This window comes from Peromyscus maniculatus, chromosome 8, assembly GCF_049852395.1.
Source record: "Peromyscus maniculatus bairdii isolate BWxNUB_F1_BW_parent chromosome 8, HU_Pman_BW_mat_3.1, whole genome shotgun sequence".
Lineage (NCBI taxonomy): Eukaryota > Metazoa > Chordata > Mammalia > Rodentia > Cricetidae > Peromyscus > Peromyscus maniculatus.
The window spans coordinates 50,155,727-50,399,519 of record NC_134859.1 but is presented as its reverse complement, the minus strand read 5'-3'; the positions used below and the strand labels follow the sequence as shown (position 1 = coordinate 50,399,519).

General features: G+C 42.1%; 3 protein-coding genes across 13 annotated transcripts; 1 reads left to right on the top strand and 2 right to left on the bottom strand.

Annotated features, from left to right (window-relative positions):
* Window positions 1-370: 370 nt before the first annotated feature.
* On the bottom strand, window positions 371-31,168 carry Znf18 (zinc finger protein 18). Of its 6 annotated transcripts, none has more exons than XM_006973519.4 (7): window positions 31,056-31,168; window positions 19,517-20,010; window positions 18,238-18,427; window positions 17,774-17,865; window positions 8,888-8,972; window positions 7,971-8,081; window positions 371-1,648 (listed from the first exon to the last, which is right to left on the bottom strand). In XM_006973519.4, exons 2-7 carry the CDS (start codon window positions 19,907-19,909, stop codon window positions 864-866), a joined length of 1,656 nt encoding a protein of 551 aa, XP_006973581.1. In that variant the 5' UTR covers window positions 19,910-20,010; window positions 31,056-31,168; the 3' UTR covers window positions 371-863. The 6 variants fall into 6 exon arrangements, with proteins under 6 accessions (XP_006973581.1, XP_076398737.1, XP_042138146.1 ...); XM_076542622.1 differs by having other exon boundaries at window positions 7,971-8,078; XM_042282212.2 differs by having other exon boundaries at window positions 30,832-31,059.
* An 18,548-nt stretch (window positions 31,169-49,716) lies between these two features.
* Map2k4 (mitogen-activated protein kinase kinase 4) lies at window positions 49,717-144,998 on the top strand. 6 transcript variants are annotated; one of them, XM_076542617.1, is made up of 13 exons: window positions 49,717-49,917; window positions 61,931-61,963; window positions 66,600-66,674; window positions 79,818-79,920; window positions 102,137-102,311; window positions 114,753-114,872; window positions 123,868-123,987; window positions 126,455-126,506; window positions 128,700-128,827; window positions 136,884-136,961; window positions 139,213-139,361; window positions 141,439-141,484; window positions 142,537-144,998. In XM_076542617.1, the coding sequence occupies exons 1-13, from the start codon at window positions 49,806-49,808 to the stop codon at window positions 142,648-142,650; spliced, it is 1,305 nt and encodes a 434-aa protein (XP_076398732.1). In that variant the 5' UTR covers window positions 49,717-49,805; the 3' UTR covers window positions 142,651-144,998. The 6 variants fall into 6 exon arrangements, with proteins under 6 accessions (XP_076398732.1, XP_076398734.1, XP_076398733.1 ...); XM_076542618.1 differs by lacking the exon at window positions 66,600-66,674 and having other exon boundaries at window positions 49,746-49,917; XM_076542619.1 differs by lacking the exons at window positions 61,931-61,963; window positions 66,600-66,674 and having other exon boundaries at window positions 49,736-49,917.
* LOC102923364 (THAP domain-containing protein 5) lies at window positions 84,266-85,836 on the bottom strand. The gene is given in 8 exon segments (XM_076577790.1): window positions 84,266-84,591; window positions 84,594-84,662; window positions 84,665-84,847; window positions 84,850-84,963; window positions 84,966-85,020; window positions 85,023-85,064; window positions 85,067-85,371; window positions 85,797-85,836. Coding segments are annotated over 8 exon segments (1,134 nt in total).
* Window positions 144,999-243,793: the final 98,795 nt, after the last annotated feature.

Here is a 243,793-nt window from a genome sequence, read left to right as displayed (position 1 = left end):
AGTCCTAGGCAGTATTAAAAACTAGATGATACTATTGATTTCTTCCTAATACCCTACAGGCAAAATAAGATAATAAAGAATGTTTTAAAACACACTCTAGCAAAAATAGTAGTCCAAGAAGAAGAATGCCAGGATAGAGAGCAGACAGCTGAGGCATGTGATCAAATGGAAGACAGACTCAAAAAGGCTCATCACAGACAGACTTACCTGAGATAAAGGTGTGCACTTTCTAGTTACTTTCTGCTACATATAAATGTGATAGGTTTCTATGAGATTTATATTGAGGTCCCAGAGCTCAATTCCCAAGTGCGCTCTTTTGTGAAAATGGTATGCTCAGAACTGATAGTTGACACACAGTGAACACAAGAGATACAAGGAAAATAGAGCCCAACTCAGCTCAGTTTATTTCAAATAAGAGACAGTTAAACAAGAACTTGGTCACCTGTTTGACAAAGACAGCATGCACTCGGGCCTCCCTACCTCCCCTTCTGCAACAGACAGCTTGCTCTAGAACCACAGTTCTAAAGCTGATCCAGGCTCTCGCTGCCAGCAGCAGTCATGGCCATACCAGTTAGGCTCTCGTCAGAAAGAGCTACTAAAGGCATTATCTACATGACATGTCTAAGGGGTCAAAAGTAAGAAGAGACCAGCTGAAAAAGAAAGACTGGTTTCTTTTCCTGGTGCAAAAGGAAAAAACTAAACCAAGAAGTCACACTCAGAACAACATCCCATCCAAGTCAAAACAGTGCTCAGCTCCTCTCCCTCCAACCTGCAGAGAGGAGGAGAGGTCCTTCCTGGTCGCAGTCCCTCCAGGCAGAGCTGAGCAGGGCTGCAATGGACTGGCAGGCTGGCTGGGGGTGTGGCTACGGGCATGGCTTCTTCCCCAAGTGTGATCTCTGATGCTTGTCAAGGCTGGAGCTCCAGCTGAAACGCTTGCCACAATGGGTACATTTATAAGGCTTCTCACCTGTGTGAACCCTTTGGTGTCTATTAAAGTTTGACCTCTGAATAAACCTTTTCTCACAGATGGGGCATTTAAAGGGTTTCTCTCCTGTGTGGATTTTCTCATGGTAGCGCAGGCCTGACAAGTCACTGAAGCCTTTCCCACAGTGGTCACATTTGCAGGGCTTCTCCCCCGTGTGAGTTCTCTGATGTTTCACAAAGTCTGAGCTGCGCAGAAAGGCTTTTTTGCAAATGGGGCAATGAAAGTATGTCTCTCCGGTATGAGTCCTTTGGTGAAAAACAAGCTGTGAATTCCTATAGAAAGTTTTCCCACAGTCTCTGCAAGTGGGCAGTTTCTGGGCCATGGGAGCTCTGGCCTGGCCCTTCTGAGAGGCCTCTCTCTTCTCCTCCAGCCACAAGGCAGACAGCTCTCCTGAAGAAGAGCTCTGTATGTGTTGACCTAGCTGTTTCCCAGCGTCCCTTTCAGGGGGAAAGAGCTGCTGGCCCCCTGTCCCCTCACCAGGCAGGCTTTCCAGAGCCTCAGGGACATTCTCTGCTCCAAAGCGATGCAGCTCACTCTCACCGAGGAAATCCAAGGCAGTCTGTGGCGGTGCCTCACCTGACGCCTGACAGAAAACATCCAGAGCCCCCTGGTCCCTGTGATTTTCCAAGTTTAGGTTCTCTTTGTCATTTTCTTGTCTGTCTTCTGGAAGGAAGGAAGAAGAAGGTTTAAGTGGCAGAAACAGTCATTCCCCCTTCTCCAGCTGATGCAAAGAGGGCACCAGGCCATCTTCTTCCTGTTCACTGAGAGGGTCACCGGGTACCTGAGCACTAAAGACTTCCTTTACCTGTGCTGGGTTCAAGGCTCACCTGGCTCTGGACTGAGCCACTCTGAACACCACAGGCTCCTAATGGGCTTTTCTGACCCCTCCAAAAGCAAGTGGCATGCACTTACAAAAAACAAACACGTTATATGCAAGCCTGTGCTTGTTAAGATGGTTGGTTTTCTTTTTAAGATTCATTTTTATGATTTTTAATTACGTGTATTGAGTAGGATATGGGTGTAGGTACCCACACAGGGGCTGGTGTCACAGACATCTGTGAGCCACCTGACATGTACGCTGGGAACCAAACTCAGGTCCTTTGCAAAAGCAACACACATGCTCTCAATTGCTGAGCCATCCCTCCAGCTCCAAGATTCTTATTTGATTATATATAAAAGGTAAACATAATTTAAAAGAATTTAGGAAGGGAAAATAAACATACATGAGAAAACCAAACAACCCCAACAGAACTACCAAACGTGACTACATATGTCTTCTTCCAGTGTTTGCTTTGAGACAGGGTCTCACTTTATGGTCCTGGCTAGCCTGAAACTTTCGTAGATCAGACTGGCCTCAAACTCAGAGATCCACCTGCCTCTGCCCCTAGTGCTGGGACTGAAGGTGTGAGCCGCTGCTGCCACCACCACCACCGCTGCCACAGCTGGCTATCCAGTCTTTCTAATTTAATGTAGCATGAATCTGAAAAGTTCTTATTAATAAAATCAAACCTGTGAGCCAGGTATTGGGGTGAAGCTGGAAGACCAGAGATACAGAACAGGCCACAGCTAACCTCACCTGGCCAACTTCTCAGCTGGTTTTGTTTCCTCAGACTGGAATCTTCTGTCCTCATCCCAATGGCTGTCAACTGAACTGTGCTGTTAGAAAGCCTGAAAGCTTAACCACCCAAATGCTTAACCACCCAAATGCTTAATCAGGTCAAATGCTTCTAATTTCTGGTCCTCACGCCTTTCTGCTTTCTACCACCACTCCCTGGGATTAAAGGCTTGCTTTCTGGGATTAAAGGTGTGATGAGTCACCATGCCTGACTGTATCCTTGAACACATGGATTTCTGCCTCTGGAATGCTAGGATTAAAGGTGTGTGCTACTGCCTATCCTTTATGTTTAATATTGTGGCTGTTCTGTCTCTGACCCCATATAAGTTTATTAGCATGCACAATATTTGGGGGAATATAATACCACAATTTAATTTGCATGTAGAGATGCATAACCTATTTCCACATGTCACTGATGTCATATTGACATCAGTTCGCTATCTGGCTATATAGCATGTACATAGTAAACACTGACACTGGTCTATTTAATATTAAACATGGATTCTCTTACAAGAAACATACAATTTAATTAATAAACCTTATTAATGTATCATTTTATTGTAGGTTAATGCAATAAGGCCATATTGTGCCACACTGGTTCACCAAAGCAGTTGTGTGCGCCTGGCTTTTATGTATGTTTTCATACCTATTTTTGGTTTTGCTATGTTGCCCAGGCTAGCCTCAAACTCTTAGGCTCAAGTGATGCTCCTGCTCAGCCTCCTGGGTAGCTAGGAATTCAGGTACTGGCTACGAAACCCAGCTAAACATACTTTATTAACTTGTATAAGCAATTATACTTTTTTTCATAATGTAGGTTTCTGATTATTACTCATGATACATATGATAAAGACTTTATTTTGGTTGGAAGATTTACTTAAAAATTTTAAGATAATTTATCCCTATAAATCTAAGATGCTATTCAGTACCAGGCATAATACCATACACCTACAATCCCAGAGTGGGAAGGTGAGGCAGAAAGATCAGAAGTTCAAGGGCAGCCTAGGCCACACAGCAAGACCCATCCTAAAAGAAAAAGTAAAAGATGCCATTTAAGCTGGGTCTGGCCACACGCACCTGTCATGCTACCACCCACGAGGTAGATGAAAGAGGGACAGAAGTTCAAGATCATCCTGAGCTACATAGTGGGTTCAAGGCCGGCAGGTCAACACAAGACTCTGCCTCAAGAAATTTAAATAAAACAAAACAAATATAAACAAGAGGCTGTTTTCTTCTCTTTTTCATCTTCACCTTAACAATGGCCTGCCAGATCTAGGCACCTGTCAGAGAACTTGAACTGAATGTGTTAATTCTGAGTGCCAGGACATATTCCACCCAAAGGGTAAAGTGCTGTCTCTCTGTCTTTAAAGAAGTCTTTATAGGCAGCACCTCAAAGAGTCGAGTAACAGCCACCATCCAAGAGTTATAATAAACACACGGTGTACTTAAGGATTCCCCACTGTGGAAACCTATGCTGTTAATCATGTGTTTACTACAATAAACATCACTGTAATAAGCAATTCTCTTAGGTTTTTGCCCATTTTCTGATCAATACTTTAAAGGAATTCCTCAGAGGACAACTGCTATCTATACTTATGGCATGAACACTACTGTTCTTTTTAAAAAAAATTCTTAGATTTGATTTTATGTGTGTCTGAGTGTGTGTATGTGCATCACATACACACAGGAGCCTACACAGATCCCCCGGAACTGGGGTTACAAATGGTTGTGAGATGTATGTAGATACTGGGAACCAAACCCAGGGCTTCTATGTGAGCAGCAAGAGTCCTAAACCACTGAGCCATCTCTCCAGCCCCAAGGTCCTTAATACCTACTGGCAATTTAATTTCCAGAAGGACTCTCTCACCCTCTGGTATGTTGTTAAGCAGGGGGAAACGGGGAGGGGCTAATAAATACTTGAGTATTCAATGGTTTATATATATATATATTATTTAGACCACTGAAAAATGGATTTTTGTTATTTTAAATGTTAATCCCCCAGTGATGAAAAGATGAATCTTTTTTTCCCCCACCACATCTGGGAGCTATTTTTCATATTCCAGGACTGCTGTCCAAATCTTACTGAGAATGTAATTTGTTCTCATCAACTTGCTTTCTAACTTTCTCTATATTAAGAAAAATAATATAGACCATCATTTATCTATCAAGTTCACAAAAATGTTTTATACCAATTTAGTTGCAGTAATTTTGTTTGGAGTAATTTTTACGTATCGATTTTTTTTTCCTTTATAAGTATGGATATCTGTTAATCTTTTCCTCAAAGATTTTTTATTGCCTCTATGCTTAGAAAAAATGTTTCCAATCCAAATAGATGTAAATATCCACTCATTTTCTTCTTTGTGTCTACTTTGCACATTTTCTTTTTAAAATCAATTTCTAACTTACGTTGTTTAAGCAACACAGCCAAACTGAAGAGTCTCCCCCTGCGCTTCCTTACTGCCCTGCACAGAGAAGCAGCTCCTGGCCCCCAGCCCCCACCCCCACCCCACCCCCCCCCCCCCCCCCCCCCCCCCCCGGCTCCTCCATCAGAAGTGAACCAGACAGCCCAGCTCTGCCTGGGCTCCTTTCCTAGTGACACTCATGACGAATCTTCCAGCTTTTCTTGCTACCCTACCCTGCTGTTAAGGTATCTACTTAGGAATCACTTAACTGGTTTTGGTTTTTGTTGGTGGTGGTTTGGTTTTTTGTTTTTGTGTTTGTTTTTTAATCCCTTGTGAGTCTGATTAAAAATACAGATCTGCTTTTCCTCTAACTGTCCTTCCATGTGGTCAAAGAAAAGAGCATTTCTCTCTTGTGACTTCTGTAGCTGGTTTAACTACACATCTGGAGGTCTGATCAACTGCTGCATTTTCCAAGTGGCCCTTTCCTATCTTGTCCCCTAGCTTTAGCCCCAGTTCAGTCTCTTCCTGTGTGGCTGGACCCCCACTTCGGCTCTACACAGGCTTCTCTCTCCAAGTGTTCTCTTCCCATCTGTCCACATCACCACCAAGTTAATCTTTCCACACTTCCTTCTACTACCCTTTCTCTCAATTCTATCTCTAGCTATCAAGTCAGGATCATGTATTCAAGGCAGAACTAATGGGGTCAAGTCAGCAAGAGGGATGGATAAAAAAACCGAACAAAACCCAACACAAAACAGAAACAGTTTGGGATATAGTAAGCTGATTATCACAAAATCCTATTGCTACAAGGTATAGGCAAGCTCTGTCCTTATTTTTATTGGGAATATAAAACTGCACCAAAAAAAAAAAAAAAACAGTATCATGTAGTAGTAGTAGTAGTAGTAGTAGTAACAATAATAATAACAATAATAGGCTCAGTGCATAAGACCACTTACTGCTTTTGCAGAGGACCTGGGCTCTGGTGGAGCAATCGATTTTAAACTATTTCATGTCAGCAGAGAAGAGTGGTGAGACAAGCTGGAAGATGATGCTTCGTGAGTGTCACCTAGGAAAGGAGCTCAGGAAGAGCTGGGCTATCTGGTTCACTTAGTGGGATTAATATTGTAATTTTTAAAATGTTTAAATTTTGTGTATGTGGGTATTTTGCCTGCATATGTCTGTGAACCACGTGTATGTGTGGTGTTTAAGGAGGCCAGAAAAGGCCATCAGATTCCCTGGAAGTGGAGTTACAGACAGTTAGTGAGTTGCCATGTGGGTGCTAAGAACAGAATCTAGCAATATATATTACTTCAAATTAAAATCGTAACTGGATATAATGTGTGCTTTGCATGTGTAAGAGCTGGCTTGAGATTGGTGAATACCCTAACTGTCTTCATAGAGCCTTCAGCCAGTATCTAATGGAAGCAGACCCAGAGATCCACAACCAAGCACCAAGCCGAGCTCCAGGAGTCCAATCGAATACATGGAAGAGGGATTATATGAAGAAGGGGGGGGTCAAGATCATGATGGGAAAATCTACAGAGACAACTGAACCAAGATCTTGGGAACTCATAAACTCTAGACTGACAGCTGTAGAACCTGCATGGGACCAGATTAGACCCTCTGCATATGGGAGAGAGATGTGTAGCTTGATCTGTTTGAGGGGCCCCTGACAGTGTGATCAGGATCTATCCCTGGTGCATGAGCTGGCTTTCTGGACCCCATTACCTATGGTTGGACACCTTGCTCACCCTTGATGCAGTGGGGAGGGACTTGGTCCTGCCTCAATTGAATGTACCAGGTTTAGCTGCCCCCGCCCATGGGAGAATTTACCCTTTTGGAGGAGGAGATGGGGGGAGGGGGAGTGAAGCCTGGGGTGGGGAGGAGGGATGAGAGGGGATCTATGATTGGTAAATAAAATGAATTTTAAAAAAATTAAAAAAAAAACATACAAATAAAAAAAGAAAAGAGCTGGCTTGATTCCCAGCAGCCCCCCCCCAAAAATGATAATAAAGTCATATCTATCAGTTCTTGTTCTCTGTAATACATTAGCAAAGGAAAATAATTAGACTCGATTGGGGAAAGGGTAATTTATCACACAATTTCCACCCTAAGTCCTTTTCCTTCTCCAAGGTTCTAGAATTCAGTGGGCACGTGTGTATACATGGGTGTACGTGAGTGAACCAGTACACTTTCTAGGACAGACATGGTTTAGAAAGAGCATCCAGGGCAAAGGAGAGCACAGCACAATACACTCAGATTAATAGCCAGTCTTCAAACACATCAAGAATCAATTGCTGCTGCTATTTAATGAAGGTTAGGTACCCAAAGAATACATCAAACATTTTTCTGTTAGTTTATTTTCTTATGGTAGGTGGTTACTACTGATTATGAGTACAGTAAGAAAAGTTTAGTTCTGGGCCAGCAAGATGGTTCAGTGGGTAACAATGCTTGCCACACAAGCCACATGACCTGAGTTTGATCCCTAGAGCCCACAAAAAGGTGAAAGAAGATTACATGAAGCTGGCCTCTGGCCTCTACATACATGCAGTGCCAAAGTATGCCCCTACACACAAATTAAAAACATAGATTAATAATAAAATAATTAAAAAAAATCCAAAACAGTATTTTCTCTGAATTTTCCTGTTGGTGACGGTAATAATGGCTATTACAAAGTGTCTTTTAAGGGAATTCTAACTACCTGCATTGGCCTCATTTTGTCTGAGTGTGAATTCTCTCTGAGAAGGAAAACTATCAAACCAGACAAGACTGAAAGCAGATCCAACCTGTGCTCTTCCTTTCATGGTTAAATATATGTCAACAGCCCTGTAGGGATTGACTAGGAAACCCAACTTTGGCGTTTAAGCCCGATCACAGTTAGCTATAATGAATGGAAACAATTCTGTCCCCACTACCTCCAATTTGATGTGAGGAGGTCAGAAATGGCTGGAGACGAATGAAACCCACTGACCTTTGCAGGCGAGTCTTGGTGTCTTCTCCCCGACATGAAGGTGCAGCCCTGCAAGCTCTTCCCCATATTCTGCTATGTTCGTCAGCTCAGGTTTAGAGTTGGAAATACCTGCTACAAAGAGAGATACATTTTGTGGGCTTTAGATGAACAGAACCTCTGGGAGCTTAAAGTGTGTCTTTTAAAAAAGAACCCTAGACTTGGAGACAGTGATGCCACCTGAGAACTAGATGATAGGAACATATGGTGAATGCCATGAAAACAATAATCTAGACAGGTGCCTGCAGGCATCTGGGGACCGCTGGCAGGCTGGTGCAAGGATCAGGACAGAGACTCCACCAGCTCCTAGTTTAGGCAACTTAGTAGAGGAGAGCACAGACTCAACACTCGTCACAACTGACTCCACCCCAACCCAACCTGGGAGCTGAGGATGAGGGAGCAAGTCCTTGGTCTGATGCTACTTGCAGCATCTTTAAAAGAGGAAAGCCATGGCTGGGTGTGGTGGCCCACGCCTTTAATCCCAGCACTCAAGAGGCAGAGACAGGTGGGTCTCTGTGAGTTCAAGGGCAACCTGGTCTACAGAGCGAGTTCCAGGACTACCAAGACTGTCTCAAAAAGGGAAAAATAAGGGGTTGGGGGTGGGGAATACCATCACCATGCCCATTCATTTCATTTCATAAATTAAAGGTATTAACTGAATGTAACATACTCACACAGTTCCTGGCAAACAGAACACTTTCAATATTGGGACAGTCCTACTTATAAGCCTGCTATCTCTAATTCATCAAGTTCCTACAGTAGCATTAATAATTATTCTCTTCACCCACAAACCCTGAGCAGGTCTCTAGAAATACACAGAAAATACCTAATACTTTCCCACTCTTTTCATCTCCTCCTATCAAGTGGGCCCATGCCCTCACCTCCTGAGACCATTTTCCCATAGGTCTCCAGCATGAAATCCCAGTACTGTTCTTTCTGAGTGGTATCCAGGTTTCTCCACTGCTCCTAGAAAAAAACAAAGTATCATTCCAATGAAGGCAGCATAGAACACTGAGAGGAAGGGATGTGCCACAGACTCTGGTCAACAGGAGACCTAAGAACTCACAGGAACACAAATCGAGAACGGAAAACCAAAGGGAAGATGACAGGCTTCACATCAGCAGCTCTTGCCTAGTTTAGGCACTAGGGGTTTACATTGGGGGGGGGGTATGCTGCATGTATTTAGGAGTGAAGAGTGCTACCACATAGGCTGATCCTTGTTCATATCTCTTTCAAGAGCTGCAGTGATGCTCTTGTGACACTGAGGACCTGCTAACCCCACTGTTGGAAACCTAAATAGTCCGGAGAGAAAAGAAAGACATGAAAAGGGAATTAGTGAGGAAAAGCAAGTATAAATGACTGAAAAGGTAGGAAAATTCAACAATAAAGTCAACTGCAAAACCTGATTCTTAAACAAAAGCTGGTGGCTTCAAAAGCATCAGGTGTGCAGCTGCATCTGGACTCTCAATGGTTCACAGAAGGACCAACGTGAAGTTGGTTTGATTCTCAGTGCTTCCGAGCAAAGTGTTCCCCTGTTACCCAAAGCCTGCCTGCCTGCCTTTCTTTCTTTCTTTCTTTCTTTCTTTCTTTCTTTCTTTCTTTCTTTCTTTCTTTCTTTCTTTCTTTCTTTCTTTCTTTCTTTCTTCTTCTTCTTCTTCCTCTTCTTCTTCCTCTTCCTCTTCCTCTTCCTCCTCCTCCTCCTCCTCCTCCTCCTTCTTCTTCTTCTTGGAAGGCCACCTACCCCACATCCATCCACCTTTCAAACTGAAATTTCAGCCTCCCCATGAGACGCTGCCAATAGCAACCCAGAGTGACTAGCAGCACACTCTGTGGAGTCATACATACTGAACCCCAAGCCCCAGACTGGCCACTTTCTAGCGGGGTGACCTTGAACAAGTTACTTAACCTTCTGGCGTTTTGGTCCTCACCTGCTATTAGCACTGAACTCAACAATTTGTTGGGAGGTTTGAAAGAAAGAATACAAGTAGTACCACGGTTACAATAGGACACCACACTTCTCACCCTCAGTTCTAAAGCAAGTCTGCCATCTAGTGTCAGGAATGTCTCCAGGAGTGACAGCAGAGTCTTAAATTAGCACATGCTCAGAGTGGGGGAGAGAGGGAGAGGGGAAGAGAATATTTTGGTATTAAAAACATCAGAACACTCAAAAGTTCTCTCAATATACATACCTAACTACATTTTATATACAAAATTTAATTTGAACTTATTATTTTGTTACTGTTCAACGAATGAAACTCCTAGAAACAGCCAGCCTGAGTAAATATTGCTGAATGCAAGAGTCCTTTGTTGGAACACACAAGACCCTCATTTTGGTGCTGGCAGGTCACAGGACGCCACACAAGCACCTGACAGAATGCTGGACACTGGGCATTCTCCATGACATGAAACAGCTGCAGCTATGTGCAGGGTCAAGCAAAAAAGTACAAGCACTGAAAGCTCCAGCAGTCACCCTCAGCCAACAGGCAGCCCAGGTCTGAGGGTCTGGTCGCTCAACAGTGCACCTCTGGCTGAAAGCCTCACACTCCACGAATGCCAAGAAGCCGAGACTTGAATGTAACCTCCGCTAGAGATGCAAGGTACCAGCAGCCATCACCTTTCCCTTTGGAAACCCCAAGGTCCTACTCTGGAGGACACAGGCAAGCAAGTGCTCTGATGGGGAATCATGTTCCTGTGTGGAAAGAGCACCATCTTGTGGACTTAGGAGCTATGTCACCTTCGACTCAGTGTAGGCAGGAGTCCTACCCATTCATAGTTTCTGATAATAAAGTGCTGTGTAGGGGTAATCCCACCCCTTCTGTATTCTGATGTAATTAACAACCTTCCTATTTTATAGACAAGACTAGAGGAAGGAGTTATTTATATTTAAACTTCCCTTCATTTTCAAAGAATTCCATTTAGTACAAATGTTTTGCTAAGGCAGAAAATGGATGACTTGTTTGCTTTATGCTTGGTAAGTGGTTGTCAGTTAACACAGGCACTGTATGTGGGTATAGCTGCCTATCAGCTAATACAGGCACTGTATTGTATGTATAACTGCCTATCAGCTAATACAAGCACTGTATTGTATGTATAACTGCCTATCAGCTAATACAAGCACTGTATTGTATGTATAACTGCCTATCAGCTAATACAAGCACTGTATTGTATGTATAACTGCCTATCAGCTAATACAGGCACTGTACATGTTTATAGGTACCAATCAGCTAATATAGGCACTGTATATGTGTACAGCCACCAGCTGGCTCATACAGGTACTGTGTGTGTGTACAATCACCAATCACCTAATCCAGGCACTGTGTATATGTAACTACCCATAATTAACAGTGCTGATTAGCGTTTTGAATATTTGGTTAGTGTTTAATTTTGTGAGTGGCCTCAAATTCTAATCCCATTGCCTCAGACTTCTGAGTGCTAGAATTACAGGCAAGTATCACCATGCTCAGCTTTGAACTTTCAAGTTATCAAAAACAGGTTATAGTTGGTGTCTGTGCTGTTTTAAATATATTAACCAATTCTCTGGGACTGTCCCTACATACTCCAGAAACAATAATTCTTTGATAAAGTGATAAAGACAGCTTGGTACTATCATAAAAATAGAGAGACCAATGGCACAGAATAGAGGGCTTGGACATCAGATGACAAAGCGACACACACTTAAGTTTTGACTATGGAGGCAAAAAGTTACACTGGAAAAAAGACAGCTGTTCAACAAATTGTGTGGGCAAAACCAGTTATCCATCTGAAGAATGAAATTAAATCCTTATCTTTCACACTGTACAAAAATCAACTCAAAAATGGGCGGAAGTCCTTAATTTAAACCCTTAAATGCTGAACTTCTAGAAGAAAACATAGAGACTACTCTTCAAGACATTGGGGTAGGCAAGAACTTTCTGAATAGAACACCAACAGCACAGGAACTGGCAGTAACAAAGAGGACCAAGTGTCAACAGATGGACCACATGAATATCAAAACCCGCACAGCAAAGGAAGTAAACAGCAGAACACACAGCCCACGGGACGGGAGAAAAACCTTCATCAGCTACACTTCAGACAGGGGCTAATAGCAGAATTTACAAAGAACTGCAGAAATTAAATACCACGGAATGAAAATTCCACTGAACAAAAAGGAATTAGTAGACAGTTTTCAAATGAACCTTAGCCCTAAGTGGCAGGCTTCTCTAGTACTGTGCAATCCTCCTACACCACATTTTCACATCTCTGGTTTGTTACCCATTATCAACTGCAGACTGAGAGCATCAAATGGAACTTTCCAGAATTAATTCCTAGGTTTTAAACTGCACACTATTCTTTCACTTATAATTTGTCTGCTTGTTTGTTGTTTTTCAAGATAGCTTCTTCAGTACAGTTCAGTCTGTCCTGAAACTCACTATGGAGTGTAAGCTGGCCTAGAACCTACAACTCTCCTACTTCATTCTTTAAAGTGCTAGAATTACAGGTGTGCCACCGCAGCCAGCAGCTGTGTGTCATCTGTGGACAGGTTGTGAGTCACCAATTTGGCAGCATATCCACCCTGCCTACGCTAATCACCCACTTGTCATTTAGCAGCTCTTTGCTCAGACTCGCTGTTGCAGTATCGCAGTGTTCTGTTCAACTGGCCCTTATTTTACTTCACCGAGGCCCCTTAACGGAAGTGCAAAAGATGGTGGACAGGCTAGAGAGGAGCCATGAAGTACTTAACTGGGTGGAAAATTAAAACAGTCTCTTCTCATTAAGAAAAAAAGCCATACACTGAGGCTGCTGAGACCTGTAGTAAGCAGGAGTCTTCTCCCCATGAGGTGGTGAAAAAGAAAGAATAATGACTGCTAGTCATGTTGCAAAGTATTCGTCTTCACTGTGAAGATGTGTCTTTGCCAAGGCGTCTTCTGATTGGTCTAATGAAGAGCTGAATGGTCAGTAGCTAGGCAGGAAGAGGTGGGAGCTTCCTGGTGGCCTCGGTCTCTTGAGCAGGCTTGTCTAGGGAGGTATAGCTCTTTGAAGAGGCTCTGCTGTGCAGCTGAGCACTGGAGCAGTCAGCACTGGGTGCATATGCCTGCTGCGGGCGGATACAACACATTCTCAGAGATGGGGCAGGTAAAGGGCGCTCTGCGGCCCATACCGGCCGGCATGAGGCTAGACTCTCACTCAGGAAACCAAGTGGGGGCAGAGCCAGCCACAGCAGAGTGCCTAGCCACCCTAACAGTTTAAGCTTTGGCTACGTGGTTAGAGAATACAGACTCAGGAAAAAAAAAATGGCAGTCAGGTCCAGGTCAAGAAAACCTCTGAACAGGTTACAATGTGCTTAGGTGCTAAAGAAAGAGAAAAAAAAAATGGATACAGATAGTCATAAAAATAAATAGTTTAAAAATAATGAGGTCTTTAAAGAAAGAGTAAAGTAATATAAAAAAAAAAAAAGTCCATGTAAGAATGGGAAATACACAGGGCGCCCAGGATCCTGTATGTTGCTTTGTTGACTTTGAATTTTTTAATGCGGACGAATGAACAGCAGCTGCTGAGGGACATTAGATTGTGGAAGGAAGTGCTGAATTGCCAGCTTGTACACTTTAGGGATGTTTTTGCTTCCATGGGAAATAAAAAGCTATGGATTCCTTCAAAATTAATAAAGATCATATTTGACCAGGGAAGATCTCCTAAAGATTTTGGCTGCAGACTTGAGGGAGGCAGGAAAAATTACAGGACAGGTGACATGTATGCTGATCCCTCTACACAGGAACAGCTCTGAGACTGGATGAAACACGATCAGTCTTGTTGGCTACAGAATCCTCATGACTTATTATTACATGCCATCCTTTCATGTGGCATGGATAGAGGTTTGGTTGTCGAGTCCAAACAGACTTATAAAGTTAACAGACGTTGCCGGGCAGTGGTGGTACACGCCTTTAATCCCAGCAATCGGGAGGCAGAGGCAGGGGGATCTTTGTGAGTTCAAGGCCAGCCTGGTCTACAGAGTGAGATCCAGGAAAGGCGCAAAGCTACACAGAGAAACCCTGCCTCGAAAAACAAAACAAAACAAAAAGTTAACAGATGTCTTTTACCTGCTCAAACATAAAACAAAAGAATCATCTTTAGCGGATTTGTGCACACCGCACATTCCATACCTGTGTTAATATAGATATATATGTTACCTTTACAACTTCATGTTTTCTGAAAAAAAGGATCAGACATCAATGAAGAAGACAAGTGGCCCAGGAGATCCAGACTCAAAATGCCTCTACTACAGTTTCCTCAAAATTCTGCATCCAGAACAGCTTCAGAGCTGCTAGCTCAAATGGGTCGGCATCACGTACTACTCCAGGTAGGACTTCAGATAAGCCCCGCATGTTCCCATTACACAAAATCTGGACAACAAATGTTACAGCTAGTTTCCCCAGGACTTGACCATTATCTCAATTTTCTCAGGGTACCCTAAAGATTCTCTCACCCCCAGACAACAGGAATCAGACTAGAGAACATTATGCCCACATTCCCAAGAGGTGCACTGTATGGTTTCTGGTCATACAGTTCTTGGGGGGAGGAGGGAGGGAGTTACAAGCTGCTATTCATCATGGTAAAAAAAAAAAAAACTTAACAAAGGAAGTTGGATCTCTTTCTGAAAAGGGGGGGATATACTATATTGATACAAATTTAAGGCTACTTTTGTCATATATAGTGTATATAAGTTTCTACTCTTGTTTAAGATATTGTACCTATACAGCTCATTTAACAAAGTAATATAAAGTTCTAGTCCTTGAAAGCTATTATGACATTTGAAAGCCATTATTGCAAACTATTTAGGATAATTAATAAATACAGGTTAGTAGTTAGTCATGTAACAATCAAATTTGTAGCCATGTTAGGTATGTTTTTAAGGTCATATGTTTTAGATAGATAGGTGGTCTACAAACACTTTAGAGACCTACAGAATATGGCATTTAAGATGTTTTAATAACACAAGGCTTTTCATAACAGTGAGATATGTCTGCTCCTGGCAGCACCAATATACTTCAAAAGAGGATGATGGGCAATGAAGAACCTCCATATGGAATTTGCTTTCATTGTGGCAAAGTTAGCCACTGGGCAAGAAACTGCCCTTGCCTCAACTGACAGTATGTTGTCCAATTTGGACAAGCAGGACACAAAAGATGACTGCCAAACTTTGCCAACACAAGGTAGGACAGACCTTCAAATTTCCTGCTTCACAGAAAAGTCTGTCAGATATTCTAGGCCTGTAGGCAGAAGATGGATGCCCCAACATTGCAGAGGAACCTTGGGTGACTGTCCAGGCAGCCAGATGTCTCTGTTGTTTCTATAGTTTTGGAAGTTGTTTGCTCTGCATTTTCTGTTCACTCAAGTAATATTTACCCTTTTTGGGTCTCTGATGGGGTTGAAGACTAGATAGTTACAGTTACAGATTTCCTTGTTACCAAATTCAGAAAAAAAATCTCACAAAGGAGGTGTAAAATGTACAAGGTTGAGACACATAAAAGCTTAAATTGTTTATCTAAAGAAATGTTTTGAGGTCTAAAAAGACAATTTTGGGTTGGTAATATAAGTTAGGATAGAAAGCGAATTAGGTACAAAACTTTTGACTCAACAAGATAAGATAGATAATGGAGTACTTTCTCTGAATTTGCCAAATGCAAATGAACTGGACATTGTAAATGTAATTATTACCTGATAATTGTTCTCAGTGTATAAAGTTTTACTATGTTAGAGTTAAACCTTTTCCTTTTTATTTAGACAAAAAGGGGGAAATGTTGTAGAATATTTGTGTCTTTGCCAAGGTGCCTTTTGATTGGTTTAATAAAGACCTGAATGGCCAATAACTAGGCAGGAGGAGGTTAGGCGAGACTTTCTAGAACAGAGGGGACTCTGGGAAGAAGAAAGGCAGGATCACTAGCTAGACACAGAGGAAACGGGAAATGCAAGATGGAAGAAAGCTAATGCCACATGGCAGGACATAGATTAATATAAATGGATTCATTTAAGTTAAGAGCTAGTAAAGACAAGCCTAAGCTAAAGGCCAACCTTCCATAATGAATAAGTCTCCATATCTTATTTGTGAGCTAATGGCCCAAAGAAAAGTCTGACTACAGAAGTTTTGCTGTTACACTATGAACTGTGAAGTTATGGCCAGAGTAGATGACAGCACTATTGGCCACCTCACTCCATGTCACAGGCCTGTGCCATCTGACATCAGCACAAAGGGTGAGTACACTGTTACATGGTAAGACATGGTGACACAGGAAACCATACTCGTGTAACTCTCATTACAGTGTGCCATTGTAATTATTCTGTTATTAGAGATAAATGTTAATCTCTTACCTTTCATAACTTACAAACTAATCTTTATCAGGGGACTGATGGGATAGGAAAGCCCCAGTCTATGTACAGGGTGTGCAGTGTTATCCATAGTTACAGATCTCCACTAGGGTCTATGAAATCTCTCTCTCTCTCTCTCTCTCTCTCTCTCTCTCTCTCTCTCTCTCTCTCTCTCTCACACACACACACACACACACACACACACACACACACACACACACGAAAGGAAAAATCTGGCCAAACTAAAACACTCTGTCCAGATAACTGCATCCCCGATCAAAGCCCAAGAATATTTATTAAAACGAACAAACAAACAAAAAACAAAGATACCCAGCAACTTCTCAAGATATAACTCAGCAGTAGATGTCACTGAGCATGCATGAAGACCTGGGTGCCACCCCTGGAATGGACAACACAAAACCAGTGAGAAAACATTAAAAACAAAACAAATAAACAACCCAGGAAATAATATATTACATGCAAGGAAAAGGAAGATGAATTTTTGGTAAAGTTCCATTTTACATAAAATTCTAGAAAATATGAACAAATGTGTGCTAAGAGAAGGTAGTTAGTAGATATCTCAGAATGCCTGGGGTACAAAAAAAAAAAAAAAAAACGACAAGAGACAAGAATTCAAGTAAGAGTGGCTGGACAGACAGCACAGCAGTTAAGAGCACTAGATTCTCTTCCCTAGGACCTGGGTTCAATTCCCAGGATTCACATGGTGGCTCACAGCCATCTGTAATTAGAGTTCCTAGGTAATCTGCCCTCTTCTGGCCTCCTTGAGCACTAGGGATGCACCTGGCACACACCAGGCAAAACATCTATACACACAAAATTTTTTTTTTAATTTTTTAAATTAAAAGGCAACCTGAATGTGATGGAGATATGTATTCTTGATTGCGCTTGTGTTTTAGTGCTGTATATGTACATCAAAACTTACCAAACTATATATTTTTAGTATGTGCAGTCTATCAACAATACTCCCATGATGTCAGAGAGGAAAAGACTGACTTGTCACACATGAGAAATAACCATTCCAAGTTTCTAACAGACCCCCGTGTGGGTATCTCATACTAGGAAATGAAAAGCCCTTTCTTAGCATAGGCTCAAAGTAGTAGTAGTAGTAATGATAATAATAATAATAATAATAATAATAATAATAATAATAATAACAATAATAATAGTAATAATTAGAAACTACCATATTTGGGCAAAGACTTCCCAACAACTTGCACCTTTTCCCAGAGGCCAGATCCCATCAGTCAAGACGACTGACTAGAGATGCAAGGACTCAACTGGGGCATGGCTGCATAACAGCTGCAGTGTGTGTGAACTGAGCCTCATCTCCTCATGCTCTTCTTCTGAGTCTGTGGCCCCATCGATCCTCCTGAACTAGGGGAAGAAAGGCAGAGGACCCAGCTCACCTGATGTACTGCTGGGAGAAATGCTGTTCCCATGTCCTGGTCTCTGACAGGCCTCTCCTCTGGTCTGGCTGGAAGCTGGGAAGCAGCCAGAGCTGTGGCAAAGAACAGGCTTTCAGAATGAAGATGTTCCCTTAACCGCTTCCCAAGGGGCACCATGAATTCTTCACAAATTATAACAATTCGTGGTGTCAATCGAATTCAAAGGCTTGTATTTACCTCCTAACAACTACAACCCCCTCCAAACTTCCAAACAGTTTCACCCATGTTTCTCCCAGCTCCCTCCAAAGAACCAAAACCCAAGTGGTGTGGCCCAATCACAGAATGGTTTAAAATACAGACCTGGGTCATTTCCACACTTTCCAGGGGCATTATATAGTTTCAGCGTACACTTAACCCTACTAACCACAACCCCCCAAATTTCTCCCAGAAAGTACCACATAGCACAAAGGATAACGGCCCCTCACCTAACTCTGGCTCCATGTCTGATTCCTCCTTCACACCATGGCTCAGCAGCTCTGCAGGAGCTGAGGGTGAATTCTGAAGGGGCAGGTCCGGAGGCACCACTTCCAGTCTGGGCTCTAGCTCACTGCCTTGGCAGTGTGCCGAGTTCGCCTTCTCAGACGAGATCTCTTGTCCTAGAACTTGGATGCCAATCTGGACATGAAACGGTGTTAATTAGCAAAGGATGTTGAGGTTGCTGACAGTTAGTGGAACTGGCCTTCTAAAACAGACCATGAGACAGACAATCTTATGGCCATAGGGCAAAGAAAGGAGAAAAACCCTTCTTAACCCAGCAAAAGGACCGGAAGCTGAGGCCTGCACCAGGTCTGGGAGACCTTCAACTCATACCACTAATATGTTCTCCTGTACAGCCTCCAATGATTAAAACTCAAGGCCACTGTTTAGTAAACAGAAATTTCTTAGGTGATGTGGGGAGACGTCTACGTCACAAAACTAAGTAAGATATGAGGAGACCCAGATTTAATATAAGCAGCACAAACTGTAGTCTTGGTTTTCTGTTCTGAGAACTCCTTGAACTCCTTGCTTCAGCACAGGAATTTTCCATTAGGCCTAATGAAGACTTTTCATCCACCTCAGAAGCCATGCTGAGAAGCCAGCTCTTGGTGGCCCTTAAATAGCTTCAGGATGGGGCCTGGTTGCCACATGAGCACACCATGGGATTCCAGGCTTAAGACTTTCAGTGGACCCCACCCCCAAGGGAGAGGGACCAGGAACATCCCACCACTGATGGCGAATGAGTTAAGCAACTAACTGTGCTAGACTGGTGAAACCCCCGGACAAATGTCTAAACAGTGGGGTTTCTGGAGCTGCCAGCTGGTGATCCCACCGAGGTTCTGAGGGGGTAGCACCCTGGGAGAGGACTTGTTTGTTCCTGAGTTTTACCCCACACAATAAACTGCTAACAGTAATGACAGCCCTTTCCTGAGTCCTGTAGTCACTAATCATCAAATTTGACAGTCAGTTTGTTAAGACATCTGGTCTGGGGCATTTGTGCGTGGCATCTGAAGTGCAAGAGTAGCTGTGGGGCCAGGCTCTGGACCTGTACAGACAGTTGTCAGAACTGGACTGACTTGTTAATGCTCAGTTTGTATCAGAGAACCAAAGGACTGGTTTTTGCAGTTGGAAGAACTATCAGGAAAAAAAAAAAAAGAAGAAAAGATAATGAACAGAGAAGCTCCAGAGGAACCTGGGCTTAACTCACAGACAAGCTATTATGCTTACCCACTGCCATAGTCTCCGAGGATCTCCCTTCAAGCTTTCCACAAGGGTCACTGCCTCTTCTCCACTGCCTGGACACTGTTCCCTCACCCACATCTGGATCTCCCCAGGAAGAATGGTCAGAAACTGTTCCAGCATGAGGATCTCCAGGATCTGCTCTTTGGTGTGAACCTCTGGCCGCAGCCACTGGAAACAGAGCTTCCGAAGTTGTCTCAGGGTCTCCTGGGGCCCAGACATCACCTGGTAACGAAACTGCCTGAAAAGCTGGCGAGCAGTCTCAGAGTTGGTGAGCTCTCTTTGCTGGGTAGCATCTGATCCAGAGAATGTGGTGTCTTCCGTTTTGGCCTTGGCCAGAGAAGGCAGCAGGCCCAGGGCCTGCCCCAAGTCAACAGGCATTGTCTGACTTCACGGAACCTTTTAGGTGAGGGGCTTCCAGGACAGAGCTGTCTCTGAAGAGCAATGGGTCTTCTAGGGATGCTGGAGAATGAGAGCCAATGCTGTACAACAACAACACGTGGTCAGGAACAACATATGTGTGTGACTCATGAAAGGCCTGCAAGTTCTAACTGTTTAATGTGTATACAATTCGATTTTGAGAAACCGTAAACTTGAAGCTACAAAGCAACCTACACATTTATCCTGGCCATATTTATATTTTTTCATTCATCTTCAAATGTCTAGAGACTCTATAGAAGAATGGAATAGACCAGGCATGGTGGTACACACCTGTAATCTTAGGACTTAGGAGGTGAAGGCAAGAAGATGGAGAATTTGGGGCCAACCTGGGCTATGTAATAAGTTCAAGGTATACCTTGGCTATGTAGCAAGACTCTATTTCAAAACAGGAAAGCAAGAGGCTGGCACGATGGCTCAGCAGAAAGCACTTGCTATGCAAGCATGACAAACTGAGTTTGATCCCAGAGCCCATGGAGGAGACAGCCACTCCCAAAAGTTGCCCTCTGACCTCTATACAGGCATCGCACTATGTGCATGCGAATCCGCACATACATGATAGTTTAAACTTTCAAAAAGAAAAACATGAAAGAAATGCACACATGAAATCATGTTCACTGTTTCCAAGTGAACACATACTTCTGTATCTCTGTACCTATATACTTGTAGGCAAACACATAATGCTCTTCAGAGCTGGGGAGGCAGCTCAGTGAGTAGAGTGCCAACCAGCATGAGCAAAGTCTGAGGTTCTACCCATAGCATCTGTAAACTGGCAGAGTGATTCATGACCGCAATACCAGCACTTAGGAGGTAGAAACAAGAAGCCCAGTAGTTCAAGGCCATCCTCAGTCACAATCAGTTCAAGACCAACCTGGGATACATGAGACTCTATCTCAAAATAAATATAAATCAATAAAGCTAGACGAGAGCTACAGTGCCCTAGGAATCTAGGCTAATGCTGAAAGGATCATATGCTCCCGTAAGATGCACAGGTCCCCTCCATCATGCACTGTCTCAGCACACCACCTTATCACAGGGCTAAAACAATGGGGCCAAGAGACCACAGACCACCGCCTGCAGTTTCAACTGTGAGCCAAAACAAACCTCTCCTTCTTCTAACTTGTTATCCCAGGTATTGCGTTACAGTGACACAAAGTTAGCTAACACAGCATCAGGATTTAGAAGGCAGCAAATGAAGCAGTGAAAAGGGGAACACTAAATGCCAAAGTTTAAGTGTTTTCAAAGGATCATTTACTCTAATAGCTGACTTTATTCCAGGTGCTCATAACAGTGGGTCAGCTTAAAAAATGTCATGAAGAAAGGCGCGAACAGCACCATTTCTCTGTATCACTAATGGGGTGCATGCACACACACCATATACAATACATATTCATATACAATAACAACAAATTAAATTAAATTTTAAAAAGGACAAGAGGGAGGAGGACTTAAAGGAGGGGGAGAGGAAAAGAATGGAAAGGAGGGACTAACGGAGGAAAGGAAAGATAAGTGTAACATTCAAAATCCAACCAGAGCCATTTTTTTCCCAAGGGTGCAAAAAAGAACAGGTAAGAACAACTTGATGGCATATGTTTTTCATGTGGACCTCACTAAATTTATGGGGTTTTTTTTGTTGTTGTTGTTTTAAAGAGCCTATACATTTTATTTATATACTCAGGTAGTACTTGCAAGTGTTACAGCTCTGGAGGTGAAGGTATCCTGACTTGTCAGGAAATCAGGCTATATCTGCAAGTGTTATATATAGCTCTGGAGGGAAAGGTATTCTGACTAGTTGGGAAGTTAGGCTATACCTACTTCTGTGAAGGGAGGTATCCTGGGTACCCTACAGCTGTGAGGAGAAAGGTATCCTGACTTGTCGGGAAGTCAGGCTATACCTGAAGGTGGGGTGCGGTGGGGGATGGTCTCCCCACTGGATATAGCAAGCCTGCTCCCCTCCAAGAGAGAGCCATTAAAGCTGAGCTCTGCTCTGCCCCCCACCACCCCAAAGGAGCTTCCTAGCAGAGGTATCCATTCCTCTCTGCTCCCCTAGGGGAATGTCCCAGCAGAGGTATCCATTTCTTCTCAGCTCTAGCCCAAGATGTTACTACTACTACTTCTTCTTCACTCTGCTAAAGGGGAAACTCCTGCCGACATGTAGCAAGCTGCTCTGGCTCCAGCTAAAATTTGTTACTTCTGCTCTTTCCCCCACCCTCCAAGGGAGCTTCCCAGCAGAAGTATCGGTTTCTTCTTCTGCTCTGCTCAGCTCCCAAGGGAGCTTCCTAGCAGAGACTCTGCTCCTCACTGGTGAAAAGATCTTCACCTAAAACTCTTTTAAGAAAGAGATTTGCTTGGATTGCTCGTTTGTCATGCCGTGCTGCTATGAACTTGGCAATGGGGATTGGCAAGGATTCTTCACCAGGTACCACCCCTAATTTAGGGAACAGGAATACCAGGGCACAAGTCCCAGACCACCTAGCAGGTAAGCAGTGATAAACTTGAGTATCACAGAGAATAGAGGCATTGTGAATGTTTGGACACAGGGGCTGGGTGACAGTACCAAGGGTAATGGTATTACTGCAGTGTGCAGAATCCAGAGTACCCACAAAGCATGTTCCTGAGGAGTCAAAGCAGTCTGTAATGCCAAAGAGAGGGATGTGAGAAAGATAAGGGGCAGTAGTGACATTTGGCTTGGAGCAATTAACAAGTGGTAAGGTGCGAAACTCGAACAGGACAATGGGTAAGACCACATATAGTGGATGAGACTGTGACCCTGGAGGGACACACAACCAGCATTCCCCAAAGTGGTCAGGCTGAGCATTATTCAGTAACTGATATGGAGTAGTTAGGGTCTGAAACAAGAGATGGTGTGACAGGGAGGTGGAATCAGCATCATCAAAAAAGAGTGACATTCAGGGTGTAAGAGCCTTCGAGGAGCTTTGGACTACTTCTTCTACTGTGTCTATACCTAGGAGTTGAGAGTGGAATGTGTACCCTCTGTATTTTGAGAATATCTGGTAAATGGGTTTGATAAATGCTATAGGAAAACTTCCCAATGACTCCCATTTCCCATCTTGGGTGTCATGAGTCCTTAGTCAGGATGTAAAAGATTCCTCATTCTTCATAAAAGGCAGAGTGTTTTCCTGAATGTGCATGATGTCTTTTACAAGACCAATAAAGACAGCCTCCATAGGTTTCTGACCAGCGTCTATAGTAATCTTTAGTTTAATCATGGAGGAAGCAAGCACAGGGGACAGGTAGGTGTTCTAGCAATTTGACTTTGGTGTTATAGGGATAAGTATCTCTTTTTAACAACCTGTGGGTGAGCAGTCTCCAGACCTACTACATGAGTGGTCTCGTTGAACTTCTGGACATGTGTCTACTGAATCTCAAATCTCCACACATAGAAATTTATAGCAATATGGGTGAGTGGGAAGAAGTAAAAGAACAGGTAGGGCATGACCCAATAGGGTGGGGCTTGAGTCTTGACAGGATTGTGAGGTCTCTTATTTTGAGACCAGAGGCAGGCTAGTAGTCTGTATATAGTTTTAGGAATTGTCCCTTTGCTAATTGACAGGCACGAGTAAGAGTTATTAATTCAGCCTGCTGATTTGTGATGTGGGCTGGAAGGGCTCATGCTTCGGCCACTATGGTGTCTGAAACAACAGCATATTCTACTTCATGTACTCCTTCATATAGGAAGGCGCTGCCATCTGTATAGAATGTATAAGTGGCCTGAGGTAGTGCTCCTTCCTATATATGTATAAGATAAGGTAATAACTCTTCTAGGGTCTCAATGCATGACTGTGATGGGCAGTATTCCAGAACTTGTTGGGGGAGAAGATTTGAAATGTTAAGAGGTGGACATGGTTGAAAAGTCCTTGTTGCATCCTCTACCAATGCTACCTAAAGAGAGAGAACTTGGGAGGGAGATAATGTTAACCTTGTAAGTTAAAGATATGACAAGTGGTAAGGAGAAAGAACAGTAATGGGTGACCCAAAGGTTAACTTCATAAGGAGATGTTTTCCATCTGAGATCTCAGGATCCAGGTTGGTATATTGTAAGAGGGCCTTTGTAAGGAGGTTAAGGAATTGAGATTTTTTTGTTTTTGTTTTTGTTTTTTTTCCTGGATGACCTCTTGGACCTTTTCACGGTTCACTGCCTTAAAGGCAGCCCTGTGGAGACCAGCTAGGAGGCAAGTTATAAATCTATTCCTAGCTAGGATTTCTCCTGGGGTATTGTAATCCCATACAGGCTCCTGATCAGGGACTGCCCTAACCCCTACTGGGTGGGTATTATCCATTTGATGGAGTTCATCGGCATGGGCCTTAGCCTGATCCCAGACTCGCCTATACTCTTCTGGGAAGAGATTGCTGGTAAGGATTATATAAACATTGTGAAAGGTATGGTCACAGGATTGGGTAGTGTACTGGAATTCTTTAAAAAAGTGGAAGAATTGGCAGTATAGGACCCTAACTAATCTTTTTCTACTTGGGAGAGCTCAGATAATAAGGAGGGGACATTTACCCTGACTAAACCATCCACCCCAGCAACCTCTCACAAAGTGAGAACTGGGGTTGGTTTATCGGGGAGGGACAGGAGGCCCCAAGGTAGAGTGGGAATGAGTAGCGAGCAGGAGGACTAGGGGCTGTAGGTGAGTTGAAAGTGGGTACCAGGGAGAGTTGACTGGTGGACGACCTGTCACTGAGGAGGGAGAAAGGGAAACTGAAGGGACCAGAGGAGAGGGAGCTGTGGGCTTTGGTCTATAGGGGGAGGCTCATTAGCTGGATCAAAGGAAATAGATTCATCCTATTCTGACTTCATAACTAGCCGGAGCTGGGTGGGGGGAACAGGAGGCATAGAAAGAAGGCTTGGAGTGAAGGTAAAAGAAAACTTTAACATAGAAGGTCTCTTTCCATTTCCTTGATCGCTCACAGTAGTTGTAAAGATCCCGAATAATATTGGGATCTAGTGGGCCATTATGAGGCCATTTAGATTGGTTATCTAAGGGATATTGAGGACAAACTTTATTGCAAAGGCGAACAAGTTTAGGGCCTTTCAAATCAGGTGCCAAGTATAAAGGCTTGAGATTTTCTAGGACGCATCCCAAAGGGGAATGGGAGGGTATGGAGTGCAGAGTTCCCATGAATGAGAGGTGAAGGAAAAGGTCACTGTAGCCTGTAGTTGCCGGTGTCCCCTGGACTCAGGGAGGACTCAGGGACCAAGCCGTTTAGAGGGTCATCACCCAACTCAACAGGGGTCCCGTGTAGCAAGCTTAGCCTTGCTAAGCTAGTGGAGAGACTCGGGTGCCTGGTACCAGGGCTTCTGTAGAAGCGAGAAGGCGAGAGAAAACCGAGCTCTAGAAGGAGGGACTCATCCAGAGGAAAGGGCTGGAAAAGGGAGACTTTTGTGGGAAAACAAGGGAAGACAGGAAGGGATGCCACAACTTAAAACTGCCTGATTGCAGTTCTAAGGGTGGAGGAGTGGAGTCAGGTGAAGAGGGCCTGCCGTAGCCTTAAAGACCGTAGCTGGGAGTACCTCTGCTTCCACGAGTACTAGAGGGGTGCCGAACACTTAATGGTCACTTCCTCAGACCCAGAGAGATGTTCACATCGACCAAAGGGGGGACTCACTGCCGCTGTTTGATGGAACACTGAGAGACTGGTGAGCTGGAAGCTGGGCCCGCTGCAGATAGACTGGAGCTAAGGGATAGAGTCTAGTGGGGCTCAGACCACAAGGGGAGGGCACAGGCACCAAGAGAGTCCATCCCAGGTTTCGGCACCAAAATGTAGGTGAATATTGCAACTCTGGAGTAGAAGGTATCCTGACTGCTCGGGAGAGTCAGGCAATACCTGGAGCTGCTAGGATAGCTCAGCTCTGGAAGGAAGGGTATCCTGACTGTTCAGGAGTCAGGCTATACCTGGTGTGGTGAGGTAAAGTCTCCCCAAAGGATATAGCAATCCTGGTCTTCTCCTGGAGAGCCACTACAGCTGAACTTTGCTCAGCCACCACTTAAGGGGGCTTCCCAGAAGAGCTCTAGTTCTTCTCCAGCCCAAGATGTTACTAAAGTGGAAACCCCTGCAGAAATGTAGCAATCTCCTCCAACTCCCGAGAAAAGTTGTTACTTTTTCTGCTCCCCTTGCTCAGTCTCCTAATGGAGGTCTCAGCAAGGCTCTTCTGTTCAGCTCCCCCTTGCTCAGCCTCCTAAGGGATGTCTCTGCAAGGATTTTTCTGCTCAGTCCACTAAGGGATGTCTTAGCAAGGTTCTTCTTCTCTGCACCTGCGAATGAAGATCTTCACACCCAAAACTCTTTTGAGAGATTTATTTGTGAAGGAGAAGTTCAGGAAAGTGGCTGCCTCTACCAGGGTGGGAAAGAACAGCCCCCAACTGAACAGGCAGGGTGGTTTATATAGGATCTCTTGGGGGCAGAGTTTCTTCAGGGAGAAGATTTTCTGTCCAGGGACTGGTTAGTTTTTTCTGCTCAGGAATTGGTTAGTTTTGAGAGTTAGGAGCAGAGATGGCCCTGACTTCAGAACCAAACTGTGCTTCTTTCACTGGCCTTTCTTAGCCTTTTAGTTCTAAGTCTAAGGCCAGGGCATATTTCTTTCACTGGCTCTGATTCTAGGGACAAAGAGTGTTTCTTTGGCACTGGTCTCAGAGTCAGGGCATGTTTCTTTGGTTCTGGGTTCAGGGATAAAGTGTTTCTTTCTCTGGCTCAGGTCCCAGATCCAAGGTGTGTTTCTTTCCCTGGTTCTGGGCTTCAGGGTCAGGGTGCTTGATTTCCTGCTCTATGATTGGTTGGTTTTACTGGTCAGTTGATTCAGGGGCAGAGATGGCTCTGATCTCAGAGCCAAACTGTTTCTTTCACTGGACTTTCTTAGATTTTTAGCTCTAAGTCTAAGGCCAGAGCATATTTCTTTCACTGGCTCTGAATCTGCGGACAAAGAGTGTTTCTTTGGCACTGGTCTCAGAATCAGGGCATGTTTCCTTGGTTCTGGGTTCAGGGATAAAGGGTTTCTTTCTCTGGCTCAGGTCCCAGATGTAGGCTGTGTTTCTTTCACTGGTTCTGGGCTGCAGGGTCAGGGTGGGTTTCTTTAGCCAGCCCCTTTTCCCTACAGGAAGGAGGAATCCAGGAGAGTGGCTGCCTCTGCCGGGATGGAGAAGGACAGCCCATAACTGAACAGGCAGAGGGGCTCATACAGGGCTTCTTAGGGGTGGAGTTTTTCCCAGGGAGATTTTCTGCTCAGGAATTGGTTGGTTTAGTTGGTCAGGGGCCAACTAAAGTTGGCTCTGGTTTCAGGGCCAAAGTGTGTTTCTTTGGCTGTGTTTTCAGGGCTAAAGTGTTTCTTTCACTGGCTCTGGTTTCAGGGCCAGGGTGGGTTTATTTGGCTCTGTTTTCAGGGCTAAAGTGTTTCTTTCACTGGCTCTGGTTTCAGGGCCAGGGTGGGTTTATTTGGCTGGCCCTTTAACTCTTACAGTACTCAGTGGCACTGAAGTAAAAAATACATATTTGGGGAATTCCATTTCTGGCCCTGGCAAAATAAGTGATAATACAGACTAGTTAGACAACTAAACAACTCCCAAGCTAGAGAAAGCATGTAAGACAGGCAGTTAGTTTTAGGTACTCCACACAGCGGTTGAGAATGCAGTCCTGAGAGAAATTGCTGAGGTAAGCCCAAGACCATCTGGCTGGTTAAGTGAGGACAAGTTTGCAGCCACCGTGCAGGGAGCTCAAGTTCAAGTGGTGCACAATGGACCCAAAAGCTGAGGCAGCAAGAGCAGAACTGAAAGCCATTGGAGTGACTGGATTCTGAAGAACAAGGCAGGGTGGGACTTTGGGGATGTCTATATGGGGTGTCCCCCTCGGCCCTGGTATAGGCTTGAGACTGCCAATCACCAGGATGAAACACCAAGGTTTAACACAGAGTAGAACACACACAAAGGGCCAGTCAGGAATGAGGCACTGAATTTTTAACCATGCAGGCTGAAAAGACATCCAAATACAGGAGGAAGGCCATGTGTTAAGAGTGACAAGGACAGAGTCCAGTAAGGCCCACTTTCACCTGCCCTAACAAAACCTAAAAGCAAGTTGCTACCAGATCCACAGGCAGTAGTTTCATTTCATCAACTTGGAAAGCTGTGGGGAAGCACCCTGCTCCTTCCAAAGATTTGCTCCACCAAAGCGTAATTTAAAGCCTAGACTAAGTACACTGCCTGCTCCAACAAACAGCAACATCCCTCAAAAAGATAACTGATCCTCAGAATCACTAATACACGCTCCAAAAGAGCCACATAAAAGAATGTAGATTAAAAGCTATACGTTAATTTAAATTAGAAAAGCTAGCTAGAAACAAGCCTAAGCTATTGGCTAAGCTTTCATAATTAATAAGTTTCCATGTGGTTATTTGGGAGTTGGCTGGTGGAACAGAGAAGAAAGACATGCAACAACAAAAAAAAAAGCAAAAGCAAACAAACAAACAAAAAAATCTAGTCTCTTTAAAATATTCAGTCTCCTTTAAAATCCAAAGTCTTTATAAAAACTTCAAAATCTCAAGCCGGATGGTGGTGGGGATGCCTTTAATTCCAGTACTCAGGAGGCAGAGGGAGAGTCCAGTCTGGTCTACAGATCGAGTTCCAGGACAGCCAGGACTACTCAAAGAAACACTGTCTCGATAATCATCATCATCATCATCATCCAAAATTGCTTAAAAGTTCAAAGCCTCTCAACTATGGGCTCCTGTAAAATCGAGTAGCCTCTCCGAGACTCTCTTCTTAAGCACCACTAATTATTAGCTACAACTGACCAGCATCAATTGTCCCAGAAAAGCGAAGGTTTTACTTTAGGGCGGTGGTTCTCAAACTTTCTAATGCTAAGACCCTTTAATACAATTCCTCATGTTGTGGTGACCCCCAACCATAAAATTATTTTGTTGCTACTTCATAGTTGTATTTTTGCTACTGTTATAAATCATAATGTAAGTATCTAATACGCAAAGTATCTGATAGTGACCCCTGTGAAAGGGTCATTGACCCTTGAGTCGTGACCCACAGGTTAAGAATCACCACTTTAGTGGTTCCGGTCTCTTTTTAACCACAGCTGATTCTTCAGCCCCAGGTAACCAGAACCACAGATTTTTTTTTAACTGAAAATATGCAACAGCCTTGATATAGTCTTTAAATGACTCAAACTTCCCTCTAGGACTTTACTAGCTAGGCCTCTATCATCTGCATTTCTCTCAAAACTCTTATGTTCCAAGCTCCCACAGAACAATTCACCAAGCTTTGAACACTCCATGGTTTTTCTAGCCCAAAGTTCCAAAGTCTTTCCATAATCCTCCCAAATCAACATGGTCAGGTCTGTCACAGCAATACCTCACTATGCTGGTATCAATTTCTGTCCTAGTTAGAGTTACTATCACTATGATGAAACACCACGACCAAAGAAAAGTTGGGGAGAAAATGGTTTATTTGGCTTACACTTCCACATCACTGAAGGAAGTCAGAACAGGAACTTAAGCAGAATTGGAACCTGGAGCAGGAGCTGATGCAGTGGCTATGGAGGGGCACTGCGTATTGCCTTGTTCCTCCTGGCTTACTCAGCCTGCTTTCTTTTAGATCCCAGGACCCCCAGCCCAGGGATGACCCCACCCAAAATGGGCTGGGCCCTCCCTGGTCAATCACTAATTAAGAAAATGCTCTACAGCCAGATCTTATGGAGGCATTTTCTCAACTGAGGTTCCCTCCTTTCAGATGACTGAAAACTTGTGTCAACTTGACATAAATCCAGCCAGCACACACAGTACAATTAAATTAGAAATCAACACCAATAAGGGAACTTGAAATTCTAATTTGTAGAAATTAATAATTTGTAGTCAAAAGACATCACAATGTAAATTAAAAGATATTTTCACACAAAATGATCATGAAATCACAGTAAAACAAACTTTCTGAGCTTAGAGTAGTGGTTCTCAACAGTAGCAAAATTACAATTATGAATTAGCACCAAAATAATTTTATGGTTCGGGGTCACCACAACGTGAGGACCTGTATTAAAGGGTCGCGCAGCATTAGGAAAGTTGAGAACCACTAGTTTAGAGGGAAAACTTACAAAGAAGTCTGTTTTAGAAGTGAATATCTATACAAAAATCCTTCGTTATCTAAGTGAACTTATTTCCTGGGTTTTACAAAAATAGCAGAATTTCACTTGGCAAAATTTCCACCTATAACCTTAGTCACACTTAGTTCTCGAAACTATTTTGGAGAATATTCAGAAAACATTAGCACTAAATCTTACGTATTTAAATCTTACGCAACTAATACTACTTGCTCCGTGCAGTAAAGGCCAACTGCTAGGTAGCCCCCAGCATTTGTGGCCAGACGTCCATTTACTCAAAATTAAATTACTTTATAGAGAGACTTATGGGGTTTTACCCAAATAAGGATTTAATTCTCTTCACAGAAGGAACTCAACGATCATCAGTTATTACTGACGCTTTAACAAACCGAAATGAAATGCGCGTCTAGGTCAGCATTCTCTTATACACAAGCAAGTTACACACACACACACACACACACACACACACACACACACACACACACACACACACACACACACGTAGCTTTGTTTATCAGCTCACTGTAGGCTCTGCTCGTGCTACAAGGGACCTTCTTGACCGCCCCGTAAGATAAAGTATTAAAAGTTTACAGATCTGGCTCCTCCATGGCTCCCAAGCAACAGCAGAGTAAGCCCAGGAAGCACTAGGGCAGACTTTGGAGCATTTGCGGGGTGCGTCTGGAGTTGTCACTGAGGGCGGGGTAACTAGCGGCTGGGCACCCAGCCTTGCAACCTGAGCCCCCGAGTCTCACCGTCCAGACCCCTCTCCTGGGGCGGGCAACCCGGAAGAGCACACTTTCCGTTCCGCCCCAGTCCCCTCCCCCGCACGCGCCTGTTGCCAGCGAGCGCTACGGGAGGGGGGCCGAGACCGCGGTCTCCGCCGCAGCTCGCTCCCGACAGTTAGCGAGCTGGAGCGACAGCAGGCTTGACCCCAGGCGTCGGCGCCTCTACCCGCCGGCCCAACTCAGCCGCTTACCTCTGCCCGAGCCACCCGTTCTGGAGCACTTCCGGAAGCTGGACAGCTGCGCGCCTCCGCGGCCCTGGTGACGCGCGGCGCCGGGGCGGAGCCAGGGGCGGGGCGTGTGAGGGGCGTCCTGAGGCCGGCTTTCCCATTGGCTCCTGAGAAGCGCCGCAGCTCATCGCCTGGGGCCTGGGGCTCCCCTAGCAAGAGCTGCGAGCGGGTGGTTCCGACCACTAAACGTCCCGGCCGGACCTCCATTCTAACCCACATAGCGGCCACAGCCTTTTCGTCCATTTTCTGGCCGTCCTGCGCTGGGCCACGGCTGTCACCTCGTGACACTAAAGCGGGCTGACTGAGCCTCCTGTCCAAAGCCGGGAGTTCAGTATTTGAGTAGCTGATGTACTGGACAGCAACGATATAGAGAGATGTCCTCTCCCTGCCCCATGGTTAGAAGGGTTGACATCTCCCAAGATACACGGCGGGGGCGAGAGGAGCATGGTATGATCACACGCCTGAAAAACTGAGCGTGTTCTCAGAGCCCTTGGCGCTGAAAGGATCGTAGTTAGTGAGAAAGCAATTCACAATGCTGGTTAAAGCAATTATTAATTCAGACGTCAAGAGACATGAGCGGTTGACAGGTTACCAGCCTGGCCGAGGCGGAAGTGTCTATCACAGTTCCTGAGGATAGTTGGGTTGGAATGACTGATCAGACGTTTAGGGGGAGACCCGCCCTGCGGATTATTTTTTATTTTATTTATTTATTTATTTTTATTCCGAGGAACTTCGCTTTCAAGATCGGGTGGCTTGGTTGAGACCTTGATAAGGTTCCTGTTAAACGCGTTGGGCTTTAGTTGAACAATATTCAAGGAAGATCAGAGTAACTCAAAACTTTCAATTGCGCAATGCACCTACGAAAATCTGATGGGCGCTGAGACTTTTTCCCACGGGAAACATTTTGTACTGAAATTCAGGGAGCGAAGAGAGGCAGCCTTGGAGTCCACAAACCTCAATTTGACAGTTCTAATAAAAATATCCTTTTAGCAATTTAATTTTTTAAGCTGGCAATTGGGAAGAAGCATGGCACTTTTGAGCAGACCAACCAAAACACATTTTAAAAATAAAAAGATGTCTAACTTAGCTGAGGAAGTAATAGAAAAAAATACCATCCATTTTCATTTACTTCATAAATTTTTCCCAGCTGCCTCGTCTGTGCCCAATGCTATACCATTAGCTAAGGATATAGCAGCGAACTATACACGCAATGCTCTGGCATTTACAAGACTATTATAGCAGTGAACTATACATGCAATGCTCTAGCACAAGACTATTTTGTGAAGAAAGCTGAACAATGAATAAATGCACAGGTAATAAGAAGGTTGAGTAATGATAAGTGGAGAAAATTAATTAGGTAAGATGAATGGTAGTAGAGTTGGGTTGCAGTTTATGTAGGATGATTAGGGAAGGACTAACAGATAAAACAACCTTGAATTCAGACCCGAAGTTAAGAAGCAAGTCTTGTGTGCAGGGGAAGTTTTCCAGGCATAGGAAATAACAAATGTCTAAGCCCTGAGACAATGAGTGAAAATAAAGAGGTATGAGGTCTGAGCCCTGGATCACACCAACAAATAGTTCCTACAAATGAGCATTTGCCAAGGGAGAAGGAAAGTACTTCTAGGAGACGGAGTGCATTTCTAGAATGCAGGCAATCTGGCTTCCCTGGGACCAAATATAATGGACTCAGTTGGCTCCTGTGTTGAGCGAACTTGGGAAACATTATGATGAAAGGGGAGATCCTTCTCATGGAGCAAGTGAGTTCAAGGCCAGCCTGGGCTACATGGGATCCTGTCTCAAAAACAACAATATTTTTGCTTGTTCTAAACCTATTGAGACAGACAAGTTGACATTTTTTGAGTTCAACAGGTTTGTGAATTATATAACTTGGTTTTAACTAAACCCTAGTAAAATGCACATCTAATTAAAAAAGTTCCCTGCAGAGTAATGCCAGTTTAATGATGTGAGTTATAATACATGTAAACATGGCAGAGCTACATTTCCTATTTTGTTGTTGTAGCCCAGGCTAGTCTTGAACTCACTTCTGACTCCCCTGCCTCTACCTCCAACCGATAGGATTACAGTTTTGTGCAGTACCGAAGCTGAAATGCAAAATATTGATTGACTGATTAATTAATATATTTAAATAATTTAAATAATTTATTTATGTATTGTGTGTACCTGTGTGGTGATAATTTGTGTATGCTCTAACAAATAAAGCTTGCCTGAAGATCAGAGGGCAAAGCCAGCAACTAGTTAGCCATAGAGGCCAGGTAGTGGTGGCACACACCTTTAATCCCAGCACTTGGGGTCTCATGCCTTTGCTCCCAGTAATTGGGAGGCACACATGCCTTTAATCCTAGCACTAGAGAGGTTGAAACAGGAAGTAATATGGCTGGGCGGAGGGAGGCAGATAAGGTGGAAGGAGACTGGAACTCAATCCTTTTTTGAGGAGTTGGTGAGGTGAGGGGTGGCTGTGGCTTGTTCCTTTGTTTCTGGTCTTCCAGCATTTACCCTGATATCTGGCTCTGGGTTTTTATTAAGACCAATTAGAATTGGTGCTACATACCTGTGCCAACAAGGTCTTTGTGTATGGAGGTTAGAAGGCAACTTTAAGGAGTCAGTTCTCTCCACCCATCATGTAGTTCCCAAGATCAAACTCAGGCATCATTACCCACTGAGTGGCCAGCTTGCAGCCTAGGATTTAGAACATGCTTAGTTAAGAGTTAAGCACTCTACCAATGGAGCTCTATCCCCAGACCCTGAAGTACATCCATACATCAAGTCCTTTACACATATAGAAGAATCAATGGCAATGCTAACTGAATCAGATATGAACAAGAAACCAGCAAAATATGTACATGATGCATATGTGTGTGCATATATAGATAAATATACAAATTATATAGTTGTTTTACATACAGATAATCTATGTAAAGTATATGTAAAGATCATATGTATGCATATTGTGGTGCATGTATATAGGTGTATAGCTCTAGAACATGAAAAAACCCTTTTTAGCAGTTAGCAGTCATACAGCACTCTATCAAGTACTTTATGAAACGTTATTAAATCTAATTAAAAAATGTTCGGCAGCCTCTATTTGAGTCCTAATGGGCAAGAATCAACATATAAATTATTCCACAGGAAAAATTTTAGTGCTTTTCATTGGGAGACTATTGGTTAAAATTATTAAAAATGAAAACTACATGATGATGCAAGAGCTACTGACTCACATGTGAGACTATGGAAATTAATGGCCACAGATGATACTAAAAAATAAATATGTGGCCAATAATGTAATTTATCCATTTGGAGTTTTTGTGAGGTGTGTTTTGGCTTTTTATTTTGACAATGGTTAAAACTATGAAAAATAAACTTAGAAGGAGACCATAAAAGTCTCCATGTCTCCGAATAGTAAAACAGTATTTGTTCAAATTCAGTGTCCATTGCATTTTAATGAGAACTTTATTTAATAAGTAACAAGTATTTTCAAGTATTCTTTTTCATTTTTACCTCTTCCCCACCCTTTTTTGCATATTTCATTGTATATATAAGCACAAGAGACAAGATAATGACTAATTTAACTTCAGAATATTTTAACAGATTGAAAGTGCTTGAACAAAAGATACAGAGGTCTGTTCTAACGCCATTCTGGCCATGCAGCATACAGTGGGGGCAGGTCAAAATCACATCATTTATGCCTCCCTCCAAATTGGAGTCTCTCAGAGGCAGAGCCTGCAACTGGATGTTTTAATGCAGCTCTGTGGTCACTGATCTGGAGGACAATACCACAGTTTTAGCCCATCCATGGGAGCTGGAGAGATGCTCTGTGGTCAAGAACACATACTGCTCTTGAAGAATGCCAGAATTCATGTCCTAGCACCAATGTTGGATGCCTCCCAAGGGCCTGTGACTCCAGCTCAGGGGATCTGATACTTCTGTGCTCTGAGGGCACCCTCAAAGGCATGCACAAACACAAATGCACACACTTGTACACACACACACACACACACACACACACACACACACACACAAACATTAAAGCTAGTACCTCAATCTTCAAAAGACAAATATGATTATTTGCAGTGTTAGTGAGTTTTCTGGTAATGTAATAAATACCCAAGGCAATTAACTTACAAAGGAAAGAAATATTTGGTTTATAGTTTGGTTGGTTTTAGTCCATAGTGGTTTGGCCTTGTAGCTTTGGAGCCTGTGACAAGTTAGCACATCATGAAAGAGTGTGTAGAGAATAAAACCACTACTTATGGCAAGGAAACAAAAGAAACATATGGTCAGGGTCCACTATTCTATTCAAAATCATTCCCTCTCGGGGGCTGGATAAATGGCTTAGTGGTTAAGAGGACTTACTGCTCTTCCAGAGGACTGATGTTCAATTCCCACCAATCTATGGTGGCTCACAGAGGAAGGTAACTCTGGTTCTAGAGGATCCACTGTCCTCTTCTGACCCCTGAGGGCACCAAGCATGCACATGTTATGCAGATATACATACAGAAAAAAAAAACACTCATACACAAACATCTAAAACAATTTTTTAACCAAAATCATGCCCCCAATGATTCCAAGACCCTCCACCCATCATACCACCATTTCTTTTGTTTGTCTTTTTAAATAGAATTTTACTCACTTTGACCTAGAACTCATAGCCATCCTCTTGCTTAAGCCCCACACTACAATGGTGTAACACTCAGCTATCTTGATTGGTTCCATGCTTTCATTAGTAACATGAGAATGAACCAATCATCTTCCTCTCACGATTATTGCAAGAATCAAGTGAGAAAATGGACGTCAAATTCTGAGAACAATACCTAGTTCACTGTAAAACCAAGAGGTAATTCATAGAATGCCTTTAAGGCATCTGTTTTAGGAAGGGAAATAATGATAATAACATCATTATCTTATCTTAGAGAATGATAATACGAACTAGAACTGAGTAATGGGATTATATCGCTAGCAATCCACAGAATCTGCTTAATGATCAAAGAAATTTATTTGGGGGAGTTAACTCACAAGACAGAATAAAGGAATTTGTTACAGGATCCTAGAAGGGCCCTGGTGAGCTCTCCCTGGTCCTGATCTGTACCAGCATCCAAAACCATGAGGTAGCGAAGAGAGACAGCATATGTGCATCCCAGGTCTTAAGGGACGCCCAGCGGCCACGCCCCAGGGACATGGACCTCAAGGTCATAGGCAAGTGTAACAGCTACCTGCTACCTCACTAGGGGCGGTGCTTCGGGGCATGGCTCAAACAGCTCCCACTACAACTGAGCATAAATATGACTTTACCACACGTTTTGTCATGGTGTTTTAACATGATACCCCAAGGTGAGATTCATAATGACCATAAATACCATAAAAATCTCAGCTAGATGAGTTGGGTTACGCACATTGCAATATGCCCTGTTCTACTGAAAAAGAAAAAGAAAAAAAAAAAAAAAGGCCTCCAGGTTGAAACCCACCAGAAAGATGACTGGTGCCTAGACAGCTGGGTGCCTACTGTCAGGTAACAGGCTTCTATGATAAGCTCCTTTTCACTTACATCATGTTATTTCTGTCTTTTTTAGGGTCCTAACACATCTGAGACTATTATTTTGTTGTAATCAGAGGGGACAGGTTTTGGGGGGTTGGGTTGATTGTTTGTTTGTTTGTTGGAACAGAGTTGTGCTGCACAGTCTGGCTGCCCTGCACTTCTCCAAGTCCTCCCGACTCAGAATTCAGAGTGCTGGGACTAATTAATTGTTCTTACAAATTATCAAGTCCTAGCTGGGTGTGGTGGCACATGCCTTTAATCCAAGCACTTGGGAGGCAGAGGCAGATCTCTGAATTCAAGGTCAGTCTGGTCTACAAAGTGAGTTCCAGGACAGCCAAGGCTACAAAGAAAAACCCTGTCTCAAAGAAAAATAAATAAATAAATTAGCAAGTCCTAGTCTCACCTCTAAGAAAGGGCTTAGAGTTTTAGCCCCAGATACCCGTCTAAACTAATAAAGGTAGAAAGGGTTTCTCTGTGTAGCCCTGGCTCTCCTGGAACTCACTTTGTAGATCAGGCTGGCCTCGAACTCAGAGATTCACCTGCCTCTGCCTCCAAAGTGCTGGGATTAGGTGTGTACACCACCTCTGCCTGGCAAGGCTTAACTCTTAAGATGTTTGTATTGGTTGACCATGTTTACACTTCAGTTCATGCTAAAGAAAGGGCAGCCTTCACTCAGACTGGCGAAGCTGTTGAACTCTATAGGCGGTTCCTCTTTGTGTTATTTGTTTCATTTTTGATGGTGTTGTTATCGTCATCAGGCTTGCTGCGTGGGGATGGAAGCAGAGCCTCCAGCTCATCCTGGGCCAGCACTGTGCCTGTGTGTGATTATTTCTCTCATTAACTAACCTCCTTGAAAGTTCAGTCTAAGTGTCTTCAAAGTGCTTCCTTCGCTTTAAGGTACCCAACTCCTTGTACCTGCAGATCTGCCAACTTCCAATAGCCAGACTTTGTCCTGCTGTGACATCAACCTCACCTTGATGATGAGGACTCTGAAAACTCTCTTAGCAGTGAGCAGTGGGAGGTCCCATCTGTCCCCACTGCTTGTACTGGGGATGGTTGGATGCCTGCCCGGGCTGAGATTTGGTTGTTTGGACTGAATTTATCTCCTTCCAACAGAAGCCTCCCAGAGAATGTGGTGGCTCCCAAAGGTCACCTGGATCAAAGAAGAAGCAAGCTTTTTCTTCCCCTGGAGAGATGACAAGACTGAGTTATCTGTCACAGCTAATTAGCATGCAGGTCTGAATACTGGGGAACACACTGAGAGGCGAAGATTGGTATTAACAGATTCCAAGGTTCTTTTCTTTAAACTACTATTTCTCAGAATGTAGTGTATCAGGAGAACAGAGAGGAAATGAAAAGTTAATCAGCAAAAGGGGTCTGTTTTAGAAAGGCTTAAACAGATGATTCAGGGAGTTTGGGGTTGCCCGTGGAGACACGTGTGTAATCAAAGGTACCAAATATAAGGCCCAGTGTTGGAAGACGCTAGTTACCAACAAGCCAGCAAGAAATGAATGCTTTAATGCTTACACAGATTTGGGCTGAAGAAATGGGTCAGCAATTAAGAGCACTTGTTGCTCTTATAGAGGACACAGGTTCAGTTCCCCAAACCCACATTTGGCAGCTCACAACCTCTTGTAACTCCCAGATACAGGAAATTCATTGCCCTATTTTGGCCTCCTTGGTACTGCATGTACATGGCAAACATACAGAAAAGAGGGGACATAGACATACACATAAATACAAATGAATAATTTTAAAAGACTTATCCTTATATGATGTGCATGAGTGTCTGCATGGATGTCTGTGCACCACATGTGTGCAGTGCCTACAGAGGCAAGGAGAGGTCGTCAGATTCCCTGGAACTTGAGTTAAAGACTGCTGTGAGCCACCATGTGGGTGCTGGGAACAAAACCAGGATCCCCTGGAAGAGCAGCTCTGAACCACTGAGCCATCTCTCCATATCCCCATCAGCTATATCTGAGAATGCCACTTACCCACACCCTCATCAACATACTGTGTTAATAAAATTTGCCTATTCAGTCACTGAAACATCATATCTCATTGTGTTTCTAATTTGCAATTCATTTTAGCATGACTAAGTTTTTTTCCCCAACACTCATCTATTGCTAGTAAGAGTGCAAACTCGTACAGCCACTATGGAAATCAGTGTGGCAGTTCATCAGAAATATGGGACTCGATCGACTTCAAGATCCAACTATACCACTCTTGGGTATATACCCAAAGGATGCTTCGTCCTACTGGAGAGACCTTGTTCAATCATGTGCATTGCTGCTCTATTCATAGCAAACAAAAATTAGAAAGAATCTAGATGTCCATCAGTGTATGAATGGATAAAGAAAATGTGGTACATTTTACCATGGAATATTACTCAAACACTTAAAAAATGAAATCATGAAATTCACTAGTAAATGGATGGAACTAGAAAAAAAAACCATCCTGAATGAGGTAACTCAGACCCAGAAAGACAAATATGGTGTGTACTCACGCATCTGTAGATGTTAGCTGTTAAGCCAATGATAAGAAAGTTATAACCCATAGAACCACAGAGGATAGACAGAGAGTAAAGGACTAGGGGTGGGGATGGACCTCCCTAGGAAGGTAAATAGAATAAATAGTTATAGATGGATAAGGAAGTGGGAGGACTGGAATGGGAGGATCAGACAGGGAGGGGAAGTGAGGAGGGGTGAGGAAGGGAACATAGGGAGGGAACCGCTTAAACTTAGGTCATTTGAGGGGTCATATGGAAACTTAGTGCAGTAGAAACTATAATATACATATATGAGGGCAGACAAAGCCCCAACTGGACACCTCTCTTCAGCAAATGAAACTTCCAGTACTGGGAATGGGATCCCCATGGGAACACCCAAACAACCCAGACTATTGCCAAGTCTACACAAACTGACAGTAAGCCCCTATGGCTGAAGACAACACCTACACAACTCACTGAACTCAATCAAGTCAAGCTGGTGCTTACCTAGAGCCTTCACCCCTATTCATGGTAACAAAGAAGAAAGGTAAATACCAACCCCACTACAAAACCTTCAATCTACAGGAGTGACCCACCTGCAAGATACGCTGATGCAATAATGGCACAAAGCTGCTGGGAGTAACCAACCAATATCTACTTTGAGTTAAGGCCAATTCCATGACGTGGACCCCATACCCAATGATGCTTGCGTGGCCAGGAACCCAGGAGAAAACCAAATGCTACTATTCTGCTACAGGAATGTAGCAATAAAATGACTCCTAATGACATTCTGTTATACTCATCGATTTCTGCCTTGCTCAGCAATCATCACATAAGCTTCCTCCTGCAGCAAATGAGAACAGATACAGAGACCCACAGCCAGACAATATGCAGGGAGTGAGAGACCTTGGATCCCTGAGCCCCAAAAGGGAGGTATCCATCAAATTCCTCCTCTCAGGGATTGGGGAACTCTGTGGAAGAGGAGGTAGAAAAAGTGTAAGAGCCAGCGTTGATGGTGGACACCAAGGAATCAAGGCCTTCTAGTGACAACGGGGCTGGCACACATATGAAGTCACAGCGACTGTGACAACATGCACAGGGCCTGCAGGGGTCTACACCAGATGGTATTCGAGAGCTGAAGGGAGAAGTGGACTCACATTTTATCCCCGAGAACCTATCTCTAATTGATAGCCACTTGTAAATGACTCCAAGGGAGTCTCACTGGGGAATCAAGCCACTCTGAAGGGTAGGCCCCATGCTCAGCAGTAGATGGCCAAGAGAAAACAAACTCAACAGCATCTTTGGAGGTTCTTTGTCTCGTAATGTTAAGTCAGGGCATTTTTATTATTATCATTATTTTTACCTTACAGGTCCTTTACACATATATTATAGTCTCTGGGTTTGAATCCTTATGGGATGCCTGTGTGTGCAAACACATGTGTCTCTGCAGCTATATACATGTCTTGTGCTCTTTTTCTTGTTTGGTCATTTTTTCACAACCCAATGTGTTTGTTTTTGATTGATCATATTTCATTTTATCATTATTATTTCTTAGATTCTTATTTGTTTCCTATGGAGAGCCAGGAAGGATGTAGATTTGGATTGGATGGGAGGTGAGGAGGATCTAGGAGGAGGAAGGGGAAAGGAAACTGTAATCAGAATATATTGTATAATAAAAATTGATTTTCAATAAAAGAAAAAGTTTTCTTCATTTTTCTTTCTTTCTCCTTCCTTATATTTTCTTCCTTTATTTTGTTTTGGTGTGTGTGTGTGTGTGTGTGTGTGTGTGTGTGTGTGTGTGTGTGTACTGGGGCTCTAACCCAAAACTTTGCACGTGCTAAGAATGCACTTCCCTGTGCTATACCACTCCTGTAGGAAATTTTAATAGTTAAACTAGCTCTTTATCTGTTATAAATTGAAGGATACTTTCCCTATCAGTTGTTTGGTTTCTCATATGTTTACCATAACTTTTGTCATAAAGCATTTTCTTTCTCTTCTATCACTTTTGTGCTATCCTCAGAAATGATGGGATCTTCTTGTATTGATTTCATGTTTTTATTGTGTGTGTGTGTGTGTATGTGTGTGTGTGTGTGTGTGTGTGTGTTAACGTCTTTTATTCTGTTGCCAAAATTCCCTGGGGGAAAGGTAAACAATGCCTGTCTCTCTTATTAAGGTCCTAATAACAAACCAAGGCATGATTCCACCAGAGTTCACCAGGAAACTGTGTCTTAATTACTTTTCTACTCCTGTGACAAAACACAATGACCAGGGCAACTTATTGAAAAATTAGATTATTGGGGGTTTACATGTTGAGAAGGTAAGTCCATGACCATCTTGGGGGGCAGTATGACAGCAGACAGGTGTGGTGCTGGAGCAGTAGCTAAGAGCTTACATCTTGAGACAACAACCACCAGGCACAGAGAGAGAGATAGGGAGGCCTGCGCTTTTGAAACCTCAGTGCACACCCCCAGTAACATACCTCCTCCAACAAGACCACACCTCCTAATCATTCCCAAACTGTTCCATCAAATGAGGACCAAGTATTTAGTTATATGAGTCTATGTATACAACTGGCTGGGAGAGATGGATAGATACTCAGGTGAGGGTTCCATGACCCTCCTCACCCTCTCCTTCCATGAGGAAGGTAAATAAACAATAGGCCAAGCTCTGATGATCTTTTGTGACCAAGCACAGCAGAACTCTTGAAGATGACAGTTTGGCTCAGAGGATCTGTGTTCCAGATCCACTGTACCTTATCCTGATTTAATGTTTGAGATAGGAATTAAAGTTTAGCTATTTGCAGATGCCTCTCTCTGATTTGAGAGCCCATTTAATTATATTGTTGTAAGTATTCAAGTTTATTTCTGGCTTTGCTAATTAGTCCTGTAACTCTGTACACTCATGTGCTAAGGGTCAGAACTAACGCTCTGGATTTGCTAGAGAAGCATTCTACTACTCTTAACCCCTGAAATATATTTTCTCAGTCTTATTTGGTGAATGACACTTCATCAATTCTCTTAATCCATGAGAATGAAACTGACCATATTGCCATTTCTATATAACCTGGATGAAATTACTTTTCACATTTAATATGACTTATAATCCTTCTCTCTTTTTAAAATAATTTTATTGTGTGTATGTGTCTTTATGAGAGTGTCTCTGTGTGTATGTGTGTGTGTATGTGTGTGCGCGCGTGCCTTTGTGTGTTGTGTGTGTGTGTGTGTGTGTGTGCCTGCATTCCCTAACAACAGTGTGGATGGCAGAGCTCTCAGGAGCCAGGTCACTCCTTTCATCATGGGTCTGAGGATCAGACTCAGGCCAGCAGGCTCCCATAGCAAGCATTTTTACCCAGAGACACCTCAGTGGCCTACAATTTCCCCTTTCTAAAAGTTAGCCTTTTTTTTTTTTTTTTTTAAGTCCTAGTCTGAAAACACCTGGACTGATTGTAAAAAGTTTATATGGAAAGATTAATCAAAGCAGAAATCTTTGATTTCAGAAGGATGAAAAATTAAGAACCTCTAATCTCTAGGTATTAAAATAAACCAGACTGGCCTCAAACTCACTATCTAGGAGAGTGACCTTGAACTTCTGATTCTGCTTCTACCTGCCTAATGCTGAGATTATAGGTGTGTTTGTCACATTGGATTACATGGTTCTGGGAATTGAACCTAGGGCTTTGGGCATGCTAGGCAAGCACTATACCAACTGAGCTATACTATGCCCAATTTGGACAGCCCCAGTCCAAATTTCAACTCTTTACAACCAGAAGACTGTGTAGTTCTGTGTTGATATTAAGATGTGTTATGTAAACTGCAGGATGAGGTCTGTTTCTTTTCCCATTTTTTTTCCAATGCTGAGAATTGAACCTATGGTCACACATTTGTTAGGGAACCACTCTTTCTTTGAGCAATAATCCCAGGTTAGTCTTTTTAGCTATTAGCTAACAATTAGAATATAGTGAGAAAGGGAAGAATTTGGATAGGAGTTGAGTTGAGTTAAATGAGTTGCCCTTGAAATTCTAGGGCTTGTATTTTTAGATACCTCATATGCTAAAAGAGCTAAGAGAAGCTGGATGTATACCTATGACCCCAGTATCTGAGAGACTGAAGCAGGAGGATTTCCAAAAAGCTCCATCCAGATCAGCACAGGTTACATAGAGGCACCCTGTCATGAACAAAACCCACAAAACAACAATGAAAGAAGCCCTGGATGTTGGGAATTATTGTGTGATACTATTCCTGAGGAGATGTAAACAAATATCTACTCACCCCAGATAGGAAACAGACAACAGATCAAAGCAGGATACCATTAAAGTCCAATTGGTGAGCCAATGAATTTACCAGGATTACTTACAGGAGTGTAGGTGAGGGGTTAATTACCATAACAGAAATTACTCAAAGACAGTTACATTACCAAAGCCCGTACCGGCATGGATGGCAGCCCCCAAAGGCTGGAAACTTAGAGTGCACTGAAAACCTGCAAGTAGCTCAACAGGTTAGAGACTATCTTTTTCAGGTTGTTCTGATGGTCTGAGAGTGTAATCCTTTCCGTTTGTATATGCTTGGAGACGAAGGGGACTAGTGATCTGGTCAGTTTCAGGGGCTTCCTGGAGCTTTTGAGTTGCATACTTCTTGATCTTAAGGAGCTTCCCTGCAGAATAGAATGTTTTACCCACCTTTAGAGCATCTTGAGGCTTTTGAGCTTCCATTCAAGATGGGATGTTTCATCTTGGAGGAAATTGCTACACAATAGGAGGCAGAGGCAGGTGGATTGCTGAGAGTTCAAAGCCAGACTGGTCTATGTAGTAAGCTCTAGGTCAGGCATGGCTATATAGTGAGACCTTGTCTAAAAAAAATGTCAATAAAAAAAAGGAGGAGTCAATAAAAAAAAGTCAAACATTTCTCTATTTGTCTATTTTATAATCAAAATATTATAATCAATCATTGTTTTAATGTGCCTTACTATAATTACACATGAGAGTTGTAATCACAGGTTATAAATAATGAAATACAGTCATTCATGTTTTATTCATTTTTATTGCATTGTGTTAGCATATTGGCTTGTTGCTCTTTGAGTATTAAAATAATTAAATGTTTTTCTATGAATTATGGATCCTACACAAAGAAGAACATAAAGCATTCTTGGTAGCTGGGCATGGTGGTGCATACCTGTATTCTCAGCACCCAAGCAGCTGAGGCAGGAAAGCTAGTGAGAACTGAGATTACATCTGAAAAAAAATCGAAGCCAATCAAATGTAATACTTCTTTAAAATTCAGCTTTTTCCTCTTGTGACATCTCTCTTGCTCATTTATATTATTGTGTTGTATATAACTGTATTTTTTTGTGAATCCCCAAAGTTGGGGAATTCCACTCTTTCCCACATTTCAAAAATAGTTATGTGTCCAGCAATAATTGCTAATCTATGCTGATGGTAAAGTGCTTTCCGCATCCCCCTTCAATTACCAGCAGATTTTAATTTCTGGTATCTCATAAGTACACAGCCCAACTTTCTTGCATGTGCCTCTTTCTTGAGCTCTGATTGGTTGAATCTGTTGTGATCTGATTCATTCAGAAGTGACTGATAATGGCCTCAGAGTTCATGGCAGTCCCTCTTGGGACACACAATGGTACCTGTTTCCTTTGTAGTTCCTATATATTCTTTATATAGTTTTATATATATAAATGCAATACCTGTTAATGTTCAGTTCGTTGGCTAGTGTAGGCAAAATGCCCCCCAAATATAATGAGACTCACCAGAAGTGCTACAGTCAAAAAGACAGATAACAATCTGTATGTGTATGGTGAAATTGTACCTCAGGTGTTCTGGGAAAACAAATGACTCAGCCACTCTGGGAAGGACTCTGGTCGTCCCTTAAGTGGGTGCACACAGTTTCCCTAAGAGCCACCAATTTCACTCCACACATCCAGAGATCAGATCATTGATGCCCAACAGGCAAACTCATACACAAATGTTCACTGCAGCATTGTTGAGAATAACCAAAAAGTGACACTGTCCTAAAATGCCCATCAACAGATAAATGGATAAACAAAATAATCACATTAATTGCAACACACTGCTATCAAGTCATCAAAAGGAACAAAGTATGAAAACCAGGCAGATCTGTGTAGACAGGAAGTAGATTAGTGCTCGCCGAGATCCAGGGAGCGTGTGTTAGTTTTAGGACTTCTATCCACCTGGTAACATGACCAAAAGCAACTTGGGGAGGAAAGGGTTTATTTCACCTTACAGCTTACAGTTCATCATGAAGGGACGTCAGTGCGAGAACCCAAGGCAGGAACCTAGACACAGGAACTGAAGCAAAAACCATGGGAGAATGCTGCTGACTGGCTGATTCCTGCTGGTTTGCTCAGTTTGCTTTCTCATACCTCTCAGGGTCACCTGCCCAGGCATGACAGAGCCTACACTGGGCTCTTCCAATCAATCATCAATCAAGAAAATACTAACTCACAGACTTGCCAACAGGCCAGTCTGACGGAGGCATTTTCTCAATTGGGGTTCCCTCTTCCTAGACAACTTTAGCCTGTGACAATACAGAGAGCATGGCTGGTAGTCACTGGGGGGGGGGTGACTGTAAAAGGGATAGGATTCTTTTGGGGGTGATGAAAATGTCCTAAATATGCTTCTTGTGATGGCTGCATACTTCAACAACTATACATCACTGAATTATGCGGTTTAAGTGGGTAAACTATCTGGTATATGGAGTGTAGTTTAAATCTCTTGACAGAAAGATAGAATGTGCATCCCTACTTTTCTTCTTGCTGTGACCAAACACCAGAGAAGAAGCTGCTTAAAGAAGAAAGGATTTGGCTCCCAGAGTGAGGGTATAGTCAGTCCATCACTATGGGAAAGGCACAGCACCAGGAGCATGGATCTGTTGGTCACATCACTCCTGCAGTCAGGACCAGAGAGAGATGAATGCCAATGTTCAACTTATTTCTCCCTTTTTATTCAGACCATAACCCCAAGCTGTGAGAAGGTGCCACCCACATTTTTAGAGTGAGAGTTCTCACCTTGATTAACCCAACCTGGAAATTCTCTTACAGATTCTCTATGAGGTTCATCTCCTACATGATTCTAGCATCCATTCAGTTGACAATCAGTATTGACCCCCTCCCCCCAAGCAGGCAAGAGGACACATGCCTATAATCCTGCATGAGGAAGCCTGGGATTACCGAAAAGATCACTGGTTATTTCTATAAAACTAGCCTGTGCTGTATGGCAAGACTGCCTTAAAGCAAAAGAAACAGTGAGCATGTTATTAAGTTCAAACCATATATTGTTACCTAATTCCAAACAACAACAACAACAACAACAACAACAACCAACTATCCAGCCAGAAAGCAACAATAATGTACCACCCATCCCCTTAAACAATGACTAAATTCTCCAGCCATGAACTAGCCAGTGGTCCAGACTTTACACAGGCTTAAATTACATTGTTTCTTTTATAATTTTATTGACAGCATAATTTAGCAACATGTTTAATTTTGGAATGTTTTTTAGTGGTCTTGTGCTTTTGATTTTTGCGATATTATGAAAAAAATCTCAGGCATGAAATTGAAAATATTATAGTTTGGATCAGCATATTGATCTTCTAGATTATCACTAATGTTTTATAAAGCTTGTTTTAGCACGCATCTATTCATCTTTCCTTCCCTGTGTTCTTCAACTCAACCAGTTTTCAAAGTCTCCTGCAGGTTCTCAGGCCATGCATGGCCTCTTTAAATACCTCAATATAGAATTGGTTCGAGTTTCACATTTGTTAGTTTTTTTTAATGTGAAGTATACACACAAAAATACACAAATGTTAAGTATACATTTATAGCTTTTTTTTTTACCATGTGTGTACACATGTGTAACAAAACATCAAGAAATAGACTAGTCCCACCATCCCTGGATGGACCCTCTTACTCTCTCATTTCATCTCCAAACTCCCTGCTCCCAGAAGAGCACATATTGTCCCCGCCCCAGCCCCCATTCTCCTGTCTTCTGCCCTCTGATCTCCCCCTGCCTTCCTTCCTTTTTCTACAGCATCTCACTTTGCAGCCCAGGCTGGCCTTGAATTTATGATTTCCCTGCCCCAGCCTCCCACTGCTGGGATTACAGCTGTATGTAGCCATGATGAGCTGCACTTGACCTGACTTTTCTTGTCTTCCTGTCTTCTTTCCTCCCTCACTCCCTCTCTTCCTTTCTCTCTTCCCTTCTCCCCTCCCCTTTTCTTCTTTTTCATATAGTCTCCCCCGCCCCCCTCCCCTTCTGTTTGAGACAGTTTCTCCTTATGTAGCCCAGGCTGGCTGGGAAGTCTTAATCTGCCTGCCTTAACTTTTCTTCCAGTGTTCTGGGATACAGACATACAACACAGCACTCAGCTCCACTCCCCCTCCTTTTTAAAAGTAAAGTTAAAGAAATAGAACACAGGTTCTGATCACTGGGTGTCGATGTAGTTCTGGTAGAATAAAATCACATCCTTTGGAAGTGTATTTGTATCTACTCAGACCATGGCCAGAGCTATCAATATTACTTTTCCCTGGGTGGAAATTACCTAGAGTTTTAATACTTCCTTTTTTATTGTTATGGACAATGTCGTAATAAGCATTTGCCTGCAGTTCTTCACAGATGCATGATTATTAGCAGTTAAAGTTTGTAACATCTCCTGAATGGCCATCTTACTTTGGTTGAAGCTTTGGCTTTCTGGTGGTAGGACGGGTCAAACTCCTCTCACAACCCATTTTTCCAGTTGACAACTCCTCCTGAAATCCTCTGACTGAATGCCCCTGAGTCCTCAGTTGAAAGCCTCTCTAGTTCCTGTCTCCTCACACCTTATATGCCATTCTCTGTCCAGCCGTTCCACTTCCTATCTCAACCTTCCTAGTGCTGGAATTAATGGTGTGTGTGCTTCCCAAAACTGGGGTTAAAGGTGTGTGCCACCACTGCCTGGCTCTGTTTCTCTCCCAGACTAGATCAATCTCATGAAGCCCAGCATACTGGCCTTGTACTCACAGAGATCCAGATGGATCTCTGCCTCTCGAGTGCTAGGATTAAAGGTGTGTGCCACCACTGCCTGGCCTCTATGTTAACTCTGTCCTCTGATCTTCAGGCAAGCTTTATTTTTTAGATTACAAATATATCACCACACCCAGGTTTCTCTGTTAATTTTTTCTCATTCATGTTTATCTAACTATATTGGGTCAATATTTCCCATAGATTAAAATCTTTTTGTACAACCTATACACCCTCTAAGGCAATATTGGAAACAATGATATATACATTTTCCGCTACTCATCCAAACTCTAGCAATGTCTTTAAGAGATTGGTATAGCTACATATATATTAAGTTATTACTAAAGAACTATGTACCTGTTGGTAGTGGGGAGGGGGGCTTGACAAAAGTACTTTTCATGAGACGGTGAACACATTAATTATTCACACCAAAGAGTGGGGGTGGGAAGCCCATGGTGCTTATAGGAATGGGGAAATTTAAATCCCTCCAAACTATTTCTTGGCATCACTCCAGACCCTAAAGAACTGGAACTGAGAACAGAGATGACACCACACACCACAGCACACAGCACAGTGATGTTAGAGCTGGATGGGAAACGCTCCTGGCGAGGCAGATATCACGACACACTGCAGTTAGAGTCTGGTAATGACAGAATATGGTATTTGGGTCATTGCTAGCAAACTATGGGGCCTTTGATGCCTTTTCCCTTGTGTGTTGAAGTGTCCAAGTGAAAAGAAATACACAACTGTATTTTATTTTATTTTTTTGCACCCATCCATGTTTTCTAATATGACAAGTTGCTTTGGAAGGAGAATTTCATCTGATATTTTTCATCCTTAATTTTTTTTTTTTTAAGACAAGGTCCTGGAACCAATATATAGACTAGGTTAACTTCAAACTCACAGAGATCTGTCTCCTAAGTACTGGAATTAAAGGCATGCATCACCACAGTCAGCCTTATGATTTTGGTTCTTCCCCTGGAACTAAAAAAATAGCCTCCCTCGAAGAAAGCCGCCTTTTCACCTGCACTTGAAAAGTTTGCGAGCCACCACAGTCTTCTCCTTTTGTTGTTTGCTCTTCTTTTCCCACACAGAATAAATAAATAGACAAAATATTTAGCATGCATTTTGGGCTGAAAAGCCTAAATTGGAACTTTTCCTTTTTCCTTCAAAGACCCCTGCCAGCTTCCAGCAGTGCAGAGAGCATTGGCCTGAGGCCACAGCTACAGCAGACTCTTTTGATGGATGGATCAGAGAGACTGGACAGGAAGCCTGACCTCCAGAGCTACTGCTCTGATTTTGGGTTCTGAGGTTCCAAGAAGGTAGTTCTAAAGCTTTGGGATCGTAGGTCTCTCCCTTCCGCCCAAATGCACAAATATTTCTGATCCTGCCAGCCACTTTGGGTCCCTGGAGGGTAGAGGGTCGCCATATCCAGGACCGCAGGCCCTGCCCTCAGTCCTGGGTGCTGCAGGCAGCTCAGCCTGAATTGCAGGCTGCGCGTCAGCTCTGGCGGGGGCGTGCACGGGAGGGGGCGTGTCGGAGGCGTGTCCGGGGCGGGGCCAAGGCGGCGCACGCCGCGCCCTCAGCGGAGCGAGAGGCCGAGCTTGCTGCATTGCAGCCGCCGCGGCGCCGCTCGGCTCCTCACTTCCAACAATGGCGGCTCCGACCCCGAGCGGCGGCGGCGGCGGCTCCGGGGGCGGTGGCGGCACCCCGGGCCCCATCGGGCCTTCCGCCCCGGGCCACCCGGCCGTCAGCAGCATGCAGGGTAAGGACGGCGGGCGCGCCGAGACTACGGGGTCCCTCGCGAGGCGCTCGGCTGAACCGCGGCCTGTGAGCCGCGGCGTCCCCGGGGCTGTCTGAGGAAGCCGCCCGAGCTCCGCGTCCCGGGCCCGGCCTCGCCCCGTCTCCCCGCCCCGGGCCCGGCGTGGGTTGCCCGCTGCGGCGGCTCTGGTTTCGCCGGCTCGGGCCCACCTGGCTGCCCCCCGCCCGCCGCTCACCTGGCGCCCGCGGGCTTCGGGATCGCGCGCGGCCCGGGCCTCTAGCTCGCAGGTCGGCCGCGTCCCGGCCCTCGGCCCCGCCGCCCCCGCGCGCCGCAGTGGGGCCGGCTCAGGGCCATCTTGCGCCTCGCTGGGCGTCGCTGGAGCCGGGCCCCTGCGCTGCGCCCCCGTCCCCCAAACTTTGCAGGGTGTCTGCGTGGGAGGGGCGAGGGTTCGCAAGGGCCCTGTGCCACCTGTAAGGTGGGGAGACAGCCGTTGGCCCCGAGAGGCGTTTCGACCCAGGCTGGAGATGTGTGTTCTCCTCGCATGCAGAGAAGAAAATCAGATAAAAATAGAAGACCGAGTTCGGCTGAAAGGGAGAGAGATTCAGGAAACCGGATGGCAGAGGTCAAAGTGATCGTGGCTGGGCATCTGAGACAGCTCTCCTGTAATGGCCTTTCCCCACTGGGAGGCCTTAGTATCTCTGTGTGGGTTTTGACAGGTGATGTGAAAATACAGGCCTGGGCTCATTATGGACCATATCTTAAGTTTACTGGAGGGATTTGGGGTAGTAGTGCTATTTTTGAAACAGACAAACCCAGAAATCTCTTGATAACTTTAGCAAACGACTCATGTTGAATTATTAAGAGTCACTTGGATATCCTTGTTATCAGTATGACCATGGTTTCTTTTTGATTAAACTCTCCATAAAGGGTTTCTTGTGTCTGGTTAACAGATTGTATGTTGAATATTTCGTGTTTGTGATCGCATACCATGATTCAGGCAGCAGAAATACGATCTGCGTTTGCATCCCCTCCGTGTAAGAAAAATTTAGTCTATATATTAAACTATGATAGACACATCAACAGAGGAGCTCAGCATTCAGAAGATGTATTCTGTGCGGTCCCTAAGTTAATTAATTCAAATTGAGTTAGTTATTGGATGCCTGCTCTGCTGCATATTACATTATATAGAATCTAGGGTTGATTTCTTGATCTCATACTTTTACTGTCTGCTAAGATAATTTAGTATTATTTTGTGTCTTGTCCACAATGGGTGACTGAAAGTTTTTAAAAAATATTTTAAGGGTAGAGACATAGCCTGATCTGAGTTCAATCCCTGGGGCCTACATGGCAGGGAGAGGGCTGATTCCCTCAAGTTGTCCCCTAACCTCCACTTGAACACACAATAAATAACTCAGTAAAATTATATATATATATATATATATATATATATATATGCGTGTATATATATATTTCAAGGTTTGTTTTTGTCTGTTTTTTTGAGGGAAGAGGCTGACAGTTTGGAAAACCTGTGTTAATTTTTTTTTCTTCATGTTCAGAAAATATTGAGTAACTGCTTAGAGCCAGCACAGTGCTGTTCTGAGTGTGTAGACACCTGTGAACACAGCCATCTCACTTCTGGTGGAGCATGTCCTTTTGAGAATGGAGAAGGGAAGACATGTAGGTAAATAGTACAGGTTGCTTAAGAAAAATGAAGGCAACAAGCTGGGTTTTGTGATGGAAGGTAACAGGGCAGTCTCCTTGATAAGATGGATGGAGAAAGCCTGTCTGGAAAGAACAGAGATGTGGCCAAGGCAGAGAGGAGAGTGAATGTGAAGATGCTGCAGTCGGGAAGAGCTCCTAGAAACTCAAAGTCACACGGTCAGGAATCAGTCTGGTGTTCTCTAGTCTCCTCTATCTCTGCTTTTTGATTTCTGGAATCCTTTTTAAAAGGGAGAAAGGGCCCTAAACTGTCTTTGAATTATGGCTGAATGTTTAAGAAGACATTTTATTCTTCTTGTGTGTGTGCATGTTTTGCATGGGTGTTTGTGTAAGCACCACATGCATGCCTGGTGCTGGAAAGGTCAGAAGAGGTCATCAGAGTCCTGGGACTGGCTTTCCAGATGGCTGTGAGCTGCCATGTGGGTGCTGGGAATCAAACCCAGATCCCTTGCAACAGCAACAAGTGTTCTTAACTCCTGAGCCAGTTCTCTGGCCCCTGAGTTGTTGCTTTTTTTTTTTTTTTAAATCTTTACTTAAAAAATCTTTAGTCTTCGATTGATGGAGGAACATGCTAAGTTATACCTTGTGTTTTGAATCGGTTTCCATTGCTCAGAGAAAAGAGAAGTGTTTGAAATGTTCAAGATGATGTGTAGCATAATCTGAATTAGAAAGCTTGAGCTTAAGCAGCAAACGAGTAATTTTTTCTTTCTAGTTTTGAGCCAGACTTCCCATTCTTTGGCCTTCTTTGGATTTACTTTTACTTATTCTTTTTGAGGTGAAGTCTTCTTGTATTTCCCAGGCTGTCCCCTCACCCCCATTTCATATACTTGCTATCCAAAAGACTGTTTTTCTTGGAGCCATTCATGATCAGGTCCTACTGAGCAGCAGATCAGTTTTAGTGCATATAGATTACACTTCAGCAGTCACTGGACAGTCTCCTGTAGGATAGACACCATGCTTGACAAAGGACTTTGTACTGTTTCATGACTTGACATCGGTGGTCAACTGTGGTCCAAAGCTGGAAACATTATTTCCTTTATATTGTAATGCTTAATGGCCAGAGCTCTGGGGTCTTGGGTTTGAATCCTATCCTCACTCCACCCCACCAAGACTTAAACTCTCTGTGAGTATATTACCTAGCCTCTTGAAACCTCTGTTTCTTAGAAAGTAAGAATAACGCTTGCTTGCAGGCACAAGGAGAATATGCACACCGAGTGTGGGCTTGGCATTCTGGAAGAATGCCATGAGTGTTGACCATCAGTATTCTCAGTTCTCATCCTGTTACTTGAGATGATCTCTGTCTCTCCCCCATGAGTCCCTAGTCCCGTATGACCCAACTTGCACATTTCTTTTTCTAAGCTTTATTATCTGTGGGTTAGACAACTCTTCTAACCCGTTGATGTCACCGTTTTTCACTATTACAGGATCCTAGTTTTAGAATTCCAGAGAAGATATTGTTCTACTTCAAACACTAAATCCTTGTTGTTTTCTGGATCTGAGAGTCTCAAATGGTGATAATGTTGCTGTTATGAGGTACTATTGTAGCTGTAAATAGTCTGTGGGCTGTGGTTAGCTGGAATGGGAATTGTAGTGACTTTGGCTTCTTAACAGTCATCATTTGTTCATTTAGTTACATTTTCACAAAGAAGTTGTATTTCTGATCTGGCCATTTTTAAAGCATTCTTCCCACAGAGTCTCAGCTAACAGAGAATAGTAGCTGATTTTGTTATTAGTCATACATTTGAGTCTTCATTCATTCTGACTCATGTTCTTTCTCTTTAATTTCCTTATGCCCATATACAGAAGGACAAACATTTACAAGCTGAATGTGCCTTTCCCCCACCTTTCCTCCCTTGATTATTTGGTGACTAAAACTATCAAAATGTAGATCTGCTTACCAAGTTAGGTAAATAGTATTATAAAAATGTATTAGACTTTAGGATAAGCTTTTTTTTTTTTGAGAAAGAAAAAATATTCAAATGAGCTACTGTGAATGGGCTTTTATTCTCAATAATTAGTTGAGAATTGGAAAAATTATTTCCTCAGTAATCTGAGAATTTGAAAAATAATTTCCTTGATAATTTGTCATCATAGACGAATTTTAACTGAGAGATTTTTTGAATGGTACAGTACTAAGTAATAGTGTAATTCTTTAACTCAAAAACTTATAGTGAACTTACACATGTACAATTGCCATCTTAATATTCAAGAGCCTTTCTCTTGGTGGCTTGTAAAAGCCTAGGTATTTAACCAAGTTAGTGGAAGCGTGTCAGGTGGTCAGTCTCAGGTGAGCTGGGCATAAGTCTAGGACCTAATGTTCCATGAAGTCACCACGGGTGTGTTCAAGAATAACAAATATTCTGGTGAATAAAGCTTGCTATTTGAGAGGTGAGCAATTTCAACACTGAAAACACAGCAGGATGATTTCTTCTGTGCTGGCTTTACCTTTGCATGGAGTAGTGTCTTAGAAACAGGACATCCAAGTTGAGAGAATGCTGGATTTGGACTAGGAAAAACCAAGGCTTAGAGTCTGCCATATGCAGGCTCTGCACTCTTGGGAAATTACCAGATTTGTGTAGTTTCCTGTAAGTTTTCATCTATTAAAATAGAGAATACACAGCTTATAGACTGTTTTAAGAATCACATTAGGTTATTGCATGTGAAAATGCCTTAAATCATAAAATATTTTGCATATGTAAAGATTATTAGAAATGATATTTTCCTGCTTTAGTTGCTAGTCATTTAATATGTAATGAATTTAAAAGATCTCTTAAAAATGTGAGAAGTTAAATTTATTAAGAAGGCTTAGGGACATTGGGGAGATGGCTCAGTCTGTAAAGTGCTTGTTGCGCAGGAGTGAGGCCCTGAGTTTGGACCCCCAGCACCCATGTGAAAGGCTGGGCATGACAGCATGCACCTATAATTCTAGCCCTGGGAGTGAAATACAGAAGGATTTCTGGAGCTTGCCAGCCAGCAGGCTCAGTGAGAGATGCTGTTTCAAAACATAAGTTGGAGAGCAATTGAGGAAGATAGTGTATGTTGACCTCTGGCTTCTACATGAACACAAACCTGAATGCACAGATGCACATATACAATAAATTAAAGAAGACTGTTGGCCGGGCGTTGGTGGCGCACGCCTTTAATCCCAGCACTCGGGAGGCAGAGGCAGGCGGATCTCTGTGAGTTCGAGGCCAGCCTGGGCTACCAAGTGAGCTCCAGGAAAGGCGCAAAGCTACACAGAGAAACCCTGTCTCGAAAAACCAAAAAAAAAAAAAAAAAAAAAAAAAAAAAAAAAAAAAAAAAAAGAAGACTGTTAAAAAAAAATAGAGCCTTAAATTCATAGTTAGGAACTTTCACTTTTAAAATGCCTATTTTTCAAAGTAGTTAGCATAGTTGTAATTTATCATGTTTTTATTTGTTTGTCTAGATTGGGTCTTGCCCTGTATGCTGGATTTAGACTTGTAATCTTTCTAAGGGTTGAGACTACAGGTGTGGACCAGCATGTCCAGTTTAGAATCCCATTGATTCTGAGAAACACTGAGCCATTTGTAAAGCACTTGCTGTGAGCAGAAATGTACCTCAGGTTCTCTTAATGTGTTGATCTAGGCAATTTTTCTTTATTTTCTCCTTAGGTCTTAAGTGAAGGTATATAGTATGTGATTAATGCCCACGTATTTAGCTCTCAGGTGAGCATTTTATATGTTCCAGTTAAAGTAAAAGTATGATAAATTTATGCAGGAACATAAACTTTAAAGTGTCATGAAGTGTGTCTATTAAGAGAAAGTAGAGATTTAAGATCACTGTGCTGTCTCTTCCCAGCAATATTTAAATGTATACAACATACATGAAAACCTGCCTTTGATTTAGTGTGTGGTTTAAAGAACCGAATTCAGGGTTGGGAATGTAGCTGAGTTGGTAGAGTGTTGCCTAACATTCAAGAAACCCTGGATTCTAGCCTAAGCACCATATAAACTGGGTGACCCAGCCCTGGGAAGTGGAGGCCAAAGGAACAGAACCTCAGCTTCATTCTCCACTACATAGTGGGTTCAAGGCCAGCCGGGGATATATAAGACTATTACACACACACACACACACACACACACACACACACACACACACACACACGCATGATCTCACAACAAACGATAGATCCTGACTGTAGACAGTGAAAGTTCCAAATCCTATAGTTGCCTGTTTGTCCCAGAATACTGTTTGTTTGTGTGTACATGTGGGGTGCACAAGTTGTGAGTACATATGTGTGTGTAAGGATGCATACAGGCAGGGGTCAGGAATCTGCCTTGAGATAGCCATTCTTTTAAAAAGTGGTGTCCCTGGGACCTGAGGACCTTCAGTTAATCTAGACTGGCTAGCTAATGAGTCAGGGAGCCCTTTGTCTGTCACCCCTGCTCTGGGGTTACAGGCATATGCCACCTATACCTGGCCTTTTATATGGATATTAGCTATTGAACTTGAGACCTTGTGTTTGCACTGTGGCTTAGTTACGTTTTGTGTTGCAGTGATAGAATGGCTTGGCAAAAGCAACTCAAGGAAGGAAGGAAGGTTTGTTTTGGCCCACAGTTCCAGGGTTTAGTCCGCCATGGCAGGGAAGTCATGGTGGCAGGAGTTTGAAGTTGATGGCCACATTGTGCCTATAGTCACGAGGAAGGAGCAATGAATGCTTGTATTCAGTTCACTTTCTCTTTTTTATATATACTGTCCAGAATCCTAGCCCAGAAATGGTGCTCCCCTCTCTACGCCCCCCCACCCGCCACACACACACACACACACACACACACACACACACACACACACACACAGTGAGTGAGTGTTTGGGACATCTCACTTCTTTTAACTTAATCAAGATACTCTTCCACCCAGGTAGTTTTAAATCTCATCAGGTTGACAACTGAGATTAACCATCACACATGGCAACACTTTACTATGCACTTCATTCCCAGCCCCAGACAGCATTTCTTTTACTATTTTTTAACATGACCTGGTACGAATACAGTGTAGTAAATTAGTTCCCCCCTAAAGCATATGTTGAAATTCTCTTATATGCCTTTAAAAGTGAGAGCCAAGTTAATAAGATTAAGTAAGAAATACTCTTTTAGGATACATACTTTCTCTCGTTTTGTCTAATGTACCTTGGAGTGATGGTGTGGTGAAAGGAGCCCTATGATGAGCTAAACCGGTGACCAGTACAAGGAGCCATCAGCTAATAGCTAACACTGCTCAAGGTGGGCCTTTCCAAGGAGAACACAGGCCATGTGCAGCTTGATTGTCCAAGAACAACACATGGTACCCACTGCTAGGGAAGAGCACAGAAGTGGATAGTACATGAACCTTTTACAGCTCTGCTGTTTTTCATCTTACTCAGAATTGCTGAAACAGTTTTTAAGAAGGATAAGGAAAGTGCTACTACATGTATTTGTGTGTGTGTGTGTGTGTGTGTGTGTGTGTGTGTGTGTGTGTGTGTTGACTGCAGGCACAGGGGTGCATATGGGGCCGGGGACACACACATAAATGCCATATTTATAGGTATTGAATGTGTGGCTTTGCCAAGAAGTGACATTATTAAGTGTCTCCTGATTCTATTTTATTTTATGTGTATGGGTATTTTATGTGCATGTATGTATGTATACCATGAACATGCCTGGTGTCTGGAAGGCCAGAAGAGGATATTGCATACGCTATTTCACTTTGGTGGCATCACTAGCAGCCAGAGAAATTCAGTGCCAGGGCTGAGAAGTCAGGGACGATTAGAGCTCTTAAGACTGTTGAGGAAGAGAAACTCTTATTTCCATGGCCTGCCTGCCTTAGGGAGGGAGTTACCAGCCAAAAACTGTAGGTGGAAACCAAAACATAGCATAGAATGTTGGTGTGGGATTGGCTGAGAGTTCTTCCTTGTTATCCTGTTAGGTTCCTGGGAATAAAAAGAGGATGGGCTTGGAGTAGTGTAAGCTGCTCTGATGAACACCTGGAAAGGCAGAGAAGGTGTTCTTGGTGTTGCTCATCCAAGGGAGGGAACAAGAAAACTGTTTCTACAGTAATGAAAACCTGCTCTATTTGGCTTCTTTACTAGACATTTTGATCATCCCAGAACACTCTGGATCTTACTGAATTTGATGGAAGATAGGTCCTTACTTAATGTCACACAATCTTAAGTTGTTCACCCTGGATGCTACATTGAAACAATGTGATATTCAGTTGTGCACTCACAAAGTAGAGAGGGTGGCTGTTGGCCACAAGGAGAAAAAGAGCGGGCATATATGGACTACAAAATCCTGAGTTTAAAAATCATAGGAAGAATTTGATGACTAGAGTCTCCGTGAGTTAGACAACCTGGAATTACTAAATTAGGGAAGCTCCCTTCTGATAACAACGAGAAATAAAAAGGGAAACAACCCACCAGGAAAGAAGTCTTGTAGAAGTTACTCTGAAGTACAGTGAAAATACAAAGTTAGGACAAGTCTAGATAGCTTGATTTTAGGGCGATAGTGATGTGCTGGGCGTAGCTGTGTTGTCAGAGACGTGCCAGGATTTTGAGGTGGAAGCTGGAAGGTGGCCAGCAACAATAATCTCCAGGCTTGTTCGAGAAGGAAGGATTTGTACTTGGGCTGTGGCATGAGCCAGTAAGGAGCCTCTGATTTCTGTTACGTTAGTGTGGCTTTGTGATGTATTTCAGCAACTCAAAGCCCTAAAATGCTCAGATGAGGATGATGTGTACTGTATTATACTGCCAACCCAAAGGAAGGAGAGCAGAGACAACTGCATGACTCTGTAAGGGCCCTACACAGCCGAAGCTAGGCTTAACCTCAGCTTTCAACCCCAGAGGTTACTGGATATTATTTTAACTTTTTTTTTGTCAGTTCTTTTTTTTTTTTTAATTTTTATTGATTCTTTGTGGATTTCACATCATTCATTCTGATCTCACTTATCTCCCTGTCCCCTCGTATCTGCCCTCTGCCCTTGCAACCTCTCCCTCAAAAAACAAAACCTAATTTAAAAGAAAAACCAAAAAACAAACAAAACAAATAACCAAGGCAAAAACAAAAATGAAAAAGGATCTTGGAGAAGCTGTGGTGTGGCCCAGTGAGTCACACAGTTTACCCTTTAGTCCATACATCTTGTAAGTGTTCATCTCTATGAGTCACTGCTCTGGTTTCAGGCCTCTGGTTTCTGCTACAGCTCCAGTAATGGGCTCTCCTTGGGGCTCCTCTTAGATATCCTGTTGTTGTCCTGTGTCATAGAGATCCTTCTGTTTGGAATTTTAACTTTATATATAAATGAGAAATCTGGAGCTGTTAATGGAGCATCTTCAGTGCTGGTGTGATGATGCCCCTCATTTTGTTTACCACTTGTCAAATACTGCTTGGGTTCTGCCTTTATTTTATAGCATAAACAGGCTTTTAAAGTATTATAGACCATTTCCCTACAGGAATTTACAGATTTCCAGTAATGGCCTGTTAAGAGATCTCATACTTGAAGGGAGAAGTTGAGAATGAGGGGAAAGCCTGGGATGAGCCAGAGCAAGGGGGAGGGGAAATCCTCATGTAGCTTTATTTCCTTTGTAGCCTTATTAGCATTTGGTGTTGTAGAGTCTGGATACTGCCTCTTTGGTTAGAGGAAAGCAAAGGTTTACTTGTCTGGGACCAGGAAAATAGAAGGATTTCCCCTGGATGCAGTAGGGAGAGTGAAGTGGAGGGTCTTAAAATCGAGTCCTAAAGAGTAGGTAAGAGTATAAAGAACGGAGGGAAGGCTTGCATGATCAGTTATTATCAAAAGATTGACTGACAGCTAGCACTCCTGAGATGGAAGACTTAGTGTAGATGAATGGCAGGATAGAGTTTAGGTGATAGGAGACGCCTCAGATTGAACAGATGTGTGTATATTAGTGGGAACGCACATGCTACAAAGGTGAAGGTATTGGGGTCTCCTTATCGGTTTACTCCAGCCAGCTGCACAAGCTCTTTGAGTATAATGAGCACAGTGATCCACTGGGCACTAACTTCCTGACTTGCACAAGTGTTTCACACAGATACACATGGGGCATAAAATAATTTAGCTAGAATAGTATTTTTTAACATATTTAATTGATGTTTTTGAAAAGTGGTAGAATTTTCAAGGAAATGGTGAAATACTGTGTTGTAGTTGGTTATTCTTTGCCTGTTAGTGACCACATGTCTGCAGAGAGTGAGAAGTAATTCTTAGAAGTGAACAATTGAGGGTTCAAAATTCAGACACTTAGTTATCTCATCCATAGATACGTAAAACAAGCAAGTTTATAGCTCTGCATCAAGACTTTCAAACCTTCAGTTGAACAACTCTGGCTTGATGGCAGAACTTAGAGTTTTAGGAATTTTGTTTAGCACTCAAACTAGGTTAGTTCTAATGTGGAGCAGTAATAATTGGTGGTAGTTCGCCATTCTCAGCCCCAGCTTCTTTACATGCTAGGTAAATGTTCTTCCACTGAGCCACTCCTCAGCCCTCTGTTTTTTGTTTGTTTGTTTTTATCAGACTTTATTGTGTATTTGTGCATGTGAAGCCTTGTACTCAGTTTTGACTCATGCTTTTACATGTACATGCACCTTTCAAGTATATATATATATATATATATATATATATATATATATATATTTATTTTTTTTATTTTTTTTGAGACAGGGTCTCACTGTGTAGCTATTACTGGCCTGCAACTTGCTGTGTAGATATGTGGGTCAGGCTGGTCTCTAACTCAGAGATCTGCCTGCTTTTGTCTCTCCCTTCCCTGTGCTAGGATTAAAGACTTGTACAACTATTCTGCTTGCTCTACCATTCACATTGCTACTTTGCTCATGGTTCTTTCCTCCCTCCCCCTTCCCCCCTATAACAGCCATTTGCTTTGAAGAGAAAGTTAACTGTTGTCTGAAGTATTTTTGTTACTTTGTTTCCCACTCTCTTCTGCTGGGATGGCTAAACTTGCTTCTGAACTTGGGAGTCTCTCTCAGGGTTCTCTTCCAGTGCTGTTTCCAGGGAGCCCTTTCCTCCTGACTTGGACTCTGCTTGTTTTGCCCGGTAAGAGGATGGCTAGCTTTTGGATGCTCCAGTGTGAAGACCCTGGATTTCTAGTTTTCGTCCTGTATTCTCGTCTGCTGCATAGTTGATGGTACAGTGCCTTACCTTCATGTAGGGTTTGAGTACACTGCTGTCCAGCCTTCCCAGGACTTTGTTCTCTTGAAGTTTCCATTTCTGTCTCCTTTTTGATTACCATTTTCGAGATTAAATGGTCAGCAATAAGTTACTTAGTTGTGTGAAAGTAACTGCATAAGCATTTTCCAGCTTTTATTCATTGTAAATGTTAATTGTATCTTCTTAGAGTGTTAAGGATTGGGCTTCATTTTGATTTGTAAGACAGGGTCTTGCTATGTAGCTTTAGCTGGCTTCAAACTTGTAATCCTCACCTTGTCCTGACTGTTGAGACTTGCAGCTGCTTTACTTTGTAAATGACTTACTTACTGTACAGGGCCGTTTGACAAATAATGATGTATGGATATGGTGCATACACAGGGTATCACCAGATCCTATGAGAACTGGAGATAAGTTCATATGAGAGGGTACCGATTTTCTTTCTATAACTTCTAATGATCCACGCTGCCATAGCATTCCCAAGGATACCTTTTTTTTTGTGGGGGGATGGGGCAGGGGAATAAGGTCTCATTTGCTATATAGGCCAGGTTGGCCTCAACCTAGAGACAATCCCTCATGAGTGCTGAAATTACAAAGCATACCATTGCACCTAGCAAGGACTGCCCCACACCTGCTATAGAAGAATTTTACCTTTTCTTCAGTGATTTTATTCTTGCCACTTGAAGTTAGCAAATTGTTTAGAAAATTTTGTTTAAGTTTTATAGCTTATGAATTACTAAAGTTTCTTAATCATGGGTAATAATTAGCTTGGGCATTTCTAAATCAATTTTGGCTAGTAAAATAAATTGTAATGTATTCTGAATTTGTAGGTTGAAAATGCTTAAAAAATTGATGACAGTCTTTAAAACTTTTTATTGACTATATGGGAAAAATAAAGACTAATGATAAAAGATGATTTCATTAAACTTTGAGTGTACTGCAGTGCATTTGAAAGAGCTGAGTTTTTACAGGAAGCCCTCTGCTGTCCTTGTCTATGGTGGGGTAAAGTGCTTTGAACTGTTCTTGCATTAGTTTTATTCACAATGTAATATAGAGATGCAATGTCATGTTTTGATTTGGTTTCTTTGATTTACAGCAAATGAACTGCAACTTATCTCTTTTACTTTAGGCTTTCAGATAAACTTCTGTGAAAAGGCACAAAGTAAGCTAAAATTTTGATATTCTGTTACTTTTTTTCATATCCATCTTGGTATTGGGAATGTGTCCACTGTTGTTTCAACTAACAGACCATGGTGATTTTACACTGAAAGAGCTTCCATTTTTCATTCAGTTCCTTCCCATTCTTTGTTATATTCTTGACCATAAATTGTTCTTGTTTTTATTGAAATTCAAATAAGAAAAAGGTGTGTATAGAAAGAAAAGTATTCAAGCTTTACTGAAATTTAAATCACAAGTTGCAAGTTCATCTCTAAGATTGTGGTGTAGAATGCCTTGACTGCGTGTAGACTGTCTTTTATTTAAAAGTATTTAATGCTCTTACTCTTTTTCTTTAAAACAAATCTTATTGCAGTCGTGTCTGTCTGTCTCTCTGCACCTCTTCCTCCATTAGGACGTTCATCTTCATAGACTCATGGGCTGGGCTTATTTCAGCCATAGCTCTTTGGCCATGTAATTGCTAGCCTCTGGATTTGAGTCTCAGCACCAGATTAAAAAAAAATAAAATGTTTGGGTTCATAGAATATAGAATAGTTTTTTTTTTAAATAAAAAGACAGTAAACATATTTTGTTTAAATAAAACAGTAAAATATATTTTGAACTTTAAACAGATTATAAACTTGCAGTTTTTTAAAAAGGCTCATCTCAAGGAGACTACTCCAGTTTACATGAAAACATTCCAAAATGAAATGGTTTTCTCTTCTGCTTCTTAATGTCTGGGAAAGAATGATGACCACTTGAAGTCTATCATTCTTAATAAATTAGTTTGTAGGGAGAGTTTAACCTGGAGAAAAAGCATTTCTGTTATATTAAAATTTCTTACTTATGTTTTTTAGAGATCAAAAAGCTTAATTTTTATTGGCTGGACATTGTGGTTTTCTTTCTAATTCATTGAACAGAAATTTATTTCTTGAATGGGTTACCCATGATGTGAGTATGTGATACATGATAGAGTCGAGGCAACAATATACTAGGATAAAAGTTTTTTTAGTAGACACACTATTATCATCCTCTTAGCTTAAGTACTAAACCAAAAGTATGTATGAGTTTCTGCCCATAGCAAACCTACAATTATATAGGTATGAAGTTGTGGTTTCTATTTTTTGCTATCCTAATTTTTAATACACTCATGGTAATTTTTAGCTTTCCTTTACATTTTAAACATACTTGCTTAATATTTAGCAATTAAAAATTTATATTATACATTCTAAGGCTGATCTATTTAGAATTTATTATTGTGTTCACTGTATTCTCTTTGCTGAGTGTGTGTAGTGCTGCAAAGAACTTTGAGGATAGGTTAGCAGTCCTGTGGGGCTGTGAGTGGCTCTGCCCTCTCCTCCTGCTGCAGCTCTGCGGGCTATGCTGGACATGGCTGACTCTAATAATTAGAGAGGTTGAGCCCCAGAACCTCGGGGAGATTGATCGTGTGGGAGGGGCATATGCAGACACACTTTTGCACTCACTTTTTCATGCTGCTTCTCACTGGTTCTGCTTTCTCCTGACTTTTGCCAACTCCCCCTTTGTCTTTGCCATTTCTCTTTATTTTCTGCCTTTTGAGATTCAGTATCATCATGTTCACTTCTCCATGAGGTACACATTGATACTAAAAACTGTACAGTGAGTGAGATTCCTGTACAGAAAAGAATAACAGGAGGTACCTGCCCTTGGCAGGCTCACAGTGTAGTGGACAGAGTTGACTCCCCACTGATTATCAATATCTAACTACTAATGCTACATGCAGACTGCTGAGAAACTGAAGCCAGGGTGAGAATGGTTACAGAAGATGATGTGTACAGGGCACCTTTATTTCTGCTCATTTCAGGAGAGAACGAGCCTAAGAACACTGTGTCTCTTGTTCACTCCTTCCATCCTTCCTTTTTTTTCTCCCTTGAGATGGGAGTCTGACTTTGTTGCTGAGATTGGCCTTGAACTTGGTGCTCAAGTGTTCTTCTGCCTCAACCTTCTGAGCAATTGGAACTGTAGGTACATTCCACTATGCCATTGCATCTACTGCTTTCTTAATGAGATCTAGAGGCTTGGGGATCCTGCTGTGGGCCTAACCTACTTCAGAGTTAGGTGGAGCTAGCTGTCTGTGTTGACTGACTCTGGAGGACTCAGGACAAGAGTGCACATATCAGGGAGAGGAGGGGGAGCTGGAGAGTTAGTAGGGATGCCCAGCCTTTAGCCAACAGCATTTGTTTTTGTACAAATCAATGATTATATTTTAGGATAAGGATAAGCTTATATGTTAACACTTTTCCTATGATTTTATAAATTAAAAATTTAAAGTACAATTTGTAATGTTTGCAGCAGTTTTCTAGTTTGTTTTAGATGCAAATGTTAAGTTTGTTAAAGTAATCACCATTTCTTTAAAATTAAGAATTTGAAATCATCATTTGAGTAGTTATTCTCCAGTTAGCTCATACTTTGCCAGAAATGCCAAAGGATATTTCAGAATTGGGGAAACTAATCTAATTCATTAACACTAAATATACATCATATAGTAGTTATAGGAGAGAATGTAGCAAAGGACAGAAAATTAGACATTTTCCAGGTGCCCTTGAAGCAGCAATACCCAATTCTCCATCACAATCAAGGCTGTTCTAAGATGATCATGACTAATGGAAGCTCTGAGAGATTAATGTTCCATTGTTTGACATGCACATTTCTGTTCTTTATGTTTCTATATCACTATTTGAATCAATTCTTGTGATTGCCTCTTTTAAGTTAGTGAAAGGTTATTGGAAATGTGTATTTGTATATTCACATGCACAGATAGTATAAGATTCCAATTTTAATTTGGGGTCCAGATTTTGGTAGAAATTGAATATTCACTTTGTACCTCATGTTTTCTTTTTTAAAATAAATTACAGTCTGTGCATGTCTGAGTTTTGATTTTATAAATATTTAAGATAATATATTTTAGATAATAAAAACAAGTTATTATTTATGATAACTATATTTTTTTAAATACTGTGGGATCATTGTTTTTTTTTTTTTCTGAACGTAAAATTACTTGAGGAAGAAATACCTTTTCATTTGTGAGAGTTCTAGATGTACAGTTTCTACATTCCCAACACCAAACTTCATTTAGAGCCTGTTGGTTAACCATATTCATAGAGTACCTTTGTTCATGTAAATATATGTATATAACTTATGACCAAGTTTGAATGAATCTTTTGTCTTTAGTAGATGAACTTCACAGTATGATTTGCTTGCTTTATAAAAATCAATCTCTAGGAGTGAAGGTAAAGGTTTACTTGGAAACATATTTTTGAAGTTTTTTTTAAAAAACAAAACAAAAACCAAATATCAAGTTTGCCCGAGGTCTGCCAACCACCTGACTTTGGGGTGGCTAGGGGACAAGAACAATGCCATCACAGATCCCTGGACATAAGGTTTTCCTCAGAAAAATATCTGAAATGCTATGCTAATCAAATTGAGAGTTTTTAGGAGGCTGTCCAATAATTTAGTTTTTATTTCTGTCTATTTATCAGCCTATAGCAGAAGACTTCTCGGTCTCTAAAGAAAATTTGGTTTCTGTAGCTTTGCCTTTTACAGTTTTGGTGGCTTTAAAAACTTCTCATGTCTTCATTTTAAGAGTGTTTTGCTTGGGAATGTTTGCATAGCAATAGAATATTACCCCCACTTTCTCTCTTTGTGTCTCTACCTATAACCTAGGCTGATTTAGAATTCAGTTTGTAGCTCAGACTGGTCTTGGGGTTTTGCAACCCTGCTTTTAGCCTCTTGAAGCTGGGATTACAAACCTGTTTTTTAACTCTTAGTTTACAACCAAATTGTTATGTAGAAAGTATGATGTGCTCCAGAGGTAAGCGTTGTTCTGTAGTATTAAGGGCATTAGACTACAGTGGTAGCCATTTTTGGTGATGCTGCACATGGATATAATGGGGAAAAGTTTATGTGTGGAAGAGAGGCTTTCTTGTGGCCGATACTTCTTACTTTTTTTTTTTTTTTTGGTTTTTCGAGACAGGTTTCTCTGTGTAGCTTTGAGCCTTTCCTGGAACTCACTCTGTAGTCCAGGCTGGCCTCAAACTCACAGAGATCTGCCTGCCTCTGCCTCCCGAGTGCTGGGATTAAAGGCGTGTGCCACTGCCGCCCGGCTTCTTCTTACTCTTTTTTAAAAATTAGTTTTTGAGCCAGGATGTAGCTCACTATGTAGCCTAGGCTAGCTTGAACTCATTTAGGTTATGATCCTCCTGCCTCAGCTTCTGAGTGCTAGGATTACAAGTATGTACCTTGTACCCTTAATTGTGAAACCTTTCTTTTACAGTAATTATTCTTATTGTGTTAAATTGGTGGTCATAAAATGGCAATAATAAAACTGGAGGAAGGTTGTTTCCTGAATCTTTTCATAAGTTTGTGTTAGATATTCACAGTTTGCTGAGTTGATAAGAGTGTTTGTAAAAGGTGGTGTTTTGGCTTTATTGATGGGATTGTAGAGAACCAGGGAAATGAAGTAGAGGAGAGAGGACCAATTCTTCATGTTTTAAATAAACTAAAGGCTTAAAAACTCATTTCTTTAAAAAAATATTTGTTTGTTTTTATTTTATGTATATGTATATATACCTACTTGTCTGTCTGTCTGAATCATATACATACAGGATCTTCTAAGCCAGAAGAGGGCATTGGAGCCCCTGAAAATGGAGTTACAGGTGACTGTGAGCTGCCTGATATGGGTAGGTGCTGGGAACTGAAGCTTAGTTCTATACAAGAGCAGTAAGGCTTCTTCACTGCTGAATCATCTCCCCAGCCCTGGCTGATTACATTTCTAAATCTGTATTTTTTTGTAGTAAAAGTCTTGCAACTAATGACTAAAATTTTGTCATTTAGAAATTACTGACCTCAGCTGAGCTTCTTTTTAGGAAACAAAATGAATACATTTACTGCTTTTGGGTATTAGTATAGTTTATTTAGATTGATATAGATGATGAAGTTAGTTGACAAAAGAAATTTTTGTAGAGCTGGCCCATAAGCTATGAGGCTAATACACAGTATATTCATCACTTTCTCTGAGGACCATGATAAAATACCAGCATACAATCCTCCTTGGAACAAAAACACTTCTGTGCTAAAGCTCCAGAAATGTATCTGTGATGTATGGGCCGAGTCAGGTCCATTTGTTCTCTCTTAACAAGAGATGTTGCCTAATTGTCTTCCACCTTGGAAGTTGGTAGAACACAACTTCTCCCTGAAAATTACTTTAGTTACTAGAAGGAAGATTTCTAATGGTCGTTACATTAACGACCATTTAAGGAAAGCATTTAAGTGGGATTCTCTCACATTATAGAGTTTTCCTTCATGTGCCAGTTGCTGTTACTGACCATGGAGAAGTGTTTGACAGAACTTGTGTGGCTGAGTGGATGAGAACAGAAGTGATGGGGAAAGGTTCCAGGGACCAGTCTTGGCTGCATTGCTGTTCAAAGCTTTTCAGGTTTGCCTACAAATTCAGGGTGGTGGTTTTCACATAAGGTGTGGTAAATTCTAGAATCCCCACTACTTGGTTTTTCTGTGTGTTTTCTAAATCCAGACAAAAATGTCCAAGGAGGTAGGCTGTACCACCAGAAATTTGTGGCTGTTGTCTTGGTATTGATCTTATCACGTGGGAATGCCAAGCAAACATTAACCTGAAGTAAGGACTAAGTGAAGACAAGCATATCTCCCCTTTAGAGTGGCTTTTATAACAGTACTTTCTGCATGATTGAGGCCCACCTACACCTGTGTCTGAGTGCTGGAGACTTTGAAGCTGAAATAAATCTAGAGCTCCCTTTGAAGAACCCTATATTCTTAGAGTGGACATGTATATACAGGATATGTGGTAGGAATAATAGGTGGTGGTGGTGGTGGTGGTGATGATGATGATGATGATGATGATTTGAGACAGGGTCTCATCACGCTGGCCTATTTATTAATCAAAGTTTCTGTGCCCTAATTTTTTAGAAAAATACCTTTTAGTTGCTAAATCTAATTAAAAGTCACATTAAGTGAAAAGACATTTTTCATGAACAATACTGGCCTTCTAAATCAAGAGATTAGTTTTTTAATTTTCTTATTTTATTTTTTCCCCAGAACTCAGCAGGTGCCATTCACAATTCAGCAATAATACTGTTCCACTTCTTTCTTAACACTCTGATTAGCACACTGACTCTGAAAGTGTAAAGTGTGCCCCCCACAATGTTCTAAAAGTGATTTGATCTTTTGCTTTTCCTTCTTGGGTCCTGAGGGTGTATGTGACAGAAAAGAAACATGTCAGTCAGTCAGGATCTGTTTATGTACTACATGCATAAGAAGCAGTAGGGTGCAGTATGTTCTCTTAGAGTGCCATTTCTTCTTGCTATTCTTAATGGAATCTAACCTTTTCAAAGACATCAGTTCATATCATAGACTATATTTATGGGCAACAAATAGTGCTTAATTGTGTCTACTAAGAAATGAAAGATGTGGTGGTCTGAAAAAGAATGGCCCCCATAGGCTCATATGTTCTAATGCTGAGTCACCAGAGAGTAGCACTCTTTTAGAAGGATTAAGAGGTGTGGCCTTGCTGGAGTAGATGTGGTTTTGTTGGAGAAGTGTGTCAATGTGGGTAGGCTTTGAGGTTTCAAAAGCCAATGCCAGACCCAGTCTTTCTGTCTTTCTACCTTCCCCTCCTCCTCTGATTTCGGATCAGGATGTAGCTCTCAGCTGCTGCTCCAGCACTATGCATGCTGCCATGTTCCCTGCCATGATGATAATGGACTAAACCCTGAAACAGCATGCATACCTTCTTTTTAAGAGTTTGCTTGCTTTTTTGTATAAGAGTTGCCTTGGCTGTGGTGTCTTTTCACAGCAGTAGAACAGTGACTGAGATAGGATGCCTTTAATAAGGGTCAAAAGAAGCTGTTTGTATTGTGGAAAGAGGTAGAACAGTGCTGAGATAACTGTACATACATAATACTAATTTTGCATGGATGAGCTCACTCCTTTCCCACCTTTCTTGTTTGCCTTGGTAATAACACAGTTAGATTTAAGTTAATATTGGACTGTACTGTCTTTCTTTGAGCAAATGGGTGTATTCACTGTGAATTGTCTGCATCTTAAAGCTTGCTTTATCCTACTCTGTTTGCTAATGAGGTTCTTACAGAATTGGCAAGTCCAGAAGAGTTAATTACTTAATGGCTGATGGGAATCCTGATGGTAGTTGGGCAGATAAGGAAAGAGTGGATCACATTCACGTTTGACAAGAATCTGACTTGCTTATATGGTTAATAATAATATCTTAAGCAAACTTCTTAAGGAGGAGAAATCATAACTGGAGGTTTTAGTGGCGTCTCAGCTAATGTGCTACTGTGAATATTTTACCTGTCTGCTGCATATAGGTCTTGGCCTGTTACTTGGACTTAATGGAGCTGCAGGCCAATGTGCTTCAGCCACAAGCATTCTTGTTTTTCTTCATTGCATTGAACAACTCTTTTTATCCCATCATGGCATGCACAGTTTTATAATATTGACTGACAAAATACTGATAGAATAGTAAAAAATGTGGTGAAGGTACTCAGTGTTTTCTGTGAGGAGTTTTGTGGGGTAGAACTCAGTGGTACAGCCCTCCCTTTCCATTAAGTAGAGTCTGGGCCTGATCCCCAGTGCCACAAAACATAGGAAAGATAAAGACCTCTTTCCTCCCCTGTACTTAGGCTAGAGATGTTCTGACTAACAGCTGCTATCTTTTAGGTGTCTATTTGGTATCATATAGGTTGATGATATAGCTGTGGGGTTTCAACTCTAGACTCCAGTAAAGTCTGTTTGCCGAACCATTCATACTTGGAGTTAGGGCTGGTAGTTACTGTTGGGTGACGTGTCTCCATTACATTAATGATGACAGTGTCACTGGATCTAACTAAGGCACTACTGAGACTCACCAGGGATCATTTGTGAAACATGAGAAATGATAGAAGCACAAATGTTCAGATTGTTCTAGCAGATCAGTGAAAATGTGTATATTTGTATTTTTAAGGACTTTAAAAACCCAACTTGTTCTTTAGGCCTCAGTATGACTGAGTTTAGAGAACTGACTGTTTTCTTTTAGAAAGATCTGTTTGGCCATATGGATAATAGAATCTTCTGGATCTGGATCTGTTGTGTGTGTGGTGGCTGGAGGTCAACTTCAGGTGTTATTCCTCAGGTTCCATATACTTTGTTTTTTAAGACAGTGTCTCGCCTGGGGGTGGTGGGGCACGCCTTTAATCCCAGCTCTCAGGAGGTAGAGGTAGGTGGATCTCTGTGAGTTTGAGGCCAGTCTCAAAAACCAAAAAAAAAAAACAAAAAAAAAACAAAAAAAAAAAAACCCCACAAAGATAGTTTCCTATTGGTCTGGATCTTACTAAGTAGGCTAGGCTGGTTGGCCAGCAAGCCCTAGGCATCGTCCTCTCTCTGCCTCCCCAGTGCATTGATGATTTCTAATGTTAATGGTTTCATTTTTTTATGGTGTGTGTGTGTGTGTACACATGCATCCATATACTAGTGGTCTCATTGTGAGCATGTGGAGGTTAGAGGAGTTTCTCCTTCTACCATTTGGCTCCTGGGAATTAAACTCATGTTCTTGGACTTGATAGCAAATGCCTGTACTTTCTCTTGTTGTTGTTTTTAATGGTGTTTTTTCTTGACAATAATGTAATATTCCAGTTATGGATGTGCCACAGTTTTTATGCATAATGTAGCATAAATATCACTGCTTTGAACATCTTCTTTGCATACTTTTTAATATCCTTAGCATAATTTTGTAGAAATGGAGTTATTAGTTAAAGATATTTTGAAATGTTTGCTACATGCTGCCTTTTGGAACTTGGACCAGTTTACAGTCGTAGTGACAATGTGCTGCAGGTTAGTGTGGTTGACATGATAACAAGTGCTTAGACAGGTAAGAAGAAAATGAATTTTTGCCCTCCTGGCAGATGACATGGTTATGGTGGGAAAGGTACTCATTTCTCAGATAGTTGCAGATTGAGCAAGTTTGAAGAGGATGCCTACTGCTGCATTCTTTTGCTAATATTAACACTAGGGTCCATTTATTTTTGGTGGGATTAAATGTTTTAATTTGTTTTATTTTTCTTATTGTTATGACCAGAGAGAAACAAAAGTAAGGGGAAGAAAAATTCATTTTGGTTCATGGTTTCAGATGTTTAGTTTGTGATGGCTTGGCCCCTTGTGTTTGGGCAGACAAGTCATCGTGATAGTGGGAGCACGTGGCAGGGAAAGTTCCCCACCTTTTTTCATACAGGAAGCAGAGAGAAGGAATTCAGCATGTGCTCATTTAGAAAGTCTCTTAGGTAGACAGCATATCTGGATCCCGGATTCCTGTGGGCTGACATACTTCACTTAAAACTCAGAGATGTTCAAAGATTTTTGGCTTGGAAGGTAATAACAACCCTTAGCCACATACATCCCTAAAGGCGGTGAAGACTTTGGCTATAACTGTAATAAATATTAACCATGATCTTCTCACTTTTTGAATCAGTGGTGTTGGAGATATGTGGATTTGCTGACATATTTTATAATTTGTAAATGGTCTTTAGTCTTACAAGATTGAATTTATGTTGTCCATAAACATACCTTTCTAAAAGTCCAGTTCTGGCCATATGGATAATAGAATCTTCTTTCTTATGGTGCAGTGAGAAAAAATAAGCCTGTTAGGTTGAGTTGGAGGACAGTGAGATACCAGCAAGTAAAATAATAAAATTGAAATCCAGTAAATGCTTGTTAACACTCCTTTGTTTTAGGTATTTATTATGTATAGCACATTTGCAGATTTCAGAGGTAAATCAGGATAGTTAAACACTGAGAAGGTTAACAGTTGAATCACAGGAACAAACTTGAGGATCAGAGGGAGGCAGGGTGGACCAGCGTGAGCATAGAGTCTCTCTGGGAACAAACTTGAAGATGAGGGTGTATGTGTGCATTTGTGCCGATGCACACTCTTGTGTGTACATTTGTAGAGGCAAATGTACATTGCAGTTGATGTTGGATATGCTGCTCGTATACATTTTACCTCAGTTTTGAGACAGGATTTCTCACTGAACCTTGGAATTAACTGTTTGGCTAACCCAGTGAGCCCAGGAATCCTGGGGTTATAGGATGGCACCTCTGCACTTGGCTTTTTGTGTGAGTACTGGGGACCTGAACTCCGGTCCTTATGCTTGTATAGCAAGTACTTTTCCCATGGAGCCAGTTTTGATGATTTTGAAACCAAACATAATGTTGGTTCTTAATGAGTCATGAGGAAGAGTGTTTTCCTCATCTGTAAAAGGTGAGTGAAGCTGTTTTCATGCCTGGATTATCATGACTGTAGATACAGAACATGAGTAGAAGACTGGCAGCTCCTTCATCAGGGTCTTTGAAGGAGGGCCAAACTGTGAAATAGGTGAAGCTGATTGTGAACGTGGTGTTAAAGGTTTGTGTTGCTTGCGTGGTTAATTCAGGGAGAATATTTCGAGTTCTTTATATGCCCAACTTTACTTAGCTCTAAGCAAAAGGATGGAGAACTCTAAATATTGTATTCTTTGAGAATTTCATATGTGCATATAATATATTTACTGTATTTTAATCATACTCACCTCCTCCCTCCCTAATTCCTCTTGGAGCCCCAATTTTCAGATTCATGGTTCTTAGTAACCTTGATGGCCCTATAGTTGACAGTGCCTTTCTTATGGGAACTTTGAGGAGAGCAATGTGTAGGTGAAGTGAGCTCATTTTGACTAGTGTGGGATGTTCTCTTCTCAGACAGATTGGACAGCAGAACTCCAAGAGTAGTGCCAAGAGGGTGCTCCCCTCAGTCCTTAGGGTCTTGGGCTGCCAAACTACCCAGGCCAGCTGGTGGGCCAGGCATGATTTTAATTTTTCTAGTATTAACAAATGTCCTCACTTTCCACAAGCTATGAGGAGAACCAAAGTTAGGCAGTGTTTCCAACAGGGGTCCAGAGCAGTTCTTGGGAAATATATATACTGATCTATGCTTACAGCAAAAGCATCGAGTGCAATGTATACTCACATTTCTACTCCAGTTACTTGAGCAGCTGAAGTGGAGTTACCTGGGGCTGTGTGTGTCATATATGTTCCCAGATCAGTAAGCATTGGGATCATTTTCCTTTTCTGGCATTGATCTTCTCATAAGAAACCCCTGAGGCATCTCTAGCCTTCTGTTAGTTTTTCTTTTCTTTTCTTTTCTTTTCTTTTCTTTTCTTTTCTTTTCTTTTCTTTTCTTTTCTTTTCTTTTCTTTTCTTTTCTTTTCTTCCCCTTTCTTTTCGTCTGTTTCTTTCCCTTTCCTTTTCTTCCCTTCCCTTCCCCTCTTTCTTTCCCTCTTTCTTTCTTTCTTTCTTTCTTTCTTTCTTTCTTTCTTTCTTTCTTTCTTTCTTTCTTTCTTTCTTGTTTAATTTAAAAAATTCATAGTAGTGTTATGTGTGTTTGTATTTTTAGTGATTACAAATAACCAAGGTTCTAGCTCAGTGTCAGAGTTGGTCCTTAGTGTACAGGAAGCCTCAGGTTCCATTTTCAACACCAACCCATCAGCAGGAAATACCTGAATACATGGCAGCAGTGGGGACTCTTGAGGAAAGGAGGAATCAGCACTGATGGGTGGGGGAAGAGGATGCTTTGAAGGAAAAGCTGATTACCTGTGAATGTTTGGAAGGAGCATCTCGGGTCTGCAAGGCCACCCTCTTCCTCCCCTGCCTTAATCTCCTCAGCCTGAGTCCTTTTCCTCCTCAAGACTAGTTTCAAGTTCATCATCAGCTAATGGTTGGCAGGGTTGGGTGTCTGCATGAGAGGTGGCAGGACAACTGGTCTTACTTAGTCTCCTTGTAGTTGAGACCTTTGCATCTGGAGAGACTGAAAACTTACAGTTCTTTCATATATTTGTTAGTGAATGGTTGGAAAAGATACTTATTTGCAGATTGAGTGTAGACCATGTTTAAATCTAACTAACATAAATCACATTGTATTAAACTATGTACGTTTTTGAAGTAAATTGCCTTTAAAGCCCCTCTCCTTCAATTTGATTTTTGTTAAGCTACAGTGCTAAAAAAAGAATTCCTCTTTTCTGTGTGCTTTAACTATCTTTATCATCAAGAAAGCTCAAGTGAACTTTCATTGTAGCAGCTTGCTTCAGCATTCCCTGCAGTTCGCCTGTTTCTGGCCCCTCACCCACAAATTGAGAAAGTTGTTTAGTGTTTTGCTTTCATAACAGTTCTTTGTTCTGTCTTTTGTCAGTTTTTATTCATCTAGAGAGATCATTCATGATGTGTGTGTTAGTTGTTTTTAAGCACAGCATGTGACAAATGATGTTCAGCTTTTAACTTGGTGACTTTGTTGGGTTTCAGCTCATTAAGATACATGCTTATTTGTCTTTAATTTTCAATGCTATCTTTGCTATATAACCCAACATTCACAGGTTCCAGGGAATAGGACTTAGTATCTTTAGGGATCACCATTCAGCCTGCTACACTCTGGTCCTAAATTGGTCATATATAGCTTATGTGTAAAATACATTTATATTACTTCACCATCCCCAGAGTTTAATCACATTACAACATAACACAATCATCAGGATCATTTCAGTCAGTTAGTGGTGAGACTCAGTGTATTGTCCGTCCTGGCTCAATAATTTCTATTTGTGGACCTGGAAACTGGAAGACAAATGCCCTGACTCCATGCTTCAGTGGTGAGAGGGTGGCTTGAGCACTGTTCCCATTCACTGAAGACAAAGTAGAAGAAACTGTTTAGACTCCAACACAGCGAGTGCCATCAGGGCAAATCCCTTGCCTTTGAGAATCACAAGGACAGCTCTTCAAGAAGAAAGGAGCGTTTCATAAAAGAATATTTTCATATTGCTGAATTTTAAAAGCAATTTTCTTTTGGTGATGGTTTGACCTAGTCACCCTGACCAGTGTGTTCTCTAGCCAAGCTTGTGCTTAAGATGGGGCCACTTTAACAAATAAAATATCTTGAATGTTTCTGGTATTAGAACTTCACACAGTTCTTCTTGTTTATATTAATGTTCTTTGTCAAATCTGTTTTATTTTGCTTGAGAGAGAGATAGAGGCTCACAGTGTAGCCCAGGCAGCCTGGAACTTGATTGTGTTCACCAGCTTGACCTCATACCTGAGGTAATTCCTTTTCCTCAGCTTCCTGTGTGATGGCACAAGCCACCATACCCAACAAGTTTGTTTCGAAATGTTAAAGATCATCTTGTAGTGCCACATGTGGTGGTGACACCTGTAATCCCAGCACACAAAGGCAGAAGCGGGAGAGGATCATTCATTGTCAGTTTCAGGCTAGCCTGGTCTATATTAACAGGCTCCAGTTTGGTTGAGGTTACTCTGTCACTGTTTCCCTCCCTACCCCACACGTCCAGGAAAGCATTTTAGCTGATTTGATTTAATTGAAAATGTATTTTTCCATGCAATGTTTTCTGATTATGGTTTTCCCTCCTCTGACTTCTAGTTTCTCCACATCTTCCCTTCCATCCAGATCCACGCCCTTTGTGTCTCTCCTTAGAAAACTAACAAGCATCTAAGGAATAATAATACAATTCGTGCAATACAATGATGATTTTAAAAACATTGGGCTATGACAAAACAGTCAAGAAAAAGAATCAAAGAAAAAGCACAAGAACCACATATAGATGCAGAGGCACACATGCTCATACACTCTTAAAAACCTCAAACTAGAAATTATAATATATACACAAAGGACTTGTAAGAGAAAAAAACAGAAATAAAAACAAAAAATAAAACCCTCCCTGACTTACCATTATGAGACAATCTCCAAAGATACTGTCAGGGACAAGGACAGAATCTCTAGTTAGTGGAAAAATACAGGCCCCCATAAGACAGGGAACTAGAACATCTTACAGTCAGGTTGCCTAGCAAAAGGACATTGAGTCAGAGCCCTTGACCTTTCACCCTGTAAACATCCTACATAAACATCCTGTTAGCTTGCCCCACCCTATGCAGATAACAGCTTCTTGCTCCCCCACCCTGCAGGACCTATATAAACCCTCCTGGAGAAAAATAAAGTGGCACCTTGATCAGAATATTGTCTTGGTGTATTTCCTTTGTATCTCCTGTCCCTATCATTCCGTCCTTAGGGTCCTCCTTTGATGGAGACCTCCCTTTTTGGGCTCAGGTTCCAAGGTCTCTCACTCCCTGCATATTGTCTGGCTGTGGGTCTCTGTATCTGTTTTCATTTGCTGCAGGAGGAAGCTTATGTGATGATTGCTGAGCAAGGCAGAGATCTATGAGTATAGCAGAATGTCATTAGGAGTCATTTTATTGCTACATTCCTGTAGCAGAATAGTAGCATTTGGTTTTCTCCTGGGTTCCTGGCCACCCAAGCATCATTGGGTATGGGGTCCACGTCATGGAATTGGCCTTAACTCAAAGTAGATATTGGTTGGTTACTCCCAGCAGCTTTGTGCCACTATTGCACTAGCGTATCTTGCAGGTGAGTCACTCCTGTAGATTGAAGAAGGGTTTGTAGCGGGGTTGGTATTTACCTTTCTTCTTTGTTACCATGAATAGGGGTGAAGGCTCTAGGTAAGCACCAGCTAGACTTGTTTGAGTTCAGTGAGTTGTGTAGGTGTTGTCTTCAGCCATAGGGGCTTACTGTCAGTTTGTGTAGACTTGGCAATAGTCTGGGTTTTTTGGGCGTTCCCATGGGGATCCCTTTGGCCAAGAACTTGATTAGCTATAACCCATTCCCAGTACTGGATGTTTTATTTTGTTATGAGAGGTGCCCAGTTGGGGCTCTCTCTCCCCCATTATCTGGCCATTTCATTTAGATTGTCTTCATATATGTATCCATTATAGGAAGCTTCTGTTTCCATATGACCCCTCAAATTAGTTTTAGTCCCTCGCCATATTCCCTTCCTTGTCCCCTTTTTGTGTCCCCTTTCCTGTTTGATCCTCCCATTCCAGTCTACCCTCCAACTATTCTATTTACCTTCCTAGGGAAGTCCATCCCTACCCTCAGTCCCTTACTCTCTACCTAGCCTCTGTGGTTCTATGGGTTATAGCTTGCTTATCAATGACGTAACAGCTAACATCTGCATATAAGTGAATACATACCATTTTTGTCTTTCTAGATCTGAGTTACCTTATTTAGGATTTTTTTTTTTAAGTTCTATCCATTTACCTGTGAACTTGAGGATTTTATTTATTTATTTATTTATTTATTTATTTATTTATTTTTGATTTTTCGAGACAGGGTTTCTCTGTGTAGCTTTGCGCCTTTCCTGGGACTCACTTGGTAGCCAGGCTGGCCTCGAATTCACAGAGATTCGCCTGCCTCTGCCTCCCGAGTGCTGGGATTAAAGGCATGCGCCACTACCACCCGGCTATTTATTTTTTTAATGGCAACCCCCTAGTAATATATACTCCATTGTATAAATGTACCACATTTTCTTCATCCATTGACAGACATCTTGGTTGTTTCCAATTTCTGGCTATTATGAATAGAGCAGCAGTGAACATGGTTGAGCAAGTCTCTCTAGTAGGATGAAGCATCCTTTGGATATATGCCCAAGAGTGGTATGGCTGGAAATTGAGATAAATTGAGTCCCATCTTTCTGAAGAATCACCAAACTGATTTCTATAGTGGCTGTACACTCCCACCAGCAATGGGAATTCCCTACTCCATATCCTCACCAGCCATGTTTGTTGCCATTATCATTAATATAAGATGAAATCTCAAAGTAGTTTTGATTTGCATTTCCCTGATGAATAAGGATGTTGAACATTTTTTAAGTGCTTCTCAGTCATTTGAGTTTTGTTTGAGAATTCTGTTTAGAATGTACCCCATTTTAATGGTATTAATGTTTTCTTGGTGTCCAGTTTGTGTGTGTGTGTGTGTGTGTGTGTGTGTGTGTGTGTGTGTGTGTGTGTTTTCTTTATATATTTTGGATATTAGCCCTCTATCAGATGTGTAGCTGGTAAAAATTTTTACCCATCCTTTAGCCTGCTGCTTTGTCCAAATGGTTTTTCCTAGTTTTGGTTTTAATTTTAAGTTTTAAACTGTGGGTGGTTATTCATGTCTATAATCCTAGCACTCACACTCAGGAGGTGGAGACAGGAGAATTAACAGATCAAACTCATTACTCAGTTACATGGTGACTTTGAGGCCAGGTGGGCTTCATGAAACCCTATATCAAAACAATCAAAAATGTTTTGTTCCCCAACCCCTTAGTAATATATACTTTTAAAATGAAGTCTGATGTTCTTGTACACAGACCACCTCTTACACATAGTTTGAAAGACCCTAGTTGAGTCAGATGAAAGTGGTTTGAAAGCAAAGTTTGGTAACTGAAAGAGCAGGTCATGTGGAAAACTCCTGTACTATACTTATTTCTGAATCGCTGTGCCTAGTATCTTCCTGATCGTCAAAAGCCCATCCCTCACAGCTGCTCTTAGTACTGCCCAGGAGCTGTATGCTCTCAGTCTGACATCACTTGCTTCACTCTCCAATCTTGTATCTGTAGTTGGTGTGTTCTAGTAAACCTGTAGAATTGACTGAGGCAAGTGTTGATTGTAGAGACTGGCTGAGTAGTTAGACGTGTGTATGAAATGCTCTGGAGACAGAAGTACCGGAGAAAATATCCCTAAAATGAACACGAAACCAGAATGAGTGAAAGCCCTATTCTGCTACAGAATATGTGTAGAAACCCTAAAGAATTGATTCCATGTGGGTCATTGACCCAGAAGGAAATATAGGTAGCAAGAAAAGCATGTTGAAGCAGTACCATGGCCTGAGTGAAATTTTGAGATAAAGCATTTGTCGGTCTATGTTTAGGGAAACAGTTTGCAACAGAAAGCAACAAATTGTTATTTTGGAGTGATACATGGATACACATGTTTTTTTTTTTTTTCTTTTTGCCTCGAACTCACAGAGATCTGCCTGGCTCTGCCTCCCGAGTGCTGGGATTAAAGGCGTGCACCACCACCACCCGGCGGATACACATGTTTTAAAAATGCTATATATTACATATATGTTTAACATTTTAAAAACTTTTCTCTGAATTTTCTGGTTTTTTTTTTATAATGGACAGAGTTTACTTGTATATTAAAAAATGCTGATACTTCCCTGCACTTAAGCTCAAAGAAATTGCTTCAAGGAAGTAACTGTTGGGGTACCTGTGTTGTTAGCTTGAAGTAGACCCATGCTGTGACAGTTTTTGCTATCAGAGCTTCAGAATCTATCTGAATGCTATCTCTGCTTCAGGTCTGTCACTCAGCACTTACATTGTTCTGAAGGAAGGAAGGAAGGAAGGAAGGAAGGAAGGAGGGAGGGAGGGAGGGAGGGAGGGAGGGAGGGAGGGAGGAAGGAAGGAAGGAAGGAAGGAAGGAAGGAAGGAAGGAAGGAAGGAAGGAAGGAAGGGGATTTTGGTTAAACTGAAGGCATTTGGCTTCTAACACTGCAGTGTTTGAGCTCACGGTGGGTTAGACGATCCTACTGAGACTGGTACTTTTCCTGCCAAGTGTTAGACTTCTGGACTCTAAATAGGAAGCACCAAACATCATCTGATGACCTGCAGCAGAGAGTGGTTTGTGGGCATGGGCATGAGATAGCTTTTGTTGACTTTCTTTTCATTAGAAGATACTTGTTGCCTTTTCAAACATTGTTCTATAGTGACTGATTCATTAAAGCAAGTTTCTCTGCCTTTCACTGAATTTCTCATGCCTTCAAAGTAATAACCAGTTTTATAATACTTGGATGTTAAAAAAGTAATTGAATTTAATCATTGCATGTATTTGTGGTTACTATTTGAAACTTTTACTTTGTGTTTCTCATTTCTCAGGTAAACGCAAAGCACTGAAGTTGAATTTTGCCAATCCACCTGTCAAATCGACAGCACGGTTTACTCTCCATCCTAACACTACAGGAGTCCAGAACCCACACATGTGAGTACGCTCAGGGACTAAGGGCGGAGCTTTCCCACCGCTGCACTTGATGCAAAGCAAGGGGCTGCTGTTGCTGTTTCCTTACAGTAATTTGAAATGTCATTCTTTGAACGTAAATAGAAAGTTACTGATTCTGTAGTCTTAAGTTGAACAGTTTTCTTTTTTAAATGTTTACTTTGGAAAATACAGCCAGAGACACAGGCTCACTTATATCTTTCTTAATAAACTTTGGGCTTTCAGCTAAAGTGCAGGTTGTATTTAGGAGCGCAGCTGTCTTCTCACTGTGTCCATCCCCACTGTTCACTTAGTGGAAATAGATTCTTGTTTCTAGAAGATTCGTTTGGTATATCAGTTGGTTCAAGTTAGTGTACAGATGTTGGTGTTGCCTTTTATTAGTCAATATTTTAAAAAGATAGAAACGGTAGTGTATCTTACTGAAAATACTGGGAACATGCTAATAACTTCTGAAATAATAATTTACCAAACCTTCAGTCTAATTGATGTGGTGTATTAAATAGTAATCTCTTCCCCCCAACCTTCCTGAGCATGACAGCCAGATGCTATACATTTATCCATTTGTATTTTCATCTAGTCCTAGTGTTGAGATGCAGAGAGCAAGTGGTGACAGTTACGTTAAAAAGCTGCAACAGAATATCTGATGATTTAAAAATCATTTAGTAATGTCTGGGTTCAGGCTTTGTTGGACTTCAGATATATCTAGTCTTCTCAAAGAGGCACAGTTACTGGTGCTCTTCTGAAGTTAGGCACACCTTGTTTTTGCAAACAGTAGTAACAAGTGGGTGCAGTGTCCTTTAACAGGGGTGACTGAAACACTTTATTTTTGCCATAGTGATGTCTACAAGTGAGAACTGTGTGTATGTATTAAGGGTTTCGCCAGTAATCTTAGAATGAAGGTTAGCTGTCTGAGAAAGCTATCCACTCATGGGTAATCGTCTCTTAAGAGCTTAGCTAGAGTCTCACAATCATCTGTAACTCCAGTTCCCTGGAATTTGACACCTTCTTCTGGCCTCTGTGGGTACTGGGTGCATAAATAGACATGCAGGTGAACCCCCCCCCACTCAAACTCACTCACACCCCCTTCCCCCCAGTATATATTTAGACTAACCTGAAAATAAATGAGTATTGATATTTGGGGGCTTAAGCACTGGGATCTACAATTTAAATCCAGGGCCTTTTGTTGAGACCAAGGCCTCATTTCCCTTTGTTTGATATCTTGGAACAAAGATTCCATTTTAAAGTCTTATGTTAATCTCCAGTACTCTGAATTCTCTAATACACTTCCTCAGTAAAACTTCACTGAAAAGAGCACTCACTGTTGGGTACATTGTAGAAAATTTTAGCTTCTTTTTGAGACAGAGTCTATGTGGTTCAGACTGGCCTCTAACTCACCATAGTCCTCCTGCTTCAGCTTCCTCAGTGCTGAGATTATAGGCTTGGGTCAGCACACCTGGCCAACTTTTGCCTTTAACTTTTTCTGTAGATCTGAGCAGGTGGAAACCAAGTGCTGGCTTCTGCTCAGCACTGTCACTGTCTCTGGCTTGGCTGTAGTGCTCAGTTCTGAGTTGTAATACTGCAGTTCGTTATTTCATTTGGTGAATTGAGAGAGAGAGTGGGGATGAGTCTGGTGGGAGGGCAGAGCGAGTGAAGTTCTGTGGAAGTGCGTTCTTTACTTCTGTACAAAGTTGACAGCTAAAAGACAAAGAGCTTTTTAGCTGGAGGTGGGAGAGGGCTCTTTCTGCATTCCCCAAGTAGCCCCAGGACACCTGATCTCTGCCTAGTCTGTCTCTGTCCCCTTCTCTCCCTTTAATAGGCAGAGAATAGATTCTGTTGTGGAGGGAAGGTTTATGCATGAGGATGCTTGCTGCACTTGAGGATTCAAACTAGGCAGATAGGTGAGGTTTATCTCTATTACAGACTTCTACTGTCTTTCCTCCCTGTGCTTGTGCCTTAGGTCACTGCTGAAGCAGAAAGGGGTCATGTTTGCTTGGCATCATCTAAGGCTCTGTGACTTCTGTCCTATCGGTTCAAATAGGTTCTGGGATTGACCCTATTCTGCATCCTCACTGATGCTTCTTGTATTTGATATTCTGTAGTGAAAACCAACTTTCCTTCCTTCCTTCCTTCCTTCCTTCCTTCCTTCCTTCCTTCCTTCCTTCCTTCCTTCCTTCCTTCCTTCCTCCCTCCCTCCCTCCCTCCCTCCCTCCCTCCCTCCCTCCCTCCCTCCCTTCCTTCGTCTGCTCTCTTGATCCTCTGTCGTAGGCAGTTCTTCATTTCAGTTTTTTCTGCCTTGCTAATTCAGTTACTGCTTACTTTTATTTTGTTCTTCCTAGTATTTATTGTTACTATTTTTTCTTCCTTTGGGGGTGGGTAACAAGTTTTGTTTTTATTTTAGTAGGTATTAGAAAGTAACTTGACATTTCTGAGCTTGGAAACTGGTAGGTGAATGATAGTGTCAGTTCTATGGCTTATATACATAGAGTAGTTAACAGTATGTACAGGATTAAGAGACTCTTGTAATGGTTCAAATAAAAAAATGAATTGGTCAGAATCTACAGATAAAACTTGAGAGATCAGTTGGGTTAGATTGAGAAAATTCTCAGTTGATTAGACCCAAATCAAGAAAATACCTTACTTATTTTAGTCCATTTAGTTTAAAGAAACATAGTTAGATATATACATTATTCCTGAAAAATTATAATTAAAAAATAGGAAATTAGAATGATTTTCACTTCTATGTAAGGTTCTCCCCTCCATTTTTGTATGACCTGCTGTAAATTGTTTATTAGCAAAATGTAACACAGGAATAATTTTGGGTATTTTCCTTCATAGTCATCTAATAAAACAATAATGTGTTTTTATATTATCTAACACAGTTAAATAATACCAATTAGTTTTATTATCCTGAAGAAGCAAAGTGATATATAGCTAAAAATAATAACTTTCCACTTACAAAATAGTTATTTACAATTCAGGGGAATTAATATTTATTGAGTACTTTCTACTTTCTAGGTCCCCAGACATCTTTTTTTATAGTATAGAATGCTCAGAATCATCCTACTAGATGATTACTTTTCATTTAAAAACAACAACAAAAACAAAATTCAAAACCCCCAAGCAAATGGAGAATGAGATCAACAGGACTGTGCTCAGTACCACAGGCAGTACCACATCCAGTTGTTCTATTGGCTGTTTTCAGGGCCCCTGCCACTTCTTCCTCTTGTGTGTGCTGTATCCATAGTTTTCAGTTTTAAATTTATGTCTCTGAAATTCAATATGGATACTAACAGTATTTTTATTTATAACATCATCAGTTCTCTTTGGATAAAGTCTTAGCTATTTAGTTATAATTTCTTCCCTATAAGCTTTACTAAAATATATATAGAAGGGAATATGTAGTTTTAAGTGTTATACTGTCATTTTAGATGTAAAAATTAATAGAAATATACTTTAAAACATCATATTTATTAAGAAATAGATGCAAAACTATGATTTCTAAAATATATTTAAGATTAAACTTTTTGGTTTATAAATATAGTTTTACAAATACAGGATGTTCAGGCACTTAGATGACTGTATTACAATGGTGAGCTATATATACACACATAAATACAATACTGAGATAGAATACTAATAGTGATGTTTTCCTTTACATTATAGGTGTATAATTAAAGTCAAATGGGTTACATAACACAAAGGATATTGAAGATAATCTAATAGTTAATATTAAATTCTAGACAACTTCTACTATTACATAAGTGTATATCATCTTGTAGAAAATCTTTTCTGATAAAGTATCTTCATAGAAAGGGAAGGAACTACAAAGAAACAGACTATTAATGATAGAATAAGTGCTGTTATTTTACAGATTAGTAACTGAGTCTCCTTCCCCCCCCCCCCCCCCCCCCAGTACTGGTGACTGAGCTCTAAGGCCTTGCATCAACCAGCCAAATTCTCTATCAAGTTACATTCCTAGTCCTTTGAGAGTCAAGATACTAGCTTGTTCAAGTCATATGCCAGTGGCAGAACTGGGATTGATGCAGTCTGGGCAGTTTTAACTGTGTTTTTGTTCATTGTTTTTTATAAATAAATCTTACTGTTTTAGCTCTAATTAGGGACACTATCAAGTAATAAAACCATTTCTTTAGCCAACCACCTCTTCTAGTTTCCCCTATTATAAAGAGCATTATAAGAACAGGATGTTGTTTTTAACATTAGTGCATTTTCATAGCTCCATTAAGAACTTTATCTACAGGACAAGGTTCACTTCACATATCACTTTGATTTAATTGGAAAAAGCTTATATAAAAATAATAACTTTCAAAACTTACATCACAGTGGCTTCATATGTTGTGAAATGGTTTTCTATTATCTCGACATTTTCTTCAGATAGCCAGTTCTCCTGCCTTAGTTGTCTTAGAAAAGCTTCCAAAGTCTTCAATCTTGCTAGAGATTGTTGTTCTTGTAGCTGAAGAAGAGTGGCCTTTGAATGTAGGTTAGAAACTTTCCAAAGATGTTCCTTCTTTATGTCTTGTCTGCAGTCTGAATGTTCAATTTGTAAAACTTGTGCACTGTGGTCTGCATCCTTATTTAAGGAGTCTAAGTCAGTAACCTCCATTTCCATGGCTTACTTGGGGGCTGGTGTGACAGAGTAACTGCAGCTTTTGAAGTCTCTATGGGTATAAAAATGGCAATAACAGATTTGTTATTTGTGTTTAATTCTTAACTGTGCTGAAGAGGAATGAATTTTCCTGATCTGACACAGTTTCCACATAATTATTTATAAAGTTTGAATTAGCAAGATGATTGGTAATGATATCTTCTGAATTTGAAGTTGTCAAAGTGACAGTTTCAGAATTTAGATTCTTAGAAGATGCACAAAACCCAGGTACAGTTAAATCTTGATTTTTGATGTTTCCAAAGTATCTTGTTTAAGAGTTAATATGTTACTTTGTATGCTCTGCTATTAAACATTATTTTTCTTTGCTTTATTTGATGCAAATGATCCTTTGGACTCAGGTTTCAACATACTTCTTTCTCATGTTCCAGTTTTTTCCTCTGGGTATTTTTTTTTTTTTTTTTTAAGAAATATCTTTTTCCTGACAGTCTTCAGGCAAAGAAAAATACTTGTTGGAATTGTAGTTTGCTTTAAATAAAGGATACCCCATTTGACATCAACAGAGTCAGGAGTTAAATGAACACTGCATGGGAACTGATATTTACTGGGAATCCAAGAGTCTCATTTCACATTCTCTAGCCACTTTTCAAGTTTTTCTTTATCATGTAGAGTTAACAAAACACTCAGCTTCCATTCTTTACTGTTACCATGGTTTTTGCAATATGTGGCTGAGCAGTAGGCATCACACACACTTGATGACCTGGCTGCCAGGGGTGTGGGCAGCTGCTGTTTCTTCTCTAGTGCTACCTCCTTTCCTAGTTTTTTTTACATTGTGAGCATGATTCTCACAAACGTCTGTTCACTAATGTTCGAAGAGCAAAAGGAAGATACTGCATGTCTATTTAGAAGTTGGTATTAGTGGGGGCTTTGAAATTAAACCTTTTGATTGAAGGAATGATGTGTTCCCATTGAAAGCTGATCTCTGAATACTTTTCTTATTGCAATGATAGAGAATTTAAGAGAATTTTAGGAATGATCTTAAATTGAGTATATAGCCCAGGCTGGATTGAAACTCTTACCTCAGCTACCTAAGTGTTTGGATTCTGGGTGTATACCATGAAGCCTGGCCCTACATGTTTCTTAAGTCAAATCCCCCCCCCCCTCGAAATGGGCATCAGTTAAACTCAATCTGAGAAATTATGCAAGTTCTAAAGAGTCAGAAAAAGAACACTAAAGATACTGTGTAGTCGAAAGTTTCTCTGGTCCTGCCTGGCCACCATGGTCCCGTAGCCGCTTATAAAATAATCACTCAGAGGCTTAATATTAATTATAACTTCTCAGCCATTAGCTCAGGCTTATTACTGACTAGCTCTAACACTTAAATTAACCGTAATTCTTATCTGTGTTTAGCCATGTAGCTTGGTACCTTTTATCAGTTCTGTCTTGTCATCTTGCTTCCTCTGTGTCTGGCTGGCAGCTCCTGAGTCTCCCCTTCCTCTTCCCAGCATTCTCCTATTCTGCTTGCCCTGCCAATCGGTGTTTTATTAAACCAGTATACAAGAGCATTATCCCACAGCAATATTGTGTGATTTTTGTTTTTCGAGGCAGGATTTCTTTGTGTAACAGTTCTGTCTGTCCTGGACCTCACTTTGTTGACCAGTTTATCCTCAAAGTCATTGGGATTCGCTTGCCTCTGCCTCCCAAGTGCTGTGATAAAAGGCAAGTGCTACCACCACCTGGTGCCTAAGGATATTGTTACAAAGTATCTCACTACCTAGGCAAGGCACAAAGTCTCTTTAGAAAATTAATGAGTAACATTGAAGAGCTAGGAAAGAGTGAATTCAAGTGTTAAATTAGAAGAAAGGAGATAATAAAAATAGCAGAACTTTAGGTGACATGAAATAGATGAATAATAGAGAATACTCAATCATTTCAAAAGTTGTTCCTAAAAGGAAATAAATAAATAAATAAATAAAAAAGAGACGAAAAAGAACTCCAAGCTACCACTGTAAAATTGAAAGAGGGGTTATCACTACAGAAATACAGTAATTTAATCACAAGAAATTTAGCAAGCTGAGTTAGTTTGTGACATAAAAAACCAAAGCTGACTCAAAAAATCCCTCATCTTGTAAAAAGTTGAATTTATTTGTACTTTAGACATTCTCAGAAAGGAAATGTGGGGCCTTGGTGGTTTTCCTGTACCTGAGAGCAAATAAAAAAAGGAATAGGTGTGGGGTCCAGCACAGTGTGTCTGTTAGTGACACTACCTAATGTGTGTGAGACCCTGGTGGAAAGAAACAGCAGCCAACAAAGCAAAACAAAACAAAACAAAAAACCAAAAAAACCAATATTACGTTTACAGAACTTTTTAGACAACAGAGTAAGGAACATTTCTTAGCTCATACTTTGGAGTCAGCATAACACTGATAGAAACCAGACAAGCACATTATAAAGCAAAGGAGACCATGGAACTCTAGCATTAATAAACACAGTTAAATCCTCATAAACACAAAATTGTATTCATCTTGATTGGGTATTTGAAAATGATCCTTATAATTCACTGTATTAATAAGCCAAGGGAGAAAAATATGGGCATTTCAACAGGTACAGAAAAATATTTGACATTACTTATCAAAAACATTTTGTTAAACTAGGGGTGTAGTTCCTCCCTCAGTGGTGGCATCTGAGGAAGTGGACTCACTATGGAACACATAGTGATAAAAGACTTAGTGCTGTCTATGGTCTCTGAACAGAAAGACTTAAAGATTGGATTGCGAACTATTCTTTTTTCAGACAGATGATGTGATTGCATATGTAGAAAACCTTAATCTACCAAAATTACTAAAATTATGAAGTGACTTGAGCAAGGGGTCAGGGTAATGAAATCAATTCTTTCTATAACCATCTGTTAGTATACATAAACACTGGAAAGTAAAATGTTCGAATGATTATAGAGGCCTTAAAAGTACAAACTCTTTATAGATATACTTGAAGAAAACACATTAAGAATTTCTAACACATTAGTTACTGAGAGAAAGTGAAAGACTTGAATACATGGTCAGGATGTCTTGTTCTGGTCTAGTCATGTATGTAGCTCAGTGATAGAGTGCTTGCCTAGCACGTGCCAAGTCCCCTTATCACCACAGCCATACACAGTCACGCACACATACATGCACACACACACAAATGTATTCCTATGTTGAAAAGTACAGGATTACTATGCTGTCTGTTCTTATCACTCACTTTCATTTATTAATTCAACTCAGGAGGACCTTTAAAACCTTAACATGTACTGCACATGTACGCAAACAATGGAATGGTGTATTCCTGGATTGGAAAGTACAGTATCACTAGGCTGTCTGTTCTTATCACATTCATTATTAATTCAACTCAGGAATAGCTTAGCAACTTAGCAACACACACACACACACACACACACACACACACACAGCCATTTTGATTATATAATTTATGTGGAAATATAAAGGATGTAGAATAGTGAAAAATACTTTTATAAAAAATGTACATTACTTGATTTCAAGGTTTAGTATGAAGATACAGTAACTAAAGCCTTGTAGAAGAATGGTATTGTGGTTAGACAAATACATTAATAAGATGGAATAGAAGTTCAGTACTTGAGCACATATGTACAGTCTGTTAATTTTTGTCTAAGGTGCCTGTACAGTTCTAGGTAAAGGACAGACCTTTTATGTTAATGGAGCACACTGGGATGAGATCTATAGCAGAGTGAACCCCAATTCCTAATTCACATCATGTGCTTGAGATACAGCATTGTCCTAAAAGGTAGAGAAGAAATTCCAGTCAACTTATGAAGGAAAACATCCTAATGTATTTATCTGGCACAGGTAAAAACTTAATTGACATACAGAGGAATATACTTAGTAGTGTAAATTGCCATCAGAGATAAATTAAACTTCACTGAAGATAATGTTTCTGCTTACCAGAAGTTTCTTAGGAAAGTATATAGGCCAGTCATGCAATAAGATAATTCTTCATTTACCTGACAAAGGACTTTTGGATATATAATGAACTACTCAGAACAAATGACCCCATTTACAAATTGGGTTTTAGGCTTATGTGGACATTTCACAAAGAAACTTAGGACTAGGTAATAAATACATGGAAATGGAAGACATGTTTAGCATTAGTGATCAGAAGAGATAGATTAAAATAAGAATGATGTTGCTCACCTGCCAGAATGGCCCAAACTTAAAAGGATGTTATCAGAATTCTCATATATTGTTGAGGGAATAGAAAAGTGTTTAATTACTTCAGGGAACTCCTTGATGGTTTCTTATGGATTAAACATGACCTAGCCTTGTATTCATTGCCCAGGGTAAAAATGTTGTATGAAAAATTGCATTTGAACATTCATAGTAACTGTTCATTGTGGTTCCCAAAACCCAAAACTAGAAAGAATACAAAAGTCTAGTAATGGGAGGATGGATGTATAAATTGTATCTTACTAGAATGCAATAAAAATTACTGATCCACATAGGCATATGCATATCCAGCAGTGCTAAGACAAAGCTAGGCACAGAGGAGAGCACACACCCTTTGGTTCATCTGTCTTCATCTGTCGACAAGGCTGAAATCAGTGGTAGTGGTTGAGATCAGAACAATCTGATTGGGGAGATTGACAAGGATGGCACAGGGAGCTACCTAGGGTGACAGGTTTTCTGTCTTGTTAAATCTTTCAATATCTAAGTGTATGAATTTGCTAAAACTTAATGTACCGCATGGTTATGATTTGGACGTTTCACTATATGTAAATAGTATTATAATTTAAAGAAACAGAACAGTAACAATAAAGTTATATGGATAGATTGCTTGTTCCTAATCAATAGTAAAAGTGTTTTTCTGTCATTTTTCTCAAATCACACACGCATTTCAGCACTCATAATATTTGGTGATAAACATATGAACACAGGTCTTGGTTGAATTCACTTCTTATGCTAGGAGAGAAGTATATGACAAATGTCATTTCTGCTCATTCAATTTCCCTTGCTAAGATGCTTGAAAGAAATGTAGAATGATTTATTTATTTAATGTATTTAGCAGTGCTAGCAATTTCATCTAGGGCCTTAAAACTACTATTGAAGTTTCTGCCATTGGGCAGACCCAGCTATGGAGGGATTTGTTTGTGTAAAGTTTATTTATTTAGTTTATGTGCATATATGTAGGTATGCTTGTGTAAGTTTACGTATACCATGTGTGCTGATGCCTGTGGAGGCCAGAAGAGGGTGTCAGACCCCTTAGAACTACAGTTACAGGTGGTTGCTACCTGATGTAGGTGTTGGGGGCTGAACACAGGTCCTCTGCAAGAGCATTAAGCACCCTTAGCCACTGAAACATCTCTCCAGCCCGAGTGAAAATTTTTATCAAGTTGTATCAAGTATTATCTGGTACTCAGTCTACTCTGGAGCACTTGTTGCATCATGCCAAGTCTAGTGTATGCCTGAGTGGTTGGCTGCCTTTAGATAACATTGGGACTTGTCTTTATTGTACTTTCAAAAGAGTTTTTGAGTTAGATGTGGTCTTGCACCTATTGTCCCAGCTACTAAGAAAGCCAAAGTGGGAGTTCCCGTGTGCCCAAGAGAAAGGCCAGCCTGGACAGAATAGTTAGACTCTGTCTCAATAAGCAAAGTTACCACATTCTTTTAATCTAGATAAGTATAATCTTACCATTTAGATTGAACATATCATCTTTAAAAAGTTAATACATGTTCTAATTTGGCCAGATGTGGTGGTGTACACCTTTAATCCCAGCACTTAAGAGGCAGAGGCAGGTGGATCTCTTTGAGTTCAAGGTCAGCCTGGTCCACATAATGAGTGGCCAGCCAGAACTACATAGTGAGACCCTGTCTCAAAAAACACAACAACAAAAGGATATTCCATTGATACAGAAAATTATAAAATAGTAAGCTTTGTGCTACTACTACCTCTTTTCTCAAACAACCTACTAGAATATGCATATGTATGTTCTTGTGGGAAAACTTAGCAGCTATCAAAATGTACAGTGGACTTTCCACTGTAACAAGTGTGTGACAGCAGCAATTAAGAGGGAGGGTTGATTTTGATCTGTCCTTTCAGAGGGTTTCCCTCCATCATGGCAACAAATGTGTCTGTGTGGGTAGGAGTGTGATGTGAGCTGGTCACATCCATGGGCCTGACAAGAAGTACTAAATTGAGATTTAAAGGAAGCTGAGATTTGTCAGGATAGTGATAATAAAGTTGCTTAGTTAAAAAGGTAGGGCGTTTATTTTGGTGAGAGAATGGTACATAGGGCCAAACTCCAAAGAAATGTAGTAGAGGCTTAAGGAACATGCAGAGAATAAGAAAAGATGCTTGAGAGGTGGAAGAACTGATTGTGTGTAATATCATAGCAGCCCAGCATTTTTCAAGGAAGCAGTTGGAAAGGGACCAATTAGCAATGTGTAATGCCAAGAGAGTGTTTAGTGGAATTCCTTAAGTACTCTTAAGTGCTGGGGTGGGGGTACGGGTTGGAAACATATAGCCCAGGGAAATGACTGTAGTGATAAGCTTTGAGTATGGTTGGTAGAGGGCCAGCTCTTAGCAAATACACTGGCTGTAGCAGCAATATATGAGCAGGGACGTTTGTCTCATCCTCTTTAACCTCACTTTTTCCTTGGTGAGGAACATTTATCTTTCCGTCTTAAATTAGTATTGGCCCAACTACCGAAGATTTCTCTAGTTTGTCCCTTCTTCCTCCTTCCCATCCTTTCAAGAAACAGGGTCTCACTACCTAGCCCAGACTGGCTGAGGATTTCTAACCTCCTACTGCAGTCTCCTGAACGCTGGGGTTATAGGTGCTGACAGTGCACCCAGCTTCTTACTCCTTTCTGACTAAGAATGTTAGAACGTAAGTACTTCTAATTGGATTGTTTGAGCAAAATTTTTGTTGACTTTTTTCAGATTTTCCTTTTGTTGCTTCTTAGGTCTAGGGAAAGACACTCATTTTGTTAGTAATGCCAGGAAGCAGGCAGTTTCCATGGTAACCGACAGGCTGAGCTTACTGTGGAAATTTCCGGAATTAACAGAGCTGCATTGCAGAAGGATGCATAGAGCAGTATTCATCTAGAGAGCTTCACAGCGTATGCAGGGAGGAGCAGTTGCTGTGGATCAGGATATGTGCATGTTTATTTTCTTGTCTAAGGGACATTGGCAGTTTTGTGAGAGAGAGAGAGAGAGAGAGAGAGAGAGAGAGAGAGAGAGAGAGAGAGAGAGAGAGAGAGAGTGTGTGTGTGTGTGTGTGTGTGTGTGTGTGTGTGTGTGTGTTTGTATGCTGAGAGTAAAACAACTTTGAGGCATTTTGTATATCCTGGTTCATTAACCTGGAGCTTGCTTAAAGACAGGAAGGAAAAAGTGATTTGGAAAGGAAGATCTGCTTGGTACTGTGGGGAGAGAATCAGGTAAGTGTGTCTCTTAGATGAGTAGTGAGGAAGCCGGGGAGCAGCCGGGGAGCACACTTCTGCTTCAGTAGACAGGGAAAGGCTCTTCGGGAAGGTGGGCCTAGACAGAAGGTGGGTTTTGCTCTTTAAAGGAAAAGTGTTAGCATGTTTGAGAAATCAGGTTCTGATTTTGAGCAAGAACTCCATCAAGGTAATTATTATCACCTGCTGAAAGACAGTAGCTAAGAGAGGCGCCCAACACACTAGTTAGGAGATCTGCTGCCTTCTTAGTGCACTTACTAAATGATAAGAAAGCCTAGAAAGGGCTAACAGATCCCTAATCCTGTTGATGTTAGAGCAAGATTTTTAAGGAAAAAAAAAAAAAAAACTCAAATGCATTTTGAGATTAAATTCTGGAAATAAATCTGTAGGACTGAGTAGATAATTCGGCTTTCTTATGGTATAAGATTAGAAATTTAAAAGAGAAAAGGGATCTAGGAAAATCAACAGTGGTTTAGGTGCTTAAATGATAGTCAGGCAGCATTCACGTCATGTAGTCAGTGTGCTGTAGCTTCTGGCTAGGTTGATCTTGTAAGTGAAGTTTAATTGGAACACAGCCACAATGGTCTGGCAGCATGTTTACGGCAGAGATTGTATTGTGAAGCCTGAAGTAGTTACTCTCTGGTTCTGTACAGAAAGGGTTGGTAATGTATTCTGATGTCTGTTATAACTAATTGTGAGAGTTGGTCTTTTAAAGCAATAGCAATTTATTCTCTCACAGTACTAGAGACCAGAAATGGAAAATTAAGGTGGTGACTGGGCCATGCTTCTCAAGCAGGCTCTTAGAGAAGGCTCCCTCCCTGTCTTCCTCTTTTTGGTAGTTCAAGCTTTTCTGGCCTTGTCTCAGAGGAGCTATACTCTGCCTTTGTACACCTTCTCTTCTTCTCTGTCTCCTTTTAAGGAAAGTCATACTGTTTGAAATGTCTGAAAAGCCATACAAGTATATGAATAGCAAGAGTCTAGGGCTTTCTGTTTGTTTGTCTATTTTATTTTAAGACAGGATCTGACCACAGAACTCAAGCTGGCCTGGAACTTGTTATGTAGGCCAGACTGGTCTCAAATCCATAGATCCTCTGCTTGCCTAGTACAGAGATTAAAGGTATATGCCTCCACACTCAGTGATTGTACTATAGATTTGTAAAGATAAGGTGACATTCTGAGGCTCTGGATAGACATGTATTTGGGGAATACAGGGGATTATTGAAGAACTGGGTTTTGTTTCCTTATACCACATTCTGTGTTAAGTCAGCTAGTCAGTTCCTGGCCAGTTTCCTTTGGACAGCTGTGAAGAATACACTCTTCAGGAGGCTTGAACTATTGGGAAAGATCCTGCACTCACTCTTCAAGTATGGGGCCATATAAACCATAGAGTATGGCCGTGTGGTATGAACAGCAGTGGAGATGAGATGAGCACTAGGATGCTCTAGAGGGAGAGGACCAGAATTCACAGGGACTTTGGAAAACAGTGCCAGAATGTTCATATGTCTTCTTCTCATCTCTTTCGTCTTTCCTCAACTCGCAGCTCTCAAACTCCAAACAGTAACAAACACACTTGGAGTTTTAATGAATGAAAAATGATGGGAACCAAAGCAAGACTCTGAGTTATGAGGGATGAAACTCATGGCTGTGCCATTGGAAACAAACTGATTCAGAAGAAGCACCAAGTAAGCAAATGGTAGATGGCAGTGTCAAAGGAACACACCAGTGCAAGAGCCTGAGGCTTGGCTTTTCCTGGGATGTCTCAACTGTGGGAGTGTCTGAGTAACCAGCTGAAGCTGGGAGGTCTGCAGTGCTTCTTTCTTACTAAATGGGCACATTCATGAGCCATAGTCAGGATAATGGTGTCTGCCCTTGTTGTCCCTAGAAATCTCAATCACTATATTTGGGTGCATGTTTGAAAAGGGATGAATATATATGGTGAAGCATCAAACTAGGGTTCCAGTGCGGATGCTGCCCTAGAGAGAAAACCCTCCTGCATTTATTTTGATGGGCTAATGCCTATAGCCTTATCTATCTATCTATCTATCTATCTATCTATCTATCTATCTATCTATCTATCTATCTACCTATCTATTATATATAGCCTTATCTATAGGCTAGTGTATATAACCTTATCTTATATATAGCCTTATCTATAGGCTAGTGCCTATAGCTTTAAATGAAACTGTGGAGGTGATCATAAGAATTAAGCAAAGATGATTAGCAGGAGACCCAAATTAAGATCTACAAGTAGGAAGTACTAAACGACCACTCCATACTTTTGGATAATGTTGCTGGGATTATAGATCAAGTATCTGCTAAGGACTAGTGTGTTCTGATTCCATTCATAGATGCAGTGAAGAAATATGAAGCCTAGTCCAGTATTTCTAGGGAGAGTTTCCCAGAGAGAAAATATCAAATGAAGTCTTCTTTTCTAGTTGAATTCTTTTTTTTTTTGGTTTTTCAAAACAGGGTTTCTCTGTGTAGCTTTGCGCCTGTCCTGGAACTCACTTGGTAGCCCAGGCTGGCCTCAAACTCACAGAGATCTGCCTGCCTCTGCCTCCCGAGTGCTGGGATTAAAGGCGTGCGCCACCACCGCCCAGCATCTAGTTGAATTCTTTAGTCTATAAATATGTTCATATTGGATGCCAAGTTGAGATGGTAGAAGACCATGGGAATATTATAAATTTTTCACTTTATCAAAACATTTATGATGTGGTTGAATTATATACTTAAGCCTAAATAGTTTTCTGGAAATATAAAAATTCTCGTGAATGAAGTAACAGTTTTATTTATTTCATGTATGTGGTAAGAAATATGATAAGAAAATAGAATGAAGTCAAGTTCATCATACAGTTTGGATTAGATTAAGCTGCTTTATTGCAGATACTCTTTACTCCTTCTGGGACAGGTCTTGTTGTCTGTCCTAGGCTGGTCTGGAATCTGTGATCCTCCTGCCTCAGCCCCCTGGTGTGTACTTACAGGTGTGTACCAGCACACCTACTTCTCATGCTGACCTCTCATTGGCGGTTGTGCTCATTATGATGCTACCAAAATAAAAATTCTATCCAGGTTTTCTCCTCAAGCAGAGACTGCCTGTGGAAGGGTGGCCCCCTCTGCCCTGTCCAAGTCCCATTTTTATCTTTTCTCTTGGCAGAAAATAACAGTTCTTTTCTTCACGGGGGAGAAAAGGATGGGGGCACATCCATCTGGGAAAGTGGGTCATCATGAGTAAAGCATTATTGGTGGAAGCAGAAGATTGTAGTGGCAGTGATTTGTGTTCGTTTCACCAGGATTTATGCTTTAGAATTCTCTGCTGTCAGTTCAGAGTTTATTAGTATAAAGAGCAAGGAGACTAGAGGTAGGAGAATGTGCACTGGAGCAGCGGAGATTCTCGTAACTACCCCAGGCCCTGGGGTCTCATAGCTTGTGTCGTTCCTCACATGCACTGATTGGGAATAAGGAAGGTTTGCATGTCTATGAGATGCTTTTTCTGTGTACCTTGCTTTGCTAATTCTTGTTGCCTTGGTCTACCAACACTCCCAGATCCATGTCCTCAGCGCAAGGATACTGCCAGACCTTCCCGGCTCTCCTTTCCCTGCAGCAGTCTGAGTACTCCAGGCAGCAGCTAAGGACAGCAGCAGATGTTTTGTCTCTCGGGGTCTACTACCACCTAAATGCCTGATGCCTTGTGTCTGTCTTTTCTGTTGTGAGAGTCATCCTTCTCTCCATATTCTATAATGGGAAACTTGGTGCTACACTGATACAGAGAGGGGAACAGGATTTGTAGGAGTAGATAGAAAACAATTATCTCTCAGTAAGAGTTCTCAAGATTCAAAATAGTTTCCTTCCCTCACCCCTAGCAATGACTAGTTTTTTTATAATGTTAAAAAATGAATTTGTAAGGGTTAGAGAGATGGCTCAGTGGTTAATGGCACTTACTGCTCTTGCAGAGGACCTGGGTTCAATTCCCAGCACCCACATGGTAGATCGTAACTATTCATAAATCTAGTTTTAGGGGATCTGACACCCTCATCTGGCCACTGTGGACACTAGGCATGCCCATTGTGCACATACATACATACAGGCAAAGCACTCATATAAAAGATAATATAAAAAATTTTAAAGAAATGTAACTTATAAAAAATGAGACTGAAAAATCAAAATGTGAGACTAGGTTTGGATGAATGAGTAGCTGATTTCAAAACATAAATAACTGAATTTTTACATATATAAATTCTTGAGTTCATTGAGAAGGTAAACAAGTCAGTGATACACTTATGATGGACAGGATTTATGGTTTTGATAAAGAATTTGTTAGGCAGAGCACCAACGACAAAACAGACACCTGGACTAGTGGGTCTCGGTGGTACTCTTTCAGGCAGTTAACAGAACAAGAAATGCTTATTATCAGCAGGAAGGAGCAGAACTGTTCAAGTGCACCAGTGACATGGTAAAGTGCCGTTAGAAAGAACCTCGAGCCAGCACTGGTGGTATCTGACTGAACCCCAGTACCTGGAGCTAAGGCAAGAGTTTGAGAACGGCTCAGGCGTCTGTATAGACCCTGCCTCAAAAACGAGGGGAAAGTTGCTTAATCTTAGTATTGTTTCAAATTAGAATGCAAGGCAAAGTGTGCTCTTAACTGGTGGGTATTGTTGGTTACCAAGTCCATGCAAGCATGCTGTGTAGCCCTGACCAAAATGAGGTGTCTATTTAATAACTGCCATGTTAAGATACTTTCGTGGAAGTTTTGTGAATTTGTAGTTTTTGTTATTTATACATGCTGTATAGAAAAGTACACACAGAAAGTGTTTTCTTTCCGAATTGTGAGTGAGGTTTTCCTTCTCTCTCCCTCTGCAGCCTTGGCAAGGGTGTTGGCTTAGGATGTCTGGCTACACAGGAGTGGCTCAGAAACGTGTCTTGCTGCTGAGTTTGCAAAGCAGACACCACTACAGTATTAACGGAGGGCAAGTATGAAGTTTCAAGCACGGCTGGAGCTGGCTGTCACTTCTTGATTGTGTCACTGTATTTAAAATAAAACAAGCAACGTGACATCTACCCATCTACATAGAAAACAACATGAAATCTACCCACCTGTATAGAAATCCCTAGGTAGCTAGCTTTATCAGTCACGTGGGATGGAAATACAACTTTTTGCCTGGCGGTGGTGGTGCATGCCTTTAATCCCAGAACATGGGAGGCAGAAGGAGGCAGATGTCTATGAGTTCGAGGTCAGCCTTGAACTGATCTACAGATCGAGTTCTGTGTCAGCTGAGGTTACCCAGAGAAACCCTGTCTCAAAAAAACAAGCAAGCAAGCAAGCAAGCAAACAAATACAACTTTTTTAATTTGATCCGATTAATGTTCTATAGCATAATGTCACAGTTCTTTGTTTTTTAAATCTGTAGGCTTTGGGAAATTTAGATTCTGTATGGGTCAGTGAAAAGATGATAGCTGTCTTAGACACAGTGTTAAATAGTAAATGGACAAGTTGGCTGTATCTGTCCAAAAGCTAAATAATCTGAAAAGAGTTCAGTACAAATTTGTAGGATCAAAAGGGACAGTTTACAGATTTTCAGGTGACAAAGTAAGCCTGTGATTTCAGATTTTAACCTTTGTGCATTGATGTACAGAGGCCTGTATTGAATGGATTTCAGCTCGGTATCAAATGTCCCACTTATAATCTTGTATATTCTCCAACCTTTATGAAGTGTGTCAGTTTTTTTCTATGTGAGGATGTATAAGACTTAGGTCTTGAAGAAACCAGAGATACTTGAGTTGAGGATTCCTTTCAAGGCAGAACTTTTGGCTAGAATTGTTGTGGGTTTGAATATGTTTGGGGTTGTTGTCTGCCATCAATATGGTGAGTGAACTTTCCTGCTCCTCTCGTGCCAGATGCTGGGGATATAGGACTCTCCCTCTCTTGAGAATCACTGGGAGATAGAAAACATTAGGGACTTCATAAATAAATTCAGAGTAAATTTGTGTGCATATAAGCATTAAGTACAGAGACAATGGCATAAGCCTCATAGTTTCCTTCCCCTTTCTATAGATTCATTTAGAGTAGGCTAGGGCTCATGTTGTGTTGTCACAGGTGAAGTCTAGAGTGCTTTTGTGGTCACCTGTCATTCTCAAGATACTCTTTCCATTCTCAAGGGCCTTGATGGAGCCTGGAGCAACAAAGAGGAGGGGAGGGATTTGCATCAACTCCTTTTAAGTGCTGTGTTCCTATTTATCACTTCTAATTGCAAGGGTTGTTGGTATCTTAGGTTGGCCTGCTTAAAAACTAAAACCAAACCATTGACTATGTGGCTTAGATAGCAGAAACCATTTCTCACAGTTGTGGAGGGTGGAGAGTCCAAGATCGAGTTACTAGCAAGATAGTTCCATTCAGCGGTCTCTTCCCAGGGCTTCCAGGTAACACCACCTCATTGGCTGCTCATAGGACCTCTTTTTTTCGTGGATGTGGGAATGAAGCAAGCTCTCTAGTGTCTTCTTTTACAAGATCACCAGTATTGTTGGAATAGGCCCCACACTTATTAACCTTCATTTAACCTTAGTTATATCTTTATAGACCCTGTCTACAATACAGTCATACCAGGGATACTTTCATATGTGAGTTTTGAGAGGGAACATAGTTTAGTTCATAAGCAGTCAGGACATACAGCATTACTGCCTCATGTAGAAAGGATGGAGAGAAGAATGGGTGCTGGGCAGCATGGTGGTTAAATCTGCCACATACTCTGGCTGAGTTTCCCAGCTTGCTAATAAAGGGCTTGTAGTTGGGACATTATGGATTATTCACTGAAGGCAGCTTAGGGTGATCTGTAGAAAACTATGAAGAGAACATGAAGGCTATTGGGGAGATTTTTTTTTTTTTTTTGGATAAAAGAGTTTAGTTTTAGTTTTCTCAAGAAAGGGGGGGTTATCTTAGAGAGTCGGTACTTTCTTCCTCTTCAAGAGTGAAGTCATAAGAGTATGAACTTAACATTTTTTCTGTTTTTTTCTTACCATTTATTTTCAACTGTGTGTGTGTGTGTGTGTGTGTGTGTGTGTGTGTGTACATGGACACATGGCATGACATGCCTTTTTTTTTTTTTTTTTTTTTTGGTTTTTCGAGACAGGGTTTCTCTGTGTAGCTTTGCGCCTTTCCTGGAACTCACTTGGTAGCCCAGGCTGGCCTCGAACTCACAGAGATCCGCCTGGCTCTGCCTCCCGAGTGCTGGGATTAAAGGCGTGCGCCACCACGCCCGGCTTTTGACATGCTTTTTGAAGTCAGAGCACAACCTGTGGAAGTCGGTTTTCTCCTTCCTATGTGTGCTCTAGGGATTGAACCAGGGTAGTTGGGCTTAGCAGCAAGTGTCTTTACCCACTGAGCCTTAATGCTGGCCCCCTTGCCAAGCTTCCCAATAGATGTACTTTCTGTTTGTAAGCTTTCTTTCCTAGAGCCCAGTCTTAGTACTGTCCTATTACTGTGAGGAAACACCATGACCAAGGCTATTTATAAAGTAAAGCATTTGCCTGGTGACTTACATGCAGTTTCAGAGGGTCAGTCTATGATCATCACGGTGAGGAGCATGGAGGAAGGCAGGCAGGCATGGTGCTGGAGCAGTAACTAAAAGCTTACTTATATCCTGATCTACAGGCAGGACAGAGAGAAAGACTGGGCCTGGTTTGGGCTTTTGACACCTTACTTGTATTGACACACATCCTCCAGTAAGGGCACACTCATTTCAACAAGGTCACACCCCCTAATCCTTCTAAAAAAAGTCTCAACAACTGGGAATCAAACATGCAAATATATGAGCCTATGGAGGCCATTGTCATTCAAACTACCGCAGCCTCTAAGGTAGTTTAGGGCAGATATTGACTGACATCTGGAATTCATGGTTGGGTTCAGGCTGGTTTCCTAAGCTAGTGCTATACTTACTATTCTTTGGGAACCATTAAGATTGGGTTTTTGAAGTGGAAACTGCTAAAGGTTTAGTTTTCCTGGAAAGGTTGTTGGCCCAGCATGAGTGAAGGTTGTGGGAATATGGTGTGGTGATGTCATAACCATGGAATGTTCTCTGTGATTCTGTAGTATGTGCAAAAAGTTGAATATCTGGTGGTTTACTCAATTTGGGGCATTTTATTAGCTTAATAAGATATTTTGTATCTCTTAACTATTTAACTATTCACTTTCAAAAAGAAAATAGAGATTAATCTCAAAACTATATAGTTGACTAAAGTAAGCTGAACTTTTTACCAGAGAGATTTCATAATGCTAAATTTTGCCCTTAAAATTGTAGAGCATTATGCCTGTTGCTGTTCCATGGTTTTATATAAGAGTGGTGCATTCATTTCCATTCTCAAGGATGGTAGCATATGCGTGTGATATCATGCAGCCATGAAGTGGTATCCCATGATCTCTACCATATTCTGTTGGTTCAAAGCAAGTCACAAATCAGCCCCTCCAAAAAGAGAAATCTGAAAACAGCTTGAGGCCAAGAGGGAAAAAGTGTTGGGAACCATGTGGCCCTCATTTTAGCAATTATTTAAAATATTGCTTCCAATTTATAAGTAATTTCAATTAACTTTTTCTAGCTATGTTAACTGTTAGGCCAGTGCTGTGTTTCATCAATGATTAAAATGAGCCATCGAGCTGGTATTACTAATGATTATAGAGCAATGGCCATTATAAATGGAATTTCTTTAAGTTAGAGTATTTCCTGTCTTACTTTGCTTCAGGAGAAAGATTCCTGAGAAAAATCTCTTTGTTATCGCCTGAATATATTTCTCATCTTCAGAGATCAGTGCTGGTTCATCAGGACTGAAGTGGTCACTTGGCCCCTGCTGCTGGGCTTCTGCCATTGGAAGCTAGCCTTGCCAAGGCAGGGTGGAAGTGAAAGGCATTTGTGTGAGTGGAAGCCGCTGTCTTGGGACTCAAGCCTTCAGTGTGAGACCCTCTTATTTGGAGCATGGCTTCCCTAAGTCATATAGATAAAATATACAAAGCTTTTAACTATACCCTTGAATCTTGGTATTATTAACATTAGCCAGTATAGCTATTTGGGAAAAAAAGGTTTTTAGCCTTCTAAAGTTTTTGAGACCCCTAGAATTAGCCAGAGGAAACAAAATCTACAAAATACAGGAGACATTCCAGAGTTCTGTCATAACAAAATAGATAACCAAGCCCCTAAACCTTCCTTGCTCCATGACAAGGCTAGACTTTGAAACAGATTCTGGTAATTTAGTATGAAATTGAAAACCAGTTAGTTGATACTCAGTTGTCTGTACATGTTGCACTTTCTTGGTTGACATAGCTTGTTCTCACATGTGGGGAGAGGAACAGGAGAAAGGAAACTGTAGTTTCTGTGTTGGGATTTGGGTGTGGTATTTAATGTAATGTGACCTCTGCTTTTTCTAGTAACCAACTCCCTTTTCAGCCCATTACTCCTGCTGTTGAACAGAGGTTGAAAGGTTTGACTAAGACAGTACAGACTTCCTTTTAGTTAGCTGGCACTTGTTTATCTCTTACCCACTCCAGCACAGTGTAAATAATAACAGGATAGTTTATTAAAGTACTCATTCCTACATGTTGCTAAAACCACTGGGAATACTTAGAAATGCTGCTTCCAGTTTATCCCACACACTCTGCTTTAACTGCTATAGGCTGCTTCCTGGGCTTTGGAGCTTGGATATTGCTATCCTCAGGCACAGCAAATTTTGTAAACAGCTTTACCAGCTAGAGGATGTGATAGGGTAAGCACTTTGTAGAAATGAATTCTCAACTCTGGGCCTCTTGCTTGGTAATACAGTCTTGTAGGCTGGAAAAGGGTCTACTATTGAGGAATCCAAACTGGAAGACAGTGTTAGTTTCACCAGCAACAGGAGATTGGGTTATAGGAATGTCTTTGAAGCTGTGCCTTCGGGATACCTAAATGTATTTTGCCAAAATTCAGTGTGTAAAAAGCAAGATGATGCAAAGGGCTCCAGAACTGGAGATCATGCTGCTTGTATCCTTATGAGCTGAAGAGCTCTCCACACCTTACTCAGTGCTAGCTAAAAGAAAAAAAGTTAAAACCTATTTAAAATGTGGAAAAATTGCTTCCCAATATTTTAACAGAGAGAGACTGAGAACACACAGCATTGAGTCATCAGGAAAACTGAAGATCTCCCCTGAACAACACTGGGATTTCACTGCAGAGGACTTGAAAGACCTTGGAGAAATTGGACGAGGAGCTTATGGTTCTGTCAACAAAATGGTCCACAAACCAAGTGGGCAGATAATGGCAGTTAAAGTAGGTGACGCCATGATTACTTTCGGAACTTTGATCCATTAGCTGAAGTTTTGTGGTGCAGCAACACCACCGCTCTGTTTTTACCTCTGTGGTAATAATGGGTGTTCAAATTCTGTCTTTGCTTTCCCTGAGGGTGTTTGTGTAGAGCTTGTCTTACTGGTTGTGTGTTTTCTTGCTCTGGAACGTGAATATGTGAAGTGTGCGTGTTCATTGCACTTTTGCCATGATGCATTAACAGGTTTTAAACTTCTGGCCCCTTCACTGCCAAGGTGAGTTCAGGCTGGGCCACTGCACCCCTGGGAGCAGGGCAGTGCTGCTCTGAGCCAGGCCAGGCGGGAGCTGGAGGAAGAAGCAGCACACTGGGCTGGGCAAGGTGCGGGGCTAGGGCTAACAGCAGTCTTACTGAAGGTTTCCTGGAAACCACACACATGCTGTTGCCACTAACCTCAACCTTACTCGGTCCTGACCGGCTCGGCTTCTGTTGGTTTATTCCATCTCTACTCAGTACTGCCCTGTTCCCTGGTTTAAAAGTTGTATATAAATGCGTACCTTGTGATAATACTGTCACATTCTGTCCTTACTGTGTTGTGCCATTTAATTTGTTCATTTACCTCCTTCCCCTAAAAAGGGCCAGAAGTGGAGATTTGGTCTATAAGCCATATCCAGCAGGCCTCTGTGTACTTGTGATGAACTGGTAGTGTTTGTCTCACTCTTAATGGATTTGTATAACTGTACTTTGTTTGTTCAAATATTTAAAAAGTATTATGTTCTGTTTAAGATATTCAAGGCAACATCAGCAATTTGGGGAAAATTTTAAAAGAAAAACAAGATGTAGCCATACTATCACTAAACTTAAAATATCTATGAGAACAAATAACATCTCAGTTTATAACAGTTGAGAGTGGCCTTGCAGGTAGTCTAATTTAATCTTCTTAATCTCTATTTTGAGTCTGTCACAATGGCGTGAAGAGATGACATTGGGGAGTGGGTCTGTATCACAGTACTTTAATGCTATCAGGCCTGTTGTAGCAGCATCTTACTTGATGCTATTTTTCTCCAAAGTTAAATGTTTCCTCACTGCTGGGTCATATCAGGATAATGTTAAGCTAGTGTTGAAGAAACATTTTATCTAGTTTCTTGTTTTTGACCATATTTTTATAATGTGGAGAGAAAGGTGCTTTTGGTAGGAAGAAGTATGAACATTCATGAAATTTTGCATATAGCCCAAAGACCTAAAAATGCACAGACTGGGACTTCTGCTCTAGAATACCCATCAAAACAAACTGTGTTTCTTAGAATGGTTTCTATATTCTTACCTTGTGCTCCTTCAGTGTAAGGAGAGGAAGGAAGTCATTTGATTTAGATGCTTCTGATGAATGTTCTGTTGTCCTTAAGTTCTTGTACTGTCTGTGTTTGGCATCCAACTTCAGTTGACGGGGACTTAAGGGAAGGCTTCATGGATAGCTCAAGTTCTAAATTTGCCTCCTTAGTACGAAGCAAAGTACTTTTAAATATTCCTGCTTTTTCTTAGTGCTGAATATACTTCATCTGTGGTGATCAACACCATATGTTACTTAGTAATGTGGATAAACTTTAAAATGAGTAAAAGACTTTAAAGGAAAAGAAAGCACTTCATTTTCACATTTCTCGGTAATTAATTTGGTCATATTTGGGATTGTATAATGGTTACTCAATTGAATTATTGTCCAACATTCATAATAGACACTATTATAATACCAATGACTGTTTTGAGATCTACATTGGAGTGCTAATATGAACTCATATGAACCAACTCATATGAGGTGCTCAGAGACAGTTATGGAGCCTACACCTTTTGCCATCAGATGTACACTTCCTAGCTGAACTGTCCCTGTAAGTCATTGAGTACACACAGCAGTTTGGTACATAGAGGATAGCAGCAAGGCATAACTTGACATAGGTGGGTGAGTGTCATTGGATTCCATGACATCATTAATATTGGAAGAATAAGATCAATTATTGTAATTACTTGTAATTAATTTGATACCAGTTGATGAATGATAGATGCTACCTACTATAGAATTTCAAACATATTTATTGTTGATTTCTTTTTTTTTTTTTTTTTGGTTTTTTGAGACAGGGTTTCTCTGTGTAGCTTTGCGCCTTTCCTGGGACTCACTTGGTAGCCCAGGCTGGCCTCGAACTCACAGAGATCTGCCTGGCTCTGCCTCCCGAGTGCTGGGATTAAAGGCGTGCACCACCACCGCCCGGCTATTGTTGATTTCTTTAGAGAAACAGAGTCTTTTGTCACATGTCATCATGTAGGCACACAGACCACCCTGACAAGCATAATTATATAGAAGTGATGAGTGGTTAAGGGTGAGTGAGATTTGGTGTGTTATATTTAAAGAGAGATAGCCACACAGTGAACAACTTTTTATTGTTGTTAACTGAGAAACATTTCCTGAAGTAGCTCAATGCTGGCATTTGCATATGTAGTTTGGTACTATGGAGAAGGATTGCTTTATTAGACATTAAGTCTACCTTACAAAATCCCCAGAATTTACTTGGAGTAGCCATACAAAAGTGAGCTGGAATTTCTTTTCATGTTATGATTTCTCATTTTTCCTTGTGAGAATGCCTTTTCCCAGATTGATTTTGCTGTGAATAAGAAATGGTTGAAAGGTGTCTTCATATTTACCTGAAATAATTATCTCAAAAATTTAATCTGAAAATTGACTAAGGTGTAATAAATCAGATTCAACAAGGAACATGTAGAATGTGTCTTTAGACAGTTCTTGATGTGTTAGCAGACAGATATGGACGGTTTTAATCTCAAAGCTTTAATTGCACACACTGGGCAAAGAGCTCATTAGTGAGTGTGAGTAATACCATTTGCCTGTCAACCCATGCCAGGATGATTGGGCCATAGCTGCCTAGGGAGAAGTCAGTATTGGCAGTGAGGTCTCCTGAAGCTTCTAAAAGGAGGGCAGCTGTCAACTCTTGACTTTGATCAGTGTTCTCTATAAATGACATTTATTTAATGTCTCATTAAAATTTTTAAATTAAAATCTAGAACAAATCCATAAAAACAAAAAGTCATAATGAGGAAATATTCTCTCAACTCCTGCAAAACACACACACACACACACACAGTGCTTAAATTAATTTAAAAATATCAGTTACCTTAAATTTATAACTTTTTATGGTGGATATAAACTAGTTTCTTGAAATACACAGCACATTCTCTATTAAGATATTAATTTCTATTCAATAAAATGCATATTAGAAGTTCCAACTATAGTAATAACTATTGATCAACCTCTTGCCCCTACTGCCCCAGTATCCACTACTGTGTTCTCAGCTTCTGAGAGAAACTTTTTTAGGCTCCACAAATGAAACTGTGCAGCTTGCCTGCACAACAGCTGGCTTGCTGCTGAAATATACGTACAGCATTTTCTAATAATATCCATCTCAGTGTAAATAATTTGTATACAATCTACAAAAATCCAATCCAATGTAAAGTATTTAAAACTAATAATTGTCTTTTAAAAGTAGATTCAATATCCAACAATGCCTTTCTGACCAGGACTCTATTCTTTTTTATGGATGGATAGTATTCTACAGTGTGAATGTACTACATTCTTTTTATCTACTTCTTAGCTGGTGGATGTGCATGTTGTTTTCATTTGTGGCTGCTGTGAACAGCACTGCAGTGAATTTTGAGGTTGCTGGCCTATTTTTCTTGATGGTAGGGTAATCACTGAATGAAGCCAACATGAAATCACTGTCCTCTAAGTAATAAAGAAGATTTCTCTGCATAGCTGTCCTCAAGGGTGATTGTAGTAGGTAACTCTCAAGGTTTGAAGCCAGTCTATGAAGAAGTTATTAGAATTAGATTTTTTAGTTAGGGTTATAGAAATTCAGGTCTGGGAGAAACATCTAGCAGCATCAGGATGTAGGTAAATCAGAATCAAAGACAAGGGAGCTCCTGGGATGTGAGAGGAGATGAGAAAGAACCAACTCATGGTCTGACACGCTAACTATGAGAAGGAAGATGGTCATCCACCTAGGTTACTCCACAGCAAGTCTTGCATGCCCAGAGAGTATGGGTATTGTGATGGTGTTTCATCCTTCTGCTTGGGGAGCTATCTAGGCTAATCAGGAAAACAGGCCAGTTGTTTAGGTTGGATTTTGTACCCGACTGAGAGTGGTGTGATTGTGCTTTAGGGCTTTAGGAATTTTCTTTTTGTTGATGATCTGCCTAATTTGTCCTATTTTTTTTCTACCCTCAACTATGCTCCCTTGCTTTTTTTGTTTTTTTGTTTTGTTTGTTTGTTTTATTCAACTATTTTTAATGCAGTACTGGCCATTTGATCTTTGATCTTTGGAGTTTTACTTCAGTGTTCTTGAACTAGAACCTAGGTGCTTGGTAGGAAGGACAAGGTTCCTCTGGTGACAGTATCAGCAGCCCTACAGCTCAGCTCTTCCTTACCATCTACTGGTTAGGTGTGTCTGCCTGGATGCAGACAGTAGAGGTGTGGTGTTGTCTAATTTTTCCAGGGAGATGTAAACAAACATTTACCTGAACTAGGGCACCAATGACAGACCCAAGAAAGGATCCTACCCAAGCCTAGCTTAGTGAGGTAGTGTATTTATTGGAGTTCCTTATGGGGCATACAAGGTGAGAGATTACTTAGAGGAGTAGGAGGACTTGGGCAGTTGTATTAGAGAAAAGCCCCACTCAGCACTTAGGAAAGCTGCATCCCTGGTGTCCTCTGTATATCTTTCAGATAGGTCAGCCTGCTGTGGAGAGCAGTTGTTACTGTTTATATATTCCCCCAGGATTATGTGAGTCTTAAGTTTCAAGAGTTTCCGGGACCTTTTGCATTTCATTTGTTTTCTGAGCCTTAACCTCCCTCCTCTCTCCCAGTTGGAAATAAAATACTTCGGTGGGAAGGAAAGAGCTACACATTGTTCTACCTCTTCCTCCAGCTCAATGTTTTTGCTTCCTCCTACTCCAAATTCTCTGTTGTGTGGAAGGGGTAATGGGTGTGTCTGATTATTCCACCTATCACTGAACATTGGGCTGCTGTGCTACAGCAACAGTCATCTACTCTCATAAGCTCGACTGGCTATGAATCTGCACTAAACACTGCCCATTGCAAGGAAGAAGTTTCTTTTCATGAGTCATCTAGGCTGACAGCAGTAACCTGTGGTTGCAGATACAAATATTAAGGTAATTGGACAGGCATATCATATCTGTTTAACAAAACAACAGTTTTGCTTTGTTTTTCCCCCATATTGGGGCCCATTATCTCCCTAACTATGGGCTTTTGCCTTAGAATATAGTAGCAGATACAAGTTCTGTCTGGTGTAAAGGGACTTAAATCCAGTCAGAAGGCAGTTGGTTGCACCCATGACATTTGTGCAATGCACTATTTCTCCAGTTAGCACATCTTACCTGGCATGGTGGTACAGCTCAGAGAGTCTATAACTGAGCAACACTGTCAATAACAGCCCCTAGCAACCTTAGTGCCTTCCTGTACCACACAAGTCAGCCAGCAGGGAAGGGACTTCCATCACAGTCCTAGTCTGATCCCTCCATGTCTGAGTCAAAGGCCGTGGTGTCATCAGCATGGGGTTTTACTTCTAGTTCTGACATGTAACCAATAGTAGTGGCAATAGATTGTATGTTTTGTGGGGCTTAGAGCCAGCCTGGCCAATAACTGACTAAATGGAAGCACAATTCCTGGTACTGATTTTTTCAGCCAGCAACCTTCGGGCTCTAAGAGGGCCATCTTCCACTCAACAGGGTGTTCTCATTTAAACTCCTTAACTACTCTTACAGTGCTTCTGAGATACTCAAGGTTAGCATTAGATCAAATGCACCTTTTTACAGAGGGTAGACAGGATCCCTGAAAGCCTACTGTCTGTTCCAAGCAAGTACTAGTTTTTTGGATGGCTAAGAATATTTAAAAAGAAAGACTATTGAAGGTCCAGTACAGCATGAAAAGATTTCATCACTTGTATCTTTCCTTAAGAGAGCATATTGGGTGGATGAGATGGCCCAGCAGTAAAGGCCCTCGCTGCCAACCTGATAGCCTTAGTTCAGACCTTGGGACAAACATAGGGGAAGAAGAGAGCCAACTCCCACCAATGGTTCTCTGCCTTTTGTACATGCACACACTCCTCCCTCCATGGCAAATATAGTAAAGAAATAGGAAAATATAACTAAAAAACAATGTTGGGTACAGCAGTATGGATGAGAAACACCACCTGTTTGGCACTCTAATCCATTCATTTTCCGTGAATCATCTACTGACCCAACCTAAGGTGCTGTGCTTTACTCCACCCTCTTGGTCTCTGTGGGACCAGCTTATTCTGGTTGGCCTGGCTTAATCCCAGGAGAGCAAGGCCACATTTGTGTCTGTCACTGGAGCTGGTGCCTCAGTTCTGACAAGCTCTGGGTAGCCCTTGCTTTGCTGTCAGCCACATCTGGCTGCTGAAAGGGCGCCAAACCAGGGCAACAATATTTACTCCCAGAGTTACTCTGCCTGGGGAGAAGAGAACAATTATCCACCCTAGATAGGACAGCAGCAGCAGACCAGAGAAACAGCTCCACCCAAGTGTAGCTTGGTGAGCCACTGAGTTCATTAGGGCTGCTCACAGGAACATAGGTGAGGGATTACTTAGAGCAGCATTGGTGACTCAGAGGAATCCATACCACAGAAAGCCCCACCCCAGAGTGGGTGATGACTCATGGAAGCTGCATTCCTTGAGTTCCCTGCACAACTTGTAGGTGTCAGAGCCAGCAGGAGCCTCCTCTCTGGCAGTTGTCACTGCTTGTATAACCCTAGGGTGAAAGTGTGTTGGAGGGGGGCGACTTACAAATCTTGTGAGCTGCAGGGGCTTCCTGAGTCTTGTGAACCTTCCTCTTCCCTCCAGGGAGGATGCTTCAACATATGGGAAGACAGGGATTATAAAAGTACAATTTGGCTTGTTTCTCCACCACTCTGGAGACTATGCCAACACTTCTGTTAAAAGTTCCATCCCTTAATGGTTTTGGTAGATATTGATGGCTGGTAATCACTGTGGGAGAGTGTTTCTTTTAGTGTTTGTATTTATATCTTGCGTATTCTTCTGAAGGCCCTAATGTGATAGTGACAGAGGTGACTTTAATGGGATAGTTCCCTTTTGATATCAGAGTGCTCATTAGGCAATTGAAAGACCATAGTGACGACATTTGATTATGTAAATCTGGAAGGGATGCAGACTTTGTGGCTGTGTGCTTGATTCAAGAATGATCTTTATTATCTTGTGATCTTTTTATTGGTTAGATCATGTGGCTAAATTAAATCCATGATTGACTGAGCCATTACCTTCCTAGTGTTGCTTAGAGGTGTGGTATTTCCTATGCACAGTACAAACTGAGGCTGCCCAAGAGTGGGGAATTCCAGATACGACAAAGCTGCCTCCAGTCAGGCTGGATTTTGAATTACATTTGTGCCTTTTCTGTTGTAGCTTCAAATGAGTGCTTTTCATAACAAGGGTTCTTTCTTATAAAAATCTTACATGAAACTCAGTAACTAAAATAGATAAATCAGTAGAGGTTAGAAGAGGCTGAGAATATAGGAAAGTGGTAAATGTGTTTAAGCATGCCTGAGGTCTTGGGTTCAGTCTTTACCATGAAACAAAGAAATAAAATAAGAGGGAAGGTGTTGGGATCATGGGGGAAGAAGTTTGAAAACCCTCAGAATACCAGTTCAAAGGAAGTTTGGAAATGCTTGTTATAGGTGAATTTTAACCACTCATTGTGTTTTTCAGGTCATACTTGAATCTAGTCTTTGAAACTGACCATTGCTTAGTAAACCTATCTGAATCTGATACTGAATTATATCCCAGCATACATAACTATGCTAGGCTTATTATGTCTTACTCTCCATGGGGACACCTGAACTACCACTTGGTATATTTCCTAATACTGCTTGCTATCTGAGACCTTACCCCTGGCTATCCTTTAGATTTGGATCATTGTCTCTTTTAATGTCATAGGGACAGGAGTGATGACATGATCTTTAGACCTTAGAAACGTTAGTGCTAGTCAGTATTATGCTGTTTGAATGCACATGATGTGCTTAGTGGAGAGGAAGAAGCCCCTTTATCAAGCTTATCAAGTGTGTTTCATTAACTTTGTCCTCTTCCTATGGTTGGATATGACATATTCTCACAAGTTCTCAGTGCACAGCCAGAACATATAAAAGTATCAGGCTCTAGTGTCCTCAATGAGAAAAATGGGAAATACTAATATTAATTTGTTAATTTGGTGAAGATAAAACTAGAATTTTATAAATTGATTGAAAAGAGGTCCATGAGTTTACAGCTAAACTTCACAACCTTTCTTCTGGACTTAGTAACTGCAAATACATAATAATTTCATACTCAATAGATAAAATTTATTACTTTTGAACATGAAAACAAATGTATCTTTGATCTGTTTCATGCTTCTCCCCACACCTCATCTTCCCTGTCTATTTTGGATGATACTGCCATCTGTTTGTCCTTGTTGGTCATGGTGCTATGCAATGTCTTGGGAACTGAAGTATGTCATCTGTATAGAGACTCTAAGGATGAACTTGTTTAGCAAGAATATGAGTCAGTAGAAGACAGAAAATAAAAATTCTTAAGATTTTATGTGGCCCAGAGGAAGGTTGTATGGAGTAATGGGGCTGTAGTGGGTGCAGGGCATCTCCTTTTCTATTTTCTTACCTGAATTTGCATCTCTAGCTAGTGGCACATGCTATTAGGAGAATGAAGGTCTTTTTTTTTTTTTTTTTTTTTTTTTTTTTTTTAAGAACCATAAAATAAAGCACTATTCGAAAAGCTAGAGAGCTACACATTTAACTTATCTTTCCTCTGTGATGCTGGTGGAACCACTTGGCATTTCTGATCATACCTACATGCTTAGTTGATTAATGTTTTCCTGCTTTTAAAGTCTTACCAGATGCTTGAATGACCTTGAATACAAATTTGGACAATTAAATTATTTTATTTTTGCTGCTCCATGAATATAATTACTTCACTGAAAAAAAAACTTGTATACGAAAGTTACAATTTTCCATTATTATTTTAGATGTTTATTTAAACTATGTTACATTCAGTTAAAGTAAAAATAGAAATAGTTCAAAGATACTTTTGTATTAGAAAGAGATGTGAATTGCTTTTCAAGAATGACAGCTATTTTCCCAGGGGCATTTGTTTACTAAACATGGTTAATAGAATAGTGACCAATGGAAAGCCTAGAATAAAAAATTTCGTGGAATTTCCCTATATTTGATTGTAAATGAAACTTGTTCAATCATGAGATGAATTTTTAAAGTGTTTCATGGTCTCTTATGGACATTTCCCCTACTCTTTGAGTAAGAAAAAAAGAAGAGAAGAAAAAGATAAAGGCTTGTGCTACCCAAACTAATAGCACTCCCACTCAGCTTCAATTTAAGATGTAAGTAAGTGAGCATTTCTTAGAAAATAGTGCATGCATTCCCTGGTTCAGCCTCTGAGCATGGTGAGTGTTATTTCATCTTTGCATTTCTGTTTGCCTGTGGCTGGGAATAAGGACAGACTGGGAAGGGAAGGGAAGGGAAGGAAAGGTTCTTACTGATGTGTTCAGCTTTTTGGGGTTCTGCTTGGTATTAGCCCACATTGGCCTTACTTGTTGCAAATGGTGGAAGCTTTTCCCATGCTACTATTCTGATACCCATAGGCAAGTGTCCTGGTAGTGACTGTGTTACAACCAGCTTTACAGTACTCATAATCCGTAGGTATTCTCTAACTTGAGTTATTTATCAAGGTCCTGAATTAGAGTCATCAACTTTAATATACTGTTAATCTAGGTATATACTTGTAGTTAGTTCTCTTTTGGGAGGAACGTTAGGCCTCTTGAATTGGTTTAGTTTATAAAGTGTTCACTGAGATAAATGTTACAACTCAACCTCAGAACTTTACTGTAGTTATTGAGCTATGCGTGCTCAGTCCAGAATCATTCAGGTGGAATCCCAGCAGCTGGCTGCTCACCTCTACCCACAGTGCTTCTTGAACAGAGTGAGAACATAAGGAGGTGTTAGTCTAGTGCAGAGTCCCAGGCACACCAGTGTCATGTTGGACCTGAAGCCATCAGTGGTGGTGTTCCTTTATGTACAGAAGTGAACTGTGTACAGTTCTCCTGCCAAAGCCTAAAGCTGCCCAGGAACTGTCCCCACATTCTAGTTAGTAACAGTGCTGCTAGGAATTTCAGCTGGGCCTCAACACCATGGAGTAGCACACTTCCTTGCTTTAGCTATGGCCAAGTTTTGGAAATCTGCTTCCAGAAGTCAGACATGGATGTGAACTGTTCTGTTTTTTTACTGTAATGTTCTTTTTTAGACTTAGATAAACTTTGTAAAAATATAAACTTAGAAAACTCAGGAAAACAAAATTTAAAAATCATGTTTCCTGATCATGTATGTTAGTATAGTTATATTTACTAATATAAATATGTAGGAAAGATAGAAAAGTAATCATTAAGAAAGAAAACCTGAATAGTGAGAATACATAAGCTACTACATAGAAGTCTCAATCTAAGAGTAGTTTGAGTTCTCTCTCTCTCTCTCTCTCTCTCTCTCTCTCTCTCTCTCTCTCTCTCTCTCTGTCTCTCTCTCTCCTCTTTCTCTCTCTCTCTCTCTCTCATTATCAACTCTTTGTTTTAAATTCTGATATGTGGAAATAATAAAATTCTTTTAAAAATCATATTGACTTTTTACAGCCACACATTGAAATTATATTGTTAAAAATAGAAATAAATGTTAATTCAAATAATTACTGATTATTAATTAAAATTATCTTTGCCATGTTTGTGTTTTGAACAAACACAAATCACATGTCTGCTTTCTTAGACTTTTACCAGGTTTCCTTTTGCAGCAAGATGGTAATGTTGATTTAGAAGCAAAGTTATTCTCAAACTATGAAAAATGAGAAATTAAGAGAAAAGAAGGAAACTGTTCTCACCTCTAAGGGGGCTGCTTGTCTCTTCTGTCTCTCATTCTTACTTTTATTTTTATTTCTATGACATTGATAGTCAATGTAACATTCTAAATTAAAGTTAAGACATTTCTTTTTGTATGAAACACTGTAGCTAGCAAGGTATGCATTTTAATGAAATATAGTTTAAAAATATATTTGGAGTATATGGGATGGATGCCTGGTGTAGTGTCAAACCATAAAACTGAGAGAACCCACTTCTGTTCTTTAACTGCTTGTTCTCGTGTCACATGGAATACTCTTTTGTATCTCTGCCTCTGGCTTCTCTTCTGTAAAATGGGCTCAAGAATTTAATTGACTGCCTTCACCCCTTGCAAGAACATTGAGGACAGATACCTTGAAGTCTTGGAGGACAAAATGCTACCTTGTGTATTTTTTGATACTAACTTACCTTGTAAGTATGTGCTTTGTGTTGTGTACAGTGACACAGTGTGACATTGTGAACTTTTTTATGAGAATAAAAGTTCTTTGCATGCTTTAATGTTAAACTGTACTTCTGTTATTAATGTCTTATATTTTCTGAACTTGATTCTGTTCTATCTTAATAATGTAGTAGGGAGTGTTCACCTGAAGCCTATGTATTTTATAGTGTTCTGGTTGGGAAGCGGAGTATAGATGTTTTCTGACAGTCTTAGAAATGTGCAGAGTTGTACAGTTTGGTTAGGACTCTGCCCCAGATCTGTAGTGTACAGAGGACTCACTTTTCAGCTTAGGAACAGGCAAAAGGAGCCCTCTGTTGTTGCTCCATTTTGGGGTCCTGTCCTGTGTCTTCCCCCCTCCCCCTCCCCTCCACTGACCTGCATGCCAAACCACTAACAGAAAGCCAGGGAGAGCTTCCTGTTTTTAATGTAGAGGAAGTTCAGTGAAGGAAGACCCCCGTCAGGCTTTGAAAGGCTTGGATTCTCATCGCTATGCTCCCCATACTGGTCCTCACTTTTTCTGTCTCAGACTGTTTTCCATCACAATCCAGTGAATAAATTTCCTAGGTAGTTAAGGCTGTTGTTGCATTGGATGCTAGAGCCTATACAATTCTGAGATGATGGTTAAAAATATATGTTGTGAAGCTGCCTATAATTATTTATATGAAAATTTCTATACTCTATGATTTTCTTTGTATTTGCATGTGGGCGTAATTCTCAGAGCCTAAGAGCATTGTTGTGTAACCCCCATTATCATCAGTGAATGTGTGATCCCTTAAAAGAATTCCTGAGTGCTTTTTGTTAAATGTTCTCTGATCAAACTTACAATTATAAAGTAAAAGAAATATGGTAATTTTCCTGTCTGGTTAATATTATGAAGTTTGGTAATTTTCAGTGCTGTGGTAAAGTTTACTCAAGTTTCTGAAAGTATTCTGTTTGTATGACATCTGTTATCATTCTTTTCCAGAGAATACGGTCAACTGTGGATGAAAAAGAACAAAAACAACTTCTCATGGATTTGGATGTAGTAATGCGGAGTAGTGATTGCCCATACATTGTTCAGTTCTATGGTGCACTCTTCAGAGAGGTACGGGTAAACTATTTGGCTTTTAGCTGATAAATGCATATTTAATTTGGATGAGTAAGAAGATGGCAGGATTAAATTCTGATCTTCAGCAAAGTGACCCATTAACAAGGAAATTGTCTCTCATTATTGTAGTACAGAGCCATCCAAGTTAACCTGTAGGTTCTTCTTTCTGCTTAGGATTGCTTTGGCCACTCATTGGTTTGTTTTGTTATACTTTCCTTACTAGTTCTAGAGAGGAACTCCAGTGAAATTTGGACTCACAGCTTCTTACATTAAAGGATGATTATCTTCTATACAAATGTGAATAGTTCTGTATATTTGTGGTTGTTATTTCTGAATCCCATGTTTTCTATTAAGAATGCTTATATTAATATGTTTTCTATTAAGAATGTGACACATCTGTGTATCAGTACTTCAGTGTAGATTTTTTTTTAAGAATTATTATGTTTAAATTTTTTTGGTTAGTAATGAAATTGGTGTCATGACGACACCTTTATTTTTTTAAAAAGTAAATTTTTAATTAAAATAAACTTGTATCACTTTTCCCTTCCCTTTTCTTCCTCTAGCCCCCTTTATGTGTATCTTTCATTACACTTTTTTATTATTTGCCCCACCCACCTGCCCTTCCTTGCTTTCCTTCCTCCCTGTTTTAGTTAGGGTTTCTCTTGCTGTGAAGAGACACCATGACCATGGCAACTCTTATAAAGGAAAACATTTCATTGAGGTGGCAGCTTACAGTTCAGAGGTTCAGTCCATTATCATCATGATGGGGAGCATGTAGGCATGCAAGCAGATGTGATGCTGGCTACATCTTGACCAAAATGCTGCAGGAAGTCGACTGACTGTCACACTAAGTAAATCTTGAGCAAAAGAGACCTCAAAGCCCACCCCCACAGTGACACACTTCCTCCAACAAGGCTACACCTCCTAATAGTGTCACTCCCTTTGGGGGCCATTTTCTTTCAACCCACCACATTCCCTGTTGCTGAGTACCTTCCATTTTTTAACTGTCACCTTTTCTGCTCTCATGTCAGTAGTTAGTACCCCTTCTTATTCACTTTATTCCCCACTTCAGACTTCTTCCTCCCCTCTCAGATCCTATTTTACTTTCATGTCATTTCTGTGTATATATATGTATATATACATGTATACATACATATGTCTATATGCGTGTGTGTGTGTGTGTATTACATATTCTGCATGTGGCATAAAATATGCAGTTTTTATCTTTCTGAATCTGACTCATTTTGCTTCATATGATTGTTTCCTGTTTCATCCATTTTCCTGCAAAGGATATGATTTTATTCTTTACAAAAGAATAAAATTCCATTGTGTATTTGTACCATATTTTTAAAAGACCATTCATCTGTTGGTAGACATTGAGGCTGGTTCTGTACTTTGTGAATGTACAACAACAGATGTGAATGTGGTAGCATATCTGATAGGTTGATTTAGATCTTCACATGTGTACCTAAGAGTGGCTATGGCTGTATCATATGATAGTTCTACTTTTAGCGTTTTTGAGGGCCTCCATACTGATTTCCATAGTGACCGTACAAGTTTACACTCCTACCAGCAGTTTATAAGGGTTACTCTCTTCCTACATCTCCATCGACATTTGTTTTCTTTATGAGAGCATTTTGACAAGGTGAGATGCAATCTTAGAGCAATTTTAGTTTTTATTTCTTTGATTGCTAAGCATTTTGAAAACCCTTTTTCAAATGTTTCTTAGGCATTTGTATTTCTTCCTTTGAGAATTGTCTATTCATTAGCTTACTTATTGATTGGATGATCAGATTTTATTTTGTTGTGTTTAACTTGTAGTTCTTTATAGATTCTAGATATTAATCCTTTGTCAGTTATATCGCTGGCAAAGACTTCCCCCTATTCTGTAGGTAATTACTTTGCTCTATTCCTGTTTTTGTTTTTTGGTATATAGAAACTTTTTAATTTCATGTAATCCTGTTTGTAAGTTTTCTTAGAATTGCTTACATGCTGTTGAAGTCCTTTTAAAAAGGCCTTGCCTGCACCTCTGCTTGGAATGTTCTACTTGTTTTCCTCTAACAACTGTAGGTCTTAGATTAAGGTCTTTGTTCTAGTCAATATTGGATTTGTATGTGTGTGTGTGTGTGTGTGTGTGTGTGTGTGTGTGTGTGTGTGTGTAAGAAGATAAGGACCTATTTCCCTTCTTTTATGTTGAATATCCAGTTTACTAGCACTATTTGTTGAAGAGGTTTCTTTTGTAACTATATTTTTAACACATTTGTCTAAGATTTCATGGCTGTAGCTTTCTAGAGTCATTTCTGGGTCCTGTTTTGTATACCATTGGTCTCTGTGCTGTACCACCACTATTTCTGCCATTGTGTGTCTCTGGTTGATATAGTTTCAGATCAGGTATTATGATGCCTCCAGTATTGTTTCTTCTTTTTAGTATTGCTTAGTATTCATTTGTTTGATTTTTATTTTGCTTTTCTTACTAGTTATATGTGGAATCCCACTGAAATTTGGATGGGACTGTCTTGGTTAGGGTTACTATTGCTGTAATGCAACACCATGACCAAAAAGCAACTCAGGAAGGAAAGGGTTTATTTCACTCACGGTTCCATAGAACAGTTCATCATCAAAAGCAGTGATTTCAGGAACTCAAGAAGGGCAATAACATGGAGGTAGGAACTGATATAGAGGCCATGAAGGGATGCTGCTTAATACTGACTTGCTCAACCTGCTTCCTTATAGAACCCAGAACCACCAGCCCAGGGGTGCCCTACCCACAATGGACTGGGCCCTCCTCAATCAATCACTAATCCAGAAAATGCCTTGCAAACTTGTTTATAGCCCAGTCTTAGAGAGGCGTTTTCTCAATTGAGGCTCCCTCCTCTCTGATGACTCTAGCTTGTGTAAAAGTGACAGAAAACTAGCCAGAACAGGGACTGTGCTGAGTCTGTAGGTTGCTTTGGGCCATATATATCCAATTATCACAATGTTAATTCTATTCATTCATGCTTTAGAGGTCTTTCCATCTTTTAGTATATTCTTCAGTTTTTTCCTTCCAGGCTTTACAGTTTTACCCTCCTGATTAGGGTTTTCCTGGGTATTTTACTTAGTTTTTGAAACTGATGAATGAGGGGTTTGGTTTTTTGTTTAGTTTTGCTTTTGTTTGTTTGGTCCCTTCTCCCTACCCTCCAATTTCTATCTGGGCAAGTTCATTGTTTGTATATGGAAAGGCTACTGAGTTTTATATTTGTAGTAGATATAAATACAGTTTCTGTCTTAGTTACTTACCTTTTGCTGTGAAGAGACACCATGACCAAGACAACTTAGAGAAGAAGGGTTTATTGAGGCTTGTAGTTTCAGAGGGTTAGAGTCCATGACCATCACAGTGAGGAGCATGGCAGCAGACAGAAGGGCAGAGAGAGCTTACTGGGAATGGTGTGGGCTTTTGAAACTTCAGAGCCCACCCCCAATGACACATTTCCTCCAACAAGGCCACACCTCCTAATCCTTCCCAAATAATCCTTCCTCCACTAACTGGGGACCAAGTATTTAAATATCTGAGCCTATAGGGACCATTCTTATTCAGACCACCACAGCTACTTTACTGTGGTTACCACATCTAGAGTTTTCTGATAGAGTCTGTAGGGTCTTTCAAAAATAGGATCATGTCAGCCAGGCACGATGGTGCATGCCTTTAATCCCAGCACTTGGGAGGCAGAGGCAGGCTGATGTCTGTGAGTTTGAGGCCAGCCTGGTCTACAAATTGAGTTTTAGGACAGCCAGGGTTACACAGACAAACCTAGTCTCAAAAAAAGAAAGTAAGAAAGAAAAAGGATTATGGCATCTGTAAATAGGGATTGTTTGACTTCTTTTTTTTTTATTATTATTATTTGTATCCTTTTAAATTTCTTTCTCTTGTCTCATTGCTCATTGAACATTATGTCAAATAAAAGGGGACACCCTTGTTTCTTTTCTGATGTCAGAGCAAATGCCTTCAGTTCTCTTAATTCACGGTAGTCTAGACTATAAGTTTGCTATGTGTGCTTCTAACCTTAATTTCTTTAGGGCTTTCATCCTGAAGGAATGTTACACTTTGTCAAAAGCCTTGTCTGTATCTATTGAGATGATCATGCGATTCTCTCCTTGAGTTTTATTAATGTGCTGCATTATTTTATTGTATGAGGTGACTTGAATGAAAAATGTCCCCCATAGGCTCAGGCATTTGATACTTGGTCCCCAGTTCCAGCTGGTGGCACTGTTTGGAGAGTTTTAAGAGGTATGGCCTTCCTGGAGTAAGTATGGTACTGGGACAAGCTTTGAAAGTATATCTTCACATTCGACCTATAGTTCATTCTCTGCTTTGTGCTTGTACTTAAAGATAAAAACATTTGGTTTCCTGTTCCTGCTGCTGCTTGCCACCATGCCTTCCCACCATGATGGGTTCTTATCCTTCTAGACCCATAAGTCCAAATATACTTCTAAGAGTTGCCTTGGTTATGGTTACAGAAAAGTAGTATGCATAAGTGTATGTGTGAAACAATCCTTACATTACTAGAATGAAACCAGCTTGATTTGATATTTATGGGTTCTTGAATTTGGTTTGCAAGTATTTTGTTGAAATACCCTCTGTGTGTGTGGGTTTGGTGTTATTGTAATGGCAACTTTGTAGAATAGTGTTCCTTCCTTTCTATTTTATGGAGCAGTCTGAGGATGTTGGGATGTTGGTGCTGGCTCTTCTGGAAAAACCTGGTCAAATTCATCAGTCAGTCTTTCTGCTCCTGAGCTTTTCCTTATTGGGGGATTTTATTACCACTTTAATTTTATTGCTCCTTGTGGATCTGCTTAGTTGCTTTTATCTTCTTGACTTTATTTTGTTAAGCTATATATGTCTATAAATTTATCTTTCCTAGATTTTCTAGTCTTTTAAGAATATATTTTTAGCCAGGTGGTAATAGTGCATGCTTTTAATCCCAGCACTTGGGAGGCAGAGGCAGAGGCAGGTGGATCTCTGTGAGTTCAAGGCCAGCCTGGTCTACAAAGAGAGTTCCAGGACAGCTAGAGCTGTACACAGAGAAACTCTGTCTTGAGAAAGAAAAAAAAAAATATGTATTTTGAAAGCAATTCCTAGTGATCCTCTATCATTGGCATATGTAGTAATATACCCCTTTCCAATTCTATTAATTTTAATTTTCTCTAGTTAGATTGACTAGGGGGTGTACCAGTTTTGTTTATTAGTGCACCAACTTTTTCTTTTCTTTCGTGTGTGTGTGTGTGTGTGTGTGTGTGTGTGTGTGTGTCTGTCTGTCTGTCTCACTGTCTCTCTCAGACAGGTTCTGTCTGTGTAGCCCTGGCTGACATAGAACTCACTCTGTAGACCAGTCTGACCTCAGACTCAGAGATTTGCATGCCTCTGCTTCCTGAAATGCTGCTACAAATGGTGTGGTCACCATACCAGGCAAAACCAACTTTTTCTTTGATTGCTTCTGTGTATAATTCTTTTTGTCTCTCTTTCAGTAATTTTTGCCTTGACTTTCATTATTCATGAATGAATAATGTTCTTGGAATGTATTAGGCTCTTATTTGTGATTGCTCTGATTTTTCTTCTAGTGTAAGTACTCATAGCGATGTATTTTCCTCTTAGAAGAGCAGTAAGTGTATACTGAAGTTCTGGCAAACTGCTTTCATTTTCATTTGGTTCTGAAAAACATCTGGTTTTCTTCCTAATTTCTTTATTGGTACACTGTTCATTCCAGAAAGAATTGTTCAGTCTCTTGGGTGTTTGTTTGATTTTGTGATTTTTCCGGCTATTGATAGTTTATTAGTTTTTCTACTGATTTGATAAGGTCTGGGTTGTTATTTTGATTTGTTTATTTGTTTTGTGAACACTTGCTTGTAAATTAGAATGTGTCCAGTCATAAAGAAGGTTCACTGGGCTGCTCAGATTCCATATCTGTTGTATGAAAGATTCTAGAGATACCTATTAAGTTCATTTTATCCATGATATAGTCTTCATTTGCTTGACCTGTTAGGGTCTTTGGCAACATTTTATAGTTGGTTGTTGTGTAAGGCTTTTTCCTGTCTCATTAGACTCGTTCCTGTGTGCCTTATTGCTTTACTTTCTGTTGTCAATGATGTATGTATAAATATTTTATTTTTTAAATGGTGGTTGTTGGTGTATAACTATGTTGTTGAGTTTATCTAGATTTCATCTTTAGGAATTTTCATCTTTAGGAATTTCATCTTTAACATCTCATCTTGTTAATTCAGTATTTTATCATCTTCTGCCTTTGTTTCCCAATAAATTCACATTCAGGAATTTCTTTTCTTTTCTTTTTTTCCATTTTCTTTCCTTTTTTTTTAATTAAGGAATTTTTTGTTCATTTTACATACCAACCACAGGTCGTCCCCCATCCCCCCCATCCCCCCCCACCTCCCTTCTTCTGTTGTGTGTTCCAGGCACCTTTGGCTGAACATGACAGGCTGTCACTGTCACTGCTCTTTCTGGTAGCGCAGGTGGTTTCCTCCCATTCTTACCCCTCCTTCCTGTTCCTTCTTCAAGCCTGGCTCATGGCTTTGGTCTGTTTGTAGCTATGGACAACAGGGGATGGCAGAGGGGTAGAACTTGGTTGTGTCCCTTAGAACCTGCAGGGATGTCCTTCTGCAGCTGCTTGCTGTCTTTCCATCTCATCCTCAGTTCTCAGTTTCTTCTTCCCTCCACCCCCCAACCCCGCACCATCCACATGCAAGGCACTTTATGTTTTACCTGTGCTAACTCACAGGACCTTTATTACAGTCCATAGACGGTAGTGGGCAGTCTCATTTCATAGAGGAGCAGGGAGGAGGCCTAGGCCTATATAAACAGAAAGTGGCAGGCCTCCCAGGCTCTCAGCAGGAGGGGTCTTTCCACCCCAAAATTACTTATTTGATGGTGGGGGTCTGAGTGCACTGTAGTTTTCTCTAATAGAAAGCTATAGTAAATCTACTGAGAGGTGTCTTTAGAAGACAATAAAATTGTGTGTGTTTTTGGTGGAGAGTTTTGATTTTTCTGTGTGAACTATTCTCTGAGAATACTGTAGAAAGTTAACATTGAGAAGAAAGGAAATGTAAAGGTTTATTATGTCAAATATGCTTTAAAAATGTTCCCCAGTCACTTAGTGACATAAATGTTCTAGTCCTATTACTCATCTCAGTGTTCTTCAGTGTATGCTCTTCACACTTGTGAGGTGAATGTGCTTGTGCTATGAGGCCTAATTGAAGAAAAGACTCAGGGAAGCTGCATTCTCTGCAAAGCTCAGTCACTAGTGAATGAATTTTCCCTTAAGGGGCATTAACTTCTTTAGTCTAGAACAGGCTTGAGAGTTAAGAGGTTACTGGGTAGAAAACCTTTGAAACTACAACTGTCTCCATAAATTAGTGGCAGCATCAAAGTTGTTGAAGATGATTTTCAGCATTATCTCTGATGGTAGCTTTTCTCCTTTGGTCAGTGCTGTTTACCCTGTTCCCATGGACACAGCTGCTAGTTCCTTTCCTGCTGAGGCCCTGCGCTTTCTCCTACCTTTCCTGCCTATCTCTATGACCACGGTGTCAAGGAAAGGAACTTAAGATCCTCTCTCAGTGTGGTACACCGTTCTCAGTTTTGACTTATTTAGTTTCTGTAGCTTATAGAATATTAAAGATGTATTCCTATTCATGGGGTGATTCTATCAAATGTCAGTCTGGCTACAGTAGGCTCCCCTTATTTGCAGGAGGTACATCCCAAGGTGTATCCAGTGGAAGCCTGACACCTCTGATATTACCAAACTCTTATATTGTTTTTTCCTGCACATATACCAGTGAAAAAATTCAACATAATATTGACACAGTAAGTGATAATCATAATTATATCAATCATAGGTGTAATAGTTATAATACCTTAGGGTTACTTGAAGCACAACTACTGTGACAGTTGGTCTAATAACTAGTGTGGTTACTGTAGAAAAATGGCTATATGTATACTAGGTACTATAGAAAACACGGCTCATAGGGTGAAATGCTCACTCCCATCAGTGGTGGGATGGGGTAGGACATCACAGGGTGTTCTCACCTATGGAGGTAAACACACAATTTGAAACTTAGGAATTGCTTATCACTAGAACACTGGTTGTGCTGTTATCAGATCACAGTGACTGCAGGAAAAGCAGGAACTTCTTCCTGCTTCTCTATGATAAAATTGTTTTCCTACCCTGTCTTCATGGTTGCCAGCACTGATTTCCTGAAGACAAACAAAATAGATCCAGTTGTGCTGCAGTAGACAGTGGTACCTGCTGCATGGAGCAGACAGGGTAAAGGAACACTGAGCGAGCTGACTCACCTCACCAAGAAGGCTTCTGGTCTGAACGAGGTGGCATTTGCTATTCCTTTCTAGCTTTCTAGTTTGAGAAGTTTTAGTAGTTTCTCAAGATAAACTCTTTTGTCAAGAAGAAAGAATAGTTTTCCATATATTTCCCAATTTTTTGCTCAGTTATGGCAAAATTTGAAATTTTTATCAAAGTACAAAAGTTTTCTGTGTAAGTTAAGAGTGGATAAAATAGTGCTGAAGAGATGGCTCAGCCATTAGAAGCACTGACTGCTCTTGTAAAGGCCCCAGGTTCAGTTTCCAGCACACAATTACCTGTATGCAGCCCTAGTCTCAGGGGATTTGACATCCTCCCTTGGCCTCTGAGGGTACTGCACTCTCTCACACACAGACATACTTGAAAAAAATGAATAAATTAAAAAACACCAAAAAGAAAAAAAAAAAGAGTGGGTAAAACAAGCTGTAGTCACGTAATTATGTTTAAATGCAGGTAGGCTATTATTCCCGGGTCCTTAATGGTGAATAAAAAATGATCATGAGTTGGAGGTTCAGTGTAAAAGCAGAGCAAGATGTCTTCCTTCTGGATTCTGTTTCTCTCCTAACTAGGGGAGGCACCGGTGCTTAATATTGGGATTTTAGTGGTGATAAGCTTCTGTTGTTTTACAGGGCGACTGTTGGATCTGTATGGAGCTCATGTCTACCTCGTTCGATAAGTTTTACAAATATGTATATAGTGTGTTAGATGACGTTATTCCGGAAGAGATCTTAGGCAAAATCACTTTAGCAGTAAGTATCTGGCTTTCACACCACTGATGTGTAACTGGGTGAAGAAGTTGCTGGTATTTCTGAATGCACATGCTATTGGTCTTCGCCTCTCTGGGAAAATCATTTTTAGTAGGATAAGAGATAAAGTCATTTTTGTGCCATAATTAACATAATAGGTCTGAGGAACACTTTTCAAAATGTGATCTGTGAGTATTACATTGTTGTGCTTATTCAAATCTCAATGAGCTATAAGAGACTGGCTTAAGTAAAACTAGAAATGCAATTTTATATTTGTTTCCCTTGTTGTTTTAACTATCTTAAGTAGATTATATCCCTAAGCTAATCAGAGTGGCAGAAGTCTTTTTGAAGCCCCTTAATTGAAGCTTTTCGACAAGGTATGTTTTGCTGTGGTTTAAGATTGAGGATTATTCAATTTAAGCCATTTAAAAAGTTGATGTGCAATCTTAGTAGCCAGCAATGATTAATTTGATCACTTCACTTTTACTAGAAGACCAAAAAGGGAAAGAGTTCTCTTGGGAATATGTGTTACGGTTTGAAAACTGGATTCACAATAACTTACTTTCTTGCTCTCACCTTTATTTGATGAATGTGTACAATTTATTTTACAGTGGAAAAGGCAACTTATTTTTTATAAAGCAAAACTGATAAGACATTAGAATCCCTGAGAACCTGAGCCAGATATACTTGTCTAGTTAGTTGGTGTGTGAGCTAAATCATACTGTGGTTACATGTTACTTCTGATTTCTTTGAATCAGTCCCTTCCCCAAGCTAGCGTGTCAGTTGCCAGTTTAGTGATTTCTAAAGCTAATGAAACTGATATAAAAACATAATTTCTGGACCCTATTTCAGTTGTAAAAGATGTGTGCATTTAGTAGACTTAAATTTTTGAGTAATTTTGAAACTTTTTTTTTTTTGGTTTTTCAAGATAGGGTTTCTCTGTGTAGTTTTGGTGCCTGTCCTGGATCTTGCTCTGTAGACCAAGCTGGCTTTGAATTCACAGAGATCCTCCTGGCTCTGCCTCCCTAGTGCTGGGATTAAAGGCATGCACCACCACTGCCCGGCCTAAATTTTTGGTTAAACCATAGTTAATAAGTTGCTTTAAGATGGATAATTTTGTTAAAATTTTGTCACTGCCAAATTAATGATTAAATTTAAAATTTTTCATTAGCTAGCTAACCTAAGATATATATTTTCATATAATACTATAAACTGAGTTGAACTAAAAACTTATTGATTGCTCAGATGAATATGTAAATCTTACATTGATAGTTTGTTTAGCACCCCTCCATTGTAACAAGCTACTGTTGTCTTAGAACTTGCCACTGTTTACCACTGTTCACAGTATTAGAATTCAATAGTACTATACAGTAGAATAGTACTGCAGCACTATACAATAATAGAATTATGATAGTAGTTAATGGTGAGTGAATATTATTTGTGTTGAGCCAAGATTTTATAACATAATTTTCTTGGTAACTCTATGGTAAGTATATCCCATTTTTATAGATGGTAAATCCAAAAGCATGGATATATTAATTTGCCTTGGTATTTACAGTTTTAAGTTGTTGATGATCAAAACCTCCATAGCCTGATCTCATAACCCCACTTAACTACAGCATAACAGGATAATTTGTGAAATTTGGAAAACAAATATAAAATTATTTTATCATGTATTGTAATATATATAGTATGAACATGAATAACTTAATTAGTACGTGTGTTTGTGTTTTTCAGACTAGTAATCACCTTTTATATTAAGCACATTTTAAATTACTCTCTGTAAAATCTCTTGCTAATTAATTGACCAGTGAACACACAGGAAGGGTTTTACAGATAATACAAGGTGGTAATTTCTACATTTTTCATATAATTCCTCTGACAGCAAAGACTTGACTTCTTCTTTTTCTTTCTGTCTTTCCTTTTTCTTTCCTTTTTCCTTATTTTAAACAGCAAATGTACTGGCCTGTTGTCAAGTCTCTGTTGCTTCCCTTTCTGAAGAAGCCTATGATTTCTAATCATGAGTAGTATGACCCATGACAGGATAAGTTGCTGCTGGCTGAGCAGATATGCCAGATCCGCAGAACTTACATCAAGGGTTTAGTGAAAGAGTATGAAGAACTGAGGATTTATGGAAATTATCACCATCATGGATAGTAGAACCAGTCCAGTGAACTTGTGCTATTTTTATGATTGTACAGGCTTGAGGTACAAAAACTATACAACTTTTTAGTGACTTAATATGTAAGTCATGTTACTGTTTTCTTAACGGTCAGAGAGGACCATGAAAAGGCAACTTTCCAATGTAAAAGTGTATGCCATTGTCATTCAAAATACAGAAGGATAGCATTTGAAATGCTAAGCTGAGAAAGCATACAGAGGGCATGCAGGCTATTGCTTGTGATAGGTGGTTGGGCTATTTTATTAAAAACACAAAAGTCTTTATCCCACCTCTTCTTTTTCTCCCTAGACTGTGAAAGCACTAAACCACTTAAAAGAAAACTTGAAAATTATTCACAGAGGTGGGTATGGATTGCTTTCTGTGGAATAGGAGTCAACTTTTTCTCCTTAAATTGGTTAAAACATTTTTTAATGAAAACTACCATAATACTATATAAACTTTCATGGAATATTTGTGTTTGTGGCCAACAAAACAAAAAACCCAACTTATCAAACAAACACAGAGAAACCCCAAGTGGTGTATACCTTGAAGCATCAGGGGTTCTTTAAATGTCCATCTAACTGAGTAAGTGTTTTAGATTTACAATTACATTTTGCTGCAGATTCTTGATCTTAGTTAGAAATAGTTACTCTTGATAATGAAGCCTTTTGTACAGTTCAAATGTACCAATAAAATTGATAAAAGGGAAACATAAATGGCTAAAAATAAATCACTCATTGCCCAGTATAATTGATGACTGCATATGGTCAGAGCATCAGAGTGGCCATGCAGACATTCAAAGAAGAATCTGAGGAGACAGTACCTTAAGGCATTCTCCCCACCCCCGTTGCTGGAAATTGAACCCAGGTTCTTGTGCATGCCTGACAAGTGCTCCCTACCACTTAGCTACACTCCCAGTCCCTATACTCAAGCATTTTAAAGCCATGGTATTTCTCCTATGAAATGTTTCTTCTCACTTTAGAGCATGTGTTTGTAAAAGAGACTTAAAATTCACATTATAAACTGAAACTCCCCTAAAACATGACCCGTTTGTAAAAGCATTGATTGTGTGGCATTAATGACCACCTCAGCTCCAGGTATTACTTCTAGACCCAACAGAAGCAATACTGAAGAAAGGACTCTCACTTCCTGGATGACTTTTTTTAGCAGCACGAACATTTTTTTTTTTTTCATGTTTGTGTTCTATGTCACATTCACTAGAATTGTCCCCTGCTCTAAGAACAAGAGACTTATCCTGATAAAGCTGAGACTAGTCAGGAGCCACGTTTAGAAGTGTGGATAGAAGCCTTGACAAGATGCAGATTCCACGAGAAACCTGGGATGGGAGGATTAGGAATGGGTGTTTTTAAGAGGTGATCTGGGTTTGTTAACGTAGGGGAGCTTTTCTAGACTTTTGGAATGATATATAGATGTTTTCTGTGTCTTAATTTATTAAGTCTTCCATGATACTGGTAATGAAATAGATAGAAGGATTGTGATAGAAATAGAGAAATTGGACAGCATAGGGGACATTTTGACAGTCAGCTTATTGGCACATTGGTAGTGATTATCATTGAGGAGGACCTTTGGCTGTTTGCATGCTGAACAAGGCACAATAGTTCTGAAAGTCAGAGAAATGAGTCAAAGGGAAAGTTGTTTGGGAGAAACTGGAGAAAGCCATTTAAGATCAAAAGACCCTGAGAGGGGCTAGAGAATTGGTTCCGCAGTTAAAAAGTGCTTGCTGCTCTCCACAGGACCCAAATTCTGTTCCCAGCACCCACCCTGGGTGGTTCACAGCCTCCTGTACTCGAGCTCCAGGGGATCTGATAGCTTCTGACCTTCCAGAGTCTCGGCCTACACTTAGACACACACACACACACACACACACACACACACACACACACACACACACACACACGAATAAGAATCAATCCTAAAAAAAAAATCTCGTAGAAATAACTGCATTTTTTGAGAATAAATAATTTTTTCCTTTAAAATAACACTTTCATAAATTAAAGCAATACTTAATGAAATTGTTGGTTCATGCTAGGTTGGTATACCTTATACTTTGTTTTGTAATTGTTGACATTTTTTGAAAATTAGCTTAGTCTTAGTCTATTATCTGATAAAGTTCATTCCTCATTCTGACTGCTGAAAACCATGATTTGTTTGTGTTTTATACATGTGAAGATGTTATGTCTTCCAGCTTGTTAAGTTATAGTGGTGAAAGGAGTTGGCCTGTTATATTACAGTCCTAGTCTCTTTTTAGTTTCATGGACAAAGTCTTACTCTGTAGCCCAGGTTGGCCTCAAACTCTTGGCAATATTCCCCCAGCAGTGTCACAAGTGCTGGGAATACAGGGATAAGCTACCACCTTTGGTCTTAGTTATTGATGTGTGTTTAAAACATAAATAAATGATAGCATGTGCTAAGTGAAGTTTTGTTTCTTGTATATCACAATTTAAGGACTCAAAATTTTCAGCAGTTTCGACTGCAGTACTTTGGAGTTGCTTCATTGATCAGTTGTATACTGAATGGCATGCATCTCTTGCAGATATCAAACCTTCCAATATTCTTCTGGACAGAAGTGGAAATATTAAGCTCTGTGATTTCGGCATCAGTGGACAGCTTGTGGACTCCATTGCCAAGACAAGAGATGCTGGGTGTAGGCCATATATGGCAGTAAGTGTGCAGCCAAGTCTCTTGCTTGGCAGTCATTGCATAGAGAGTCTGTGCCATTTGGTGCTAGGTATAAGGAATCTGCCTTCAGCCATGTAGCTTCACTGTGCTAGAATATCTCTCTCCCTAAGCATTTCCAAGCTTAAGTTTTAACTTCTGGAAACATTGCTAAATTATTTCAGTGCACTCCTTATACACGTTAATCCTCTTGTTTGGCATTTAGGATTTACGGTCTTTCCTGATTTTTGTTTTCATTGTATTCAACTCACCCAGTCAACCAGGTGATAAATGGTCCATGTCTTTGTGTTCTTTCTATCTCTTGTACTTTCTTGGCCATAATAGATAATCAGTATCAGTTGAGAGATATATGTTCTAGGCCGCTGAAGGATGCTATTAGAAGTTCAGTAAGAGTTACTTGGTACAGGAACACAGTCCCTGGCAGAATGCAGTGTGTCTTGCAGAGTCAGAAGCTGTGCTCCAATTGTGATTTCTTACTTCAGGGATGGATGGAACATAGCAATAAATGCAAAGCTAGAGACCTTAGGCATTTAGCAGGAAGCAGCTTTTACCTCAGGAAGACAGATGGACACTGTCCTTTCAGAGCTTCCCTGTTTGCTGTATCCCTGTATATTTGCATGACCTATTCCACAGGCCAGATTTTGAACTGCATTTGATTGGTGTTTGGTGTGTATATTTTAACACCCCCCCACCCCCCACCCCCCGCCGCCAGCAGTTTCTTCTTTTAGTGTCCATGGTCCTTTAAAGGAGAGCAGCATACTCCTATAAGTGATGATAAGGTTTGCTGGTGTTGATTGAGCCTTTTCTCTCAGTCTGTTTCAGTACTGTAGACTTTTTAAAACCTCCTCTTTGATGGGGGCATGGGGGCATGTGTGCCGTGGTGCATGTGTGGAGGTCAGAGGGCACCTTCATGGAGTCAGTTCTCTCCTCCCACCTTTACATAATAGATTCCAAGAGTTGAACCAACGTTACCAGTCTCAACAAGCGCCTTTACTCACTGAGCTATCATGCCTCCAAGAATTAAAATAAAGATAGTTTGTCCTCCTTTGTTTCCTTCATGATTGCTTCTGTAAGTGTCACAAAAGTTTTTAGTCAGAATAATCACAAGCTGGATGTTCAAGATTTTCTGACATGCTCTGGATGAATGGGCCTGGTGTTTCTTCAGATTTCATATTCATTTAAAACCTTGAATACATTTTCTTCCCTACATTACTCGGAAATCAGTTTGCCTTCAATTCTGTTTCTTACTTCAGTGTGTGATCATGTGGAACACAGTGCTGCCTGTTCTTTACATGTGTTCTGTTGCTTGGTATATACATGGGCTTCGTGTTTAGAAAGCATTGCATATGAAATGTTTCAGTATTGACAGTACTTTAGAATCGTTGCATTGTCAGTACCCTGTTTATTAGATTATTTGATTCACTTTTTCTACAAATGAAAATGTAAGTGTGTGTGTGTGTGTGTGTGTGTGTGTGTGTGTGTGTGTGTAGAAAGACATTTTCTTTTAGAATCTGAGCTTTGTGAATGTTGTCTCACCCGATAGATGCAATTTAGAAAATCCTATTTTCATCATGTTAATTAGGAACAAATGGCATAGCAGATTCAAAGACAAGCAATCAGAATGATTGGACACATTTGGTAACTGCCATGACTGACACATTCAGTAAGCATACAGCCCAGAGAATAACTAAGCATGTTACCTGGCTCAGAGCTGGTTTAGTGCGAAGATTAGCTGGAACAGTGTTCTCTGTAACAATATGGTTTTATTGTTGTTCTTGTGATAACAGAACACCTAAAGCTGAGTACTTGTAGGGAAGGAATGTTAAACTTGTAGTTTTAGAGGCTGAAAGTTGAAGACTGAGTGGCTCTCATCTGTTTGCTTCTGGTGAGAGCCTTCAGCTTTACCACAATATGGCAGAGAAATGGAAAGGGAATTGTCTGCATGCAGAGAGGGCTAAAGGGCCCTGTTTTATAACAGCCTCTTCCCAGGAGACCTGACTTAAGAGCCCATCACCAATCCTTTCTGAGTCCCCCTTTGACCAGCTAACTTCTTTAGAAGCCTCACCTCTTAATGGTCTGTTGTCTAAATAATTGACTGTCTTACTACTGACATCTTGGGGACCAAGCCTCTAGCACCAGAACACTTAGGAACAAAACATACCCAAACATTAGCACAGTACGATGTTCCTTAAGAATTGCTTTTTTTAATTTTTTTTTTAAAATTTTATAGTTTAATTTAATTTTACATATCAGCCACGGATTCCCCTGTCCTCCCCCCTCCCCATCCCTGGCCTTCCCCCCAGCCCAACCCCATTCTCATCTCCTCCAGGGCAAAGAAAAAAATTAATTAATTAAAAAAAAAAAAGAATTGCTTTTGATTCACGCAAGTCTTAAAGATGTAGCTATTGTCCAGATATAGCCAACTGTTCTGAATTCTGATAATTTTTAAAGAAAGAAACGGGCCGTGTTCTTGCGTAGAGATATTGTTCTGAGGCCACCAAGAAAAGGAGCCTAAGGACTCAATGTTCTTCCTGACTTTACCCAACTCTGGGACAACTGTATCCTACAGGCCTATCCTATCCTACAACTTTATCCTACAGGCCAACTGTAACCTCTGCAGCTCTGATATTACTGGATCAAATGAAATAGTCCTATCAATTGGTTTACAGAGGCCGACATTAATATAATACATAGACAAGAGTATTAATTTTGAAAGCCTGGAAGTAGCTTAACTCTTCTGGATATATTGTAACATATCAGAAATGCCTTTTGCTTGTATTTTTGAAACAAGGTCTAATGAAGCCCAGGCTGGCTTCAAATTTGGAATCTTCCTACTTCAACCTCCATTTTATAAGGACTGGAATCACCCGAAATGCCATGTGGTAGGCTTTTATAGTTTTTTTCTCAGTCTAGAGAAGCTAGAATTACTCTTTAACTTGTTGAATGTAAGGAAGATCTGAAATATAGAATTTTTGCATAATGTTTTATATGGAAATGGTTTATAGTTTGCCAAGCTCTCTTTCCCCACATAGAAATATGTGAATGTATGCATGTGTGCATGTGTGCGTTGTACACTTTCATGCTTGCTGAACCATTTTATTCTAAACACTCAGGTGTCCCTTTTCCAAGATGTACATTCTTTTACATGAACACAATAACGTTAAAAGAATAAAATAGTCAAGAATTTTGTTTTATTACATTGGCAATACTTAGATTTCCTAAATATCTAAAAAATAGTCACCTTAAAATGATGCCTCATTTTCAGCTTTTGCATTCTTTTTTTTAGTCTGAGCTGGCCCGGACCATTCCTCCCCCCCCCCCCCTCCATGGAATTGACCTTTTTAGAAGTAGCTTTAGAAGTTTGTGTTCTTCGTGAGTCCGGGTACCCCACGTGATTAGATTCAGACCATAGATTGTTTTAGGATGCCAACTTCATAGATGTTATCTGCTTTATATTGCACCATATGACAAAGCACATCATGATGACTACTTAGAACACTTGAAAGACCATGGGAACAGTTGCAAAATAGTGTCCTCTTTCTTTGATTTACTTTTTCTTCTCTTGAACACACCTGATGATCTAAATTCCAGAAGATATCTCATCCTTCTATCACCCTCCAACACAGTGACTTCTAGAAAGTTACTACAGGGGCTAGAGAGGTGGTTCATGAATTAAGAGCATCTGTTGCTCTTCCAGAGGACCTAAGTTTCATTTGAATTTAAATTTAATTCCCAGCTCTCATGTTGGGTGGCTTGCAACTTCAGCCCCATGGGATTGGATACCTTTGTCTCTGTGAGCACCCACATACACAAGACATATGCACACAGATATGCACATACACAGAGATACAAAATACATGAATAAAAGTCACCTCAGCTTCCTTTTTCTGTCTTTTCCTCGTGTGTCTTCTTGTGTTATAGACACCTTTCTATACAGTATATAAAATGGTGCTAGATCATTGGTGAAAGAAAGGATACACTTTAAAGAAGTACTTTTTGAAATATGTTATTATCAAAGCTTTTCTCTGTTCTGTCAGTGTTTACTTCATAAATTGCATGGCCCTACTATTTGGTGTATATTGTATCTGTTATATCTTCTTTAAGAGTTCACTCTCCCTATTCATTTAAATATTTTTGTTCTCAGTGGTATTCATAGAGTTTAGTATGAAATCATTTAAACTCCTAAAGAGTTCATGGGTTTGGCCAGTAGTGGCACATACCTTTAATCCCAGTGCTCAGGATGCAGAGGCAGAGTCAGGCAAATCTCTGTGAATTTGAGGCCAGCCTGGTCTACATAGTAAGTTCCAGGATAGCTACAGCTGCATGGTAAGACCTTGTCTCAAAAAACCAAACAAACAAACAAAAAGAATTCATGGGTTTGGATACTATTACTGAGAATGGAATGAACATTTTTTAACGTTTCACAGTTGTTATGTGGAAATACCAATAGTTGGCTTATGTTGGCACTGTATCTTGGTGACCTTGCTAATTTAGTATCCCCTGGTAGTTTTAATAGGGATTTCCTGTGTAGAGAGAGTTGTAGAAATTTGAATGTCTCTGTATAAGAGCACCATCTCTACCTTGATTTTGTTGCCCTAGCTGGAACCCAGTGCTGGAATAGCAGGGGTGGACATTTCTATTAGAAAGTGTTGTCTCCAGAATTAACTCTAGGTTGCTTTGAATTTCTTTGATGAAATGAGCACTTTTATCTATTCTTAGTATGCTAAGACTTGTTGCTATTGTTGCCATTATTACTGGGTTTCATTTGAGTTTTGTCAGAAGCTAAAGTTATTGGTCATACAGATTTTCCCCATTATATGAATATGTATTCCATTCATGTTACGTGTATAAGGCTCATATGCATTCCTGAGACAGAACGCACTGGTTCTAATGCATTAGCTCTTCTGTGGTTGGGTTGGATTTACTCATGTTGCTAGTGAGTTCTGTACCTTTGTGTACGGAGACATTGTCTTGCACTGTCTGTGTCAGGTTTTCCTAAGAGCTGGCCTCTTGGAATGAGTTTGAAACCCTGTCTGTCTCTCTCTCTCTCTCTCTCTCCCTCCCTCCCTCCCTCCCTCCCTCCCTCCCTCCCTCCCTCCCTCCCTCCCTCCCTCCCTCCCTCCCTCCCTCTCGTCTTTTGAAATAAAATTTGTATAAGATGGCTGGTATTTCTTCCTTGGAGATTTGAAAGGGCTCAGTGAACCCATCTTAATGTCAGCCTGTTTCTGGGAAGGTGGGTTTTTTGTTCACTGTTTTTCCATTTTTCTTTTAAGACAGGGTCTTTCACTGTAGTGCAGACTATCATGGTACCTGCTATACAGCCCAAGCATACCTTGAACGTATGATAGCCCTCCTGCCTTGGCCTCCCCAGTATTGGGATTATAGGTGTGAGCATGACACCCAGCTTGTGGGAAGGTTTTTAATGATAAAGTCATTAAAAAAATATTCTTCTAAGGTTATTTGTATTTCTTTATTGTCTTGATAGGCTTTCATTTTCCTTTTAAAAATACATTTTTGTTATTTCTTTTAGAATTTCATAGTGCTTTGGATCATATTCACCCCTCTGTCTTCCCCCAGTTCCTCTTGGACCCACTCTCTCACCTGTTCTGAACTTCAGATCCTCTTTTTCTATAAATGGCTCACCAAGTCCAGTTTGTGCTGACCATATCCTCCTAGATGTGCAGCCATCATCCACTGGAGTGTGGCTGGCCGGCCTATCAGGGGCCACGCCCTCCAAAAGGCCTGTTCTTCTCTCCCCCTAGTAGCCAGCAGCTGTCACTAGCTCCTCAGTTCCACATGAAGGCTTATATGGCACCTCTCCCATCTCATATCAGAGGGGTTCATCTATTTGTTTCTTTCAGATGAATAGGACTTCCTAGCCTTCAATCTTACTTAGAAATGTCAAGGCTTTCTCGTTCTCTTGGTCTGCTTAGCTCTGGCCTTCACTGTGTGATTTTGCTGTTGCCCAAGAAGTGCTGTGACTTTGTTGACTTTTTTTTTTTTTTTTTTTTTTTTTTAAATTTTATTTCATTTAACTCACTGTCTTTGCTACTTCCTGATGCTGTTCCTTGGGTCTGATTTCTTCTTTTTGAGGTTATTGTTGCTGTTGTGTTTGATGTTTGGTTTTCTAGTTCCTTAATCTGTACAGCTTGGTTATGATCTGAGACATCTCCATTATTTCCTTTAAGGAGATGATTTCCCTCTGAATAAGACTCAGCCACATCCTGCAATGCATGCTAAGCTGTTATCTCATTTTTATGTAGTTCAAAATAGATTTTTACTGCTTCTTGAGACTTATTTAATCCACATGTTACTTAGGATGTTTTTTGTTCCTCTCTAAATATTTGGTGATATTCAAAGATAGGGTTAGGGTTTGAAGGTACTCATGATTTCTAGTTTATCTCATCATCTCATCATCTCAGCGTGTGCTATGCATTGTTGCCATTCTACATAAGGAGGTATGTGTCATGCCTCAGAACACTAGGTCTGTACTAGCGTAGATTAGTGATGCTGGGACAATGTTTTCTCCTGTGGTTGAATAGGCAGCGTTTTTATGTAGTATGTATCATTTTCAGTAAAATAATGATATTTATAACAAAATGTAAGTAGCTTTCAATGAATATTGTTGCAGCACAGTACTTGTTTTCAAATTAAAATGCATGTCTCCAAATTAGTGGTATAGTACAACTATCACACTTTTGAGATGTTTCTTTTAGTAGCAGTTACTGTGAGCCTTTAGGAATAACCCATTGTTAACTCCGAGCCACTGATATACTCTCTTGCTGTTCCTCTGCATCCATTGACACACTCTATAAAAATGGCACCTAATGTCAAGGACTTAGAAAAATGTTCCCTTCATAGAAGTTACTAAAATTTTTGTTTGTTCTACTGTTCATAGATGATATATTATATGATGTGCTTTAATTTGGCTAAAATGATTCATAGGCATGTATCTTTAAAGGCAATTCAAGTAATAAATTTAACCTTATTGAGAAGAATTAAAGGGTGGGATAGTACAGTGATGACAGTTCCTGCTTTGCTTTTTTTTTTTCTTATCTCAAGTACCTTGTGATCTGTCTTACCCATTGAGCAAAGGCTGAGAGAGTCAGAATGCTGCCATTGCCTTCCTCCTGCTCCTTCCTATTTACCCTCATTTGCTTCAGCTTTGCTGGTGCTTGAGTATTTAGGGGAGAAATTCAGAAGGACTGTTTTATAGCCCCCATGTTAGTTAGGGTTACTAGTGCTGTGGTGAAACACTATGACCAAAAGCAAGTGGGTGAGGAAAGGGTTTATTCACTTCCACATCGATGTTCATCACTGAAGGAAGTCAGGACAGGAACTCAAACATGGCAGGAACCTGGAGGCAGGAGCTGATGCAGTGGCCATGAGGAGTGCTGCTTACTGGCTTGTTCCCCATGGCTTGCTCAGCCTGCCTTATAGAACCCAGGAGAACCAGTCCAAGGATGGCTCCACCCACCATGGGCTGGGCCCTCCCCCCTTGATCACTAATTAAGAAAATGCCGGACTGGAGAGAAAGCTCAGAAGTTAATAGCACTGACTGTTCTTCCAGAGGTCCTGAGTTCAATTCCCAGCAACCACATGGTGGCTCACAACCATCTGTAATGAGATCTGGTGCCTTCTTCTGGCCTGCACAGGGACACATGCAGGCAGAACACTGTATACATAACAAATAAATAATCTTAAAAAAAAAAAAAAAGAAAGAAAAGAAAAGGAAATGCCAGATCTTATGGAGGCATTTTTTCAACTGAGGCTCCCTTCTCTCTGATGACTCTAGCTTGTGTCAAGATAACATAAGACTAGCCAGCACAAACTTTCTGACTTAGCCATTGACCTCAGTGCAGTCTTTTGCTGGTTGTTTCTAACACAGTGATGTTTCCCTGTTACTCCCAGCATGGCCTTAGACATGAATTCTTCTAGGAAGATGCTGAGGTTTTTGTCTCCCTTCCCAGTTACTACTTCCATTCACCTGCTTCTTTAGGATTCACATAATAAATGACTTTGACTTATCTTTGTATTTCAGCCTGAAAGAATAGACCCAAGTGCGTCACGACAAGGATATGATGTCCGCTCTGATGTCTGGAGTTTGGGGATCACATTGGTATGTTTCTGCTGGCACAGCTTTGTCATAGTAATGAAACAATAAGAGATTAAGAGGTTAAAAAAAATGTTGAAAAGGGATGATGAGAAACTTCATGATTTGTAACAAGCAGAAACTCTTCATTTTTATCTAGAGACACTATTGAAATTTTGGTTTAATTTTAAATGTATCTGCCTTAGTTTGGAGTGCTTTAGCAAAATACTGTGAGATGGTTATCTTAGTAAGACTGGGAATGTATTTCTTGCAGTTCTGGAGACTTGGAAGTCCAAGATCAAGGGTTTGACATACTTTATACAGTGAGCTGATTTCTTTCTTGTTCTCACATAGCAAAGGGGTGAGGGGACATGGCTGTCTAAGGTCTGTCTTGTAAGTGCACTAATCCTGTTTGCTAGGCACTAAGCTCTCTGGTGACCTAGTCACTTCCTCAAGCCCTCTCTTGTGAGGCTGTCACCTTGGGTCTTGGCTTCTACATAAGGACTTTGAGGGGACATAGTCTAAGCCGTACTTTTTTATGTACTCATTTCTTCTTCTCCAAAGTTGATTTTCTTGTGTTTACTGTTGTTCTAGATCATGCTAGGATTGTTGTTGTTTCTGGTTTTGAATGGCTTCTGTAGCTTCTACATTATCTGTGAAGTTTCTGTCCCACATGGGTTCTATGAGGTAGACAACATAAAATGCCTTTGCTTACATTTTCCTCCCATTTTCAATTTGAGCCAAGACCCCTTAGTTCAGATTTAGAGTAATGGGCTTTTTATAGCTCACCAGTCTCATCTTTTAAAATTGGAATTTCTTCCTGTAATCAGAGTGACATATCCTTGTTAATTTTGGTGAGAACCATTGACAGACTAATGGATTCTCTCCTATAGAGGGGAGACTCTCCACTTTGCCTCTGCAGGTCTACAGCTGTCTCCCCTTTTTCTCGTCATGAAACCAGTCACAGACTATAGGCAGACCTGTTGCTCTTACTTTTAGGGGATGTTTTGCATGTAATTCATACTTTAAATTCAGAAATGCCTGCGTAGTACCTCCCTGAGCAAAAAAGCCAGGCATAATGGCTGCATTTGTGATGCTAGAGTTGAGAAGGCAGGGGCAGGTATTCACAAACATGTCCATGTGGCCTTAGGCATAGTAGGCATAGTAGGTGAGAGTTCTGTCACTGAATGACAGGCACCCCAGACCCGTGTAAGGTTGTAGTAGAGAAACATTTACACAGGTTCCATTAAGCTGCCTCAGCAAAGCTTTGTTTAGAAACAGAGTGTTTCAGTACTTAGAATCTTCTCATTGCAGACTTTCCTAGGATAATCTTAAAGTAAGTAGTTCTTTACCATAGAACCCACAGACTTCTTATCCAGCCTGTCCTCCAGAGTGAGCATAGGGAGATTATTCCTCATAGGTAAGGGTTAGCCTTTCAAAGCATTTTCCACCTTGACTGAAAAGAAACTTCAGCCAAAGCTGTGACCCTGCCCTCCCCTGTGTATGCCTGCATGTCGGCTTCTCACTTCTCTGTGCACTGGTGTCTAAGTGGAGACACCAGTGAGCTAACAGCTGTTCTGAGGAGAAAGTGGAACTGATTGTCTAAGAATGTTCCTTCTTAGGAACCACTCTCTGTACAAGTTTAGAGCCTCAGCCTCATCTATCAGTCTTTTGTCAAAGCACATACATTTGTTAGCAAATGTTTTAGGGCCATAGTACTCTTTAGATATGTATTGTGTCTTTGATGACATTGGTGTGTGCCCTTTATTGGCTCTTCAAGCCTGACTTGGTTTCTTCAGTAATTATAAAGTCTGGCTGCAGTTGAAGTAACTCTAGGATTCACTTACTGTTGCCTCTGAATTCAGACTGGGTCTTCGTTTGTTAAATGTTCTTTTTACTTTATAAAGGAATCTGGCCACTGTTTGGACTGAGAACTCCTATGCAGGTGACTACAGAGTGTGAAATTGTTTGCTGTAGAAGACTAGACTAAGCCTCTCAGAGCCTTTCATACAAAGGGCTTGGGCCTGCATTATGGTGGTATAATTGACCCTAGATTCAGAGTTTGGCATTCGGCTGTAGTTCAAGTCCTTGAGTTTGGTCGAGGCACACTTCTCTACATTATGTCCTCCACTTAGCCTTAGGATTCAAGGATTCCTCCCTAACTTGACAGAGTTTGAGGGAGGGCTTAAAAGAGTTTTGCTGGATGTTTGGATTGACATCACCCTTTTGATAGGGAGTAGTAAATCATGCCTAGTGTCTTTGTTTTTGTTCTCTTTAGTACGAGTTGGCCACAGGCCGATTTCCTTATCCAAAGTGGAATAGTGTATTTGATCAGCTAACACAAGTGGTAAAAGGAGACCCTCCACAACTAAGTAATTCCGAAGAAAGGGAGTTCTCCCCCAGTTTCATCAACTTTGTCAACTTGTGGTAAGTACTCTATTCACCAGTGTTCAGACCCACATGGTGGACAAGTCAGGCAACTTAATCTCAGTTACATGGATACTTTATATAGGGAAAAAGATCCTTTGTTACATTACCTCTAGCTAGGCCTATGGCTCACTGCTGTGTGGAAATTCCAGCCAGCCTGAGGAGGCATCACCCTCTAATTCTACTACAGGTATTGGTGATAAGCAGCTGTGGGTGCTGGAGAAGCAGCTGCCTCCAAATCACCAGTTCCTGGTATAAGCTAAATGTCTAGGTGAGATTGGTAATCTTATCATGATAAAGTTGTGCCAGGATTATCTGAATGCTTTTACTACTCATTAACTCACCAGACCAGACTTGAAGGCATGGATCTCTGCTCTGATAAAACCTAGAGCATAGCTGGGTATGGGTAGGAGTAGTAAGGTCAAGTCCAAAGCTTAATTGATTAAAATGTATCCATTGGCTCTTTCTAATCCTGTTCCAAAGAAGGCACGAGCTCCATGTCTGACATGTTGTCTAGTCTAGCAGTTCTTTTCTATGTGATTGGCACCTAAGAACACACGTGTGTAGGGCGAGGGAGATGGCTCCATGGGTGAAGCCCTTGCTTTGCAGATAGAACTGCCACTGGAGCTCTGTCTAATCCCAGAACCCACTGAAAGCCAGGTGGGCAAGGTGGCCTGCTTGTCCTGCCGGCACTTCTCTATGCAGACAGGGCAAACTGGCCAACTAGATAACAGAGTCAGGGAGCCCTGGATTCAGAGAGAGGTCTTCCTCAATAAATGAAGTAGATAATGATTGAGAAAAAAGTATGTCAATCTCTGCCCTCCACACACAGTTGTGTGCACATGCACCCACACACATGTGAGCATGCATACGTATATGCGTGCAGACCACAGGCAAAGAATAAATGTATATGGATACGGCTAGTAGTATTGTATTCTGTTTTAAATAGCATTTTTAGGTTAGCATTTAGACATTTTGATAATTGCTCATTTTATTCAGCGTGATTTAAAGATGCCTTATTTACTCTTGAGCATGCTTTTGTTTTTATAGGAATGCCATCTCTCTGTATGTACTCTCTCTGGGTTTTATAAGACTTCTAGTGCAGGCTCTAACATTGTCCTCTTTCTGAATAATGAGAAAACATTTGGTGACTGGAGTTTTCAAGTCTCTTTCATCTTCTCTGACCAAATTCTGCCTCTTGTGATCTTTCAGAAAGGGAAAATAGTGCCTCAAGAACTAGATAGAAGAAAGCTTGTGGATGACAATTGGCTGGTTCCCTCTCCTCACTGAAAAGCAGTCTGTTCTTTATCAATCTGCACATATTATATGCAGTTGTATAATTCCATAAACTTGATCTTTCAGTATATTCCATTTTAATGAATACTTGCTTAAGGAATCAAGCATTTATCACAAACATTTAAATTTATATCTATGTGTTGTGTGCCAGAGTACATATGTGGAGGTCAGAGAACAACTTTTGGGAGTTCATTCTCACCTTGTACCTTGCTTTGTGAGATGGGTCTCATGATTCTGCCACTGTGTGGTGTATTCCAGACTGGCTGATCCACAGACTGCCTCTGTCTCCCATCTCTTGGGAGTATAGGGATTGCACATGTACGCTACTACATCCGACTTTTTACCTGGCTCTAGAGATCTGGATTGACAGCAGCAGGCTTTCAGGACACTGCTTTCCCCCACTGAGTGATTTCCCCAGTTCTGCTTTGTTTTGGTTCCTAGACCTCCTCTGTGGTTTTATTTTTATATGTGTGTGTGTGGTGCTTATGTTACATTTTCTCCTTGTTTTCCTCTGGCACAGTAGGCAGCAGTGGTGAATATGTGTCCCATGTTTTTTGTTTCTTAGTATGTCAAAATTGCTGTATAAATAATTATATCTACAGTTGAAGGATATCTGCCCTCATAAGAGCTTTGTTTAAAGCCTTATATAACCCAGTCTAGCCTTGAACTTTCTATATAGCCAAAGATGATCTTGACCTGGTCCTGCCTTTCATTTGTACAAAGCAAAATAATTGGATCAATGTGACTTCATCTTAACACTGTTACTTTCATGTTATTTTAGCCTTACAAAGGACGAATCTAAAAGGCCAAAGTATAAAGAGCTTCTGGTGAGTATGGACCCCATAGTTAGTTCACTAAGCAGCATACGTCTCCATAGAAAGGCTTGGCCTTGCAGAGTGTTTCAGACAACAGACTTTACTCAGAGAAAACTTGGTGGTTATAATTTTCTTTATAATTTACTAGCTCATTTCTTATAAAAAGAATTTGCACTTAGCATGTCAAAAAACTCCCCTAAAGCATTTCATTGCATAGTCTTTAGTATATGTAAGAAAGTCAGTGGGAACTTCATTCATTGTGCATACTCTCCCTCTGCTAATGTGTATCACTCTGCCAGAGGAGTTCCCCTTCATCTCATGAGAAGCAGTCTCCTTTGTGTGGTTTTCCTCTGAGCAGAGAAGAAAGTATTGCCTGTGGTCCAATGATGTGGGAATGTTTTAAGACAATGTTAGATTGCTTATCACATTTAGCGTTTTCCAAGGCTGTCAAGCCAAACTTGTGGTCAACCCAGCAATGACTATAAAGATACTCAGGTGCTATCACCAGAGAAATTGTAGGAAAAATTGTTGTTTATGGTGACAGAGGACAAAAAGGGCTTGATGAAGCAGATTCCAGGCTATGGGCTCTGGAAAACACAGGGAAAGTCTCTTTTGCCCTCTTTTTGAGTAGAAATCAGAAAGTTTGAAACTGAAAACCTCTTTGAAAGATCCTTGTAAGCTCCCAATGGGGGAAGTGGAGGCTTGTGATCTGCTCTGGCGTCCTGAGAAGCTGGACTGGGAGGCCTGTCGTTCTTGGCTCTCACGCGGTTCTTGCATGCTGAGGGACAAACAACTCCGTCTCTTCCTCAGTGAATGCTCTCTGTATACAGCTAAGTTTTGAGACCTCACTGCCAGGGTGTAACCTCCAGATGGGAACCTAGTATGTCACATCTAGGGTGTCTACATCCAATGAAATGTGCATGTGATAAATGCCTCTCCTATGATATGCAGAAGCTCTATTTGGGTGGGAGCTTTTAGTTCTGTGCTATATAGAAACTGAGAAAGGTTGAGTTAGGGCTCTAATATAAATGTTTGATGCTTTTCTCTGTTCAATTTTCTTGCAGAAACATCCCTTTATTTTGATGTATGAAGAACGTACTGTCGAGGTCGCATGCTATGTTTGTAAAATCCTGGATCAGATGCCAGCTACTCCCAGCTCTCCCATGTATGTCGACTGATACCGCTGCTACATCAGACTTTAGAAAAAAGGGCTGAGAGGAAGCAAGACGTAAAGAGTTTTCATCCTGTATCACAGTGTTTTTATTGCTCGCCCAGACACCATGTGCAATAAGATTGGTGTTCGTTTCCATCATGTCTGTATACTTCTGTCACCTAGAATATGCATCCCTGTAATTCCTGACTGATCACAGTGTTAGTGCTGGTCAGAGACCTCATCCTGCTCTTTTGTGATGAACATACTCATGACGTGTGGAAGTCAGTACGATCAAATTGTTGACTGTGATTAGATCACACCTTAAATTCATTTCTAGACTCGAAACCTGGAGACGCAGCTACTGGAATTGTGTTTCGTCAGACTTCCAACGCCTGGAAGGACACAGTGATGGATGTACTGTCTGAACATAGAGACTTGGGCTTGAGTGAGAAGAGCTTGCACAGCCAGTGAGACACATTGCCTTCTGGAGCTGGGAGACAAAGGAGGGATTTCCTTTTTTTCACCAAGTGCAATAGATTTCCTGATCTGATATTCTGTTGCTTTACAGTCACAGTTGATGTTTGGGGATCGATGTGCTCAGCCAAATTTCCTGTTCAAAATAATCATGTTAAATTAGAATGAATCTATCTTTACCAAAAACCTTGTTGCTTTCAGAGAGGTGAACATTAAAATACTGAGACGGGACAGAATGTGTTCCTTGTCCTTTCCCAGCCCTGCTCTTCACTGGGAAGGTACAGGAGACTGCCACTTGTCATAGAAGGTGCTGCCAACTTGATGCTCTGCCTGCCACCGACTGCCAGGACCGAACGAAGGAAACAGTACTGAGGGCAAAGTTTACAGACGGTTTGATTCTGGGATCTTCTCCAGAACAGTGTGTAGCAGCTATAGATTTTCCCTTGGCCCCAAGCCTGGTACTTGAGCCATTATAACTCACTAACAGGGAGAAGTAGCTAGTAGCAATGTGCCTTGATGATTAGATGAAGATTCCTGAAGGCAGCAAAACACCAAATCACAATTCTCTGCTTCTTGCCAGCATGGGCCAGGTCTTCAGTTTCTAATTCTTTCCCTTCCCCATAATCTGTTGTCACCACAGGACTTTTGCTCAATCCAGTATTTCCCCTTGTTTTTTACATTTGGAACCCTAACATAACCAGGGATGCTACTTACCAAGGACTTGTAGCCCTGCATCTCTCCTGTGCTCTAACGTTTGAAAAGCCGAGACAGCTGGCCTCAGTTGATATGGTAGGTAAGAAAGAGGCAGTCCGTTGGAGAGGCACTTTGAGCAGAATGAAGATCTGAAATGGCAGCCTTTCAGATAGGTGTGTCACCTGTTGGGGCCTCTACCAGTTCACTGTCTCCCTTGGATGTGGAATTTTACCCATCTCTGCCCCTCCCCCCCAAAGTAAAACATAAAGTAAGCCACTTCATCTCATGTGCTGCTTGTCCTCACTTACCCTTTAGCCAGGCACTGAGCATCAGGTTTTGCATAGCAGTTTGTCAGCACTAGAAGGTGCCCTGAGACGCAGGTGATGCCCTTACAGAATCATGCCCTGGTAGGTACTGCCGCGTCTCCCAGAGTGGCACTCATCAATATATAAAACAATAAAGGGAGAATGGTGCTGTTCAAAGTTACATCCCTATTCATTGCAGAATTTTAAAATGGTTTATCTCTTGGTCCACTTGCCTAATTTCTGCATTTTTTACCCCTGGCCCCCTAACCCTTAGGTTCTCTTGAGTTTTTCTAGGAGACATTACTGGATGTCTTCCTTAAGCTGTACCAAGCCATCGTCCTCCATTGCTCCCAGGACTCAAGAGGAATTTGTTTCTCTGCTGTCAGCTTCTGTCTGGCTTAGTATAGCCTCACTCTGCCATTATGCAAATGGAGATCAAAGCAATTCTGACTGTCCAGGAGCTATCTCACTTTCTGCTGTGTGGGTGACCACATAAAAAAAGGCAATTTTAGTGTATTAATCATAGATTATTATAAACTATAAACTTAAGGGCAAGGAGTTTATTACAATGTATCTTTATTAAAACAAAAGGGTGTATAGTGTTCACAAACTGTGAAAATAGTGTAAGAACTGTACATTGTGAGCTCTGGTTATTTTTCTCTTGTACCATATGAAAGTATATAAAAAATATCAAAAAAGCTGATGTGCAGGGATTTTGCCTTATTTGTCTGTAAAAATGTAGCTCAGTAACATAACTGCTTCTTGGAGCTTTGGAATATTTTATCCTGTATTGTTTGAATCCCTCCTCTATTTAAGACATAGCCATGGAATCCACATGTTTATGGAATAGTCTACCTTTTGCCTGCAGGTCAGTTGTAATAAATCTAGGATGTGATGATGACCTTGTAACTTGATTTTCTGCAGTCATACCCTGAGAAGTAAAAAAAAAAAAAAAGACATTAAATTATCTGTGCATTTCATATGGAGGGACATTTTCTCCCTCCAGAAGTTTCTGGCTCTTTTCTTTTCCTCCTCTTTCAGTGCTTGTCTTTGAGGTAACAATGTGGCACAGCTTGCTTTTTCTTTCAGCAGCTGTGCTGCATTCTTTTCGAGCTTGCGCTTGGTTGCTTACTGAAACCACCTTGATGCAGAGTGCTGCAAGAAGCAGGTGCAGTTCTGTCTGTCTCGGAGTTGACAGGAGTCACCCCAAGCTGTGTTACCAGCCAGGCTCCTGGTGCTGAGACTCCCAGGTGAGAGGTCAGTTGTAATCTCTCACTACTACCTGAGAAGAGAGCAGGGTAAGGGGACTTGTAGTTTAAAAAGAGGTACAGGAGTTGTGCCTGGGGAGCATATGGGGTGGGGGTGTGGTAATGAAGGTGAACAAAAAGCCACAGGAGCTTGGAAATGGCGGGAAGCATTTCCAGGTGCTGAATTTCTCTGTTATGTTACCACAAGAGTCAATACATACTTGATCATACAGTAGTAGTTCAGCGCTGCATCCTGTGTCCTCCCATGTCTGCTCCTCATCTAAGTGTCAGCTGCTGAGGGAAACAATACCTCAGAGTTTCACATTCCACTTGAGCTCAGGTTGGCTAGAGGGACAGAGTGCACTCCAGGTTTCATAGTACTCCGCGTTATGTTTGTTCATCTCTTGATTCTGAGTGCAGCCCACCAAAATCAGGTGGTAGGACAGTCGCCCTTTGTGGACAGGAGAAATAAAAGGGGTTGGAGAAGTTCTAGCTCAGGTAATAGTAGTGAACAGAGAGCTGGGAGACTCAAACCCAAGATTATAAAACAAATGTTAATTTAAAGCCACTACCTGGGGCAGGCAAGATGGCTCAGTAGACGATGGAACTCACCACCAAGCCTGATGACCCGAAGTCAGTCTCCAGGGCTGACATAATAGAAAGGGAGAACCAACTCCTGCAGATTGTCCTCTGACCTCCACAGGTATGCAGTGGCATGGGCCCCCACCCCCATACTAATAGTAAAAACCCCACTATCTTGAAAGAAAGAAGTGTGCCACTGAAAAGTGTTTGGAGGTCCTGTGCTGGTAAACCTCCCCAGGACCTGCTCTGTTGTGGAAATGAGTTGAAGGTAGAGGTTCTGTGGGCTTAGTGGATTTGGTCACGCATACATGGGCAGGTATGAGGTTATCTAAGAACTCTGGGTCCTTATATTAAGTACAGCACTTAGGGGGTTCAGTGTAAGAGATTGCCTTTCACCAGCATGACGTGCAGAAGAGGAGCTTCAAGCTGTCCCTTGAGAGTTTGGATTGATAACTACCCAGCCGTGTAGCTGCAATGTGGAGATTACAGACACCAGCCGTGAGGGCACGTTTGCAATCCTGGCTGCTGCCCAGCCTGTTGGAAGGCCTAGCAGTGGTTTATCCCTAGTTCTTAGCCAGTTACCTTTTTGATATTTTACATCAGACAAGTCAGCCATTGTTTAGTACAGTTAAGCTCCGTGTAAGTCTGAGGCAGCAATACCATCCTTCCCTGTCTACCACAGAGTTGTGTTCACATTACATCACTTACAAGGACTGAAAACTACAGGTCCTGCCCCACAGTTCTTACCTACATGTGTAGAAATTTTACATTAAGCAGTTTGCAGAATGATTACTGTGACTTTTAATTGATAATTTAAAATAGTGTCAGTGCTGGGGGGATGGCTCAGTCATAGAAGGCCTTGCTTGCCAAGCATGAGGACCTGAGTCTGACTCTCTAGATCCCATGTTAGAAAAAAGACTCAAGTGCAGCACACACATCTGTCCTTGGGATGCTGGAAGGGAGGAGATGAATGAGTGTGAAGAGTATTGAGGAAGACATCTTGTGTCAACCTTGGCAGTTTCCATGTGTGTGCACTTACACACATACACACACTGAAAAAATATATAGAACACCAGTGATCCTCATGGTCTCAAGATCTGAAGTGTGCTGGATGTGGTAGTACCATCACTGAGGAGACTGAAGCAGGAGGATCTTAAATTCAAGGCCAGCCTAGATTATTGGCTAAGAGCCTGTTTCCAGGAAATGTGAAATAAGCCTTTCTGGTACTCATTAACAGCCATTATATAAGCATGTCGCTTCTTGTTTCTCTGTTTTTTTGAATGTTTGTATTCCACCTTTTATAACTGTTCACCTGCATACTCCTGTGTGTGTGTGCATGTGTTTTCTCTCTCGAAACCTGAAGGCTCTGGGCCCGACCTTACTGATGGTTTGAATAGCTTCCAGACCTTTACATCATTGAATAGTCCCACTTCAAGAGTTTGGTTGTTATAGTTCATATCTTTACATCTTGGCCCACTTTCCACCTTTTTTGGATGGCGTGAATGAAGAGATCACTTTATACTTCATACTTTGATCTGTGACATCCCACTGTCCGGGCACCTCTGCTGAGGTCATTTTTTCCTCATCATTGAGCACTCTTATGCTCTTGCTGACAACTTACTAGTCACAGGCATTTAGACTAACCTCAGATCCTTTGCTTGGCCTCTCTGTCTTGACTGCCACCGCTTTTGACTTTGCTCTTTTCCTTTTCAGGGTCCTTTGTACCTCATCAACTCCATACAGATGTTAGCATCAGGTGCTTTGCAATTTCTGCAGAGAAGTTTCCTGAGGATCTCACAGGGGTGGTCCTCCACGAGTAGATGAATGTGTGGGGATCAGTTTACCTCTTAAAGCTTTGTCTTCCATGAATGGGAATATTTTCTAGTTTCTTTAAGTCTTCCATTTCATTCTAAACAGTGTTTTGTACTTTGAATTTGTTAGATTTATTTCTGCATACTTTTTGATGGTCTTATGAGCAGGATTGTTTTCTTGGCCTAAATTTCAAATACTGATTGTAAGTCCATGGGTTATAACCTGTTTTCCCATAGATCTTATATCTTGCCACCCTACTGAACTAATTTATCCTCATAGTTTTAAAGTAGATCCTTTTAGACTCTTTACGTACAAAATAATGTTACCTATAAATGCAGGTTTGAGTCTCCTCATCTTTCTGATTTACATTATATTCTAACATAGCATTTAAATTTCTGTGCTGATTTCTTACCATGTAGACTTAGATTTTTTTCACGTGGCTACTCTGGGGTTTAGTATATGCACATTAAATGTAATCAACTTCAGGTTTACACTAAATTCCAGTGATTCCTAGAGAGTTTACTTTGTTATGCCTATTTCCCTTTCTGCTGGGTGGTACATACAGAGTCATACATAATCATGCACGCACCCTCCCCATGCTTCCTAATGTTGGGAATACTGGTTATTTGCCTGTTTCCTTTTAGTAATGAGCTGGATTATTTTCATGAAATTTATTCCTTTCCATCTGCAATCTCTTCTGTTTTCTGAAATCTTTACTATTTTAATACAATTACAGTTTTTCTATGGAGATGTAGCACAAAATAAGATTATTATCAGATACTTATATTATCGGGCATTAATATAAATGTGATTTTTATGTAGAGAAGCTGAATTTTGATGTTAATCTTCCCTCTGTTCCCTCCCTCACTTCTCCTTTTGCCTCTAATAATCGACTGATAGTTTTCAGGTTTGCATTTACGTGGTCAAGTTGCCTACAAATAATACTTTATTTCCTTCTTTAATCATCAATTTAACTTGCCCAGTGTTGTTACTCTGGCTGTGACTGCCAGTACCACTAGAAGGTGATAATGGAGCCAGGGGAGCAAAAAGAGCCCTGATTTCAACATCGAAGAGCAGAGCGCCGCTGCTGTCACTCTGGGTTGACTCTGGAGCTGGAGGCAGGAAGCTGTTTCTTCACTGTTGTGATACTGGAGGGGTCTCGGGCCTCACTTCAGTGTGATGTCCAGGTTCTTTGTGTCTTGGAGAAAATATTGAAGAAGACACAGTGAACGTATAGCTTCATTTCATTTATTTATTTATTTTTGGTTTTTCAAGACAGGGTTTCTTTGTAGCTTTGGAGCCTATCCTGGAACTCACTCTGTAGACCAGGCTGGCCTTGAACTCAGAGATCCACCTGCCTTGGCCTCCTGAGTGGGATTAAAGGTGTGTGCCATCACCGCCCTGCTAAAGTATAGCTTATTAAACATAAGAATAAAGTATAGAATATTCTTGAATGTGCTTCACAGGATAGAATGGGAGTGGGATACAGAAAGCACATAGGTCAAGAGCCCTGAGTCCTTTTCTGGGCATCTTTTTTAATGAGCCCAGGTGGAGGGAGGAGCCAATCTTGGAGCAGGAATGGGTTGGGTCCTGACACTGATTGTAAATTTTATTTTAGATGCCCCACCACGCACACGAGTTGGAATTTTCCTGACAGGCCACTTCAAGGAAAATTGGCCTTCACTGTGCTTGTCTGCTATACTGATCCGAACTGGCCTTTTCTATATCTCCTACTAAGACATGCCTGACCACACATTTCCCATAGCAGGAGAAATTTCTTTTTGCAGGGTCGATGCTTTAGGTCTCTGAGATGTCCTTACACTATTTGTCTCTGTTGTAAGCCTGTTCACTCCACTGAAGTGTTTTTTTTTTTTCAAGAGATGTAAGGGACCAGGAGCCTCCCTTCCAACCTCTGTAGATGAGAACATGCAGCATACTGAAAACCATATAAAAAACACACACAGTGAAAGGCCAGTGTGGTCGTATGTGCCTGGAACCCCAACATTCCAGGTAGAAGCAGGAAGGCCAGGAGTTCAAGATCATCCTCAGCTACATAGGGAGATGGAGACCAGCATAGGCCACATGTGATCTTGTCTCAAACAAAAACAGCATTCTCCAAGGAAAAGGGCTAACAATGCTTCCTCTTAATATTAGTATGATGCTGGAAATTACAGGCAGTAATTAGGGGAAGAAAAGGCAACTATGTTGAAAATAAGTAATATCTCTTTTTAGGTGATATGATCATATATACAAACTCCCAAAAGATTTCACATAAAACCTATTAAAGTTGATAATGGAGTTTATTAAATTAGTACGGTACATAATAAGTTACAAGCCTGTAAGATGGCTGGACAAGTACAGGCACTTGGCCACCAAGCCTGATGACCTGAGTTCATTCCCTAGGACTCATATGGTGGAAGAGAGAACAGAGTGTAGACTTCCCTAGCCTCAAACTTGCAGAGATCTGCCTGCCTCTGCCTCCCAAGAGCTGGGAATAAAGGCATGAGCTACCATGCCCAGCTTATCTGCATACTTTTAAAAGGAACTACTTAGTTTTACAGAAACCTATACATTTCCATTACAGTTTTCTCAATTCAATTTGGAGGCACTCTTTGCTAAATATTACAAGCCACTTCCCTTTATTTCCATATATGTAATTCCATTCATAAAGTCAACACTCCCCTAAACAGTATAGATTCAAGGCTAATAGTAAAATCTCGATGGCACTTGTATTTACAAATAGGAAAGCTCAGCCTATCGAAGGCTCAGCAGTTGGGAGCTCCTGATGCTCTTTCAGAGGACCTGAGTTCGGTTCCCAGCACTCTCAGGCAGCTCACAACCACCAGTAGCTGCAGCCAGGGATCTGCTGCCTCTGTCCTCCACAGACATGCATACATATAGCATATACTCACACAGACATGTAAATAAAACCTAAAAGAAAGGTGCAGCCTGAACTCCAGTATCTAGAAAGACCCTGAATAGCCGAAACAATTGGTTGGGACAGGGGGAAGAATCTAAGAAAAACAGTGATATGTGCTGATGTAATATGTGTGTGTGTGTGTGTGTGTGTGTGTGTGTGTGTGTGTGTGTGTGTGTGTGTGTATGGATGGATGAATGGATGGATGGAATAGTATACATAGTATACAGAGTCCAGAAATGTACAATATACAAATGTGATTTTTTGGTAAGAGACCAGTAAGAAAAGGCAGCCTTAGCTGGTGGTGGTGGTGGTGTATGCCTTTACTCCTACCACTGGGGAAATAGAGGTAGGCAGATCTCAGTGCGTTTGAGGCCAGGAAAAAAGAAAAGGCAGCCTTTTTAATGATGCTGGGAGAAAATTTCAAAATATGTATATGATAAAGAATATGTAGATGTGCTTGGAGGGGTGGCTCAGTGGTTAAAAGAAATTGCTGCTCTTGGAGGGCACTAGAGGAGTTCTGTTCCAATGCCTCAGTAAGAGGTGCACAGCATCCTGTAACTCCATCTGATGCCCTCTTCTGGCCTCCACAGGTGCACATCACTCATGTGCACAAATAACATTGAAATATTTTAAAGCTTAAAGAATTAGTACATGGAATATTTTGAAAAAATTAAAACAAAAGCAATAAGATAACCAACTTGATTAAAAGGAAAAAGAATTTAGAAAAACATTCAGAATATGTGAAGGGTCCAGGAATATAGAAATACAAAATTGTAAACCTAAAAAAAAAAAAAAAAAGCTAACAGTCATCAGCTCTAAAAGTTAACTAGTTAACTTCTAACAATGGCTCTCTGCTTACAGCCAGCTCCTCTGTCAACAGCCAGGGGTTAACTTTTAACCCCCTTGCCCCTTTTAGCCAACAACTTACTGGACCAAAGTTAATTTTTTTTTTTTCAAGACAGGGTTTCTCTGTGTAGCTTTGGCACCTTTCCTGGAACTCACTCTGTAACCCAGGCTGGCTTTGAACTCACAGAGATCTGCCTGCCTTTGCCTCCTGAGTGCTGGGATTAAAGGCTTGTGCCACCACTGCCCGGCTCCAAAGTTAACTTTTAATAGATGTTTCTAGTGACTTCTAGCATGCATCCCATGCCTGATGTTTCTACATGTCTCCTAGAATGTACTCCATGCCTGATTGCTTTCCCCCCTTATTATAAAAAGGAGACCAGAACCCACCTCCATTGCCACAGCCTCAGAATCCCGAACACGGGCTGAAAAGCTTCTGTGCCCCATCGTGATTTCCCCCCCACCCCTTGTTTTTTCTGGAATAAAATTTACTTCTGGTTTAATAGACTTTGGTGGTCTGTCCCCAATTATTGCATGACCCCGGCCCCAACATATGCAAATCAATTAGAATACCTACTTATTATAACAAAAGAGCACCAGGAAGGAAATGAACCTATGTGCCCGGGTAAGCATCTGGGAACAAAGCGTGTGGCATGTCCACACAAGTTGAGAATTATCTGATCTGGCAATTCTGCTTCTGGTTATAAATCCAAAAGAATTAAAAGCAATGTCAGAGCCAGGTGTGGTGATTCCTACCTACTATCCCTGCATTCAGCAGTATGGGACAGGAGGATCACCATGAGTTTGAGGTTAGCCTGGTTACTTTTCTGTATCAGTTACTTTTCTGCTGATGTAGTAAATTACATAACAAAGGCAACTTATAGAAGGAAGCATTTATTTTGGCTTACTGTTCCAGAGGGACATTACAGTGAGCCCCGAAACCCCTCCAGTATTACAACAGTGAAGAAAAGGCTTCCTGCCTCCAGCTCCAGAGTCAACCAACAGTGATAGCACCTTGGCAGAGAAAGCAGCAGCTAGCCAGGGACTTCCAGCCCCTCCCATGGATTACTTGTTGGACTATGGCAAGTCAATCAAGCCATAGCTTAGGTTATGACAATGAATGCTCCAAGCATTTATTCTTTCCTTCTGAACTGGGATATACTGAGAAAATGAAGCAGGTTTACAGTGGGACTGGATGCTGAAAGAAATGAATGGGGAGTGGAGGTGGGGGTGGGGGAGTGACCTATTAGGGTCACATGTAAGCCAGAGCCTGAGGTCAGGAAAAGCGGGATGTGCAGGTCACATGCAAGCCAGTCCAAAGGAGCGGAGGCCATCTGCGAACAGAAAGTATGGGTGGAGAATACCCAAGGAGAAAGGCAGCTAGTATAGGGAGACAATGTGGAGAGCCTGAGGCCAGGATGCCTCCTGAGAATTCCCTCCCCCTCATACTCTTTGAGCATCTTTGAGAACTGCCAATGAGTCCCCTCAAAAAACACAGTGTTTGAGTCTGAGACCCAGAACAGTTTGACTCCCAGTTCTAAGTTTCTTAAACTGCTGGGCTCCCCAGCCAGGATGCTAAACTCTCCTTCCTATATCCACGGGGGCAGTTAACATGCACATCAAGAGCTCCTTTCAATTCAAGAGGACCTGGAGAGCTCTGGGCTGGCAGGATGTGTGAAACCACCTGAGGCTTCTCTTCCATTACAAGCAACTGACAGCTCCAGACAGCCTAAGAAGCAGCTGCCATGAGGCTAAAAGGTCAACCTTAGGGATGGGTTGGGAAGAGAACTCAACACTGGAGGGCTGTGTCTTGTCATATCCCACAGAAATGCAGAGAGCGAAGAGCACTTTTCACTGAAATAAAAACCTAGGGGGGAAAAAAAACAGAGGAAAAGATGTGGAATGTGCCAGAAGTGGGTTCCACATTCAGTGGCTGGTTAGTTCCTTGTTCTGGGTCACGTGACTGAATGTAACCAAAAACAATACCCTCAGCTCAGTGTGGTGTCCATGTCTACAATCCCAAAACTCTGGAAGTTGAGGCAGGAGGATCACCAGTTTGAAGTCAGTCTGAAGTGCATTGTGAGCCCCTGTTCTGAAAACAGAAGACACAGCTGACAGAAAACCAAATAGAAACCACAGACATTCATCCAGACCACCCACAGGCAAACAATGAAAGGGAGTCAAAGTCTTTGTTTGTGTGTGTGTGTTTTATTTTAAAATAGATACTTTTATTATTTAAATGTATTTATTTTATGTGTATGGGTGTTTTTGTCTCTGTGTGTATATGTGCCACAAATGCATGCCTGACACCTGTGCAGGTCAGAAAAGGGTGTTGGATACCCTGAGACTGGAGTTACTGATAGTTGTGAGCCACCATGTGGGTGCTCCTGGGCCCTCTGCAAGAACAAGTGCTCTTAACCACTGAGCCATCTCTCCAGGCCCTTAAAGGAGATTTTTGGTTTTTGTTTTAAATTATAGTATAACCATTATACAAGACAGAGTTCCATTATGACTGTTTACTACAAGTATATCATGAGTTTTAATTACATTCACTGTTCTGTAAGACCTTCTCTTCGCCTTGGCTGATCTCATGTCTTGGTTATTGTGTGTAGTGCTGTGGTGAACATGGCTGTGCAGATGTCTCTAAGTTGCACTTGGATTCCTCTGAGCATATCCCCAGGTATGACTGGGTCATGCAGCAATTCTATTGAGTTCTTTGAGGCGCCTCCACCCTCATTTCGACAGCAGCTGGACTAACCCACATCCCCACACGCAGTGTTCCGAGGTCATCCCACCTTCACATCCCCCGCAGCGTTTCTGTTGATTTCTCCTTAGCAGCTGTCTGACTGGGATGAGCTGGAATCTCGTCATAGTTCTGATTAACAAACCAGTCTCTGTGCACTTCCTGATTATGCCATTGGTTGATCCAAGGAAACCTCCTGAGGTAAAACGTTTCTTCCAGTGGCGTTGAGAAACCTGTTTGCTCCCTCACAGCAGATGCTGACTGGGTAGACCTGGCTGGCTTCTGAAACGCTTTCTGGTTAGAGGTTGAGAGAAGGGAAGTCCTCTGTCACTCGGTCACATCCACAGCTTTCCAAGTCAGCTTCTGACGACAATGGGCTGCTCATCCCCTCTGACCTCTCTGCGGAGACTGAAGAGCTCAGGCTGCACTCGGGACTCCTGGGTGTGAACCCTGTTGGTCTGCCTGGGTGTGAACCGTGTCTGTTTTTCTCACCTGTAAGATGAAGGTAAAAGCAATAACCGGCTCATAGTGCTTGGGTGAGAACTCAAGGAGGCGACCCCAGGCTGCTTACCGATATCTAGTACACGTGGGAGGGTTTCTAAGTATTAAAACCCGGGCATTCATTCCAGTTTCATTCATCCCCTTGGGCACTTGGGGGAGCCATCTGACTGTAAAACAGGCACAGGCCGGGGAAGGGTGCTTGAGGTAAAGATTTTAGTGGCTGGAAGTTAAGGAGGGCTAAGGGCCATTTAATTCCATGCCTGCCCTTTGTACAAGGGAACCTGGCCCAAAAATTAGAGGTTTGTTTGTAATCATTCAAATAGCAGGTAGTGTGAAGGCTGAAGTCTTTGTTTACCCTTTCTTAGCACTCAAAAGCCTACTAGGGACCTATTCCCTGAGTCTTTGTGAAGTTTAAAACAATCTTCTCTTTGTCAAATTCTCTGCTGATGAATTTGTGTTGTTTTTATTTTGTGGACATTTGAGCTTAGCAAGCAGAAACTCCAGCAGATGTACATGTACACACAAGCATACACACACACCCATGCATCCTCACACACACACAAACTCACAATTCCCTCCTCCCTCCCTCCCTCCCTCCCTCCCTCCCTCCCTCCCTCCCTCCCTCCCTCCCTCCCTTCCTCCCTCCCTCCCTCCCTCGCTCCCTTCCTCGCTTCCTCTCTCCCTCCCTCTTTTCTTCTCTCTCTCAGTTTTCAAAAAACACAACAGGCCCTGCTTTCACGAACCTTACCTTTACAGAGGAATAAAGACACCCTCCCACCTCTTTTCATGATCAAGTTCAAATCTTAAGCATCATTGGTAAGTGGATAACTGAGATTTCTCTGTCCAGACTAGATCTGTCCCCCACACTTGAGATGGGCCTATCTACTTTCTCATAAACATTTCCACTGGGAGCTCGAGTGTCTCTTCATGTGCTTGCTGCTCAGAAGTCAGTACCTCTCCACCTTCTCCATGCCCCCAATGGTTCAGTTTGCAGCGGCCCTGCCCATCCTCCCATTCCCTCAGGCCAAACCTCCTCCCTAGCTTTTGCTCGTACTTCTTCATTACATTCATTATCAAACTTGTGGGCTCTATGTTCAAAAGAAACCCAGGATCTAACAGCTCCTCTCCATCTCTATGGTCCCCACTCTGGTCTGTGCCACTGCTCTTGGTGTCACTGGGTCATCATTATCTTAACCGGGCCCCAACATCCCCCTACTGGGCTCCTTGTGTCTATTCACGCTTCTTCTTCATAGTGGCAGCATGACACTGAAAAATGTGACTGAGGTCTTGAACCCTGCCATGGTCTGAATGTGTGCGTACCTCCAACTCTTCTGTCAGAATCCTGATCCCTAAAGTAGTGGAGTCGGAGAAGGGGCCTTTGATAGATCATATCAGTTGAGTCCTCACTAGATATTAGTGCCCATATCAAATGAGCCCTAGAGAGAAGACAATCGGTCATGAACCAATCAGGGTCTAGTTTAAAGACTAGAGCATGCATCTCTGATGTCCCGGTCATAGACCTGCAGACCTGGGAGGACTCAGCTTCCTTGTTAGACTGAGAACGCTCTTTCTCTCTGGTGTTGTTTCAGCAGCCCCAACAGACGAAGACTCCCTTGTCACTCGAGTGCTCAGCCTCCATCCAACATGTCTCCGTCTCCAGTCCTGTCCTCCTCCTTACCTGACAGGCCTTCTTCTAGCTGGCAGGACTGCTGTGACCACCTCTGGGCTGGTACTACCTCCAGCCCTCAACACCTGCCTGCAGCGTTCTGACCCAGAAACCTGAAGCACCCATTCTCAGTCTCCCCTGGCCACCCATGGAAAGCGCTTAGCCCTCCCACTCTCCCTCCTGTTGTTATGGTTTCCTTGCTCTTATTCATCCCAGCACCTCACATTTAGCATTCAGTGTGTAATTCCCCCTCAGCCCCCACAGGAAATCGGTCCCAGGACCCCCTTGGATATGAAACAACTTAGAGGTTCCCAGAGGCCTGGGTCTTTTATAGAAAGTGGTGCAGCTTACAATTTGAACACACACATAGCTGCATAGTTTAAGTCATCTTTCCATTACTTTACAGATTACTTATAACAGCAAAGGGGATATGACAAGAAATGAAAGTCTGAATTTGTTCAGTGTTCAGCATTGCCCATATGCTCTACCTGTGCTTGGTAGAACCTGCTGACAAAGACCCATGGATGTGACAGGCAGAGCATGTGTCTTAGTTGTTTCGATGACTTCCATTTCTCTCCCTCAGAACATTAGCTCCAGGAAGGCAAGGTTCCCCATCCCTGTTCATTTTGATATCCCCATTGCCTAAGATATGACTAGGCAGACTGCACTCCAGCATGCAGGGAATGCCTGGTGCTGGTATGGAGGCAGTGCAGGCATCAACAAGGAGGGTCTGAGGTGGGAAGGAATGCTACAGAGAAAGAGGAAAGCCAGGGTGAGAGTAGGCCGGAAGACAACGTCCAAAGCACCTCATTTCACAGGTGAGACGTAGACCAGCATGAACAGACCAAGACCTAGGCAGTAGCTTGGAATGGTCAGCCAACACAGGATGGGTTAAAATAAGGTGACTATGGAGCCAGGGGGCACCAAGAAGGTGGTTAAATGTCTTAGGTCCCCAGAGGACAAAGGGTGTCACTAGGGCTGGAAGTAAAAAAAACAAACAAACAAACAAACAAACAAAAAAACAAATCGGATGCAACTTAAGAGAAAAAATTTAATTAGGAAGTGGCGAGAGAAAGTTAGGGCTGGGTATTTAATTCAGTGGCAGAGAACTTGATTGACAGGCAAGGGGACCTGGGTTCATTCCCCAACATTACAAGGAAAGGAAGGAAGGAAGGACGAGGTGGCAGGGAGCAGGGGGAGGAGGGGGAAGAAAGCAAAGAACAGCCTTTAGCATATAACTGGGGAACAGCAGGAAAGGGGTAGGTGAGAGCAGGATGGTGGCGAGAAGTGTCCTATTCCTAGGCTGTGGACATTTTATAGGAGAGGAGACTGGTCTGGTGTCCCTTGTCTTCCAAGTAAAGCATCAAAATTCCAGGAAGATGTGCAGCAGATTGAAGGCAATGGACGGACGGAGGAAAGGGGCCTCCCACCCCATCCAGAGGCCAGAGTGAGTGTGGGCAGACCCAGGACGCAGGGGTAAGGAGACACTGTGAGCTTATTGCTGAGTGATGCTCCTGGGGAGGAAGGATGCTCAGTTATCTATCTGAGTGAGGCAAGGGCCAGGCATTACTGAGGCTTGCCAGGGAATAGGAGTAACTTGGCATAGGATGATGGCCTCCCACATCCAAGACTTAGATATGCCCCAATCCCCCATCACAGTCATTCTGTACCTCGATTTATGTACCGAGCCTGCAGTTTCCACCGAATGATACCGTGTTTTATAGTTCCCTTTTTTTAGAATGGAAATGAAGGTGATTTAGCGTGTGAATGAGGACATCACTGAAATGATTGGCCAGGCACTGGCGCCTGGGTACCGAGATCACCTTGACTGCATGATGCTCATACCACCTTTCACTGTCTCTGTCTTCTGTGTCTAGGCTTCCTTCTGTTCTCACTTACAGTCCATGCATGGTCAGTCTTGTAAATGTTTTCTTGACCTTCATTCTTTTATTGTCGTTGTTGCAAAACTACAACCCTGAAATACTTCAGCTCTCTGCTCGCTCTGTGTCCACTCTAATTGAACATGGTTGGATAAACACCACACACACACACACACACACACACACACACACACACACACACACACACACACACACACACACCCTTCTAAATTCATGATCATTTACTCCAGATAGGCATTCAGGGAAATATAAGCAGGGCATTCGTTCCTCTGATCTTCCAGATGGTCTTTTCTGGTGTTTATCATCCTCTCATCCACACATCCAGCTGATAACCCTGTTTGCAACTTTGCTGACAAAGTGGGAGCAGTTAGAGAGACTTTCCCTGCTCTCCCTACAGTATCCGCCTTCTCCTTTGCCCTGCCTCTATGGCATCTGCCTTCTCTGCTGAGCTAGGAAAATCTGTTCTGACATCTGTGCTGGGACCACAGACATCCCTCCTCTTACCTGTACAAAAGCATTACTTCTGCGACAGTTCCCAGGTCTCAGACTCTTCTGTGACAGTCACCTTGGCCCTATCAGACTTCCCTGACAATGAACTCTCATCTTGAAAGTCCCATGCATCTCATGTTCCCTTTCCACTTCCTTTTTATGCACTACAGAAAGATATTTTTTCCAAAGTCATTGTGGTAGTTAATAGTGTCAACTCAATGGAATTTGGAGCCACCTTGGAATCAAATCTCTGCATGTGTCTGGGAAGGGTTTTTTTTTTTTTTTTTTTTTTTTTTTTTTTTTTTTTTTTTTTTTTTTGAGTAGGTTCATTGAGATGGGAAGACTCCCCCTAAAAGTAGACAGTACTAGACTGTGCTAGAGTCCTGGACTGAATACAAGGAGAAAGGGAGCCACCCAGCACAGGCATTCATCACTCCCTCCCTGCTTTCTGATGTGGAGGCAGTGTGACCATCAGTCACAGCTCCCGATGCCGTGACTATCCCATCATGATGGACTGTGCCCTCAAACTCTGAGCTGAAATAAAGCTTGCCTTAGGTTGCTTTCATCAGATCTGTTGTCACAGCCATGAGACGGGCGACTGATACGGCCATCTACATGCTCCCTCCAAATTCTCAGCGTTTCCTGTCTCTTGATTCTACTTCATCAGGCATTTTCCTTTACCACTGTAAGAAATGCTTTTGTCCACCTTTTAAAAGGCTTATTTCTTTCTGATTTTCTGAAACCTCTATTCTGCAGCCCCTTCCTTGAATTTTTGATGACATTACCAAAGCTTCCCCATCCTGCTATTCTCGGGAGCCTTGCCTGTGGCACACTATGAGGTTCCCCCTGTTCTGACACACTGATCTCATCTAGTTGCTTGACTTTAATTATTACATATACTCATGGCTCAAACACTCCTACTTTGGAAATTCTATCTCTGACCATGAAGAAGTAACAGTGTCCAGGCTTGTCCCTACCCCCAATTATAACAACTACAAAATAGGATGAAATACATAATTATATTATAAATTTATATATAATTCATATGTATATGTAATAGGGAATATATGCATAATATATATGTATTTTATATGTATATATTATATATATATATATGTGTGTGTGTGTGTGTGTGTGTGTGTACAAATGTCTCCCACATGGGACAATAAGACTGCCATCCTCAAAGAAAGAGAAAAATATGAACTAAGGCAAGGAAACATAGGGATAGCTTAGTAGTCTATGACACCATTGGCTTGGGCTGTATATAGCCTCCTTTCTAGATAATGCTCCCAGCAACCTGTTAACAAACTAAGTCCTCACTTGCATAGAGCTGTGCATCTATCTGCTTTAAACAACGGAAATAAATTACCCCCTCAGTAACCACCTGTTAACATCCTATTTCTAGTAAAACACATCCTGGAACACAATCCAGGAACTATGGGGAATGGGCTGACCCCACCTAGATTGATTTTGGATGTATGTGCAGTAAAAAAAAAAACCTATGTCCTGGAAATGAACTTTTAGGGAGAATTCCCTATCTACTATCGTATGCCTATATCGTATGCCTATGCGTAATTGGGTGGGCATATGATTAAAATGAGTTAGATGCATTGTGGATGGGGCGCAAGCAGTAAGCAAGGGATTCCATAATCCAAGCCTCTCAGTCAAAATAGAGAATCATCAAATTACACTCTGTCCCGAGTTCCCAAACTCCTCCTCCTCTTGAATCCCATAAAAGGAAGCCCCAAACACTATCCAGGGCTCTTGAGTATCCTCATTCATGTGGTCTACTGTCAGTTTTGGGGGTGTATTTCTAACCTGTTTTATCACTTTGTTTTAATTTGTTTTTCTCGAGACTTTGTGATCTGTGTGGGCTTTATTTCATTCTTGAATAAGAGGCCAAGAACCTGGGACTAACAGGCCCAGACCATGACCACCGACCAGTAAGTAACAGGGTGCTCAGCCTGCCCTTCTAGCTGGAAGCAGTTTCCAGAATACAGAACTAGAGGAGGGGTGAGAACAGCTGGTTCTCCTCCTCCCTAGGGCAAATCTACCCACAGACCAAGAGCTGGAGCAGAGTTTGGTGGCTGAGAGCATCTGCCCAGAATGGAGCGCTTTCTCTGAGCTGAGGTTAGGTGGCAGGTAAGGCATGGGAAGGCTCAGATAGACAGATTCTCAGTGTTTTGCCAAGATTTAGAACTTTTATATTTTTAAAAATTTCTTTAAAGCTGGATGATGGTAGCACACTCCTTTAATTCCAGTGCTTGGGAGGCAGAGGCAGGTGGATCTCTATGAGTTGGAGGCCAGTCTGGTCTATGGAATGAGTTCCAGGACAGCCAGGGCTACGCAGAGAATCCCTGTCTGGAAAAACTATAAATAAATAAATAAATAAATAAATAAATAAATAAATAAATAAATAAATTTTTTCCTTTAAAAGTTTTTAAAGTGTGTGTGTGTGTGTGTGTGTGTGTGTGTGTGTGTGTGTGTGTGTGTGTGTTGGTGTGTGTGCTGGTGCCTGTGGGAGTTAGAAGAAAGTGGATCCCTTGGAGTTACAAGGATTTGTACCTTTAGGTGGGTGCTGGGAATTGAATTTAGGTCCTCTGGAAGAGCAGAGCAAACTGTTACCCTCTGGGGCACCTCTCCAGCCAGAGCCTATGCACCTATTTTATGAGAGTTTTTTTTTTTTTTAACAAGACCGAGCTTATATAAAATTCTCTCTGTTGTCTGTAAAGACAATCCTTTGAGCTTTTGCTTATTTGGGGAATTTAATAGATGCTCTAATATTGGCTTATCCTCCAACATATGAGTGAGATAATGTCTATTTGTGATGAACTATTTTAAAATATAGTTGGGACTGTACACTGAAAAATTCTACATTTCTTTCAGGATTCCACTTTGTATTTATTCATAAGTAAAATTGTCTTATAATTTTCCTTCATTTATTTCATCCATTTGTTTTTGATATGAAAGTTTTTTTTTCATATAAGTGAAGACAATTCTTTAGCTATTTCATTTTGGTGGGATTTTCAGCTCACATAACATAGTCATCATCATCATTGTCGTCATCTCATTTTGCAGTGCTGGAGATTAGCCCCTGGGCGACATGCATGCAGTGGAAGTGGACATCAATCCCAATGCAAGATGTGGTTTTTATTTGAGCTGTGACAGCCATACAATAGTCAATCCCAGATCTGGCTTTTGTGTGAGGCTCAGGGAGCAGGTGTGTTCTGTGTTCTACATTTTGTGTTATTAGTCTAAATAAGCTATCTACTATTTTTTGCTAATTTGGTTTTTCGGACTTTGGTTTTTTTTGTTTGTTTGTTTGTTTTTTTTCACTTTAAAAACAGTCCCTCTCATCACTTCTGGGTTTTGATTTGTTAATGCTGACATCATCGTCCTTCCTTGAAATCAGTGTTATTTTATCTGTCCCATGGCCAGTGTTATTTTATCTGTCCCATGGCCAGTGTTATTTTATCTGTCCCCATGGCCAGTGTTATTTTATCTGTCCCCATGGCTAGTTTCCCTCTCTTGCCCTTTTAGTCACACTGGTCTTCTCTGTCTCTTGGTCTCTGTTTATAGGATTCTGTCAGCCCTTTCTATGAACCAACTCTGTTTTATTAGTCATCTAAAATTATTTTTACTTGTGCCTTGTTGACACTGTCTTCAGGATTTCTGTGTTTGGTTTTCTTGCTTTAGGGGGCCTTCAGGATACATCATTAGCCTCCAGGCAATGAGTTCATCTGTCATCTGTGGATGTCTTTGAAGGTATGCTCCCCATTAAATGGAGACCCCACAAGTTTTGAAACACTCATGTGTAAGAAAGACCAGAGTTTCTCTGAAGGTAAACATTTGACTGCTAGTTTTGAAAGCATTTTCCACGTCTCCTGTGGCTCCACCAAGATTATAAGTATTCCTCATACAGGAAATGGACATCTCCGGAAGTCCCAATGCAGCAGAGAGTCCCAGATGTGAGGCTTTTCTGTCTCATCCATGGTTCTTTCTCTCATGTAAAGCAGAATTGACAATGAAATTACCTGGAGGCTTGTTATAAACACAGACTCCGAACCCTGCCTGGGCTTACTAACTCAGAATCCTGGAAACAGTCCCAGGAGAACTTGGTCTGACAACTTCATTTTGTAAGCAGAAAAAATGAAAAGCCCAAGAAGTAAGGTAACTAATAAAGACTATACACAGGAGGAGATTTTTATGGGAAAACTTGGGAAGAAGGAGTGGGGGAGAGACGGAGAGGAAAGAAGGAAGGGGAGGAGGAAGAGAGGGAGAGGAGAAAAGGAAGGAAGGAAGAGAGAGAAAGGGAGAGGAAAGAAGGGAGGAGAGAGGAGAGTACCAGCGAGTGTCTGGGGAAACATTCTTCCCTGAGGTACAGTCTTCTGGGGCCAACCCCTAGGCACACAGAGTATCCAGGGGAATTCCGTTCACAATAATAGAAGTCTCTGTGCCCTTGGTATTAGACTCACGTGGCTGTTGGGAAATACATTGAGATTCTAATAAACCTCCAGTTCTGTGTCCAGCCATGACAGCAGCAGCTACAAAGCCTAGACAGTGGGAACATTTGGTGCAGGGCCCTGGGAGGTGCTTGGGAGTCACAGCCCTGGGACCAGCTGTCACTGTGCAGCAAGGTTTCCTTAGACCTCCCACTTCTCAGCTGGCCCCTGGACTGTGGCTCACCCACTGCCTGGAAGACACAGACATAAATCTGCAGTGGCCCTCCTGTCCTACAGAGCTCCCTTCCAGAAACCTTGGGGATTATTTATTTCGACCCCTGGAATCCTCTGTAAGGTTTCCTCCCCAGATGCAAGAGGTGCATGTTCTATTTCTTTTTGACATCCTTTGTCACACACGAGCCCTGGACGAGGCGTAAGTCATTCAGCATTATATACAGAGGGTGAAGTTATGTGGCTATATATCAACACTAGGCCCTGGAAGTCCTTGGAAATCAGGAGAGTATAATTTTAGAATGAACGTAATGAAAATCTTAGAGATGATCCATTTTTCTCTTCTACCTCTGAGATGTGCTAAAAATAATTGAGAGATTGTTTTCCAAGTGTGAGGGCACACAGTCAGGAGGAGGCCCCCTCCCCCGAAAAGGACACTAGCAAGGGAAAGAACACCTCCGGGTCACCAGCCCTGACCTCTCTGCACTTTCAAGAACCTTATTTATAGCTGCTTCTCAGACGATTTCCCAGGAATTCCACGCCTGTAGCTCCTCCGACTCTGCCTGACTGGACCTCACTAAGTGCCTTCCAAATCCCTTCTCCTCCTCTAGTTCATGTCCAGCCAGTTAGTCCCGCCCAGTGCCCGTGTGTTGCTTCTAAGAAGCTGCCCTCCTAGGAGGCTCCCATTGTACTTCTTTGATCACAGGACGCTGGTTCCTGTCAAATCTGATTCCAGAAGATTCTCAGATTCTTTCTGTTCCTAATTCCAGCTGTCATTTCTCATCTGGATAGCAGTAATTTCACTTTACATTCTGGAGATGCAGCACCCAGCCATCAGTGGCTGTCGTGTGTGTGTGTGTGTGTGTGTGTGTGTGTGTGTGTGTGTGTGTGAGAGAGAGAGAGAGAGAGAGAGAGAGAGAGAGAGAGAGAGAGAGAGAGAGAGAGAGAGACTGAGTTGGTGACTTTGGAGACCAGAAGAGGCAGTGGATCCCCCGGAGCTCTGTTACAGGAGCCTGACATAAGTGTTTGGATCTGAACTCTTGTCCTCTGGAAGAATAGCAAATGTTCTTAACAGCCGAGTCATCGTTCCAGCCCCTATGTTCTTTTCTCTATACTCTGCAGGACTGCCACACATCCATCTGTCCCTCCTTGTTCTATATGCCTGTGCCTCCTTTGTATAATTTCTCTGGAGCTTTGGGGTTGTTATTAAGGGAAATAAGAGTTATTTGAACACACACACTGATATTCCAGCAGTGGATCTGATAACCTTGATGATTGTCTGGTGACTATCCTATCGGGTGGGTGGTGTATGCAAGGTGGATACTCTGCAGACTGGGATGGTAGAGGTTAGACCGGGTAAACAGTATGAAGCTGTACCACACTACTGAGTGGCATGAAATTGAAATGTATAAATTCAGTATTTTTGGAATTTTCTATTTAATATTTTCTAACCACAGTTAACTGCATGTCGCTTCCGATCTGTCCCAGTGGTTGCCAGTTGGTGCTGGTGTCTTCCCTTCCCTCCCCCTCCCTTTTCTCTTCCCATCCCCCTCCTTACCAGGTTCATCACTCGAAAGCCCACCTTTCCCTTCCCTCTCTAGAGGTCTTCTCAGGAGGAACTAAGAACTCTCTCCAGAATCTCTCTTCCGTCCAGCCAGCCCTGTCTATCTTACTCCTTCTACCGTCCTGTCCCTGTGTTCCTGTGTCCTGCTTTGGCCACACAGCCTGCCCGCCTTCCTTGGCACGCACAGCTCTTAGGCCTCTGAGTATGCTGTTTCCCAGGCTCCCGATGTCCTCCTCTGTTTCTGCCTGTCAAGTCTTCACCGCTTTGATACTGTTAAGCTTTCCTCCTCAGCTTTCCGGGAGCAGTGTCTCCTCTAAATTTGGATGAAAACTTGGGTGAATAATTGAGTCATTCTTAAGAGGCCACCAGATAACAAAGCAGGTAACTCCTGACTACATGACTATCATTCCTAAAAATTGAAAAAAAAAATTCTTCTGGTCATTTTATGTTACAAAATGTTCATTTTAGTAAGAAATAGACCGGGTTCATTGCAATGTTGTTGTTATTGTTGTTTTAAGTTTACAATGTTATTGACAGTTGTATTTTCCATCTCCCTTCTCATCCCCACTATCAGCACTATGGCAAGGTGTCCTGGCTCGTTTTATGTCAACTTGACACAAGCTAAAAAAATATGAAAGGAGGGAATCTAAGTTGAGGAAAAAAAAAAAAAGACCTCTATAAGATTCAGCTGTGGGGCATTTTCTTAATTAGTGATTGTTGGGGGAGGGCCAAGCCCATGGTGGGTGGTGCCATTCCTGGGCTGGTGGTCTTGGGTTCTATAAGAAAACAGGCTGAACAAGCCATGGGGGACAAGCCAGTAAGCCTCTGCATCAGCTCCTGTCTCCAGGTTCCTGCCCTGTGTGAGTTCCTGTGCTGACTTCCCTCAATGATGAACAGTGATAGAAGCATAAGCCAAGTAAACCCTTTCCTCCCCAACTTGCTTTTGGTCATGGTGTTTCATCACAGCAATAGTAATCCTGACTAAGACACAAGGTGTTTTCTCTGTATGTCTCTGTCTCTCTGTCTCTGTCTCTCTATACACACACACACACACACACACACACACACACACACACACACACACCTGTCTTGGGTTGGGTGGAGATTTGGCTTTGGAGAGGATACTTCTCTTCTGTTTCTGACGGTGTGCTCTGCCCTTCTACTGGCTCACTAGTTAAGATCTCTGACCCCCCAGGTCAGAATGGGGGAGGAGGGAAACCCAGTGTGGCATGGTCTGACTGGCAGTCATGGAGTTAAGAAGCACTTACTCTAACCCAAGCACACCAGAAGTAGTGGGCAGCAAAGGTCACTCTATTTTTCTGGATATGTGATGGCTTTGGGGATAGTCAACCTGATTGGCTTTAGAGATGCCTAGAACTTAGGAAACACACCTGTGTGCCTGTGTGGGCCTTCTAGAATGAGTGACATGTGGGACAGAGACCAGGGGAAAAGCTCACTCTGGACAGGGACACACTGAAGCAGGGCAGTAGAGGCCAACTTTCCTTCTGCTCTGGATGAAGGTGTCTGCTGCTGCCCATTGACATCAGGGGCCAGCTTCTTCAACTTCTTAGAGAATCACTGCTAGTCACTGATGTGGTGTGTGTGTGTGTGTGTGTGTGTGTGTGTGTTGTGTTGTTTGTGTGATATGTGTGTGAGTGTGTGTGGTGTGTTGTGTGTGTGATATGTGTGTGAGTGTGTGTGTTGTGTTGTGTGTGTGATATGTGTGTGAGTGTGTGTGTTGTGTTGTGTGTGATATGTGTGTGTGTGTGGTGTGTGGATGAGTGTGGGTGTGTTAGCATGTGTATTTATGAGTGTGTGTGTTGTGTTGTGTGTGTGATATGTGTGTGAGTGTGTGTGGTGTGTTGTGTGTGATATGTGTGTGTGTGTGGTGTGTGGATGTGGTGTGTGGATGAGTGTGGGTGTGTTAGCATGTGTATTTATGAGTGTGTGTGTGTGGTGTGTGGATGTGTGTGTGTGTGTGTGGTGTGAGAGTATGTGTGTGGTGTGTGAGTGTGTGTGTGTGGTGTGAGTGTGTGGTGTGTGTGTATATTTATAAGTGTGAGTGTGTGGTGTGTGTGTGTGCACAGCCATTATTCTAGAATAAACTGAATTGATTGATGTCCCTTAATAACTGAGAGGTTGTCCACTTGTCGGAGGGTAGCTTTGTCCTCTGGTTTTCTAGAAAACCATCAGATCTAGCAGCCATGGGCTCTCATTCCCTAGAACAGCAGTTGCCTGCTAGAGTCATAGGAGCTCATGTTTGCCACATTTCCCCCATCCCCATTACATGCTTCTCAACCCCTTGCTCAGTCGGGTTACCTCTATGTGCTTGTTAACATTTGAGTTTTGGATCTGACTCTAATTGCTTGCAGGGGGGCAGGGCATGCTTTAAAAAAGTCCCCTGCAAACCTGGCTATCAGCTCTCCTAAGAATTCTTAGAAGGTTGGTTCCAGGAAGCCCCACCACTACAGAATACTGCCCTCTGCAGATGCCCAAGTTCCCATGTGCAATGGTTTAGTATCTTCATATAACCATCCAGTTTCCCAGAGACTTGAAATCCTCTGTTTCCTAAAACCTAGCACCATGCAATGCTGTGTACATAGTTTCTTGTATCTATGGAATAAGGTATGGTAGTTCAAAAAGATGGCCCCCAAAAGGGAGTGACACTATTAGAAGCTGTGGCCTTGTTGAAGGAAATGTGTCACTTTGGGTGTGGGATTTGAGGTTTCATATATGCTCAAGCCACAACCAGTTGCCTGCCCAGAAGGCAAGAAGTAGGACACTCTGCTACTTCTCCAGCACCATGTCTGCCTGCATGTCACCATGTCACACTATGATGATAAAGGACTAAACCTCTGAAACTGTAAGCCACCCCTATTAAATGTTTTCCTTTATAAGAGTTGTCGTGGTCTTGGTGTCTCTTCACAGGAATAGAAACCCAAACTAAGTCAAAGGGTAAGGAAATGAGCATGCATTTGGTGTCAATACCATATATTTTCCTTTGTAAATTTTTGTAGTGCAGAGATTTGAATCTAAGGCTCTATGAATTCTAGGCAAGTTCTTCACACTGAGCTACATCCACAGCCCTTTTAAATTTTGTTTTGATTACCAGAGGGACCTTGTGTGATCTTATTGCATTGGCATCTGGGACTACAGGTGCATGCTCCCATGCCAGTCCTTGGAGTTTACAGATGTAGATAGCTGCCCATCTATGAGATACTCAGAAGCTGAGTTGCTTTCATAGAAGGAAGAGGGGCTAGCCTGGAGCTGTATAACCAAGGGCATCTGGGCTTCGGGCAGGAACTTAGGGTTCTGTAGGATGTAGTCCAAGGACCCTTGCTTCAGACCCTGGGACCCTAAACTTGTCCTTGCAACCCTTTGCTGAATCTGGCCCCCAAGTCACCAAGTGTAGGTGATAGTGCACTAGACCCTCAGCTCATTCCCTACACAGTTTCCTTCCCTCTCCTGTGTGGTTGGCTAAGAGCCCCGTGTGCTTGGGTCTGTGTGGTCTCAAGGCTGACAGGGACCATGCAGGATTTACAGGCAGCCCTCCTTCCCAAGGCTCCGTGGTCACTAGCTGGTCCCCCAGCATTGTATGGAAATGCCGCATTTCCCTGTGACCAAGCCACGCCTGACGAAGTTAAACACATGCTGGGAGCATGAATCAAGTATTCACATGAAACGGAAACGCTTGGGGGCCGGGGGGGGGGGGGGGGGGCCTTGGTCCAAGTACAGAATGCTCTCTAGCCTTTCCTTTCCTAAATATTTGCCACTCTCTATCGGAGGCTGAGAGCATGAGTGAGGAATGTGAGCTTGCAGGGGAAGAAAATAATCATCTCCCGCCTGGAAGATGTTTTGAAACGATGCCAACGAGCTAGCTAGCTCTCTGGCCGTGGGCATTAAATTTACTCTGCACCAGCGCTCGCTCTGTCAGTAACGGAGGGGAGAAGATTGTTCCTTTGTCTGGTATGAAAACATATGTTTCCTCAGATTTTGTGTACTGTATATCTAGCTAGCTCAAGGGTCCCTCGTCATCTCACTTCTTCCCCGTTTGGCTCAGGGTGTAAAATCGTAGATCCCTTTGGAAAACAGCTTGTCAGATCTTTATGAAGTTAAGCACTTGCTCTCTTCTGAGCAGATTTTTTGTTGTTGTTTTGTTTTGTTTTTGTTTTCTACCTCACTGAAGAGATGTATGTGCACTCAAGGCCTGGGTTCAGATGCTCACAGCAGCCCCTTTGTCATGACAGTCCAAGTTTCCAAACGGCTCAAGCTCATCAGCTTGTGAATAGCTTAACATTCCATTCACAGCACAGCAGCGTACAACTGGGCAATAAGAAGGAGCACGTTTCATGAGTGCCTAAGAACACAAATGGATCTCAAGGGCCCAATGCTAAGGGAGAGAAGCCAGACCTAAGAGGACAAATGTGTGATACTGTTTTACATGACATTCTGACATAAGTCACGGTGAAAACAAACAAAATTGTCACAGATCCTTGGTTGTCTGGCTCTGAGGGTGGGGTTGACTGAAAGAGGGGCATATTGAAAAGTTTTGGGATAAAGTTTCCTAATTTTGGCTTTTACCTTTAGGTCTGTGGTCTGTTATGAGCTAGAGTTTGTGTATGGTATTTGATTGTTCCAGTAACCATGGTTTAAAAGATTCTCATCTGCCCATTAAATTGCTTTGCAAACTTGTCGATCATATGTATATCTGGTGATTTCAATGATTTTTTAAAATTATACGTTTTATTTAAATATATAATTAAAAATTTTAGTTTCTTGTCTAGCTATAGCTAATGGTCACATAATACTGGGATTTTTTTTTTTTTGTTGTTGTTGTTGTTGTTGCTAATTTTCTTTAATTTTGAGACAAGGTTTTGCTATTTATTCCAGGCTAGCCTAGAATGCATCATCTTCCTGCCTCTTCCTTCCATCCAATTTACATACATAAGGCAGTGTGCCCGGTCATCACAGCTTATTTTTAACACAATATTTATTTCATTTTTGAGTACGCGTGCCGATATGTACACAAGTGTGAGGTGCCCCCAGAGGCGAGAGGAGGGCACTGGAGTTACAGATGGTTGTGAGCCCCCCAACACGGGTGCTGGAAACAGAACTCAGGTATGGAAGAGCAGTCTGTCCTACGGAGCTGTCCCAGAGGCGAGAGGAGGGCACTGGAGTTACAGATGGTTGTGAGCTGCCCAACACGGGTGCTGGAAACAGAACTCAGGTATGGAAGAGCAGTATGTCCTACGGAGCTGTCGTTTTTGTCCCATCACTGCTTTCTAGCGGCATGTCTTAGCCGGTGTTCTATTGCTATAAAAAGACACCATGACCATGGCAACGCTTACAAAGGAAAACATTTAAATGGGGCTGTTTTACAGTTTCAGAGGTTTAGTCCATTGTCATCATGGCAGGGAGCATGGCAGCGTGCAGGCAGATGCAATGCTAGAGAAGTAGCCGAGAGTCCTACATACAGATCCACAAACAGCAGGAAAAGAAAGACAGTGGGACTGGCTTGGGCTTTTGAAACGCCAAAGCCCACCTCCAGTGACACATTTCCTCTAACAAAACCACAACTACTCCCACAAGGCCATACCTCCTAATCCCTCTCAGGCAGTGCCGCTCCCTGATGACCAAACATTCAACTCTTCCAGAGAGTTTCTACCGCAATAGGTTTCCACATCACCTTTCCACAAATGCTCTCCAGTTCCAGTCATCTCTCCCCATATTTTCTTCCTTCATCTTTCCCCTACAACCTACCTCCTCACCAAAAATACAAAAAACAAAAAAAAAAAACCCAAACCAAAAAACAAACAAACAAACAAAAACCAAAACAAAACCCTAAAAGCCAAACTTATTTCTCTTATTCTGATTGCAGATGTGGCCTCTATGGATCAAAATTATTTTTATTACTTTTATTAAGTGTGAGCATCTCTCTCTCTCTCTCTCTCTCTCTCTCTCTCTCTCTCTCTCTCTCTGTCTCTCTCTGTGTGTGTGTGTGTGTGTGTGTGTGTGTTCACATGTGTTCATGTTTGCCATAGCATGCATGTAGAGGTCAGAGGATGCTTTGTAGGTCTTGGGTCTTGCCTTCTATCATGTGAGCCCAGGGATCAAACTCCAGTTTGTCAGGTTTGGCAGCATGTGCCTTTACCTGTTGCACTGTTTTGCTAATCCCTGCTTGGAATTAATAAAGGATGAAACTTCAGAAACTATTTTAGCGAGGACTTTCTAAAGCCATAAAGTAAATAATTTTATAGACATTATATTATAGTCATTGAAAAATATCACACAGTTGGCAGTCCCCACCAGCCTGCAAGCAGGTGAGAGACCTGCCTTCAGGCTGCATTACCAGCCCCACCACCCACTAGACTCTGTCCCTCTGAGGCCCACTCTGCTGCTCAATACCATGCACTCAAATATCCTCTCCATGGCCAGCCCTCCCTTGCAACCCCGGCAGAATACATAGGCACAGGTGCAAAACACACCAGTTAGAAGAACAGACTACATAGACACAGGCATGACCCACACCAATTGGAAGAACAGATGAGTAAACACCAATGTAAGAATACATTCAACAAGCCGGGTGGTGGTGGTGCATGCCTTTAATCCCAGCACTCCAGAGGCAGAGCCAGGTGGATCTCTATGAGTTCTAGGCCAGCCTGGTCTACAGTGTGAGATCCAGGACAACACCAAAACTACACGGAGAAACCCTGTCTCAAAAAACAAACAAACTAACAAAAAAAATTAAATAAAAGAATACATTCAACAACTAGAAGAGCAATATGGCAGCACCAGAACCCAGTGACCCTACAACAGCAAGACTTGAACATTCCAGTACAGGTAAAACACACAAAAAATGACCTTAAAAATAACTTTATAAAGATAATAGAAGCCCTTAAAGAGGAAATGAAAAATTCCCTTAAAAATTGAGGAAAACACAAATAAAATGTTGAAAGAAATCAATAAATCCCTTAAAGAAAGCCAAGAAAAAAGAAACAATCAAACAGGTGAAGGAAATATTTCAAAACATGAAAATTGAAATAGGAACAATAAAGAAAATACAAACTGAGGGAATTCTGGAAATAGAAAATCTGGGGAAGCAAACAGGAACTACAGATACAAGCATCACCAATAAAATACAAGAGATGGAAGACAGAATCTCAGGGTTGAAGGTATGATAGATGAAATAGATTCATCAGTCAAAGAAAATGTTAAATCCAATACATTCCAAAGACAAGACATCCAGGAAATTTGGGACACCATGAAAAGACCAAAGCTAAGATAGAAGAAGAATTCCAGCTCAAAGGTGCAGAAAACATATTCAACAAAATCATAGATGAAAACTTTCCCAACCTAAAGAAGGACATGAAGATACAAGAAGTTACAGAACACCAAATAGGCTGGACCTCCCCACTCCCCAAAAAGAGTCCCCTTGCTATATAATAATCAAAACACTAATCATACAGAATAAAGAAAGAATATTAAGAGTTACAAAGGAAAAAGTCCAAGTATCATATAAAGGCAGACCTTGCAAAATTACACCCAACTTCTCAATGGACACTCTAAGTCAGAAGGTCCTGGACAGATGTTTTGCTGACACTAAGGGACCATGGATGCCAGCCCAGTCTACTATACCCAGCAAAACTTTCAATCACCATAGATGGTGATAGAAAACAAGATATTTCATGACAAAATCAGATTTAAACAATACCTATTCACAAATCCAGCCCTACAGAAAGTACTAGAAGAAAAACTCCAACCCAGAGAAGGTAGCTACATCAAGGAAAACATAGACAATAGATAATCTCACAACACCAAAATCCAAAGAAGGGAAATACACACACTACCACTATCACCACCAAAACCAAAACATAACAGGAATAATAATAATCATTGGTCATTAACATGTCTTAATATCAGTGGACTCAATTTGCCAATAAAAAGACACAAGCTAACAGAATGGATATGAAAACAGGATCCATCATTCTGCTGAGTACAAGAAACACACCTCAACTTCAAAGACAGACATTACCTCAGAGTAAAGGGTTGGGAAAAGATTTTCCAATCAAATGAACCTAAGAAGCAAGCCAGTATAGCTATCCTAATATCTAACAAAATAGACTTTAAACTAAAATTAATCAAAAGAGATAGAGGACATTTCATACTCATCAAAAGAAAAATCCATCAAGAGGAAGTCTCAATTCTGAACATCTATGCCCCAAATACAAGGACACCCACATTTGTATAAGAAACATTACTAAAGTTTAAACCATATATCAAACTCTACACATTAATAATGGGAGACTTCAACACCCCACTCTTACCGATGGACAAGTCTGCCAGACAGAAACTTCAAAGAGAAACAAGGGAACTAGCAGATGTTATGACTCAAATAGACTTAATAGACATCTACAGAATATTTCACTTAAACACAAAAGAATATATCTTCTTTTCAGCACCTCATGGAACATTCTCTAAAATTGATCACATACTTGATCATAAAGGAAATCCCAACAGATACAATAAATATTGGAATAACTCCTTGCATCTTATCAGATCACCATGGGTTAAAGTTAGAGTTCAACAACAAAACAAACTACAGAAAGCCCACAAACTCATGGAAACTGAACAACTCTGAACTGAATCACCACTGGGTCAAGAAAGAAATAAGAAAGAAATTAAAGACTTCCTAGAATTTAATGAAAATATATCCATATCTATCACCATGCACAAAACTCAAGTCCAAGTGGATCAAAGACATTAACATAAATCCAGTTACATTGAACCTGATAGAAGAGAAAGTGGGAAGTTGCCTTAAACACATTGGCACAGGAGACTACTTCCTGAATATAACACCAGTAGCACAGACTCTGAGACTGACAATTAAAAATTGGGACCTTCTGAAACTGAAAAGCTTCTGTAAGGCAAAGGACACTGTCAATAAGACAAAATGGCAGCCTACATAATATAAAAACATCTTCACCAACCCCATATCTGACAGAGGGCTGATCTCCAAAATATATAAAGAACTCAAGAAAGTAGACATCAAAATAATAAATAATCCAATTAAAAAATGGGATACAGATTTAAACAGAGAATTCTCAACAGAAGAGTCTCAAATGAGAAACACTTAAAGAATTGTTCAGCATCCTTAACTATCAGGGGAATGCAAATCAAAATGATTCTGAGATACCATCTTACACCTGTCAGAATGACTAAGATAAAAACCACTGAAGACAGCCTATGTTGGAAAGGATGTGGAGTAAGGGGAACACTCCTTCACTGCTGGTGGGAATGCAAATTTGAACAGCCACTTTGGAAATCAGTATGGTGGTTTCTCAGAAAATTGGGAATCAATCTACCTCAAGACCCAGCAATACCACTCTTGAACATATACCCAAAGGATGCTCAGTCATACTTTGGATACTTGATGAACTATGTTCATAGCAGCATTATTCATAACAGTCTGAATCTGGAAACAACCAAGATGTTCCTCAACCAAAGAATGGATAAAGAAAATGTGGTACATTTACACAATGGAGTATTATTCAGTGATAAAAAAAAAACAACGACATCATGAAAATTGCAGGCAAATGGATGGGACTAGAAAAAAAAATCCTGAGTGAGGTAACCTAAACCCAGAAAGACAAACATGATATTTACTCACTCATAAGTGGATATTAGATGTAAAGCAAAGGATAACCAGGCTACAATCCACAGTCCCAGAGAAGCTAGGTAATAAAGAGGACCCTAAGAAGAACACATGGATTTCCCTGGGAAGGGGAAATAGATAAGATCTCCTGAGTAAACTCAGGGTGGGGGGTGGGGGTGGAGGGATAGGTACATAAGGGATTGGGTTGGTCAACTTGGGGGTGGGACGGAGGGAGAGAGATGGAGGGGGAGAGTAATGAAAGAGGTATCTTGATAAAGGGGGCCATTTTGGGGTTAGGAAGAAACCTGGTGCCAGGGAAACTCCCAGGAATCCACAAAGATGACCCCAGCTAAGACTTCTAGCAATAGTGTAGATGGTGCCTGAACTGGCTTCCTTCTGTAATCAGATTGGTGATTACCCTAATTGTCAACAGAGAGCCTTCATCCAGTAACTGATAGAAGCAGATGAATAGAGCCACAGGCAAGCACTGGACCAAGCTCTGGGAGTCCAGTTGACAAGAGGGAGGAAGAATTGTAAGAGCAAGGGAGGTTAAGATTGTGACGGGGGAAACCCACAGAGACAGCTGACCTGAGCTAATGGGAGCTCATGAACTCTAGACTGACAGCTAGGGAGCCTGTATGGGTCTGACCTAGGCCCTCTGCATGTGAATGACAGTTGTGTATCTTGGTCTGTTTGTGGGGCCCCTAGCAGTGGTTTCAGAACCTGTCCCTGGCACAGGAGCTGGCTTTTTGGAACCTATTCCCCATGAAGGATGCCTTGCTCTGCCTTGATGCAGGGGGAGGAACTTGGTCCTGCCTCAACGTGATATGACTTGCTTTGTTGACTCCCATGGGAGGCCTGCCTTTTTCTAAATAGAGAAGTGGATGGGGGGATAGATGGGAGGTGGGGGGAGAGAACAGAAAGAGAGGATGGAGGGGAAACTGTGGTTGGTATGTAAAATAAATGAAAAAAAATCACATAGTCACTGGTCAGCTCACAGCAGTAGATATCTCACAGGCTAATTTAATCATTGGCGTCAGGCCAAGCAGTCTCCAGACAGGATCAGAATTGAACTGGGGCTGCTAATTATAGACATAGAAATTTGGGTTTGTTTAGAGCAGTGATTTTCAACTTTCCTAATGCTGTGATCCTTTAATACAGTTCTATATATTTGGTGACCCCCAACCATAAAATTATTTTCATAGCTACTTCATAACTGTAATTTGCTACTGTTATGAATCATAATACAAATATCTGCATTTTCCAGTTGTCTTAGGTGACCCTTGTGAAAGAACTATTTGACCCCCAAAGGTTGTGACCCACAGGTTGAGAATCACTGTTTGCACGGAAATTCCATCAGAAATTCATACGTGTGTTCTTTCCATGCTTCATTCTTCTTGAGGCAGGGGAACCACACTCCTGTGTGCATAATTACAGACTGAGCCAGGTGTGGTCAGTGCATACCTGTATTCCCAGTTTTAGAGAGACTGTGGCAGGGAAGACCAAGAATTCAAGGCCAGTCTGGGCTATGAGACCCTACCTCAAAGCTGGAAATAAACAATAAAAAGAAATAATTAAGCTCTGAGATTCTATAGACCTGTAAGCCTGAGCTTATAGGGACAAACCCTTGAGCTGAGGATTGATGAGGAGGAAGCCCACACTGGGTGAAGAATGTGGCAGGAAGGTTATAGAGGAGGCAGTGTATAAGCCATAAGTTCCATGTCACAGGCTCTTTTCCCATTTCTGAACTGGAAGGAGTCTTGGAATCAATAGCAAGTCACAGCCATTCTGGGCCAGGTGTCACTCAAGACCTGTTGTCTTGGCCTGTATTCACGAGAATCTCATGTTCATAGGGACAGAACAAGATGCTTATCAAAAGTATATACAGTTTGGACATCACTTGAGGACCTTCCTTTGATATCTTCTGACTGGGCCAACAGGTCACTGACATCAGACATTTAAGAATATATGTCTGTGGTTAGGGAGGAAGCCTGGAGGCCATGGAGGGGATGCTGCAAGATGCTTGCTTGGCATCACCCACAGGAAGTCCTAAGTATGAGCACACAAGAGAGTGTGGACAACAGTGCCTCAGAGTGGAGAAGCTGGTCAGACTGTTGGACTTAGTGTGGAGAGCAGCAGTTCTCAACCTTCCTAATGCTGTGATCCTTTAACACAGCTCCTCATGTCGTGGTGACCCCCGACCACAAAATTATTTCATTGCTACTTCATAACTGTAATTTTGCTACTGTTATGAACTGTAATGTAAATATCTGATATGCGATCCCTATGGGGGTTGTGACCCACAGGTTGAGAACCACTGGTGTAGAGGCTTTTGAGACACCAGCAATGACTAGTATGGCATGTGTGCTCTCTTTCCAGCAGGTGCAAAGGCCACACACCGTTCAATCCAGTGTCTAAGGAACCCTGATAGAACCTTTTCTCTAGTAAATGTAGGAAAGCAGTTCTGAATGTGTGGAAATTTCACTGGCTAAGATGCATTGTTTCATGGTACATAAAATAACTGCATCACAGAATCAGTAAGGCTGTAGATATGATACGATGCTGTAAAGACCAGGGAGAATGGAAATGGGTTAGGCATCCCTAATCTGAAACCCCAAATCTGAAGGCAGGCCGCACTCCACGGCAGAAAAGTCACACTGGATCTCATTGATGGCTCACAGTTCAAACACAGGCATGCTGAAGATATGGCACAAACCCCTTCCAGGATGTAAGTATAAAGTATATAAGACATACATTTCTTATTTAGATTCAGGTCCCGACCCCAACATAACTTATCACACATATTTAATTATTCCATAATCTGAATAAAGAATCCAAAATACTCTGGTTGTGAGCATTTTAGATAAGGGATGCTAACCCCATCACAGATGAGATGAGAGGTGGGGATGGTGTTGAGCGTCACTGCACCTGGTGCACCCTGGGAAGAAATAGCTACTCAGGTTGACCCAACAGCTGGGTGATTTTCTGAGCCACATTGCATCTCCCTCTTAACAGCCCTCCATGCAGCTCAAGCATAGGAGTTGCCTTGCTCTGACATTGAGCAAAACCACATGGCACCAAGACACAAAACTTACTCTCCAAGCTACTCCAAATAAATAAATGAATAGAAGAATGTTATAGGCACCTTCGGGATCCAGAGGGGAGAGAGGCCAGGTTTGTGGGCCAAGAGCGGAGGGAGAGGTCTGTTTGTCTCTCTAGGTCATTGAAGATTTGCAAGCAGTCAACGATTTTTCTCATGAAAACGTCCGCTGAGCGTTTGAAGTGAGTAACGCTTTTCTTATGGCCTAAGAAATGGAGGCTTTTTCATGTTGAGCCCTTGGGACAAAAGGGGCCTTTTTGTTCTTGCTCCATAGCTGCAGTTTGCTGGCACCTTTTACATTGGCGTACGCAGACCTGTATCCAGATGGGAGGCAGTAGCTGCTGTCGACCAGAGCAGGTACCAGCAACCCTTGGATTGCAGGGAGGGGCTTCAGTCCACTTGCCTGTTGCCCAGGTGAGGTCTGTGCTTTGCAAATAGTTTGCGAGAGACTTTAGCAGGACCGAACATAAAAGGGATATGGCTGCATAATTCTTGTCAATAAAAGTCTAGGTTAGTTACCTCATGTTAATTAAGATCTCAGTAAAGGGAGTTGTCAGGGTTCCTTTGGGCAGGAGGAGAGAATAAAAATGAAAGCGTAGCTCTTGTTTGAATTCTCTGTTCCTTTTTCATCCTCCTCTCCTGTCTCCTTCTCTTTTCCACCCATTTCCTCCTCCTCTTTCACCTTCCTCGCCCTCTTTCTTCTTCCTTTCCTTCTTTCTCTTCCTCCTCCTCTTCCTTCTCCTCACCATCCTCCCCCTCCTCTGTTTTTTCTCTTTTCTCCTCCTCCTCCACCTTTTCCTGTCCTCCTTCCCGTCTCCACTCCTCCTCCCCTTTCTCCTTGTTCTCTTCTTCCTCGTCTTTCATCTCCTCCCCTTCCCTCCTCTTTCTTTCCCGCTTCCTCCTTTACTTCCTCTTCTCCTGTTCCCCTTTCCTTCTTTGTCTTCTCCTTCCCCACTTTCTCCCTTCCTCCCCATAATGCTTCTTTTCTAAGAGCCGGACAGACGATTCTTTACCTTTCTGGTGAGGGAAGGCCATATCAACTCCTCGACTGCAAAGGATGTCAGAAGTCCCAGAAGACCACTCTGGAGGCTCTGAGTGTTTTAATGCCCAGTCCATGAATGCAACCAAAAGGTGGACTGGGCAGGGTCTCTATCCCTCTTCCCTCAGACTCAGTTACAGAGGCTTATTGTTAGTTTTGGTTCTTCATAAATGATTTGTCTTAGGCTCTGAGCGGAGTCTTTACAAGGTCTGAAAACTGCTGGTGCAAGTCAGGATTCTCATTTTCAGTAAACTGCAGCCACAAGAGGGAATGTGACTAGCTCCAGGCTGCAGAGCTCCTTGGTGAAGGACTAGGGACAAGGAAGGCTGTCTTCTCCCACTGCACACTGCTGGGCTGGGAACCCATGAACACTTAGAAAGTTTGGAAGCAAATAAACAACTCACAAGTCTCAGGAAGTCCCTGAAACAAAAGACTCTTGTCTCTCCAGGGTTACATAAACAATACGGACTTGTGAGGAGACTCAGAACATCCCAACTGCCTGGAAGAAATGCTTTGACTTGGGGAGTTGCCTGCAAGTCATGCAGAGAGCTCGAGAGTTCTCATGAGTTGTCACCCATGTTGGGGTAGGCTTTTGGAGATGGAGCTGCCTTTAGTCATCCATGCTCCTTTAAGTAATTCCTCTCCCACACTCTGGTAAGCAACCCTCATAAACTCATTTGTTCACCAAGTTGGACTTTGGTGGTATCATTAATTTGTCATTGGTACCTAACTGGGGTAAGAAGATGTTGCTAACATCTTCCCAGGGAAATCATTGCACAATAGATGTATTGTCACGTATTTGGTATGTTAAATCAATGAAAATTCATTGCCTTAATGTACCATAGGCAGAAGTCTGGATTGAAGGTGTTGGCTGATCTAGGCTTCCTCAGAAGCCTGGAGGGGAGGATCTTTCCTGGTCTCTCACAGCTTCTGCTATCCTCAGGAATTTCTTGGTTTGTGCCTCAGTCTCTACAAAGTCATCCTCCCTCTGTGTCTGTCTTCTGTGTGTGTTCAGTGCCCAGCTGTCCCTGCAGTTACATGGATACTACTCATATTGGATTAATGGTGTTCTCTGCTCCAGGATGGCCAGATCTCAACTAATTACATCTGAAGTTGCATCATTTCTATGCAGTCACTTTCTGAGGTACTTGGATAGCTCTCTCTGGATGATGGAGCCAAGGCAGAAAGGCATCTCCTCATACCTCAGTTGGCCCATCTCCATATTTCCTCTCTGGAGGGCAGACAGCAGGTCAAAGCCCTGTCCCTTCTTCTGCTCTTGACAGGATGTAGTCTGTGCTCTGATGCTTTTTGGTTTAGCACACAATGAGTCTCACACATCTGGAAGGTTTGCCTTAGCATCTCTTGCCTTGACCTTTTGGATTCAGCTGTGTGTGGAAGGCCCTGTTCTGGGCATCTACTAGAGGGCTGCAATTTAGAGCTGGACGGAGTCCTGCAGAAGAAAGTTCTCAGAACGGATGTTGAGGCTGCCAATACTTTTCCCTGGGGTCTAGTATGACAATCATATACATTTGTCAAAGAATAGAGATCAGTATGTGTAAGTGTAGAGGGCTTGAAGAAACACTGAATATCCACAAGCAGTCCTATGGATGTGTGTGCAGTTAAGCAGAAGCCCAGAGTTCAAAGACCTTCTCTCAATTAATCTTTTTATTTGTTTGTTTCTCTGGACTTGCTGGTGGTAAAATGAAAGGCAGGTATATTAGGGAAATACTATTTTAAGGCTTGAATGGAGGCTGATCCAGGAGCTCTGACTAGATTCTCGAAGATTCCCCCTGAGAATCTTCCTCCCAGAAAAGGAGGGGCACAAAGATGTGGATGAGAACTTTTGGCTGAGCCTTAGTAAACTGAAGTAAGTCATGTCACCTTCGTGCATCTCAGCTTCCTCATCTGTAGAATGAAGGAGCAAGTGACCTGCAAACTCCTTTAAGTGCTAATGTTCCACTGATTAAAAGTGGTGAAGGTGTCTGGAGAGATGGCTCAGCAGGTAAGAGCCCTGGCTGCTCTTCCAGTGGATTCTACTCCCAGCATCCACATCGTGGCTCACAAAAAAGGCTTCTGTGAATCTGGAAAATTTAAAACCTTTGGTTAAACTATATGAAATTCACATTCTTGTTTTTTCAGCACATAGGCCAGTCTAAACATTATTTTTCATTGGAACATATTGTCCGGAAATATCTTAAGCTACCCTTCATGAAGGAATGGGGCCAAAATGCCTTTCTCCCTGTAAAGAATTCTCTAAATCAAGGCCGACTCCTTAATGACTCCGAGTCAAAATGGCATCCACACATGAGAAAATGCTTCTCATCTACACTAATGAGACCATGATAAAAAGCTGGGAAAACAGCAGATGCCGCCCGACTCCAGGTCTCTGTGAGTAGAATCATTCCAATTAGGGTTCACAGTAACATTTTTATTCCAGTGCATACATCTCTCACAAAAATCCGTACTTTCCCTTAAATAGTGATATTGTTTGAAATATAAATGAATATAGAAACCGATGATTTGGTGAGAATGTGTGCAGCCAGCTCAGGACTCAGGTGCCGGGTGACTTGGAGGCAGATGGCAGTTGTTTGGAAGCTGTAGACGAGCGTGACTTGTGTATTTGGAATTCATCTCTCTCCACCTCATCCAAAAGGGCAGCTGGACGTTTTGCTGGGGAAAGCTCTTACCTGCATCCTGAGGCTACCCTAGATTTTGTTTTCAGCTCCAGGGTGAGCCCTGCTCAGAATAAACAAATCTAGAAAATTCTATCTCACTTATATTGGCCAAGCGACCTGCTTGAATGTGTCCCTCACCTCCCCAGATTCACATGTTGAAATAACTTGACCCCCACGGTGTCTGTAGTGAGGCTGTGATGGGGTTTTTGGAAGATGATTGATCTTAGACTAAGTTATAAGACGTGGGTCCTGATCATAGACTCTCCTGTGAATGGAATTAGTGTTCACATGAAGGTGCTGAGAGAGACTCTGCTTTCTAAGTTGTGAAGGCACAGGAGCAAGTTATCATCTATGGGTCCTTATCAGACACTTCTCTGGTGCCTTGATCTTGTATTTCCATCCTCCATTGTTTAGGGACTACCCAGCATGCAGCATTTTGTGATAGCAGCCTGAATGGACTGAGACATAGACATAGTCCAGTCTCAGCAACTGGTGCAGACACTCAGGCAGTTTGACAGTCAGTGCTATTGTGGGAAAGTGGCTTGTCTATGGGCCAGAATGAGAAACATCCACCAGGACAAAATCTTCGTTTTCTGCACTAGGTATCCTGTCCCCGTCCCATGGGAAGCAACGTTGATAAGCACAAAGATGAACAACTATGCCAATTGCACGGAAATCCTGTGGTGACCACTGGGCAGGGTGGAAGCAGGGAGGGGACCGGAAGTCAACACAGACACAAATACAGGAGGTTAGCTGCAACAGAATGAAATGGGTGGTACCGGGGCAGGGAAGAGAACATGGGAACCTGCCTCCGATGCGGAAGCAGGCAAGGCTGTGCTACAGCTCTACCATCAACATTTGGGGCTCAAACAAGGATTCGATATGATGGAGGAATTGTCCTCAGTCTTTGCAGTAGTAAACACACACACACCTTTCCTGGCCTCTGGTCCTGCAGACCTGATATGCAGTGTCTGCTTCATTTCCGTAGACCACAGCTTCCAATTTATTTTTTATTTTATTTTTTTCAGTTTGCTGCAAAGAGACATAAGAAGAAAAGAAATCCCTCCTGGATGTTTCCTTTCACCACATCTACTGGAATAGAGGGAAACACTTTCACCTTGACGCTTCCCCTCCATGCAGGCCTGCCAAGGAATGCACAGGGTAGAGGAATGTCCACAGCTGTGAGGAGGGTGGGGTGGCAACAGCCAGGCCCCAGATGATGCTCTTGACCCACAGGGAGGACTGACCTTTGCGGGGAGGTCAAGGAAACCTAGAAAAAAAGAGATGGAGGCAAGCATGGAGGAGAAGCATGAGAAGAATGGAGACGATGTCTCCTTGAGGAGAGCTGTCTGTGAGCAGACAGCGTCCATGCAAACCTCATCTTGAGGACTCCCTCTCTGGGCCTCAGTCGCTCATCCAAAAAATGACCCACAGAGTAGCTTCCAGCCCTTAATTCTATGATTTGAGGAGTAACTTTTAGATGGACGTGGGAGTCTTCTACATAGAAGCTCTACGCATAAGGGAGAGTCTATTTTTGAAATAATTGTGTCTGAACAAAAAGAGGAAAAGTGAAAATTGAGGCAGTTTTTTGGCCTTGAGAGCTGTTTCAATGCTGAGAGAAGACAGCAGGGCTTGGGATACCCCAGTTTCTTGGAAAATTTTAAGAAAATAACATTGCTGTTTTTCTAAGATGGAATTATTCAAGGAATTCACTCCCTAACATGCAAATTTGAGTTGCATGGTTAATTTATTAAAATATAAACGTTAGATCTTAAATGCTCCCGAGGCCTTGCACTAGCAAGGAGGTGTGGGGGATTTACTTTGGTATGTACAGTTAAAAGCAGTCTCAGTCCCGTGAATCCTTCATAAAAAGGAGAGACTTTCAAAACCAAGCAAGTGACATCACAGCCCCAGGGTTGAAAAATAACAGAAAAAGAAAGTTGGGAGCATTAGGCATGTAATTACCATAAAAACAATGCTCCAAGTTTTTTTTTTTTTTTTTTGTTTGTTTGTTCATGTTTTTTGAGACAGGGTCTCTCTCTGTAGCCCTAGTTGTCCTGGAGCTCAATATGTAGATCACGCTGACTTTGAACTCACAGAGATCTGCCTGCCCCTGCCTCCCAAGTGCTAGATTAAAGGAGTGCACTGCTTCACTTGGTTTAAAGCTCTTATTTTTAAAAATGTAGTAGGTAGAAGAAATTAATCAGACTCTTTCCTACCTGAGAAGTTCGAGTCCCAATTCCAGGGACCTGGGGATGTGTCGTTTTCATGGCTCACAAGCATTTTCAATGGGATAAACACTGGGAGAGGATCCTGGAATACCCAGGTCAGCTTTGAAAGACAGAAGAGAAAGGTGGAAGGTCAAGAAAGGTACATGATGGTGGAAATGGGCTGAGTGATGTGGTCACTGAAAGGAGCATCAGCCATGGAATGCAGGAGTCCTGCCAGAGAAGGCAACAGAACGGATCATCCTTCAGCGCCTGGAAGCCATGTTGCCTGGCTGGCACTTGGATGGCCCAGTGCACACACCATAGATTCTTGACCTCCACTACCATGGGCTTGCTGTTTGAAGTCACCAACGAGGTTTGTTATGGTAGCAACAGAAAAACTGAATTACAGAACAATTGAAACCGTGCAGGGGTGGTGGTGGCATGACCAGAGAGAGACACGGGAACACGACCAGAGGGTTGGATTTGCACAGGAGACGGCTATCGATAGGTCCTGACTCTCTGGAGTGCTGATCTCCTGGAGCCCACAGGGGTGAGGCAGAGGTGCTGGAGGGGAGGGTTGGACAAGGCCACAACATCCCCTTTGTGGCATCTCAGCCTGCATTCCCTTCAAAGCAGAGCCTGGAGTGATCATGAGAGCGGCAGATGATGGAAGCAGGAAGTAGAGAGAGCTAGGCTTAGGATGTACTACTGAGGAGGCCACTGCTGCATGTGGCTGGCCTGCAGCAGGGCCGGGCAGGGGAGGGGGGTGGGGCAGGGGGAAGGTTGGGGGTGGGAGGTGGGGTGGTTCTCTTGTGGCTCCAAGCAGCTTCCACACACTCTTCTACTCTTTACATCCAGTTGTATCAAGTTGTTTCTTCCATATGCCACTCATCTTCAGTAACAACCCTGCTCATCTAATTGTCACTGTGAGCGACAGCAACTCTGGGGGTGCTGAGGGAAGAGCAGGAGTCTGCCTGTGTGGGTTACTGCTCTGGTTAGAGTCATCTGGGAGGAGGGGACCTTGATTGAGAAATTGTCTCCATCAAGTTGGCCTGTGGGCATGTCTTTGGGGCATTTTATTGATTATTGATTGATGTGAGAAGGTTGTGTCCATTGTGGGTGGTGCCACCCTTAGGCAGGTGGTCCTGGCTTATATAAAAAAGCAGGCTGCCTTGGCTTCCCCAGATGATGGACTGTAAGCTATAGGCCAGATAAACCTTTTCCTGTCCCAGTTGCTTTTGGGCAGAGTTTTTATCACAGCTTCTCTGTAAGCAAATTAGGGCAAGCTCTGGTGCACAGGTTGGCTGGAAAGTGGGATGGGAGAATCGGAGGGAAAAGACAGGTTCACACAGACAGGAAGTGGTCCTCTAGTGACCATTTTCCCTGGGGACCTTCATGGCTGATGCCTAGCTCTGGACATTGTATCTCTTCAGTTACCTTGACTGTAACTCTGCCCTCCCCATGCCTTCTCCTAATAGATTCCTTCAGGGATGGCTTATGAGGCTCAGGAGAATGGGGCAATCTCAGATGTATGGAGTGCTATTGGCTGCAGGGAACTCACTGGCATTATGGGCGGAGGGGGACAACCATAAACATTGTTCAAATTAAGTCACCAGAGGTGCCTTTGTTCCTCGGCCCCTGCTCACCACTGTGCCGTGTTTATAATTTCAAACCAGTGCATTCAGTTGCTCTCCCCAGTATCACCCCCAGGGTAAGCAGTTGGTGCTATCTAGGCAGAGGGAGAAAGATCTCAACTCATATATATATATATACATATATGTATATATATGTGTATGTGTGTCTGTCTGTCTCTCTCTCTATGTATATATACATATACACATACAAATATACATGGATATGTACATGCATATATGTAAAATCTCTTCCAAATCTTACTTTTGTTTTAGTAATCTCTTGGTATGTATGTATGTATTTATGTATGTATGTATATAATACATATGTATGTATGTACAAGGTTTGGCACACATATATGTACAGGTGCACATACACAGAAGCCAAGGAGGATGTCAACTGTTTTATTCTACCATGTTCTTCCTATTCTCTTGAGACAGGGCCCCTCACTGAACCTGGAGGTAGGCAGTGGCCAGCAAGTCCCAGGGATTGCTCTTATCTCCAGTCTCAACAGTGCTGGGATTTATAGGCATGCGTGTGGCTATGCCCGGCTTTTTGTGCGGGTGCTGGGAATCTGATCTCTGATACTCATGCTTGTGTATCAAGCACTCTTCCATTGAGCCCCAGCTCCTTTCTTGTTATTTTAAAAATACATTTCTGTGAGCATAGAAGAGTCCCCAGATGGGTGTGGGTGCTCCCAGTTCATCAGCTCAGACCCCTTTGTGTCCTTCTTGAGTTGTGAGATAATGTCCATGGGGAAGTGGGGGAATACTATCATACATGCACCTCATTGGCTGTACTAGGAGATGGGGAGGGAGGCCAAATGGGCTGCAGATCTTATGGTTCACCCTTGGATAAAGGACTGCAGTACGAGTCCTACATCAGGTCTAAGAACCAGGTGGGATGATTTTAGGGGGTAGCTCCCTACTTCCCCCAGGCTCCATTTACAACATTGCTAGGCTTCACTGCTATGGGATGTCTTTCTGTATGTGGTGAATATGTATTGCTCTGATTGGTTGATAAATAAAATGCTGATTGGCCAGTAGCCAGGCAGGAAGTATAGCAGGGCAAGCAGACTAGGAGAATGCTGGGAGGAGGTAGGGCAGAGTCAAGAGTTACCAGCTAGACACAGAGGAAGCAAAATGTCAAGGTAGAACTGAGAAAAGGTGCCAAGCCATGTGGTTAAACATAGATAAGAATTATGGGTTAATTTACATCTAAGAGCTAGTCAGTATTAAGCCTGAGCTAGTGGCCAAAAAGTTTGTAAATAGTAATAAGCTTCTGAGTGATTATTTTATAAGCAGGCTGCGGGACTGCATGGGCTTGGCCAACTTCGAGGAGATCAACCGTTTTAGATTCCACAGATGAGTTCAGTCACGGAGCACTTCTTTCTATGTCCGACTTATTTCACTTACCCTCCCCCAGGCATACCTCTGCTGTCCCACATGACGGAATGCCATGCTGTGTAATGGCTGGATAGTACTCTATTGTGCATACAGACTACATTTTCTTCATCCTTTGGTTTGTTGATGGACATTTAGGCCAATGTCACATAGAGACTCTTGCAGTAGTCTTGAGGTTCTGGCTCCCCCCCCCCCCCCCGCCCCACATCTTTTCTTTGCTTTCAACACATGTAAATACTTAAGTTGTGCCAAGGGTAGTAGTTGGAGGGGGGATATCCTGAAAGGAAAACAGACACCAGGAGAGGTAATGTTTTTCTGGACCGTTTCCAGGTTCGACAGCTTGTGGGTTGTGAACGGCATAAATAGAGAATGACACAGGCTTCGGTAGATAACGCCGGTGGGAAAGCTGTCTAGGGCAGGATGCATTTAGGCTGAAAAGATGGCGTTTCTGGTCACAGTGGCCCTCTTTCCTTTTAATAGTGTCTGTGTGGCCATGCTGTACAAAACAACTCTCACTCAAGCCTGCCCCGTGTCTTCAGAGCAGAGCAACAGGGAGTGGGCGAGAGTTGTCTGGTAAATGTGTGGAGTGCTGCAGGCTTGGGTGGTTTTGACATTCATTTCCAGGAGGCTGAGTGAGGGCACTCCATTTTCCTGACTGTATTCCTTCCTCCCTCCCTTCCCTCCTCTTACCCGCTCTCCTCCCTGCCCCCTCCCTTCCCTTCTCTTCTAAGATAGGGTCTCACTATGTAGCTCAGGGTGGTCTTAAACTTACTATATACCCCAGGCTGACCTTGAACTCCCGGTCCTCCAGTCTCAGCCCCGGAGTGCTGCTACCCTAGCACCTCTCTCCTACGTTTTTCTTGTTCAGATCTGCTTTCTATTCGGGGGGGGCGGCACTTTCCCATCTGTCATCATCCCTGATGCCCATAGCTGTTTAGATTTGCCCCGATATTTTCCTCTATCTGTCCTTCGTTTCCGATTGCACTTCAAAGGCCTGCCCCTGGTAACTTACTCCTTTCACGTTTTAAAGGCTTCATTGCTTCCCAGAATTCGAAACATGACTCACAGGGGACATTTAACACAGAGGAGGCTGCTTCCCCACACCTGGACTATGGGACGCACAGAATGTGCTCCGTGACAATGCCACTCTTCCCATGACACGGTGGGAGGAAGTACAGCGATCCTTTGCCATCACTGGTGATTTGAATGGAAGGCCCAGAGTTCTAACTCTTTTTCTAAAAGCCGTTCTATTGAGTTATGAATAGCACCCAGCACTGTGCACAATTGGTATATACAGCCTGTTGAGTTTGGGGATATATGCACACTGTGGAACCATCTTTCCCATTAGGGCCCTACTCATATCTACCATCTACTGAAGTTTCCTCCCTCTCCATTATAATTAGATCATTAACTATTCTGGTGAGAATCTTTGACATGAAGTCTAGACCCTTAGCAAAGGATACATATGCAAATATTTATGTGAACCACAGTCACCATGTGGCTGTACACTAGCCCCATCTCTCATTCGTCCTGCCTAAAGCTTTTTATTGCTTGAGTGATATTCTCCCATTTCTCTGCCTCTCCATCCCCCTGCTAAATACCATTTTCCTCTCTGGGTGAAACTGTTTTGGAGTCCACATGTCAATGAGTTCATGCAATATTCCTTCCTGTGCCTTGCCTATTTAGCACGTTAGCTTCTATGTTCATCCATGTTGTCAAAGACAGTAGAAATTCCATCCATTTTAGACTTAAATTCTTTTGAGGGAGAGACTACTTTCCTACCTGTGTAAGGACATTTAGGCCATTCCTTTATCTTGGCTATTGTGAATAATGCATATTGACAAAATCTAATTAAGAAGCAAGCAATGTATAACTTGATTATTTTCAAGCCTCCAGGAAAGGCTGCTGCCCAGACTGAAAGAAAACTGAAAATTCCCATGTTATCTGGCTCCCAGAATAGCCCGCTCCTCTTCACTTGAACTCTCGCAGCTAATCTCTGGCTACAGAGGTGGGCCTCTGGCTCCCGAGCTCTTGCATGGCCTTATCAAGGCATAGAGCCCTTCCCAGAGGCACTTTGCCTGCACAAGGGACTGGGGATCTGCACAAGGGAATGGGGATCTGGCTGGAAGATCTGATGTGGATTGTGCTCCCATCTCATTTTAATAAACAAACACACTTTGCTCTCCACTTCCTTGAATTAAATTCTCAGCATACTCTACTCTTCCCGCAGAAATTCTCACTTAAATAATTGAATGGCTGGTTTTATGTGTCAACTTTATGCAAGCTAGAGTCATCAGAGAGGAAGGAGCTTCAGTTGAGGAAATGCCTCCATGAGATCCAGCTGTAAGGTATTTTCTCAATTAGTGATGAATGGTGGAGGGCCCAGACCATTGTGGGTGGTGCTATCCCTGGCTGAGCAAGCCAGGGGAAGCAAGCCAGTGAGCAGCTCCCCTCCATTGCCTCTGCATCAGTTCCTGCCTTCGAGATCCTGCCCTGTTTGAGTTCCTGTTTTGATTTCCTTCAGTGATGAACAGCAATGCTGAAGTGTAAGCCAAATAAACTCTTTTCTCCCCAGCTTGCTTTTTGGTCATGTTGTTTTATTGCAGCAATAGAAACCCTAACTAAGACAAATATTTTGCTGCCTCAAGTTGGACTTAGAGAAGTTGCAATTATTTTTAGAAATGCCATTGCTTGGAGTGAGCGTAATTCGAACTGTGTTGTCTCTGATGGTAGGTTGGTTTAAACAGCTGCTTTTCCTTGTGTCTGATGAAAATACACCAAGCCAAGACCAGCTCTGCTTCCATGTGGGTCCTTGTAAAAACCCGTGTTCTCCCAGCTTGGAAGGAAGGTAACATAAGGCAATGGCTGGCTTGCATTTACTACTCAGTTTGGGTGGGTTTGAGAATGGAGTAATTTGTCTGTATAGATGTCAGTCATTGTAGTAGACCAGATATTCCCAGAGGAACAGAATAAGTATCTCAATATGTCTCTAACCTATATCCACATCTATATTTAACTATCCATCATTTGTATATCTATCATGACTCCATCATCCATCTGTGTATGTATTATCTGTCTATCCACCTGCCTTCTCTATCCACCCACCCACCATACATATATATACATATCCTTTCATTATCAATCTATCATTATTTACCCATATATCATCTCTCTATTCATCATCTATCTATATATGTATCTATGTACCTACCTATCATGTATTTATCCATCCACTAAATTCACCAATATATCATGTATTTATGAATATACCTACCTATCCATCCATGACTGTGCTGGCTAGTTTTAGGTCAACTTGACAGAAACTAGAGTCATTTTGGAAAAGGGAACCTTAATCGAGAAAATGCCTTCACCAGATTGTCCTGTGGGCAAACCTATAATGCATTTTCTTGATTGACGATTGATGTGACAGGGTCCAGCTCACTGTGAGTGGTACCACCCCTGGGCTGGTAGTCCTGGGTGGGTACCATATGAAAGTACACTGAGCAAGCTGGTAAACAGCACCCCTCTATGGTCTCTGCATCAGTTCCTGCTCCCAGGTTCCTGCCCTGTTTGAGTTCCTGTCCTGACTTCCTTCAGTGATAAATGAACTGATGTGAAAGTGTAAGCTGTAATAAACCCTTTCATTACCCAATTGCTTTTGCCCATAGTGTTTTATCACAGTGATAGAAACCTTAAGACAATCATAGACCTGGAATCCATCTATCTATCTATCTATCTATCTATCTATCTATCTATCTATCTATCTATCTAATCTATCCTATCTGTCTGTCTGTCCATCTGTCCATCCATCTATCCATCCATCTATCCATCCATCCATCCATCCATCCATCCATCCATCTCTTATCTACCTACCTATTTAACATCTGTTTATCTATTCCCACTCCCTCAATCTATCAGAGATGAAATTTATCTGAGGAAATGGATCACATGGTCATGCCACTGAGCATTCCTGCCCCCTACCCCATCACCATCTCCAGGTTAGAGAACAAGAATTGCATTCCAGCCTGGATTTGAAGGTCTGAGAGCCAAGAGTAAGGCAATGGAATAGGTTCCAGTTTGAGTCCAAAGGCTGGAGAACCTGGAAGGCAGAAGGATTCAGGACCTAGATTCTAGGTGCTCCAGCTTAGAAAGGAGATTGTCCTTTCTCTACCATTGCTTCTATTTGGACCCTCAATGTATTTTCCAGCTACACCCTGCCAGACAAACCTGGATGCATCATTCCATCTTTCAGGACAGTTGATCATGACATTAACCACATCATTAAATGTTGGCTGTGTTCGGGTCATGTCTTATCAGGGATGCAGGTTAGCAGAAACAAGGTGTGTTGTGCAGAGCCTTGATATAGGGTCTGAACTCCTGGCTGGAAGCTTGGCCTCCCCACTTTCCATCCATGTTCATCTCCACAACTTTAAATGGAAAGAGGTCTCACCTTCCTCCCGAGGGAGTCAACCTCATGTGATTCCTGAGAGGACTGAAGTTTTGGCTGTTCCCTTAATACCAGATACTACTGGGTTTCTTCCCAAAGCTCACAGCATACTCAGCTCCTAGAATGTGGCAGAGAGGATGCTCCCATCACCTTCTTGAAAACCCAGACAGTGGAGTGTTGGAGAATGAAGGGCCTCAGGCTCTTGGCTGTTGGAAGGTGGTAGGAGGAAGCTTATCTGCATTGACAGCCAGAAGATGTGGGACAAGCTCCCCTGATATTTCCTAAGTGAAAGCAACCTGCTATGTGGCCTGGTTCCATTGCCTGGTGGCCCCTCACTGTTCATGTTTCTGCCCACTTGGGAAGTTGTGGCTTCTTGCTGCTCATTGGCAGGTGGCCCCTTATGTCCAAGGCTCTAATGGGGCTCAGGTTAGGAGCTGAAGTTCTGAAAAACCTATGCATTATGTCATTGGCCCTGTATGTCACCTGGGTCCCACTCTGAGAGGTGATTCCAAGAGATCCTTGGATCTGAGAGAATTCCCTTTAAGTGGATGGTGGGACCTGGGACTCCAGCTCTTTCTGCTTCCTGGCTATGAGGTTGGCAGCTTACAGTGACACATCTTCCTTTTGTGTTATGGTTTGATCGTGACTGTCCCTCACAGGTTCCCCTCCTTGAACACGTCGTCCCCAGATGGTGGTCCTGTTTTGACTTCTGTCAAACCTTTGGGGGCATAGGGACTCTCTGGTAGACATAGGGTACCAAGGGGGTGGCTCTTGGGATTCTGTCCTGCCCTGCTTCTGGCTGAGCTCTCTGCTTCCTGCTCTGCTGAGATGGGAGGAGTCCCAGTGATGCACTTGGCTGCTGTGGATTCTGTTATGCCTTCCCAGTCATGATAACTGCCCCCTCTGAAACCACAAGTCAGAGCAACTCCTCCCCCCACTTCAGCTGTTTCTTGTCAAATATTTGGTTATGGCAAGAAGAAAAATAATAATATATACCGCAATGACCTACCTCACCCAGACCCAAAGCAATGGGACAACTGATTCTGAGCTGGAACCTCAAAATGGTAAGCCCCAAACTTCTTTTCTCTAAATCTCAGGTGTTTTGTTTAAGTGACAAAGAGCTGGCCAATTCAGAGGAGCTGATGTTCACCGCCTCCCCCACACACTTTAACTTTATCCCTTCATGGTTGAGTAGCAAAGGATTCACACAGATGGGGGCATTTGCTCATTTTAACCATGTGGTTCTGGAGTTCCAAGGTCACAGAAAACAGGCAAATGGTAGCATTGCCATTAGCAGTGGCTGGGTACTGGTGACTGTTGATCTTTCCAGCTGGTCACCAGCTGGTATGCAGTGTCTAGAGCTGCATGTGATGATGGTTGGCTCTGTAACTGGGCTAGGACAGGTAGACCACACAGTATAGAGGTGCCAGCGAACATGGTGTGCTCAGTCCTACACAGGTGGTTGGTGATGGGCGTGTGATAGAGTGCCTGGTCTCCCTATGGCAGCTCACAGTACTTTTCTCCCTTCCACGCTGGGTACACACAGAAAGGAGAACCTGGTCTGTCTTTATTTCTGGGATGGAGCACGGTGACATTCACATAACTGGGTTAATGTGTCCTAAAAGATTAGGGCTGCCAGGTACAAGACAGGGTGTTCAGTTCAATCAAGTCAGAGGCACACTTATGCTGCAAATTTATGTGTGGTTTATCTGGAATTTGGGCTGACCTGAGCATCCTGTGTTTTTATTTGCTCTAGCTGGTAATTCTGTGGAAGATAAAATTCTCCCTGGAGCCACTGAGCAAACTGAGTCACAGCTGTACAGACTTGTTCCGGGTCTCCCCTGCCAAGCCAATTCTCAGTACTTTCTGGGAGTTCTCAGGAGGGCCACAGTGCATCCACAGCACTGCCAGATCGAGATACGAAGCCAGAGCCTTTCAATCACTTATTCACAGTCTAGATGCTTGCACTGGGTAGACAAAATATCGAGCTGCTTGGCAGAATGGCTTGCTTGTCCCGTGGAAGTCTGGCATCTTGCAGCCATGGCCTTGGAGTTCCTCATGTGCTGAGACAGACAGTAACTTGACCTTGCTCTCTGGTCTGCCATGACCCTGTGGACCCTCTCCCTTCCTTTTCCAATGAGACCCAGGCCATGCTACTAGAGTTTTCAAGGATTTGTCTGAAGTCTGGACAGGCTTTGCATTGTATTCATTTTTGGCTCGAGACTCACATGTACATACAGTTGTTTTACTTCAGTCTGCTGATAAAGTTCAGACTTCTGCAGACTTCTTTTCCTTAGATTCTGTTATGCAGGAAGTCCAGCAGGAAAATCAGACCCACCCCCAAGAGCACAATGAACTGAAATAAATCCTGAGCGTGTTATAACATTGTGACTCCATTAAGAAGATGGATGGGGAACTGAAGTGGGGGGCAGGGATTTCAAACAGCATGAGGAGCCCCTAGGAGCCCTGAGTTTCTATGAGAGGCACTAGCATTCATTGATTCAGCTGTTGATTCATTCATTCAACCAATTTTACTGGCTCTTTGTGGCCTGGGAGAGAGATGAGCAGCCGCAGATGCAATGGTGGAGACAGACGGCTCTGTCTGTTCCGGGCTGGCTCCGGCTTCTGTCACCTGTTAGTTGTGTAATCTTGGCCAGTTTCTTTATGTCTGTACCTCTGTTTGTTTGTTCATCTGTTAACAGTGCCTCCTAACAGTTCCCATTTCACAGGGGTGTTGGGAACATTAAATGAGATTTCATGTAACTGCTTAGGAACAGCGTCTGACATTTAGTGGGTACTTAGAAATGTTAGCTTTTGTGCTGAACACGGAGCTGTGGGAAAGCTTTGATCTCTGAGAAGGTAGGATCCCACCTGAAAGGTAAATTTAGACATTATTTGGCAGAGCTGGTTCTGGGTTCCAGTTTTATCTGGGTCCTTAAGCTAATTGTCTCATTCCTCTGGATTAGCAATTGGTCTAGGTATGGCCCTGATCCCCAGGATAATGATGCTATAAATAGAAACTTCTGGCTGGAATTCTTGGAAAATAATTTGCTTTCCTGATAAAGAAAAGGAAGGAAGAAGAGAAAAAGGAAGAGCAACAGGGAAAGGAGAGAGGAGGAGGAAAAGAGAAAGAAAGGGAGGGAGAGAGAGAGGGAAAAAGAGAGAGAAAGATATATATATATATATATATATATATATATATATATATATATATATATATATTGAGAGAGAGAGAGAGAGAGAGAGAGAGAGAAGATATGTTTTGGACTGGAACATATGATGTCTGGCTATACAGCAGCCAATTTGTGGCCCTGGAGTCACAGCCTAAGAATTAAGCTGAGGGAGAAAAGGGTACTTAGGTGGCTAAGGGCATGCTCAAACACCCTCATTGGATGGGCTGTCTTTAAGGTTAGTAAATGATGGAAACTGATGTCTATTTTCTCAAGACACTATTGTTACATTTCTATATCACCAGTGGCTAAAATGTTTTTTTAAATTGATTTAACTAAATAAATGTGTGTGTGTGTGTGTGTGTGTGTGTGTGTGTGTGTGTGTGTGTGTGTGTGTGTGCAATATGCCTAAGATCAGTGAATGAACTAGGGAATTATGTGAAGTTCTTTGTACTCAGGGAAAAGGAGTGATTCAAAGGCTATGAAGTGTTCTGTCTGCCTGTGGAGACTCAGCTCCATCTCTTTAAAACCCATCTCTTGTCTTCAATGTCTGACTCTTCACTCCAGTCTGGTTCTCAGCTGAACCACTTTCCACAGTTTAGAGAAGTCCCCTCCTCAGTCGAGTGATGACCCCAGTTCTTCGGGTCCCCTCACTGTATCAGCTCACCCTTTTCTGGCACAGAAGCTCCCACTCTGGCTGACTCTTGTTCACTGCATACTCGCCTCATTGCTGCAATAATCTCTGGTCACCAGGGTTGAGACAACAGTTGTTCATGGCCTGGGCTTGTCTTGGCTGAAGAGAGAAGTTCAGTCCATCCATAGGGTGAAGGCCACTATGCAGAGGCATTTAAGCATCTTTGAGGTAGGGATGAACAGAGGAGGTGCCAGAGGATTGTGTACAGGGGAGGAGGGATGAGGGTGGAGTTGGGAAAGAGATGGAGAGGCAATATAGCAGGTTCTCACAGTCATATTTCTACCACGGTATGAGCAGCTGCTGGGATCCTGCTGGGTTCAAGAATTAACGAGAATGCACTAGATGTGGGAGAGTCCTCAGACTCCTGGGGAAAGCTAGTTAGAGATATTATTGACTTAAGAATCAAGGAGTCCTTTCATGTGCTCCATCAGGTCATAGATGGGGTAGATGTTGGGGAGTGCCAACTCAAAGTCCTGGATGTGTGTCTGGGTGCTAGCTGAATTGGTCAGTCCTGGCTGCTGGGACCACCCCCCTCAGTCAAGGAGAGGAGCCAGCTCTCCCACACCCATGGTGAGGGGTGAGGATAGCTTTCCCAAGTGCATGGGACCAGCTCTTTCAGGACAAGTGAAGGGTAGAGCAGGTTCCACAAGGAAGGTCCTTGACTTCAACACACATGGTTTGCATGGGCCCCTGTGGTAACATAGGCAACAGCAATGGACATCAACACAGACCTCAGCAGCAGCAGGACCATGGACCAAGACATGGCCCTCAGCAGAATAGCCATAGGACCTCCATGACTCGGAGCAACAGCAGGATATCTGAGAGGAGTCTCAATGGGGGTCCAGCATTGATGGTGTACCAGAAGCCAGAGGCCTTGAACCTAACCAATAACACATTACACAATGAACATTTGCAAGTAAAGCTGTTTGGACAAAATAGTCTACTACATCACATAACAAAGCTTCTAATACCATTAAGATGAATGAAGAGGTGATGGAGAGGTGGGAAAGACAGAGAAGCAAATTATTTTTTGTTCATTTGTTTGTTTTTGTTTTGCTTTTTATGTTGTGTTGGTTTTTTGTTTTGTTTTTAATTAATATTTTTTAGTTTTACCTTCTGTTTTATTTCTTTTAAAATTTTCCTTTGGTGGGATGCCACAAGGGTGAAGGGCAGATAGACGAGAAATGACTGGGATTGGGGTGCATGATGTAAAAATCCCAAAGAATCAATAACAATTATGTTAAAAAAAGAATCAAGGAAGTTAGTCAAAAGATTTACAGTAATGGGGAAAAAAAGGAAATCTTCCAAGAAGTTTCAGAGGCATAATTAAAGACAAGCAAACAAATGTAAGATCATGAGGATGATGATTATTATTATTATTTTCAGGGCAGGATCTTGCTGTATATTTCAGGCTGGTCTGGAATTCACTGTCCTCAGCCTTTCTGGAGCTGGGATTATAGGTGTATGCCAACATCAGTGCAGGATCTATTTATTTATTTTAAATTAAAGAGCTATTATTGTGTCATGCAGTGGACTAGGGCTTCATCTATATTAACACATTTAACAATGTTGGTGGAAATCAGTCTGTGTCTGGTTCTGAGTTAGTCCCTGTCATATGGACAGTGGCTTTCAGGCTGTTCTTGTCCTGAGTTCTATTCTAGAATAGCAGTTTGCTCCATTTTGAGTGTAAGGGCTGAGGAAGATGACTCCATATTTTGTTTATGCAAATAAACAGCTGCCCCTTGTCCAGCACAAACCCTGGCACTCAGTTACATGGATAAAGTACTAATACCTTCGTGAAGGTCAGTTAAACCACGGACGCATGACAAGATGGCATATCAAAACCACATCATAAAAATCCCCTAGGCCTGTGCGATTTTCAAAGACACCAGACCAACAAATGATGCAACCCCTTGACCTGGATCATATTCAAATAGGGCCACCTCACATGGGCACCCAACAACTTGTTCTCAGAGCATCTGGTGTACCTGTCATGGGACTGGCAAGGCTCTCCAGGTGATGAGATTTGAACTTTATACCCAGGGCTTCTGCTCAGCATGATGCTCTCCTTGATGTGACCCCCTTTCAGGACCCAATTTTGAGTCTCGAATCTCTTTTGCTTGCATCAAAGCTCAGCCACTGGAGTCCATTGCTGTCTTATCTATCTTATAGTGACTCCTGCTCCTGCCTCCCCCCAGGCCCCTTTGAGTCCTGTGGCTTCTTCAATGCATTTTTGACCATTCTGTAGTCTGTATATTATGAGAAGTGCAATGTCTAACTTGTGTTAATATTAGAAGCTAGGTTTGGAATGAAGAACCCATGATTGCCAATGGCCATATTGTCAAGGGAGATCAGCAGATGGTGAATTACAAGCAACAATAGCAACTTAGCTTGTAAGTTGACTGTAATGTAATAAAGTTGACATTGGGGAAAGGCATACATGTGTCATTTATGTTTCTGACTAGTATGCTCATGACAAACATATGCTTAATCCCATTTTGTGAATGCGAGAGGAGAGGTTTGGAAGACGGTTCCGAATCTATGGCTCTTAAGTGATGAGGGCAGTATTTGGGTCCAGGGAATATAGTATGAGAAGTCCAGTGTATCCCACCCACTCCCCTTCGTGGGATGAAGCTCAGGACCTCACAAATGCTAGGCAGGTGCTCTCCTACTAAGCTACACTACCCCACAGACCCAGTTTTAAAATGAAACCCCCAAGAGTATATTCAGTTCCTAGGGCTTCTGAGAGCCCTGGCTAAGTCTAGGCTCTAGTAGGGAGTAAATGGAGCAATAATGGGAGATCTGCCTGGCCCCTTCCCTCTGTTATCTCTGGTCCAGTGCTGCATTGGAACCTAGGCTTTAAGCACAGCCTGAATTCTATTGCTGAGACAGATGCTTTCTGATTATCTGTTTGACAGTGAGTGACCTGGGAACCTTGCAGGGCATTGACAGGGACTTCCTCCCTGGGTTGCTGTCAAAGCCCGTGTGAAGAAACTTCCTTTCTTAAACAAACACACAGTGAGGCAAAGGAGCTCATCAGTAAGGATTTTTTTTTTTTTTGTTTTGTTTTTCGAGACAGGGTTTCTCTGTGTAGCTTTGCGCCTTTCCTGGGACTCACTTGGTAGCCCAGGCTGGCCTCGAACTCACAGAGATCCGCCTGGCTCTGCCACCCGAGTGCTGGGATTAAAGGCGTGCGCCACCACCGCCCGGCTCATTTTTGGCTTTTTAAAAAGAAAAAGGAAAGGGTTTTGGCTTCCCTGAGAGTTCACAGTTCTCAGAAGAGATCTAGTTTTAGAACTCATGCAATCAGGGGACATTTTCAGTAAATGAATGCCCTGGGGCAGATGCAGTGCTTCAACATCACTGCAGTACATTGGCATCTTCATCCTTAGCTATGGTCCAGCGTATCCTGCCACCAAAGTCAGATGGTCTTCCTGTGATCACAGTCCTCTTAATTATTGTTTAAAACTGAAGTATTTCCACCATTTATAATCTCTGTTTTGGAGCCAGGTGATGGTGGCACACACCTTTAATCCCACTCGGGATTAAAAGTACTCGGGAGGCAGAGGCAGGCAAAGCTCTGTGAATTCCAGGCCATTCTGGTCTACAGTGTTCCAGGCCAGTCTCACCCACTGAAGGCATTGTCATTCCTAGGGATTTGAGGCATCAGGGGATTGAGCTATCCATCCCTTCATGCTCTGTCTCTCTCTCTCCTGTTTTTGTAGGGAGGATTTGAGTAGGGATGATGAAGTTCAGCAGACAGTTTATTTTAGCTAGTGTATCTGGGCTTTGCTCAGCTTGCCCACCTGCTTTTGTTATGGAAGCAGCAACTGTGGGATTTTATTAACTCGCTTCAGTTTCTTATTAGTGAAATTAGTGATTCCTTTCCTAGGAAGTTCAATGAGCTGCACATGTACAAAACCTTAAGGAAGAATAGAAACATATATAGAGTATGTTCTCACAAAAATATCCTTAAATTTTTTAACAATATACAAAAACCTATTCTAATGTAAATATTTGAGATTAATGGTTGTTCAAAAGTAGACTCAACAATCCATTCTTTTATCTTATCATTTTTATACTATATCCCCTTTGTCCCTTCAGAAAGAGATCCTCAGCAAGGACTTTCTTAGCATTTGTTCCTAACACAACAAAAGGCCACGTTAAAATTGGATTGCACTTAATTTCTTGGAACTGAACACAAATCACCTCTAAGAAATATGTGAAAAATGTCTAACTTGGCATTCAGGTGATCCTTGAAGTTGTTTGAGTCTAGCGGGGTGTCCCATGAAGCATTGGGGTGGATGGTGCTAGGAGGGGGAGGGACCTGCTGAAGCAAAGTGTGTGGAAGGGAAAGTGTTCTGCAACTGCGTCTTGGCATGAAACCACTGTCTTTTAGGCCCCTGAGTGCAAGCTGTGGGGCACCAACTGTATCAGCAAAGGATCAGACTGCACACTTGGGACAGGGCCTGCTGCACAGAGTCATACTTTAAAGGACTCTGCAACCATCGTTCTCCATGGACTGAGTTCCTTTGTCACTGCGACAATGGTCAACAGAGATTGTTATTTTCTTTCTGAAGTACCCAGTCCCAGGTGTTCCATTCCAGTAACAGGAGAATGATTTGAGATTTCTAGAATTCTCTAGGATGACTTAGACAATTCTCTTTTTCTTATCTTCCTTCTCCTCTGAAAGTTGCAGATAGTGAACTAACAAACCTATCTGAAAGTCATCTACCGAAGGTCTGTCTGAAGTCTATATAAAGTCTATCTGAAGTCTATTTAAAGTCTTTTGCTGACTAATTTTCAGAACCTTTTCCAAAACCTTTTGAGATAGCTTGCCTATTAAGGACTTCTACATCTTCTAACGTTTAGTATTTAAAACAAAACCATAAAATCATTGATTTCATTGTGACTTCAGAACTGAACAGTGCTGTACCTGGCATTGTCTATTCTCGTATACTTGATGTTTTTCTGATCTTTAAGGCAGCTGAATGGGTTTTTTTTTTCCATGAATAGGCCTGCTATTTCTGTGGTTTACTTCATGGAGGAAATGGTCAGTCACTCCAGGTTTGTGAAGTATAATGTCTAAAAGCTCAGAAGTGATCTGGAAGGATCTGCTCTGGGCAGATCTGCATACCATCCAAACAGGTCTAGATGAAGGCGACAGTTTACACTTGAGGCTGTATTTCTGTTCCCATCTCTTCTAAGCTCACACTGAAAAGCATTCTAGTTTGAGAGTCCAGAGGCAGCACAGAGCTCTGGGAGAGACAGCACACTGCTTTTATCCACATTTATCTATCTGGTCACTGCTGACTGATAGTTTAGAGGTAACACCGATTTTGCACTGTATTATTGATGAGAGTAGGTGCATTAGGATCTTGTAGCTGGAAACTATCCTAGGATCTTAAGTTTGTGTAGAACCTCAGGGTCAAGGCTCTCCTACCTTCTACATTTAAGGAACATGAAAACAGAGGTCAGATACTCTGAAGGGAAACTTCAGAGGTCATGGGGAAAGCCAAGGTTGAAAGCCAAACTTGACTCCCATTTCTACATGACTGTTACACCTCTCCTTTCGGCTGCTGTGTGGCCCTCATGTTTGATGTCACAGATCCCAAAGACACATAGATGGCCAGAGAAAAGGTGCCCCACAGCCAGCCTTCCATAGCAGAGTGCCTGTGTCTTCTGCTGCATGTTGGCCACAGAAGCAGTCAGGGCAAATGGCTCATAAAGGAACTGACTGCTGAAGCCTCCATCAGCCACACTTTCCGAATCCCCACAGACAGCAGAGGACTTCAGAGGGCTTGCTTTATCTCTTCCATCTACTTCTGAAGTAATCCTGAACTTTGAGAGCATAGCCAAGGGCTGGGATCCCTGCCAGTCCATATACACACTGTCCATCTGTAAGGGATAGACCAGGATCCAGGCTAAATGGAGATTCCCTCTTTTGGCTGCTGTGCGCTGTCTCAGACTGTGTATCTTGAAGTGGGATCCACATTCTTGGCAGGTCAGCTGGGAAACGTGTTTGACGTTGGTGGAAAAGGGCAGTTCTTGGACGCAGGAGGCTTGCTCCCGTGTTTGCCCTCTCTCCCGAGGAACCCAGTGGCGGAAGCCAAGTTCTGAGAGTCTGTTTGGCTCTTTCTTTGACACTGACAGAGCAGGGTAGGGTGACTACGGGCTTTGAAAGGTCTCGTCTCTTAATATTGTGTAGACTACCTACAACCTGCGTTCATGTAAAGAGTGTGTTCAGTATCCATTAGAGTTCTTTGTTATAGGAAGAGGTAGTACAGGAAATGAAAAGGCAAGCTAAGCTGACTCTATGGCTGCATTATAGGATGGAGGCAATTTAATGAAGGGGAGACTGTTTACTTTCCTCTCAACTCCAGGGCTCAGGATTATTGATCTATTTTTTCCCTCCCACGTTTCATGTGGAGAATCAGGTTAGATGTTAGACCCACATTCTGTGCTCCTGGCACTGAGCCCTAGGTATATCTAGATATTCCCTCTGCCTTGGTTGCTTTTATGATTTCTTTTTTTTTTCTTTTTGGTTTTTCGAGACAAGGTTTCTCTGTGTAGCTTTGGAGCCTGTCCTGGAACTTGCTCTGTAGACCAGGCTGGCCTCGAACTCACAGAGATCTGCCTGCCTCTGCCTCGCCAGTGCTGGGATTAAAGGCATGCACCACCAACCACCTGGCAATGATTTCTTTTTTTAAAGGATTTAAAAAAAATTATGTGTATGTATATAAGGCTGTGTATGAGTGCACAGAGCCTAGAGGCTCCAGATTTCTAAATGGCTGGAGTTTCAGTGGTAGTGAACCACCTGATGTGGGTGCTGGGAACTGAACTGTGGACCTCTGGTAGAGCCATCTCTTCAGCTCCGTAATTTTATGATTTCTGATGGCCCTTCTGATGTTGTCTTAGAGGTCTAATCACAAGGAAAGTAGCTGTCTTGGAGTAGACATGTCCAGGAAGGAAAGATGCGAACCCAGAACCATCAAGGGAAGGTGTGAAGAGGCAGTCTCCAGACAATGTCTGTGTTGTCTGGGTAAGACCTGTTCCTAGTCATTCCTGGTGACCTTCTTAAACCATGTCATCTTGTCTTCCTCCCGCCATGGACAGACAGGTTGACTGATAGGGACTGCTACTGTGCTGAGAAACACAAAAGATAGGCCAACGCTACACCATGTCAAGAAAAGACAACTTGCCAGGTGTGGACAAATATGCCTGTAATTCCAGCCATTTGAGGGGCTGAAGGAGGGGTATTGATTGTGAGTGGGAGGCAAGCCTGAGATACACTAAAGGTCTAGCCTACTCCCCCAAACATAAACCAAACTCCAAGCCAGCAAACAAACAAAAAACAAAGAACAGGCAACTCATTAAGCAAGGTTTATGTAAAGTCGAGAGCGGTGGTGACAGACATTTCTCCTGACAGACATTTGGTGTAGTCCCGACTAGTGACACCCACTTGGGGACTTCAACTCCATCCTCCTCCTGGGTCTAGCACTGATGTGTGTGTGAGAAGCCTGATGTTGGTGGCTCCCAGATGAGATATGGTGAGGGAGGGACAATGCCAGTGGAGGACACTGGGAAAGGTGAGAAGTGACTCTTCCTGAGTGCATACATGCTTTCAACTGCTGTAATAGGAAGTTCCCTATGCTGGGGGCGGGTGGTGGTGGTGGTGGTGGTGGTGGTGGTGTGGCTTGTGCACCAGCATCCTTATTCAACCAGTACTGTAAAAATCTGTAAGGGGTGCAAGGTGCCAAGGGAGGAAACATTGTGTGAGAGAAGGTAGGATGATTTTAAGAGCCCAGGGACAGTGAAGCTGCAACCATGCCACCTCAACCATAAGACTGCATAAAGAAGAGCTGAGCAGCCATAACACCAGAGGACATGCCATCATGGATGGGGGAAATATCACACGGCCCCACCCTTACATGAAGAGCTTCAGGCAATCAGTGACTGCAGAGAGAAGGAGAACCAGTCTTCCCCAGGGGTGAGCCCTGTGATTGGTTATTCAATATCAAGTGTATCAAGTGATCAGCCCTAAGCAATACACATATGAACACACACACACACACATACACACACACACACACACACACACAGAGAGAGAGAGAGAGAGAGAGAGAGAGAGAGAGAGAGAGAGAGAGAGAGAGAGAGAGAGAGAGAGAGAGAGAGCCCTGTAAGGTTCTTTAAAAAAAATTAATAGAAAAAGTTAATGGTCTCTTATATCTAGTCATATTTTCACACTGTTCAAGTCAAATGACTGATGATTGATACATTTTTTTATGCTTCAAAGTAAAATGACTTAATATGTATGTTTCATCGTTTAAAGCAGTTTTCCTGTCACTGATTTCTTGATGGTGTATCAGTCTTGACCTAACAAGTCAGAGAGCTTGGCTTTTTCTTCATCTATGTAGTATTGGTATGCAGTGTGTACCTGGCGCATCTCAGATGATCAGTAGCATCTTAGCTCTATAGACATGGATGGCTACAGAGGGGATGAGGCACACCAGTCCTAATCTATATAGTCCCTACTGTAACTGGCCTCCATATTCTCTAATGTTCTCCTGCCATGTCTGTAGCACCAGAATGACTGGCTTTAGCAAAGACCTTATTAATATTTTTAATAAATAAAATTATTAGTAAAAGTGCCGGCCCATAAATTTTACACTTCTACACTCAACAAACACTCACTTAGAAAAACAATGTATCACTCTGTTACTTCTGTGGTTCCCTAGCATGTCAGTTCCTAACTAGGGTCTTGTTATAGTTTAACAAACTACCCTACATTTCTACACCTAGGTGCATCCTTGGGCAGAATCATCCACCTAGGTGAACTGACAACGTTACAGCTCTCAATCCTGAATTTGTATAAATATATTGACAAAATGCACATTCATATTCATTGACCTGAGCTCAGTGGATCTCAGATGAAAATAGCTTGAATAGTCCCCTCTAATATGTCTTCCATAGTTCTCTTATCCCATTTGTCTATCTTTTTGTCAAGGTTCTAAGGCAGTTGTAATTTTCTGGCCATGCACTGCAGTTAAAGTTAAGTTTAGGGACACCTGCTTTGTCCACAATGAACTAATGATAACCAGAGTGACCTTTCTAATTGAAACCACAAAAGATGAAATATATTTATATTGGTGGATATATATGTATATCATATACATATATATAAAATATTTTGTTTTGGTGGATTTTAGGTAGCAGGAAGCAGGGGTTATGGTGGAGCGACAAAGGCAGGTAATGGTGTGGGTACTCTGGAGAGGCTACAGCATGGGGTGTGGGCCCCTGAGCTGAGCAGACAAATATCTGGGAACTTGAGAACACCTGCTGTTAGCCATGGGGCACATCAACAGGAGAGAAGAGACCTCACAGAGAAAGATCTAGAGTGCTGCAGTGAGAGAGACTCCTTCCTACCTCAGACGAGGGCTGAAAGGTTGACATATGAAAAAAATGTCCCCAAAGCTGGAGAAAGAGCTACCCCAAATATTAGAGCCAGTCACTTCCTATGTTTAGAATTTGAGGGGAGTGTCAGGGATGGACAGGATTAACAGGGAAAGGAGTTAGGTTGTGGAGGGCTGGTCTTCAGGCACAGTGGGCATTCTAGGTGTCCTTAACAGAGGTGTGTACAGTCCCAACGTGATCCTGAGTATTTGCTAACATGCCCTGTAAAACTCAGGAAGAACGCACGGACTCCATTTGCGGCCCTCTTGCCTATTCCCATCTGCTAGTTCCCAGAGTACCATCAACCCACTGCTGTTCTCTCCGCCACGACCTCCGCCCCACCACTTCCAGCTCTCCTACCTGTACCGTCGCCTCCACAACCGTCACCTCGCTCACCACCGCTTTCACCTCTACCGTTACTTCCACACCACCCTCTCCTCGACTACCTCTATCACAGCCACCCTCACACCTCCACCACCTCTGTCATCACCTCCAACTCCACCTCCACCACTGCCTCTACTTCCTTTCTGACCATCACTTCCACCCCTACCACAACTTCTACCGCCTCTACCACCACCACCTCCTCCCCTCCATTTCTACCTCCTCCATCACCACCACCTACTCTCACAGCTGCTGCTGCTGCTGAGCTGACCCTCACTGCCAACCCCTTAGGAGCTCTGTGTCATGTGACAGGTGTCAAAACGCTGGCTGTCTCTCTTGGAGACACTGCCTAATTCTTTGGACAACCCTGTGTGGTCTCCTCATTGCCCAATTCCCTGGCTCCTGATGAGTACCCATTCCCTATTAGTTCTGTTAGGAAGGCCTGGCTGCCAGTAGACAGCCCTCTTCATCGGGTGCTGGAAAAAAATGGCTCAAGCCCAGTTGCATTCCACAGAGTCCGCTTGATCCTGTGGGAAACTCTTGTATCAGCCATGCCAAATAGTGGGCTGTGGCTACTCCCTAAGCCCCTCTGGGCTTCTGTCTCCTTCTGCTTTTCCTTCTTCCTGACTGCAGGCCTGTGAGAACGAAGAATGCAATGATCACCTCTCACTGTAGACTCCCAGTCATTATTGCAGGATTATCTTGGTAGCTGAATTAGTTACTTTTGGCAACTTGGAGAGGACAGGGTTTATTTTCGCTTACAGCTTAGAGTCCATCATAAAGTGGTTGTCACAGTAGGAGCTCAAAGCAGGAACTTGAAGTAGCAGCCACGGGAGAGAACGGCTTAGTGGTGGCTTGCTTGTCCACAGGCTGTGGGCACCAAGCTGTTCCTCATCTGGTGCCTGGCTCAGGGGTATTAGAATGGCAAGCAAGTTATAGGAGTGTGACAGCCAGAGAAGACGTGGTTAGGGATTCAGGCCCTGGCTTGATGGTGTGCATTTGAAAGTGGCCAAGGCAAGTCCTTTGTAAAATCCATGAGAAGGGCAGTCTCAGGGTCAGCACAGGCCCCATCGACCAGAGCATCTGAAGCTAGAACATTGAGAGCGTGGCTAAGAAAGCCACTTCTCTCATTTCATAGTAAGGGCCAAAGGAGGTTCCTGGTTGATCTTGCTTAGAATGCAGTATATTTCCTGCCTCTTTTTTCACAACTTTGCATGCAGGCTATCAGTTTTTCATAGATTGTAGCCAAAAGGCCGAAGGAGAAGTGATCTGGCTGTCTATTCTGAAACAATAGGAAACATCTCATTTAACAGCCTGCTCGTGATTAGAAATCAAAGTAACAGATACTGAAATAGATTGCAGTGTGTGTGTGTGTGTGTGTGTGTGTGTGTGTGTGTGTGTGTGTGTGTGTGTGTGTGTGTGCTTGTGAAGGTCAATGTCAGGTACAATATCACCTCTATTACTCTTTTCTTTTTTTTTTTTTCAAGACAGGGTCTCTCTGTGTAGCCCTGGTCTGGAACTCGCTTTGTAGACCAGGCTGGCCTCTAACTCATACAGATCTGCCTGCCTCTGCCTCCCAAGTGGTGGGATCGAAGACATGTGTCACCACTGCCTGTCCCTTTAGTTTTTGAGAATCTTTTCACTGAGCTTGTTCACTGAGCCACACTGGCTGGACAGCAAGCTGCAGGGAGCCTTCTGTCTGTACCACTCCAGTACTGAGTTATGGGCCTGCACCTCCATGCCTGGGTTTTTCACAAGTTCTGAGGATCTGAAGTTAGATCCTCATGCATAAATAGCAATAAACACTTTCCACACTGAGCCATTGTCCCAATCCTAGAAGTGTACTTTTGACTGGGTCTTATGTGCAGATTCTTTGGTGTAAGCGACAGAATCGGGCTGGCCGATTAGAGCAAAACCAGAATCTGTTGAGTAGAATCAGAGAGGATGGCTGCTGCTGCCTCCCACCTGTCCCAGCATCCTTATTTTCTTTCTTTCCTTTTGGAGACAGGGTCTCATTATATAACCCAGGCTGGTCTTGAACCTGTGACCTTGCTCCCCCCAGGTTCCTGAGTCCTTACAGGGATCACAAGTCTGTACCATCACATCTGGCATCCCCAGCAAATTCTGCACCTGAGAGTCAGAGTCAAAAGAGGAAAACCCTTAGATGGAGGTGTGAATAAGGGGCTTGTAACTGACATCCTCATCCAGGGTGTTTCAAAAGAACAGCCAACAAGATGGCTTCGTCTGTAAAGGCACTTGCTGCCAAGTCTGATGATCTGAGTTCAATCCCCGGACCCACATGGTAGAAGGGGAGAAGGGACTCCTCCAAGTTACCCTCTAACTCCAACTATGTGCATGACATGTGCCCTCCTCCACTGTATAGTTATGTATGTATATATGTACATATATATGTAATAAGAATGTAGGTAAGGAGTTTTTCAGAAGAATAGGCATGGTTTCCTTGAGTGAAACAAGAGCTGGTACCAAAGGAACTTGAGATGTGTGCAGGCAAAAATAAAATACATACACTACAGGGAGGTGGATGACTACTAAGAGTCAGGTTTAGCTTCACCAAAGTCTGTATTTAAGTCCCATCTCTGCTATTTATTGTTCTGATCATGGTGTCTGTGTGTTCCTGTCACCTCACCTACAATTTACAGGGAAATAATAGCCACCTTCCCTATAATAAGCTATGTAGGTAAATGATACCCACCTTATATTGTGGGGACCACTAACAAAAAAGAGCTGTGAAAATGACATCTCACTGTCAGTTGTGCACGTTAGTTCAAAGGGCAGTGTTCCCTCTGAGTCTCCACTGTCTTTTAGACGGCATGTGGGTTGCTGCATTCTTTTAAACACATGTACTAACTGGTTAGCAAAACATGGAAAACTTTAAGGACACCACAGAAATGCAGCGTACTCTGGTTTAATACATGTCAGCTTCCACAGCCCTAAATGGAGTGGAGAGGACACAGTCGTCAGAATTTGTATCATTAACTGTAAAGTACTGAAAAAAAAAATCCCCTTTATTTACCTAGATCCTCCTATTTATCTTGAAACAGACTGTCACTGAGTCGAGAGGACTTCATGCTTCTCAGCATGCTAAATGCCAAACAGATCTTATCTGACCCATTGTTACCCCTGTGCACAGCCCTGAGCCGCTGCAGAATCTGTGTTGACAATATCGAGACGTGTTCAGCTGATGTGCCAAAACCTTTTGAAAATCCCAGGCCTGGACTGTGCTAACAGCACCTTTTCAAGTCCTTGGAATCCAGGCACATCCTGAGAGGAAAGAGACAGGCCTCCACGGTGTCTGCCTTCCCTTGCAAGAGAAAAGGATGGGCAGAGGATCCAAGCCTTGAGCACTGTTAGGGATACCCTTCACTAAAGGGTGAAAACTCATCACTTATAGCTTAGTCTCCTGTTGGGATGGGGCCTTTCGGTGGTATCTCTGCTTGAGAGTCTAGGGACTTCTCAGTGAGCAAACAGATTGTGAGTACCTGGGTCCAGTACATTCTTTGTTGCCTTTAATAGACTTCCAAGGACAGGGCACTTTTGAGGACAGTGTGGGGATTTGTATTTATTTCATAATCTAGGGGTAAGAGAAACCCAGTTTCTCCAGGGATAGGTAAATGAAGGGTGCCGTGCATCTCTAATGGACTGTGGACATAAAATGCACATCAGGCACCTAAAGTTTTAGCCACATCAGGAAGCTGACTGACAGATTGTAGTTGCTAGAGCCAAACAACGGAACTATAGAGAAGAGAGAAGTGACGTCCATTCTGTTTTTTATTCAGAGGAGATATTCTTCAAGACCCTTTCCCCAGTGCCTATGGTTTTCCAAAACTGAACATAGTACTAACTCCCCTACATATGCAAATATTTTTCCTGCTCATATATATATATATGCTCATGTATATACATACATATATACATATGTATACACACATACACACACATGCATATATATATATACACACTCCTGTGGTACAATTTGGTTTATAAATTACACATAGCAAGAGACTGAAAATAATAATAAAATGAAGCAATGATATAACAGCATACTTAAGTTACTTTAAATTTTATTTTAGATCTATTTATTTCTATAATTTAATATTTTCAGACTGCAGTTGACTGTGGGTAACTGAATCTGCTGAAAGTGGAGTCATGGGTTAAGGATATTGTTCATATTGCTAGGTGACATGGCAAGTGTAGAGGCTTGATACAGACACCATTTTATCAGTTCTCAAGGGTTTGTTTGGTTGAAAAGTTAGGCAGACATCTGTGGAGCCTCCACAGGACTGGACTAGGCCCACTACATAAGCGAGACAGTTGTGTAGCTTGATCTGCTTAAGAGCCCCCCCTGGCAGTAGGATCAGGATCCATCCTTGGTGCATGAACTGGCTTTTCGGAGCCTATTACCTATGGTAGAACACTTGGCACAGTCTTGAGGCAGGGGGAGGGGCTTGGACCTGCCACTACTAAATGTACCAGGCTCTGCTGACTCCCCATGGGAGGCCTTACCTTGGTGTAGAAGGGGCTGGGTTGGGGGTGGGAGGCTGGAAGGGCAGAAGAAGGGAAGAGGGGGATCTGTGATTGATATGTAAAATAAATAAAAAATTTCTTAAAAAAAGAGAAAAGTTAGGCAGGCTCTGGTTGGGAAACTCTTTGGCCTCAAATGACATATATTGGGTTACCCTAGTATCTGTTTGATGTTTTTCTGCTCAGGTTGGCTCAGATCCTTGTCCCACTGCCGGGACAGCTGGCAGCCGTGGCCCTCAGGGCTTCTCCACGTGGTGCCTCCAGCAGGAAGTCAGGCTTCAATGTGGCCTCTCAGTGCTCCCAGAGACCAAGGCAGGAGCTATGTTTGGGACTGTGTAAAGGTGTGAAAGGAGTCCATCTCTTGGAGAAAGCAGTCCTACCTTCTCTGATGCAGGGCTAGAGAAAAGAGAGCTACCTTGGTCGGGACATGTAGCTGCCTGCAACTCATATGAGGCATAGGCTGGAGGGGAGACCCTCACTCACACCCTCCTTCAAAGGAGCAGAAGGTAACAAATGGCTGAAGCAGTCGCTGCTGGCTGGAGTTGGGAAGATTATGTGAAAGATACAAGAACTCCGTGGGTGGCCAGACTGGCCTGCAAAAGCTCTCCACATCACTTGCATGGGTTCTTTTTATTTCAATTTTCCTATCAGCATACATTCATTGTACAGAGTTCTGGGTTTTATGGAGAAAATTTCATTCAAGTACATCATGTCTGTGTAGATACTCATGTTAAAAGGGAGACATGGCCAGCAGAATCTGAGATATTAATTATTATTATTCCACCCATACACATGACCCAAGGGCAGGTTAAGCTTGTGAAGAATTGATTATGCCAAGATTTTATCCTCCAGCCTGATCGAAGCTCATCCCTTGAAGTCAGCACTTCTCTGTAGCTTGGGGGCTCCAGACCTTAGTCCCACCTCCGTGTGCTGTCACGGGGTAGGCAGAGAAGGTGGGGGGACACAGTCCTCTCTGTGGAGGGCTCATCCAGGCCCACTCTGCGCCTCTCTGCCTCTTCTCACAGCTCTGTAAACCTACAGTATTGAGCCTCTCATGTTTGCAGAGAGGAAACTGAGTCTGAGGGATGGTAGATTATATACCAAACTCTGCTTTGGCAGATCTGGGCATAAGATGATGGCCTCATAGCCAGTTTTTTTTTTTTTATTTATTTTTTATTTTTTTTATTTTTTTTAAGGTCCAGAAGGGGACCATAGCTGTGAGTTCTCTAAGAGGAATAGGCCTATTTTTCCTCAGTTGTCCAGGAGCCCTGCCCACAAACCTTCCACACTACGCTGTTTCCTTCTTTCTATTCTTCCTCCGCCCACATTTTCCCACCCCTCCCTTCTTCCTTCTCTCTCTCCTCTTCCTTCTTGCCCTCTTCCCACCTCCTCCTTCCCTTTTTCTCTCCTCTTCATTCTCTTTTCCTATCTTCCTTTTCTCCCTCTTGATTCTTTTCATGGTACTGGGGATCACACTTAGGGTGTTGGGCATGCTAAATAAATGCTCTGCCACCCCGCACCACATCCGGGCCTTTCTCTTTTCTTAACCAAGCATTCAGGGAATTCCTTCTGGAAGAGGTGCAGGGCAATTCCCAGGATGCAGCACAGTTCCCATCCTGGCACGGTCCTGCAGGAAGGTAAACTTAGAGATCACGTGAGACTCCCAGGTTTCCGAGATCTTCTTGTGACCTTGTTCTTGCTTGGGTTCTCCTACTGCAGTCTCTCAGGGAAGAGAGACACTGTCTGCTCTTTGATGTCATTTCTGATTTCACTCATGGGGTAGGGGATGTGGACTGTGGAAGGGAAGAGCATTCTCTAACTGTCTGGTGTCTCTGTATCCTCAGAGCTCATCCTCACTGTTGATGTCACCCACTCTTTCTGTCCATGGTGGGTCTTCACTGGGAAACAAGTGTAGTTACAGATAATGCTGAGGACAGTATTTTTTCTTCATCTTTAAGGTGTTCAGCCCCAAGATGACATGTCATGGCCATGCAAGCCCATCTCATATCTGTTATAATTATAAATGAAAACGAGCCATTTCCTGTTTAAGGTTCGGTGTCTTTCAGAAGATGACTTGAGTTATTCCCCCTGCTGTTGTCTGGAATGTCCTAAAGGCCCGTGTATTACAGGTTCAGTTCCCAGGACGCACAATCGGAAGGTGGGGGAACTTTGAGTAGGGCCTAGCATGAGGTTTCAGGTCACCGAGGAACACTCTTGAAGAGCATGGGTGCCAGCCTTCCCTCTCGTCCTCACTCTTCCTTCCTGGCCATGAGGAGCTTTGCCCTACCATACCCACTTCTTGCCATGACTTGCCACCTCATCATAGGCCCAAAGCAACGGGCCAGCCTATGGACCTTTGTTCTTCATAAGCTGATGATCTCAGGTATTCTGTTAGAGTAACAGAAAGCTGACTCATGCACTTCCAAGCCTATTTGCACTCACACTAGGGCCTCCATACCCTTCTCTCCTGTCTTCTCTTTCCACCTCGTCGTCGCCTCACTACATAAGACAAATAAGGCTGTACACGTTTTGGATCTTTGTTTGATATTGATTTTGTGTTCTTCTCACCTGTCCTCTGAGCAGCCAGCCTGATCCCACATGTCTGCCCAAGCTCCACCTGATTGTTTTTGCACAGCCTCGAGTGCGTTCTTTCCCCCTTGAAAATCCTTGCCTCTTGCCTGTACTAAAGCCCCTAGATTTGCTATGGAGCATTCAAGGCCCTTGCTGTCCCTACTCAGCTCATATTTCCAGGTGATGTCCCCACACTGTGGAAAATCTAACTGATCACCACTTCCCTAGGTGCTTTTGACCTATGTCCTGGCAGTGGCATATAATGCTCTTCTCTGACAATTTTAACTTTTCAAAGCCATGCACAGGTTTTTGTCTTCCATGGGCTCCTGTCCTTGAATCTCTGCCTGTGTAAGCATCACCGTCCAGGTGTCTTACAGCAGCACCTCCCTTGGTAACCTCCTTACAGGCCCTCTATTACTCTATGACAGTGCTTGTCAACCTTCCTAATGCTGTGGCCCTTTAACACAGTTTCTCGTGTTGTGGTGACCACAACCATAACATTATTTTTGTTGCCACTTCATAAGATGTGATTTTGTTACTATAATATGATTTTGCTAATGGTGATATAAATATCTATGTTTTCCCATGGTCTCAGACTTCAACCTCAAAAGGTGTTTTGATCCACAGGTAGATAACCACTGCTCTAGGTGCAGCTTCAGGAAATGTATATTGAGTTTGGAAATGTATATTGAGTAGGAACTGTTACTTCTGTACAGGAATAATTTATCACTGAGGTCCACAGAGTAGTCTTTCATACTGTCCTTAAGAGTTTCCTAAAATCAGTGCCCCACAACTATATAGAAGTAGAAGACAGGATTTCACATACCATCCTCCCCCTGACCCTGGAAGTTACTAAAGACAACCATAAAATGGTGACAATCTTCAACTATTGTTGAAAAGCTGCATTTTGCTATTCAGAAGCAACAGTTTCTGGTTTAGGTGTATGTCGAATAGATGGCCTGCTCATCTGGGGCAGACTTGGTTTGTTTAATGTGACCAGAACATTTACCACTTGGTGGCAGTGTCCCCTAATGACAAGATCCTAAGTGACTACTACACGCTCATAAATGCTCCAACTATAAGCCAGAAGTTATTAAATGGCAGTATCACCCCACATCTAGATCCTTTTTTTTTTTTTTTTTTTTTTTTTTTTTTTTTTTTTTTTTTGGTTTTTTTTTTTTGGTTTTTCGAGACAGGGTTTCTCTATGCAGCTTTGCGCCTTTCCTGGGACTCACTTGGTAGCTCAGGCTGGCCTCGAACTCACAGAGATCCGCCTGCCTCTGCCTCCCGAGTGCTGGGATTAAAGGCGTGCGCCACCACCGCCCGGCTAGATCCTTTTTTTTATTGTGGAGATTCTTGTATGTATGCCAAATTATCATATACCCAAATACAAAAGTTAGTCTCTTGGGATGAAACCATTGCTGTGGTGACATATCATAGTTAGCTTTTTCTTGTGAGCCAAAGAGTAGAAATGTAAGATCTTATAAAGAAAAGCCAGAGAGTGTTAGGAGTGAGAACAGGTGCTCATATATGATGAGGCAGGTTTTATTTCTCAATAAGATCCATGACATTTGTGGGGGCGGAAGAGTTCTGAGACGATCAGGCACATTCAGGGTGGTATGGTCACAGACAGAAGGAAGAGTTAGTTCCTTGTAAAATGTTCTGTTCCTCCCAGAAGGTAATGTGAACATAATTCAATTCTAGAAAATCCTAAGCACACGAGTCTAGGAAACATTGTATCTATCTACCATGTTTTCCTTATCTGTCCCCTGTTTTGGTCACCTCAGTTGGTCCCATAATGTAGCTATTGTAACAGCGCTTCACTTGGCATTGATGTGCCAATGTCTATGTACTATGTTGACTTGGAGTCCTTTCAACAAATATCAAGGAGTGGCAATGCTGGGTCATATAATCACAGATTTTTCAGTTTTTTTTTTGTTTTATTTTTGAGAAATCACCATACTGGCTGGCTAAGTTTCCACTCATACCGGCAGTGGCTAAATGTTCCCCTTTGTCCACACCCAGCACTGCTTGCTTTTGTCCATTTTTAATGACCATCGTTCTGTCTGGATAAGATGGAATCTTCATGTAGTTTTAACTTGCATTTCTCAGATAACTAGCGAGGCTGAGTATTTTTTCTTGTCTATGGGCCGTTCATGTTTCCTCTTTTGAGAACTGTCCGTTCATTTCATTAGTCCACTTATTGACTAAAGTGTTTGATTTCTTGTTGCTTAGTATTTTTAGTTCTTTGTATATTCTAGGTGAATTCTCTGGTAGGGGTGTGGCTAGTGAGAATTTTCTCCCATTCTGTAGGCTGTCTCTTCGTGTGAATAACTGTTCTCTTTGATGTACAGAAATTTTCTCATTCCATGTGGTCTCATTTGTCAATTGCTAGCATTATTCCCTGAGAAGCTGGAGTCCTACATCCCTTTCTTTTTGCTAGTTCTTGAGTTTTGGGCCTTACATTTGGCTCTCTTGTTCATTTGGAGTAGATTTGGGTACACGGTGAGATGAGGGTTTTAGTTTTTTCTTTAACATGTGACTACCCTGTTTTCCTAGCACCATTTCTTGAAGAGGCTAATTTTTTTTAATATGATATATATATATATATATATATATATATATATATATATATATATATATATATATCTCAGGAAAAGAACTACATTAGACTACAAAAATCCATTCCTGCTTGGGCATGGTGGCAAATGTCTACATACAATCTCAGCACTTTGGGGACTGAGGATCACTAATTCAGCATGGGCTACATAATGAACTCTATATCATTTTGAACTGCCATGTCCTTACACAGTTTGGGTCCAGTAACCCTGACTAGGACCAACAAGGGAAGGAAGAAAGGCAGGACACACAGACACAGGTACAGAAAAGTTGGGGTGTTTTGTTGTTATTTACTCTTTACTGTTTGGGGAGCCCACCACATAGCTCCCAAATAAATCACACATGGAGACATTTTCTTAATTATAAATGCCTGGCCTTAGCTTGGCTTATTTCTTGCCAGTTTTTCTTAAATTATCCTGTCTACCTTTTGCCTCTGGGGTTTTACCTTTCTTACTTCTGTATACTTATTTTCACTCTTACTCCGTGGCTGGCCATGTAGCTGGGTGGTTGGCCCCTGATGTCCTCTTCCTTGATCCCTGTTGCTCTTTCTTCCTCTCCTCCCAGATTTCTCCTTCTATTCATTCTCTTTGCCTGTTAGCCATGCCTATCCTTTCTCCTGCTTCACTATTAGCAATTCAGCTATTTATTAGAACATCAGGTGTTTTAGATAGGTACAGTAACACAGCTTCACAGAGTTAAACAAACAACATGAGAGAATGCAAAACATCTTTGTATCATTAAAACAAATGTTCCAGAGCATAAACAATTGTAACATACTTTAAAATAATATTTTATAACATTGGGGTCTGAGCTCTTGGATGGAGAAGCCTCAGTAGCTCAGAAGCTCACTATGTTTGTTGCATAAAGATGAACAAGGAGGCAGCAGTGTATGGTATACAGCTGAACAAGGAGAAGGCAGAGTTAGTTAATCTTGATAGGAGTGTCACTGTAGAGGAGTAATCTCCAGGCCTCAAACATCTAAGTGAAGAAAGCTGTGGCGGACATTTCCTGCAGACATTGTCCACATCCCTCTGAGCCTTAAGCCTGGGGAAGGGTTTGTCATTCCCATGGATCTGAGGCATTGGACATGCCCATGCCCGTGTCAACAATACACATTCACTTAGGACTTTATCCACTCTACACTCAAGTTTTCCTCAGTTCCCCACATTGAAAAAAAAAAATGGGTCATAAGACCCTGTCTTCAAATACCCATCAGTCAACAATCCAACCACAACCAACCAACCAACAAAAACAAGACAAAACAATTAAAGAAATATACTCCTAACTAATTGTATCTAGTGCTCTTTCCTTAATTTGTCCCATGCCTATTTCCTCATCTGTAAAATAGAGATAATAATGGCAGCAACCTCTTAATGTTATATGAGGAACAGTGAGATGTTTGTGTAAAAACACAGAATGCCCAGCATACAGCAAGTGCTTAATACATGTTCACAGTCCCCATCCTCAGTGGCATCATAATGGTTATTTTTAATAGAGTTATGTTTCAGTTATTGCACTCAACAAGAGACAAGAGGCAAGAAGGAAAACTGAAACGGAAAACTAAGGTATAGTAACTCTGCATTTCTGCTAGTTGTCATGCGAACAGGAGGCTCTTCAGGAAACAGTGATTGGAGGCACTCAAGTGTTCCATAGTGTCTTCAGCACCATCCCTGGGTCCTAGGACCAGTTGCAGAATTTCCTGTGCTTTTCGGAGTCAACTGTGCTGCATATTGCCTAGGACCAGAAGCTGTGAGGCTCTCTACCAGCCTCCCTGTTGGGAAGTGGGTGAGAACTCCCACCTGCCAGTCAGCTTGCCAGATAGGAAAACTCTGCCAGAGGAGATGACCCCACCCAGAAGCAGCTGTCCTCAGTTGTTGGGAGCTCATTCAGGCACTGGCTTTGTTGGCATTTTCCTAGAGACGATACACAGGAAGAAAAAAAGGAGACCCGTCCTCCAGGAAGCCATGGGTCCAGAAGGGAGGAAGATGCCATTAGGTGATCAGGAAAGAGCTCCTGTCAGCCACTGTGTAAGGAAGATGCGTACAGCCAGAGGTGATGGGCTTTATTCTGGCCTCTAGATGGAAAAGAAGCTGGCACTGTGGTTCCACCACAGGCTGCCCTTCCCACCTAGGATGGGGTGTGACAAGCTTGCTGCCACTAATGGTCCCCCAATGATGTCTAAAGGGGCTACTGTGAGCCACAACCTTTGCTAGAAGACCCTTCCTGGATCTGGGTGTTAGGTCCCAAACCCCAGCCCCCCACACATGGTAGTGCCACTAATAATGTCTTAAATGACAGTCTGGGCTCAGCTTAGCCTGGACTTTGCCAGGGTGAAACAGGAAAGTACTGAAATGTGAGCTTCTATAGTCTATCTTTTCAGCTTTGCTGATCTGCATTATTGTTTTCTGAACTTAAAAAAAACCTAAATTATAGCAGAGTACATATAACATAAACTGTATTTTTTCTTAATTACCTTAAGGATCCAATTCAATAATATTCAATAATATTATATACGTATACATACATATATGTATGTATATAATGTGTGACTTTAGACTTCCTTTTTGGAGCTATTTGTTTTTATTTTATTTTTAATTAGTAGATATTAATTATACATATATTTACTCATATTATCATGTATCTTAGTCGAGGTTACTATTGCTGTGATGAAAAACCATGACCAAAGCAATTTGGGGAGGAAAGGGTTTATTTGGCTCACACTTCAGTATTGTTGTTCATCACTGAAGGAAGTCAGGACAGGAACTCAAACAGGGCAGGAACATGGGGACAGGAGCTGATGCAAAGGCCATCGAGGGGTGCTGCTTGCTAGCTTGCTTATCATGACTTGCTCAGCCTGCGGGTTTTTTTTTAAACAAATGTAAAATTATATTTATTATACCATATGTATGTTCTACCTCTGCTTAGGATATTTTGTATATTGATATATATTGTCATATTGCACTATACATTTCTACCTCTGTTTAAGATATTTTCTGTATTGTCACAATTTTGAGGTCATTGTCCTTTTGCTGTACATTTGCTTACAGACTGTTTACCTTATTCATTTGAAGCCTTAGTCCTTAGGTTATTTAGGTAGACAAGACTTACAGATTTATAGTCCCCCATGCTTGTCATCTCTATAGTTATGTTAGTTAGGTTGTCCAGATTTACAGAAACATATGTCAGATGGATAGGTAATCTTCAAACACTTTATAGACCTTGAGAATATGGCATTTAAATAACTTAGCATTCTGTTGACCTGAGACATGATTCCTCTTGGCAACACTGATCTGATCCCAAGAGAATGTTGGGCTTCTAAGACACTCTGATTGGAAGCTTGTCTTCTTCCTGGTGCAAAATGGCTCGCTGGGCCAAGAACTGCCCTTAACTTGACTGCTCACAGTGTGAACACTGTCCTTTCTGGATGAGCAGGACACAAGGAAAAGCAACTACTGAGTTCTGCCCAGACAGGGTAAGATGGTCTCTCAAAATTCTTGCTTCTGAAAATGGTCTGTCAGATAGTCTAGGCCTGTAGCCAAATTTCAGCCTGTGGTTTTTTTTTTTTTTTTTTATAGAACCCAAGACCACCAGCCTAGGGATGTCACCACCCACAATGGGCTGGGCCCTCTCCCATTGATCACTAGTTGAGAAAATGCTTTACCGCTGGATCTTATGGAAGCATTTTCTCAACTGAGGCTCCCTCCTCTCTGATGACTCTAGCTTGTGTGAAGTTGACATAAAACCAGCCAGGACACGCTGCATTACTTCCTCCTCCCACCAACTTCCATCCTCTTCCCAACCTGTTCCCCTGATGCCTTTGTGTATCTTTGTTTCTTTTTTCTCCCCCCCTCTTTTTTTTTTATGAACTAATAACTTTCTTATAGGAGCATGGATAAGGGTTGTTTATAGGACCATGGACATTTTATCAGTGGTTACTCTATCAAAGATAATGTCTTTCCTGGGCCTAAAACAAGTAAGGAAAGACACCTCCCCCTAAGATGGTTAACAGTTTGATCCCTCGGACCCATGTGATGGTAGAAGAGAAATAACTCTTGCAAGTTGTCCTCTGATTTCCCCATGCATGCTGTGGCACATGCTTTTCCTCAAAGAAATAAATAGTAATGTAATAAAAATAATAAAAACAATTAAGTGTCCCTTCTTCTTCTAGGATCCATTAATGGTGTCTAAATTCCCAGGAAGCAGTAGGGCCTCATGAACCCCATCCAGTCTATGATAGAATTTGGCAGACCCTATAAAGAGTGATTACTCACCTGCTGTGCATGAATAGTGCAACAGCATGACCCCTCTCTGGTACTGGAGTTGTTATTCCACATCACTTCCCTATTCTCTTGCCTTCTTCCTGCTCCTATACTTCCCTATATTCTTGCTTTCTTCTTGCTCCTATACTCTTTCCACTCTTTCTTTTCAAATGTTTTCTGGGACTTGGTGATATGGGGTGATATAGATGACTGGTTAATGGTTGGTAATCTGAGTTATCACTTACTCTTAGCACTATTGTGGTAGGGCAAGACAGTGCAGAGGGTCCTCCATCTTGTATTCTTGCTGAAGCTATCTCAGGCTTAACTAGAATTTGATCTCCTTGATGGAGAATCCCACGGAAAAGTACCCAAGTCTATTCTAGAACCTGGGGCCAACACGCCCCAGCTAACTTATCTTAGCTTCTGTTAAACTGCTTGCTTGTGCAAACCTCTTTCTGCAGCTGCTGAGTGAAATAACAGAATGTGGTTTTTGCCTTTAAAAGCTCCTTGTTCTAAATGTACCAGGATACACTTAGGTCCAAATATTTGAGTATAGTCCCAGCCAGATAGAATAAAGAATTTCAGTTGACTATAAACTCTGCCTGAGTGGCCATCTCTGGTGGGCTCCCCATAATGTTATGAGCCTCTACAGTTACTTCTGCCCACTGCAATACAAAGCTTCTCTGGCTGAAAATAATCTATATGCATAAACAGCTATGTGGAAGGCAATTGGATGGACACAATGTCCATTTAGCAAAATAATAGCAGTATCTTCCCCAACTAAGACCTATGACTTCCCCAGTCATGGGCTTTTGATAAGGCTTACATTACCAGACAAAGATTCTTTTCTGTGCAGAATACCTCAAATTCAACCCAAGGCCTGGTTACTCCAGTAACAGACCTGCCATTATTGCACCAGAGGATACAACTTGGCTGGCATGTTTGTAGTACTGGATACAAGGCCCACAGCTAAATAAGACTGTTGATGACATTTATCCTCCAGCAGTCTGCCCAAGACCATCTAGCACTATGAGACGAGCCACAAAGAGGAAGCTTTCAGCCCAATCCCAGCTTGATTTCTCAATGTCCTATGACCAGAGTGTATGACGTCTTCAGCAATAGGATCTTACTGTCTTGTTCTGATGGGCAACACAGGTCAATTGCCTGTATTGGTTTGGAGCCTCCTGCAGGGTGCCCTGACCAATAACTGGTGGAAAGGTAGCCCACACTAGCAGTGGGGTTTTTATTTACTAGCCTGTGGCTTCTGGGAACAGTTTGATCTACCCATGCAGGATGCCTATATTCAAACTATTAAATTTTTTTTTTAACTTCTCAAGATTCATTTTTGTTATTTTAATTGTGTGTTTGTGCTTATGGGTGTGTGCATATGAATGCAGATGCCCTCAGTGGCCAGAGGTGTCAGATCTCCCTGAACTGAGTTAGAGGTAGTGGTGAACCACTCAGATGTAGGTTCTGGGAACCAAACTCAGGTTCCCTGCAAAAGCAGTAAGTATTCCTAATTGTTAAGCCATCTCTTCCCCATTTAAACTTTTAAAATTAGCTTACAAAGTATCAGGTTTCTTTACCTTTTGGTCGATCCTCCCTCCCTCCTCTATTCCCCCCCCCTCACCCCATCTACCCACCCTCTTAAACTTCTCACTCCCAATATTTCCCCTTCCCCTCTCATATCCCATGTGCTTTACCAATTCCCAACAATGGGTCCATTTTAGTTTTTTAGAATGCACACATACTCATTCCCACAGAAATGCTACTTTTTGGTGTTTTTGTTTTTCTGAAACGGGGTCTCATACTGCAACCTAGATGGGCTGAGACCTTCCTAGGTAGCCTAGACTGGTGTTGAACTCATGGTAATTCTTTTGCCTCATGGTACCCATTCTGAGAACTGAGAGGCATTATTCACCATGCCAAACCATTTGCAAACATTTTTATCCATCCAGAATGCATCTCTGAAACTACCCATTTCCTCCTATTCATAGTCCCGAGCAAAGAGCTTCATTCTCCATCCTATTTCTATGTATTTAACTACTATAGACCCTTCGTTCTAAGCAGAATCATGCAATATATATTGTGACTGGCTTATGTCCCTTAGCATAATATCATCAAGGTTCTGTCTTCCCAGCTGATTACAGCGTGTAGGTGCTAAATTTCAAATCTGCAGTGTACCTGAGAAGAGACAACCTTGGAGAAACCGTCCCACATTGTCTTTTCTTCACTAGAGAATTTTCTTTGCACCAGAGTCTCATCTTTGAATAATAATCCATTAGTCTTGAGAGGATTTACATAGTGATACCCCAGGACGGTCGGACAATGGCTAACATAGCAGGGCTCTTAGGCTACAGACAAACAATGTGTGAAAAGCACAGTGGTTTTCTTGGAGAACGCACAATTAAAGACTCAACGGAGATGAAAAGGAAGAAATTGACATTAATTTGTTTACACGATGCCTGGTGGGATGGTTTAAGTTAGAAAACGCAAAAGCTGGTGCTGAGGATGTGGCTCAGAAGTAGTGGAACTTGCCTAACATGCATCAGACTCTGTGTTCATCCTTGCAACCCCCACAAAAGAAAGATTAAACGAGAAGGAGGTAAAAATAAAGGAAGCCAGCTGGGTACTGCATACCAGAGTGTAATGGTTTAAAAGTGGATGTTCCCCACAGGCTCCAGTGTTTGAAAACTTGGTCCTCTGCTGGCGGTGATGTGCTGAAAGGTTGTGGAACCTCTAGGAGGTGGAGCAGTACAGGAGGAAGGGAATCACTGAGGGCAGGCCTTGAGGTTTGATATCCCAACTCTATTTCCAGTCTCCTCTCTGGCACCTGACAGCAAATAGGATGTGACTTGCTGCCAAGTGTTCCTGCTGCCTTCCGTGCTCTAGTAACCTCCGTGCCTTAGAACTGGAAGTCAAAATTAATCCTCCCTTCCTTAAGTCACTTCTTAGGATGTCGGGATGGTCAAGTGCCCTAAGGTGCCTGATCCAAGCTCTGCTTGATCACAGCAACAAGAAAAGTAATTAGTACACAGAGTGAGGAAGGGCTCCAGTTCAAGGCAAGCATGGCCTTGTCTGAAAAACAGAATGAAATGAAATAAAATAAAAATAATAAAAATAACCCATCTCCTGGATCACGTTTATCTTTCTTGAAACTAAGAAAGTCCTTCATGAAACCATGCAAAAGAATAGGCATAGTTGAGGCAAGCCACCTAGGGAGGATCCTTAGTCAATTGTTAAGGGCTATAGGGAAATCCCCATGTTTGAGTTGATAGTAAAGTGAAGGAGAGAATGAGTGTCTCTAAATATACTTTTGTCTTTACCATAATGCCACAGTGCTCAGCTCTATCCATCCATCCATCCATCCATCCATCCATCCATCCATCCATCCATCTATCCATCATTGTTGTTGGTTACTTTTGATCTTTTGGGAGGCCTGCCACCAAGCTCCCAAATAAATCACATATAGAGGCTTATTCTTAATTATAAATGCCTGGCCTTAGCTTGACTTGTTTCTTGCCAGTTTTTAACCTAAATTACCCCTGTTTATCTTTTGCCTCTGGGCTTTTACCTTTCTCTATTTCTCTATATCTTTTCTTTCCTTCTTACTCTATGTCTGGCTGTGTAGCTGGGTGGCTGGGTGGCTGGCCTCTGAAGTCCTCCTCCTTCCTGTCTCATTCCTTGATCTTTTCCCCCCAAGATTTCTCCTTTTATTTATCCTCTCTGCTTGCCAACCCTGACTATTTATCTCTGCTGGCTCACTATTGGCCATTCAGATCTTTATTAGACCATCAGGTGTTTTAGACAGGCAAAGTAATACAGCTTCACAGAGTTAAACAAAATCAGCATAAATAAAAGTAACACACCTTAAAATAATATTTTACAACCATCCACCCGTCCATCCATCCATCCATCCATCCATCCATCCATCCATCCATCCATCTATCCATTCCTCACTGGCAGGTAGGCAGTCTTCCAGGCTCTGGGAATATAAGTAGCAGGTCCTCTACAGCAGCACAGTCATTGGTAGCTAATCTCTGTTCATGTGCTTGTGGATGGCAATTCCCTTGTGGTTAAGCACAGAAGTACAGGTGTGCACTGTTGTATTGGACAGGGAGGAATTTATTGCTCCAAGGCTTTGCCTCATTTCACTTTCTCTCTTCATTCCCTTTCCTAAAAGGAGAGAGAAAGAGTCCCTCTCATATAAAGAACATGGTCCTTCTTATCTTCTACAAGGAAAAATTCTTGGTGAAATCTAACAGTAAAAAGGTAAAGTAATAATAATAATAATAATAATAATAATAATAATAATAATATAGTATCAGATGGTATATAGTATAGAGGGAGGGGGAAGTAAATTCATTTCCTCATTTCCTGGTGTAACTGAGAATTACATGCCCAGTGGCTTGAACAATAGGTGTGTATTGTCTTTCAGTTGTGGAGGCTATAAGTCTGAGGTCAAGAGGTCAGCAGGTTCTTGACCTTCTGAAAGTACCAAGGAGAGACCTATCACAAGTATCTGTCCCAGTAACTGTCTTGGTAGCTCTTGGACTTGTGGCCGGATAACCCTAAAGTTTCCATGCCAACCTCCCCACAGCTCCCAGTCCAAATATCCCTCTATAAGGATATTGGGTATCTTGGATGGAATTCCACTCAAAGGGCCACATCTTAACCTGAATATCTGTAAAGGCTCTGTTTCCAGATAAGGTGGTGTTCATGGGGCTGAGAGTTAGAACTTCGACAGCTTTTCAGGGGACACAACCCAAGCCATGAGAGGAGTAAAGGAGTAGTGGGTTGCCGTCTTATAGAGGCCATCAAATGACAAACGAGACCCCATAAAATGCCAGCAAACCACAGCTTTGGAGAAATTGACCACTGGGTCACAGTGGGAGGTGGGAGGAGAGCCTTCCAGGCAGAAGGTGGGGGGTGCCCTGTGCATTTTCCAGCAGCGACAGTGATGCCATGGTTTGAGATCAGACTCTCACAGAATGAGCAGAGATAGAGATGAGAAAGCTCCGGGTTTCATGCCCTGGTGCCCCAGCAGTCGGAGCTTAGGAAGATGAAGCAGGACAAACAGGAGACCAAAACTCCATGGCCTGTGGAGGAAGAGGAGAAGCAAGAGACGGGGTTCTTCGAAGGTCAGAGCAGAGGGAATTTGGAGATGGGCAGGGGATTCTGTGTCAAGAGAGACAGAGACCTGAAGTGGCTGTGCATGGGGCAATGTGAACATCACTGGAGACTTTGATAGGAGCATTTTGAAGTGATAAATGAGAGGAGAACAAGCTGTAGAGTAGGTGGAAGATGCCTGCCTGGAGAAGGGATCGCCAAGCATCTCCACCTCCTTTAGAGATTTTCCCCTTAAAGGGAAACAGAATGACTGTATCTAAATGTCAAGGGGGCGGGATTAGGTTTGTTGGTTTTCAAATGGATGATAATGCTAGTTTCATAGTTGATAGAGATGGTGGAGCAGAGAAAAAGGTTAGTGATGGGAGAGACAGTGGGATTGCTAAAGCAATAGGTGTGAAGTTACGGGTCAAATATTCAATGGGAGGATTAGCTGAGGGGCACAGTGGACCCATGGAAATAGGAAAAAGAAGCAAGAGGGCTATCTGAAGTACACTGCAAGAGGTCTTGTTGATGGGTTGGTGAAAGGATCTGGAAAGGTTTTTGCTGCTTCTACTCATCAATAAAAAATAGAAAGCAAAATTTCTAGTAGATATTGGAAGGAATGTTTGATTATAGCTGTATGATGCAGAATCCATTTTAGACACATGAAATAATAACTGGGTTAGGCTAAGAAGCTCCAGATACCAACTTAGAATTGGTGGTCATGAGTTCCAAGTGACTGGTCAGAATGATGACTGGCTTTTGCAGTCCTCTTGAGCTGCACAGGTTCAAGGTCAGAGAAGGCAAAGAGTGCAATTAACGACCGAGGGAGAAGCGAGTTGAGATATATGTGGTTAACTGACTGTAAGATGGGCTATGGACTCTAAGCTGTGTGAGGGGAGGGGAGGGCAGATGAGGGCTGGATGAGGAAGAACAAGAGCTGATTGGATGAGCACCAAGAGGCCCTGGAGGAAATGAAAGGTTTCCAGGAAAGAATATGCTGAGAAAGTAAGATACAGTCATTAGGCACAGGCACCTGGAATTGTGGGTGACTGTAGGGATCAGTCAGGTGTAGGGCATGGCCATGAAGTGGGTGGCAGAAAGGTGGAGGACAATATAAGGACCATGTAATTAGAGGCAAAGAGACCAGGACCTGGGAGGCTGGGCTTTTGGGAGATCACTGACTGAATATCGGAGTAAAGAGAAAATTTGACAGGAGCATTTTCAGAAAGAATTCAGAGCTATCCCTTCAAAGGCTAAGGGGGAAGCTGCTGAGGTCTGTGGGTGACTGTGGAGAGGGCACCCTTGGTGAAGAAAAAAGCATGAGCTTTGTGGTTGAGGGTGCTGGGGTAGAGAGGGCAGTGGTTGGAACAGTCAGGGCAGGGGCCTAAGGAATGGGTGTGTGGGGAGGGGTAGAAAGCAGTTAACACCCCAGAAAGAGAACTTGAGTCTTCAGCAGTGAGCCGGGTCCTGGTGATAGGTCAAGGAGGGCTCCAAACAGAGCCTGATTTTGTTTGATGAGATCAGAAGTTTGAGCAGCAGGGTGGACCTATGCTGTGGAAGTTGGCAGGGTAGCAGGAGGTAGCATGGAGTGTACCTTCATCATGGATACAGGCCTTCATGGCCTCCATGGCAGCCTAGAAGCTTGAGGCTTCTGGCATGCTCTCGATCACGGAATGTAGGCTTTGGGGGAGCAGATAAGTTTGACTCTCAACCTCCATGTTTTGCATCCTGAAGGAGCAGAACATAAGGGTCTCTAAGAGACTTCTTCATACCCTCAGCTGGCTGAGGTAGGAGTGGCCCACTTTCTGCAAATAGAACATGAAGTAGCCTGGAGAAGGAAGAAAGCCTTCCTCCTTGATTTGAAATGCCATGGCTCATCAAAAAGGAGCAAGAAGCTAGATCAGGAGGTGAATTCACAGGCACCTCATCTCAGCCTGGTGTTTAGTTATGACCAGTTGGAACCTGGCTAAGCATTAAGTTCAGTTATCTCAATATATTCTAATTATCCAAACAAATTCACGATTTTGCTTCCCGTGGAAAGATAAAGACCATTTTCCCACAATGATAAACAAAAAGATTGTTTTCTTAGCTGACCAAAGAGTTAAACTGCTACTCGCAATGTTTTGTCTGAAACCGATGGTAGAAGCAGCTTTGATTCTTACCATGTATAGCTATGGAAAAAAGGTAGGGTTTGTGAAAGGTCTTTTTGACAGTTGTGACTTGAGCAGAAATGTAGTAGAACAGTAGGGTCTGTTCCGTAGAAGGGCTGAATGTCTTCCCAGTGTTTTCCTTGCTGCTGTTGTCTGGCTTTTATTGACTTCAGAGAAGGGGGAAGCACTTAACTCCAGAGTGACAAGGGAAGGGGGTATCAGAAGTTAAGTTTTGAACTGTGCCTGTAGGGTGGGAGACACATATGGAATCTGGAGAGCTAGAAAGAGAAAATGTGTCACAAGCTCTTAAAATAAGCCACTGGAGCTGGAGAACTAGCTTGGTGGTTAAGAGCATTGACTACTCTTCCAGAGGACCCAGATTTGATTCTCAGCACTCACATAATGGCTTATAATTGTTTTTAATACCAATTCCAGGGGCTCCAACACTCTCTGTTGGCCTCTAGGACCATGGCACACATGTGATATACAGAAAAATATTGGGTGAGCAAAGCATCCATACACATACAAATAAAGGTTCAAAAAACTAAGACATATATGAAATATATATATATATATATATACATACATACATACATATACTTTTTTTTCTTAACAGAAAATCATCTGCAGGGATGGCTTTCTAGCACAATTGTAGATCTACTTGACTTGGACAAGATGTGCTTTTCTATAGATGTGGGGGCCATGTAGTATGTGGGGCCTAAAAGTTGTGGGGATTCATGAGCAAGAGAGGATAATGGGGAGGGGAAAGATGGAAATATGTAGCATTTTTTCACTCACAGGAGTATTTTAGATTTAGTAATATATCTGTGTTATCTCTGTCTACTTTTACTTACATCTAGATGAGGCATGACAGCAGAAGGCAGGGCTATTAGAGGGCAAGGAGGCCAAGGGAGATTGATGGGGGCAAATGTGAGCAGAGTACAATGATTTTTCTACATGAAAATGCCTCAAGAAAGAATATCATTCAACAATTAAAATTATCTATTGGTGTAATTGGAGTTTTCCTGTGTCCCACCCAGTCTGCAGCCACTCAGACCCAAGTAAACACGTAGAGGCTTATATTAATTATAACTGCATGGCTATGGCTCAAGCCTTTTGCTACCTAGCTTTTATATCTTACATCAGCCCATAACTATTAATCTATGTATCACCACATGTTCTGTGGCTTTACCTGTGTCCCCTTACATGTTGCTCCTTGGGGGGTTGCCTAGCTTCTCTTGACTCAGCCTTCTTCTTCCCAGCATTCTCCTTGTCTGCTTATCCTGCCTATACTTCTTGCCTGGCTACTGGCCAATCAGTGTTTTATTAAACCAGTGTAAAAAAGCATTATCTCACAGCATATTGGTCCGTGCATCACCCCCCCCCCCCCCCCGCATCCGTTCCCTTATACAAAGAGGAAGACATGCCGGGTAAATGATTGCAAATGGTATTTTATAATTCTTGCTCAAGTTAAAAGAAAGAAGAGAGTCCCAAGGTGACAGAAAATCAGATGATTCTAATCAGCGTGGGAGATGGGAGCTGACGCTGCCCTGGCCCTTTGAGGCTCTGGGGTTGGAGGCTGCAGATTGACTGTCCTCTTTGTGTAGGGGAGAGGGGCTTGTACCTTCTTGGCATGGAGCCCAGGCCTCCAGAGGCTGCTCTAGGGGAGTGTCATGGGATTAGGCCTTAGGGCAGGAGAAATGTAAAGTTACCTGGAGACACTCAACCCCAGGCTGGTGCTACTTATTTGTGCCATCTGTGTGGTGTGAGTAAAATAACTAGGAAATGCGTACAGGCAGACAAACTCTGGATCTGTAGTATAGACCAGCCTGTGACCATCCTATGAAGCTAGTTTCTAACACTGAGCACACAGAGGCTGAATGAAGAGCCACCTGTGGGAGGGGTTGTGCAGCCACCCTGTAAAAAATGTTTGCAGTGTCCATTTTGAAAATCATTGTTAACTATTATTATTATTTTTATTATTTTATTATTATTACGTGTGTGTGTGTGTGTGTGTGTGTGTGTGTGTGTATGTGTGTGTGTGTAGGTAAGAGAACAGCTTTCAGAAGTTGGTTTTTCTCCTTCTACCATAGGTTCCAGAGATCAAACTTAGATCACCAAGCTCATGAGGAAAGTGCTTTTACCCACAGGTCATCTTGCTGGCCTGATGAACACCACTTCTAATGACTGTGGTCACCCCCACAGGACATCCTGCATTGCTATTTAAACAGTCCTTTCATGCTGCTGAGCTCTAAACTTACACTCAGGTCTGGGCCTCTCCTCTTCATTCCAGAAGCTTCTTAGCTCCAGACTACCTTCAAATAGCTCCACCAAGGAGCCTAACTCTCCCTCAAGCATGGTGACAGTAACCAGCCCCAAAGATGGCACCTAGGGACCTGAGACTCCTGCTATTCATTGTTTGTTCAGTCTCTCCCACACTGAGTGAGGGTGGTCTGTATGGTTGAAGATCATGGGAGATATATTTGAGGAGACTATAGAAATTCTAATTTGGTGACAAAGGCTTAAACTATCAAATGAGAAATGCATAGAATTCTCAAGTAAACTAACACACACAGAGACAACCTGTGTATATCAGAGACTAATAAATCAAGAAGACAAATCTGTAACATAGCCAATAAACATATGTCTCCTCTGACCACAGGCATTAAGATTAGAAATCACTTTTAGGAAGTAGAAAATCATTTCTGTGGTTTGAATATGAAATGTTCCTTGTGAGCTCATGTGTGAGACACTTGGCCCGTAGGTGGTGGCTCTGCTTTTGGTGGGGTCTAGTTGGATGAAATGGTTCACCGGGGACATGGCCTAGAAGGATATAGATGGTGTCCAGTCCCTTCCACTCTGTTCGCTCGGTGCCATGAGCTGAGTGGCTTTTTCCTTCACATGCTCCTGCTGTCCCAATATTCTGCCTGAGGGCATGGGGCAAAGTGGCTATGCATGGAACTCTCTGAAATCATGAGCAAGTCATTAGCTAGTCTGTGCCAGGCACACTGTCACAGGGACCAGAAAGCTGATCAACACAGTCCACATGCTTGTAAATGACACACGAGGTAAAAGAGGAAATCACATCCAAACTCACGGACCACTGAGCATCATCCAAGGATGCAGCCCAGCAGCACAAGTGAGAGGAAAATTGACGCAACAGAAAATAGCACGGAACACTGAAAAATAACGGGACCTGTCATGTGTCTAATAAAGGACCTGGGTTCCTAGTATTGAGACTTTGTGTGATTCCCCTACACTGGGTGAGGGTGGTCTGTGTGGTTGGTGCGTTTAGAAGAAGTGTTCACAGAGGAGTAGGAAATCGAAGAAGAAATTGCAATAAGAGAAAGTGGACTACAGCAAGAAAGACAAATGAAAGCAAATCCAACGATATACAGAAAGGTAACAGTCACGGGGCACCATGTGCACAATGGTGTGTGCTCCTCTCTCACCGAACATCCTCCTGCTCCGTAGAGATGGGTCAGATGCTAGAGGTGCTAACGCCAGAGCAGAGGTGGAGGAGAGGGTCAGCTGCGTCTTCTCGTCCACGAAGTCTGCATTATTGAGACAGGGAACATGGTGTGTGAGTGGCAAACAGGAAGAGAGCACTGACCTGTGAGAGATGCAGACCTAGCATGTCAGGAACCAGCTAGGCTTTAAGTTGTCAGTGGAGAGTAGGGAAGGTTGTCAGAGAAGAGACTGAGGACCTGGGGGAGTGTGTATAAATCAGGAGATCCAGGGGGATCACTGGCAGTGGAGAGAGAACAAAGCAGGTGGCCCCAGGATGAACTAGACTGGAGGGAGAGTGAATGCCAGGCAAATCAGTCCACTGGTAGTGGATCTTTGTAGCACATCTGACATCCAGAAGGGACTGTCACTCACAGGGAGGTGGGCAGTGACATGGTTAAGCCTGGTGGTCTTTTAGAGATGTGTAAGTGATCAGTTTAAACTGTGTGCTTGAAGGTTGAGTAAGGTAGTGAAGGAATGCTCTCTCTGGAGCTCAATGGTCTCAGGGAGGAAAGACCTCACATGTTTCCTACCCTCTGAACACTGCCATCTTACATCTTCTCAGTCTGTTCTGCCGAGAGCGTCTCTTTTTGCTTGCTAGTATAATTATGAGCTCCTACCATTCCCCTAACTCCTTTATCTGCAGGGAACCAATTTCAAAACTCACGGAGAGTGGATGCCTGAAGCAGCGTAGTACAAATGGAATACCAACACCGGACCTGATAATCAAAGAAGTAGCTTTGGACAAAGGGATGGTTCATGCTTTGGGAGGGATGACCTGTTCAAAGGAGGATGGTATTGGAGTTCAACATGCTGCTTCAAGCTCAGGGACTGACAGTGTGTGTGTGTGTGTGTGTGTGTGTGTGTGTGTGTGTGTGTGTGTGTGTGTGTGTGATTGTTCATTGGTATTTTGGGCCACATTTGACTGTGAGTGACTGAAATCATTGGTAAGTCAGGACCACCATACTTAACTTTCCTTCTGTGAGTCTTTCTGATGGTGTGGGAGGAAAAGGATGCAGCCAGAGACCAGCACGACAAAATGTCTGCTTTGTCCTTATTTCCCCTAGATGACTGGGTTCAAGCTCTTCTCTCTGCTCAGCTACTTCAAGAAGCTGTTCTCACAGTTACTGATGAAAGCTGCCCAGAATGAGCAACAGAGCAGGGCAGACTCTAAGAACAATGTTTAACGAAGAGAATAGAATTAAATTACATTTGTCCTTCCATCAACCACTTCTCCCAGGTCTTTCCTATCCCTTAAGTGGACTCTGATACCAGCAAGGAAGACTTCTTTCTACCCCTGAACATGCTCTCTGTGACTCCAGAAGGAGTCCTGTCTTCTGTGGATGATTGATGGATAAATAAAACACCGATTGGCCAGTAGCCAGGCAGGAAGTATAGGTGGGACTAGCAGAGAGGAGATTTGAGGGAACAGGAAGGCAGAGAGGAGGAGACGCCAGCCTGCCATCCAGGGAGCATGATGTAAAGGCAGCAGGTAAAGCCACGAAACACATGGAGACATATAGATTAACAGAAATGGGCTGAGTATAAGAGTAAGAGCTAGACAATGGTAGGCCTGAGCTAATGGCTGAGCAGTTTAAATAATAAAAGCATCTGTATGTTTATTTTATAAGTGGGCTACGGGACTGCGGGGGCTTGGTGGAACCTGGAGAGAAAAACTCTAGCTACACCTGTCCCCTCCCTCAGATGCCACCTTTAATCAAGAGTTTATTCTCAGATGATATGCCTGTGCAGCTTTACAGGTAACAGTTTTCCCAAGGGCTTCCAAACCTTTTGTTTGGAAAGAGCATTTGTTCCTCGGAGACTTTTGGCTGCCCTATAAGCCTTGGGCTGAGAATGAACAGTTGATTCTGGTTATCAAAGCTTTGTCTAAATAAACTGGGACCTCACTAGATCCCTCTTGGCTATGGAGCTAGGTATATGGACAGTCCATCTTGGAGGCATTCCAGAATGAGAATGGTTATTGAAGCATACAAAAAACAGACCTCCTTATTAGGAAGCTTCACCTAGGAGGAGGGGCCTCAGCACAGGCTCTGTAAAGAGCATGACAGAGCGACTCCGGAGTATTGGAGCCAAAGAGAAGTCTCTCTGCCCTTAACCAAAGGCGCAGCCTGGTTTTTATAGGCTAGACATAAATCTGAGAAAGTGTTTATAAAATAGACTGAGTCTATCTGGAAGGCTTAAGAAACAACTTTTATAGGTTAATTCTTAGGAAATCAATTTGAGGATATTTAGAGACATTGCATTTGCAGAGAATGGGATTCTCTCACCCTGTCCAGCTGGGGCACATGCTTCATTCAACAACATAGCACCCTTTTATACTCATTTGGGTGGTGTTGGGGGCACTGTCTTCTGAGTTGGATGATGCCTTAACATGAAGCATGCATCAGTGGACCACAGACATCTATGCTTGTTCTTATAACCTGTGGTAGTGTTTTGAGTCTGTGCTCTGATTGGGGATTCCCACCTGCAGTGGGAACATGCGAGGCATGGGTGGACCTGACCCACAGAAGCTTTTTCTGGGAGAAACTCTGAAGCAGATTCTTCCTAGCCTGTCAATCTTACAGGAGAAGAGGGCGGTGCCCTGAGCAGTGTGCTCTCTCTTTTCAGCAAATGCCACCATGTGCCAAACACCATGCTTGACCCCTTGTGAGTTATAAAAATCGTATGGGCCAATTTTTTTTTTTGTCCCCATAAAGTAATCCTTTTAAGGGAGGGAAAAAAGCATCACAGGTGCTGTCATATAGGATGCAAGAAAAGCTGATGGTGAGAGAAATAATTGAATGCCTTGTGCCATGGTCAGGATATTTAGAAAGAAGTTAGTGTATTCGGGAAGAGGTAGGTGGGGCCAGAGAGAGGAAGCCATATGGTAATTATCACAACACTCTTGGTATTTAAAAGTAATTTCGGTGACTTGAAAAAAACTTATCCATGGGGCCAAAGAGTCACCCTACTGTAATGGGAGCTCTCCTGGCATGAAAGGACCACACCAAGGCAGAGAGTAAGTTACAATGAGGAAAGAACAATCAGTATGGGTGGAGAGATGGATTGAGGCAAAACTCTCAGGCCTTAGGGGTGGCTGGGAATGGGCAATGTGAGTATTTGGTAGGCAGTGCTGGGCTTAAGTGCTCAGTAGGTGACCTGCCTGAAGTGAGGCAGTTAGTCAGGGCAAGGAAAACAAAGAAACAGGGGGAGGAGTCACAGGAAACGGAGGAGAGGTTTGTAAGAAGAAGAACGGTGATTAAATGCATCAAATGCTACTAAGGGAAAGAAGGAGGGAGAAACCTGGGTCAAATGCTGTTGAGCGTATGGAGACGAACCTGGGTGTTTTGATGGTCAGTTTGAAGGGAAAGAATTAAGATAATGAGGATGTTTGTGGGTAAAACAGGTCTGCAGGAAAGATTAGAGCTAGAGAAGAAATCTGCAATAGCAACAGAAGTGAGGGTTGTTTGAGGCTTGGAAACCATCAGGCGGTATGAATGAGAATGGCCTTCAGAGGCTCACATGTTTGAATACGTGGTCCCCAGTTAGTGGAGCTGTTTGGAAAAGACTAGGTGTGGCTGTGTTGAGGTGTGCCACTAGGGTGAGCTTTGAGGTCTCAAAAGCCCACACTGGGCCCAGTGTCCCTCTCGCTTCCTGCAGCCTGTGGATCAGGATGTAAAGCTCTCAGCTCCTGCTCTAATACCATGCCTATCTGCTTCCTGCCATGATGATCGCGGATCGACACTCTGAAACTATAATCAAGCCCCCAATTAAATGCTTTCTTTTATAAGAGTTGCCTTGGTCACGGTGTCTCTTCACAGCAGTAGAACACTAAGACAGAAACCTTCGGGGAAGATAGAGCTCCTGAAAATGTTGCTGCTTTGGGCGTTTTCTACAACACCAAGCCCTCCAGGTGATGTTTCATATTTTGCCTCCATCAGGAATGTGACATCTAGAAATCTTCATGGAGACGGGGACTTTTAGAGACTGACAGGTTGACAAGGCGCCCAGTGGATAGTCTCACAGCCCTGAGCTCCTTCAATCTCTGGGGACTCCCAAGCTGGCACCTGTGACATCAGACATTCCTAAGCACCTGTGGGTAGGGTAGAGAGACCTGAGAGTTTTCCCAGATGTGCACATCAGAGCCAAGAAGAGTAAATGGAAGTGTTGCCTTCTCCTTTTTCTCAAGCAGTTGACAAATGGACCGGGTCTACCTGGAAGGCTTAAATTTTCTTCTCAACATCATTTTCAGTTTCGGAGAATTCAACTACCCCATCCTTCACCTAATTGCTTTTGTCTAACTTTTCAAAAAGCTGGGTACTTGTGGGAAATTCAATCCACATGTTTACAATTCATCTGGCCTCTACTCCTCTCAAATTTGTCTTTGGAGCACGCATGGCCGCTTGAGAAGCCTTTTAAGGTTCAGGACTTTGAGAACCAGATAGTTGTTTTGTTAGATATGTCAAAAAACACATGGCAAAAAATGTTCAAGAAATCCAAACTCAAGAGTCTGGTTGGTCATTGAATGCAGCAGACCCTGGGTCCTTGGCGGGGGTTTTTAGCAGTGGCTGTGTAGGCCAGCAGTTTCAATGCAGAGAGAGAGGCTTCTCCAGGGCTGAAGAAGGATCCACGTCTATAGGACTGCTCCCCTAGTGCTCCTGGTGTCCAGAGACCAAAGTCTAGGAGCCTCACACCCATGCTCACACTTCCCGGTAGGTCCTGGTACTTTTAGAGCTTCCAACTCTATGACCAGGTCACTGGTACTATACAGAAGATGCTGGATCATTTCTGGCTAGTTCAACCTATTTATTGTATAAATAAAAATTGAAGCTCAAAACCATCAAATGTCTTGCTCATATGCTTTGTTGCTAGGAGAACTTTAAATTTCCTCCACACTTCTTATTTCAAAGTCTTTAAAATAATTCCTTGAGGATGTCATACAATGTCTTTTGATCGTGTTCACCCCTATTTCTCTCAGCTCTGCCCAGATTCCCCACTTTTCTGCCTGTCCCTTCCTATCTTCTTCCCCTGACACCCAGTGGCTAACAACTGTCCACAGCTCCTCAGCTGCAGGTGGGCGCTTGTGAACTCGATTTCTTTCGTGCTAGAATGTTGCCTGGCTTGATCTTCAGCAGATCTTGTGTAGGCAAATACAGCTGCTGTGAGCTCACAAGAACAGTGGCCTTTGGTCCTGTTATATCCTGAAGACACCATTTCAGTCCAGTCTTCCTTGACCTCTGGTTCTTACTGTTCCCGTTTCCTTGAAAGTTTTTGGTCTTGTGTGTGTGTGTGTGTGTGTGTGTGCCTCATACAGATTTCCCACTTGTGTGTGAGTGTTCCACTGACACTCTCTGTACTTTGACCAGTTGTGAGTTTCTGCATTACCCAACATCCACGGCACAAAGAAACTTCTCCAATGTGGTCTGGTTGGTAGGAATTTGGAAGCTGGATACTGTGTCCATGTAGCAACATAACAGTAGTAGGTTCACCCCTGCGGTATATAAGGTCTCCAGCTCAGGGTTCCTGGATGTATTTATAGTACCAGGGATGTGCTTCATTCCGTGGATTCTGACTTAAACCCAACCGTACCATATTGTTATAGCAAGGAGAGGAATCAATGACCAGAACCAGGGTCACTACACTGGGACCAGAAGCCAGATGTAGACAGTGTGGTGGTGCTAGGCTGCTGATTGCCAAGAGATGGAACACATTTTCCCCACTTGATATGTCCCCTTTGAAGTCCTCTACTTTGTGGATTAGCTGTCTCTTTGGAAGAAGGGTTTCTTGAAGAGATGGATTCTTAAAGTCTGACCCCAAAGAGCTGTTGCTGTGGAAGGGTGGGACATTCTGATGTGAAGGCCCCTTCCTACAACAGAATTTAATGCAGATACTGGGGCCAGGTTGGTGGCTGTGTAAGCAGATGCCTTCCATGCTCATTAGAATGTACATTTTCCTTTCTAGAGCACTAATTGCTGTTCCATGAGTCAATGAGTGATCATTCTAAGTATGTTGGATTGGCTCCCTCACTGCAGGGGGAAATCTATTGACCTTGGTTACAAACTTTGGCCCAGAACAGCTATGCTTGGTTATTTAGTTTAGTTGTTTAAAAAAAAAAAAAAACGTGGGAAAGAGATCGTATCAGCAAAGGTCTTGATCTTAGCGCTGCAGGGAAACCAGTGGTGAAATTTATGAAGGTTTTTTATCAGGCTAAGGTCAGCAGAACATATTCACACACATGCCATTTAAAATTGGATATATTTGTTTTACAAGTGATTATAAAACTACTATATGTTCATTGTGGAAAACTTGAAAAATGCCAAAAATATAAAGGATAAAAATAAGTCATTTATAATCCCACTATTTAGGGAACAAATATTTAATATTAACATTTGAGAGTTTACAGTCTCTTTTAGTGTATGTAGATACATTTAAGAAATAAAATATATGCACTTTTCATAGGTTACAAATGACTTTTTTTTTTTGATTTGTAAACATTGAAAGGGAAAAGGGATGTTTCTTGTTTATCTAAGGCCAATGCTGTATGTCTTGGTCTAGTTGTGGTTGTGGTCATGAAATACCTGAGGCAGGCTAACTTATTATAAAAAGATGTTTATATAGCTTACAGTTCTCAAGATTAAAGGGCATCCTGGACATGAGGCCTGGCCTGAGGTGTGGTTGATATTCCCAGTGAGACTCCATTGGAAAACTGAATTTTTCCATTGCCGGCGAGTATCCATGGCACACAGCTTCTCGCTTGGGGGTGGGAGATGATCTCCACCCCCTCTCTCAGCCCTAGGACAAGAGCCTCCAATGGTGTGAGATCTATGAGATCCCAAGCATTGAGGGAAACAAAAGCAGTTGTAGTTCATGTGTCTTTGCTTGCTGCCTTCTCTTACTGCCTCAGTCCTTCTGTCTGTCTGTCTTCTGCTAATGTAACCCTGTATTTCTTTACCTTATGCTTCTTCTCACAGGAAGTTTCTCATTTCTTAAATTTTTGGCCTGCTGTGTCTCCCACACTTTGTCACTCTCCCTGGTGACCTCTTTCTACATACCACCATGTAACATTTTCCCAGTTCAAACTATTTAGGGAGAGAATCCGATTTCTTCGATCAATAAATGTTTTTTTCTCTTTTTCTTCATTTTTTTTCATTTATTTTATATACATACCACAGTTTCCCCTCCCTCCTCTCTTTCTGTTCCCTCCTCCGACCTCCCATCTACCCCCTCTATCCTCTTCCTCCATTCAGAAAGGGGCAGGCCTCCCATGGGAGTCAACAAAGAATAAATCTTATTTTTAATTTGAGTGCATCTGTGTACAAGGCATCTACCATAAAATGCCAGCCAGTTGGCCTCCTCCCTTCTCCAGCCAATTCAGGGAGGAGGGGTCAGATGAGGAACTTCAGGTAGCATTTAGAGAATTAAGTGGAAGACAGTAAACATCACCCCAAATCCTGCCACTCTAGAATGGATCTATCAATGGCTTCATCCATTTTTGGGGTCATTTAAATGAGAAACTGTATAGTACATACATAAAAGATGCATGTGTGAGCATGCGCCTTACAAATTGATCATACCCCATTTTTAACTGAGTGTTATAGTTTGAACATTTTGTTTACCTGTTTCTCTAAACCTGATTGGTGCTGCCATACAACAGTCCATTCTATGGGCATGCCAATGTTTTGTCTCAGAATGCAGGCATTCTTGGGAACCTTTTGGTATCTGTAGTGGGAAGAGTCTGTAGCAAGTAAGTGTCAAACAATGATGTTTTTCAGTGTTGGAGGGTGTACATTTGCTAATCCTTCAAACTATTGCAAAGTCTATTACAGGATTAGTTTTATGATAAAGAACACTCTTATTTTCCAAAAATTCTATTTCCTCAGACCTTATGAAATTTGTTTGTTTACTTATTTATTTTTGAAATGAGGTCACATTCTTAGCCCTATCTGGTCTGGAACTCACTATGTAGTTCAGGCTGGGTTCATGCTTATACCATTTCTTCTATTTCAGCCTCCACGGTGCTGGGCTTATAGGCATGCACCATCATGCCTGACTGAAATATATTTGCCGTACAGTATGAGGAAGGAATTTTTATTTTTTCAAGACAGGGTTTCTCTGGCCTAGGCTCATAACCAAAAATATTAGGAAGGAATTTACCCTTTAATTTTTTTTCCTTAAAAACTTAACCTATTGTTGGAGAACCATTTATTTGTGCATCCATTGCCCCCTCTGCTGACTTGAAGTGTGGGATCTCTTTTCTCCATTCTCAGATACCGCTGACGTGAGTATCAACACTGATTCTGAAACCATAGCAACATGACATCTTTGTGTCCTATCCAGATATCAGAAGTGTTACAATTAAAGAAATGAGATGCCAAACTATAACACATATTTGGCTGTTTATGGAATTTTTCCCCCTCTCTCACACCCCATCTTTCAGAGCATATTATTTTAGTAATTGTGAATTGAAATTTATATTATTAATGGGTACTCTCTTCATTAATGAACAAATGCTTTGTTTTAATCTTGGGCCACGCTATGTGATTTTCAAAACAATCCCATCCCCATCACATTATAGTCTTCAAAGGATGGCATTAAATTCACCTTATTATTTTATTATTTTAATTTAATTATTTTATTTCATCTTAAGATGGAGTCTCAGATAACCCAGGCTGGCTCCAACTCTTGGCTGGTCCTGTTAACTCTTGATCTTGCTGTTGCCTCCAGAGTGATGGGATTGTAGGCATGTGCTGCCCAGCTCGTTTTATGTGATGCTGGGATCTCTCTCGGGGTTTTGTGCATGGTAGGCAAGCCTGAGCTGCTCTCTAAATAGCTATTAGTTCAGAAGAATTTATGTAGTTGCAGTATCAAGTAGCTTTTTGTTTAACTTCTAGACAGGATCTCACTATGTAGCCCTCCCTGTCTGTCCTAGAACTTGATATATAGACCAGGCTGGCCTTGAACTCACAGAGATCCTCCCTGCCTCTGTCTCCCCAATGCGGGGATTAAAGGCGTGCACCACCCCCTTCCCATCCATTGCAATATCACAATATCAAGTATTATGTTTAGGATAACTATTGATTCTTCCTATCACTTTAAAAATGGATTTATAAAGTAATAGAATTCATTATAGTAGTCTCTTTTTTTGAAACATTTATTTATGTGGGGTGTGTGCATACATCGAGGTCAGAGGACCACCCTCAGGGGCCGGTTCTCTCTTTCCATATGTGCTTTCTGGGGATTGAATTCAGGTTGTGAGGCCTGCCAGGAGACACCTTTACCTGTGGAGCTGTCCCACAGACACCGCTGTAGCATTCTCATACTTTTCTCTTAGTTTTGTTGGTCCTTCTCGCACATAAATACGAATTAAAAGCTAGGATCCATATATGAGACAAAACATTCAGGATTTGTCTTTCTGAGTCTGGATTACTGAGTGTAATAATCCTCAGTTCCTTCCTTAGTTCTTCTAGGGCTGGGGACATAGCTCCGTGTTCCTCATATTGCTTGACTCTTTGATCGTGATGTGTTTTTTTTTTTTTTTTTCTTTCTGGTTTTATTCAGTTACTTGCACGCATGTAGCTGTGATGTTGAGTGTACTAATGCTGGCTGGCTGATGGGAGTGCCTCTGACATTTGGCCATTGCTGTGGTATCACATATTGTTATAATTTTAAGGAAAGATACTAATTTTCCTAGAAGTTTTAATCAGGGTTGAATATTGAAAAAACTGTTTAGTAGTAGTTTTTCTCTGGCAAAGACACACTGTTTTCCTGTTGTGAATTTGATGGATGGATTATGAAGAACATGTAACCACATGCTTTAATTTCTACTTTGCCCACTCTGCTTCCGTGGATTATACTTGTCAGTGATTAACATGCATTGGTGTGATTTCCTCTCTCTCTTTTTTCTTCTTCTCAGTTTTCCCTTTTAAACATTCTCATGTGTGGCAAGCCATCCAGAATCTCAGTTCACGACGTATTATTTTGTTTATTTATTACGGTTGTTTATTTCCACTTTTCCTGGTGATTCCTCCTCCTCCCCATCTCTTTTACTCAAATGCATTGAACCCAGGGCTTCCCACATGCTGTGGAAGCATTCTGCAGTAGCGCTGTCGACAGCCTTTCCTCAGCGTTCTCGACAGGGCTGTGACCTGTCAGTGTGTGCTGCAGCCTCCTGAAGGTCTCCCTTCCGTGTCTGCCTGCTGCGCAGCACTTGTGTGGTCGCGCATCGGATTTCTTCAGCTCCTCATACTTTGTGTCATGGCTACGCCCAATTTCACCCAACACGTTTTTGGATTTTCCACTTCTTTATTTTAGTGTTTTGGGAAGCTTTAATCTGTAAAGAATACTGACTTATCGCGAAGTTGAAATTTTTCATCCATTAAGCTATATTTATAAATATTTATTAGGTGACAGTTGTCAAAACTCATATGTACATATATACACTCATGCAAACACAAATACATATATACATATGCACACGCATGTACATGCATACATACAAAATACACAGTGCACACATCCACACATATACATATTTACATCTATACATGCATACATACATGCATCCACACACATACATATACATACACCATGTGCACACATCCAAGCACACACACATATAAATGCATGCATGCAAAAAAATACATATACACACATGCACACACACATGCTTATATGCACACATACATCTATATAGAAACACATGCACGCATATATACACATACATATATGCATATATGCACATATGTGTGCATACTTACACACACATATACCATGCACAAGCATATATGCATTCACAAATATATACATACACATACACACATACATGCATACACACATGCATATCCATCCATACATACATACACACTTGCACACACAATATACACATTTCTCTTCTCATCAGTGACTTTTTTATTTTCACCTCATAGTAATTTACTAAAAAGTATTTGAGAAATTCATAGATGAGTACTGTGTTTACAGCATATCTACCACTCCCTTTTCTCCCTCCAACTCTTCCTGCACCCTCACTCCCTCTCAAATTCAATCCTTTCTTCTTTAGTTACTGTTGTTACACACACACACACACACATGCACACACATACATACATATGCACACACATGCACTCACACATGCACACACACACACACGCACACACACATGCACGCACGCACACACATATACACACATACACACACATGCACACACATACACACACATTCAAACACATGCACAAGCATACATGAGTCCATTTAGCATTGCCCATAGGTACATGCATTTGGGACTGAGCAGCTGGGGTTAGACAACCCATTAGGGGTTCTGTCCCTGGAGAGAATGAGTTCTTCTCTCAGCAGCCACTCATTGCCTGTAGTTCTTCATCCAGAGGCCTTATAAAAATTTTAATAAATATAACTTTTGAGAAAATCAGGCTTTTCAAGTGTAACAACATTAGTTCTTTATATTTTTACAAATGCCAAACAATTTGTCTCATTTTGTGATGACATTACTTTTATATTTTGAATGCTACATATTTTGTTTTATTTTGCTTTTCATCTGTCTATCTATCTATCTATCTATCTATCTATCTATCTATCTATCTATCTATCTATCTATCTATCTATCATCTGTCTATCTATTTTGTTTTTAGACAGCGTCTTGCTGTTGTTGTCTTGGCTGTCCCAGCCTGTCCTTGAACTCCTAGCAAGTTCGGAATCAGCCTTCTCAGTAATGGCATTACAGGCATGTACCACCATGCCTGGTTTTCTCTTGTTTTTTAAAAAATAAAGTTCTACTTTTTCCTGACATAAAAGTAATACATGCCTACTTAATAGGGAGCTTTAATGAGCCTCCTTTTCTCTAACTGTTCTTGCCCAGAAACCATCCTATTTTATTATTATTTTTAAAACCAGGTTGTTTATTAATTTAAGTGGCTTTAATTTTATTAAAGAAAAATTTAAAAATAATTTAACTTTTGTCTATTTCCTCAACTTGCACCATAAAGAACATTCTGGTTTATTATAGCCTAGTCAGTTGGAAACATTCTATGTACTTTCAATCTCTCTTGTTTAATAATTAATAAATTCTCTATGTGATTAATCTTTCTTAGTATCTCCTTGGCTCGGCCCCTACATTTTATATTGTCTTAATTAAAAAAATAAGCTGTTATTTGTGATTTTCATTTCTTCTATGTCTCGAGTTATTTAAGAGAGGCATTTCTAGTGACTCAGCGTTCCTCCGTTGTAAAGTTCTGGGGTATCACATGTGGTCAGGGAATGTGAGGATGCCCTCATTGCTTCTACTCCTCAGAACACATATGGTTTGATTGATGTGCATAGAGGGGGTCTTTGTGTTAACATTCCACAGCACTCCAAAGGAGTGAGGCTAGGCCTGGGGGTTCATACCTGAAATTCTAGCACCCAGGAGACTGAGGCAGGAGGATTGAAAGTTTGATGCCAGCCTTGACTCTCTCAAATACTCACAGCCCATGTAATCCCTAAATGTCTGAGGTCTGTGCTATGTATTAAGTCTGCAAGCCCTCGCTAGCCCTTTACCCTGCCTGCCTATGCCAGCGTGTGCCCTCGGTCTGTGCCAAGCATCAGCGCCTGGATGTGTTCCCGCTGTGACTGCTGTGGAGTGGTTGGTTTCTTCAGGTACGTCCACCCATTTCTTTCTGTCTCCGTTTCATAGGCAGCGTTGCTGAAGCTCCTTTTAGTGATTCTTTGCTGTACTCTATAAGGTGTTGGGAGGAGGTTTGTACAAAGCAGAACACAGCTTTATCATACCACCTGGTTTGCCCATGAATTCAGTGTCTTGTCGTTCCTTCAGAAGCTTCAAGTTTGGGGGCATCTGGGACTTAGGGTTTTTAGACTGGGGGTGCTCAACCTCTGTGATCTTTTTGCCTCATGGTATTTAAGCACTCATGACTGGTACATGGGACACCCACAGAATATTGTGCTCATGTATGTCATCTGGGCATTCTATTAAGCTCCCACATTCTGATCACTGTGGAGTTATCCATGAGATTTCTTGGGAATATAACCATATATATATATATATATATATATATATATATATATATATATATATATGTGTGTGTGTGTGTGTGTGTGTGTGTGTGTGTGTGTGTGTACTATATCTCATTTAATTGGCCAGATTTTCATGACAAAGTTAAATAATAAAAATATCTCTTCCTGGTTTTAATAGGAAATCAGTCAGTGTCTGACTCTAAGGATGTGACTCATTTGTTTAGCACAGAAGTCTTTGCCTTTTTAAGAAGAACATTCGCTGTGCCTTTTTAGCTTTCATTCTGAATATCTATAGCATTTTAACAAGTGTCTCAGCGACTGCTAAGGTTACTACATGTCTAGCTATGATGAAGCTTGTTAACGGATTTCTTAATATGAATTTTTTGTGCATTTCTGGCATGGTTTGGCTGATCATAATGGATGGTGCTTTAGTACACAATTTCATTCAGTTGTCTCATATTTTATTGAGCACTTTGGAATTTGTGTTCATAATTCATTAGTTTGACCACAGTGTTTGTGTAGCTGCTATCTTTGTGAGGTCTGGTATCAGTATTACTCACATAGTAAATACTTTAAATGTTATTTTATTATTATTATTTTTTTACTGTTCAGAGACAGTTTATATTGCATGGAGATTATCTGTTCCTTAAAAGTTTGAAATGATAATAAAACCCTGGGTGAGCCCTTCCTCAGAAGGTGATATTTCGGCAGCTTCCCAGTTTCTATATACACTTTTTTGAGTCAACTTGGGAACCTAGTCCAGCTGTGGGCCAGGAGTCAGCTCAGATGGCAGTCTGACAGTGATGGAAGCCTCCAGCACCTGACCACCATCACTGAGTTCACTTTTAGAGTCAGGTGTTGCCCTGAGTTAAAGCTCTCTGTTTGGTGCTTATTAAATTCCCAGGGCAGAGAGCTGGCTCGTCATCGGCTGTATATCTGGTCTTGCTTCTTGCCTATTTGATGTGTGCTAGGATCTGATTTGAGATCAGCTTTGATGTAATAAATGTCAAGAAATGAGGTGGATCATGGGTAGGACAGACCTTGATCCCTCTTCATTGCAACTGGCTGGGATTCACCAGGAAGGATTCGGAAATTGTAAACAGCCTAGTAGGCTCAGGC

Coding starts and splice junctions, on each gene's coding strand:
- Map2k4 (XM_076542617.1), top strand. CDS start 49,806: ATGGCGGCTCCGACCCCGAGCGGCGGCGGCGGCGGCTCCGGGGGCGGT. Junction 66,675..79,817: donor CTGTGAGCTGCCTGATATGG/GTAGGTGCTGGG, acceptor CTCATTTCTCAG/GTAAACGCAAAGCACTGAAG. Junction 126,507..128,699: donor CTTGAAAATTATTCACAGAG/GTGGGTATGGAT, acceptor CATCTCTTGCAG/ATATCAAACCTTCCAATATT.
- Znf18 (XM_006973519.4), bottom strand. CDS start 19,909: ATGCCTGTTGACTTGGGGCAGGCCCTGGGCCTGCTGCCTTCTCTGGCC. Junction 18,428..19,516: donor CTCGGAGACTATGGCAGTGG/GTAAGCATAATA, acceptor TTTCATGTCCAG/ATTGGCATCCAAGTTCTAGG. Junction 17,866..18,237: donor AGACATGGAGCCAGAGTTAG/GTGAGGGGCCGT, acceptor TCTTTGCCACAG/CTCTGGCTGCTTCCCAGCTT.